At 43.7% G+C, this 288,358-nt stretch overlaps 9 protein-coding genes, 1 non-coding gene and 1 pseudogene across 22 annotated transcripts in view; 2 read left to right on the forward strand and 9 right to left on the reverse strand.

Annotated features, from left to right (window-relative positions):
* Nucleotides 1–58,502: 58,502 nt before the first annotated feature.
* Nucleotides 58,503–107,419, reverse strand: LOC139561857 (protein Dok-7-like). Of its 4 annotated transcripts, none has more exons than XM_071379180.1 (13): nucleotides 107,096–107,419; nucleotides 106,954–106,999; nucleotides 104,189–104,419; nucleotides 102,200–102,400; nucleotides 94,863–94,982; nucleotides 90,878–90,982; nucleotides 89,694–90,523; nucleotides 86,756–86,804; nucleotides 85,821–86,477; nucleotides 84,819–84,901; nucleotides 83,883–83,952; nucleotides 62,210–62,386; nucleotides 58,503–60,228 (listed from the first exon to the last, which is right to left on the reverse strand). In XM_071379180.1, the coding sequence occupies exons 1-13, from the start codon at nucleotides 107,147–107,149 to the stop codon at nucleotides 60,092–60,094; spliced, it is 2,760 nt and encodes a 919-aa protein (XP_071235281.1). In that variant the 5' UTR covers nucleotides 107,150–107,419; the 3' UTR covers nucleotides 58,503–60,091. The 4 variants fall into 4 exon arrangements, with proteins under 4 accessions (XP_071235281.1, XP_071235280.1, XP_071235284.1 ...); XM_071379179.1 differs by having other exon boundaries at nucleotides 84,804–84,901; XM_071379183.1 differs by lacking the exon at nucleotides 85,821–86,477.
* Nucleotides 107,420–107,534: 115 nt separating this feature from the next.
* LOC139561858 (hepatocyte growth factor activator-like) lies at nucleotides 107,535–123,610 on the reverse strand. 4 transcript variants are annotated; one of them, XM_071379184.1, is made up of 13 exons: nucleotides 123,145–123,566; nucleotides 122,928–122,991; nucleotides 122,151–122,244; nucleotides 118,589–118,662; nucleotides 117,129–117,272; nucleotides 116,669–116,800; nucleotides 115,745–115,855; nucleotides 115,323–115,454; nucleotides 112,204–112,489; nucleotides 109,846–109,985; nucleotides 109,102–109,242; nucleotides 108,654–108,796; nucleotides 107,535–107,828 (listed from the first exon to the last, which is right to left on the reverse strand). In XM_071379184.1, the coding sequence occupies exons 1-13, from the start codon at nucleotides 123,196–123,198 to the stop codon at nucleotides 107,655–107,657; spliced, it is 1,689 nt and encodes a 562-aa protein (XP_071235285.1). In that variant the 5' UTR covers nucleotides 123,199–123,566; the 3' UTR covers nucleotides 107,535–107,654. The 4 variants fall into 4 exon arrangements, with proteins under 4 accessions (XP_071235285.1, XP_071235286.1, XP_071235287.1 ...); XM_071379185.1 differs by having other exon boundaries at nucleotides 123,411–123,563; XM_071379186.1 differs by lacking the exon at nucleotides 115,323–115,454 and having other exon boundaries at nucleotides 123,145–123,610.
* Nucleotides 123,611–126,926: 3,316 nt separating this feature from the next.
* Nucleotides 126,927–192,819, reverse strand: LOC139561855 (regulator of G-protein signaling 12-like). Of its 3 annotated transcripts, none has more exons than XM_071379178.1 (18): nucleotides 192,749–192,819; nucleotides 189,176–191,152; nucleotides 186,777–186,893; nucleotides 154,431–154,452; nucleotides 151,137–151,309; nucleotides 150,636–150,728; nucleotides 150,269–150,412; nucleotides 149,560–149,733; nucleotides 149,038–149,191; nucleotides 148,457–148,554; nucleotides 147,851–148,051; nucleotides 145,953–146,026; nucleotides 145,624–145,750; nucleotides 142,935–143,034; nucleotides 142,420–142,490; nucleotides 141,793–141,889; nucleotides 140,481–141,068; nucleotides 126,927–128,012 (listed from the first exon to the last, which is right to left on the reverse strand). In XM_071379178.1, exons 2-18 carry the CDS (start codon nucleotides 191,057–191,059, stop codon nucleotides 127,687–127,689), a joined length of 4,443 nt encoding a protein of 1,480 aa, XP_071235279.1. In that variant the 5' UTR covers nucleotides 191,060–191,152; nucleotides 192,749–192,819; the 3' UTR covers nucleotides 126,927–127,686. The 3 variants fall into 3 exon arrangements, with proteins under 3 accessions (XP_071235279.1, XP_071235278.1, XP_071235277.1); XM_071379177.1 differs by having other exon boundaries at nucleotides 192,744–192,818; XM_071379176.1 differs by lacking the exon at nucleotides 192,749–192,819 and adding an exon at nucleotides 191,806–191,984.
* Nucleotides 192,820–195,497: 2,678 nt separating this feature from the next.
* Nucleotides 195,498–199,793, reverse strand: LOC139561309 (myb/SANT-like DNA-binding domain-containing protein 1). The gene is made up of 3 exons (XM_071378319.1): nucleotides 199,500–199,793; nucleotides 198,933–199,220; nucleotides 195,498–195,798 (listed from the first exon to the last, which is right to left on the reverse strand). The coding sequence occupies exons 1-3, from the start codon at nucleotides 199,751–199,753 to the stop codon at nucleotides 195,498–195,500; spliced, it is 843 nt and encodes a 280-aa protein (XP_071234420.1). The 5' UTR covers nucleotides 199,754–199,793.
* Nucleotides 199,794–206,680: 6,887 nt separating this feature from the next.
* On the reverse strand, nucleotides 206,681–222,230 carry LOC139561182 (E3 ubiquitin-protein ligase DTX4-like). 3 transcript variants are annotated; one of them, XM_071378124.1, is made up of 9 exons: nucleotides 221,560–222,230; nucleotides 221,068–221,193; nucleotides 220,676–220,890; nucleotides 216,639–217,749; nucleotides 208,392–208,453; nucleotides 207,900–208,061; nucleotides 207,415–207,797; nucleotides 207,190–207,279; nucleotides 206,681–207,073 (listed from the first exon to the last, which is right to left on the reverse strand). In XM_071378124.1, the coding sequence occupies exons 3-9, from the start codon at nucleotides 220,881–220,883 to the stop codon at nucleotides 206,843–206,845; spliced, it is 2,247 nt and encodes a 748-aa protein (XP_071234225.1). In that variant the 5' UTR covers nucleotides 220,884–220,890; nucleotides 221,068–221,193; nucleotides 221,560–222,230; the 3' UTR covers nucleotides 206,681–206,842. The 3 variants fall into 3 exon arrangements, with proteins under 3 accessions (XP_071234225.1, XP_071234223.1, XP_071234226.1); XM_071378122.1 differs by lacking the exon at nucleotides 221,068–221,193 and having other exon boundaries at nucleotides 221,560–222,229; XM_071378125.1 differs by lacking the exon at nucleotides 221,068–221,193 and having other exon boundaries at nucleotides 216,639–217,710; nucleotides 221,560–222,228.
* Nucleotides 222,201–222,272, reverse strand: trnaa-cgc (transfer RNA alanine (anticodon CGC)). Its single transcript has one exon. It is a non-coding gene; the product is annotated as a tRNA-Ala (tRNA).
* Nucleotides 222,273–222,424: 152 nt separating this feature from the next.
* Nucleotides 222,425–226,614, reverse strand: LOC139561010 (high mobility group nucleosome-binding domain-containing protein 5-like). 2 transcript variants are annotated; one of them, XM_071377808.1, is made up of 4 exons: nucleotides 226,412–226,519; nucleotides 225,817–225,857; nucleotides 224,079–224,214; nucleotides 222,425–223,709 (listed from the first exon to the last, which is right to left on the reverse strand). In XM_071377808.1, the coding sequence occupies exon 4, from the start codon at nucleotides 223,705–223,707 to the stop codon at nucleotides 223,057–223,059; it is 651 nt and encodes a 216-aa protein (XP_071233909.1). In that variant the 5' UTR covers nucleotides 223,708–223,709; nucleotides 224,079–224,214; nucleotides 225,817–225,857; nucleotides 226,412–226,519; the 3' UTR covers nucleotides 222,425–223,056. The 2 variants fall into 2 exon arrangements, with proteins under 2 accessions (XP_071233909.1, XP_071233908.1); XM_071377807.1 differs by lacking the exon at nucleotides 225,817–225,857 and having other exon boundaries at nucleotides 226,412–226,614.
* Nucleotides 226,615–228,197: 1,583 nt separating this feature from the next.
* LOC139561011 (coronin-1B-like) lies at nucleotides 228,198–242,139 on the reverse strand. 2 transcript variants are annotated; one of them, XM_071377811.1, is made up of 11 exons: nucleotides 241,954–242,139; nucleotides 240,333–240,535; nucleotides 238,504–238,626; nucleotides 237,546–237,675; nucleotides 236,310–236,491; nucleotides 234,304–234,423; nucleotides 233,952–234,056; nucleotides 233,689–233,834; nucleotides 233,375–233,432; nucleotides 232,832–233,158; nucleotides 228,198–230,605 (listed from the first exon to the last, which is right to left on the reverse strand). In XM_071377811.1, exons 2-11 carry the CDS (start codon nucleotides 240,531–240,533, stop codon nucleotides 230,483–230,485), a joined length of 1,515 nt encoding a protein of 504 aa, XP_071233912.1. In that variant the 5' UTR covers nucleotides 240,534–240,535; nucleotides 241,954–242,139; the 3' UTR covers nucleotides 228,198–230,482. The 2 variants fall into 2 exon arrangements, with proteins under 2 accessions (XP_071233912.1, XP_071233911.1); XM_071377810.1 differs by having other exon boundaries at nucleotides 241,694–242,138.
* A 16,725-nt stretch (nucleotides 242,140–258,864) lies between these two features.
* LOC139561015 (uncharacterized) lies at nucleotides 258,865–265,080 on the forward strand. The gene is made up of 5 exons (XM_071377815.1): nucleotides 258,865–259,236; nucleotides 259,674–259,725; nucleotides 259,860–260,394; nucleotides 264,417–264,553; nucleotides 264,709–265,080. The coding sequence occupies exons 2-5, from the start codon at nucleotides 259,711–259,713 to the stop codon at nucleotides 264,814–264,816; spliced, it is 795 nt and encodes a 264-aa protein (XP_071233916.1). The 5' UTR covers nucleotides 258,865–259,236; nucleotides 259,674–259,710; the 3' UTR covers nucleotides 264,817–265,080.
* A 14,390-nt stretch (nucleotides 265,081–279,470) lies between these two features.
* On the forward strand, nucleotides 279,471–285,330 carry LOC139561012 (la-related protein 7-like; annotated as a pseudogene).
* A 217-nt stretch (nucleotides 285,331–285,547) lies between these two features.
* LOC139561013 (stabilizer of axonemal microtubules 2-like) overlaps nucleotides 285,548–288,358 on the reverse strand; it is a 5,571-nt gene continuing 2,760 nt past the window's right edge. Inside the window, exon 4 of the mRNA XM_071377812.1 lies at nucleotides 285,548–286,738. Coding sequence (XP_071233913.1) covers nucleotides 285,699–286,738 — 1,040 coding nt within the window. The 3' untranslated portion in view covers nucleotides 285,548–285,698. The remainder of the gene's footprint in view (nucleotides 286,739–288,358) is intronic.

A 288,358-nucleotide genomic window follows, 5' to 3' on the forward strand; every position in this document is an offset into this window, starting at 1 on the left:
TTAACATTTGTTTGGTTAAAATCTCCTTTGACAATAAAGACTGCTTCTGGGTGAGAGGATTCTTGTTGGCTAATGATCTTGTACAGTTCGCTGAGTGCCGCTGTGGAGTTGGCTTGTGGCGGTATTTGTACACAGAGGTCATAACAACAGATGCGAATTACCTCGGCAGATAGTGGGGTCTGCATTTTAGCATACACCTCCCCCTACTCTGCGGTTTGATCCATACGGAAGATGGAGAAACCGTCTGGTTGAAAAGCTGAGGTTGTTGTATTGTTCGTCAGCCATGTTTCTGTGAAGACAAAAACACAGCATTCCCTGATGTCCCTCTGCGATTGAAGCCTTGCTCTGAGTTCGTCAATTTTATTATCCAGTGATTGGCCATTAGCCATCAGAATACTAGCAAGAGGAGGCCGTGGTGCCTGTCCTTTCAGCCTAGCTTGGTGTCCTCCTTTCAGTCCGCCGGTCAACAGCAACAGGTAACAGCAAATGACTGAATATATTCCAGATCTGGGAAGTTTATAGCTTCGGATCTAATGTCCAGAAGTGTTTGTCGGTCATAGGAAATTGTTACATGAATATTCTGAGCAAACAAAGTAATAATTATAAAAATTGCCATACAATCGACCAGGAACCAGCAAGACGAGCACCCTACCCAGCACCGCCATCTTACTTTTTACCATAGCCTATAAGTAAGAGGAGGAAAGAACATTTCCATAAATCATAAGGGGAAGTGTATAGAGTCTCCACATAATGACATTGTGGCTTTCCCCATGCCTCCAGAACAGAAGCAAATGTAGATACAATAGACTATATGCCATTATCAGTTCAGTTGGCTGAACGCAACCCAGATATTTCATACATCAGAACGTCTTTCCCCTCCATCTGCACAAATTATGCGTGTTGCGCCCCATCAATATGAAACAAGGAATCATGGTGCGCTCTCAACTATATCTCCATCGGGAGAAGTCAGTATTTTAATCACTTCGGCAAGCGAGAGCTGCCTGTGAGTGCTGTGTGTGTGCCAGCAAGTCAGCCTGGCTAAAACAAACGTGCTCCTATCACCCCTCCTGAAAGCCAGCAGCCTTTCTTCTCAAATGTAGTTCCCCCCCCGACAATATCTCCCATAGATAGTAATAAAACACTTGGAAAGTGAAAGTTAATAGATCTTCGAGTCGGGTTGCCTGGCGCCTGCATTAGTAATGTCGCTCCTTTGTCGGCAGCAGACTTGAGCTAAATTAGAGTTTGATTGCTATGGCGTCATTGACAAATTACAAGTGAATTTGGGGTTTTGAAGGGTCCTTTAATTGGCTCCGAGCGGGAAAATAAATTAATGATTGAGGACAGCGACTTCTGCCATGAATCACATTTATTGGTGATCATATCAACAAGCATTAGAGGCTAAGACATGAATGTGTCACATTTTGGCCAGTAGAGTCAAGGATGTCTATACTTTTTAACTAGTGGTGGGAAAAACAACTGTAGGTGACTAAGGCTTCTGTGAAGCAGCATCATACAGTATACCCTGTGAGGGCCTATCTGTCTTCAAATACAGGATAACACAATACCTAATCTCTCGTGGACAGACTACGTTAACAAAAAATGGTATCGTAGATCTGTCATGATACAACGGGATGTGTGAGATAACGAGCAGCATTAGTTTCGGTGCTTGGGTTTTTCGTCAATGGTTATTAGGACAAATATCATACACCACTTACATTAAAGGACTGCCTTTGTGAAGGTACCTTTTAACCCGCAAGCAATTCAAAAGAGATTTACCCCTGGAAGAAACTGTTACTCTCAACTGTTCTGTCATAAATGTGAATCAATTAAACTTCATCTCCCCTCCAAGGTAAATGTATCTAGTCTCATAATTACCAGACTGATGACTGCTGCGCTATCATGTGATTCTGTGGTAGCGAACCATTCATGTCAGCTTGCTAGATCAGGTGGCTTGCGAGGCTAGCATTTATCTTTATTTCAGTTTATTCCCTTTCAGAGCGTCCCTAGCTATTGCACAGATGGGAAACGTGGACAAATTGGAATAAACAGGAATTTGACCAACATCGTTGTTGGCTAAATTACCGTAACCGCAACCTCATTCACAAAAAAAGTCATATGACAGTTTGACATAAGGATGTGAAAGAAGAGCTCCAAATTAATTGCTTCTCTCAAGCTCCAAATTAATTGTAATTTCTTGTGACTGTGCCAATACTTCTCCATGGCAACCGGTTCAAGCAGGCTTCAAGGACGGTGCACGAAACTTCAAAAGATACTCATAACATGAAAGAGACTACAACAATGACAATTGGCTTATTTCATTGCCAAGTAATTTCATACAGCATATTCTAAGAAATCTATTGTAGTCTCTCTACTCTCCACAATGATTATCTATCATCTTTTGCAAATCATATCTTTGTTGTAGCAGCTATCTCGCAAATGATTAATGATTTAGTTTAGTTGGTTGATAGTCAAGCTCAGTCATATTCAATTCAACTCAAGATGTAGCCTTAAAAGGTAAAGGAATTTCTCTATCTGCAAAAACTCAAAGGCCATGAATTTCAAGTTCACATGGCCTTTATGAAGTAGGTTAGGATCCAAGCCTTTTCTGGGTCAGTCCTCAGGACACAATTCTTAATTGAAAGAGACAGGGGAACAGGGACTAGGCACGGAGCACATGAGAGGGTAGAGTACCTAATCTCGTTCAGCCATCAGAACTAGCCTATATGCCAAACCCCCAAGGCCAGGCTAAGCACAGGAATTAAAGGGATAGTTTGTGATTTTGGAAGTGAAGCCCTTTATCTACTTCCCCAGAGTCAGATGAACTCATGGATAACATTTTTATGACTCTGCGTGCTGTTTGAAAGAAGCTGCTCACTGCGAAACTACCTCTAACTTCCTTCACACTGGACTCTGGGGAAGTAGATAATGGGCTTCATTGCCAAAATCCCGAACTATCCCTTTAAGAGAGTTGACTCTGGAAAATGTCTGCTAACATTTTGGTCTCCCGTTTGAGGTTGATTCCTAGTTAAAAGATCCCCAAGTAGAAGTAGGTTACCTTTCCACCATAGCCTACAGAGCAGCATGTCAAAGTCATGATGGTAAATGATAATGGATGCTGTGAGACCCTATGGAATCTCACAACCTGGGGTATGTTCAATGAGCTGAAACATTAGTTTTGAACATTCTACACAATGCATTTATATCTAAATGTTCTGTCATTGACGGCCTACCAAAAGGCAAAAGGCCTCCTGCGGGGGCTTTTATATATATATTTATAATATATATAATATATATTTATAATATATATATAAATAAATATAGGACAAAACATACATCACGACGAGAGGCAACACAGCATTACATAAAGAGAGACCTAAGACAACAACATAGCAAGGCAGCAACACATGACAACAACATGGTAGCAACACAACACTGTGTTGGTAGCAGCACAAAACATGGTACACACATTATTGGGCACTAAAAACAGCACAAAGGGCAAGAAGGTAGAGACAACAATACATCATGCAAAGCAGCCACAACTGTCAGTAAGAGTGTCCATGATTGAGTCTTTGAATGAAGAGATGGAGATAAAACTGTCCAGTTTGAGTGTTTGTTGCAGCTCGTTCCAGTCGCTAGCTGCAGCGAACTGAAAAGAGGAGCGACCCAGGGATGTGTGTGCTTTGGGGACCTTTAACAGAATATGACTGGCAGAACGGGTGTTGTATGTGGAGGATGAGGGCTGCAGTAGATATCTCAGATAGGGGAGTGAGGCCTAAGAGGGTTTTCTAAATAAGCATCAACCAGAAGGTCTTGCGACGGGTATACAGATATGACCAGTTTACAGAGGAGTATAGAGTGCAGTGATGTGTCCTATGAGGACCATTGGTGGCAAATCTGATGGCCGAATGGTAAAGCACATCCAGCCGCTCGAGAGCACCCTTACCTGTCGATCTATAAATTATGTCTCCGTGATCTAGCATGGGTAGGATGGTCATCTGAATCAGGGTTAGTTTGGCAGCTGGGGTGAAAGAGGAGCGATTACGATAGAGGAAACCAAGTCTAGATTTAACTTTAGCCTGCAGCTTTGATATGTGCTGAGATAATGACAGTGTACCCCCTAGCCATACTCCCAGGTAGTTGTATGAGGTGACTACCTCAAGCTCTAAACCCTCAGAGGTAGTAATAACACCTGTCGGGAGAGGGGCATTCTTCTTACCAAACAACATGACCTTTGTTTTGGAGGTGTTCAGAACAAGGTTAAGGGTAGAGAAAGCTTGTTGGACACTAAGAAAGCTTTGTTGTAGAGCATTTAACACAAAATCCAGGGAGGGGCCAGCTAAGTATAAGACTGTATCATCTGCATATAAATGGATGAGAGAGCTTCCTACTGCCTGAGCTATGTTGTTGATGTAAATTGAGAAGAGCGTGGCGCCTAGGATTGAGCCTTGTGGTTCTCCCTTGGTGACAGGCAGTGGCTGAGACAGCAGATTTTCTGACTTTATACACTGCACTCTGAGAGAGGTAGTTAGCAAACCAGGCCAAAGACCCCTCAGACACCAATACTCCTTAGCCGGTCCACAAGAATGGAATGGTCTACCGTATCAAAAACTTTGGCCAAGTCAAGAGAAATAGCAGCACAACATTGCTTAGAACCAAGGGCAATGGTGACATCATTGAGGACATTTAAGGTTGCAGTGACACATCCATAACCTGAGCAGAAACCATATTGCATACCAGAGAGAATACTATAGACATCAAGAAAGCCAGTCAATTGATTATTGACACGTTTTTCCAACACTTTTGATAAACAGGGCAAAAAAAGGGGTTGTATACAGAAGATAGCCCTAAGACATGAAGTTCAGTCAATCCGGAACATTTCAAGAACTATAGCAATGTGGAAATGTCAATGTAAGGGAACTCCCCCCTCAATTGTACAAAATAACATGGCAACTTATTGGCAGAGAGCGGACCATACACACGATGGAATTGTGTGGGATTTCACATTGCATCCGGCGGTGTTTCATCCAAAGTTGATGGCAAATGCCATATTGTAAATGAGCTGTGTAACACCCCAAAAATCCTATAGTGGGCGAGTGAGTTCCATCTTAATTTTTCATAGGCTTACTGTAACGCAAGTCAAGACCCAAGAGTCAAATTTTGAAATTTTGAAAGTTTTGGCAAAAACTTATCACCCCCTTAAAAAAGTGCTTTCTGGACCGTTTTTCGAAATTCTTTCGATTTTTATGTCAATTACACGTGTAAGAACTGTATGAAAATACTTTTGTCAAATTTTATTAACATAATTTTTTTGACATTTTTATTTGGACTTAAGGAATATGTTTTGTGCATTTGGAATGTGATTTCATAGGAAGTCAAAAGTCAAAAGTTAAAAGTCAAAAATGTTAAAAATGTGGAAAAAACATATATTCCATTTAAAAAAGTGCTTTCTGGACCGTTTTTTTGAAATTCTTTCGATTTTTACGTCAATTACACATGTATAAGAACTGTATGAAAATACTTTAGTCACATTTTACTATTATCATTTTTTATAAATGTTTACTTGTACTTATCACCCCCCAAACCTCCATAAATCACTCAGGCCAGCACCCATTGATTTGGGGCCGTAGTATAGTGCTCCCATGGACGTCTGGATGACACCTAAAAGCATTTAAAACCGTTTTGAAAAATGACATGAATTTTTTTTTTTTTTTACTTTTTTGGAAAACCTCCATAAATCACTCAGGCCAACACCCATTGATTTTTGTCCGTAGAATAGTGCTCCTAGAGCGTGTATGGAAGTCTGGATGCCCCCTAACAGCAATTTCAACCGTCTTGAAACAGGGCACCTGGTAACCTAAAAAAAATACCAGGTGCACGAAAAGTTTGGACTTAGAATATTTTTCGAGTTTTTTGGAAAAACTCCATAAATCACTCAGGCCATTGACTCGAGAATAAAAAACATAAAATATTTTTCAGAAAAAAAAACAGAATATTTTCTGACTTTTTTGGAAAACCTCCATAAATCCCTCAGGCCAACACCCATTGATTTTTGTCCGTAGAATAGTGCTCCCAGAGCGGGTATGGAAGTCGGGATGCCCCCTAACAGCAATTTCAACCGTCTTGAAACAGGGCATCTGGTAACCTAAAAAAAATACCAGGTGCACGAAAAGTTTGGACTTGTGTGTGTGTGTGAGAGCTTTTCTTTGACATCTGTTTAGAGAAATGACTGATTTACAGTTCATGAAGGTTGCCTAATCACACACTTAAAGTTTTGGAAAGATCTGACTTTTTTAACCCTTCGAAACAGCACCTATGACCCCATTTTAAGGCACTTCCGGTTGTCACAGGAAGCTATAAGTAAAGAGATATCCTGATCGGGGTATGCTCTTAGAGAATCCTGAGTTTTAAGTCTATACGTTAAGAACTGACTGATTTACACAGGGTTGCATGCACTATATATCACAAACTGCTGGTTGGGTATGGCAAAACACTTTTAGGGTGATTTAACCACTTCCGGTTGCTCCAGGAAGCTTAGAATCAACACAGGTAGACCTCATAGTGGCTTGATGGATTGTTATCAAAGACAGGTTCATAAGACATTCATAACCCACATAGGGTTTATTTAAAGAATGCACGTTAAATTTGCAATATGATTCAACACATCATATTGCAAAAGTAACACACACTGTTACGTTTGCAATATGATTCAACACATCATATTGCAAAAGTAACACACACTGTTACGTTTGCAATATGATGTGTTGAATCATATTGCAAACATAACACACACTGTTACTTTTGCAATATGATGTGTTGAATCATATTGCAAATTTAACGTGCATTCTTTAAATACTTTAAATACTTTAGAAATACAAAATCGAACAGGCTTGTTGGGGTCTGTCTCTATGGGCCGAGCCGGTTTCAATGCACCTAGTCTTGAGACTCTGGGACTTTTCTAAAGGTCGTCCGTTTCGTTGAGGTCAAAATGAATTGAAAACATGGCAAATACACAAGGCTTTTTATCGATCCGAGAACCTTCTAGAGCCGCATAATTCACCGTGCACAATCGACCTGAGGTCTAGAACAGGTTTGTACATTTTCAGAACTCTAGGTCTGACGGTTCTTTAAAAGTTGGAACAAAAGTAACTACCACAGGCACTGTCTGCCTCTTAGCCCCTCAGTGTGTCCCTCCATCATTTCTGTTTGGGTGTGTAAATTTTTCTTTGAAATCTGATGGGACTAATGACTGATTTACAGTTCAGGAATGTTGCCTAATCACAAATATGAAGTTTTGGAAAGATTTAACTTTTTTAACCCTTCAAAACAGCTCTTTTGACACCAATTATGGCACTTCCGGTTTGCACAGGAAGCTGAACGTTAACACATATCCTCATTGGAGTAGGCTTTTACAGAATCCTGAGTTTTAAGTCTATACGTTAAGAACTCAGTGATTTACATAGGGCTGAATGCACTATTTCTCTCAAACTGCAGGTTGGGTATTGCAAACACTTTTAGGGTGATTTTAACCACTTCCGGTTGTTCCAGGAAGCTTAGAATCGACACAGGTAGACCTTATGATGGCCTGATGGACTGACATCAAAGACAGGTTCCTAAGACCTTCATAACCCACATAGGCTTCAGGTTGAATTTGGAGGTGCAGTCAATGTATTCCTATGGAGAGAGATGTCAATGTAAACTGTGAGATGTAAAAACCTGTTTTCACTGTTAAGGGTTAATGCCACAAGGTCAAGGTTAGGCTTGCACAGATCGGGAGGACCTTAAGAACATTCCTGAGGTGAAATTGTGTTTCTAACCTTAACGGTTTTCTCTCTGTCTCCCAAAAGCAAATAAAATTGACATTGAGGTCAAAAGGTCATTTTGCTCTGTCTTCTTGTTACTGTCGCTGTGGCCAGACCGAGTGAGCTACGGTCAAGCGGGGCATCTCGTTGAACTCGGCATGGCCTAGAGATAATGGTCATGCCATTGTCGGCTTTGTGTGGCTTTAAGCACCGTAATTTTTCACTCCATCCCTGCTGTGTGTGTGTGTGAGAGCTTTTCTTTGACATCTGTTTAGAGAAATGACTGATTTACAGTTCATGAAGGTTGTCTAATCACACACTTAAAGTTTTGGAAAGATCTGACTTTTTTAACCCTTCAAAACAGCACCCATGACACCATTTTAAGGCACTTCCGGTTGGCACAGGAAGCTATAGGTAAACACATATCTTGATTGGGGTATGCTGTTACAGAATCCTGAATTTTAAGTCTATACGTTAAGAATTGACTGATCTACATAGGGTTGAATGCAGTGATTTTCAAAATTGCAAGTCATGTATATCAGGACAACTTTTAGGGTGATTTTAATCACTTCCGGTTGGTCCAGGTAGCTTAAAATCAACACAGGTAGACCTCATAGTGGCTTGATGGATTGTTATCAAAGACAGGTTCATAAGACCTTCATAACCCACATAGGCTTCAGGTTGAATTTAGAGGAGCAGTCAATGTATTCCTATGGGGCGAAATGTCATTGTAAACTGTTTGATCTAAACACCTTCTTTTAACTGTTAAGGGTTAATGCCACATGGTCAATGTTAGGCTTGCACAGATCGGGAGGACCTTAAGAACATTCCTGAGGTTAAATTGTGCTTCTAACCTTAACGGTTCTCTCGCTGTCTCCCAAAAGCAAATAAAATTGACATTGAGGTCAAAGGGTCATTTGGGACCATCTTCTTGTAACGGTCGCTGCGCTCAGACCGAGCGAGCTACGGTCAAGCGGGGAATCTCGTTGAACTCGGCACGGCCTGGAGACTATGGTGAGGTCATTTTAGTGGTGATTTCAGAATGCTATTTTGGTGCATTCATGGAAGGCGCTGTGAACTTTGGGCCTGCTCTGAAATATTTGACAGTTGGCTTCTAAAGGAGTTGGAAAAAGTGAGTTTGGAGTCAGATGGTATCAGTTTGGTGTCTGAAAAGATGTAATTGACTGATGGACACTTGCTAGTTGACTTTTGTTGACACTTGCTAGTTGACTTGCTAGCTGACTTTTGTCCATTTGCAATATGTTTCAACGGGGAGGTACCATGAGGAAAAAGCGACATGATAAAATTTCACGAAACGAGCGATGGAGAGGAACCACTATCACTGCCCGGCCATCCTGAGGTCATCAGGACGTTGACTTTTGTATTTCTAAAGTATTTAAAGAATGCACGTTACATTTGCAATATGATTCAACATCACATCATATTGCAAATATAACGGGCATTTGCAATATGATGTGATGTTGAATCATATTGCAAATCTAACGGGCATTCTTTAAATACTTTAGAAATGCAAAAGTCAACGGTCTGATGACCTCAGGATGGCCAGGCAGTGATAGTGGTTCCTCTCCATTGCTCGTTTCGTGAAATTTCATCGTGTCGCTTTTTCCTCATGGTACCTCCCCGTTGAAACATATTGCAAATGTACAAAAGTCAACGAGCAAGTCAGTGTCCATCAGTCAAATAGATATTTCCAGACACCAAACTGATACCATCTGACTCCAAACTCACTTTTTCCAACTCCTTTAGATGCCAACTATAACATATTTCAGAGCAGGCCCAAAATTCACAGCGCCTTCTATTTAAACCATAATAAAACAAATAATACGTAGTTATGTTCTAGCTGCGGGTCCAGTGCTCACATTATGTTTAGCCCTATGTGAGGCGACCTCGAATCCCAAGTTTCGGCTCGATAGGTCATTCGGTGCCCGAGCAAAACCCTAATTGGTGCTGAAATTCCACTTTTTTCATTGCCTTGCTACGGGGTCCTTGAATGAGCAATCAAACAGGCTTGTTGGGGTCTGTCTCTATGGGCCGAGCCGGTTTCAATGCACCCAGTCTTGAGACTCTGGGACGTTTCTAAATGTCGTCCGTTTCGTTGAGGTCAAAATGAATTGAAAACATGGCAAATACACAAGGCTTTTTATCGACCCGAGAACCTTCTAGAGCCGCATAATTCACTGTGCACAATCGACGTGAGGTCTAGAACAGGTTTGTAAATTTTCAGAACTCTAGGTCTGACGGTTCTTTAAAAGTTGGAACAAAAGTAACTACTACAGGCACTGTCTGCCTCTTAGCCCCTCAGTGTGTCCCTCCATCATTTCTGTGTCGGTGTGTTTTTTTTGGGGGGGAAATCTGATGGGATGAAGGACTGATTTACAGTTCATGAGGGTTGTCTATTCACATATATTAAGTTTTGGAAATATTTGACATTTTTAACCCTTCGAAACAGCCCATTAGACACCAGTTATGGCACTTCCGGTTGTCACAGGAAGCTATAAATAAACACATATCATCACTGGAGTAGGCTGTTACAGAATCCTGAGTTTTAAGTCTGTATGTTAAAAATTGACGGATTTACATAGGGCTGAATGCACTATTTCTCTCAAACTGCAGGTTGGCTATGGCAAACACTTTTAGGGTGATTTAACCACTTCCGGTTGCTCCAGGAAGCTTAGAATCGACACAGGTAGACCTCATGGTGGCCTGATGGACTGACATCAAAGACAGGTTCATAAGACATTCATAACCCACATAGGCTTCAGGTTGAATTTAGAGGCGCAGTCAATGTATTCCAATGGGGAGACATGTCATTGTAAATTGTTTGATGTAAACACCAGCTTTTAACTGTTAAGGGTTAATGCCACAAGGTCAAGGTTAGGCTTGCACAGATCGGGAGGACCTTAAGAACATTCCTGAGGTGAAATTGTGCTTCTAACGTTAACGGTTCTCTCTCTGTCACCCAAAAGCAAATAAAATTGACATTGAGGTCAAAAGGTCATTTGTGTCCGTCTTCTTGTAACGGTCGCTGCGCTCAGACCGAACGAGCTACGGTCAAGCGGGGCATCTCGTTGAACTCGGCACGGCCTGGAGATAATAACAATACCGTTGCAGGCTTTGTGTGTCTTTAAGCACCGTACTTTTTCACTCCATCCCTGCTGTGTGTGTGTTTGAGAGCTTTTCTTTGACATCTTTTGGGACAAATGACTGTTTTACACTTCATGAGGGTTGTCTAATCACATATATGAAGTTTTGAAAAGTTCTGACCTTTTAACCCTTCAATACTGCATCTATGACACCATCTTAAGGCACTTCCGGTTGTCACAGGAAGCTATAAATAAACACATATCTTGAATGGAGTATGCTGTTACAGAATCCTGAATTTTAAGTCTGTATGTTAAAAATTGACTGATCTACACAGGTTTGAATGCAGTGATTTTCACAATTGCAGGCTATGTAAATCAAAACACTTTTAGGGTGAATTTAATCACTTCCGGTTGCTCCAGGAAGCTTAGAATCGACACAGGTAGACCTCATGGTGGCCTGATGGACTGACATCAAAGACAGGTTCATAAGACATTCATAACCCACATAGGCTTCAGGTTGAATTTAGAGGCGCAGTCAATGTATTCCAATGGGGAGACATGTCATTGTAAAGTGTTTGATGTAAACACCTTCTTTTAACTGTTAAGGGTTAATGCCACAAGGTCAAGGTTAGGCTTGCACAGATCGGGAGGACCTAAAGAACATTCCTGAGGTCAAATTGTGCTTCTAACCTTAACGGTTCTCTCTCTGTCTCCCAAAAGCAAATAAAATTGACATTGAGGTCAAAGGGTCATTTTGCTCTGTCTTCTTGTCACTGTCGCTGCGCTCAGACCGAGCGAGCTACGGTCAAGCGGGGCATCTCGTTGAACTCGGCACGGCCTGGAGATAATAATCATGCCATTGCAGGCTTTGTGTGTCTTTAAGCACCGTACTTTTTCACTCCATCCTTCCTTTTTGCGTGTGTGTGTTTGTGTGAGAGAGCTTTTCTTTGACATCTGTTGGGAAAAATGACTGATTACAGTTCATGAGGGTTGTCTAATCACACAAGTGAAGTTTTGAAAAGATCTGACCTTTATTACCCTTCAAACCTGACCCTATGCACCAGTTTAAGGTACTTCCAGTTGACATAGGAAGTTGAACGTGAACACATACCCTCCTTGGGGTAGGCTCTTATATTATATTGAGCTTTAAGTCTTTATGTTAAGAACTGACTTATTAAGAGGGTTAAATGAGTGTGTGTTACTTCATAAAATCACATAAAATCACAGAATTCTCGCAGAGCTTCGAGACCCACTTTAAAAATGTTCGTGTGAACAAACTGCAACTGGATCTGTGATTTTTTTGAGAAAAAAAAATCCTCTTCGTGAACATCACCAAATGGACAATGTACTATTTCTCTTAAATTACGATAGATAAACGGCAGTTGTTTTTTTTCCTGACACCGTATGCTTATGTACTTTGACGTGAAGCGGTCAAATTGCACCCTACTTTTCGTTTTTGACCTTTGATCCCAGCAAAATGGCCATAACTCAAAAAGCGCCGAAGCCTCGACGCCATCTTGTTCGGGGCCAACTTCCCTTTACTCCAAACCTACGCTCGCCGAGTTTCGTCTTCGAAATATTTTCCGTTTAGGAGAAAAGGCCGCGCTCGTTTGCCCCGTGTTCGTGCGCCTGCAATATGATTTATTTTCCGCCTTGTGGGAATTTTCGAGAATGCGGAGTCCAAGTCAAAAAAAAAATATTTTTATAAAACGGCGACCGAACGTCCGAAACGATTTCTGAGATGACTTCCCGAAAGAGCTCCCCCCCGCCCTCGGCCCGACGCGATTTTCCGAGACGACGTCGGACGTCTAGTAAGGGACCGTACATTTCCAATGGGAGAATCTTCACCGATCATACGGCTCCCGTACCAGATGTCCCTTAAGGTATGAAAATACTCACAAGAAGTCGACAGAATTTTTAAATTCTGAATTACAGTGAAAACTCCAAAATTAGACCAGCCGTAGACAGAGCTGTAGCTACATATGAGGACAACTAAGGTCCGGACCTCTGTAAAAAAATAAATAATAATAATCCTAATAATAAATATAAACACTACCGGTCAAAAGTTTTAGAACACCTACTAATGCAAGGGTTTTTCTTTATTTTTTACTATTTTCAACATTGTAGAATAGTAGTGAAGACATCAAAACTTTGAAATAACACATATGGAATCATGTACTAACCAAAAAAGTGTAGTAACCAAAAAGGGGGTGTATACAGAAGATAGCCCTAAGACATGAAGTTCAGTCAATCCGGAATATTTCAAGAACTTTAAAAGTTTCTTCAAGTGCAGTCACAAAAACCATCAAGCGCTATGATGAAACTGGCACTCATGAGGACCGCCACAGGAAAGGAAGACCCAGAGTTACATCTGCTGCAGAGGATAAATTCATTAGAGTTACTAGCCTCAGAAATGGCAGCCCAAATAAATGCTTCACAGGGTTCAAGTAACAGACACATCTCAAAATCAACTGTTCAGAGGAGACTGCGTGAATCAGGCCTTCGTGGTCGAAAGGATCGGATTGGTGACCACAGGGCAACAGGTTTGAATCCTAATGCGCTCTACTCGCTCCTGTGAGTAATGACACAACATCACCTGAATCCCTTCAGTAAATGATTTAAAAGGACTGTTGAATAAAGACATCTCAAATCTGTGAGGAAATCTTTAAAATAATTGCCACCTGAAAGCTATGCCTCAGTCTCTATATCCCTTTTCAAAAGCACTTGCTAAATTCAAATCAACCTTTTCTGCCTGCAACTGTTATTGAATTTTTTTGAGAATAGTTTGTTATGCATTTGATCTTATTTTCAGTGCTACCTAAGTCAGGTGGAGTGCTCCTGGGTAGCTTGGATGTTAAATTGTATTGGAAAAGAGGAAAGTTCAATAAAGAAAAAGTCAGGAGGAAAATCATTCACTATCACGCTTCATCAAACCCAAGCTCAAGAGTAAAACATGAGAGTTGTAAGCAATCTATCTTATGACGCAGGAAATGTAACGGGTCACTTAGTTAAGAAGTGGAACATAAAATACATTAATTCAAACCGGAATAATTCATGTTGGTGCTGAGGTGTGGTAAGATGAAGAGGGTGCTATAGGTCATAGGAGTCACCAGCCTCGACTGACCTAGCCTGGCACCAGACCCAGAACTTCTCTGACGTCCATGCCAACCCACTGGCGTACCACCTCACTGATACTTGCAAATGCTGCTGCTATAGCAATGTGGAAATGTCAATGAAAATACTCACAAGAAGTCAACAGAATGTTGAAAATCTGAATTACAGTGAAAACTCGAAAATTAGACCAGCCGTAGACAGAGCTGTAGCTACATGTGAGAACAACTAAAGACAACTGAAGACAATAACGAGGACAGGTGAAACAGGTGAAGGGTGAAACAGGTGAAACAGATCAGGGTGTGACAGTAACCCGAATGATAAGGGTAGCAATTTCACAATGTAAAGTGATTTTTCCTCCCCAAGATAAAGTTTCTTTCCAACTTTGTAACCTCAAATCAAAGTTTATTTGTCACATGCACCAAAAACAACAGGTGTACAGTGAAATGCTTACTTACAGGATCTAACCTACAGTGCAAAAAAGGTATTAGGTGAACAATAGGTAAGTAAAGAAATAAAAACAACAGTAAAAAGACAGTGAAAAATAACAGTAGTGAGGCTATATACAGTAGCGAGGCTATAACAGTAGTGAGGCTACATACAGGCACCGGTTAGTCGGGCTGATTGAGGTAGTATGTACATGTAGATATGGTTGAAGTGACTATGCATATGTGATGAACAGAGAGTAGCAGTAGCGTAAAAGAGGGGTTGGCGGGTGGTGGGTGGCGGGACACAATGCAGATAGCCCGGTTAGCCAATGTGCGGGGGCACTTGTTGGTCGGGCCAATTGAGGTAGTATGTACATGAATGTATAGTGAAAGTGACTATGCATATATGATAAACAGAGAGTAGCAGCAGCGTGAAAGAGGGGTTGGGGGGTGGGCACACAATGCAAGTAGTCCAAGTAGCCATTTGATTACCTGTTCAGGAGTCTTATGGCTTGGGGGTAAAAACTGTTGAGAAGCTTTGTTTTCCTAGACTTGGCACTCTGGTATGGCTTTCCATGTGGTACCAGAAAGAACAGTCTGTGGCTGGGCTGGGGTCTTTGACAATTTTTAGGGCCTTCCTCTGACACCGCCTGGTGTAGAGGTCCTGGATGGCAGGCAGCTTAGCCCCAGTGATGTACTGGGCCATACACACTACCCTCTGTAGTGCCTTGCGGTCGGAGGCCGAGCAATTGCCGTACCAGGCAGTGATGCAACCAGTCAGGATGCTCTCGATGTTGCAGCTGTAGAACCTTTTGAGGATCTGAGGACCCATGCCAAATCTTTTTAGATTCCTGAGGGGGAATAGGCTTTGTCGTGCCCTCTTCACGACTGTCTTGGTGTGTTTGGACCATTCTAGTTTGTTGTTGATGTGAACACCAAGGAACTTGAAGCTCTCAACCTGCTCCACTACAGCCCTGTCGATAAGAATGGGGACGTGCTCTGTCCTCCTTTTCCTGTAGTCCACAATCCTCTCCTTAGTCTTGGTTACGTTGAGGGATAGGTTGTTATTCTGGCACCACCCGGCCAGGTCTCTGACCTCCTCCCTATAGGCTGTCTCATCATTGTCGGTGATCAGGCCTACTACTGTTGTGTCGTCTGCAAACTTAATGATGGTGTTGGAGTCGTGCCTGGCCATGCAGTCGTGAGTGAACAGGGAGTACAGGAGCGGACTGAGCACGCACCCCTGGGGGGCTCCAGTGTTGAGGATCAGCGTGGCAGATGTGTTGCTACCTACCCTCATCACCTGGGCGCGGCCCGTCAGGAATTCCAGGATCCAGTTGCAGAGGGAGGTGTTTAGTCCCAGGATCCTTAGCTTGGTGATGAGCTTTGAGGGTACTATGGTGTTGAACGCTGAGCTATAGTCAATGAATAGCATTTTCACATAGGTGTTCCTTTTGTCCAGGTGGGAAAGGGCAGTGTGGAGTGCAATAGAGATTGCATCATCTGTGGATCTGTTTGGGCGGTATGCAAATTGGAGTGGGACTAGGGTTTCTGGGATAATGGTGTTGATGTGAGCCATTACCAGCCTTTCAAAGCACTTCATGGCTACGGATGTGAGTGCTACGGGTCTGTAGTCATTTAGGCAGATTACCTTCAATTTCTTGGGCACAGGGACTATGGTGGTCTGCTTGAAACATGTTGGTATTACAGACTCAATCAGGGACATGTGGAAAACACGTCCTGGTAACACGTCCTGGTAATCCGTCTGGCCCCGCAGCCTTGTGAATGTTGACCTGTTTAAAGATCTTACTCACGTCGGCTACGGAGAGTGTGATCACACAATCGTCTGGAACAGTTGATGCTCTCATGCATGCCTCAGTGTTGCTTGCCTCGAAGCGAGCATAGAAGTGATTTAACGCATCTGGTAGGCTTGTGTCACTGGGCAGCTCATGGCTGTGCTTCCCTTTGTAGTCTGTAATAGTTTGCAAGCCCTGCCACATAAGATGAGCGTCGGAGCCGGTGTAGTACGATTCAATCTTAGCCCTGTATTGACGCTTTGCCTGTTTGATGGTTCGTCGCAGAGCATAGCAGGATTTCTTATAAGCTTCCGGGTTAAAGTCCCGCTCCTTGAAAGCGTCAGCTCTACCCTTTAGCTCAGTGCGGATGTTGCCTATAATCCATGGCTTCTGGTTGGGGTATGTACGTACAGTCACTGTGGGGACGACGTACTCGATGCACTTATGGATAAAGCCAGTGACTGATGTGGTGTACTCCTCAATGCCATCGGGAGAATCCTGGAACATGTTCCAGTCTGTGATAGCAAAACAGTCCTCTAGTTTAGCATTTGCTTCATCTGACCACTTTTTTATAGACCGAGTCACTGGTACTTCCAGCTTAAATATTTGCTTGTAAGCAGGAATCAGGAATATAGAGTTGTGGTCGGATTTACCAAATGGAGGGCGAGGGAGAGATTTGTACACGTCTCTGTGTGTGTGAGTACAGGTGATCTAGAATTTTTCTCTCTCTGGTTGCACATTTAACATGTCGATAGAAATTTGGTAAAACTGATTTAAGTTTCCCTGCATTAAAGTCTCCGGCCACTAGGAGCACCGCCTCTGGGTGAGTGGTTTCCTGTTTGCTTATTTCCTTATACAGCTGACTGAGTGCGGTCTTAGTGCCAGCATCTGTCTGTGGTGGTAAATAAAGAGCCCCGAAAGTATAGATGACAACTCTCTAGGCAAGTAGTGTGGCCTGCAATTTATCACAATATACTCTACTTCAGGCGAGCAAAATCTAGAGACTTCCTTAGATTTTGTGCACCAGCTGTTGTTTACAAATATGCACCAACCCCCCCCCCCCCCCCCCCCCATTCCGCTAGCTGAATATCCATGTCGTCATTCAGTTTTTGATGTCCCGTTGGTAGGATATTCGTGATCGTACCTCGTCTAATTTATTGTCCAATGATTGCATGTTGGCGAGTAATATTGACGGTAACGGCAGCTTTCCCACTTGCCCTCTGCGGATCCTCACGAGGCATCCCACTCTGTGTCCTCTGTACCTGCGTCCCTTCCTCTTGCAAATAACGCCTTGTCGGGTGTTCAGAGAATGTCCTGTGCGTCCTGCTTGTTGAAGAAAAATCTTTGTCTAATCCGAGTTGAGTGATCGCTGTCCTGATATCCAGAAGCTATTTTTTTGCCGTAAGATACGGTTGCAGAAACATTATGTACAAAATAAGTTACAAATAACGCGAGAAAAAACACATAATAGCACAATTGGTTGGGCGCGTGTAAAACTGCTGCCATTTCTTCCGGTGCCATTTTCACTCGGGCTCTCTTTTTGGAGCACTTTCCAAGAGAAATTTTGACTTGGCAGACACATTTAACCTCCCTGTGCAGGGCTTCAGTCACTCTCCGTTAGCAAAATAAGTTATGTTGAAACACTATAGCTAAGTTTGAGGATGGTTGAAATAAAGAACACTCAAACTTGACAAGTCAGCACCGCTTTGGGGAACCCGCAACCAGCTACAATGTCCCCTGTCTGATCCTACTGATAAGTTGTACTCAAACAGTCACTCCAAGTCCCAGAAAATCGAAGTTCTGAAGATTTTAAACTGGACAAATGACAAGTGTAATGCAGCTTCTTGTATTAGCCTGGCCACCTCTAAATCTGTAAGTCCTCAGACATTTGAAAATATATACTTGCTTTTCCCCCTAATGGTTCCCAAAACACAGCCTGTAAACTTTTCACCTCAGAGTTCATCCTGGCTACAAAGTCCTTAGTTAGGGAATAACACAGCCTACCTTCAAAAGTCAAGCTGTGCCCATAGATACAATTCTACCATGCTTTCTGGTCTACTCCATGCAAAAATCACATTGAGTGTTTCCTCTTTTATTATTGAGAAAAAATTTGGGAAGATTAAATACTCACACAAAGACTTAAACTCTGAGAATCGTAATCCCTTCCCACAGAAAACAAATCCCAACTGGGGAATTTAACCCATCTGTAACAGCTAAGAGACCACACAATAAGACCACGTTGTTAAAATGAAGTGCTTTGTAACACCAAAACTAGTGTCAACTGAGCTGTCACTAATGCGAAAGAGACAACCTTACATTTACTCGAGTATTGAAACACATCATCCTGAGATGTTTTGAAACATTACATGCTAGGTTGTAACACCATTTAATCACGTGTTGAGCAGTACCTTGCCAGGGACTGGGAGCACTACCCGAAAAGGTTGTAAATAGCAGTTTGGTGTTTCGAGTTCTGTTTAGTGCATAATAAGATAATATTGTATATATAGTGTATGTGGACACCCCTTCAAATTAGTGGATTCGGCAATTTCAGCCACACCCATTGCTGACAGGTGTATAAAATCGAGCACACAGTCATGCAATCTCCATAGACAAACATTGGAAGTAGAGTGGCCTTACTGAAGAGCTCAGTTTCACTGTGGCACTGCCATAGGATGCCACCTTTCCAACAAGTCAGTTCATCAAATTTCTGCACTGCTAGAGCTGCCCCGGTCAACTGTAAGTGCTGTTATTGTGAAGTGGAAACTTCGAGGAGCAACAACGGCTCAGCCGTGAAATGGTAGGCCACACAAGCACACAGAACGGTACCGCCATGTGCTGAAGCACGTAGCATGTAAAAATTGTCTGTCCTCGGTTGCAATACTCACTACCTGCAACACTCCCTACTGAGTTCCAAACTGCCTCTGGAAGCAACGTCAGCACAAGAAATGTTCGTCAGGAGCGTAATGAAATTAATTTCCATGTCTGAGCAGCCGCACACAAGCCTAAGATCACCATGTGCAATGCCAAGCGTCTACTGGAGTTGTGTAAAGCTCGCCGTCATTGGAAATGCATTCTCTGGAGTGATGAATTAAGCTTCACCATCTGGCAGTCCGACGGACAAATCTTGTTTTGGCAGATGCCAGGAGAACACTACCTGCCCAAATACATAGTGCCCACTGTAAAGTTTGGTGGAGGAGGAATAATGGTCTGGGGCTGTTTTTCATGGACCGGGCTAGGCCCCTTAGTTCAAGTGGAGGAAAATCTTAACGCTACAGCATGCAATTACATTCTAGACGATTCTGTGCTTCCAGCTTTGTGGCAACAGTTTGGGGAAGGTCCTTTCCTGTTTCAGCATGGCAATGCCCCTGTGCACAAAGCGAGGTCCATACAGAAATGGTTTGTCAAGATCAGTGTGGAAGAACTTGACTGGCCTGCAGAGCCCTGACCTCAACACCATCGCACACCTTTGTGATGAATTGGAACGCCAACTGCGAGCCAGGCCTAATCGCTCAACATCAGTGCCCGGCGTCACTAATGTTCTTGTGACTGAATGGAAGCAAGTCTTATTTTTCTTTAGTTATTTTTCTTAAAACTGCATTGTTGATCAATTTTAGGGCTAGGCGTCCCGCTAGCGGGTCAACTTCAGGTGAAACTGGAGGGCGCGCAATTCAAATAATCATAAAAATGATGGATATTATACATTTAGGTACATATAAGTGTCTTATTTCAGCTGAAAACTTAAATTCTTGTTAATCTAACTGCACTGTCCGATTTACAGTAGCTATTACAGCGAAAACATGCCATGCGATTGTTTGAGGACGGCACCCCACATCAAAATATTTTTCCACCGGCACGGGTTTCATAAATTCATAAATAGCGATGAAATATTCACTTACTTTTTGAAAATCTTCCTCTGATTTGTCATCCAAAAGGTCCCAGCTATAAGATGTAGTGTCGTTTTTTTAGATAAAATCCTTCTTTATATCCCAAAAAGTCTGTTTAGTTGGCGCCATCGATTTGAGTAATCCACTCGTTCAACATGCAGAGAAAGAAATCCGAAAATCTACCCCTAAACTTTCTTTCAACAAGTCAAAATATGTTTCTATTTACTCCTCAGATACCCTCAAATTTAATCAAACTATAATATTTCTTACGGAAAAAAGTATGATCAATAGCAAACCAATTTTAGCAGGTGCGTCCTGTCTTCATGGCGATGGGGAAACACAAATTTCCAAGACTGTGTCCCTGTACTAAAACTGATATATTATAGTATATTATAGTATATATATTATAGTATATTAAAGTATATATATTATATTCTCCTACATTATTTAAACATTTCTACAATCTTCAACGTGTTTTCTTTCCAATGGTACCAAGTATATGCACATCCTGGCTTCCTGGCCAGAGCAACAGGCAGTTTACTTTGGGCACGTCATTCAGGCAGAAATTTAGAAAATAGGGGCCTAGCCCTAAAAAGTTAAGGGCTTGGAAGAAAGCATTTCACTGTAAGGTCTACACCTGTTGTTTTCGGCGCATGTGACAAATAACATTTGATTTAATTTGATTTGAAGTCCGCTCAGCAATGTTTCAGCATCTAGTGGAAAGCCTTCCCAGAAGAGTGGAGGCTTTTATAGCAGCAAAGGGGAGAACCAATTCCATTTTAATGCCTATGATTTTGGAATGAGATGTTCAACAACCACATACTATTGGTCATGAAGTGTCGCTTTCCCTTATGTTGTAATTTCCTCTCTTTAAAGCTTCTAAACAGTGTTTCAAATTCTGTCAAGTGCAGAAGAAGTTCACTTCTTATAGAGTATTTTAATGTTTAACATTGATTTATGTATCTGATCATTTGCCAGTTTAATCCATTTTGGCAGGCATTGTTGAGCACAGTGCTCAATCCACCAGCAGTAACTAGAGGTTTTACAGAAAGCATTGCAGGGGTTTTACAGCAAGCATTGCAGGATATTGGACTTGCCACTATCATTAGAAGTTGAAATGTGGGAATAGGTCATCTCATCATCGAACGTAATTTTCTGATATGTGTTCCTCATGATCCATTACACCTGATGGCAAGCTGATTAATTCTAATATAGGAAAGTATACTTTTCTTTTTTCATACAACATTGTGTAAAATAATAAAATAAAAAAATATATATATTACCCACAACCCTCAATTAACGAGCACAAACCGGTTCAAGTGCAAGGAGATTTAAACCTTTTAATGAGTTAAATCACTACATTTTCTCTATCTTTGGTTATCCTCATAAAAGATACTTACATTTTGACCAACATATTAAGTTGGATTATTGAAACGACTTGCATTCATTTTTAGTATACACTGAGTATATAAAACATGACAGACTGACCAGGTGAATCCTGGTGAAAGCTACAGTATGATCCCATCAGACCTCAGGATAAGACCCAGATACAGACAGTTCGAAGTAACAAACGTTTATTACAAAAACAGGGGGCAGGCAAACGACAGGTCAAGGGCAGGCAGAGGTCAATAATCCAGAGCAGAGTCCGAAAGGTACAGGATGGCAGGCAGGCTCAAGGGCAGGCAGAGGTCAGTAATCCAGGGCAGTGTCACAAGGTACAGAAAAGAATCAGGAGACACAAAGTACAGAATGGAAACAGGAGACAGGGCTGTGAGACATGGGTTTAATCCTAGACACATGAAAAGTGTGATGTATACAGAGGGTACGGGGCAACAGAAGACGAAGGGAAAGTTTGCGGGTCTCTACCCGGAGGGGCAAATCCAGAGTCCACAACCATACCCTCTGCCCAAGACAATAGCGGGCAGCCGAGCTCTCTTACAGGTACACCGACAGCGGCAGACGAACATCTGAGCAGAGGGTATGTTGACCTCTTCCTCTTGCCCCGGGAAGAGCGGGGGCTGACAACCCACTGAGCACTCGAAGACGCAATCGTTAGGCAAGGGTAATTTCAGTGTAGGAAAGGAAGAAACAGCGTCTGTGCCACCAGTAAGTACAGATAGTAACGTTAGTATAAATCCCCCCGCACAGTCCCCGCAGCCGGACAACTTTCTCATGGCTTCTGGAGGGAAATGCTGTTGGAATGCTCAACCGGTGTCGCTCATTCAGCCGACAGAAACTTTCAACCGGTTCTCCCCATTATGTAGCGAGTCGGAGTCTGAGTCTGAGTTTTCTCTTGTCTCTACTCCTCCCGTTACGGGGTCTGAGACGCCGAAGGCTCCCACCATTAGCTCTGACAAATTGAAAACCCTAGTCATTGGCGACTCCATTACCCGCAGTATTAGACTTAAAGCGAATCACCCAGCGATCATACACTGTTTACCAGGGGGCAGGGCTACCGACGTTAAGGCTAATCTAAAGATGGTGCTGGCTAAAGCTAAATCTGGCGAGTGTAGAGAGTATAGAGATATTGTTATCCACGTCGGCACCAACGATGTTAGGATGAAACAGTCAGAGGTCACCAAGTGCAACATAGCTTCAGCGTGTAAATCAGCTAGAAAGATGTGTCGGCATCGAGTAATTGTCTCTGGCCCCCTCCCAGTTAGGGGGAGTGACGAGCTCTACAGCAGAGTCTCAGCACTCAATCGCTGGTTGAAAACTGTTTTCTGCCCCTCCCAAAAGATAGAATTTGTAGATAATTGGCCCTCTTTCTGGGACTCACCCACAAACAGGACCAAGCCTGACCTGCTGAGGAGTGACGGACTCCATCCTAGCTGGAGGGGTGCTCTCATCTTATCTACCAACATAGATAGGGCTCTAACTCCTCTAGCCCCACAATGAAATAGGGTGCAGGCCAGGCAGCAGGCTGTTAGCCAACCTGCCAGCTTAGTGGAGTCTGCCAATAGCACAGTCAGTGTAGTCAGCTCAGCCATACCCATTGAGACTGTGTCTGTGCCTCGACCTAGGTTGGGCAAAACTAAACATGGCGGTGTTCGCCTTAGCAATCTTATTAGGATAAAGACCTCCTCCATTCCTGCCATTATTGAAAGAGATCGTGATACCTCACATCTCAAAATAGGGTTACTTAATGTTAGATCCCTCACTTCAAAGGCAGTCATAGTCAATGAACTAATCACTGATCATAATCTTGATGTGATTGGCCTGACTGAAACATGGCTTAAGCCTGATGAATTTACTGTGTTAAATGAGGCCTCACCTCCTGGTTACACTAGTGACCATATCCCCCGTGCATCCCGCAAAGGCGGAGGTGTTGCTAACATTTACGATAGCAAATTTCAATTTACAAAAAAAAAAATGGCGTTTTCGTCTTTTGAGCTTCTAGTCATGAAATCTATGCAGCCTACTCAATCACTTTTTATAGCTACTGTTTACAGGCCTCCTGGGCCATATACAGCGTTCCTCTCTGAGTTTCCTGAATTCCTATCAGACCTTGTAGTCATAGCAGATCATATTCTAATTTTTGGTGATTTTAATATTCACATGGAGAAGTCCACAGACCCACTCCAAAAGTCTTTCGGAGCCATCATCGACTCAGTGGGTTTTGTCCAACATGTCTCTGGACCTACTCACTGCCACAGTCATACTCTGGACCTAGTTTTGTCCCATGGAATAAATGTTGTAGATCTTAATGTTTTTCCACATAATCCTGGACTATCGGACCACCATTTTATTACGTTTGCAATCGCAACAAATAATCTGCTCAGACCCCAACCAAGGAGCATCAAAAGTCGTGCTATAAATTCTCAGACAACACAAAAATTCCTTGATGCCCTTCCAGACTCCTTCTGCCTACCCAAGGACATCAGAGGACAAAAATCCGTTAACCACCTAACTGAGGAACTCAATTTAACCTTGCGCAATACCCTAGATGCAGTTGCACCCCTAAAAACGAAAAACATTTGTCATAAGAAACTAGCTCCCTGGTATACAGAAAATACCCGAGTTTTGAAGCAAGCTTCCAGGAAATTGGAACGGAAATGGCGCCACACCAAACTGGAAGTCTTCCGACTAGCTTGGAAAGACAGTACCGTGCAGTACCGAAGAGCCCTCACTGCTGCTCGATCATCCTACTTTTCCAACTTAATCGAGGAAAATAAGAACAATCCAAAATTTATTTTTGATACTGTTGCGAAACTAACTAAAAAGCAGCATTCCCCAAGAGAGGATGGCTTTCACTTCAGCAGTAATAAATTCATGAACTTCTTTGAGGAAAAGATCATGACCATTAGAAAGCAAATTACGGACTCCTCTTTGAATCTGCGTATTCCTCCAGGGCTTAGCTGTCCTGGATCCGCACAGCTCTGCGAGGGCCTGGGATCGGGAGAGACACTTAAGTGTTTTAGTACTATATCTCTTGACACAATGATGAAAATAATCATGGCCTCTAAACCTTCAAGCTGCATACTGGATCCTATTCCTACTAAACTGCTGAAGGAGCTGCTTCCTGTGCTTGGCCCTCCTATGTTGAACATAATAAACAGCTCTCTATCCACCGGATGTGTACCAGACTCACTAAAAGTGGCAGTGATAAAGCCTCTCTTGAAAAAGCCAAACCTTGACCCGGAAAATATAAAAAACTATCGGCCTATATCGAATCTTCCATTCCTCTCAAAAATTTTAGAAAAAGCTGTTGCGCAGCAACTCACTGCCTTTCTGAAGACAAACAATGTATACGAAATGCTTCAGTCTGGTTTTAGACCCCATCATAGCACTGAGACTGCACTTGTGAAGGTGGTAAATGACCTTTTAATGGCGTCAGACCGAGGCTCTGCATCTGTCCTCGTGCTACTAGACCTTAGTGCTGCCTTTGACACCATCGATCACCATATTCTTTTGGAGAGACTGGAAACCCAAATTGGTCTACACGGACAAGTTCTGGCCTGGTTTAGATCTTACCTGTCGGAAAGATATCAGTTTGTCTCTGTGAATGGTCTGTCCTCTGACAAATCAACTGTACATTTCGGTGTTCCTCAAGGTTCCGTTTTAGGACCACTATTGTTTTCACTATATATTTTACCTCTTGGGGATGTTATTCGAAAACATAATGTTAACTTTCACTGCTATGCGGATGACACACAGCTGTACATTTCAATGAAACATGGTGAAGCCCCAAAATTGCCCTCGCTAGAAGCCTGTGTTTCAGACATAAGGAAGTGGATGGCTGACAACTTTCTACTTTTAAACTCGGACAAAACAGAGATGCTTGTTCTAGGTCCCAAGAAACAAAGAGATCTTCTGTTGAATCTGACAATTCATCTTGATGGTTGTAAAGTCGTCTCAAATAAAACTGTGAAGGACCTCGGCGTTACTCTTGACCCTGATCTCTCTTTTGACGAACACATCAAGACTGTTTCAAGGACAGCTTTTTTCCATCTACGTAACATTGCAAAAATCAGAAATTTTCTGTCCAAAAATGATGCAGAAAAATTAATCCATGCATTTGTTACTTCTAGGTTAGACTACTGCAATGCTCTACTTTCCGGCTACCCGGATAAAGCACTAAATAAACTTCAGTTAGTGCTAAATACGGCTGCTAGAATCCTGACTAGAACCAAGAAATTTGATCACATTACTCCAGTGCTAGCTTCCCTACACTGGCTTCCTGTTAAGGCAAGGGCTGATTTCAAGGTTTTACTGTTAACCTATAAAGCGTTACATGGGCTTGCTCCTACCTATCTTTCCGAGTTGGTCCTGCCGTACATACCAATACGTACGCTACGGTCACAAGACGCAGGCCTCCTAATTGTCCCTAGAATTTCTAAGCAAACAGCGGGAGGCAGGGCTTTCTCCTATAGATCTCCATTTTTATGGAACAGTCTGCCTACCCATGTGAGAGACGGAGACTCGGTCTCAACCTTTAAGTCTTTACTGAAGACTTATCTCTTCAGTAGGTCATATGGTTGAGTGTAGTCTGGCCCAGGAGTGTGAAGGTGAACGGAAAGGCTCTGGAGCAACGAACCGCCCTTGCTGTCTCTGCCAGGCCGGTTCCCCTCTCTCCACTGGGATTCTCTGCCTCTAACCCTGTTACAGGGGCTGAGTCACTGGCTTGCTGGTGCTCTTTCATGCCGTCCCTAGGAGGGGTGCGTCACTTGAGTGGGTTGAGTTACTGACGTGATCTTCCTGTCTGGGTTGGCGCCCCCCCTTGGTTTGTGCTGTGGTGGAGACCTTTGTGGGTTATACTCGGCCTTGTCTCCGGATTGTAATGTTGGTGGTTGAGGATTTCCCTCTAGTGGTGCGGGGGCTGTGCTTTGGCAAAGTGGGTGGGGTTATATCCTTCCTGTTTGGCCCTGTCCGGGGGTTTCTTCGGATGGGGCCACAGTGTCTCCTGACCGCTCCTGTCTCAGCCTCCAGTATTTATGCTGCAGTAGTTTATGTGTCGGGGGGCTAGGGTCAGTTGGTTACCTGGAGTACTTCTCCTGTCTTATCCAGTGTCCTGTGTGAATTTAAGTATGCTCTCTCTAATTCTTTCGTTCTCTCTTTCTCTCTGAGAACCTGAGCCCTAGGACCATATGTCAGGACTACCGGGCATGATGACACCTTGCTGTCCCCAGTCCGCCTGGCCTTGCTGCTATTCCAGTTTCAACTGTTCTGCCTGCGGTTACGGAACCCCTACCTGTCCCAGACCTGCTGTTTTCAACTCTTAATGATCGGCTATGAAAAGCCAACTGAGATTTATTCCTGATTATTATTTGACCATGCTTGTCATTTATGAACATTTTGAAAATCTTGGCGCTCTCTAATTTTCTCCTTCTCTCTTTCTTTCTCTCGGAGGACCTGAGCCCTAGGACCATACGTCGGGACTACCGGCCGTGGTGACTCCTTGCTGTCCCCAGTCCGCCTGGCCTTGCTGCTATTCCAGTTTCAACTGTTCTGCCTGCGGTTATGGAACCCCTACCTGTCCCAGACCTGCTGTTTTCAACTCTTAATGATCGGCTATGAAAAGCCAACTGAGATTTATTCCTGATTATTATTTGACCATGCTTGTCATTTATGAACATTTTGAAAATCTTGGCTCTCTCTAATTTTCTCCTTCTCTCTTTCTTTCTCTCGGAGGACCTGGGCCCTAGGACCATGCGTCGGGACTGCCGCCCGTGGTGACTCCTTGCTGTCCCCAGTCCGCCTGGCCTTGCTGCTATTCCAGTTTCAGCTGTTCTGCCTGCGGTTATGGAACCGCCACCTGTCCCAGACCTGTTGTTTTTCAACTCTTGATGATCGGCTATGAAAAGCCAACTGAAAATTATTCATGATTATTATTTGACCATGCTTGTCACTTATGAACATTTTTGAACATCTTGGCATAGTTCCGTTATAATCTCCACCCGGCACAGCCAGAAGAGGACTGGCCACCCCTCATAGCCTGGTTCCTCTCTAGGTTTCTTCCTAGGTTTTGGCCTTTCTAGGGAGTTTTTCCTAGCCACCGTGCTTCTACACCTGCATTACTAGCTGTTTGGGGTTTTAGGCTGGGTGTCTGTACAGCACTTCGAGATATTAGCTGATGTACGAAGGGCTATATAAAATAAAATTGAATTGAATTGAATTGAGAGCCCAGTGGCCGAACAGGGAAGAGGATTTCGTGCGTATTCTACCCACACGAGTTGCTGGCTCCAAGTGGTGGGGTTGGCCGAGACGAGGCACCGAAGAGTCGTCTCCAGGTCCTGATTAGCATGCTCCGACTGACCATTGGACTGGGGATGAAACCCGGAGGACAGGCTGGCCGACAACCCAATGAGTCTGCAGAACGCCTTCCAGAACCGGGATAAGAACTGAGGATCACAGTCGGAAACCATGTTCACCGGAAGTCCATGGATCCGGAAGACCTGCTGCACCATGAGCTGGGCCATCTCCTTGGCAGAAGGTAGCTTGGGAGGGGGATGGAATTGGGCGGCTTTGGAAAACCTGTCCACCACCGTGAGGATAGGGGTGCTGCCATGAGACTGAGGGAGACCAGTGACGAAGTCCATGGATATATGTGACCAGGGACGGTGAGAGACAGGAAGAGGTTGAAGGAGGCCACCAGGAGCTTGCCGAGGAGTCTTGTTCTGAACACAGGCGGTGCCGGAACCAAAAGCGTTGTCGCACAAAGGCCAGGGTCCGACGGGAGCCAGGCTAACCTGGAGGAATGAGCCCATTCTAAGACCGGGGAGCGGGCAGCATCTGGGACAAACATCTGTTAAGCCAGCCCCCCCCCCCATGGGAACGCTGCGCTTCACGGACATGGTTCTCAATTGCCCAGACGAAGGTAGCCGCCAGGCATGAGTAAGGAAGAATGGTGTCGGGGTCCGAGAGTGTAGAAGCGGGGCAATAGCGGCGTGAAAGTGTGTCCGGCTTAACAGAGATGGTGAAGTTGAACCGGGTGAACAACAGGGCCCATCGAGCTTGCCTGGAGTTGAGACTCTTGGCGGTGCAGAGATATTCCAGGTTCTTGTGATCCGTCCACACTATGGAAATAATGGAAGTTCCACCCCCTCTAACCAGTGTCTCCGCTCATCCAAGGACATATTCACCTCGAGTAGTTCTCGGTTCCCCACATCATAATACCTCTCCGTGGCGTTAAGGCGATGGGAGAAGAAGGCGCAGGGATGCAGCTTAAGGTCCAGGGCAGAACACTGGGACAGGACGGCCCCCACTCCGACACCTGAAGAATCTACCTCCACCACAAACTGACAAGATGGTGCTTACGGTCCAGGAACGTCCGGTCGGCAGCTGGGGACCATGTGAACAGGACCTTGGGAGAGGTGAGAGCTGACAGGGGGGAAGCCAGGGTGCTGTAACTCCGGATAAAACGGCGATAGAAATTGGCAAATCCTAAGAAACGTTGCAGCTGCACTCTGGACATGGGTTGGGCCCAATCCTCCACCGCTCTTACCTTCACCAGATCCATCTACACATTCCCAGCAGCGATGATGTATCCAAGGAAGGAGATGGTGGAGCGATGGAACTCGCATTTTTCGGCTTTGACAAAAGTGTTCTTGAGCCATGCGGGAAAAGATGAAGATGTTGTTGAGGTAGACGAACATGAACCGGTTCAACATATCCTGGAGAATGTCATTAACCAGAGCCTGAAACACAGCAGGAGCATTGGTCAAACCGAATAGCATCACCAGGTATTCATAGTGTCGCTAACAGTGTTGAAGGCTGTCTTCCATTCGTCACCTTCCCGTATCCGTACCAGGTGGTAGGCGTTCCGCAGGTCTAACTTAGAGAAGATAGTGGCCCCTGGAGCTTCTCGAAAGCCGAGGCGATGAGTGATAGCGGGTAGCGGTTCTTAACCGTGATGTCATTGAGGCCCCGGTAGTCGATGCACGGGCGCAGGCGGGGGAGGCAGAAGGACGGATACCCCCTGCAGCCAGGGAGTCCTCAATGTACATCTCCATAGCCTTGGTCTCTGGACCCGACAGTGAATACAACCGACCCCGGGATGGTGTAGTGCCCGAGAGAAGGTCGATCCCACAGTCATAGGGTTGATGTGGAGGAAGCGAAGTGGCCCGGGCCTTGCTGAAAACCTCCCAGAGATCCTGGTACTCCACAGGAACGGCGGAGAAGTCCGAGGCTTCTTCCAATCCCACATGAAAACGTCCCGCGGCACGCTGCACCGACTTCAGGCAATGGGCGTGGCAGAATGGGCTTCAGCCCACGATAGTACCAGCAGTCCAGTTGATAGGGGGATTGTGGCTCTGGAGACAAGAAACCCCAATTCCACAGGAACCTGAGAAGACTTGATCAGCATAAACTGTATAGACTCACTGTAGGTTCCGGACACACGCAGGTGGATAGAGTAGTATTGTGGGTGAACCTGCTTATAGAGCGCCCATCCAGTGCTCTAACCTCCAGGTGGCTGGAGAGGAGCTGAGTGGGGATGCCCTGCTCAGACACCAGGGTGGCATACATGAAACTATCGTCGGCCCCAGAGTCAATGAGAACCCAAAGGGAAGGACGAGGGCTGCAGCTCGAAGATGAGGGAACACTGGGAGAGAAACGCCCGACAGGTTCCTGACCCTCCAGCAAAGCGTTCCGGAGGAGGTAAGCAGGGTTCTCAGTAAGCCGGGGTGGCCTGGAGAGACGCACTGCTGACAGCGGTGTTACTGGGGGGCTGGAAGGCTATTGTCGTGGCCGGCTGCCTCACAGATAATCTGTGGAATTGCTCCAGCCATGTGTTCAAGGCGCAGTCATGGCGTTCTGCCAAGGTCCGAAATCGGTCCAGAAGACCTCAAAGACCTAATGGTGGCTCCGTGGGAGGAGATGGCATTGCGGAGCTGGTCTGAGTCTGCTGGGTCAGTCATGGCCAGTTCATACTATCAGACCTTAGGATAAGACCCAGATACAGACAGTTCGAAGTAACAAAAGTGTATTACAAAAACAGGGGTCAGGCAAACAACAGGTCAAGGGCAGGCAGAGGTCAGTAATCCAGAGCAGTGTCTGAAAGGTACAGAACGGCTCAGGGTCTGGGCAGGCAGAATGGTCAGAATCGGGAAAACAGGAACTAGAGCGAAAACAGGAGTACGGGAAAAATGCTGGTAGGCTTGACGAGACAAGACGAACTGGCAACAGATAAACAGAGAACACAGCTATAAATACACAGGGGATAATGGGGGAAATGGGCGACACCTGGAGGGGGATGGAGACAAGCACAAAGACAGGTGAAACAGATCAGGGTGTGGCAGATGCCTTATTGATGACACTTGTTAACAGGTTAAAGAAGGATTTTTACGCATTGAGACAACTGAGACATAGATTGTTTATGTGTGCCATTCAGAGGGTGAATGGGCAAGACTAAATATTTAAGTGCCTTTCAACAGGGTATGGTAGTAGGTACCAGGCGTACCAGTTTGTGTCAAGAACTACAACGCTGCTGGGTTTTTCACACTCAACAATTTCCTGTGTGTATCAACAATTGTCCACCACCCAAAGGACATCCTGTCAACTTGACACAACTGTGGGAAGCATTGGAGTCAACATGGGCCAGCATCCCTGTGGACTGCTTTAGACACCTTGTAGAGTTCACGCCCCAATGATTTGAGGCTGTTATGAGTGCAACTCCATATTAAGAAGGTGTTCCTAATGTTTGGTATACTCAGTGTATGTTGGTTGTTGTTGTTGTTTGTCAATTTCAATTCACCCCAGAATATATTTTGCTGTGTGGTTGAGTGTGTAATGTTCCAATGAAATTTCAATTAAATGTACCATATTCCTGCCCCAAAAGTCAAGGGTTTAAATCCTGCTGTGTCTCCTCCTGCTTCTAATCTGTCTAAACAAGCATTTCAAAATTGATGGTGGAATTCCACAAAAATATTCTTCATAGACCCTTATCATCAGTCAATATTTAGGCTATAGCCAATTTGCATTTCATAACCATTTGATTGTATGAGAGACACAGTTTTTGGGGGTTTTAATGCTGCCATTTACATGCACTGAAACCCCCTCTTAAAAACACCAATATTCAGATTGAAACGGCGCCGGAGAAGATGGCTGACATTTTACGTGCTCCTAACCGATTGTGTTTTTATGTTTGTTTTTTTGCGTTGTTTGTAACTTATTTTTTACTTATTTTGTATACAATGTTGCTGCTACCGTGTCTTGGGACCGAAAATAACGTCTGGACATCAGAACAGCGATTACTGACCATGAACTGGCAGAAGCTTTCTTTTCCTTTAACGAGTCTGACAAGCCCGACGTGAACGACTTACTGCTTTCCCGGGAACAGGCCCAAATCCCCGTCATCTGCGTGAAGAGGCAAAGCAGAAAAAGAGGACGGAGGTCGGGCTGCCTTCTGAGAATTCGTAGGCGATTGAATAAACCCACCCCCTGCCTCCAGCTCTTTTAGCTAACATGCAATCATTGGAAAATAAAATTGACGATATACGAGGAAGATTAAACTACCAATGAGACAATAAAAACTGTAATATCTGACATTATCAACATACAGCTGGCTGGTTATATGCTGTGTCGGCAGGATAGAACAGCGGCATCTGGTAAGACAAGGGGGGGGCGGTCTATACATATATGTAAACAACAGCAGGGTGCACGACATATAAGGAAGTCTCAAGGTTTTGCTTGCCTGAGGTAGAGTATCTCATGATAAGCTGTAGACCACACCATCTACCTAGAGAGTTTTAATCTGTATTTTTCATAGCTGTCTATTTACCACCACAGACCGATGCTGGCACTAAGACCGCACTCAATGAGCTTTATTCTGACATAAGCAAACAGGAAAACGCTCATCCAGAAGCAGCACTCCTAGTGGCCGGGGACTTTAACGCAGGGAAACTTAAATCTGTTTTACCAAATTTCTATCAGCATGTTAAATGTGCAACCAGAGGGTAAAAAAACTCTAGACCACCTTTACTCCACACACAGAGACACGTACAAAGCTCTCCCTCGCCCTTCATTTGGCAAATCTGACCATAATTCTATCCTCCTGATTCCTGCTTACAAGTGAAAATTTAAGCTGGAAGCACCAGTGACTCGATCAATAAAAAAGTAGTCAGATGAAGCAGATGCTAAAATACAGGACTGGTTTGCTAGCCCAGACTAGAATATGTTCCGGCATTCTTCTTATGGCATTGAGGAGTAAACCACATCAGTCATTGGCTTCATCAATAAGTGCATCGATGACGTCGTCCCCACAGTGACCGTACATACATACCCCAACTAGAAGCCATGGATTACAGACAACATCTGCACTGAGCTAAAGACTAGAGCTGCCGCTTTCAAGGAGCGGGACTCTAACCCGGAAGCTTATAAGAAAACCCGCTATGCCCTCCGACAAACCATCAAACAGGCAAAGTGTCAATACAGGACTAAGATCGAATCGTACAACATCGGCTCCGACGCTCGTCGGATGTGGCAGGGCTTGCAAACCATTACAGACTACAAAGGGATGCACAGCCGAGAGCTGCCCAGTGACACGAGCCTACAAGACAAGCCATACTACTTCTATGCTCGCTTCAAGGCAAATAACACTGAAACATGCATGCACCAGCTGTTCTGGACGACTGTGTGATCACACTCTCCGCAGCCGATGTGAGTAAGATCTTTAAACAGGTCAACATTCACAAGGCCGCAGGGCCAGATGGATTACCAGGACATGTACTGCAAGCATGCGCTGACAAACTGGCAAGTGTCTTCACTGACATTTTCAACTCTCCCTGTCCGAGTCTGTAATACCAACATGTTTTACGCAGACCACCATAGTCGCTGTGCCCAAGAACAGTAAGGTAACCTGCCTAAATGACTACTGACCCGTAGCACTCACATCTGTAGCCATGAAATGCTTTGAAAGGCTGATCATGGCTCACATCAACATCCCAGAAACCCTAGACCCACTCCAATTTGCATACCGAACAATGACGACGATGATGCAATCTCTATTGCACTCCACACTGCCTTTTCCCACATGGACAAAAGGAACACCTATGTGAGAATGCTATTCATTGACTACAGCTCAGCGTTCAACACCATAGTGCCCTCAAAGCTCATCAATAAGCTAAGGACCCTGGAACTAAGCACCTCACTCTACAACCGGATCCTAGACTTCCTGACAGGCCGACCCAGGTGGTGAGGGTAGGTAACAACACATCCGCCACGCTGATCCTCAACACGGAGGCCCCTCAGGGGTGTGTGCTCAGTCCCCTCCTGTACTCCCTGTTCACTCATGACTGCACGGCCAGACACAACTCCAACACCATCATTAAATTTGCTGTTGACACAACAGTGGTAGGCCTGATCACCGACAACGATGAGACAGCCTATAGGGAGGAGGTCAGAGACCTGACCTTGTGGTGCAAGGACAACAACCTCTCCCTCAACGTGATCAAGACAAAGGAGATGATTGGGGACTACAGGAAAAGGAGGACCGAGCACGCCCCCCATTCTCATCGACGGGGCTGTAGTGGAGCAGGTTGAGAGCTTCAAGTTCCTTGGTGTCCACATCACCAACAAACTAACAAGGTCCAAGCACACCAAGGCAGTCGTGAAGAGGGCACAACAAAACCTATTCCCCCTCAGGAGACTGAAAAGATTTGGCATGGGTCCACAGATCCTCAAAAGGTTTTACAGCTGCACCATTGAGAGCATCCTGACTGGTTGCATCACTGCCTGGTATGGCAACTGCTCGGCCTCCGACCGCAAGGCATTACAGAGGGTAGTGTGTACGGCCCAGTACATCACTCGGGCCAAGCTTCCTGCCATCCAGGACCTCTATACCAGGCAGTGTCAGAGGAAGGCCCTAAAAATTGTCAAAGACTCCAGTCAACCTAGTCATAGACTATTCTCTCTGCTACCGCACGGCAAGTGGTACCGGAGCGTCAAGTCTAGGTCCAAGAGGCTTCTAAACAGCTTCTACCCCCAAGCCATAAGACTCCTGAACATCTAATCAAATGGCTACCCAGACTATTTGCATTGCCCTCCCCCCCTTTTACGCCGCTGCTACTCTCTGTTATTATCTATGCTTAGTCACTTTAATAACTCTACCTACATGTACATATTACCTCAATTACCTTGACTAACCGGTGACCCCGCACATTGACTCTGAACCGGTACCCCCTGTATATAGTCTCGCTATTGTTATTTTACTGCTGCTCTTTAACTACTTGTTACTTTTATTTCTTATTCTTATTAATATTTTTTCAACTGCATTGTTGGTTAGGGGCTTGTAAGTAAGCATTTCACTGTAAGGTCGACAGCTGTTGTATTCGGCACATGTGACTAATAAAATGTGATTTGATTTGAAATCAAATCACCTTGTAGACGCCCCGACGAATTGAGGCTGTTATATGAGCAACTCCATATTAAGAAGGTTTTTCTAATGTTTGATATACTCAATGTATGTTGGTTGTTATTATTGTTTATTGTCAATTTCAATTCACCGCAGATTTTTTTTTTGCTGTGTGGTTGACTGTGTAATGGTCCAATGAAGAACCACTTTGGATGTTTCAGAGTAATTCCATTCGGTTTTGAAACACTTTATGTGTATCATAACGCTTACATTGGGTTTACATTCAAACACCATCCAAATATCAGGCTAGGTGCATTACTTTCCATGGTTTTAATACACAAGGATGGTGTTTTGAGTCTTTCTATTTTTACAGTGCATGTAATCTTATTCAATTCCAAAGTATGCTGCCCACTTCTCTTAACATCCATGACCCTCTCCTCCAATTGGCAGTTATTGCAGTGTAACATGTCCACGCATCTCTCAGCTCTGGATCTACCACGCATTTGTCTCCCTGCCGCTACGTGAATACTAATTTAGACCAAGTAGCCGTCTGCTGCTTACTTGGGCATCAGTCCTCTCCAAGCATAACATAATCTCCCCGGGGCAAAGTGCAAAACATGTATCTTTTCATGTCTTCTCTCTATTCCTTTGCTTTTTGTTATTGCCTGCCATTTCTGTGATCTCCTATCTTGTGTTTAGGAGTTGTTGTTATGCAAGCCCAGAGCAGTGGATTGGGGAAGCGGAGGCACCTGACCACTGTCGCTGTTACCTCCTGGGAAGATCGTTGAGGGATAGCTGGGGTCAGAGGGAGGTCATGGGTCATTCCCACACATGGCAGGCCCATCTGTGACCATATCCCAGACTGCACTTCAAAGACCGTGTGGTTGTTACCTTGAACAAGGGGCTTCACGGTCATTACTTACTTTCATGGTTGTTACTAGGCTACCTGGCCATGCTGGAGAAAAGCACAAATGAGAGGTAAATACCTTAGCCAAACCTTAACCCTATGTAAAGCACATACAGTAGAGCTCATTTACTTGCTCAGCGGACCGCAGTTCTGATGTCCATTCCACTGTAGCATGGCTGGGGATTCATTACATGGCTATTGGATAGTACAGGACTTATTCCTAAAAAATCCAGTGGTATTGGAAACTGACCTTCTGTGTCGGCCATTTTATTCAGCAGAAAATAATTACATGCCAAAAGACAATATGCTTTGTGTTACAGTGGATTCTAGAGTGGCCTAACTACAGTTTCTAAAAATGCTTCATACTCTTTGTATGGGTACCGGGTTTCACCTATGAACTGAGCTATGTGGGCTCATCTGAAATGGATCTGTGGTCAACTTCGGATCAAAACTAGTTCGCTGTTCTTAGAAGATATAACTTTTACATTATAAATAGTCAATTTTAATACAAAGGAAACCTTATTCAAATCTCTTCTTAAATACATTAAAGGCCACAGTTAAGATGAATGACACTGTAAAACCTGTTTGCCACTAAGTGAGTCAAATCTAAGCATCTTAGAATTGCACAGTGCTGTTCAGATTAGTTAAGGATGTTACATAAAGCATATTTTCGTAGTCGGCATATTTGTTCAAACAAAAGCAGTGAGGAGAAAGCTATTTGTTCAAACAAAAGCAATGAGAAAGTCAGCTCCATTGTGAACAGGATGGAGTGATTACATTGCAAATTTGTATTCTTTATGCACTGGGCTTTGAAGTAAAATATTTTAGTTGTCAATATAGAAATGAAAGGGGGGAGTTTTGGGGGGCAAATTGGCAACTCTCTCAGTGTGTGTCATAGACTGTGACAGAAAGCTGGAGTCAGTGAAAAAGGAGTGAGGAGAAAGCTAAGATGATAGAGAGCGAACAATGGCGAAGATCAGTCTGAATTGAAACATTGCAAATAATAGCTTCAAATTAAGAGTCATTTAGAAACAGGAGTTTGAGATACAATGCATATTCTGAGAAATGGTTATATTGTGCAGTTATTTAGCATAACTAATAGCGCAATAACTGATTATTAGCAGCAATTTGTGCAGTTAGAAGGCCTAATATTTATGTGATGGCATGGTCTTTACATTTTCCCTATAAGTTAATTGAGAATCATTAGAAGACAGGTACTGCTATTAGTTTTCCTAAAGGTCGGGACGCATTTCATATCGGAATGGTCAGTCCGGTTTTACACTGAACAAAAATCTAAACGCAACATGTAAAGTGTTGGTCTCATGTTTCATGAGCTGAAATAAAAGATCCCAGAAATGTTCCGTACACACAAAAAAGCTTATTTTTCTAAAATGTTGTGCCCAAATTTGTTTACATCCCTGTTAGTGATCATTTCTCATTTGCCAAGTAAATCCATAACACCTGACAGGTGTGGCATATCAAGAAGCTGATTCAACATGATCTTTACACAGGTGCACCTTGTGCTGGTGACAATAAAAGGCCACTCTAAAATGTGCAGTTTTGTCACAAAACACAGATGTCTCCACCAGAGCTGTTGCCAGATAATTGAATGTTCATTTTTCTTACATAAGTTGCCTCCAATGTCCTTTTAGAGAATTTGGCAGAACGTCCAACCGGCCTCACAACCGTAAATCAAGTGTATGGCGTTGTGTGGGCGAGCGGTTTGCTGATATCAACGTTGTGAACAAAGTGCTCCATGGTGACAGTGACCTGCATACTCACCAGACATGTCACCCATTGAGCATGTTTGGGATGCTCTGGATCGACGTGTACGACAGTGTGTTCAAGTTCCCGCCATTATACAGCAACTTTGCACAGCCATTGAAAGGGAGTGGGACAACATTCCACAGACCACAATCAACAGCCTGATCAACTCTATGTGAAGGAGATGTGTCGCGCTGCATGAGGCAAATGGTGGTCACAGCAGATACTGACTGGTTTTCATATCTGTATTCCCAGTCATGTGAAATCCATAGTTTAGGTCCTAATGAACGTATTTCAATTGACTGATTTCCTTATGTGAACTGTAACTCTGAAAAATCATTTAAATTGTTGCCTGTAGCGTTTATATTTTTGTTCAGTATAGTTGCAGCCACTAGACTTGATCCATCACCAGAATTCCGCTTTCTCAGAGCTTAACAGTTTGTACTACTACAGCTATAACAGTGTCAACATCGACATCTACTGTACAGCATGTCACCCCCCCCCCCCTCCTCACCTCCTTTGTTACTTGTGTGCATGGATGCATGTTCCATCCATTATTTTACCTTGACGTAGAAATTGGACAAACAGCACAAGGCTAGAAACATGCATCACAACAAGATTCAGTGCACACACAAGAGAAAAACACAGAGATAAGGAGTCATATCTGTCACATCTGTTCTTCCCCCGCCCGCCTCACACACAGACTGGTATTATGTGATCCAACCTTTGTCACGGTTTATTGTTTGCCAGTTTTCAAGTAAGTGACATGTAGAATTGGGTGTGCTGTTTGAGCATTGAATGTCTCGCAGCGGCATTTTGTAATTATTCATTGTTTGCCCGTCTTCATGTATGTGTGACATTTACCACAATTAAAAACACAATTAAAAGTATTTTTTTATTAAAACAATTAAAGGTTATTGTTTACATTTCAAAAGTTGTATATTTAGCCTATTGTTGAAGCATGAAACATCACATAGGGACATTCAGAACAAGACATACTTTTAGCAAGCTATTATATGCTCAGCAGGAACGATTTCATGGAAGTGACATTCGTGTTTTTGTTCTCCAGATGAGATTTGTTTTTCATTATTTAATCAATTCCAGAAGTTTCCCAGCGGCTTTCTGTTTGATGTTTTCTGTCATTGTGAGGTGTTTTGATTAACCCCTTAGGGCAGGGGTAGGCAACTAGATTCAGCCGCGGGCCAGTTTTTGTCGGAGCGCGTGGTCGGTGGCCGGAACATAATTATAATAATTTGTACACTGCAAATTGACCACAACTAAGGCCCAAAAATTATTTTACAAAATTGATTTTGAAATTACAATAATTTCAAACCTTGATTACATTGAGATCATATTCGTGGGAATACTACAGATTTCCTTTTGCTGAATTCCTGGTGATTTTACAGTGTTTTTTTGACCAGAAACGAAAATGTTATATAACCTCTTCACACACAATGAGGCAGAGGAGAGAGAATCTTTGCTGTTTGACAAGTTTGAGATGAGTGCTAAGGTGAATTGTCCCAGAGGACAGGGCACTTGAGAAAACTGAAATTAATTTGAAGGATGTTATGAAACACTGTTTCTACAGAGGCAGGATTAGCTGCTTTAGTATGCATTGTTAACATGACATTTAATCAGTGGTGTAAAGTACTTAAGAAAAAATACTTTAAAGTACTTCTTAAGTCGTTTTTTTGGGGGTATCTGTACTTTACTATTTATATTTTTGACTACTTTTACTTTACTACATTCCTAAAGAAAATAATGTACTTTTTACTCCATACATTTTCCCTGACACCCAAAAGTAGTCCTGGTGTTCCCTAATGCCTCTGATCTGGTGGACTCATTCAACATAAATGCTTTGTTTGTAAATTATGTCTGTGTTGGAGAGTGCCCCTGGCTATCCATACATTTTTTAAAAACAAGAAAATTGTGCCATCTGGTTTTCTTTATAAGGATTTTTTAACTATTTATACTTTTGATACTTAAGTATATTTTAACAATTACATTTACTTTTGATACGTAAGTATATTTAAAACCAAATACTTTGACTTTTACTCAAATAGTATTTTACTGGGTGTCACGTCCTGACCATAGAAAACCTGTATTTTCTATGGTAGAGTAGGTCAGGGTGTGACTAGGGGTTTTAGTCTAGTTTATTATTTCTATGTGGGGTTCTAGGTTTAATTTTCTATGTTGGGGTTTGTGTATGATTCCCAATTAGAGGCAGCTGGTAATCATTGTTGGCTGCAAACTTTCTACTTTTAAACTCGGACAAAACAGAGATGCTTGTTCTAGGTCCCAAGAAACAAAGAGATCTTCTGTTAAATCTGACAATTAATCTTGATGGTTGTAAAGTCGTCTCAAATAAAACTGTGAAGGACCTCGGCGTTACTCTTGACCCTGATCTCTCTTTTGACGAACATATCAAGACTGTTTCAAGGACAGCTTTTTTCCATCTACGTAACATTGCAAAAATCAGAAATTTTCTGTCCAAAAATGATGCAGAAAAATTAATCCATGCATTTGTTACTTCTAGGTTAGACTACTGCAATGCTCTACTTTCCGGCTACCCTGTCACGCCCTGGCCTTAGTATTCTTTGTTTTCTTAATTATTTTAGTTAGGTCAGGGTGTGACATGGGGAATGTATGTGTTTTTTGTAGTGTCTAGGGTGGTTGTAAGGTTTAGGGGGTTTATTAGAGTAGTTGGGTTTATGTTTAGTATAGTAGTCTAGCTGTGTCTATGGTTGAGTGTAGGTATCTAGGAAAGTCTATGGTTGCCTGAATTGGGTCTCAATTAGAGACAGCTGGTTATTGTTGTCTCTGATTGGGAGCCATATTTAAGGCAACCATAGGCTTTAGCTGTTTGTGGGGAATTGTCTATGTTGAACGTAAGTAGTTTGTGTGTGCACTTGCGTTTGTAGCTTCACGGTCGTTTGTTGTTTTTGTATAGTTTGTATAAGTGTTTCGTTTCATGTTCATCTTCGTCGTTATAATAAAAGAAGATGGCTTATTTTCCACATGCTGCGTTTTGGTCCGTCTCTCCTCCACACGATCCTGACAGAATTCCCCACCAACATGGGACCAAGCAGCGTAAATCAAGGCAGAGTGGCTGGAAGCCCGAGAGGCTACCCCAAAAATGTATTGGGGGAGGGCACACGGGGAGTGTGGCTGGGTCAAGTGGGAGAATTGAGCCAGTTCCCCGTGCTTACCATCAGGAGCAGTTGGCTAAACGAAGGTATGAGTCGGAGAATGTGGAGGAGTTATTGGACAGATTGGAGGAAAGTGAAAGGATGGGAGATTATGAGACATTTGAGGAGTTGTTGGTGTTATTGGAGGAGAGCGAAGAGAGAGAGATGTTGTTATGGGGGAGCATACAACCAGGTAAGGTTGGGAAGCCTCCTGTGCGTCTCCTGAGCCCTGTACGCACTGTTCCTTCTTCCCGCACTCTTCCTGAGGTGCGTGCCCTCAGCCTGGTACCACCAGTACCGGTACCACGCACCAGGCCTATAGTGCGCCTCGAGAGTCCAGTGTGCCCTGTTCCTCCTCCACGTACTAGCCCTATGGTGCATGTCTCCAGTCCGGTACCACGCACCAAGCTTCCTGTGTGTCTCCAGAGTCCTGTGCGTCCTGTTACTGCTCCTCGCACTAGCCCTGTGGTGTGTGTTCCCAGCCCAGTACCACCAGTGCTGACACCACGCACCAGGCTTCCAGTGCGTCTCCAGAGCCCTGTTCCTCCTCCACGCACTCTCCCTGTGGTGCGTGTCTCCAGCCCAGTGCCTCCAGTCCCGGCACCACGCACCAAGTCTCCTGTGCGTCTCCAGAGCCCTGTACGCACTGATCCTTCTCCCCGCACTCGTCCTGAGGTGCGTGCCCTCAGCCCGGTACCACCAGTTCCGGTACCACGCACCAGTCCTACAGTGCGCTTTGAGAACTCAGTGTGTCCTGTTCCCGCTCCCCGCACTAGCCTTGAGGTGCGTGTCTCCAGTCCGGTACCACCAGTTCCGGTACCACGCACCAAGCCTCATGTGCGTCTCCAGAGCCCTGTACGCACTGTTCCTTCTCCCCGTACTCGCCCTGTTGTGCGTGTCCTCAGCCCGGTACCACCAGTGCCGGTACCACACATCAGGCCTATAGTACGCCTTGAGAGTCCAGTGTGCCCTGTTGTTGTTCCCCGCACTAGCCTGAAGGTGCGTGTCCTTAGCCCGGTACCTCCAGTTCCGGCACCACGCACCAGGCCTACAGTGCGTCTCAGCCGGTCAGAGTCTGCCGTCTGCCAAGCGGCGCCTGAACTGCCCGTCTGCCAAGCAGCGCCTGAACTGCCCGTCTGCCAAGCGGCGCCTGAACTGCCCGTCTGTATTGAGCCTGCAAAGCCGCCCGTCTGCCATGAGCCTAGAGAGCCGTCCGCCAGACAGGAGCCGCTAGAGCCTTCCGCCAGACCGGATCAGCCAGAGCCTTCCGCCAGACCGGATCAGCCAGAGCCTTCCGCCAGACCGGATCAGCCAGAGCCTTCCGCCAGACCGGATCAGCCAGAGCCTTCCGCCAGACCGGATCAGCCAGAGCCTTCCGCCAGACCGGATCAGCCAGAGCCTTCCGCCAGACCGGATCGGCCAGAGCCTTCCGCCAGACCGGACCGGCCAGAGCCATCCGTCTCCCCAGCGCCATCTGAGCCATCCGTCTCTCCAGCGCCATCTGAGCCATCCGTCTCCCCAGCGCCATCTGAGCCATCCGTCTCCCCAGCGCCATCTGAGCCATCCGTCTCCCCAGCGCCATCTGAGCCATCCGTCTCCCCAGCGCCATCTGAGCCATCCGTCTCCCCAGCGCCATCTGAGCCATCCGTCTCCCCAGCGCCATCTGAGCCATCCGTCTCCCCAGCGCCGTCTGAGCCATCCGTCTCCCCAGCGCCGTCTGAGCCATCCGTCTCCCCAGCGCCGTCTGAGCCATCCGTCTCCCCAGCGCCGTCTGAGCCATCCGTCTCCCCAGCGCCGTCTGAGCCATCCGTCTGCCCAGTGCCGTCTGAGCCATCCGTCTGTCCCGAGCCATTAGAGCCGCCCGTCTGTCCCGAGCCGTCAGAGCCGATAGTCAGTCAGGAGCCGCTAGAGCCATTCGTCAGACAGGATCTGCCAGAGCCGCCAACCAGACAGGATCTGCCAGAGCCACCAACCAGACAGGATCTGCCAGAGCCGCCAACCAGACAGGATCTGCCAGAGCCGCCAACCAGACGGGATCTGCCAGAGCCGCCAACCAGACGGGATCTGCCAGAGCCGCCAACCAGACGGGATCTGCCAGAGCCGCCAACCAGACAGGATCTGCCAGAACCGCCAGCCAGCCATGAGCGTCCTTGCCGTCAGCCAGCCATGAGCGTCCAGAGCCGTCAGCCAGCCATGAGCGTCCAGAGCCGTCAGCCAGCCATGAGCGTCCAGAGCCGTCAGCCAGCCATGAGCGTCCAGAGCCGTCAGCCAGCCATGAGCGTCCAGAGCCGTCAGCCAGCCATGAGCGTCCAGAGCCGTCAGCCAGCCATGAGCGTCCAGAGCCGTCAGCCAGCCATGAGCGTCCAGAGCCGTCAGCCAGCCATGAGCCGTCCAGCCAGGATCCGCCAGAGCCGTCCAGCCAGGATCCGCCATTCAGTCCGGAGCTGCCGTACCTCAGTCCGGAGCTGCCCCTTATCCTGGGGCTGCCCCTTATCCTGGTGCTGCCCCTTATCCTGGTGCTGCCCCTTAGTCCGGTGCTGCCCTTCAGTCCGGAGCTGCCGTACCTCAGTCCGGAGCTGCCCCTTATCCTGGGGCTGCCCCTTATCCTGGTGCTGCCCCTTATCCTGGTACTTATCCTGGTGCTGTCCCTTATCCTGGTGCTGCCCCTTAGTCCGGTACTGCCCCTTAGTCCGGTACTGCCCCTTAGTCCGGTACTGCCCCTTAGTCCGGTGCTGCCCCTTAGTCCGGTGCTGCCCCTTAGTCCGGTGCTGCCCCTTATTCCAGTGTGGTTAAGAAAGCGGGTAGTGACTATGGTGGGGTGAGACCACGACCAGTGCCGGAGCCGCCGCCGTGGACGGACGCCCACCCAGACCCTCCCCTAGACTATGTGCTGGTGCGCCCGGAGTTCGCACCTTAAGGGGGGGGGTTATGTCACGCCCTGGCCTTAGTATTCTTTGTTTTCTTAATTATTTTAGTTAGGTCAGGGTGTGACATGGGGAATGTATGTGTTTTTTGTAGTGTCTAGGGTGGTTGTAAGGTTTAGGGGGGTTATTAGAGTAGTTGGGTTTATGTTTAGTATAGTAGTCTAGCTGTGTCTATGGTTGAGTGTAGGTATCTAGGAAAGTCTATGGTTGCCTGAATTGGGTCTCAATTAGAGACAGCTGGTTATTGTTGTCTCTGATTGGGAGCCATATTTAAGGCAACCATAGGCTTTAGCTGTTTGTGGGGAATTGTCTATGTTGAACGTAAGTAGTTTGTGTGTGCACTTGCGTTTGTAGCTTCACGGTCGTTTGTTGTTTTTGTATAGTTTGTATAAGTGTTTCGTTTCATGTTCATCTTCGTCGTTATAATAAAAGAAGATGGCTTATTTTCCACATGCTGCGTTTTGGTCCGTCTCTCCTCCACACGATCGTGACATACCCGGATAAAGCACTAAATAAACTTCAGTTAGTGCTAAATACGGCTGCTAGAATCCTGACTAGAACCAAGAAATTTGATCATATTACTCCAGTGCTAGCTTCCCTACACTGGCTTCCTGTTAAGGCAAGGGCTGATTTCAAGGTTTTACTGTTAACCTATAAAGCGTTACATGGGCTTGCTCCTACCTATCTTTCCGAGTTGGTCCTGCCGTACATACCTATACGTACGCTACGGTCACAAGACGCAGGCCTCCTAATTGTCCCTAGAATTTCTAAGCAAACAGCGGGAGGCAGGGCTTTCTCCTATAGATCTCCATTTTTATGGAACGGTCTGCCTACCCATGTGAGAGACGCAGACTCGGTCTCAACCTTTAAGTCTTTACTGAAGAGTTATCTCTTCAGTAGGTCATATGATTGAGTGTAGTCTGGCCCAGGAGTGTGAAGGTGAACGGAAAGGCTCTGGAGCAACGAACCGCCCTTGCTGTCTCTGCCTGGCCGGTTCCCCTCTCTCCACTGGGATTCTCTGCCTCTAACCCTATTACAGGGGCTGAGTCACTGGCATACTGGTGCTCTTTCATGCCGTCCCTGGGAGGGGTGCATCACTTGAGTGGGTTGAGTTACTGACGTGATCTTCCTGTCTGGGTTGGCGCCCCCCTTGGTTTGTGCTGTGGTGGAGATCTTTGTGGGCTATACTCGGCCTTGTCTCAGGATTGTAAGTTGGTGGTTGAAGATATCCCTCTAGTGGTGTGGGGGCTGTGCTTTGGCAAAGTGGGTGGGGTTATATCCTTCCTGTTTGGCCCTGTCCGGGGGTTTCTTCTGATGGGGCCACAGTGTCTCCTGACCCCTCCTGTCTCAGCCTCCAGTATTTATGCTACAGTAGTTTATGTGTCGGGGGGATAGGGTCAGTTGGTTATACCTGGAGTACTTCTCCTATCTTATCCAGTGTCCTGTGTGAATTTAAGTATGCTCTCTCTAATTCTCTCGTTCTCTCTTTCTTTCTCTCTCTCGGAGAACCTGAGCCCTAGGACCATACGTCACGGCAAACCGGGCATGATGACTCCTTGCTGTCCCCAGTCCGCCTGGCCTTGCTGCTATTCCAGTTTCAGCTGTTCTGCCTGCGGTTATGGAACCCCTACCTGTCCCAGACCTGCTGTTTTCAACTCTTAATGATCGGCTATGAAAAGCCAACTGATATTTATTCCTGATTATTATTTGACCATGCTTGTCATTTATGAACATTTTGAAAATCTTGGCTCTCTCTAATTCTCTCCTTCTCTCTTTCTTTCTCTCTCTCGGAGGACCTGAGCCCTAGGACCATACGTCACGGCAAACCGGGCATGATGACTCCTTGCTGTCCCCAGTCCGCCTGGCCTTGCTGCTATTCCAGTTTCAGCTGTTCTGCCTGCGGTTATGGAACCCATACCTGTCCCAGAACTGCTGTTTTCAACTCTTAATGATCGGCTATGAAAAGCCAACTGATATTTATTCCTGATTATTATTTGACCATGCTTGTCATTTATGAACATTTTGAAAATCTTGGCTCTCTCTAATTCTCTCTTTCTTTCTCTCTCTCGGAGGACCTGAGCCCTAGGACCATACGTCAGGACTACCGGGCATGATGACTCCTTGCTGTCCCCAGTCCACCTGGCCTTGCTGCTATTCCAGTTTCAACTGTTCTGCCTGCGGTTATGGAACCGCCACCTGTCCCAGACCTGCTATTTTCAACTCTTAATGATCGGCTATGAAAAACCAACTGAAAATTATTCATGATTATTATTTGACCATGCTTGTCACTTATGAATATTTTGAACATCTTGGCATAGTTCTGTTATAATCTCCACCCGGCACAGCCAGAAGAGGACTGGCCACCCCTCATAGCCTGGTTCCTCTCTAGGTTTCTTCCTAGGTTTTGGCCTTTCTAGGGAGTTTTTCCTAGCCACCGTGCTTCTACACCTGCATTGCTTGCTGTTTGAGGTTTTAGGCTGGGTTTCTGTACAGCACTTCGAGATATTAGCTGATGTACGAAGGGCTATATAAAATAAACTTGATTTGATTTGATTGTCTCTAATTGGGGGATCATACTTAAGTTGCATTTTTCCACCTGTGGGTTATGGGTTATTGTTTATGTTTAGTTGCCTGTTCGCACTGCATTGTCCTCACGGTTCGTTTATTCTTTATTTTGTATTTGCTTAAGTTTCATGTTCATTAAAATATGTGGAACTCCGAAGTATGCTGCGCCTTGGTCCGACCATCATTATTACGAACAACGTGACTTTCACTTTAGTCATTTTCTAGTGAAGTATCTTTACTTTTACTCAAGTATGACATTTGGGTACTTTTTCCACCACTGCATTTAATGTTATTCTAAACTATAAATAGTTAAGTTTCGAAGTACTTTACAGGTCAGAAATTGAGACACACTCAGATACAAGCAATCTCACTGTGTATTTTGAACATGATATAGGGGGGAGTGGGGTAAGTTGAGCGCCCCTTGTTTGAAGGAAACCATACACAAAATGTATAATTTTACCAAATATTTAGGAAGAGGTTTCATGATCAAGGAAGAAGCCCCATGGAAAAAGTGATAAGCAAGTTAAGTCCACAAAACTGATTTTCACCAAGTCAAATTAATTTATTGTGTTCGACATTTCATGATGCTTGTATCTAAACCAAAATAGATCATTTTAAGATTGTTCTACAGTATACACCAGTTGGGGTCTCTATAAGCTTCGATATGAGGTCCTAAACCTAGCATGAAAGTGCATCCTCGTAGCTGTGAGATAATGTAGTCAAAATGTTTGCCATGGGGTAAATTGAGCCAAGTTGCAAAAATGTAAGTGTTTTCTTCACTGGGATATGAGGTAACAGCAGGGCCTATGTTAAGTGTTTAAAAAAAGTACAAAGTGTTTGCTAGGTGTGTTAAAATATGCTTAAAATGACTAAAATACAACAAAGTGATTGTTTTGAATTGTGTTTGCGAAAGATAGACATGGTTTTAAATAGGTAGTGGTAATATTTTATGTAGACGGCTTAACTTACCCTGTCCCGTGGCTCAATTTACCCCCAACCCGGTGTAAATTGTGCCAAGAAATATACCCCATACCCGGGGTAAATTGTGTTGTTGTTTTGGCTCTGTACCCTATCACTTTGGATTTGAAATGATACAATGACTATGAGGTTAAAGTGCAGACTGTCAAATTTAAGGGTATTTTCATCCATATCGGAAGAAAAGGAAATTACAGCACGTTTTGTACATAGTCTCCCCATTTTAGGAAACCAAAAGTATTGGGACAAATTCACGTCTATGTGTATTTCTAGAAAAGTTTAGTATTTGGTCCCATATATTCCTAGCACGCAATGATTACATCAAGCTTGAGAGTCTACAAACTTGTTGGATGCATTTGCTGTTTGTTTTGGTTCTGTTTCAGATGATTTGGTGCCCAATAGAAATACATGGTAAATCATGTATTGTGTCATTTTGGAGTCACTTTTATTGTAAATAAGAATATGTTTCTAAACACTTCTACATTCATTAGGATGCTACCGTTACTACAGATGGTCCTGAATGAATCGTGATTAATGATGAGTGAGAAAGTTAGACGCACAAATATCATACCCCAAAGACATGCTAATCTCTCACCATTACAGTAACAGGGGAGGTTAGCATTTTTTTGGGGGGGTATGATATTTATGCCTGCCATTTCTCACTCATCATTAATCATGATTCAGTCAGGACTATCCGTAACCACGGTAGCATCAACAAATCAAAGAAATCAGCTGTAAACAAAGTCAAAAATAGGATATACATAGTTGATTATAGCACATTATACTGTATATCATTATTATCAAACCGGCGAATGAGGAACGTTACTTTCTGAAATGATAGAAAGGATATTTAAGAAATGTTTTAACCTCGGATAAACAGCTGTATTAAACTATGCATATCTATTCACACTCCTGTTACCTGACAGTTATTTCAATGTCAAGGCTGGAAGGATACTCATCCTCGTCTGATGTGCAGCGTGGTAAGTGTCCATTTTAATGAAATCCAACTTAACACTGAATGACAAAACAACAAACGAAGACCATGAACGAGACTGAACCAGTTCTGTATGGAAAAGACACAGAAAACAACTACCCACAACCCACAGTGAGAAAAGAGGCTACCTAAGTATGATTCTCAATCAGAGACAACGATCGACAGCTGCCTCTGATTGAGAACCATACCAGGCCAAACACAGAAATACAAAACCTAGACTACAAAACATAGAATGCCCACCCCAACTCACACCCTGACCAAACTAAAATAAAGACATAAAAAAGGAACTAAGGTCAGAACGTGACAAAGGCACATATATTGATTTGTCCAAAGCTGTATTTTTACCCCACCAACAGAAAACTCATACTATACACTAAATTAAACGTTATAGGTTATCTAAAAACTTGCCATTGGCTTGAAATCCAGTTGTTGCTGTTCAATTGTTAAGCGGTAATTAGGTCTTGCTAGAATGCTAGACACATGAGTCATTGCGTTTTTAACTGACTTACAGACAGATTCATTTCACCGGTGCACTGGAATCTCACAGAGCTGAATGTGTTGACTATTACTGCAAGAGCAATGTGAGTGCATTACAGAGTCAAGGTAAGAGTGAAGGTAAGAGTTGTATCTGCCACCACAATGGTATACAATACTTAGTCACTCACAGAACAAGATGACTGTGTTTCAAGATGTCAATGACCTAAGGAGGCCAGGATCTCAAGTCATGGCTTGTACAGAAAGAGGTCTGATACTCATTTTTACTATAGGTTCATGAGATGATATAGAACAGCCCAACCACCTTTGAAACTGCTGTTCACTTATTGGTTTTGTGAAAGTTCCCAGAACATTGGTTAGGTCGCGTCTAATGTTCTCATTACACAGAAACAGTCCAGTGGTGGTGACGATTATAGAATGTTTGTATAAAACATTTGCCTGATGTTGCAAGAATTTTTTATTTTTTATTTTACCGTTATTTTACCAGGTAAGTTGACTGAGAACACGTTCTCATTTGCAGCAACGACCTGGGGAATAGTTACAGGGGAGAGGAGGGGGATGAATGAGCCAATTGTAAACTGGGGATTATTAGGTGACCGTGATGGTTGAGGGCCAGATTGGGAATTTAGCCAGGACACCGGGGTTAACACCCCTACTCTTACGATAAGTGCCATGGGATCTTTAATGACCTCAGAGAGTCAGGACACCCGTTTAACGTCCCATCCGAAAGACGGCACCCTACACAGAGCAGTGTCCCCAATCACTGCCCTGGGGCATTGGGATCTTTGTTTAGACCAGAGGAAAGAGTGCCTCCTACTGGCCCTCCAACACCACTTCCAGCAGCACCTGGTCTCCCATCCAGGGACTGACCAGGACCAACCCTGCTTAGCTTCAGAAGCAAGCCAGCAGTGGTATGCAGGGTGGTATGCTGCTGGCGAACATTTCATAGAATGTTCCTAGAACACATTTAATCTGTTCTTTAATGGTTCCCAGAATGTTTTATTAGGTTGTGGGAACAGTCTGGTAAAAACAATGTGGAGACATCACAAAAGATATGTTCCCAAAACACAAAAACTGTCCAATTGTGTGGATGATTCTACAATGTTTCTATTAGGGTGCAAAAAAACATTATTTAGATGTTGCAAGAATGTTGACAGAACAACCTTTCTGAGTTCTTTAAAGGATCCTAGAAAATGTAATTAGGTTGTTGGAGCAGTGTGGGTACATTACAAGAGATAGGTTCCCAAAACATAAAATATGCTCAGTTGTGATGACATTCATACAATGTTTAAGTTAGGTTGCACAAGACATTCCGTTAATGTTGTAAGAATTAAATTGTCCGTTTTTATTACCTCAACCTAATAGAGCGCGATGAGCAAAGTAAAGCCCCTCCCCCTGACCAAACCCTCCCTTCACCTAAACAACGCTGGGCCAATTGTGCGCCGCCCTATGGGACTCCCGATCACAGCCGGTTGTGATACAGCCCTTGATCAAACCCGGGTCTGTAGTGACACCTGTAGACCACTGCGCCACTCAGGAGGCCCCTTGTTGTGAATATTGGATTTGTACAGTAGATAACTAATGTGGTCAATCATAAATCTAACTTCCTGCAGAAGGACAATTTGTCCAAGCCATGACACATTTGACATTTTAGCAGAAGCTCTTATCCTGAGCGACTTACAGTAGTGAGTGCATACATTTTCATACTATTTCATACTGATCCCCTGTGGGAATCAAACCCACAACCCTGGTGTTGCAAGCACCATGCTCTACCAACTGAGCCACACCAACTTAGCCACATTGGACATGACATCACAATATACCATTCATCAGACCATCGTATAACCGAGATCAATTGAAATCAATAAAAAAAATGATGTAAAGAAATACTTAAAAAACAAAATCTCATCAAGGATAAGCGCTGGGCTGCATAATCAACACAGTGACGTCATTGATAAGTGGATTGTTTTTGTGATTATACTGCCTTTAGTTTTGAGGACAGGGAGGATGCTCTGCAGGCACTCCAAGGTGCTTGCGCACGACAGTCAAAGCTCAATGTATGAGCTGCGGATTATGATGCGGCTTTAAGTGTTAGTCATCACATCCGCTGGGTGGCCAGAAGTAACCTTGTCGAGTTCTGATGACAGCACCTCTGACGCTTACCATTGCATCCTAATTAGACTACACGTAGCACACTGTACTGCAAAAAGTTTGTGAGGAGTTGCAAAGACAAAGGTGGTTAACTGATAATGTTGTTCTGAGCCTACCTTGAGCCATGGGTACCTCCCGAATATTCAATTTCACCCTAGTTAGTCTACATGACTCATAGCACAATATACTACGGCGAGTTACAAAGACAAAGGTCATTAACTTATAATGTTGTTCTGTACCTTGAGCCTTGTTTGTGCCTCTGGAATCTTCCATGAAGACATCACAGAGCCAGTCTTGTGTCCCCCACTGGCAGTCATTCTGTCAAGGAAGGGCCTAACCCAGACAATAAACAGCATTGAGAGTACCCATTCACATTATTTTTTTTTTTCTTATTTGAAGTTTATTAATTCCAGATTTATTTCAGGAACATCACTTCTACAACAAAGGCATTCTCATCAAGGTGTGTCAATCAATTTGAAACAGTGTAACATCAGTGTAACATGAGAGAGAGAGAGATGAGAGCATCAGATAGTGGAGCAGCAATAACAACAACAAAAAGAAAGAAAGAGAGTATTATACATTAAAAACAACGAGATTAGGACATCTCTCCTCCACAATGCCTTGTGGGTACTGCCTGTAAGAGCTACTTTCTGTGGGACATTAGGGGCTGTAATCGAGTTGCGTTCAACGAGGCCAATGACCAGGGCCCAATGACCAGGACGGAAAGGTCAGTGGCCAAGGTTTATTGGGTTGCCAGGCGTTTGGAAATGTTACCCAGCCCTCCAGGCCTTGACCATTCACAACAGATCACGTCCGACAGCTAAACTGATAAGCTGCTATTTGTGGAGGCATAGCATTTACTTAGAATCGATGCAGGTTGAAGGCTGGAGCGCCAATGTGCGTCAAAGACCATTTTAAAACACTTGGAGACCATTTCCGAACACTTATGAGGACGAGCATGACACCTATGAGTTGACATGCTTGGCATGATTGCCATAATAGTCGTGACGCTTACTCACAGAGATGCTTTAGTGGAGGGGGTACATATGAGGTCTTTACCATTCTTACATAAGCATAATATGACAGTCAACATTAGTACTACATGTCATTTGAATTGACACGTGGATTATTTTACTTTCACATTGCGTGCAACACACTACAACACAAGGCATTCAAATGTCAAACGGATGTCTCAAGTGTGTCATGCTTCTGTTTTCCGGTGCTCAACTGAAAGCCTTTTTAAGTGTGACTCCTTCCTTTCTGCCGTATACACCTAGCTGCATGAATGACTCAAGAGCAAAAAATGATTAATGTAGATCGAAAAACAACGTCGGGAAAAAAGGCGATTAAGTAAATCGACCAACAGTGCGAAAATGATGTTGATCAATAAAGTCAATGGCTAAAATACTTCAGTGGCTAATGTATTGTATCTATTATATCACTCAATATATACTTTTGTAAAGTTGACCCGCACAGTGCCTTCCGGGGGGCCTTTGCCTTTGAAAGGGTTTGTTGGGGAAACTGATGGAGACAGGATGGGGGAAGAGGGGGCCTATCACCTGGTTCTAATCATAGAGCTGGTTGCTATGCATTTACACCTCCAGGGGGGTTTCTTTCCATCTGCCCTTCACTCCTCTAGTTAGCCAGCCCTCTTTTCTCTCTCCTGCACGTAATTAAAAAATAAAAACAACAGATAAGGGTGAGATATTGGTGACCTTTTGGATGGAAAAAGTAACAAAAAGGGATGGAGAAAAAAAGGAGAAAAGGGGAGGGGAAGAAGTGAGAAAGGTCATTGTGTGGTCATGTTGACATGAGAGAACTGACATGGTGTTATGCTGACTCATTCCCAACCATGTCACTATATACTCTGGAAATCTAATATCATCATATTCTCAATGTTATTAACTAAAGCTTATTAAACCATGCCCAGGCTCGGCTATTCCTGTGTTGTCCGCTCTCTGTGTTTGATGATAAGGTGGGAATAAGGCTCAGTCTCCCTCTGTTGTTGAATTTTTTTTATTGAATTTGGTGGTTTATTCGTTATAAGTTGTTTGAAAAACCAGGAATGTAGACTGCTATAAAGCTGAGTAAGTATTTTCCAGCAGAATTGCGCCTGAATAATTGAGAAGTGTGCAGTTATTTGAATTTGTTTTTGGCGAGACGTAAGACTGACAAATCAAACATCAGGTCTCATTTTCAGGTCTACATAACTAATTCAACAGTTGTAATTTTCTCCAAAGCTAAAAGCTAGAGGGTTTCCGAGACAAAAAACTCACTGAACTCGTTAAATGCTCTCTCTCATAGGTCAGCTACATCATTGCTTTCATAGACACTTCACATTGTAGTAGGAATCCTGCTTGGTGAGAGGAGGCTTGAACCAAAGATTATGGATATACTGACAAGATACTGTACATGTCTTTCCACCCTAACAATGGGAGTTGTTGTCCACAAAGCGGCACGGCAGGCTGTCTAGCTCCCGCCTATCCTGTCTTTGGATTGGTGGATACATCTCATTATTGTAATCCTTTTTTTACATTTCGACGAGGGTTGTTGACGTCAACCGCATGCATTCAAGGGAGAGAGATGCTATTTTACTAGCCTCATGCCATGAATAGCCATCTCAAGACAACGCCAATATAAAGTCTACTTATAGCAGTACACTCGTAACAACTTAAGCATTCCCAAAACTACTATTTGATCAAATAAACCTCACGTAGCAAATAAGCCATTAATTTTTTTGTTGACCAACTTCTACACTCTCATTGACCTCCATACAAAAGCTTCTTGCTTGGTGGGCGAAACAACAACAAAAAACGCCACCTGCCAGAGGGAGATTTTCCCCAGTTGGGCCTCTCTTCGTCTCTGCTTGAACATACAGTATTATGCATGCCAATCAAAAGAGGCAGGAACATCACTTCAAACACACTTGAATGACAGAAAGATTTCACTACACTTGATTGGTCTTACCGTGGACAGACAGAGCAGTCGGTTGGCATGGCATCCTGAGGAAACCTCAGACCCATCTCCCTCTGGCTCGGAGCCTCGGATGAGGAGAACTCAACCTTTCCCATTTCAACAACAATCAATCAAAGTGTTAGTCAAAGTTGAAATGAAACTTCAATACATTGAATGATGTGGTTGGCGGGTTGACTGTAGGTTAGACTATATGTGTATTATTTCACGTCCGGGAACACTTTTTACTTGGCCAAGATCCCAAGCTTGTGGGTATCTAGGTCTGTCTGCCTGTCCATGGGTTACCATGGTGACCTGGTTTGCCTAAAGCCCACCAAGCCAGTGTTTACAGTAAAACCAGGCTACACAATCCTAGAAATCAACAGAGACCACGGAGTTACTTGTGGGATTTACAAACAGCAGAAACAGTGCGAGAGCAAGCAGCAGTTTTGATAAAAGCTTACCAGCTGCCGTGTTGGGAGACTAAAGTGTTGTTAATTACAGATCTGCTGTAGCTGGGTGATTTGGGGATGAGGCTCAGCTGTGTGGCTTTGGACAACGTTTCCCTTGTCTGTGGTGCTGATTTGGGCCAAGTCATATTGGCTTTGTGGTTTTCTGCCTATGTAGCCGATTGATAATGTTTTTATGAATAATTCACATCATGTTTGAGTAAAACATGTAAGCATGCTGTCTATATAGACCCAGAGGTATTGAAAAGAATACGCTGCGCCTGTGTCAAGTGAAGTTTATTTGTCATATGCACAGGATACACATGGTACACAATACAATGAAACGCTTACTTGCAGGTTTACTCTCGACAATGCTGCATAGTAAGAATTTAAAAAAAGGAATAATGAAATAGATTTAGCTCAATGGAATAGAAATAGAGTACATTTTGCAGAAATATAAATACAGGTAGGCATTTAAACAATTTAAAGGGGGCAAACATTTACAGTAGGATATTTACACGTGCCAGGAAGGGGGAAATGAGAGCTAATTATTGAATGTGCAATAATAGTATGTAATAGCTGGAGTCGTGGATATGTACTGTGAAAGTATGTGTGTGTATATGTGTTTACTTTGTACGTACTGTATGTGTGCTAATCGGTGGTTGGTCCCGATTCAGGTGTTCAGCAGTCAGATGGCTTGAGGGTAAGAACTGTCTCTGAGCCTGGAGGTCCGGATCTCGATGCTCCGATACCGTCTGCCCGACGATAAAGGAGTGAACAGTCAGTCCGTGGCTGGGGTGTGTGTGCGTCCTTGATGATGTTGCAGACCTTCCTGAGGAACCGCTTGGAGTAAATGTCCTGTATGGGTGGGAGCTGGGCCCCAGTGATAGACTGGGCTATCTTCAGCACCCGTTGAAGGGCCTTGAGGTCAGGAGCGGAGCAGTTTCCGCAACAGGCCGTGATGCAGCCTGTCAGGACGCTATCAATTGTGCAGTGGTAGAAGTTGCAGATTGTTCGGGGGATATGCAGAATTTCTTCAGCGGTGGTCTTCTACCTGTGGTAGAAGAGGCGCTGTTAAGCCTTTTTGACTAAAGTTGTCGTGTTGTGGGTCCATGTCAAGTTCTCTGTGATGTGGATGCCGATTAACTTGAAGCGCTCTCTCCACTGTGGTCCCACTGACAGGTCTCTGACCTCCTCCCTGTAGGCCATCTCATCGCTGTTGGTGATCAGGCCTACAACCTCGGTGTCATCAGCAAACTTGATAATGGAGTTGGTGTCGTGTTTCGCCACGCAGTCGTGGGTGAACAAGTAGAGCAGTGGGCTCTACAGTATTCTCACAGATGTTCTTCTTGTCCAAGTGTGATGGAGCTGTGTGGATTGAGATGGAAATGGCATCTTGAGTGGATCTGTTGGATGGGTAAGCAAATTGGAGTGGGTCCCAGCCTAGTATCAGCCTAAAAACTTCCTGTGATGATTTTGCAAAAAGATAGATATGCATCATGCATTCAATGGGAAAAGATGAGTGTCACAGTAGTTGATGCTTAGGTCAATACATTGCATTCAATGGGAAAAGGTAGGCGTCACAGTAGGGTCATTGCATTGCATTCAATAGGAAAAGATGAGCGTCACAGTAGTTGGCTCTTAGATCAATACATTTCCTTCGATAGGAAGAAAATGTGCGTCACGGTGGTTGATGTTTAGGTCAATAGATTGTATTCAATGCAATTAAAGCTGGTGATAAAGCTGCAATGGGCAAATTGGTGAGACACACAGACAGACAGACAGACAGACACACACACACAGACAGACAGGCAGACATACATATACACTCACAGACAGACAGGGTTACGTTGGTCACATTATTTTACATTGACTTGATACTGTCTGTGTCTGTCTGTCTGGCTGTGAGTGTACATGTCTGTCTGTCTGTCTGTCTGTCTGTCTGTCTGTCTGTCTGTCTGTCTGTCTGTCTGTCTGTCTTTGAATGTCTGTCTGTCTTTGAGTGTTCATGTCTGTCTTTGAATGTCTGTCTGTCTTTGAGTGTTTATGTCTGTCTGTCTGTCTGTCTGTCTGTCTGTCTGTCTGTCTGTCTGTCTGTCTGTCTGTGAGTGTTCATGTCTTGTCTGTCTTTGAATGTCTGTCTGTCTTTGAGTGTTTATGTCTGTCTGTCTTATGGGTGTATATGTCTGTCTGCCTGAGTCGCTAAACAATATCCCTATTGCAGCTTTATCACCAACTTTTTTAAATTGAATGCAATGTCTTGACCTCAGCATCAACCACTGTGACACTCATATTTTCCTATTGAATGTAATGTATTGACCTAAGCTTCAACTGCTGTGACGCTCATGTTTTTCCATTGAATGCAATGTAATGACATAAGCGTCATATATCATGAGACTTATCTTTTTGAAAAAACGTCACAGGATCACGTTTTTCTATGATATCATGTTGCAGCCCAGCTCCAGTGTGTCTGGCATGCTGGTCTTGATGTAGTAGTAATAATAATGATGTGGGCCATGACCAGCCTCTCGAAGCACCATTATGACAAGGGTTAGTGCAATGGGGCGATAGTCAGTTAGGCATTTTTAAGGCATTTCTCTAAAGCATCGATTTTGTTTGAGAATGGAAGCCAGAAGCTACTCTACTTGGAACATTAAAACATGCATTACATGAAGGCCTGAATGACTAGAATTCAAGATGTGTTCGCAGGTCTAATCACATATCAAGGAAGTGTTTGGTCAAATTATTAGCACACATTTCAGTTTCATGCAGTAAAAATATCAGTTTGCAATCCTCGAAGTGGATGTGATGTTCAAATGCACACGAACACTCGCTACTCTTACGAGAAATACGTTTTATAGCCTAGTAATGTTTCCTTTGTTTATAATTTGCGCGTCTCGGGGCTCCATGTCTGTCTGTATCTGCTTTTAGATACAAATGTCAAATATATGTTAACAATCCTTCCTCGAAAGGGCCATTCTATGGATTAAATGTGGGAAAAAATCATTATCTTTTTTTGGCCTGGTTTGAAGCGGAATCACCCCATTGGGATAAAGCTGTCTGTTTATCAGAAGTGCTGTGCTTCACTTCTGTTCTAGCTCAGGTATACAGTATGAGCTGGAGGAACAACATGAAAAAAAGAGTACAGTTTACTATAGAATACTACAGTACTTACTATAGAATTCTGTAGGAAACTCGACTATACTGTAGAATGCTATACAACACACTGTAGTATCCTTCTAACATGTGTGGTACTACAGTATTATCGGCAAAGAAACATTGTAGTGAATACTACAGTAATGTCTGCAAAAACACTACAGTCTGCAAAAACACTATACTTTTTTAACTATAGTAAATACTACAGTATTTAATTTGTAAATGTCCTGCCCATTCCCCTCCCCCATATCCCAATTTGTGCCACCCATAAGTGAGAAACCTGAACTCTGTTCAGACCCCAGTCCTACCTACCTACCAGTTATGGAAAATGTACTCTTTTAGTATTTATCCAGTAGGTTTTCTCAAGGAGAACACTTCAACTTCAATGTCAAAGATAATAAAACAAAACCACTATAGTAAACACGACAGTAAATTCTATAGTATACTACAATCTGCAAAAACTCTACATTAATTACTAAAGTATATATAGTACTATTTTCTGTTACACTATAGTTAACTGTAAATACTACAGTATAGTACAGTAAATACTACAGCATGCTGACTTAAGTCCACAAAAACAGTACAGTGAATACTACAGTGAAGTCTGCAAAAACACTACAGTGAATACTATAGTATTTATGCCATAGTATACTATAATATTTTTTAATGTGGGGTGGCCTGGTATACCCCAACCTGCTATAGTTGTTTTGGCAGAGTAGGCCTGATTTTGAGGTTTTTATTTAATTCAAACCAGTGTTTTGACAGTATTTGCGAATCTGCCTATTTTGTAAATATTTTTTGTAGTCCGATGTAAATATCCATTGGATTGCTTACACTTTTGCACTGAATTCTGTTGCCTCCTGTTACTTACTGCCCTTAAGGCAGCTCCAACATCCGGTCCCTATGATAAACAGGACTAGACTCTTTTACTCCAACCAAAACAAACAACCATTTGGTTGTAAAGGTTGTTTTAAGTGCAGTGTAACCATTGGCTTTATGTTCAATGAGCCACATGAGGATAAAAATAGTCCAATCAGTGAACCAGTACATAAAGAAATGAACTCACACGTCAAAGCAATGGTTGTTATTTGTTATAAATAAAATATTCAAATAAAAGGCTTTTGAAAAAATACAGACATCGTATGTAAAACTCTTAACATTGATCTGTACATACACATTATCTTCAAATATATAATGTATGGCAGTCCAAGACATCTAGAACAGAAACAGGGAAATGTATTTACAGATACTGGAGAAATTTATATTGGTTTTAATACAAATATATTTCTCTCTAGACAAGGTTACATTTGCGTATATGAAAAAGTGATATATGTACTAATATAATGAGAACTGCATTAACATCACAAATAAAATAATGACTGTCTAAAGTATCAGCAAAACAAACGCATACGTTCAACACACAGTAGGGAATACAGACAAGAAGAAATTTCTATTCCAATAAGGTTCCATTTACATAGGAACTCCTGTCTTAAATTATATAGCTATTAAATTTTTATTTTTTTAAGATATACGTTTGCATAATGGGGGGCCACAGGCGCTTCTGACAAACATTTCCGGGATATTGTTTTTCATTTTTCCTTTCTGCGAAGCTGAAAAAAATCCAATGAATTATTTATAGGGTGTATGTTGCTGAAGCTCTGTCTGTCTGTCCCTCAGCGAAGCCACGTGAACCGTGAAGTTGAAAAACAAATGAAGAGCGCCCAGAAACGAACGCTACGGATGTGGTCAACAACGGGCAATTAGGCACACTCAAGCCAACCAAAGTTCATTTAGCCAACGCGGAACAATTACAAGCCTGGGCTGAGTAACCACAACCCGATAATGAGGGCTTAATCACATTGGTCTCATTGGTATACAAACACCGCCGGAACGTCTATGCCCACTTTGTCGTATTAGCTTCATAAAGTTCTTAAAAAGTTTGTTGAACGTCGCTGTAGCTTCGACATTCTGAATGAGTAAGACTGCATGTACTGTACAGGATAAATATAGACTGATTATCCATTATCTATCTGGCCCTGTGCTAAACGAGCCTCTTTCAAAAGGCCTCAGTCAAGGCTTTCATACAACTAAACACTATAGAATTAGTATAACGATAATCAGAGAGGAGTTATGGAGGGTGATGCTTTTTTCAACTCCCTCCTCATCTCCCCCAAACTAGATTCTAACCGTATTGTATTAGATTAGGGGTGGCACAGGCGAGGCTGTGAAAAACCCACTGCTCCTCCGGGGGTTTGAGCCTGGGTAATGACTCAGTTCCAAGACTGGCACTTTCAGCCCCCCACTCCTCCCAAGTCTGCCCAGGGCTGTGACAGTGACAGTGATGCCTTCTAATGAGATGTCTGGTTCCACAAGGGATTGAAATGTCCCCTTACATCCCTTAAATCCATGCAGCAGCTTTTGTCTTTTTAATTACAGTTTGTTTTCATGTTGCTTTCGTGATTGCAGAATGACAGTACTGTCCGAAGACGTCAACAATTGATGTTAGAGAAATCAAATGTGGCAGATCTCTGAAGAGTTTGACATCATGGCAGCTGGAGGTGCCCCAGGAAATCCAAGTTTCTGGTGAATTCCAGAGATTTATACAACAGTCTGGTCTGGGCCAGAGGCCCTGTGTAGGTCAAGATTGGAGGTGTAATGTCACTGTGGTACTCCCCTCCTCCTCTGCTCCAGGGTGTGAAGACCCTCCTCTCGCCCCAGGGCATGCTGGGTACCCGTTTTGTGGGCGGCATCCGTAGCAGTGATGTCAATCTGGGCATATTTAGTGGAACTTTTCCCTGTAGAGAGAAAAAACAAGCAGTCTATGAGATGAGTAATAATGAGTATTGTTGACCCTCCTTTCAGGGTGTCATGCATAAAAATAAAATAAACATGGTAGAGAGGTTTATTCAAAAACACAGTGACCACACTTATGTACGATTATCATTCAAATCAGAGAGAACAGCAATATCTCCCTGTCCGTGAACTACAGAGGAAGCATTAACAACCATTGCTTCAGTTATACGTTCTCCAGGCAGTTTCATGAAGTGGAAAAATGAACAAACACACACACAACACAGTCTGGGAAGATGACCCCATTAGAGCAAGTGAATTCATCGCGGTATTCTGAACGCCCTACGACCTTCCGTCTCGGCTATGCTGGCACACTCCTCCAAGTGACAGAAACCGTCAAGATGACATTGGAAATTAACCTTTCTCGCATCGAGCAAGAGCGTCCCTCATATTCCCGGAGAGTAACGACGTTATTAGACCGTGCTATCGCATCCCCGCACCTGATGACAGCAGCTTGAGTGTCGCTCGGCAAGACGGGGAGCAATCAACGTGATCGTTGAAGGGTTATTTTCTTATCTCTGACTAAGCGGGAATCGAATTGAGAAGTATAATTTACTATGAGTCTCTTGAGTCTGATTTGAATCGATACGCTAGTGGTCGCAAGCTACCCTGTCGCTCTTCCCCCTTCTGTCCCTCTTTGCCATTCTAGTGTGAGCAAAAAAACAAGAAATCTGAAAGGCCCAGTGCAGTCAAAAACGGGATTTTCCTGTGATTTATATACATTTCCACACTATGAAGTTAGAATAATACTGTGAAATTGTGAAAATTATGATAATGCACTTTTAGTGTAAGAGCTGTTTGAAAAGAAATGTCAGCCTGTTTTGGTGGGGATGGAGTTTTAGCCTGCCTGCTGACATCTCGGACAGTAAATTAGTTAAAGGCCCAATGCAGCCATTTTTATATCAATATCAAATAATTTCTGGGTACAAGCATGAATTTGACTTGGACTCTGTGGGAGTGGTTTGAGTGGGGACCCACTGGACAAAAACTGGTTGAATCAAACTTTCCACGTTCTACATTTTTTAATTCAATGCGATGACAACGTGGAAAACTAATTGGATTTTTAAAAAGTCATCAACGTATGGGAATTTCGCTTTTTTTCACAAAACTTTCAACTAAATCCAATGACATGGTGAATTTTTTTGCTGATTTCATGTTGAATTCACGTTAGTTGACAACAACCAAACATAAATCAAAACCAGATGTTGAACTGACGCCAAGTGGGAGGGGAAATCTGAAAACTAGAGGTTATTGGCAGAGAGGTTTGGAACTCTCTTTCTTATTGGTCTATTAACCAATGTACTGCATGGTGTCACCATGGAAAGCCAAAACTCCCACCCATGCAAACCTGCTGGTTAGATGTTCTGTGTCGATTGTATTTTCAACCAGCAACTATCAGGAAATAACACTGATCAAATTCACACTTTTACAGTGTTAGTTTCATCAGCTGTTGTACAATATTAGATAAAACACAGGAACAGCTGAATTGTTGACTGCACTGGGCCGTTAATTGACCAATAAGAAAGAGTTCCAAATCTTTCTGCAATCTCTCTGCAAATAACGCTCTTTGCTAAGAAGCAATTTTTGTTTATTTTTTACCATTCACAGTAAGGTACCTATAAATTGATATTGAGATTAAAAAGAATGGCTGCATTGGACCTTAAAATAAAAATGGTCACATTTGAGTATGTGGGGCCCTTACTCTGCTCACACAAGAAATATAATGTTTGCCACTTTATATTTTCTTTGACTACATCACTTTTGAATATAGTGTACCTGCATGTACACTATTGCACTTCAAGAGGCACATCATGTCGATTGGCTATAGAAAAATTTGTAGCAAGATCAAAGACATTGGAACCACAGAAGAGCAAACCACCAGTTACCTACAAAAGACTGGTTGTTATTGAGAAAATGGGCCCTTACTCTGTCCTGGGAGGTGTTGGCCAGTCCCCCTGACCCCAGTTTGCTCCTGATGCTCCAGCTCCATGTAGTTCAGCTGTTTCTTGGACGTGGGGCTGATGGGAATATTGACGTAGGTCACTCCATCACCGCGGGGTCTTTCTGGAGCCGCCATTTCTGGCGGGAACACAAACATGGCCCCTGCCAATGAAGAAATACCAGGATGTTATTCAACCACAAATCTGTCTGGGTGGCCTAATGAGGCCGATTTATCAGCAGGCACAGGTGATGCTAGCCCAATAATGGACTAAAGGAGCCTCACGTTACTCCTTATGGTCCAAGGACCTTACATGTTCTGTTAAGAGGAGAATTGGCTCTGGTAGGCAAAACAGCCAAATAATTCATCTTAACGTGAATCGATTCTCAATTGCAGTATAGTTCTAGAAACATATCACATCAAAATAACTTCACAAATGCAAAATATATACGGTTTTAACACAGTTGCAGCCGACAACATGTTTGTCCGTCTTCCGTTTACACACAGGTGTTCGGAGACACAGACAGCTAATTAGCACAGGTAAGCCTATGTCTTCCATCTGTTTGATAGGACCTACAAGCATGTATTAGCAAATGTGTGCAACTGAACATACTATACATAGTACTACACAGTACTAGAGTCATAGTTTATTGATGAACAGTTGAAATGCTGTGAAAAATGTTTATACAACCAATAGCTGTCTATTATATTCATTTGTCAGGAAAGTCTTTTCTGCCAAACACACAAATGAGAGAAATACAGAGTCAATATGTTCAATCAACACGTTTTGAACCAGCTCTCAGATGTGCATAGTGATAAGAGGAGGTCTCCAAAGTGCTTTGCCTGTCATAAAGCTGAAAGCCATTCAGGGTAAAGAGGACTACATTGCTGGGTTGCTGAGTGCCATTGACCTCAATGTCTTATTCATACAATGGTATAGACCACGGCTAAAATATGTGCATTTCAGAGAAGTGGCTTTTTATCAGCTACAGTAGGTGTCAACACTTTTCCTTTTAATCCCCCCAAAAATGTCCTAGTCCTTGCCGATGACAAGCATACCCATAACATGATGCAGCCACCACCATGTTGAAAATATTAAGAGTGGTACTCAGCGATGTGTTGTGTTGGATTTTCTCCAAAGATAACGCTTTGTATTCAGGACAAAAAGTGTATTTCTTTGCCACATTTTTGCAGTTTTACTTTAGTGCCTTGTTGCAAACAGGATGGATGTTTTGGAATATTTGTATTATGTACAGAATTCTTTTTTTTCACTATGTCATTTAGGTTAGTATTGTGAAGCAACTACAATGTTGTTGATCCATCCTTAGTTTTCTTATATCACAACCATTAAACTCTACGTGTTTTGAAATCCCTGAGCAGTTTCCTTCCTCTCCGGCAACTGAATTAGGAAGGACGCCTGTATCTTGTAGTGACTGGGTGTATTGATACACCATCCGAAGTGTAATTAATAAATTCACCATGCTCAAAGGGATATTCAGCACCTGCTTTTTTTTATTTAAAAAAATTACACATCTACCAATCGGTGCCCTTCTTTGCGAGACATTGAAAACCCTCCCTGGTCTTTGTGGTAGAATCTCTGCTTGAAATTCAACACTCAACAAATTGAGGGAACTTACAGATAATTGTATGTGTGGGGTACAGAGATGGGATAGTCGTTCAGAAATCATGTTAACCACTATTATTGAATACGGAATGAGTCCATGCAACTTAATATGCGATTTGTTAAGCACATTTTCATTCCTGACCTTATTTAGTAATTTAGAAAGAATCTACAAACAAAATTCCACTTTAACATTATGGAGTATTGTGTATAGGTCTGGGACACAAGGCTAAATGTAATACATTATACATTCAGGTTGTAACACAACAAAATGTGGGAAAAGTAAAGGGGTGTGAATACTTTCTGAAGGCACTGTAAATCATTACTGTTAACGTGACTACATCTGCTATTCTAGCCTACTTATCTACTACCACCAATGGCAAGATGCAAAACACTGGAAGCAGCTCTTCTTTAGTAAACATGGTTAAATCCACACATCAAAATCATCTTTCTAGGTCAGTGTATCTAGCTACTCTCTAAAGCCAGGGGCCATTTTATGAAAGAACAAACACTGCATTAAAGGCCCTTTATATATAAAACAACAGTTATGTTGTGCGTCTGACTGTGAAAACAGTGGGATATCAAAACAGATATATCTCTACACAGACAGCTCTAAACAGATCATGGGAGGATTGACATCACTTTCTCCTGCAGTAAAGTTAGCTAGCTTCCTTCGGGATCTAAAAGCACCAAATACAAATGTTTCACAGATACAACTAGGATAAAACCTTTTATTCAGACATTTGAAACAACACAAATAAATAATCATAACATTTAAAACTATATAAATAAATACAAAAATAAGACTCATAAATATCAAAAAGAAGTAACAAAGACAAATAGAAACAAATTGTAGTATATAAATAAAAAAGATAATCAAATTATTACACTATTACCCTATTGCTAACAAAAAACACACAAATAAAACTAAATTGCAGAAATCCTATATCACACAAATACACAACTATAATAACGCACTTATAAAGAAGAGAACCTGATTATTACACTATTGCACTTCAAACAAGAAACACACAAACTAAATTGCACAACTGCCATCTGGCAAGTCAGGCAAGTTCTTCAATTCCTGTGCCAGCTCTCTGCCATCCAAGTCTGAGTGTTCTTTATAGTGCAGTGTCATACTAAGGGCCTCACATTGTTCTGTCAGCTCCTCATTGGAGAGACTTTGGAAGGTTGACAGCACTCCAAACTTCCCTCCCACATTTTCCAAGGTGGCAGGTTGAGGTTGCAGCATCAACCACACATTTGAAAAATGTCACCCCCAGATTCTTCAGGGCATCACTCAAAGGCTCATCAAATGATTCGTATGAAAAGTGCCTCTTTGTGGACCTCAGACTTTTTTGTTGTAGAACGGCCTCTACATTCATTCCCTCGCAAATATCCTTGGCTGAAGTTTGTGCAGCCATAAAGCCTGATGCCCTGTAGTTGCTGAGACTTCGCTCTGTCTTTCTGAGACTGACTGCAACATCCACATGCATACTGGGAGACTGCATCAGCTTGCTCACATGTTGGATCTGGCTTAAGATGTCATACCACACCACTGTACAGATGCTGAAGTGGTATGATCCCACCTCCTCTGACAAGGACTGGGCCTCAATCTTTATCACAGGTTCTTTGGTTTGATCCCTCACCTCAATCAAGTGCCTCTCTCACCGTTGCTGCCGGATACCGCAGTGGCTCGACACTCTTAACTTTACTCTCCCACCTTGTCTCAGTCCACATCTTCAAAGTGATGTCCACATGTTTTTTCAGGATGGCCCATCGCTGTGTGGAGGCTGAGAACAAGGTGTCTGTTTGTGTAAGATGCCAAAGTAACCTGTGGCATCGACAGAACTTTTAGCAGCATCAGCCACAACCAGGTTCAGTGTGAGCCCCACATGGCACAAATAGAGCTCTTGGATTCATTTCCAGGAGTCTGGCTTGGACACCTTTGTTTTTGCCTCTCATGTTGGCCCCATTATCATAAGACTGTCCTCTGCAGTCCTCAAAAGTAATTTTTAGCTCCTCTAATGTTTTGAGAATCAGAGATACCAAATGTTGGCCCTTGGACTCCTCTGCCTCCAAAACTCCCATAAAATGTTCCTTTATGTGGGGCTCCTCCTTCAGTGACACAATTCTAATCACAACTGACAACTGTTCAGTGTGGCCGACATCTGAGGTGCAATCTAGAATGATAGAGAAGAATTTTGCCAGCTTGATGTCACTCACCATTATTGAAATGACCTTGCTGCTCAACAAATCAATGAGTTCATTCTGTATTTGGTGGCCAAGGTAGCTGGTGGTGTGACTTGAAGTCCCTTTTTGGACACAGTTAAGGTGCTCTTTCATGACTGGATCAAATTGTGCCATCAGTTCAACCTCTTTGAGGATATTTCCATTTGATGGAGAGTACAGTGTTTCTGTGTGTCCCCTTAGTGCCAGATGTCTAATTGCCAGAGACTGCACAATAGCAGTCAGACGTGTCAACACCTCTCTCTCCATCTTATCCTCTCAGCCTACATAAGTGCCATCTTGTGCTTATCAATTGTTTCCCCTTTTTTGATCCTTATTGCCAGTTCTTTCCATGTTTTCATGCAGTTTTGGTGTTCTGGACTGCTGCCGTGTGAAGTCAGCAAAGAACTTGCATGTTTCCAGTCTGTCAGTCCTGAGTTTGCTAAATACATTTTCTTCCCAGAAAAGAGTTTGCAGCAGAAGCAGAAGAGGCTGTTGTTTCTTTCAGAATACACCAACCAACTTCTAGGGATTTTTTCACGACTCACCAAGGTCTTCCTGAAATACTGGTGGTGGCAACTTCTTCTATCACTCTCATTCCTTGGGAAAACAAAGTTAGGTGGTACCTCACTTGGTCCTCTGCAAACTAGCTGTGTCCGAATTCTGTCTGTGAGAACTGAAGGCCAGTCAGTGGTTCATCCTCAGCAGCAGGGTTTGGTGGGGATGCTGCTACAGGCATTTCTAATGGACATCACATGGGCATTAGTTTACACACGTTATTCACAGCATTTATAGTGGTGGAACATCCCACATACATACCCAGTAATTATAAAATCATCATTGTTACCTACAAAATGGAAACTTAAAACTTTGCAAAAGGGACATTATTGATTTTGTTTATGTTATGCAGGTATGCACACATAAACACATGTGCGTGTACCCACACACACACCTCAAGAATCAGGCTGGGGAGAAGTGGAAGCAAATGGGTCTTCATCCTCATCCTCAGTCTCAGACAACATTTCTGAAGAGGCCTGTGTGGCTGAGGAGGTGGATGGCTCCTCATCCTGGCCAGTGCCAGAGGGTTCTCCAAAATATTTCAGAAGTGCCCCTGAATTTGCATTGAAATATAGTATATGAGTCTGACACCCTAAATACATTTGTAGCACAATTAAATATACATGTCATTATGCACAATTGATCAAACTTTCAGAATAGGAACCAAATGAACCATACAACCTCCTTGGCTAATTCTTGGCATAAGACACCCCAAAAGACTCAATATATCACCAAAGATACAAAATATCAGCATAATATAGACATATTTGAAGTTAGCCTACAGCATTGGAAATTCCCCTGACTGAGCTCAGGACCTAGTCAATACAATCACAGAAAACCTTTATGATGTCACCTCAATGAAAGTTACCTAAATCAATAATGTGCTAGTTAGGTTGTAATCGTTTTTCTGCAGGCTACACACATTATCATGATGAAACTGTGTGAAATTATATCCAATGTTAATAAGTAAGCTAGTTGGACAGAAAACATCATATTGTCGCCCTATGTGTAATAGCAATGCAAGCAACATAGCAACATAGACTAACAAACATGCATAATATTATACTCATAAAGAGATGACATAGCTGCAAACCTTTATCTTTTGCACGTTTCTCCTCTTCTTCTTTCCTCTTTTTCCTAAACTGGGCACCTGATGGCTTAGACCTGTTCTTATCCATTTGTGTTGATTTGGCACTCGAGCATCAATACATTACCCATCCCCAAACACTATCAACCAAGAGTCAAGACTAAACCAATTCACCTTGGTGGTGTGCAGACTGGTTTTATATTATTCTTAATGATTTCGCACAAACCAGAAAAAAATGCAACAATATGTCTGTGAAACTATATGTTCACAGTATTATGAATTAATTGTTGTTTATTTGGTAGCATTTCGTAGTGTGGCTGATTTTACTAATTGCATTAGTACTGTACAAAGTTAGAGGTGTGCTATTTGATAGATTCCCCCGCTCCCCCTACCTCGGGCTTCCAGTGGGGAGACCTGAGGTCAGCCTACCCCCGCCCCCTCCCCATCTCGTACTTCTGAGTGGGAGACCTTCCCAGGCAGTAGCCTGCCTAACTCACAAACTAGAATCAGAGCGCCCACTCCGACAAGGTTAATTGACCCACAGTTCCACACGGTGACATGATATTATTGACGTGACGTGCAAATGAGCGATAGAAAACCGATCGCGCAAATGTCACCATTCTGAATTTATTTGTGCGGGCGCCCCGTGCCGCCCTGGGCTGCTGCACATGTCGCCTATATCTAAATCCGCCACTGCCTACAGTGTTTGACACAAGCCTCTGTTTCGTTCAGCTTCTCTCAAGACAGTCAAACTACAGTATTCCTCATGCCATCCAGGATTTGGCCGATTTTTTAAATATATATTTGCGGGCAAAAATGCTTGATTTTGCTGCGGCAATTCTGACATTTTGCATGGCAATATGCAATGATTTTTATCCAATTTGTCACGAAAATGCGTTTGTTGACGTGTGGCTTGCTTGATTTTACCATTATGAGGTAAATGTGCAGCGATTGGTTGAAATTGCGAGCCATCTTCTTGTTCTGCGGTGATGGGTCATTTCTATGCAAAAATATTGCAATGATTTGACTGTTTTATGCGGGAAATAGTGGGGAGATTGGTCAGATTTGCAAGCCCTCACATACTATACGGGGAATTTACGATTTTGCTAAACAATTTGCGCGGACGTACTGTCATGCATACTAATAAGGTAAATACAATTCTGTTAGAGTACTAGTGTCCTATGCAGAGGCTGTACCTGTACATCAAGCTGCCTCACGCTACAGAAACAGGAAATAGGCTCCTGCCCTGTGGGCTATTCTGGCTCGGACAAAGCTACTTCTACAGTGATTCCTTTCCTTCATTCCATTTAAATCCTTCAAAATGGCGACATGGACCCCCTAATCAGCTGCGCACCAACAGTTACAGGGCAATATTTCTCCACAGTCATTGCGAAGCCATTAGAGACTGCCAGAGTCTCTGCGGGTCTGTCCTTTGGCATCATCTGTGAGGTCTGATGCCTAATTGATCACATTAACCGGCCCTCACATTCACAACAGGCCATAATGGCTGCCCATTACAACAGTGGGCATGCCCACAGCTTAGTGCAGGGGCCCTTTAGACAGCGTTCACACAGAGTTAGCCCAGCATGGGGGAGGCCATTTTGGCAGATGGCTCTTTGTGAAGCAGCACCGCTCTGTGGATTCTCTTTGAAAGTGGATGTCACAGAGGTAACCCCTGGCTAAGATTAGCGTCAGGAGCTCAGCACAGTCGACTGCTCCAGCTTTTAGAACAAAGTGCCAATGGTCAGTGCTGATGCAGTAAGCAGGGGCTCTGTGCTTCTATGCTAGTTTTTTGTTTGGGGACACTGGCAGTGAGGATTTGTTTTATTGAGCCCATGTGAAAGATTATGTTGTCACAGACGTTCTGTGAATTTTGAGAAGAACGGTTGTTTTTAATAAGGAGCTAAAGGTGGCCAGTTTTGAGAAGCTCAAGGAATTATGCAGCACAGGTTGTTGGGCATAAAAATGTACAGTCGCTAGACAGCTAATGCTTTTGTAAGGTTAACAACACTGTCCCCAGTGCTCATGACCAAAGACCTGTCCTAAAGAGTGTTCTGAGTTCTAGAGGGAGTTCTTGCACTAATGAATAATGTTATGGCTTCAACAGGAGGAGGGTGGGAAGGTGACATGGGAACTAAAGCCAGGTGCGGCAGGCAAATGAGCGGTGGAGTGAGTGATGGATGTGGTGCCAATGTGAGACAGCGGTAAGGATAGTTCTAGAACAGGTGTGTAAAGGACTAAGGGGACGTATCAGGAAGGGCCCTGTGCTCCCCTGTGTACGCATGTGTGTGTGTTCTTCTCACAGCTGCAGCACAAGAATGTGTGTTCATTATGCAACATGAGTTACTGAGTTACATAAATACAAAGCCAGAGTGAACCTCTCAGCAATTTTCAAAGGCACAGGTGAGGTGAGCCACTCAGACATGGAAGCAGACAGAGGCCTGAGAAGTGTACAGTGTGTTAACAAAACAAGTTCTGACTCACTGTACTGTACAATACTTCAATGCATAAAGCTAGCCCGACACAGGCACTACTGTGCATTCACCTACTATTGTCCATTCTGTAATGCGATTTACAGATGTTAGGTAAGGCACTCAGATAGAGGAAACGTGCTCCTTTCTTACGCATGCCTTTCCTTCTCAGCGTAGTTCTCTTGCGTGCACTGAATACATTTAATTCAACCGCTGAAAACCCTCCCACTTGCTGGCCAACAGAGTTTTCATTCAATGGGGTTTCTGTACATTTTCTAAAGCCATCCCTTCAAATTTGGTGTACCTTTTCATTCAAATTTTATTTGAATTGTCTCTACAGACTAATGCACAAAATATATTGGTGAATAAAAAAAGAGTGGTTTGATTCATCCTGAAAGTTGTCAAATGTAATTGTTCAATCGATGAAATATTGGAAGGTGAGAAAAGTGTACAATAGGGGCTGAACAGTAGTGCTATAAACCTACCCTAATTATCCTTACTAATCATGGAACTGTGATGACAACAGTCCAGTCGTCGTGAACCATGCGCCAGGCTCCAGGTTTAAATGGCTACATATGGTCTGCGTTACATATTGATTCAAATTGGCCTAAATGATTTGCCAAATTGTAATACGTTAGCCTAATATCATCCACTATTGCTAGCGATCCTCAGGAACAACCACACGAACATGACAGGGGAAAGAAAGGTAAACTAATTATGTAATGCAATGATGCAAAATGTATGGAAAGTAACACTAAAGTGACAGATATAAATGTATGTGGGTGTATAACTAACATTGGCTACTGATAGTGGCTAATTTAACACAAAACACATTTTGTAAAAAAAGACAGTGAAAAGTCAGGGCCTATAATTAAAACATTCTAGAAATCATAAATCAACTCGGTAGGTTTGGCGCTCTACTGTCATTTGAGCATGGCTACAGAAGCCTATTACTTGGTTCTCCAAATGTCATTCTTGAAAGTTATAAGGTCAGCATTTCATAAACTACACTGTGGAAAAGGTGATACTATCACAGATTACCAAGGGAAACCCAGCTGCGAGCTGTCCAGTGACGCGAGCCTACCAGGCAAGCTAAAGAGAGTTTCAAGTTCCTTGGTGTCCACATCACTAAGGAACTATCATGGTCCAAACACACCAAGACAGTTGTGAAACGGGCACAACACCTTTTCCCCCTCAGGAGACTGAAAAGATTTGGCATGGGTCCCCAGATCCTCAAAATGTTCTACAGCTGCACCATCAAGAACATCCTGACTGGTTGCATCACCGCCTGGTGTAGCAACTGCTCGGCATCTGATCGTAAGGCTCTACAGAGGGTAGTGTGTACGGCCCAGTATATCACTGGGGCCAAGCTTCCTGACATCCAGGTCCAATAAATGGTCAAAGACTCCAGTCACCCGAGTCATAGACTATTCTCTCTGCTACCGCACGACAACCGGTACCGGAGCGCCAAGTCTAGGACCAAAAGGCTCCTTAACAGCTTCTACCCCCAAGCCATAAGACTGCAATTAATCAAATGGCCAACCAGACTATTTACATTGACACCCCCTCTTTGTTTTTACACTGCTGCTATTCTCTGTTTATTATCTATACATTGTCACTTTACAAATTACCTCGACTAACCTGTAACGCCGCACATTGACTCGGTACCGGTAACCCCTGTATATAGCCTCGTTATTGTTATGTAATTTTCTTGTGTTACTTTTTGATTTGATTTTATGATTTAAATTTAGTTAATTTAGTAAATAATAGCTATTTTCTTGAACTGCATTGTTGGTTAAGGGCTTGTAAGTAAGCCTTTCACAGTAAGGTCTACACTATTTGTATTCGGCACATGTGATAAATAACATTTAATTTGATTTGAAAAGATTCAGCATGGGCCAGATGATCCTCAGAAAGTTCTACAGCTGCACCATTGAGAGCTTCTAGACTGTGTCGTGTCTTTGGCATCATTAAACTGAAGACTTATTTTTATAAAAAATTCTCTGTAATTATTATTAGGTGATTAAACTAACTTAATCATGTAACTGTAATTAACTAGGAAGTCATGGCACCAAGGAAAATATTCAGATTACAAAGTTATAATTTTCCTAAAATAACTTTCAGATATTTTAAAATCTGATCAATTTGTCTTCCAATTAATGAATTATTCTTTACCTCACGTTAGTCTCATTCCAAACGTTGTAAATTGTTGGTTATCTCCACGAACCCAGTCTTCACTATGAGTCATCCATACATCAATTGTCTTAAATAATTTATTTACTAACTAAATAATCACAGAAATGCACACAAACAAACAGTAGATAGTTACAAGGAAATGATAGTGGAGTTTCCCTAGTGGGATAAACCGGTATCGTGGCTTGGTTGACAAAAAGGAAAGTGGGGGTCGACGGAGATAAAAGAAACTACAAAGTGATAATTATAACAATTGAAATGCTAATCCTTTGCACATGAACGCTCACTCATTCGGGAATAATTGCAATCAATATATATACAGTGGGGAGAACAAGTATTTGATACACTGCCGATTTTGCAGGTTTTCCTACTTACAAAGCATGTAGAGGTCTGTCATTTTTATCATAGGTACACTTCAACTATGAGAGACGGAATCTAAAACAAAAATCCAGAAAATCACATTGTATGATTTTTAAATAATTAATTTGCATTTTATTGCATGACATAAGTATTTGATCACCTACCAACCAGTAAGAATTCCGGCTCTCACAGACCTGTTAGTTTTTCTTTAAGAAGCCCTCCTGTTCTCCACTCATTACCTGTATTAACTGCACCTGTTTGAACTCGTTACCTGTATAAAAGACACCTGTCCACACACTCAATCAAACAGATTCCAACCTCTCCACAATGGCCAAGACCAGAGAGCTGTGTAAGGACATCAGGGATAAAATTGTAGACCTGCACAAGGCTGGGATGGGCTACAGGACAATAGGCAAGCAGCTTGGTGAGAAGGAAACAACTGTTGGCGCAATTATTAGAAAATGGAAGAAGTTCAAGATGACGGTCAATCACCCTCGGTCTGGGGCTCCATGCAAGATTTCACCTCGTGGGGCATCAATGATCATGAGGAAGGTGAGGGATCAGCCCAGAACTACACGGCAGGACCTGGTCAATGACCTGAAGAGAGCTGGGACCACAGTCTCAAAGAAAACCATTAGTAACACACTACGCCGTCATGGATTAAAATCCTGCAGCGCACGCAAGGTCCCCCTGCTTAAGCCAGTGCATGTCCAGGCCCGTCTGAAGTTTGCCAATGACCATCTGGATGATCCAGAGGAGGAATGGGAGAAGGTCATGTGGTCTGATGAGACAAAAATAGAGCTTTTTGGTCTAACTCCACTCGCCGTGTTTGGAGGAAGAAGAAGTATGAGTACAACCCCAAGAACACCATCCCAACCGTGAAGCATGGAGGTGGAAACATCATTCTTTGGGGATGCTTTTCTGCAATGGGGACAGGACGACTGCACCGTATTGAGGGGAGGATGGATGGGGCCATGTATCGCGAGATCTTGGCCAACAACCTCCTTCCCTCAGTAAGAGCATTGAAGATGGGTCGTGGCTGGGTCTTCCAGCATGACAACGACACGAAGCACACAGCCATGGCAACTAAGGAGTGGCTCCGTAAGAAGCATCTCAAGGTCCTGGAGTGGCCTAGCCAGTCTCCAGACCTGAACCCAATAGAAAATCTTTGGAGGGAGCTGAAAGTCCGTATTGCCCAGCGACAGCCCCGAAACCTGAAGGATCTGGAGAAGATCTGTAGGGAGGAGTGGGCCAAAATCCCTGCTGCAGTGTGTGCAAACCTAGTCAAGAACTACAGGAAACGTATGATCTCTGTAATTGCAAACAAAGGTTTCTGTACCAAATATTAAGTTCTGCTTTTCTGATGTATCAAATACTTATGTCATGCAATAAAATGCAAATTAATTACTTAAAAATCATACAATGTGATTTTCTGGATTTTTGTTTTAGATTCCGTCTCTCATAGTTGAAGTGTACCTATGATAAAAATTACAGACCTCTACATGCTTTGTAAGTAGGAAAACCTGCAAAATCGGCAGTGTATCAAATACTTGTTCTCCCCACTGTATATATTTCAGTGTGTCGCCGTGATCTCTGTTGGAAAGTTTGTTTCTGTTGGAGAGTTTGTCCAACCTCTCTCTCTCTGCCGTGGTTAGAATGGATAGTTCAGTTTCGCCGGTTGTCAGTCTTCGAGTTCAATGATAACAAATTCCTAGCTGCAGACTAGTAATTAGTGTCAAAGAATTGTTCTTATTCTGTCGGTTAGATAGTCTCAGAGTTTCACCACGTGGTATGGTTAAGAATTCAGCAATGGGCTCAAACCTTAGCCCTCTCGTAATTGAGAGATGCATGGTCTGAAGATAAATTCCCAAGGTGGGGTTTATATTCGGAAGAGCAGAAAGGGGCGGTCCCATGACTCCAGATCAATGTCTGCGCTCATGGGGCGGGCCCATGACTTAGTTAAACTCCAAAGGGAATTGGAGTTTCCATTAAACAGTCTAAAATCACATTACATAATTTCACAAATAGTTTCATCTTTACTCATTCATCCCATACAACAATTAGATGCAAGCCCCACAACAGAGACTCTTGTATAAACAGGGTTATGGTAATGTGGCTGTATTGTCTCTCATGAGTTTCACAAAATTGTACCAAACGGACCAGTTCGTAGCTGGCTGCTTCACCGACCTTTTATACATTCTCCAGAACATGAATATTGTTCAGTTCTCAAGTTCTGTGAGGTGGAAGAAATTCCTTTGTTCTCTCTATGAAAATTCACTCTCTCTCTATACTGTCTGGCCATGAGGAAGAATCTCCTCCAGGAATTTATGACCTGCCTAACAGCAGCCTGGGTGTAGGAGAGAGAGAGGGGGGGGGGGGGGGGGTGCAGAGAGAGGGGGATGGTGCTCGCTGTACCCAAAGAGGGCAACGTCATGACAACTGGCTGCATCACCGCTTGGTATGGCAACTGCTTGGCATCCGAACGCAAGGCGCTACGGAGATTAGTGCGTACGGCCCAGTAGATAACTGGGGCCCGAGCTCGCTCCCTGCCATCCAGGACCTCTATACCAGGCGGTGTCAGAGGAACGTGGCCGAGTGAAGAGGTTTAGTGGTGGGGGTGCTGAGAAAATGTTTGTCGACTCCAGCCACCCAAGTCATACTGTTCTCTCTGCTACTGCACGGCAAGCGGTACCGATGCACCAATTCTGGATCCAATAGGACCCTGAAGTGTATAAAATGTGTGGAATTCTGAGGGAATTAAGTCAGAATACAGCGTAGACACAACTCCACCACATCTCCACCCCAAACAAATAATAGGTGAATAGCATGCTATTCTCATGCTTAGGTGTTCTATACAAGTTGTGTACACCTCTTCAAATGAAGTTTTACCTGTCAGGCACCAGAGTCCATTAGCTTGGCTCAATTTCACAGAGCACTCCAGGTGTCGCAGACCTGTCTGTACCTCGTCACCGCTTCTGAGACTTCACCATTGCCCTCTCTGACCCCTGCATCTGGTTTCTGTATAAATCCACCTGGGTGCTGTCTGTCTGCCATTCCACACGGTCATGCACACAGAGTAACAGGTGATGGAGGGGATATGTTGATTCAAGATAGATGACTCATCAAAATGATCCACTTTAATGGAGCGAGAGCACAGGAAGTTGTGCCAGAAAGGGCAAGGTGAAATTCAGCTGAGACAGACAACTGAGAACTGTCATGGTCTAGGCAATTTAAGGGCACTCTTTGAAGATGTTTTGATTGACTCAGTATTCAGACAAAACAAAGACCACAAATAACTGTAACATCAATGACAGACTGGATTATTTTGCTCTCTCCATGCTCATTTCCGTCTACGGTGAGACAGAACACTGGAATAGAGGGCTGCATTCGGTCAGGCGGACAATTTGAGATGAAAAATTGATTTGTTTCATAGGTTATTTGGAAACAGACATCTTTCTGCTTTCTATGAGTTAGCCTAGACCTACTGATTGTATTGACAGCACCTCTGACGCATTATTCACACCCTCTCAGCAATCCCTGCTTCAAGTTCAGTAGCCTCTCTTCTACTAGTTGGGTGTGCAAGATCAAGTGTGGTCTCAACAGAGGTGGCACCACAGGTTCAAAAGTGGTGTGTCAAAATGTATTTTATTTTCTGGGGCCTGGAGTTTTTCCAGATCTCATGACCTGGTCAGGCAAAACAGGTCCCAAATGGGTCCTATTTGTAGGCTATGACATGGTCCAACATTAAAGGGATACTTTGGGATATTGGCAATAAGACCATTTATCTACCCTTTATCTACTTCTCTGTGTGCAGTATGAAGTTAAGAAGTAGTTTTGCGAGCCAATGCTAACTAGCGTTAGCACAATTACTGGGAGTCTATTGTATCTGCTAGCCATTGGTCAAACATTTACTGGCCCGAACAGAATTTCTACTGTCCCGGACATGGTGTAGTTTTTAAACGCATTGGGTTCATTGCAGAGCCTATAGCTTGGCATGCTTCCTCTCTATATTCATCAGTTAACAGGCTATATTTGGTAATTATGATATGTATTAAACATCAGTTTAATATAATTTAGCAATGTAAGTCATTACTCTATTCTTTAGAATTACATTTTTGTACATATTTCTTTCTAAAAATGAATATCTCAAAATAAGACTCTCCCCCTTAATTAAAAACAATTGCGTTCCAAAATACAGTAGATATCGACCTGGCTACAGTAGGCTAGCCAAGACAAATGCTAACGTGTATTTTTGTAGCTTTCTTTTTGCGGACTATCAACAGTAGCCAGCATATTAATAGTATGTTCACTATTGAAGCTTAACTTTTGAAAAATCACTTTCCCTAAAATAAATAAGCTCAGCGAGTAGGTTGATGGGCGCTTCTTTTAGCTCAGGACAACTCGCGTGTGCTGTGTCAACGTAGCTATCAATTTCTGTACTGCTCGAGTGCTTGAGAAGAGGTGACTCGCCGGAGCATAGTGGTGCTTGACTGAACGGCCAATCATATTGCTCAAATACGAATAGGATTTTTTTCGGCGTGTGGTCTTCAATGGTTTTCAATGGTAGACTGTGACAGAGTAGGTGAATGTTGAACTGGAATGCAAAACTGTACTGAGAAATTACTGGCCCGGTTGGTGCTGCTGCTTTGAAAGGGGTGTGGCGGTGCCAAGCAAGATTGAAATGCACAGAGGAAAATCCTGTCTCGACACACATTTTCCAGCGGCTCTGGGTCTCAATGAAATAGAGTAGGTCTAGGCTGCCAATTCAATCGGTGGAGAATCACGTGGCATTTGGGCTTTCCAAAGAAATTATCTTAAATATGATTAGGCTATTGTTTACCACAGTGTCTGTAAATAAATATTGGTAATGGAAAGAAGTGGAGGGCGCTTAACCAAGGTGAATTGAGCTGCAATCAAAAATGTTATTATCATTGAAAAGGAAAAGGCGTAACGCACGCATAACATAGCCCTTTCCTGTTCAATAAATATTGACAACCTATTTATTCGTCTCTGCTTGCAAATCGTCCGCTAAAAAGATGGGCTACATCCTATATGCAATACCTAGGTCAAGAGAAAGTGCAAGTGTTTGCTCTCATCATTCTTGCTACATCAAGTTCAGTAGCTTACCTCTCCTCTCCTAGTTGGGCATGCGTGTGGGGGGGTGCTACGCTAACATGGAATTGTTTTAAGATGGTCATACAATGTATTATTTACAATGGATCAATTTGATTTGGAATTGTAGGACCCCTTCAGGTTTCTTATATATATATATATATAACCTACCCTGTGCTTTGACCTCTTTCTCCCCTCTCTCTCCAGATGAAATCTCGCGTCTTGTGACGGCCGGCCGCCCAACAACCTGCCCGCTTGACCCTATCCCCTCCTCTCTTCTCCAGACCATTTCCGGAGACCTTCTCCCTTACCTCACCTCGCTCATCAACTCATCCTTGACCGCTGGCTACGTCCCTTCCGTCTTCAAGAGAGCGAGAGTTGCACCCCTTCTGAAAAAACCTACACTTGATCCCTCCGATGTCAACAACTACAGACCAGTATCCCTTCTTTCTTTTCTCTCCAAAACTCTTGAACGTGCCGTCCTTGGCCAGCTCTCCTGCTATCTCTCTCAGAATGACCTTCTTGATCCAAATCAGTCAGGTTTCAAGACTAGTCATTCAACTGAGACTGCTCTTCTCTGTGTCACGGAGGCGCTCCGCACTGCTAAAGCTAACTCTCTCTCCTCTGCTCTCATCCTTCTAGACCTATCGGCTGCCTTTGATACTGTGAACCATCAGATCCTCCTCTCCACCCTCTCCGAGCTGGGCATCTCCGGCGCGGCCCACGCTTGGATTGCGTCCTACCTGACAGGTCGCTCCTACCAGGTGGCGTGGCGAGAATCTGTCTCCGCACCACGTGCTCTCACCACTGGTGTCCCCCAGGGCTCTGTTCTAGGCCCTCTCCTATTCTCGCTATACACCAAGTCACTTGGCTCTGTCATATCCTCACATGGTCTCTCCTATCATTGCTATGCAGACGACACACAATTAATCTTCTCTTTTCCCCCCTCTGATAACCAGGTGGTGAATCGCATCTCTGCATGTCTGGCAGACATATCAGTGTGGATGACGGATCACCACCTCAAGCTGAACCTCGGCAAGACGGAGCTGCTCTTCCTCCCGGGGAAGGACTGCCCGTTCCATGATCTCGCCATCACGGTTGACAACTCCATTGTGTCCTCCTCCCAGAGTGCTAAGAACCTTGGCGTGATCCTGGACAACACCCTGTCGTTCTCAACTAACATCAAGGCGGTGACCCGTTCCTGTAGGTTCATGCTCTACAACATTCGCAGAGTACGACCCTGCCTCACGCAGGAAGCGGCGCAGGTCCTAATCCAGGCACTTGTCATCTCCCGTCTGGATTACTGCAACTCGCTGTTGGCTGGGCTCCCTGCCTGTGCCATTAAACCCCTACAACTCATCCAGAACGCCGCAGCCCGTCTGGTGTTCAACTTTCCCAAGTTCTCTCACGTCACCCCGCTCCTCCGCTCTCTCCACTGGCTTCCAGTTGAAGCTCGCATCCGCTACAAGACCATGGTGCTTGCCTACGGAGCTGTGAGGGGAACGGCACCTCCGTACCTTCAGGCTCTGATCAGGCCCTACACCCAAACAAGGGCACTGCGTTCATCCACCTCTGGCCTGCTCGCCTCCCTACCTCTGAGGAAGTACAGTTCCCGCTCAGCCCAGTCAAAACTGTTCGCTGCTCTGGCACCCCAATGGTGGAACAAACTCCCTCACGACGCCAGGTCAGCGGAGTCAATCACCACCTTCCGGAGACACCTGAAACCCCACCTCTTTAAGGAATACCTAGGATAGGATAAAGTAATCCTTCTAACCCCCCCCCCTTAAAAGAGTTAGATGCACTATTGTAAAGTGGTTGTTCCACTGGATATCATAAGGTGAATGCACCAATTTGTAAGTCGCTCTGGATAAGAGCGTCTGCTAAATGACTTAATGTAATGTAATGTATATATATATATATTTAATTTGGCCTTCACTACTATAGCCCATAGAAACGCATTGAATAACACATTCATAATGGCAAAAAAAAGATCATAAATCATATGGAATAAGGTTTTCAAGTGTCTGTCCTATATTTAGGAGATGTAAGAAAGCTCTGGAAATATTTTTTGTCTTTTGAACACATAAGCTGTGTTTGAATACTCATAAGAATCGCACTAACCATACTATTTGTGACGTAAATTGAGTATGTACAGTCGTGGCAAAAACATTTGAGAATGACACAAATATTTATTTCCACAAAGTTTGCTGCTTCAGTGTTTTTAGATATTTTTGTCAGATGTTACTATGGAATACTGAAGTATAATTACAAGCATTTCATAAGTGTCAAATTACATGAAGTTGATGCAAAGAGTCAATATTTGCAGGGTTGACCCTTCTTTTACAAGACCTCTGCAATCCGCCCTGGCATGCTGTGAATTAACTTCTGGGCCACATCCTGACTGATGGTAGCCCATTCTTGCATAATCAATTTGTCAGAATTTGTGGGGTTTTGTTTGTCCACCTGCCTCTTGAGGATTGACTACAAGTTCTCAATGGGATTAAGGTCTGTGGAGTTTCCTCGCCATGGACCCAAAATATCGATGTTTTGTTCCCCGAGCCACTTAGTTATGACTTTTGCCTTATGGCAAGGTGCTCCATCATGCTGGAAAAGGCATTGTTCGTCACCAAACTATTCCTGGATGGTTGGGAGAAGTTGCTCTCGGAGGATGTGTTGGTACCATTCTTTATTCATGGCTGTGTTCTTAGGCAAAATTGTGAGTGAGCCCACTCCCTTGGCTGAGAAGCAACCCCACACATGAATGGTCTCAGGATGCTTTACTGTTGGCATGACACAGGACTGATGGTAGCGCTCACCTTGTCTTCTCCGGACAAGCTTTTTTCCGGATGCCCCAAACAATCGGAAAGGGGATTCATCAGAGAAAATGACTTTACCCCAGTCCTCAGCAGTCCAATCCCTGTACCTTTTTGCAGAATATCAGTCTGTCCCTGATGTTTTTCCTGGAGAGAAGTGGCTTCTTTGCTGCCCTTCTTGACACCAGGCCATCCTCCAAAAGTGTTCGCCTCACTGTGCGTGCAGATGCACTCACACCTGCCTGCTGCCATTCCTGAGCAAGCTCTGTACTAGTGGTGCCCCGATCCCGCAGCTGAATCAACTTTAGGAGATGGTCCTGGCGCTTGCTGGACTTTCTTGGGCGCCTTGAAGCCTTCTTCACAACAATTGAACCGCTCTCCTTGAAGTTCTTGATGATCCGATAAATGGTTGATTTAGGTGCAATCTTACTGGCAGCAATATCCTTGCCTGTGAAGACCTTTTTGTGCAAAGCAATGATAACGGCACGTGTTTCCTTGCAGGTAACCATGTTTGACAGAGGAAGAACAATGATTCCAAGCACCACCCTCATTTTGAAGCTTCCAGTCTGTTATTCGAACTCAATCAGCATGACCGAGTGATCTCCAGCCTTGTCCTCGTCAACGCTCACACCTGTGTTAACGAGAGAATCACTGACATGATGTCAGCTTGTCCTTTAGTGGCAGGGCTGAAATGCAGTGAAAATGTTTTTGGGGGATTCAGTTCATTTGCATGGCAAAGAGGGACTTTACAATTAATTGCAATTCATCTGATCACTCTTCATAACATTGTGGAGTATATGCAAATTGTCGTCATACAAACTGAGGCAGCAGACTTTGTGAAAATTAATATTTGTGTCATTCTCAAAACTTTTGGCCACAACTGTAGTATGATAATTGGTCATAGTATGGATATAGTTAGTATGCCAAAAGTTCCCGGATGTCGTACTAAATACGCCAAAATATGAAGTATAGAAGCAGTTGTCACAACCGTCGTATGAATAATTGGACCAAGGCGCAGCGTGAGTAGAGTTCCACATTTTAATGATAGTGAGACTTCCAAAACAACAAAGATATAACGATCGTGAAATATGTAGCGCACATAGGCACTCATACAACACAATATCCCCCAAAGCAGGTGGGAAAAAGGACACACTAAGTATGATCCCCAATTAGAAGTAACGATTATCAGCTGCCTTCAATTGGGAACCATACACACACACCAACATAGAAATATAATACCTAGAAACCCCCCTAGTCACGCCCTGACCTATTACACCATAGAGAACCCCGAGGGCTCTCTATGGTCAGGGCGTGACAGCAGTAGACACTATTTCCGTGCTTTTAGGGCCCATAATGCAGTTCTTCTGAATATGGCCGTGGCTTCACAACGTTTTCAGATTTGAAGAAAGTGGCGGAAAATATGCAGACAAAGTCCGACGAGACCGGATGCAAATGTTAAGAAAATGTTGAGGAAAGTAATAAAGCAATGATTTTTCAAATAAGTTACGTTGCACGTTATGTTGGCTGACAATTTGTTAGCTGTGCTATCCTTATGAACCGTATAGCATTACAGCAGTATGTACCTGTATGTTAGCTAGTTACCTAACGTTAGTTGGCTACTAATACATCGAATTTGCCAGGCAGTATATTAACTATAATCTAACTAACTATCCAACATTTATTGACTTGAGTATTCATGTCGTTCTTAGCCAAGTGGTATAGTCGTTGTGCGTTCTCAATGGACATTGTTAATTATGTCTAGTTACTCCGATTTCAGAGCACTCACCTCTTAGTGTGCCAGAGTGCAGAATAACTGATGAATTTATGAACGCTCAACACCGTTTGAATATATGGCCGGTGTCAGTAAACGTTGGCAAAAAAAGCGTAATTAAATTGTTGCCAGCAGCACAGTTACAGTCACCAACGCTCTGGATAACATGAAGACAGCCTAACCAGCTCTGCTAGGGCAAGTAAAATGGTCAGAGTGAGGTGTTTTCTCATTTGTGTCTGGAAATAGCTAGCAAACTAGATAACGTTAGCCAGTTAGCTTGGGTGCTTGACTGCCATTGTGAGGTCAGAACGCACGGATCAACCCTACTCTTCTGCCAGAGCGTCCAGTGACGCGCTCTGAAAGCTAAACACTCTGAATTTACGAATGGACAATCTAACAATGCTCTGGATTTAGGAACGCCCAGAGTGCACTCTGACACTTCAAATTGAATTCAAGAACACACCAGAAATAGTAAAATGTCTAGCTAGTAATTTGTTATGCTAACAAGCTAGCAAGAGGTTGCATAGCAACAGCATCAACTTCCGGTAGACAGGCGAAGTGCTAGTACACTCAACTGAAAGGATACCGTTCGGAGAACATCATCGTGTTCGTGAGAGTCTCCCCATAGTGAAGTCATATTAGTTTGTAGCTCAAACGTTTCAGATCCTACAGACAGAAGTTGGCTCATCAGCGTTACCGACCCCAGATGAGTCCTGTGACACTTGTGGGGGTCATAGAGCAGCAAAGCGGAGAACGCCATCATGTTCGTCTCCCCTTTCCATAGAGACTAGGCCAAACCGTTTGGACGCTACAGACGTTATCTTGAGGAGACCGGTCTGACAGCTGTAGCTCGGCCACCTCCCACCGCAGATGCGGAAGGACATAGGCAGATGCGGTGGATTGAGACGCAGCCCAATGCAAAAAAACTGATATCTCTATCTTAAACTGACAGATTTTGATGGGGAATATTTTATTATGTTACTTAGATTGACAGGTGCACACGGGTGCGTCAATAGACTCTTAAATTAAATAGAGTAGGCACTGGACAGGTATCTTTCCAAGGAAATGTACTTCCTAAATATGATTAGGCTACAGTTTACTACATTGCCTGGAAATAAATATTGATCACCCATATTTGTCTCCGTCTGAATATCGCCCCGCTACAAAAAAGGATATATGTAAAAAGTAGCTCAAGAGAAAGTGTCGGCTCTCTCTCCAACTCAGCTCTCTTCAAACTACGTCTAGCATATTGGCTGATATAGCCCAGTAATACAGATAGCCTAATATAATGGGCAACGTGAGAATCGCTGGTAATTTAACCTATTGCTTAGGATATTTTTGCGGAGTGGGCAGGTCCAGTATAAAAACCTGCGAGAGAGGACAGGAGTGGGATGAAGAAATCAGTCCAGCACAGTCCTCTACACTGGAACATAAAATGCACTCACCTTCAGTCTCATGAATGAACCGTTGTTGTCCACAACTGCCCATCAGCTCGTACTTGCTTTTCTCTTCTGGCTGAAAGACACAGTACACAGTAAATAAGATGCTGATTTCTAAGTGGTAGCTTAGGCTACATCAAACTAAGGTCAAGCCTGAGGCTGGAATTAATTACAAAGATTTCAGTCCAAGTTGAGTAAATCAAAATTAAACCGCAGACAAATGCTAATCTCTATTTATCAGTTCACTGGGGGCACTCGAGTTAGATTTAGACTTGACTCATTTGAGTGTACTGAAACCTCACAGTCTACTTAAATTGAAAAAAGCATGTAGCCTGAAGCATCTCTTGTTCTTATTGAAGCTTATTCATGCCTTTCCAACTGAGTCAAGTGTTCCAGTGGTTTTGCTAGTCTCTGGTGTGAAAACATGGTGGAAAGGGGCAGCCTCATTGCTCTCTGTCTGACTGAAAAGTGGGATGTGACTGAGGTAACACTCTCACACAATGTGTTCTGTCTGTTCTGCCCTACAGTACCACAACACTATGTTACACTGACTTCAACAGTCCTCACAACTTACTTACTCACTTACTTAAGAGCATTATAGCATTATAGTCTGAGCATTGCTGACATTAAATTAACATTATTGACATTTGCCAATGTTTGTTCCACTCATGTTAAATGCCAGTCTCACAAGGAAATGGCATATACTAAATGTATGGGACAATTATAAAAGCAGTATAGACAGCCCTGTCATATCTTGCGTGTAGCTGTTATAAAGGACTTCCATACTGCAGTGTACACCCTCTAAAGTATTCCTCTTTCTTTCATAGACATTGGCCTCGCAGGTATTTAATTATACGTTTGGACCATAGCAAGAAAACAATTGAAACAAGTGAGTGTGATGATCTTAAGAGGATTGAGTAATCCCACTTCCTGATGCTCCACCTCTGAACTCTTCTCCAACGCCCGGCTCTCCATGATCTCATACTCGACTTTGTGCCTCTCCTCCTTACTCTTCTGCTTCTTGTCTGGTGGAAAGAGGAAAATAAAGTGCGATTGAGATGTGCAACAATACAACGGACTGCTATTACACTGCAGTAAAGCCTGTGAGGATAAGATCCCTATATCATGTTCTCCTTTTCGTCTACTACATGCTGTGAACTAATGCAGTCGAAGTGGCGTCTCTCGGTCCCCAAACACACATAACCTGTTTGATCCAAGGATGGGAAACGACTTGGAAGACAATTGCAAGGGACAGATTAATCATCGTCGTACAAGACCGCAACATGTCAGAGGACAGGATATAGCATTACATTGTTGACGTTGTCTAGAGCTCCCTAGTGTGGTTGGGATAAGTGCTGTATTACTCATGGGGATGGCTTTGTTACGAGCACAGCAGCCAACACAGTGGCCCTGATGTCATTTCCAGTACAAATGGAAACATCCACAAAACCACATAGTCTAAATAACTGTCAGAGCGATGCTATACAATCTGGGGTCATGCTGGACAAATATGACAATTGTCATTTCAGTTTGTAATTTTCTTGTGTACCGTCACAGTCATGTAAAATGCCATTGTATCTAGTCACATTTTGTTTCATACTGCAGCAGCTGGTTGAGCTTCTCTGCATCTATCCCAACCTTCAAAGCAGCTCAATCACAAAATGAATACAGCATGAAGAGAACATAGAGGCATCACCAGCTTGCAGAGGGAGGAGAAATAGTCCCCCCCAAAAATACAGAGGAAACGAAGAAGAAAGGATATTTTTTAAATTAAAGTCAAAGAAAAGAACAGGGAGGAAAACATTAAAGAAACAGTTTGAGGGGCGCGGATGAGAAGGAAGGAAGGAGGGAGGAAGCCAGGAAAGAGGCTGACTTCGTTTGTTAGCATGAAGTTCATTCCATGAAGAGAGAAGAAGAATAAATCAGAAGTTGGCGTTCTCTTACCTTCAACCGATACTGAATGATCTTTCACCTCCACACATGGAAGGTCTCCATCTTGGAGTGTAGGGCCCAGCAGTTGCACTTCAATAGGCTGCTCTTCGTTAGATGTCTTTTCACAGTCCACACTGTTCTTCAAGGACTCAGAGGGTAGTGGCTGTCCAAAACATACACCACTGTGGTGCATTTGACCAACCTGAAGGACAAAGCTGTTCCGGGGAAATGCTGGTGTCCCCCAAGGAGGCGGATGGCATTCCTCCCCTTTCTTGCACTTGAAGCAGTTTTCGTAAATGATAGTCCCCTTGTCCCCTGGTCTTGCTGAGTTCAGATCACAGTTGATAACAGGTTGTTGGGATCTAAGCTCACGTCCCAAAGCAGAAGCCATTGACTCATAAAGATTCAGTTCGTTTGTCTTTGTACCTGGCTCTCCGGATGTGCCGCCGTAGCCTAATAGGTCTGCTAAGAGGTCAGCTAATTTCCCCTTGCCTTTCTTCTGTAGAGGTGCTGATCCCTCATTCCTCATCTTTAGCTTCTCAGAGCTGTGATTGGTCACTGAGGCAGGTGAGGACGTGGTCTCTGTAGTTTTCCTCAGTGCGTCAACCTTGATATATTCTGAGGAGCTGCTGTTGGGTCTGCACGGGCACTTATCAATACTTTCACCTGCTGGATTTTCAAAATGGGAGGTTCTGAGGCAAATGCCAATCCTCAGTCCATAGGTTATGTCCTTGGAGCTTAACGCATCTCCTTTCTAGTTATACAGGTTAGGAAATCTGCACATCGGTTTAATAATTCATCGGATTCATTCCTAAGAACAAACTACTTGTCTAAACACGCTGCAAAGTAAACACAGGTCTGAAAAATCTATTCATGCTTGGACAGGGATATTGAAGGGAAATCATGGCATCGGGTGCGCACACACACACCTAGTGCAGCTGACTTACCTGGTACGGCTGGCATTGCTGAGCCCCCAGTGTAGGAGACTGGAGTCCCCTGTGAGAAGATGAGGAAAGAGAACATCTTCAATAACTAGATGAAACAGTGTCAGCAGGTACAGTTCCTTTCACAATATTTTTGTGCCAGAGTCTTTCAATGAATACTGCTAGGGCATTGTCTATTGGTAAAAACATGAGAGCTGCTATGGCTTGTTCACATAGAGTTACATTGAGTTATTGGAACCCTTGGGCCCTTAAGGGTCTTTGTTTTCCTAGCTGATAACTGAGGTTGAGAATTACAACTGTGTTGATAGATGTCCACCCACACAATGCTTTATTCCATAGGACTGGTGCTAGGCAACTAACAGAGGAATTGTGGCACTGTAAGGCTGGAGCTTTACATCACCCTCGGGAAATATCTTTCAAAGAGACTGAAGGCTAGACTTAAGACAAGTCAGAGGAAACAACAGAAATGTTATTTTTGTTTTCTACAAAGATCATCAGAAATTAACCTTGATAAATGTCTCTCCAACCAATTTTGGATGATTAATATCTAAATGCACCACCAGCAGATGGGGCTCTAGGTTTAAACGATCAATAGAAAGTCACTCATATACGGGGTAGTAAAAAACATAAACATCAATTGAAGTTGTTTCATCAGAGAGTAAAACAGACCCGCTTTGACCAAAGAAAAGCACTTTGTTCTATGTTTGAAATTCTGATGGTCTGACATTTTATTCATTGATTTGGATGTCTTTTTAATATAATCAAAAGCAATGCTTAATAAAAGAGGTATATTTTGGATGACAAAAAAAGGATCAATGACTATAATCAGTTATTTTATTCCACAGAGAATTTTTTATGAATAAATTGGGATCTAATCACATGTCATACTCTGTACGAATATGTCCTCTTTCAAAGTATATGAGTATGAGGCTTTACGTTGTAAATCACTTGTAAACGAGATTCATCTTCAAAGATCAAACGAAAGGGCTATCCTTTTTTGTTTCCATAACAAGCAAAGACAGTGGAAGAAAAAGTTTGTAACGAGAAGAAGTTAAAATCAATTTCTTGCACTTGGATGACCTCAAAGAGAGAGAAGAGTATCCGTTTGAAAAGCCCAAGTCAACCCAGACTGATAGAACAATCCCAAAATGGAGGCCCAATTAGAAGAGCAATAACTATGGTGACACAGAGGCTCTTATGAAGACACTTCTTACAGAGATGGGAGTGTTTGAGAGACTATAAGAACAACATCTACGCACAGACCATTTTGAGTGAAAGGACAGCTAGAACCTCAAATGGCTAGTAGAGTGCACACCTTGCCAGACAGACAGGCAGCAAGAATGTTAATGTTCCAACACCAATTGCTGTGAGATTTCTCAGTAAAGGCCATATTGACAGCTATAGCCGGCAACAGGTGATACCAAGATGACTAAGCCTTACTCGCAGTCATACAAGCTGTTATAAAGACTTGTTATACAAGAGGAGCAGAGCTGCAGAAAGCACTGAGTTGGAGTTGGACGGACATGCTACAGTATATGAGAGTGGGAGGGAGCTATGTTTTTTAATGCAAAAATTCAGATACAAACCAAAATGGAAGCAATTGCCATACATTTTTCTGTCAAAGACTGCTTTGTTTGTGAATCTGAATAATGAAGTCTAATCGAAAGCTGCTGACAGTATTTTTGTACTTTGGTAGTTGGTACTCATGAGACAAACAAAGCAATACTGAAGAAATGTAACACTTTGGCCCAAACTGTATCAATTTGATGATGATAAAAGTGAGATGAACCAGTGGAATACAGTCAATTGGATGAAAATAAACAAAGGGTACACTTTTCAACCATAGATTAATAAAAGTAACCAGGGCAGCATCTCAATTGGATTTCCTTAATTCATCGTGTCTACTCTCCTCGCCTCCTTCGCAAAACGCATTGGAGGAGAGGATCAAAAGTTCCTCCACTCCAATAAGTTTTGAGAAGAAAGTCAGGAGAGAGGACACACAACCAAGCTAGCACATTTGGTTCCTTGGAAGTTGTGGGAACGTACATTTTTGGTTTCTCGTTGGTTCTGGGAACTAAGCTGTACGATTTCTGACCAGTAAAACGGAAAGTTATTTTATTGTTCTGAGAACGGAAGTGAAAATGTCGCCTTTTCTGGGACCGTTAATTTTGTGGTTGCAGGGAGATTCTGAGAATGTTTTACTATGATTCCCTGAAAGTTTTCCTGAGAGGTTTTATTAACGTTCTGGGAATATAAATTATAAGTTATTTGAATGTAATTAAATAACGTTATGAGAAAAAAATGTTAATAAGACTGCTAGCTTAACTGTTTTGAACTGCAAGCACAGAACATATGGAAATAAATGTGTTTATTCATTCAAACACATTTATTTTTATTGTGGTATGGGGGTCAGTGAGACTCTAACCTATGATCTTCTGTTCTCTATCTATGGCATTAATCCACTGCCCCACCAGGATGGAGCTAGCATGCCATGGTTATTACTCATACAAAGCTGTTCATTTTAGTCTATTCAAACTGACCACATTTCAAAGAAAACAAGCACTCATTAAGATCAGGTGTGGCCAATTAGTGGGTGCAGTCAACACAGCTGAACACACTTAACAAGACAGAGGATAGAGAGAGTTTTGTTGACGCTGAGAACGGAATGTATATGTTTTTATAATAATAATCATTTTTTGAATGTTACAAATGTTCTATTGGAAAGTTTTCTTAATGTTCTGAGAACATTACTTTAAATAGAACCATGAGGAAACCTGAAGACATCATTATGCTAAAGTACTGTACATTTGTGGGAAGTTTGTATGCAAAATAACAATAGGACAACCAACCTCTCACCAAGCTCTAAGAAACATGGTTCTCAGAATGTTATGTGCTAGCTTGGAAGGAATTAAGGAAATACAATAACCCCAGCTGTCTGTACCTTGAATCCTCCACAGGTGGCGCAGATGATTAGGAGGGTTTTGGAGGCAGTGGCTTGGGAACTGCTGCATATCTGATAGGAGTCTGGGTGTTGACTGTCACTAGAGGGCGCCACCCTGCTCTTACTCTCCTCTGAGTGGCCCTGTAAGAGATCAGCCGTCGAGCGCCTGGCAACAGTGTCCGAGCGATCCCCGAGAGGACCCTCTTTTTCCCTCTGTACTGACTTACATGATGGGGGTGATTGGGGTGAACTACCCGCATGGTCCTTAGATGTTGTGGAGGTCTGGTGCACCCTGGCCCCTCCTGTTCCCCCCTGCAGTAGATTCCGGGGGGTGTCATAGAGGTATCTCAGTGACGTGGGTACCTGGTACTCCTTTCCTGGGGCTGGGGGGCAGGTACAGGGGGCCAGGTCTAGGTGAGTGGGCAGGCTGAGCAGGGAGCCAAAGTCATCTCCCCCAGAACCAATGTCCAGGCTACCTGCATAGGAGGAGAAACTCCCAGAGTAGGAGGAGTGGCTTCCTGTGGCGATGCCGCTGTCGGATGAGCTCTGTCGACCAATCTCCTGCAGCTGCCGGGACCGAGGGGGCTTGGCTACTGCATGAGCTCCACACACCTGGATGACGGACAGTTTATCCTCGGCCTGTAAGGCCACCTTGGGCCCAGAATGGCCAATGATGGTGTCTGTGGGGGCGGAGCTTGTTGTGACGGGCTCAGTCCAAATGGCCAGCCGGCTGCCGATGCTGGAGTCTGATTGGCTGGTGTCGGAGGTGTCAGAGGAGCCTGATATGCTGCGGTCGTCTCCCGCCACAGACAGACCATACGTGGAGGAGGCTTCCAAAACCACATAAGAAAACAAATGATTTATTCTATATAAACAAAACTATTACTTATACACCTTATCTACACAAGCACATCAATAAAGCATAACATGAGATTATCCAAAATAGGTCTCCTCACTTGTCTAACTGGTAGTCACAGTCATAATACTCACAATACTTCACTCATAAACTATATTGTAGTATTATGTTCATTAGCCCATTGTTAATACAATCCCCCAAAAAAGGGTGCATGTCAGCAGTCAAGTTTTCAAGATAGAGCACTTTCAGTACAGCGCAATGACTGTGATGATTTTGCTTGAAGTACAGGCTCATTCTAATGGTTGGAATAGACTGAAAGGTAATGCACCTGTGCTGCTCTGGTGAGACAGCATGCTAAGGCGTTTCTCCAGCTCCTGGGCCTCATGGTTTACCCTCTCCTCAGAGTAGGCCTGGTTGGCGGCAGCGTTGGGGTCTGTCGGCGTGAAACACAACAGTATACATTTTACTTTACCTTTAGTTTACTAGCAGTCAACAGTCAACAACAATACATAGTATCAATAGCACACCATAGCAATGATATAGTAATTCCAATAAACAATATTCTACTGCTCTTTGGTCATTTACTACAGTATCCTAAAAGAATATATCCGTTTAGACAGGCCCCTGTGAGACAATTCAATGGAAAGGACAAAATTCTGTTTATGTCTGTTGATTAATAGTTGTAAATCTCGGTAGGAGGCCTACTGATAATAGTATACATCATTATCTGTGAGGAGAGGTTAACCTTGGGTGCCTTTCTGATGTCACAGTGACATGGGATCAATAGAGTGACGCAGTGTTTCGTATTGAGGCTCCCTCTGCGGGGTCATTATTAACTGGATGCATCCGGTTTTCAGGGGAAATGGAAAGAGAGCCTGTGACGTGACTTCCGCTTTTGGACGTTAACAAGGCAACACTCCGTCTTAACTCCTCCTCCACATTTACTGGATTGGTTCAACAGTGCAGAAGAGAACATCCCCTGACAGGACTAGAAAGAAAGAAGCGCTGCTCGGGCGTTTGTTTTATGCCTGCTGCATTAGGTGCATGAGGTGACACTGGGACAGATGTGAACATAAATCACCAGTGTGCCAATGAATCCTTGAGGGGCCGCTGTGATTAGGGTGATTACATGTCCCGGAATGTGCGGTAGAGTCCCGCATTTTAGCACTTCGTCCCGTGTCCCACAACCAAACAATCATGTACCGCATTTTATCATAAAAGTTCTAACACCATTACATTTTTTTTGTATTTGTTCCATATTTCAGTCAGGCATTCTAACATGTCTCTTTTGTAACAGAGAGGAAGAGGCAAAGCGAGAGGTTTCACTACCCAAAATCTGTCCAAAATAAGCACAATTTATTTTATTTTTAATTTATCCGTTATTTTACCAGGTAAATTGACTGAGAACACGTTCTCATTTGCAGCAACGACCTGGGGAATAGTTACAGGGGAGAGGAGGGGGATGAATGAGCCAATTGTAAACTGGGGATTATTAGGTGACTGTGATGGTTGAGGGCCAGATTGGGAATTTAGCCAGGACACCGGGGTTAACACCCCTACTCTTATGATAAGGGGATCTTTAATGACCTCAGAGAGTCAGGACACCCGTTTAACGTCCCATCCGAAAGACAGCACCCTACACAGAGCAGTGTCCCCAATCACTGCCCTGGGGCATTGGGATCTTTGTTTAGAGTGCCTCCTACTGGCCCTCCAACACCACTTCCAGCAGCATCTGGTCTCCCATCCAGGGACTGACCAGGACCAACCCTGCTTAGCTTCAGAAGCAAGCCAGCAGTGGTATGCAGGGTGGTATGCTGCTGGCAACAATGTGTTTCTATGGGCTTATTTTGGACCTAAGTTTTTCACCTGCCTTCCAGCCTTTGGGACAACTCCCATTGTTGGGGCAGAGACATGAGCATCTCGTCATTATATACAGATCTCCATTTGCAGTCAAGTTGCACTTTTGACAAGATATATATCATAAGGATGTGGTACCGGAGATGTTAAACACTTCTCCAATCGTTGTTGAGATCTGATATTCTGCGCAGCATAAGGTGAGACGTAGGCCAATGTCATCGTCAACCAATCACATTTATCAAGTCCTTTCGGTCGAGAGGACAGTTAAAACAGCATGCTTCTGAGGAAGAGCTACAAAAGTAAGTAAACAGCCGTATTAGACTGAAAATATATACAAGGTGATTAAACTGAAAACATGTAAGGTGATTTTTTTCAAAGTTGAGGTTCTCCGTGCTCATTAGTTGCTCAATTAACATATTTGCTGCTACTTCACTCAATCCAGTTTTCAAAGTCTCCCTTCCTAACTGTTTTAAATTCACTGAGACTGACCAGAAATGTTTCCTTGGCCAAGAATTCCCAGATATTACTTCAATTAGCTTGTTTGGACTTTTTGTGTGTGTGTGTTTGGGGGGGGGGGGGGGGGGACTGCCGAATAAACATGTATTCATATCCAGCAAAAATATCCCTTCGTCCCAGTTTATACACAATTTACATTTTCTCTAGCACACATCTAATAGGGCAGGCAGTATCAGTAGACGCAAGTACAGGGTCCTGTTCAGTAGGAAGAAAACGGACCTTAAACGAAGTCAAACCGAAAGGTAATACCTGAACGTATCCAATAAGAATACAGATTTTTGTGTTCCTATGCAAAACCTTTTGCTACGGTGTGCCCTACTGAACATGACCCAGTACTGAGTGCTATCGGGCAATCGTTATCGTTGTGCTGTCACGACGCCCTCTATCTGTGAGGGTGATAACGCCAGGCCTTTAGCGAGGTAATAGAGAACAGGGTTCACACAGGGGTACACCTTGCTGTTTGTGCAACACTACATGTGTTTATTAATAGCACTGCTTGCCACGTGGCCCCTGTGGTACGCGTAATGGAGATGGTGTGGCTACGGATCATTAGCGCCGCGCCGAGGATCTAATGTAAGTTACCTTAGTCCCAACCCAAGGTCAGCTGTTATTGCTAAGTTACATTGATTTCCTGGTCAACCAATATTTTGTCAAGGGTAATTTCCAAGGGTCATTGTCATTTTGATTGTGCAAGTAGAGTGCAAAATGACATACAAATGGCACAAGACTACCTTGAGAATTTCAAATGGATTGCCATTTATGTGATACCGGCATATCTATCAGTTACCGAAAGGACTGCAATCAACTAGATGTAACAGCTGACATCTGCTTCAGCTTCTTGTCAACAACCCTGTTCCCTTTGCATGAGAAGGGACAGTGGTGTTTACAGGAGAGTAGGGATATTAGAAACAGAGAGAGAAAGAGAAATTGGGGGGGGCAAAGCAAGGGGAAAATGTGAAAGAGACAAAGAGAGAGAGAGAGGCACAGAGTGAGTGCTTTTGGTGGTGGGGTTGGGTGGGGGGGGGGTGCAGTGACACACAGGAATCCTGGGGATGAGGTTACACACATGCCCAGAGTGATTAGAAGGGTTTGGTGCGCTCTGCTTGTGTGAACTGTGACTTTGACCTCCCGCTCTCCCTCTGACATCGTCCCCTGCTATTTATTCTACTACAGACTACAATAATAGGAGATGAGCTCAATGCCTGATTGGGCGAGAGGATGTGTGAAACCAGGAACACCCAGTGTGACAAGCCACAGCTGCAGCGCCCACTCTAACCCCTACTGTACCTCTCTCACGATGCGACAGACTATACAGAGGTGACTGGATTGAATTTGCTGCTATAATTACAGTTAGTACAGTGGTTATCATATTACATATGTATAATGTGGCCCCGTTGTATACGCTGCTTGCGGTACAGTTAGTCCAGTGGATATCAGATTATATTCACTAATATTATAGTCTGTACCCAGCTACTCCAATGATGTATATAACAGCTGTCAGTCATAATGCTGTTGGATCAAAGTACATTGGATGGAATCCATGGGACTCAGAGTAACAACCTCTGGAAGTGGCTGCATTCCAGAAAGTACATGGTGGGCCACTATTATAGTGAGGATAAATCCCACACAAAGTATCTCTTGAAGAACACTTGTTTTAATTAAGACTGCAAATGTTCGATTTAAGTGTTTGCCAAGTCAGAAGGCGAAAGGGCAATGGATAATATACCTCTACATAACTTAGAATGACCACATTAAGGCTACATTTCATCCATATTCTCCATTTAAATTGCCCAGAAATTTGATAAAAAATACTCCTAACTCCCATATGTCCTGTACTATAAATTCACCACCCTGGTCTGTATGTACTTGTTTGGGCAAGCCGTATAGCTAGCCGTGACAACTTTCATACCTACGAAGCAGTAAACACCTTTGGTACTGACCAGGCAGGATTGGCCTCAGTCCAAAAGGGCCTCTGGTGGGGGAGATGCCCCTGACGATGCAGTCGAACAGAAAGCTGATCTGCTCTCCCTCCATGGACGATAGGAAGAAGACGCCAGCCCCTGTAGGAAACACACATAGTCCGCCGGCTTAATGTCACATTTCACTCTTTAGACAGAATGTTTTACCACACCCCTCTGGGTCAATTATAACTGGATGGAAGTAGTGTACAGAGATACATCTTTGTACTGGCCAGTTGGCACACAAGCACACTAATAGCTAGCACCCACTCATTTTGTTTGCAGACTGAATGGACATCACCATGGATTGTCATCCGTCTGGTAATTGAGATCCATTTCAACTTAGCCAGATACTGAAATAAGAGCAGCATTGAACTTCTTTAGATATAAAAAAAAATGCTGAGGTTAAATTATGTTAACCCACTACATTCCAGAATACAGATGTATGATCTTAATTTGAGCCAGTTTGCTACAGCAGGAAAATATTCATGCAACAATTTCAAAGATTTTACTGAGTTACAGTTCATATAGGGAAATCAGTCAATTTAAATAAATTCATTAGGCCCTAATCTATGGATTTCACATGACTGGGAATACAGATAAGCATCTGTTGGTCACAGATACTTTAAAAAACAAGGTAAGGCCGGTGATCAGAAAACCAGTCAGTATCTGGTGAAACCACCATTTGCCTCATGCAGCGCGACACATCTCTTTCGCATAGAGTTGATCAGGCTGTTGATTGAGGCCTGTGGAATGTTGTCACACTACTCTTCAAAGGCTATGCGAAGTTGCTGGATTTTGGCAGGAACTGGAACATGCTGTCGTCATCGTCGATCCAGAGCATCCCAAACATGCTCAATGGGTGGCATGTCTGGTAAGTATGCAGGCCATGGAAGAACATTTTCAGCTTCCAGGAATTGTGTACAGAGCCTTGCGACATGGGGCTGTACGTTATCATGCTGAAATATGAGGTCATGGCGCTGGATGAATGGCAAGACAATGGACTTCAGGATCTCGTCACGGTATCTCTATGCATTCAAATTGCCATCGCTTAAATTAAATAGTGTTAGCTGTCCGTAGCTTATGCCTGCCCATACCATAACCCCACCACCACCATGGGGCACTCTGTTCAGAACGTTGACATCAGCAAACGGCTCGGCCACACAACACCATAGACGTGGTTTGTGGTTGGGAGGCCGGTTGGACGTACTGCCAAATTCTCTAAAACAATGTTGGAGGCGACTTATGGTAGATAAATGAACATTCAATTATCTGCCAACAGCTCTGGTGGACATTCCTGCAGTCATTATGCTAATTGCACTCCCTCAAAACTTGTGACATCTGTGGCATTGTGTCACGTCTACTCCCGCTTCCCCCCTCTGGCGCTCGACGTCAACGGTCTACTAACCACCGGTCCTGCCAACCCATCATTTTGCACACCTGGCAACCATCATTACGCACACCTGCGCCTCATCATTAGGCACACCTGCGCCTCATCACTTCCCGGATTACTCCCCCTTTATCTAGCACTCCGTTATTATCCCCCATCAGGCAGTATTGTTTCTGTGTTCATGTTCAGACACTCCTCTAGTTCGTGTATTCACTTTGTTTGTTCGTATTAAACTCACCGACTGCACCTGCTTCCTGACTCCCTGCGTCTTTAAAACTGCACATTTTAGAGTAGCCTTTTATTGTACCCGGCACAAGGTACACTTGTGTAATGACCATGCTGTTTAATCAGCTTCTTGATATGGTTTACCTGTCAGGTGGATGGATTATCTTGGCAAAGGAGAAATGCTCACTAACAGGGATTTTGTCCACAAAATTTGAGAGAAATAAGCTTTTTGTGTGAATGGAATATTTCTGGGATCTTTTATTTCAGGTCATGAAACATGGAACCAACCCTTTACATGTTGTGTTTATATTTTTGTTCAGTGTAGTATGTGGATTATAATTAATAGCCATTTTTTGTAGGTCTTGATATATTTTTAGTTAGGGCAAATCAAGTCTTTAGAAGCCTTTTCAAACCTTAAATACATTACAAATGTGCATTTCCTGCTGTGATCAAATTCAGACCCTACATCTGCATGCTAAATAACCTAGGCTAAATAGAGCCTCACCGGAGCTGGTATACAGCTCCGGTCACTCAAAATGTAAAATTCAAAGTGTAAAGGTGGTAAAGGGTACAAGGGTGTGAGGGTTAATGGGTCAGGAACTCTCGTGCCCTCTTGCCATTCCCAAGCCCAAGACACACCAGGGGGTGTCACCAAGGGGGTCTTTCTGTCACCTGGTCGTGAGACCACCCACCACAGAGCTACCCCCTGTCGCATGTTTTAGATGCCACCGACCCTAAGAAGGGGTCAGAGGTTAGCAGCTAAAACCACTCAGATGTTTACACTGAGGGGGACTCAAGACATATGTTACAACTAGTGGCGGTCGGTGCCGTTTAAGATGAGGGAGGATGATAATGTTTTTAATGAGCATCGCCTTATTTCTATTACAGCATATTGGATGACTGTCAGTCATATTCCATTCACCCAGCTCAATGTAACAATGATAGGCTTAGGCTACTACATGATACTCAAATTGTTCCTATACCCATCATGAAGTTGCTACAACCTATCCTATGAATTAAAGTTTACAACATACTGTAGGTGCACAGATCGAGAGAATTTTGAAGGTGACAGACACTTACACATTCAATACTGCCTTGCACAATCTTGCCTGCATTTAGGTGATCTAGGGTGTAATCAGTCCAGCAGTTGCAAACGAGAGTTTCTATTGAACAACTTCAGTTATGTTTATCTCCGTTTTGTTCCGTTTGATTACGTTTAAGAAATGTTTTTCAAAAGAATCGGAGGAATTAATACGTCCCTGATCACACACAAACACATTTCACTTTCATAGCAGCCAGCCAGATCGTTGTATAATTCCTTCTTGCATCTACGCCACAGTGTATAAAGGATTTTGGAGACAGGCGCAGGAATACACAATAGGAGTTTTTCATACACCCATAACAAACACATATACAAAACACTGGGCTGTACCCAAACAAAAGAGCAAGGGTAAACCTCGTTGAACGCCACGGGACGATACCCGTAATACACAATATATATACATAGCACGCAGCATAACAGCTGCACCAACACATAGGTACTCACACCACCGACGGACATGGGAACAATAACCGACAAAGACAGAGGGAACAGAGGGAACATATATAACATACTAATCAGGGGAAATGGGAACCAGGTGTGTATAAACAGACAAGACAGTCCGGGGTTGATGATAAATCCCGTTCAGTGAAGCCTAGAAAGCCGGTGACGTAGACCTCCGGAACTGGTGAACAGAATGAGCATCAGTACCGGGGGGGGATACGTGACACAGGAGGCTGGTGAGGGGAAGACGCTTCATAATAATGTCTGGAATGTCTGGAATGGAATTGCATCAAACACCTAGAAACAATGTGTTTGATTTATTTCATAACATTCCCGCTGATAACGCTCCAGCCATTACTACGAGCCCGTCCTACCCAATTAAGGTGCCACCAACCTCCTGTGATCTACACGCTCTCCTCCTCACACCTTTTCCATTTGCTTGTGGACACACAGCTTAGATAGTTGTCACCATATTAGCTAACGTCAAGTCAATAACATAGCTACTATAACTAACGGCTTAGTAAATCCTCTACAATCATGCAGTACAGTGTACAGTTAGCAAGCAGTTTAGCAGTTACACCGGCGAGCCCCGGTGTCAATAAATTAATAAAGCCAAAAGCTTACCTTGACTTGGAAGAGTTCTAGAGTTGGATAGCCGTAGTCAGCTAGGTAACATAGCATCCCTCTCTGTTTGAGCAGGGTGTTTGAGTAAGCTCAACTAGCTAGCTGGAAGGGGGTGGGAGCCTCCTAGGTTTTGTATTGAAGTCAATGTACCCAGAAGACGATGGAAACTAGCTGTCCTCCGGCTAAACCACAGGGCTACCCTACAGAGTGCTGTTGAGCCTACTGTAGACCTCCATTGAAAACAGTGTGTTATAATCAATTATTTGGTGACGTGAATATATTTAGTATAGTTTTATCTAAAAAGGATAACTTTTTGAATGTTTCACTATTTAAATGTTTATGAAATTCACTGAGGAGGATGGTCCTCCCTTTCCTCCAATGAAGAGCCTCCACTGGTTACAACATCTCCTGTCTGCAGTAATCTGTTGTCGTCTATCATCCGGTTCTGAATAAAACGGCCAATTCAAAAGGCTAGTTAATAATCTCACTTGAGTATCATTTACAGTATGAATGGGTTCAACAGATGCAATGTCTACTACCGCATCGATTTATTTCCGTACTTGAGTGAAAAGTCATATGTCATTGAGTGGTGCGTTGAATGAATGAGTGGTGCTTTGAGGACAACTCAAGGCTCCGGCTACAACAACAACAAACAACAGGTGAGATTACTAACTTCCTTTAATAATGACATCATGAAAAGGTTTCAAGAAAGCTAAGCACACATCACACCATCCCCACCCCCATCCTAACGTAATGGACCTCTCTACTTCTACCTAATAAAGTCAGAACCATAGGACCAAACCAGGGCGCCGCCATTCGCTGCGGGGACAGGATTTTAGACAGGCGTGTAAATAAGTTCTGCAGTGAAGGAATTGTCCGTAGAGCTCCGAGACAGGATTGTGTCGAGGCACAGATCTGGGAAAGGGTACCAAAAAATGTCTGCAGCATTGAAGGTCCCCAAGAACACAGTGGTCTCCATCATACTTAAATGGAAGAAGTTTGGAACCACCAAGACTCTTCCTAGAGCTGGCCGCCCGGCCAAACTGAGAAATCGGAAGAGAAGGGCCTTGGTCAGGGAGGTGACCAAGAAACCGTTGGTCACTCTGACAGAGCTCCAGAGTTCCTCTGTGGAGATGGGAGAACCTTCCAGAAGGACAACCATCTCTGCAGCACTCTACCAATCAGGCCTTCATGGTAGAGAGGCCAGACGGAAGCAAATCCTCAGTAAAAGGCACATGACAGCCCGCTTGGAGTTTGCCAAAAGGCACCTAAAAGACTCTCAGACCATGAGAAACATGATTCTTTGGCCTAAATACCAAGCGTCACGTCTGGAGGAAACCTGATACCATCCCTACGGTGAAGCATGGTAGTGGCAGCATCATGCTGTGGGGATGTTATTCAGCGACAGAAACTGGGAGACTAGTCAGGATCGAGGGAAAGATGAACGGAGCAAAGTACAGAGAGATCCTTGATGAAAACCTGCTCCAGAGTGTTCAAGACCTCAGACTGGGGTGAAGGTTCACCTTCCAACAGGACAACGACCCTAAGCACACAGCTAGGTCAACGCAGGACTGGCTTCGGGACAAGTCTCTGAATGTCCTTGAGTGGCCCAGCCAGAGCCCAGACTTGAACCTGATCAAACATCTCTGGAGAGACCTGAAAATAGCTGTGCAGCGACGCTCCCCATCCAACCTGACAGAGCTTGAGAGGATCTAAAGAGAAGAATGGGAGAAACTCCCCAAATACAGGTGTGCCAAGCTTGTAGCATCATACCCAAGGAGACTCGAGGCTGTAATCGCTGCCAAAGGTGCTTCAACAAAGTACTGAGTGAAGGGTCTGAATAATTATGTAAATGTCATATTTCCGGGGGGGGGGGTTTTGCAAAAATTTCTAAAAACCTGGTGTTGCTTTTTCATTATGGAGTATTGCGTGTAGATAGATGAGGGTAAAAAACAATTTGATCTATTTTAGAATAACGCTGTAATGTAACAAAATGTGGAAAAAGTGAAAGGGTCTGAATACTTTCTGAATGCACTGTAGATCCCATGTACACACAAACACACACACATTTTTCCCCTCTCTAAAAAAGGGATGTGCTTTCCTTTTTTTACGACGCATGGATTGGAAAACTCTCCCCGATGTGACCTTCACGATATTAAGTTGTGCCTCTAGTGGAAGACTGAATGGAGCTAAATAAATCACGCTTCACATACTGGAGTCTCGTGTTTCCAGTGGATCGTGTGTATTAATATTGATGTCTTCAGCTATGTGGCGTACTTTGCGTGCCTGTCTGTGTCCACTCCAGGTGTTGACACGCGTCCATTCCCCCTCTAACGGTTTTGTGTTTATTCCAGGAAGTAAACTGCAAAATACCATACCGCAAATCACATAAACATGTTTCAGATATGGAAGTGAACTTAATGCGCTCTCTGATTTCTCAAGTATGACTTCTCATTGACTTTTTATATTTAAAGATTAAGTCTTGCTGGACCAAGGCTAACTGAGATTGGATTTCTATTCAAAGCCTGCAAGCTTTGTGAAACAAAATCGCCCACGACACCAAGTCCTTTATGTCATGTTGTTACCAAAGCAGATGCAATACACAATACTTCATATACACAAAGATACATTTGTATGTTTCTGTCTCGCCAAACACCATTGAGCACATTTAATGTGAGTTGGCCCCAAGGAGAGCTACACTGGAGTCTGAACAATGAAGAAGCACCCAGCAACTCTGTTCATCCCTCTAGTCACGAGTCGTAGTTCCGACACTAATGTTCCCTGTCTGAATGATGCCAGCTGGCACGCTGTTCCAACAGGGTAAAGGAATCTAAGAGTAAAAACCCATGGAAGTGTAATGATTTAAATCCTCCGAAATGCCAAACGTGTCTTTCATGCTCTCAATGAAAAAGTCCCAAAGAGGAGATCAATCATAGACACATGTCAGTTAGACCATCTTGTGGTGTGATACAACAGGCTAAAAGAACAAGTCAATATACTCTGCATGTGAATGAGGTGTGAAACGAGGCAAACGTGTAGTTTGAATGAACTTCTGTAACTGTCCACTTTCCTGTCATTAAATCCCCTCATCATCTTAGATCAATAATATCAAGCCTTTTGTCCTTTCAAAGTACCCAAAGGTCATCGGAAATAATAACAGTATAACCTACATAAAATGCCAGAGTGCCATTTGACTCCATCAACGTTTTACTGTGTGGGATCATTCTCTCTTGTCACATACTGTTATGTACTGTATTGGATTAGTAGTCTTATGACTCGCTCAAGCAGATACATCCTCTTTACTACTTCCATGGTACTTAATCAGATCACATAGACATAGATGTTTGTGTCAGTTCTTAGAAAACAGTCCAAGTCTAAACTTATTGGGTTTAGGTTCAAAGGATCCACATGTTGAAGCCAAATGTCAAACTGGAAAGCACCAATGACGATGCCATTCTTCTTTGTCGTGAGACAACAGAACAGCACAATGGTTAATAGACCATTGCGCAACAATAACAGCAACATCAGTCAACTCACAGTAGCCGCAGCGCGTTCCCCCCTCAAAGACGAAGCCATTTGGTACAGGCCCATATCTGCGTAGGTCCGGGAGGTTCCACTGGCCGATGATAACAGGGGGGATGTCCCTGGCCAGAACCAGTAGGTTGTTACACAAGTGAAGGATCGCAGGCCCACTCTCCAACTTGGTGCCTGGTAAGATGCCAACGCTAAACCTGTGGACTGGACAGAGAAGAAGAGAAGTTGAAAACCACTTAAACAAAAGACAATAAAAACAAATGAGGTCATTGACTTTATAAAAACGTATCCCATTATAGACTATGCCTCCCTCGGCATTAATGGTAGGCAATAACTATAAAGGGATAGAGAAAACTATTTAATTCCAAACATTATTGCTCCAGTATGGCTTTGATTTAATTGCACAATAAAAAGAAGGGGAAACAGTTGAGCGCATTGAGAGTGAGATCAGTAGGCTGAATTAAGAACAGAGTTGAGCTCAGATCCGAAGCCCAAATGTAATCAATCAGAGCCTGTCACTAACAACAATGTAATAGACTCAATATTTTCGTTAATGAGCAACATAAGAGGAAAGACAGGCCCGGCCAGGGAAGGAACATGTGTTGTGTGTCTGTTTATCTATCTGTTTTAAGTGGTGTGTGTGTGTGTGTGTGTGTGTGTGTGTGTGTGTGTGTGTGTGTGTGTGTGTGTGTGTGTGTGTGTGTGTGTGTGTGTGTGTGTGTGTGTGTGCGCGTGTGTGTGAATTGTAAGTGTTTGCGAAACAGTGCTTGAGTATGTGTACAGGTTGCAGATCCTTGATGCTAAGCAGCAACTATATTAAAACACATGACTGATACCAGTGAGTCAACTCTGTTAGGTGAGAGATTGATGGCTTCGGTGATGAAAAAATGTCGGCCAGTCCCGTCACATCAACGCTCAGTTTGAGAGAGATTCATGGGGTGATACAACTCACAACAAAAGCGCTGGCACACAGCAGACCTCAGCCACGGGCTGGCAGGTGACATTTCTACGTGCCTGGCCACACTTCAGACCAGAGCACGGCAATCAGTACACACGCACACACAGTGGAACACACACACAGTGGAGTGGAACAGACACACATTGGCATACACATTGTACACACACACACATACACAAATTGGCATAAACTTTGGACACACAGACACACACAGCACAGGGCAGCCTGACCATTCCAATTATACCCCACACAATAGATGAATTACCTCTGTGAGTGATTTGTGACCTCTTTTACACTCATTTGTTCCACAACACAAATCAGTTGGACTCTGTGGAGTAATTGAGATTCCTACAAAATCTGAATTGCATTAATAAACATTTAAAACAACATCAGAACATCGAAAAGTCGAAGCAGATGTAAACTAATAGGTATTTCCAGGTGCTGACAGGGATATCATCAGATACAACCCGTTATAACCTTTGTTTCCATACTAAATCAGTTATGAAACTGACATCTAAAACACCTCACTATAACATTATTTGGTTTGATGCCCATGTGACATGAATCCATATTACACAACACATGGGTCACCCAGAAGAGCATGTAATTGGAGAACACTGTCAACAACGACCTACGCATCAGACTAGCTGTTGCCTATGCTGTAGCAGATACCGATGTGCCAGGTCAAGTTATACCAAGCTGATTTGACGCAACGCCTCACAGTGTAATACATATTATCTACTACCTACCTGGTGGCATAACACTTTCTTAGCCCCAGGCTTTGTTTTGGCCCCATGTTGATTCAACCACAGAAACACAAAAGTCTAAGACTTTGGGCCAAAACCTTTTGGAAGTTAAAACTTCAAAGTGGAAAAGACCTATGGTTTTGCACACCTATTAATTTATGCTTAGGTTGTAAAAAATACAAATAAAAAAAGAAGACAAATCTAGTACAAAAACAAAACCCCAAATGAATTAACGCTCCCAAAAGGGATGTTTGGTTGTAAACAACTTCAGAAAAGAGAGTATCCCACCTTCACCAAGACTGTAGCGGATGCGGATATCCCAGGCCAGCAGAGCCTCCTTGCCGTCGAAGCCCAGCACAGCAACCTGGCTCAGGCAGAGGATAGCCAGTGTGTAGTTTACCCCCTCATAGGAGAGACCTGTCTCCAGTCCACAGATATCCTCCAAGGTGATGCTGCCCTTCTCCCGGTGGCCCTGGGCTTTATCCGACTTGTCTTTGTAGACGAGAAGTACCAAACAGTCTACGAAAATGGGGAGAGAAAAGAGAACATAACAAAAACCTTACATTTGACAAAATACTGATGGTCTATAACATACAGGTTCAGTTTTCTGGACACAGACTAAAACTTAAAAGCATGTTCAAAGGAAACCTCCAATGAAAGTGCTTTTTAGTCCAGGACTAGTCTTAATCTGTGTCCAGGAACCTAGCTCACAGTCTAAAAGCAGTCCTAGTTGTTGGTGAATGTTGAGGCTAGGTATGACAGGAGCTTAAATACAACCAGAAAAGTACGTTATACATTGAGTTACCATAGTACTGAGAAACATTCCAGGGAATAGGGTGAAGTGAGAATCAATTTGAGCTTTTAAAAAACAGGTACTCCTTGAACAGTTAGGCAAAAAAGTTAAACTGTGTATTGTATTGTATCGTATCATATCGTCCTGTACTGTATTGTATTGTACTGTACTAAATTGAAGTGTAGTGTACTGTACTGACTGTTCGGATGTGAGAGGATGAGATGGGAAGGAAAAGAGAGAGTAAAGTAACATTAGAAAATGTCAGTTCTTATACTCGACTTCAGTGGATCCCTGCTGTCTAGGGAAGAAATACGGCTGAAATAAATTGTCCATATTGTCAAGCCTGCAACTAAAAGATCAAAAGGACTTCACTATAATATCCTGAAATGCTACACTCAACACAATAACTCAATAAGCAACTTTTGCACTTTCAGCCAGCCTGTTGACAGCACCTGGCTCCTGTAAGACATGGCTAAATCCCATAATAGTCCTATGCCATTTAAAACATGCTGATTGTTCTCTAGTCCAGTCTCATCCTCACTCAAGGTGATAAAACGATAACAGACCTACTGTAAGTACCAGTACCCCTTGACACGACATGAAAGTCAGAGGGTAGCCTACAGATATCTTGAGTGCTTGGCATTTACTGTGGCTGTACAGGCACGGTGAAGATAGACAGTAGTCGGTGACAAAGGCCTCCTCGCACCTCTCTTCGGCACTTTCGAAGTACAATCACAGTGTCAACTGACAAAACAAGACCTTTTATTATCTGTCACACACACACTGATGCCAAGCACACACACACACACACACACACACACACACACACACACACACACACACACACACACACACACACACACACACACACACACACACACACACACACACACACACACACACACACACAGCTCACGCATGACTGTGGACAGCTGAGATAACAGGGACTTCAAAGGGACGAGGAATGGTTGCATCCAACCTCGGCCTAGTCCATTAAACACCTAGGGACGGGCAGAGCCCAGATAGGCAAAGAGAAGGAGGCTATAGTGTAACACAATATGGCTGCTCCATCTATTTCCACTGCGGTTGCATAATCAAAGTGTGGAAGAGCATGAAAGCCCATGTCTTTGTGAGTTACCCCACTTAAAAGCATGAAATGTCAGTCAATGGTGCAAAACAGTTGGCTCCCGCTGCCCTGCAAGTCTTCAATGCATGCAAATTATTTCCACTTGAGAATAGTAGGCTATTCATACGGTATCCCACAATCATAATAACATGCACTGAAGAAAAGTCAACACTTCACCAGAGTGCAAAGAGGAGGAAGGGAAGCGCTACTAAGGTACACTATAGTATATTTTGGTAGATAGAAGGTGCTCTTTGGTAAAAGGTGTAAATTGGTCATCAAAAAGAAAGGAGGACCAAGGCACTCTTCATATAATTAATTAAAATGCCTTTATTAGTATGGCATATTCAATAGAAACAAAGTTGTTTAAAAACCGACGCGTTTCGGCTGCATGGCCTTCGTCAGGGAGTACTTCACCAGAGTGCATTTACTATTATATCTGAACATATAATACATAAACACAATAATTATAACATAGTAAGGGTAATCACTTCCAATCAGAAGACTATAGTTTAAATTCTTTATAACTACAGACATTTTACATTTAACTATTGGCCTACATGTTCTACATTGTATTTACAGCTTAATTGACTGATATTCATGGTTATAAACCAGTTATAACCTGAAGAAGGCACAGTGATCCCGAAACGTTGGCATTTTAACCAATAAATTACTTGGAGTTTATACATATGGAGTGTGCGACTCTGTTTTTATACGCCAGTTATAAACACACGCAGCAAAAGCCTATTTAAATGTAGCCTAGTAGCCTAGCAGAACACATTCACTTTAAATACAGGGCCACCGGGATAGCCAAAGATCTGAATGAGCAACCTGAAATTCGAACCTATCATCAGCACAGTGGCCTATGCATGAGAAAATATTTCATTCCATGGCATGCAGTAATGCAACTTCGTTTCCAGTTTCTTTTCATTTGGGATGTTTAGTAAATGACAAACATAAATGATTTATCAATTTACTAGGGTAATAATAGACCACAGCAGTAAACTTCCGAATGAAATGGTTTTAAATTACCACATACATTTAACAAAGACAAACATTGTAAAGCTGTGCGGTCTTATTCCAACAACGTGTATGGTATTACGCGCTTTGAAATGTTGAACAGAATGAGCGACGTACCTGCTACAGGCGATGGCTTGCGAAGTACGACCCACCTAGTCTTCCACTGAGAGAAAAGGGTACAAAATAGACGCTAGCGTTAAAATGCCGAATAACTTTGAAGCACATGCAAATTCAATTAATTATTTCGTTTTGTAAACACCTTTTTTCCATCTCTGAATTTGACATATCCTTCCACGACAACCGAATCCGTCATCTTCAGTCATGGTTCCAAACAGCTGCAGTGTCGCTGTCCCGTGCCCGAATGAGGGGTCACTTTCAAAATAGCTTTAGACTACTGGTGAGGGGCACACACTCGTTTCGTGCACCCCCCTCTGTTACCAACACACAGAACCGCACACACCCAATTCAGAAATTTTCCTGGATATTTTTCAGCAGGTGATTTTTCAAGAGGTGATATTTAATCGACATATAAGTATAATAAAACCTGCTTGCAATTGACGCTAAGATTAATTCCAATTAATAAAATATTAAATTGTTATCATCTGGGGGTGGTTCACTAAGACAGAAATAATGTACAGTTACAGGGAACCCTTCATCAAATTACGATTTTTCAAGACAGGTGGACATACACGTTTAACAACATTTAAAATGTTTATTCAGTCACAAAATAATATTTATTTCACAGTTGTGTAAATATCACTATTCTTCCACAGTATGTACACATAGTACATATAAAAAATACCAGCTGTAATGTCCATTTATTTAGACTTGGGCTTGCGCTTGATAATTGTGTTGATCCAGTTCACGTAGTTAACGACTTTGGTGTAGACGCCAGGCTTCCCAGTCTTTCCACAGCCATCGCCCCAGCTGATAACTCCATACAGGAAGCTGACATCATCCTTCACACAAGCCAGGGGGCCTCCTGAGTCACCCTGGGGGAACACACATACGCAGAGCGGCACACATGCAGACACACACACACATACACGCACGCACACACACAAACAACAAACAATGAGTCATCCCCTTGAAACTTTATATTACACACACCAATATAAACCAATTCCATTCCTACCTAAATGCAATATTTGTCATTACAACACATAAACAAGGTGGGAAGTTAACCATAACTTTACATTAAAGAGAAAGCAACTGAAGGCCATGCAATTCTTACAGCAGCCTCCATATGCATGTTCTGTGAACCAAAAGCGCAACTAGCATTTTGGGGACCGTAAGCTAGATTTGGTTGGGGCCCCCCCACCCCCACCTTGAGGGCAAAACATTTTAGTGGCCCCCATTTTGGCGGCGGAGAGAACAATTTCAGCATTAAAGTTAATGTCCTGCAATTCTACAAAATGTTTCCATAGAGCATAGGGGAAAATGCTATTGTTCGGGGGTCCTATGAGCAGCACGTTGTCTGCGTATAGGCATGTTCTGCGTATGTTCTGTAAACTTTGCCCAGTGGTTCCTCCATATTATACAGTATTTTTTATTTTTTTATTTTATTTAACTAGGCAAGTCAGTTAAGAACAAATTCTTATTTACAATGACGGACTACCCCGGCCAAACCCGGGACGACGCTGGGCCAATTGTGCGCAGCCCTATGGAACTCCCAATCACGGCCGGATGTGATTCAGCAAGTATCACACAATACACATCATTATCACATGGCTGGCTGTACCATCTACAAGAAAACATTATCTATATCATTCTATTTCAATTTGGGTCCAGAGAGCCCTAGATCTATGCACTATTACCTGGCAGGCATCCGCACATCGGTTGGTCCCGGCACAGACCATGTTGGAGGTCACATGGTTGCCGTAGACTTCAGGCAGGATACACCTCTCAAACGGGACGATCCTCACCCCGGCCTCCTGCAGGTTGGTGTATTTATTTGCCTCTTTGGAAAAATAAGACAAACAAATCAGTAATGAAAGGGATAGAGTCATATACTATAAGCATTTGGTCATATGGAAACAGTGTCATCCATGAGACATTCATGTAAAGACATGAATAGGAAGGACGGGCCTATATGGGAGCGCACATGATTGGATATGATGCATATACGCCTATTTGAGATGTTACAGTGTAGTTTTGAAGGTGATATGAAAACATTCAAAACCATAATGACATATCTGACCACTACACTAGAGTGAAAGACACACAATGAAGCAGAAGCAATGAAGTTTTTGACACAACACTTACTCTCATGCATGTGGCCCCAGCCAGTAATCTGACAGCAGTATTGGTCCGGGAAGGTCATGTCTTTATTGGGCAGGCAGATTGGCCGTATAAACTGGGTCTTTTTTACACAGCGGCCATCTTGTTTTTTCAGTTTCACAAGAACTGTTGGAATAGAAACATTCTCATCATAACACAGGAAAATGTGACAAAGAGTCAATAGCAGGTGTTATTTACTGAACCTGTATTTAACCTTTAAGTAGGTAAATTGAGAACCGCTGTAAATTTCCAATGATTATGCCCTTGATCGGTTGAAACATCCAAATAAGTTACAGCACGCTGTATGATGTACTGTCATCGTTATTCAAATGTTGAATCATGAAATCACAGAACGATTGCTGCACTATTGAATAATGTCTGTTTTGCTTTCAGAAAAGAGAAGAAAAAGAGAGAAGTGTAAGTCCCCTCGGGAATGGATGCAGATGCCCGGAGACTGTCACACTCAAATGTGTGTGTGTTCACATTGGAGCCAGCTGTTCCAAGATGCACAGCTGTGAGTGCAGACAGAGTGTGTGCTGCAGACAGGCAGACTGGCATGTGTGAGTGTTTTTGTTAGTCTGTGTGTGGGCGAGTGTGGTAGTTTTAGGATGACGTGTGTGAGTCAGTGGACGAGCGTGTGCTATAATGTCAACTTTGTGTGAGTGTTTGAGTGTGTGTGTTTGCTAATAGTCAGTGTGAGTGAATAGGAACGTGAAATAGTATATTTACCAATGTCATGGAGAGTTGGATTGAAAACAGAGAAACGCTCTGGAAAGATGTACTTCTCCACTCCAAAGGTTTTGGTGTCAGGAGTCGTAACGTTGAACTTATGCTGACCCAGAATCACACGAATCTTTGACACAAGGGGACTGAGGACAGACACATCATTCTCTGTCATTAGTAGCAAATTGTACGATAATTATGTCACATGAATTAAACTGAATGCAATGACACTTATTTTGTATGATATTAATACCCCGGGGCTTTATGTTTCAAGTATCTCAGAGTAAGAGTACTGATCTAGGGCCAGGTTCCCCCCCCCCATCCATGTCATTTCTGTCATTGTAATCTAAAAGGTGAAACTGATCCTAAGTACTCCTACAGAGATGCTTGATACATACAGTGCCTGAACTGAAAATGTTCAAACCTAAAGACCCGAGACCATAGTAACCACGAAAACCCTCCCCCATTGGCCTACAAATGGCATTTGAAAACCAAATGTTTTTAAGCTTTTCCTCAAACTGAATATTTGCGTCTAAATATAGTGTGTTCATAAAATGGGAAATGTTGAGTGTAAATCATCTCTGTACTGACCACTAGTGTCTGTGATGTGCTGATGCCTAAATGTGAGGTTAAAGGTTGCATGTGAAAATAAGCACACAAAATACCCTATTCTCCACTGCCTTACGTACCTGTGCAACACGCTAACTCCTAAGATATTAATCATTCTTTATTTAACAAGGCCTATATGTGGGGCCTCCTGAATGACGCAGCGGATGGCTCTCGACCTTCGCCTCTCCCGACTCGGTACGGGAGACGCGAAGTTGCAGCGATGGGACAAGACTGTAACTGCCAATTCGAAATCACGAAAAAGGTGTAAAAAGTACCCCAAAAATAATAAACCATTTAAAATATAAGGCCTATATATGTGCATGGTCCCTCGAGGAACGTAGGACTAACTCATAGTTCCATACCACACAAACAGGTGACAAAATAATAAACGCAAATGCCAATGTAGTGTCCAACTGTCTACTCTATATGCTCTATTTCTACAGTCAAATAGGCTCAATGTTGCATAACACAAACAGGTGAAAAAAATTATGAACACAAATGCTTCAAAGAGTGCTGTACAGGTGTAGGATATTCATTTGAGTCAGTATGTGAATTATTATGTGGATTACAGTTAATGGACATTTTTGTAGGGATTGATACACTACATGAGCAAAAGTATGTGGACACCTGCTCATTCCAAGATCATGGGCATTAATATGGAGTTTGTCCCCCAGTTGCTGCTAAAACAGCCTCCACTCTTCTGGGAAGGCTTTCCACTAGTCGTTGGAACATTGCTGTGGGGACTTCCATTTAGTCACAATAGCATTAGTGAGGTCTGGCACTGTTGTTGAGTAACTAGGCATGGCTCGCAGTCTGCGTTCCAATTCATCCCAAAGGTGATCGATGGGGCTGAGATCAAGGCTCTGTGCAGGCCAGTCAAGTTCTTCCACACCGATCTCAAAAAAACATTTCTGTATGGATCTCGCTTTGTGCACAGGGGCATTGTCATGCTGAAACAGGAAAGGGCCTTCCCCAAACTGTATCCACAAAGTTGAAGTCATAGAATTGTATAGAATGTAATTGTATGCTGTAGTGTTAAAATTTCCCTTCACTGGAACTAAGGGGCCCGAACCATGAAAAACATCCCCAAACTATTATTCCTCCTCCGCCAAACTTTACAGTTGGCACTATGCTTTTGAGCAGGTAGCGTTCTCCTGTTATTTGCCAAACCCAGATTCATCCGTCGGACTGCCAGATGGTGAAGCGTGATTCATCATTCCAGAGAATGCGTTTCCACTGCTCCAGAGTCTAATGGCGGCAAGCTTTACACCACTCCAGCCGACGCTTGGCATTGCGCATTGGTGATCTTAAGCTTGTGTGAGGCTTCCAGAGGCAATTTGGAACTCGGTAGTGTTGCAGCTCTAACAGGGCAGAAATTTGACAAACTGACCTGTTGGAAAGGTGGCATCCTATGACGACGCCACGTTGAAAGTCCCAGAGCTCTTCAGAAAGTCCATTCTACTGCCGATGTTTGTCTATGGAGATTGCATGGCTGTCTGCTCAATTTTATACACCTGTCAGCAACGGGTGTGGCGGAAATAGCAGAATAGACTCATTTGAAGGGGTGTCCACATACTATTGTATATATAGTGCACATTTTTCGTAAGTGGAAATTACAAACTTCAGAAGCCTTTTCAAACCTCAAATAAACTATAAGTTTTAAATGACCTGCATTGCAGAAAAGTTATCCTGCAACAGAGTGATAAAATTAAGATCCTACATCTGTAGTGTCTATATGCTGTATTTCTACGGTACCTGCGGAAGAAGCAGTGGGCAGCAGAGACCACCCAGCAGGACGAGACCAGGGTACCCGCACAGAAGATATCATCTCCTATGTAGAGGGCTGCCATCCAGGGATGGGTACCGGGCAGGGCAGAGTTGCCACCCAGGATACGACCCCTGGCCACCGATATCTTCTTATTGTTCCTCTTTCCGCACACAGGCTTCTTGTCTGGCTTGGTGTGGTTGGTTTGGTTGGTGTCAGGAAGGACATTAGGTGGCGGTGGCAGCTGTGCCAATGGTACCACTCTCCGCAAAGAAGCTGTGTAAATGAACATGGAAGCAGTTTACAAGTGCTAATCTAATCAGTTCAAATCAGGTCACGTTTACTGAAGAGCATTGACTTCATTGTCAACATGTGATAGGGTAATACTAGTCATAAACTGGTACTCCTAAACTACTACTGCTGGTAGTCTTCTACTACTACTAGTGCTACTACTACTACTACTACTACTACTACTACTAGTGCTACTACTACTACTACTACTACTACTACTAGTGCTACTACTGCTACTACTACTGCTACTACTACTACTACTAGTGCTACTACTGCTACTACTACTACTGCTACTACTACTACTACTACTACTACTACTACTACTACTACTACTGCTACTACTACTGCTACTACTACTACTACTGCTAATACTACTACTACTACTAGTAGTGCTACTACTGCTACTACTACTACTACTTACTACTAGGCTTACTACTACTACCTACCAGCATGCTCCCACAATTGGAGTAACTGGGCTAAACCCAGTTAATTGCTACATCCAAGGCTGCTAAGTATGCCTCTTCTTATAATTTTGGACTTTACCAATGGCTAATTTTCCCCTGAAAAGACAATCAACAAATAGAGCTGTTTTATTGAAAGTACTAAAAATAATCCCAATAACGCATTGTCAGAAGTTCCGAATTGCATACAATTTGCCACCCAACAATTAACATTAACAGAAGTGGTGAAATAGCGGTTGGCCAAAGAATGTGCTTTCTGTGCATACTCATGGCATCATGACATTGATGTAACAGAGCCAAGTTGTCCCAGTCACTACAGAAGCATTTGGCAACACTTGACATGTTGATTCTGAGTGACTCATACTTCCTCTCATCTAACCTATTCTCTTCAAACAGTAGGCTACATGTGTCAAGATACTATTCTGACTTTCTATTGAAACAGTACCTATGTAAAGTTAACATTCTCTTCTGGCACAGGAAAGGTAAGTGCAGTACAATTCCAAGAAGCTTATTTTTAATCACTAACGCAGACATTTTTAATTAAGTTTGCAAAGTGCTTTGAATGTTACGGAGGTGTAGTGTCATGGGGTTGTCATAGTTCTGTGAAAGCGGAGAAAAACATTTTTAGAGGGAATATAAAGAGAGAGGATGTTCTATTCCACTTAAATGAGAAGCAGCTGCTGGTGGGATTCAAAATGCTGTCAAACTCTTCACAGCTCATAATAATACAGTAAAGGTTTTAAGAGAGAAGAAATTGAAGACTGCCAAATGCATATTTCACCGTTGATTTAAGACAAAGCCCCTCACGGATCAGAGAGACTCGCCGACCTCTATAATTTGAAGCAGGTTCATTGGAGACATTTAACTCAACACAATTTTTTTTAAAGTAAGCTTTATCCACAAAGGTATAATCAATCAATCCTTTAAATGAAGTCCTATAACAAGGTTATTCATTGTGATATGACAAGACCAGAGTTCTTTTTTCAAGATTTGGACACGCGGCTCACACCTGAAAATATTTGATAAAGTGGCTTGCGGCTGTTTTCACGCTGGGAAGAACTAAGCCTCCAGTGTAGCAACTAAAAAACCCGCTGCTTTTGCGATGCCCCATTATAGCACTTACAGGGCCGTAGCTACATATGAGGACAGGTTCCTTTTTCAAGGAACTCATTCGGGGTCTCAATTTACTGTTGAGAATTAGAACAGTAGAATAAAAAAAGGTGCAATTTCGAAACTCGATTGTGCATCAGCAGTTTTCCTCTTGTTATGTCCCTCACTGACAGTCACTCATTTAGCCTATGTCAGTAAAACATTTTTAGATTGGTAAATTAGTCCAGCCAGCTATCTAAACTTGTAGTAATCATGGCCGAATTACCGACCGAACACGCGTGCCCATGCCCAGGGGCCCTGACCTCCAGGGGGCCTGCATTGATTTTGTTAGTCACTCTCCTTCAAATATCAAAATGTGTAGAATTGCAGAAATGTTGCTATAACATTGCAATAAAAAAAAGTTCTGTAAAGCAAACTTAGTTGTTAAACCTTTGCTAATAACTTTTTTTTTCTGCTAACAGATCCATCTGTATCTATTCAATTATCATTTTTAATCTCAGTGCTGAGTTAATGTGAGTTCATGTGTAGCGGCTAACTGTATAGCTAATAGGCTATGTGTTTGTAGATCGACTGAGATTAATGAAGCTACAGCATCCAATGTGATAATGGCTGGGGTCATTTCTTTTGTTTTTGCTGTTGTCCAAATAACATGGACGTCACTTTAACCCTTCACCCTGGCTACACCCCTGAGCTCTTATGCTACTCACATAAACTTATGACACATGGCGGAATGTCATAGTTCTCCCAGGAGATGACTCCATCACTGAGAGTGTAGCACCACAGCATCTTGTCCCTATCTGGGTTTCTGGACACAGTGGACATGTTACACTGCTGTTATGACACTTAACAGTATCCTGGCCTGGACTCCCAAACAGCAAGCAGAAGCACAGTGCCAAGAAAAAAATTCCCAAGAAAGAAGAAACCTCAAGAGGAATCAGAGTCAGAGGGGAGGCCCATCCTTTTCTGTCTGTACCGGGTAGAATGACCATATCAGCATCAAGGCCAGACAGACAGGGGAAAGTGAATGACCATATCACCAAGGCCAGACAAAGGGGAAGGTGAATGACCATATTACCATCAAGGTCAGACAGACTGAGGGAGGTGGATGATAGTGGTGAGATAGTGCTGGCATGACAGGCATGAAGCATAGACTTCAGCTTCTGTTTTGGGTTGCCAGATTGGTTGTCAATAAAGATGTAGAAAGAAAGAAAGAAAGAAAGAAAGACAACCTAATGCTGGACACACACCTGCAGTAGGAGGTTTTCCCCAAGCCCCTGAGGGGGGCGCTCTCCACGGCAGAAAGCGGGCACCAGAGACGGTGGTGCCCACCACGCCACAGTAGTCTGTGCCCTTGTTGTCATAGCACTCCACCTCCGGAGCTGAACAACAAGAGGTGTGGGGGATGAGACAGTATACCATGTATATCACAGTTTCCTGTGTTTAAGTGTTATGAGAGTGTGTGCGTGTCTATCTGTTTACCTTATTTATATTGGACTATCTAAATGTTTGTAGTCACAGAGCAGAATAAACATCATAAAATGTCTTCTCTATCCCAGTGTATGACCTCTGGCTAAGACCAGTAATGCTAAACTAAAGCTATGCTAAGCTAGGCTAACCTAGCAATGTAAATCGAACAGTGACTGTGTTAGCATGTAGCGGTTGGACTCACCAATGCTACAGTAGGGTCCACTGTAGCCAGGCCTGCAGGCACACACCTCCTCCCTGGTGGCTGTGATGAGTCGGCACGTACCATCGTTCTCACAGGGGTTCTCACTGCAGACTGAGGACAGTTACACACTTCATCAGGTATAATACATTATGACAAACCACAGCACTGGGATCAGTTTCAACCACCCTTATCCTGCCTCCCGCCACTGCATGATAAACACAGGAGCTGGTCTTGCATCAGCGCTTTAAGCGTGTTAACTTTGATCAAAACACACATGAAGCATTAGACTACCTACGTTCGAGCACTTATGGTTCAGGGTTATAAAAGTAGAATGGGAGAAATGCATTCACAAACACAGACACCGGTGTACAGTAGTTGTCTGATTTGACATGTTGTTCTTGGAGTGGCCATGTGGGGGCAGTATGAGTGGGAATAGCCTACATAACAGGCTGGGAAGGTGGGGTGCAGGAAATGGTAGTGCTAAATGAAATTCGTTTGCAGAACCTTATAAAAATCCTAATACCATGACAAAACAAAACAGGTTTGGTCCAAGTGGCTCTCCAAAGCACCTTTATCTTTTGGCTGAGAGGTTTCTCTCACGCGTTCTGAGGGGCCTCCAACCATTAAGACATTGAGAATACAGTGAGATGCCTGGCAACACAGCCGAGGCCAGAGATCTGATCATCCAAAAGGTGTGGGAGATTGAGGAATGTCGGGACGGGAAGATTTTCAACTGGAGAAGCCCTCATACTCCAAAGGTTTTAGGGGGCCCTCAACTCAGGGGCCCATTCAGGGACCCATTTCCAAGCCAAGAGACAGCACCTCATCAACTCTAAGGTTCCACTCTCATTTTCAACAACAACAAAAAAGCATAGAGTGGCTGAAGCTAAAGTAACAAAGGATCTGAGTAAGAATGTCTTTTACCAGTATAGCGGACTCTCTCACAGGAGATCTCCCCGTCCACACATGTGCACCGTTCCACGTTACGAAGGTAGATCCTTCCCCATGATTTTCCAATGTCGTAATATCTCAGGTGTATGGTTTCATAGCACTTCCCTGACAAAGGGGAGAATAGAGAGATCAAAGGTAGTTGGGTGAAACGTAAGACGAGGAGGTAGTGAACAGGTCAATGAGGAGTTAGGGGGGCATGTTTTGTGGTAAGTGTTTGGCATTGTGAAGAGCAAGATAAGGGTTAATGCACTAAAGGTACTTCTCAAAAGGGAAGACAGTTTCTCTACCACCCCCACACTTTGTCATAGCGCAATGAGAAATAAAACCCCATTGACAATTGACTCTAACCTAAAATGTATAATTGGTTTAGTTTAATTGAAACTGCTTTGAAACACAAGTCCATATAGAAAGTATGATACTGAAAGTTACTCACTCTGATCACAGTGCCTCCCAGTGAAGCTCTCTGGACAGGAGCACTCGAAGGAGCGTCTGCGGGGTACCAGAGTGCAGATGCCGCCATTTTGACATGGATTCACCTGACAAGGGTCTGTGAATCTGCGTGATGAGTGGACGAACACTAAAACACAACAACTGAGAACATTAGTGAAAACATTAGAAAGAAACAGCATGCTACCTCAGTAACATAAGAATAAAGTATTTACCAACTTTGGTGTGTTTAATTTGAACACTGTTTGAAAAGTAGAAGTAGTAGATGAATGCAATGGAGCAAAATGAGGAAACCATGTTTCCATCTGCAGTTTTTATGCCAGTAAAGTCAAATCGTATTTATTTTAAATGTCGGTGTCAATTTATAAATGGCAACAGATAATTTGTTCGTTCGACATGGTGGGATCTTTTTGTGTCTGTAAAATTAATTATGCGGGAAATGGCGGTGCAAATGCCTTTACGCGCAAATATTGATATAATAACCATCATATCAAAGTAAATTTGGAGTCACGCGATGATATGGTGTGTGGTCCTTCCATTTTGACTGTGGAAACCATGCAGTTTATTAAACTACAGTTGAAATAAATGATGATGAACTTCACAGGGTGGTGAAAGTGCACAGTGATGAGTATTTATTTTGTATAATGTTTTTATATATTGAATATTAAAACATACAATCTACTTGCGGTGAAGCTGCTCAACATCTACACCACATTCAGTAATCTAAGCGGCCCACCGCAGCAACCAAGGTCAACACCCTTCTCAATCACACGTCAACAGATCTCCCACAAGGTCAAAAAGCGGGGACTCGAACCAGCGACCTATTATCCACCGGCCCTAGCTCCCAACCGCCAGGCCACCAGCCCTTTAAAATTCCCCCCACAGTTCCCCGAGAGCCTTCCCTCAACCATCCGTGGGGTCATATTCTGATGACATGATGATCGATTCTTGACTGCTGTTTTGACAAATAAAAAATATTCTTATCAATAATAATCTCATCATGTAGACTAGACCGTATCTGTGAGCTGTTGGCTAGAGCGCAGGTGTCAAAACCAGAGTAGACACATTTGCTATTTAACTATCGGTAGAGATGAAAATGCGATGGAAACACATTGAACTTTATATTTTTATTCGGTATATGAAAACTTAAGTGAAAAAGTACATTTTGTGTGCACTACGTCCTCCCTCACTGATTTTTATCCACAACAAGTCCGTTTGGTGTAAACAAACCACTGGTGGGAACACGGATTCTAGAATATTATACATGGAAATCTGTCGACAATTGGATGGAAACCTGGCTAGTGATTAAAAAATATTATGTTCATGCATGCCACTACTGCAAAAAGCAGGAAATGTATCTTGAAGATCGTATAAATACACAGAGACAACATAGACTTTGTAGACCATGAAGTCTTGTCCACAGATTCCACAAGAATGACCTCTCACCAATGGGCTGAGTGTTCCCAGGTGCACAGTGTCCCCAGAGAAAGTCCCGATCGAAGTTGTGCGTCAGAGAACACCTATGATGCGGAAATAAAAACATTCCTGTAGCGCACATGCAACAGTTTCAACCTGGCCATTGAGATCAAGGAGTCAGAAAGCAAATCAACAGCACATTGAACACGATCAGTCACCTGACTAAGAACCATAAGGACATTCCTCAGAAACCTGCATATCTCCAGGAAGTACAAGAAGTGGGTTTGAAACTGACACCATATTTATTAGCTGTCTTTCATAATAGTTGAGGAGCACTGCACTTTAATCCTTTCGGGACCAAAGCTATATTACCAAAATGGGTTAGAAGTTTTATTGATTCCCCCACCCATCAATCCACACCCGCTAACTGCAGTAACTACACCCAACACAACAAACCAAAAGACTTAGGTTTCAAAATCCCTTGAGAAACTAATGGAGAAACATTGAGATGAAAGTGACTCTCAAGCTGGGATCCCAGTGGCTGAGTTCATAAGCGAACACACACACACACATACACAAATACATACACACACCTACACAACCACGCATACATACACACACACACCCTCACACACCCTCGAAAACCCTCAATGTAAGATGAGCCAGCACTGGGCACTTGTTGTTACTTGAGGACTGAGTGGGAGAGGGCAAGATTCATGTTGAATTACATCCTAGTTGTTCATACTTGCAGACGCTCACCAGCCCTGTCATAGCCTGAGTGGATTTACTCTGCGGCTGCAGCCACACAGATGACTTTATCATAGCACTCCCTGTCCAACAGCTCTGTGGTTATGAGACACAGATCTGTGGTTATGAGACACAGCTCTGTGGTTATGAGACACAGATCTGTGGTTATGAGACACAGTTGTTTTCACAAAAGAAGAGTTTAATCAAAACAAGAAGGCAGTGAGGCATCTTGCTGTGTCACAATTTGTGAAAAGTAAATAGTTAGTTCTGAGACATGAGACAGTCATTACTATAAACCATTAACTCAATTCTAGGTTATAAAACCTGTGCAACCGTGTCATAAATGTGTTATAACATGACATTAGCATTTATGACAGTTTTTGGCAAATAAATTAGCAGTGCTGACTAGCGTTGGCATATGAAGCCATTTAGGATAGCCCAGTTAGGTCGTGGAAGTATGCATACAGTCACCTCATTACTTTTTAGGGCAATTCCACATGGATTAACGAGGACTATAATTAAGTTTAAGTCTTTATATTTACTGTAGTAATTAAGGTTCTTGAGACAGTCACAGTGCAAATGCATGTCTCAATGAATGTCTGTTAGTGGTTAGAATGTCTGTCAGTGGTTACGTTTTCAAATCATGTTGTATTCGTCACATGCTTCGTAAACAACAGGTGTGGACTAACAGTGAAATGCTTACTTATGGGCCCTTCCCAACAATGAAGAGAGAAAAAACATAGAGAAATAATATAAAAGTAATAACACGTAATAATAAAAATTATAATAGATACACATTGAGAAACGATAACTTGGCTATATACAAGGGTCACCAGTACTGAGTCGATGTGCGGCGGTACGAGGTAATTGAGATAGATATGTACATCTAACTAGGAATGAAATGACTAGGCAACAGGATAGATAATAAACAGTAACAGCCACGTATGTGATGAGTCAAAGAAGTTAGTGCAAAAAGGGTCAATGCAGATTGTCCGGGTAGCTATTTGGTTAACTATTTAACTAACTATATAGCAGTCTTATGACTTGGAGGTAGAAGCTGTTCAGGGTCCTGTTGGTTCCAGACTTGGTGCATAGGTATCGTTTGCAGTGCGGTAGCAGAGAGAACAGTCTACGACTTGGGTGGCTGGAGTCTTTGACCATTTTTAGGGCCTTCCTCTGAAACCGCCTGGTACAGAGGTCCTGGATGGCAGGGAGCTCGGCCCCAGTGATATACTGGGCCGTACGCACTACCCGCTGTAGCGCCTTGCGGGTCGGATGCCATACCAAGCGGTGATGCAGCTAGTCAAGATGCTCTCAATGGTGCAGCTGTAGAACCTTTTGAGGATCTGCGGGCACATGGCAAATCTTTTCAGCCTCCTGAGGGGGAAGAGGCGTTGTCGTGGTCTCTTCGTGAATGTGCTGGTGTGTTTAGACCATGACAGATGCTTAGTGATGTGGACACGGCATGGCTTTCACATGGCTCTCGTGTGCGTGTGTGCGTGGGTGTCTCACCTCACCAATCTATGACTGGGAAACCCCTTTGTGTGTACAAGAGTGAGGTACACTACATGACCAAAACTATGTGGACACCTGCTCATCGAACATCTCATTCTAAAATCATGGGCATTAATATGGAGTTGGTCCCCCCTTCGCTGCTATAATAGCATCCACTCTTTTGGGAAGACGTTGGAACATTGCTGTGGGGACTTCCATTCAGCCACAAACGCATTAGTGATGTCGGGCACTGATGTTGGGCGATTAGGCCTGGCTCGCAGTTTGCGTTCCAATTCATCCCAAAGGTGTTTGATGGGGTTGAGGTCAGGACTCTGTGCAGGCCAGTCAAGTTCTTCTACACCAATCTCGACATAACTTTTCTGTATGGAACTTGCTTTGTGCACAGCGGCATTGTCATGCTGAGACAGGAAAGGGCCTTCCCCAAACTGTTCCCACAAAGTTGGAAGCACAGAATCGTCTAGAATGTTTTTGTATGCTGTAGCATTAACATTTCCCTTCACTGAAACTAAGCGTCCCCAAACCATCAAAAACAGCCCCAGACCATTATTTCTCCTCCACCAAACTTTACAGTTGGCACTATACATTCGGCAAGTAGCGTTCTCCTGGCATCTGCCAAACCCAGATTCGACCGTTGGACTTCCAGATGGTGAAGCGTGATTCATCACTCCAGAGAATGCGTTTCCACTGCTCCAGAGTCCAATGGCGGCAAGCTTTACACTACTTGGCATTGCGCATGGTGATATTAGGCTTGTGTGCAGCTGCTAGGCCATTGAAACCCATTTCATGACGCTCCCGACGAACAGTTCTTGAGCTGAAGTTGCTTCCAGAGGCAGTTTGGAACTCCGTAGTGAGTGTTGCAACCAAGGACAGATGATTTTTCAGCATTCGGTGGTCCCATTCTGTGAGCTTGTGTGGCCTACCGTTGTTGCTCCTATACGTTTTCACTTCACAATAACAGCCTTTACAATTGACCGGGGCAGGTCTAGCAGGGCAGAAATTTGACGAACTGACTTGTTGCAAAGGTGGCATCCTATGACGATGCCACGTTGAAAGTCACTGAGCTCTTCAGTAAGGCCATTCTACTGCCAATGTTTGTCTATGGAGATTGCATGGCGGTGTGCTCAATTTTATACACCTGAAATAGCCAAAATCCACACATTTGAAGGGGTGTCCACATACTTTTGTATATATAGTGTATCTCTTTGAGTAATGGAAATGTGTGGCAATGTTATGCTGAATGTGCGTGTGGTTGAAGTGGTTGTTTGTGTCTCTAAAACATTGGATACTAGAGTGACCAAGAGACACTTGAAATGGATGACACTGGACTCACCAAGAGCTGGAGAAGCTGATGGTGATACAGTGGTGGTGAATGCTTCCTCCATGAAGGAATGGGAATTTACATTCTTTCCCATCTACTGTAAGGACTGGATCCACAGAAACGGGAGTAGATACATACGGTTATCAGTGAACATATTGTGAACATATTGTATTTTACACATATTCTAGTCATAAATTCCTTATTCTCCGCAAGAAAATTTAAAAAATCTGTATTTCATTAAGTTTATTGCACAAGATCAGTTCAACATCAATATTGAAAGTAAAAACAATACCAACCCTAAAACACTTTGCCGCAGAATAGAGGCCACTTTGAATATGCTATGAGAAAGCAGGTGTTCTCCCATGGCTTGGGATCACAGCATATGATAGACAATTAATCTTTTGAGTTTGACAGCGGCTCCTGCCAGGACCCAATCAAGTTATATTACTAGGGAAGCCCAGTAGAAGGGATGCATAGATGTCAGCACTATATCATTCCCCTAGACAGCCTAATCGTTGTTCTGTTATGAAAAGAGATTGTGTACCCTTGCCAACACAAGATGAATAATTCTGGATTCCAACTCCATCGATTAAAGAGGTCATTATCATTGAGTTCTTGACTGGTAAATTGTTTGATGGGCTGTATTGTACAGTTGTGTAATCCTATTATACAAACAACATATTTCAACATTTTATAAACAACATTGAAACAGGATAGTGACGACTACGCACAAAACTGTAATCAATTAAACAGGTAATGTATGTTGTTAATGTTAATAGTAATGATTACCTTTATGACTATCTCTGTTCACATTTCTTGCACTAAACGTTTCATATCTTGGGAGTACCATTCGCTGGAACCAAAGTGAAAACAATATTTTAAGTAATGCACGGTTAGTTTACTTCTTTGGCAAATGATGCACGCCAAAATATGCCTATCCAAACAAACCGTTCACTTGTTGCGCTCTAGAAGAACTGCTTGAATTGTAAGAAATAGCTCCACTTACCGTCCGTGCACTGAGGACATACGGTAGGAAAAGTAACACAAAGTACAGCATCATAATATTTTGGGTTATGTAGTCTCTGTTATCGTGCGCAAAATTATTTGAAGTTAATATCTTGAATCAGGTCCGTCAGATAAATGTCACGTTTTATCTGTCAATTCGAGAGAACTCAGCCTGCTTTTGGTCATGGAGAACGTGGGATATGCTGCAAGAGCGAGCCTGTTCCCTGCAAACCCTATTGAGTAAATGAAATGCGTCATTAGACCTACTTTTTGATTATGGTCATCACTCCACGCAAAACATCGAATTGCAACTAATTTCCCTTACGAGACGCCCACGATTAAACATGCAAGATCTTGAAAGTGCTGATCTTTGATGTAATGGAAAGTAACTTTTTGGAGGAGGTGGCGGGTGATGGTTTCGGATCCCTCCTCTCATAGCTTGGTAACCATACGGAAACATTCCAAGTGCTGCGTGCTGTGGCAAGAACACAACCTGTCCCATAACCAAGCCTCTAATTTTCAAAGATTGCAGTAATTGAAATGCCTGCTGGTAAACTACACTCGGAGATATATTATTCTTACTGACAAGACACGACTTCCTGACAAGACATTGTGAATATCATATAGACCAATGATAATGGCTTGACAGGTCTATGTTTGGAGCTGGTTGGGTGTCAAGGATTTGCATTCTTACAAATCATTTTTATTTCAAGCGAAATTAATCATTAAAGGGGCCATCTTGGATTGGTACATCCATTTTTGGACGTTTAAATTAATGATATATAGCCACTGGTTCTTGAAGAACATAACTTATAAATGCCTCATGAGCTTTCCACTGGGCAGACACTGGTTCAATCAAGCTGTTTCCAATTCCAATTCCAATGGAATTACGATGAACCAACATGGAATAGACGTCAAATTGACGTCTGTGCCCAGTGGGTTAGTTCCACTGTCATACCCCCATCAGTTGCGGTTGTTTAAATACCAGCTTGACCCTTTAATAAAATCCTTCAACGAGACTAACAACAGAGGCTTCCATTCTGGCATTATAAAGGTGGGAATGTTTATTGAGTGGAATTTGACCAACCAAACATCAAGCCAGACCATAATAGATCAAATGTACAGACATGAAGAGGCATCATATTTTGTTCACCATGAAACAGTGTACACTGAGTGTGCAAAACATTAAGAACACCTGCAGTTCTTGACACAAACCGGTGAACCTGGCACCTACTACCATACCCTGTTCAAAGGCACTTAAATATTTTGTCTTACCCATCCACCCTCTGAATGGTACACATACACAATCCATGTCTCAATTGTCTCAAGGCATAAAAATCATTCTTTAACCTGCATCATCCCCTTCATCTACACTGATTGAAATGTATTGAACAAGTGACATCAACAAGGGATCATAGCTTTCACCTGGATTCATCTGGTCAGTCTATGTCATGGAAAGAGCAGGTGTTCATAATGTTTTTTACACTCAGTGTGTGACCAGAATAATACAGTAACATGCACTAGAATTGCAAGGAGTTTCTCATGTTCCTACAATGTGTGAATCCTATAATCTACCTGAAAGAGGCGTAATTCTATAGCCCCTGCTTTACAGTACCTACATTATCAGCATCCATCTAAAACAAGGTATCCCTTAATACATTTCCAAACAATAATTTATTACCAAATTGTTCATTAATCTTAACTGGCAATTGTTTTCCTTTTCATCACTTCTTGAAAATGTATACCCGCTAAACAGTACGGCATAGTCAGTAATTGTCACGTTCCTGACCTGTTTTCCTTTGTTTTGTATTTATTTTAGTTGGTCAGGGCGTGAGTTGGGTGGGTTGTCTATGGTTGATTTTCTATGTTGGGATTTTGTGTTCGGCCTGGTATGATTCTCAATCAGAGACAGCTGTCAATCGTTGTCCCTGATTGAGAATCATACTTAGGCAGCCTGGGTTTCACTTGTATTTTGTGGGTGTTTGTTCCTGTGGAGGTTTTTGTTGCCACACAGGACGGTTTCGGTTTTGTCACGTTGGTTGTTTTTGTATTTTGAAGTGTTTTGTTGATTTTCATTAAAAGAATGAACACTAACCACTCTGCGTTTTGGTCCACACCTTCTGTCAGCGAGGACAGCCGTAACAGAAACACCCACCACAAACGGACCAAGCGGAGTGGAGAAGGGCAGCGACAGCAGCAGAGACAGACAGAGGAATGGACATGGGAAGACGTCTTGAACGGCAAGGGTTGCTACACATGGGAGGAGATCCTGGCTGGAAAGGATCGCCTCCCATGGGAACAGCTGGAGGCAGCGAGGAGAGCAGAGGCAACCGGAGAGAGGAACCGGAGGTATGAGGGTACGCGGCTAGCTCGGAAGCCCGAGAGGCTCACCCAAAAATGTCTTGGGGGGGGAGCAAAAGGGGAGTGTGGCGAAGCCGGGTTGGATACCTGAGCCAACTCCCCGGGCTTACCGTGGAGTGAGAGGGCGTCGTACTGGTCAGACACCGTGTTATGCGGTGGAGCGCACGGTGTCCCCAGTACGCGTGCTTAGCCCAGTGCGGGCTATTCCACCTTGCCGCACTGGTAGGGCTAGGTTGGGCATCGAGCCGGGTGCCATGAAGCCGGCCCAACATATCTGGCCTCCAGTACGTCTCCTCGGGCCGGCGTACATGGCACCAGCCTTACAGGTGGTGTCCCCGGTTCGCCTGCATAGCCCAGTGCGGGCTATTCCACCTCGCCGCACTGGCAGGGCTACGGGGACCATTCAACCTGGTAAGGTTGGGGAGGCTCGGTGCTCAAGAGCGCGTGTCCTCCTTCACGGTCCGGTATATCCGGCGCCACCTTCCCACCCCAGCCCAGTACCATCAGTGCCGACACCACGCACCAGGCTTCCAGTGCGTTTCCAGAGCCCTGTTCCTCCTCCACGCACTCTCCCTGTGGTACGTGTCTCCAGCCCAGTGCCTCCAGTTCCGGCACCACGCACCAGGCCTACTGTGCGCCTCAGCAGGTCAGAGTCGGCCGTCTGCCCAACGCCGCCTGCACTGCTTGCCTGCTCAGCGCTGCCTGAACTGTCTGCCTGCCCAGCGTGGTCTGAACTGTCTGCCTGCCCAGCGCTGCCCATCTGTCCCGAGCCGTCAGAGCTGCCCGTCTGTCCTGAGCTGCCCGTCTGTCCTGAGCTGCCCGTCTGTCCCGAGCCTTCAGAGCCGTCCAGCCAGGACCAGCCAGAGCCGTCCAGCCAGGACCAGCCAGAGCCGTCCAGCCAGGACCAGCCAGAGCCGTCCAGCCAGGACCAGCCAGAGCCGTCCAGCCAGGACCAGCCAGAGCCGTCCAGCCAGGACCAGCCAGAGCCGTCCAGCCAGGACCAGCCAGAGCCGTCCAGCCAGGACCAGCCAGAGCCGTCCAGCCAGGACCAGCCAGGATCAGCCAGAGCCGTCCAGCCAGGACCAGCCAGGATCAGCCAGAGCCTTCCGCCAGCCAGGATCAGCCAGAGCCTTCCGCCAGCCAGGATCAGCCAGAGCCTTCCGCCAGCCAGGATCAGCCAGAGCCTTCCGCCAGCCAGGATCAGCCAGAGCCTTCCGCCAGCCAGGATCAGCCAGAGCCTTCCGCCAGCCAGGATCCGCCAGAGCCTTCCGCCAGCCAGGATCCGCCAGAGCCAGCCAGCCAGGATCCGCCCCTCAGTCCGGTGCCGCCCCTCAGTCCGGTGCCGCCCCTCAGTCCGGTGCCGCCCCTCAGTCCGGTGCCGCCCCTCAGTCCGGTGCCGCCCCTCAGTCCGGTGCCGTCCGGTGCTACCCCTCAGTCCGTTACTGCCCTTTGGAATAGTGGGATTGACATGGAGGGTGGATATTGGGAGGAGGCCACGGAAGCGGGGGTTGACTATGGTGGGGTGGGGACCACGACCAGCGCCAGAGCTGCCACCGTGGACAGACGCCCACCCAGACCCTCCCCTAGACTTTGTGCTGGTGCGCCCGGAGTTCGCACCTTAAGGGGGGGGTTCTGTCACGTTCCTGACCTGTTTTCCTTTGTTTTGTATTTATTTTAGTTGGTCAGGGCGTGAGTTGGGTGGGTTGTCTATGGTTGATTTTCTATGTTGGGATTTTGTGTTCGGCCTGGTATGATTCTCAATCAGAGACAGCTGTCAATCGTTGTCCCTGATTGAGAATCATACTTAGGCAGCCTGGGTTTCACTTGTGTTTTGTGGGTGTTTGTTCCTGTGGATGTTTTTGTTGCCACACAGGACGGTTTCGGTTTTGTCACGTTGGTTGTTTTTGTATTTTGAAGTGTTTTGTTGATTTTCATTAAAAGAATGAACACTAACCACTCTGCGTTTTGGTCCACACCTTCTGTCAGCGAGGACAGCCGTAACAGAAATGATCAATAATACAATATCTATGACCATACAATTATTATACATATACATCAGTTCTGGCATGAAAAATTACAGTTTTTTACAGTAAAAGTCCCTTGTTCATCAAGTAAGTTCCTGTTTGAACAGACCGTGAATCAAGCTTGGAAAGTGCTGGTGAGGGTTGGTCAGCCTCAGAGCTCACACAATGGTGGCCTTGTATATGTCAGTCTTGGAGTCTTTGTTCCCTTCTGATTGATCGTGGGTGTTGAGGGGCACCTGGGAGGTCTTCATTCGACTCTGGCACTGCCGGAGCTCAGCCGCGTACCCTTGGAAACTGACGCTGAGCTCCGAGTCCTCTCCGTGGGTGATGGTGACCTCCCTCACCTTCTCCTCCTCCTCCTCTTCCTCCAGGCACACTCCCTCCACGTCCATCACCTCCTGCAGCGCTGGCTGAGAGCGGAGTGCTCCAAGACACGGCGACCTCTTGTGGGAGCGGTCAAGAGCACATGCTCTTTGTCTTCTCTCTGGGAAGAGGGGAGTGATGGGAGAATCAGACAAGTTTTAACCACAGTGGTCAAACAAATCAAAAGCCCAGCTACAGTGTATGGAGGAGAGTTACCAATCTACCATAGCCTTGAGGCCTCAAACACAGCATGCATTGGTTAACATGTCAATGATTTACTGATGGGTTACTACAAAACACATGTTATGACTTGTCTACCACCTCCTGGAAATGTACAAAGCATTCCAGACGATTTTATCATCTGTGTTATAATCAGTCTAAAGCAGTGACATAGGCCAGTGAAGGCCACCAGTTCTTTGCGTCTTGACCTACGCACATTTTTGGTGGTAGAGGACAAAAACAGTGGACAGGGGAGGGGTAGGGGAAGGGTTAAGAAACCCTCTGGAATAGCTTTTTCCATCTCCATTATGATAGAGCTCTGACCCTTGAAATGCAGTACGTCCATTGAACTGATCTCAGAGCAGTGACCTGTGGGTGACAAAGCATCAGGCTCAGAGTATTTGGCTTGATGGCTTCTGGCCGAGGATCAGTTCAGAACATTGTGCCCTATGAGCTAACAAAATGAAACCATCTCAAACATCAAAAGCTCTATGCATGCCATTCAGCTTGTCCACTTGGCTTCAAAAGAACAAACTGAAACAGTTTAACTGATTGGTTATTCATTAGATCAACTGTGTACTGTACTGTACTACTGTCTACACCAGGGCTCTCCAACCCTGTTCCTGAAGAGCTACCGTCCTGTAGGTTTTCGCTCCAACCCTAATCTAGCGCACCTGATTCTAATAATTAGCTGGTTGATAAACTGAAACAGTTCAGTTAAAACTGAGGTTGGAGGGAAAACCTACAGGAGGGTAGCTCTCCAGGAACATTGTTGGAGAGACCTGGTCTACACTCTTAGAAAAATCTAGAACCTAAAGTGGTTCTTTGGCTGTCCCCATAGGAGAACCCTTTGAAGAACCCTTTTGGTCCCAGGTAAAACCCTTTGGAGGTCCATGTAGAACCCTTTCCACAGAGGGTTCTACATGGAACCAAAAGAGTTCTACATGGAACCAAAAAGGGTTTTACATGGAACCAAAAAACGGTTCTCCTATGGGGACAGCCGAAGAACCCTTTAGGAACCCTTTTTTCTAAGAGTGTAGACTTGTTGATATCAACAAAACGTGGTGCTTGCCCACATACTGAGCCATGTTGCATTGATATGATGATACACTATTAAACAGGATTACATAATACAGAACTTTCTCAAAGGTGCATTTCTGGATCCAGATTGAAGTCTGTAGTCACAATGGAGCTGGATCACTATGACTGTTTCACATTTCTGTGCAGTTTTTAGCTGTATTCTTATCTTGACAAGTGTTTGACAAAAGTGAATATCGCAATGGAGAAAGAATATCTGACCTGAAGCCGGTGTACATAATGAGACGTCACATGATTAGAGGAAAGGGTTGGAGAGTGCGTTGACTCATACAGTTCCTCCGCGACACGTCTCTATTATATTGAGGATGCGTGAGGCGAGAGAGGCCAAAGCTAACCCTGAGTGGTAATTCTCCTCGTCAATCCTGCACTCAGTGACCCCCAGCTTTTCAACAGAAGTATCTAAGTGATTCATACACAGCACTCCAACACACACACCTTCTGACCTCCTACGTCTCTGATTCATCAGTCAAAGCAGTGTTATAAACACAGCCTCCACAGCATTCCCTTGTCACAGCTGAACACACAAACAGAACCTCTTTGCCAAGGGTAAGCCTACTTAACAAGTTGATGTGCTCAATATTTTCTCATGAAGCAACAGTAACGATTTACTCTGACTACATATCCATAACGCATTTACTACACATCTATAAGCATTTCATGAACATGTTATAACAGGTCCAAACAGCATTACTAAAGGTTCATAAAAAATATCCTTACCATATCTATAGCGCATTCATGTCATGCTATGCAGAGCTCATAATTAGGTATCTTAATAGATACATCGTTACAATGACAGAGTAGGAGTGTCATCATTATGGCTGTTATCTAAAATGTGCTTATGCCATATCAGGGTTAGTGAATATTCCAAAAGGCCATGCTGATATGAAGGCTGTACTTGAGATTTTGTGTGACTGACCTACACACAATACCCCATAACGTCAAAGTGGAATTATGTTTTTAGACATTTTTACAAATTAATAAAAATTTTAAAGCTGAAATGTCTTCAGTCAATAAGTATTGAACCCCTTTGTTATGGCAAGCCTAAATAAGTTCAGGAGTAACAATTTGCTTAATAACAAGTCACATAAGTTGCATCGACGCACTCTGTGTGCAATAATAGTGTTTAACATGATTTTTGAATGACTACCTAATCTCTGTAACCCACACATTCAGATAATTCTAAGGTCGCTCAGTTGAGCAGTGAATTTCAAACACAGATTCAACCATAACGATCAAGGAGGTTTTCCAATGCCTCACAAAGAAGGGCACCTATTGGTAGATGGCTATAAATAAAAAAGCAGACATTTAATATCCCTTTTGAGCATTGTGAATTCATGAATTACACTTTGGATGGTGTATCAATACACCCAGTCACTACAAAGATACAGGCGTCCTTCTTACTCAGTTGCCAGAGAGGAAGGAAAGCGCTCAGGGATTTCACCATGAAGCTAATAGTGACTTTTAAACAGTTACAGAGTTTAATGGCTGTGATAGAAAACTGAGGATGGATCAACAGCATTGCAGTTACTCCACAATACTAACCTAATTGACAGAGTGAAAAAAAGGAAGCCTGTACAGAATACAAATATTCCAAAAGATGCATCCTGTTTGCAATAAGGCACTAAAGTAAAACTGCAAAAAAATACAAAGCACAAAGCAATATAACACATCACAGAGTACCACTCTTCATAATTTCAAGCATGGTAGTGGCTGCATCATGTTATGGGTATGCTTGTCATTTTTTAGGATAAAAATAAACAGAATAGAGCTAAGCAGAGGCAAAATCCTAGAGAAAAACCTGGTTCAGTCTGCTTTCCAACACTGGGAGACAAATTCACCTTTCAGCACAAGGCCAAATATACACTGGAGTTGCTAAGCAAGACGACATAGCCCGGATAATACCTGCCAGTCTGCACAGCGCGATATCAGCCCTGAGCATATCTGACTGCTTTTTTCACTACATCACCGGATTCCTGCCGCAAGCTCCGGACCATTACACCGGATCATCGTGCTAGCTAGCCGCTACCGAGTGGCTATTGTGGCTAACGCCCTTGTCCAGAAGCAAGCACCAGTTAGCGTCGAGCTAGCCTCGAGCTAGGCCCATCTCCCGGCTAGAAAACGAAGTACACCAACTACAATACCTCTCTTGCCAATTGGCCTGGACCCTTTATCGACACTGAGCCCCGCCGATCCATCACGACTGGTCTGCTGGTCTGCTGACTTAATTCGGCCGATGTGCTCTCAACCGGCCTCTGCATCGTGGATGTCGGTGAAGATCCATCTGCTCTCCCCGGCCCGCTAGCTTTTCTGAACGCCGTGTCTCCCGCTCGCCTATCATAGTAACGACTACCGAACGGCTCCCCATCTATTGCTGCTCATTGAACCCTATGATCACACGGTTACACAGCTGATGCCTGCTGGACTGTTCATTAACACTGTACTTCATTTTGTTTCTTGCGGCCCTAGCCTCGAACTCAGGCCCTGTGTTCTGACCCTCTCTGCCCATTCGTCGCCATTTACCCGTTGTTGTTGTCTTAGCTGTTTACCCGTTGTTGTCTTACCCGTTGTTGTCTTAGCTCTCCCAATCAACACCTGTGATGGCTTTAATGCCTCTCTCTAATGTCAATATGCCTTGTATACTGTTGTTTAGGGTAGCTCTCATTGTTTTATTTTACTGCGGAGCCCCCAGTCCCGCTCAACATGCCTCAGATAGCTCCTTTGTCCCACCCCCCACACATGCAGAGACCGCACCTAGCTTAACTGGCGCCTCCAGAGATGCAGCCTCTCTCATCGTCACTCAATGCCAGGTTTACCTCCACTGAATCTGCTCCTTTTATTCTCTGTTCCCAACGCACTAGATGACCAGTTCTTATAGCCTTTAGCCGTACCCTCGTCCTACTCCTCCTCTGTTCCTCTGGTGATGTAGAGGTTAACCCAGGCCCTGTGTGTCCCCAGGCGCTCTCATTTGTTGACTTGACTGTAACTGTAAAAGCCTTGGGTTCATGCATGTTAACATTAGAAGCCTCCTCTCTAAGTTTGCTTTATTCACTGCTTTAGCACACTCCGCAAACCTTGATGTTCTAGCCGTGTCTGAATCCTGGCTTAGGAAGGCCACCAAAAATTCTGAAATTTCCATCCCCAATTACACATTTTTTCATCAAGATAAAACTGCTAAAGGGGGCGGAGTTTCAATCTACTGTAGAGATAGCCTGCAGAGTTCTGTCATACTATCCAGGTCTATGCCCAAACAGTTCGAGCTTCTACTTTTAAAAATCCATCTCTCCAGAAATAAGTCCCTCACTGTTGCCGCTTGTTATAGACCCCCCTCAGCTCTCAGCTGTGCCCTGGACACCATATGTGAATTGATTGCCCCCCATCTATCGTCAGAGTTTGTACTGTTAGGTGACCTAAACTGGGATATGCTTAACACCCCGGCCGTCCTACAATCAATCTCACACAAATTATCAAGGAACCTACCAGGTACAACCCCAAATCTGTAAACATGGGCACCGTCATAGATATCATCCTGACCAACTTGTCCTCTAAATACACTTCTGCTGTTTTCAACCAGGATCTCAGCAATCACTGCCTCATTGCCTGCATCTGTTATGGGTCCGCGGTCAAACGACCACCCCTCATCACTGTCAAACGCTCCATAAAACACTTCTGCGAGCAGGCCTTTCTAATCGACCTGGCCAGGGTATCCTGGAAGGATATTGACCTCATCCCGTCAGTAGAGGATGCCTGGTTGTTCTTTAAAAGTGCTTTCCTCACCGTCTTAAATAAGCATGCCCCTTTCAAAAAATGTTTACCTAAGAACAGATATAGCCCTTGGTTCACTCCAGACTTGACTGCCCTTGACCAGCACAAAAACATCCTATGGCATACTGCACTAGCATCGAATAGTCCCCGCGATATGCAACTTTTCAGGGAAGTCAGGAACCAATATACACAGTCAGTTAGGAAAGCAAAGGCTAGCTTTTTCAAACAGAAAGTTGCATCCTGCAGCACTAATTCCAAAAAGTTTTGGGACACTGTAAAGTCCATGGAGAATAAGATCACCTCCTCCCAGCTGCCCACTGCACTGAGGCTAGGAAACACTGTCACCAACGATAATCGAGAATTTCAATAAGCATTTCTCTACGGCTGGCCATGCTTTCCACTTGGCTACCCCAACCACGGCCAACAGCTCTGCACCCCCGCAGCAACTGGCCCAAGCCCCCCCTGCTTCTCCTTCACCCAAATCCAGACAGCTGATGTTCTGAAAGAGCTGCAAAATCTGATCCCTACAAATCAGCTGGGCTAGACAATCTGGACCTTCTCTTCCTATAATTATCTGCTGCCATTGTTGCAACCCCTATTACTAGTCTGTTCAACCTCTCTTTCGTATCGTCTGAGATTCCTAAAGATTGGAAAGCAGCTGCAGTCATCCCCCTCTTCAAAGGGGGAGACACTCTAGACCCAAACTGTTACAGACCTATATCCATTCTGCCCTGCCTTTCTAAAGTCTTCGAAAGCCAAGTGAACAAACTGATCACCGACCATTTTGAATCACACCGTACCTTCTCCGCTATGCAATCCGGTTTCCGAGCTGGTCACGGGTGCACCTCAGCCACGCTCAAGGTATCATAACCGCCATCGATAAAAGACAGTACTCTGCAGCCATCTTCATCGACCTGGCCAAGGCTTTCGACTCTGTCAATCACAGTATTCTTATCGGCAGACTCAACAGCCTTGGTTTCTCTAATGACTGCCTCGCCTGGTTCACCATCTACTTCTCAGATACAGTTCAGTGTGTCGAATCGGAGGGCCTGTTGTCCGGACCTCTGGCAGTCTCTATGGGGGTGACACAGGGTTCAATTCTCGGGACGACTCTTTTCTCTGTATATATCAATGATGTCGCTCTTGCTGCGGGTGATTCCCTGATCCACCTCTACGCAGACGACACCATTCTGTATACATCTGGCCCTTCGTTGGACACTGTGTTAACTAACCTCCAAACGAGCTTGAATGCCATACAACACTCCTTCCGTGGCCTCCAACTGCTCTTAAATGCAAGTAAAACTAAATGCATGCTCTTCAACCGATCGCTGCCCGCACCCGCCCGTCCGTCCAGTATCACTACTCTGGACGGTTCTGACTTAGAATATGTGGACAACTACAAATACCTAGGTGTCTAGCTAGACTGTAAACTCTCCTTCCAGACTCATATTAAACATCTCCAATCCAAAATTAAATCTAGAATTGGCTTCTTATTTCACAACAAAGCCTCCTTCACTCATGCTGCCAAACATACACTCGTAAAACTGACTATCCTACTGATCCTTGACTTCGGCGATTTATTCGGTCATTTACAAAATAGCCTCCAACACTCTACTCAGCAAATTGGATGCAGTCTATCATAGTGCCATTAGTTTTGTCACCAAAGGCCCATATACTACCCACCACTGCGACCTGTATGCTCTCGTTGGCTGGTCCTTGCTACATATTCGTCGCCAAACCCACTGGCTCCAGGTCATCTATAAGTCTTTGCTAGGTAAAGCTCCGCCTTATCTCAGTTCACTGGTCACCATAGCAACACCCACCCGTAGCACATGCTCCAGCAGGTATATTTCACTGGTCATCTCCAAAGCCAACACCTACTTTGGCCGCCTTTCATTCCAGTTCTCTGCTGCCAATGACTGGAACGAATTGCAAAAATCACTGAAGTTGGAGACTTATATCTCCCTCACAAACTTCATCAGCTGTCAGAGCAGCTTACCGATTGCTGCAGCTGTACACAGCCCATCTGTAAATAGCCCATTTAACCAACTACCTACCTCATCCCCATATTTGTTTTTGTTTTTCTGCTCTTTTGCACACCAATATTTCTACTTGCACATCCTCATCTGCACATCTATCACTCCAGTGCTAATTGCTAAATTGTAATTACTTCACCACTATGGCCTATTTATTGCCTTACATCCTTACTTCATTTGCACACACTGTATACAGATTTTTCGATTGTGTTATTGAGTGTACTTTTGTTTATCCCATGTGTAACTCTGTGTTGTTGTTTTTGTCGCACTGCTTGGCCAGGTCGCAGTTGTAAATGAGAACTTGTTCTCAACTGGCCTATCTGGTTAAATAAAGGTGAAATACATATTTATTTATTTTTATCCAGCCCAGGTGCAATTTAGCAGTGTATGTGCAAAGTGTTAGACTGATCCAAGGAACCATTGTATTTATGTTCAAAGTGTTGCCTCAAGACTTCCCAAATGTGCCTAATTTGTTTATTAATAACTTTTCATATTCAAAACTGTGCACTCTCCTCAAACAATAGCATGTTATTAGTTCAGTGTAATAGCTACTGTATACTGGACAGTGCAGTTAGATTAACAAGAATCTAAGCTTTCTGCTAATATCAGATATGTCTATGTCCTGGGAAATTTTCTTGTTACTTACAACCTCTTGCTAATCGCATTAGCCTACATTAGCTCAACCGACCCGCAGTGGACCCACCAATCCTGACGAAGTTAACAGAATAATGTGCAAATATCATACAATCAAATCAAATTGTATTTGTCACATGTGCCGAATACAACAGGTCTAGCTAGACCTTACAGTAAAATGCTTACTTACAAGCCCTAACCAACAATGCATTTAAAAAAAATTACGAATAAGAAATAAAAGTAACAAATAATTAAAGAGAAGCAGTAAAATAACAATAGCGAGGCTATATACAGGGAGGACCGGTACAGAGTCAATGTGTGGGGGCACCGGTTAGTCGAGGTAATTGAGGTAATATGTACATGTAGGTAGACTATGCATTGATAATAACAGGAGTAGCAGGAGTGTAAAAGTGGGGGGCAATCCAAATAGTCTGAGTAGTATTTGATTAGATGTTCAGTAGTCTTATGGCTTAGGGGAAGAAGCTGTTTAGAAGCCTCTTGGACCTAGACTATTTTGTATAGATTGTTGACAAAAAAATTACAATTTAATGCATTTTAATCCCGCTTTGTAACACAACAAAGAGTGGAAAAAGTCAAGTGGTGTGAATACATTCCTAAAATACGATTGAAGTGGTCTGGAATAAACATTCTCTCATTACAGTAGGCCTATTTGAGTTGAGAGGTATAATTTCTGTCTTGGCACTGTTCGTAACATGAGCCTGTTCTGGCTGGCTGTCGGGTTCTTGTCCGTCAATGGGCCATGGCACCAGACTCGCCTAGACAGACCATTTCTGCCCAGGGCCATTTTGGAACAGAACCAGCTGCACAGCTCACTAAGGCAAGCTGAGATCAGCCACAAGGCCCCCTGGTTTCCACCAGATGGATGATAAGACTGATTCAGGGTCAGCTGTAGCCAGCTTTCAGGTGTGTCATTCAGACAGATGGAGAAGACAGTGAGATATAACGTGAGGCTAAAGGATCATTGAGCCACTAGGTCCCTCAGGCAAGAATTCTGAATCAGTGTAAGCTAATTGTGTTAATTTTCTGGGTATTACATTTTCATTTTGTTGTTAAAAAGCAGCTGCATTGGGGTGAATACTAAGCCTAACCTTGTGCCTAAGTGGTCGATTGCATTTTAAAGTATAAAAGCTTTTCTAAATTCCAGATATGGGCAAAGATAAATCAGTCCCATTTCTGCAAAAACTTGTGTGAGAGGCCAATGACATCACAAAACCTAATACTATACACCTGCACTTGATATGATAAATACAGTGAAAACAGGATATCCCAAACATGGGTAACGAGAAATGGGAGGAAGTCTAATTTTATGTATTTATGTATTGGTTCTTTGCTATGACTAGAAAGTGGAACAGGTTTGGGCTAATCCTCAAATGCCCTAGTATGGCAGATGACGTTGACGCAATGCATGGTAGTGGAACAACAGTTTAACTATATACTGTCGCCCCCTGGTGGACTAAAGCATTAATTAGAAAGCAATTAGCAATACATGATTATCTGACCAGGAGCACAACCATCATTTGATTTTACACGGAAAGCAAAAACAATCATTAAAATAGATAACAGCTGATATCTTTTAGATATTAAAATGGTAAATTAATCTCAACACATCACACTCATAAGGGCATATTGGTTGTTATTTCACATCAGGTGGAGTGACCCTAGCAGACCAGTGTTTTGTTTTCAACATGAGTTTACATTAACGTTGTAGTCAGGGATTGAATTGGGATATCCTATAGGAGCTGACCCCAGAACCACTAAGTCTGAGTGCAAGTCTGTTGATGCCATCATGCCAAATCCCTGTCACACTCATTGTCATGCATACATGTTAGGCTTGACTGACAGCAATGGAGTAGGCAAGAGCACAAACAGATCTGGGACCAGGCTAAGAATCACTAGCTTTTTCATCCTTAACTAAATTAGTTCATTAACCACTAACTCAAAGTGGAGGTGAACTCCGTTCCACTCCTCTAAGTAAACCCCAGGGAACATAGACCCTATGCTGCTGTGTCAGTTTGTCCTCTTTAAGGGTTAAAGGTTTTTAATTACACGACCATGATAACGTGACAGAAAAATGTTTCCTTTCAGATGTAGAGAGAGAGAGAGAGAGAGAGAGAGAGAGAGAGAGAGAGAGAGAGAGAGAGAGAGAGAGAGAGAGAGAGAGAGAAATAGTTTCTCTCTGCAGCAAAACAGTCAACTCATGCAAGTTGGACACGTTACCATGGTTTCCAAGGTGGAAGAGACAGGCTGATGCGCTTAGCAACCAGAACAGAAGAGCAGAGAGAAACTCACTGCAAGGCTTATGCTAACCTCTAATATCGACTTGTGTACACATATCACAGTACATATATCTATTGACAGAGCTATTGAGAAAAAGCCAGGGCTAGACATGTTGTGTCCACCTGAGTGATGGCCTCTGTATACTTTGAAGTAATCCTTCCTCGGAGCTGCAGGACTGGGTTCAAATAGAATTTGTTTTCTTTCAAATACATTCAGCGAGTGATTGAGCCTGCCAGGAGTGCTAGATGGACAAGGTTTGCACTTTATTCCATTGGTTCCATTGCGCCAGACAAGCTCAATCAAGCGCAAGTATTTTAAACAAAACAAATGCTGTTGGAGACAGTACTTAAAATAGTCCATGTAAAAAGAAAAAATGAATTCTAGCCATCTCTTAATTTCTTTTTTAACTGTACAGATCTTCAAACAGCACAGTTGGATAAGGCTTCCTTTTAAGTTGGGACATCAAAGTGTGTTGTTATTACTCTAATATGGCTTTTGAACACAGGTGAGACAAGACTGCAGTGAAATGACACAGCTAAACTGGTTGTCTTGTGACAACAATAAATAACTGTGGCGGATAATGTTGGTGATTATGATGGATGCCCTGCCCACCACAATCAACTGTTCATTCTGTTTTGACAGACTTACCCACCCCAATAGAGATAGTGAATGATATACAGTTGACTCCAGATAAATGCAACAGCTTGGGACTGTTGTGGTAGATGTAATTTAATTGGAAATTGTAAAACTGCACTTATCGGGAGTTAGTTGACTGCATTCACAAACTTATCAGGCTCACCGTGACTATCAATCTGACTTACTACGTAGTGGAGAACTAGAAACTGACCAGTTGGTAAGGGTGTATGGACAATGAAATCAGGACTGATACAGCTCTTCACTGCTCATAGAGAAAGCATTATGCATTAGCTGAGGTACATTAGTGAAAGCAATAAAAAGTCCAGTGTTGCAAAATTCCAGTAACTTTCCCAAAATTCTCAGGTTTTCCAGAAATCCTGGTTGGAAGATTCCTGGAATCAGGAAGGAAGAAGCCGGAAAGCTGGGAGTCTTACAACTGGAAAACCTAGGAATTATGGGAAAGTTACAGACATTTTGCAATCCCTTAGAAAGACAGACTAAAACAAGAAAGACAAAACAGGCAGAATTACACACAAACGCCACCGAATGACCTCTCACTACAGACACAACAATCAGAACTACACACAAACAAGTCAGAATTACTCTGACACAGATGCCACAAGCTTCCCAGAAGGGCATAGACAAAGCAGCTACCATGCAAGCACAGGTCAGGGAGACAAACTAAATGACATAGATGTATGTAGTGTTAGGGGAAGTTGGGGAAGAAGAGGCATGGAGTGGCAACTGAATTTGAGATCACAAACGTGTAAAAAGACAGATGATGTGATTCCAGGTTTAACATTTATTAGATCTAATCAAGCACAGATACAGAATGAATTGTCATGATCATCTACAACAGGCATCTACAGAGAGAGAGGATAATTCCAGACAGTGTGACACGCAATTCAACAACGATACCGTTCATTTCAAAAGGACCTCTATCATTACTGTTTTTTTCATCAAGGACTCTATAATTATCAACATATTGTGAAGAAACTGGTTCAGTTTTCCTTTTATGTATTACCAGAAAAAAATCTGAGCAAAATTGTTGAATTGCATTGCATTAGAGGATGGGATGGAAGTAAATACAGCTTTTCGATTAAAAAAGTACAGGCAGGTTGAACAATCATGATCATCTTTATAAAAAATAGAAAATAAAAAATCATAACGCTTTGGTTACGTTTTATCTTGTCTGTAACTATGTTTTGGGTTTAGGACCTTACTCCAATTATACATTCATAATGCCAGCATTGAGCATTTTATTAACATGAAAGGCTGTGACTCATTGAAATCTATTCCAGGTTCTCTATTTGAATCAATCAAACAATTCACACTTGCATGGTAATTGTAGCTCACTACAATTGGTTGCTGTCAAATTATAGTATGTCTATTTTTCATGTATTGTAATGACAACTGTCATGTTGAGTATTACAGCATTACAGTAAGTAGGCATTATGAAACAAGTTTTTATTCACCTGCATCCTCATATAACCTCTGTGGTACAACAATATGAACCTTTCTAAGGTTTACTATCACCTCAAGTCTCAGTTAAGTTGTAAAACCCATCAGTTCAGTGGTGTGTGAATATAAATGTCATTCATTTCAAATATATACATCACTATTTACAATTGAGCTGAACTTACTATTGAAAGTGACCACATAAACAATGCTATCTATGTTCATTAGAAAATATTCAAAGGAGTAAAAATGACTGGGGTACTACTGAGAGAGAATACATTTTCAGTTGTAAATAAAGTGCATTGAAGTCAGTATAAAAGGAGTTGTCGTTGGTCAGGTCACCCTCAGACACACACACAATCACACACTCTCTGTCTCTCACACACACACAAACACATACACGCACACACACACCAACACACTTATGCATAGTCACACTGTGGAAATACCTGAGCTTGACTGGCCATTCCCACCACCATCATGGAAGGAGTGGGCGCAGGGTGAAGGAGGGATGAAGTTTCCCTCGGGCAGGCTGCCCTCGTGGGACAGCAGCGCAGGGGCCAACAAGGTGCTATTGGGGCTGGTGATGTCTCCCTCGCCCACCAGGGTCAGGTCAGCGTGGGTGTCTTCCTCCAGCGTCCTGAGGGCCGGGCCTCTAGACTCCGAGGGGCGGGGGATGGGTGAGAGGGCGGCGCTGAAGGGGGGGACGGGGCGGCGGGGTGGGGGCAGTAGTGCCCGGCGCCCCGCAGCAGAATGGGAATGTCCGTTGCTGCTGAGGGAGGAGTCCAGGCTCTCAGAGCGCAGGCTGGCGTTGAGGGGGCCGCGGGCGGGGGCACCGCCAACCCCGTTCTCCCTACCAGGCCCCTGGCCCTGTTTGACGGAGGTGGGGGTGGAGCAGGCCATGTCTAGGGAGGCAGTGGAGGGGGAGCCGGAGGTTAACCGCAAGAAGTCAGGTAACTCCAGGTCCTCTTTGTTCAGGAGGCCTCTCTGGTCATTTCTCCGGTTGCTCTGCGCCCGGCTCAGGAGCTCAAAGAATTCTAAAGAGAGAGAAAGCAGTAGAGTTACTTCATAATCATAAAACTAGGGTTGTAGGCCGTGACGGGGAGAACCATGGGGCGGAGCACAATTGACCCAGTGTCGCCCGGGTTAGGGGAGGGTTTGGCCGGCAGGGATGTCCTTGTCCCATCGCACACTAGCGACTCCTGTGGCGGGCCGGGCGCAGTGCACACTGACACGGTAGCCAGGTGTACGTGTTTCCTCCGACACATTGGTGCGGCTGGCTTCCGGGTTAAGTGTGCATTGTGTCAAGAAGCAGTGCGGCTTGGTTGGGTTGTGTTTCGGAGGACGCACGGCTCTCGACCTTCGCCTCTCCCAAGTCCGTAAGGGAGTTGCAGCGATGAGACAAGACTGTAACTACCAATTGGATACCACGAAATTGGGGAGAAAAAAGGGGTATAAAAAAAAGGGAAGAAATAAATATATAATAATACGGTTGCAAAATTCCGGTAACTTTCCCAAAAAATGTTTTCCAGAAAGGAAAGTTACCATCATTTTGCAACCCTATCTAAAACCCTCCCAAAAAACGAGAAAAGATGTCAAATAAAAAGGGAATTAGATAATTTAACATGCACAGTACACAGTCCCAAGCTGCACTGACAGATAACCATGAAGGTTGAAGGCTTCTTTCACAGCTGGTGTTAGTGACGCGGCGAAGCAAAGCTCAGAGAAGCAACAGAACGTTAGAAAGAGAGGGGGATTTACCTTCAGCTTCATCTATATTAATCTTTTTCGGCTTTCTCTTTTCCGCAGGGAGCGACGGATCTGGTCCGCTTGCCTTTCCTGACGACCTGTCATCTCCCTGCAGACGCAACAATAACAACGCACTCCATTAAGGGGGTGAGGGAGGAGGTTGTGCATGCCCTGTACTAACACCACTACAACACATCCTGGGCAGATTGACTTAAGTGTTCGCACCTGTGCCCCTGTTATTAACTATAGGAAACACAAAAAACAACCATAAAACACGAGCGTGTGGTTTCTTTGATGCTTGTTGTTTCTTTTTACGCTTCTTTTGTGCTTAGTAAATCAGATGAATGTAATATCCCTAGGAGACAAGGTCGGATCGCAACTACAAAGGTGACCTGGAGGCTGAACTATAAAGTGGGAGGTCAGCCAGTGTTCAAGTCAGCTACAGCCAGCATTTAAGGAAGAAACAACATGACAAAGAGCCAGGAACAAAGTAGAGTAGAGCACTTGAGCAATTATTATGTGACATTAAATTGTTAAGAAGCAGCATAGCAGGGGAGTTACAGCACACGTAGAAATTCAAGGATACTTGAGAAAGTGAAAACGGGGATAAAAGGAGGAGGATGATGGTGGTCTCCTTACTGTTGCAGAAAGACTCTTGGTGGTCAATGATGGCAGATGTGCTTTCAAGGAGCCTGACTTGGACTTAGAGTCTATAGAGAGAAAAAAAACAACAGTGAGGTAAATAGGAGCCAATGAACCATCCCACATGTCCTCCATCACTCTGATATCTTTGTTTATCACTGGAAGTCAGTGGGGACAAAACAGGACATTGATTACAAGAGCTGTTTGAATTCCTGGAAACAGACAGGCTGAAGTGCCAGTCCAACATTGGAGGAATTGGATTGGATTTCTCAAGCCACTATCTTGGTGGCTGTTTGGGGGGTTTGAGTGTCAGTGCTGTATAGCCAACTAATGTTTGTTCGTTTGTCATGCCAAATCAATGACCATAGGACTTGGCAAGACAAACAGATCTGGGATCAGGCTAGGTTACTGTAGGCGTTATCTCTGAGATGGAATGTTGGCTTACTTCATTATCTGTCTCTCATCTGCGTTTTAGTGCATGTTTTGGTGTTCGGTGTGATGGGCTGTCTTACCTTTCCCTGAGGCAACAGGGTCTGCTCTCTCCAATACCACACGCAGGCCGTCCAGACTGGATATGGGCGCCCCCAGGTCTAGGGGCTCCGTTTCTCCACTCTGTCAAAACACAACACAAAGTTTTAGCAGTCGTCATGCTCATAGGGGGCACATGGCACGTCAGATTTGTCCTGTTTATATACACTATATATACAAAAGTATGTGGACACCCGTTCAAATTAGACTCTGGAGCAGTGGAAACGCGTTCTCTGAAGTGATGAATCACGCTTCACCGTCGGGCAGTCCAACGGACTAATCTGGGTTTGGCGGATGCCAGGAGAATGCTACTTGCCCCAATGCATAGTGCCAACTTTAAAGTTGGAATAATGGTATGGGGCTGTTTTTCATGGTTTGGGCTAGGCCCCTTAGTTCCAGTGAAGGGAAATCTTAAAGCTACAGCATACAATGACATTCTAGACGATTCTATGCTTTCAACTTTGCGGCAAAAGTTTGTGGAAGGCCCTTTCCTGTTTCAGCATGACAATGCCCCCATAACACAAAGTGAGGTCCATACAGAAATGGTTTGTCAAAATTGATGTGGAAGAACTTGACTGGCCTGCACAGAGCCCTGACCTCAACCCCACCGGACACCTTTGGGATAAATTGGAACGGCCACTGCGAGCCAGGCCTAATCCCCCAGCATCAGTGCCCAACCTCACTAATGCTCTTGTGGCTAAATAGAAGCAAGTCCCGGCAGCAATGTTCCAACATCTAGTGGAAAGTCTTCTCGGTAGAGTGGAGGCTGTTATAACAGCAAAAGGGGGACCAACTCCATATTAATGCCAATGAAATGAAATGTCTACATACATTTAGTCATGTAGTGTATATATTATTTTTTTTTTTTCTCTGTAATACTACTAGCCACAGCAAATTTATGGTGTTGACTTTAGCTAGCCCAAATAGGTTCACAATCTCCCAACCTCATAACTAGCTACCAAGAAGCCATTTCAGGCTATCAATCAAGTTCGAGTATCTAGCATGTCTATCTTAGCTGGCATACCTGCTGGCAAGGTTGGTAGACTTTAGAAAAGCAAGCAATATCTAAATGTACTCACATTCCTTTCTATCTTTTACCCAGATTTGAGCAGAGAAGCATATTTAGTTCCTTTAAAAAAAATTACCAGCAGTCAGGATGATAGAGACAGCTGAAGAGGTATGCTTAGCTATGCAGAAAAATATACATATTTTTTACATAGAATTAAGCATAATGATTATGGCTCTAGATTGCAGGAAAAAGCTGCCCGCATTCGGACTACCCCCCAGCTATCCTCACATACTAGGTGCATGACGTTCCTGTGTTTTAGCATGTTAGTTTGAATGCATTTTAGCCTATTGGCATGTTTCCATCGATTTCGTCACATGACCATGATGACATACTGACATGTCAGACAGACAAGTTGCTACTTTAGCGTATCGTCACAACTTCTGTGTACTTTCATTAACTATGTAAGATATGGACGCCTTCGCTCCATTTAGAATGTGGCTTTCAGCTTACTGTGTAATCAGTAGCAAATTTAGGTATAGGCGACACGGGCAGCCGCTAGGGGCGGCACGGGACGCCCACACTATTTTTGGGGGAATGGTGACATTTGCGCAATCGGTTTTCTATCGCTCATTTGCACGTCACGTCAATGATATCATGTCACCGTGTGGGACTGTGGGTCAATTAACCTTGACCCAAGTCAAGGCGCCCTGATGGCGCCCTGATTCTAGTTTGTGAGCTAGGCAGGCTACTGCCTGGGAAGATCTCCCTTCAGAAGTACGAGATGGGGAGGGGGCGGGGGTAGGCTGACCTCAGGTCTCCCCACTGGAGCCCGAGGTAGGGGGAGCGGGGGAATCTATCAAATAGCACACCTCTAACTTTGAACAGTACTAATGCAATTAGTAAAATCAGTCACACTACGAAATGCTACCAAATGAACCACAATTCATTCATAATACTGTGAACATATAGTTTCACAGACGTATTATTGCATTTTTTCTGGTTTGTGCGAAATCATTAAGAATAATATAAAACCAGTCTGCACACCACCAAGGTGAATTGGTTTAGTCTTGACTCTTAGTTGACAGTGTTGAGGGATGGGTAATGTATTGATGCTCGAGTGCCAAATCAACACAAATTTGTTTCTATGTGTCTTTGTTACTTCTTTTTGATATTTATGAGTCTTATTTTTGTATATATTTATATAGTTTTAAATGTTATGATTGAAAAATTACAGTCAGTGCAGAATGTTTATTTTTTATTTTTGGGCGGGGGGAGTTCGACCAGGGAGCCATACAAGCTAGAACCGCCATTGTGTGTAATAGTAGGGTAATGCTTGGAAAACCACCACAGGACCAAAATAAACCAACTAACTGGCAAGGATTTGGACGAGAAGGGAGTCTCTCTACTCCCCTTCGCCCTGCATGTTTTAGGAGTGTCGTCATTCATAATTATAGCCCTCTCTCTTTGTATCTTCAGAGGCCAGTTGAGTCAGAATGAGTCAACTACCCAGCAACATTTGAAGAGGATGCGGTTCCTTCCCTCTTCCAAGCCAATGAGACTCCACCCAGTGACATTGTCATCTTTTACATGCTCTACAGAAGATTGGTTGGACACACAGCTGCAAACAGAAAATATTGAGGCGACCCAGCCAGTCACCGACATACTATTTTGGCCACCAGATCCTTGAGGTGGAGGCCGTATTTCGCCACGACGGGACGCAGGACTTCGGTGACAGGTTTGGTGGGTTTGGCCTTCAATCCCACGGAGCGATTAATGGGTACCAGGTCCAACCTAAAAATAGAGGGAAAATAAATATGCAGATACTTTCTGAAACACGATCATATGATTTTCTTCAGATTCTACTGGGAGGAATGCAGGTGCAAAGAGTTATTTTAAAGTTCACATTGTTGAATAAAAAGGGGGGAATGCGAGAGAGAAATAGAGAGAGATATGGAGACATAAAGGTATAGGGAGGTAGAGATGCATATTTTACCTGAAGAGGGTGCGCTTTTCCATTCTGAGGTCCCGTGCGCTGAGGGTCATGCAGTCTTGGTCCAGCACCAAAGGCTAAAAAGAATAAAAACAACATGAAAACCTACTTACAAAGCCATGAAGCGATGCCTTACTAAAACAATAATGTATGCCATTAAGCAGACGCTTTTATCCAAAGTACATGATGTATTAAGTGGAACTAACCACTTAATACATCCATGAATCTGTCACGTTCCTGACCTGTTTTCTGTTAGTTTTTGTATGTGTTAGTTGGTCAGGACGTGAGTGTGGGTGGGCAGTCTATGTTTTCTGTTTCTATGTTGGTTTATGGGTACCTAATATGGTTCTCAATTAGAGGCAGGTGGTTTTCATCTCCTCTGATTGAGAATCATATTAAGGTAGGTGTTTTCACATGGTTTGTTGTGGGTGGTTGTCTCCTGTGTCTGTGTCTATGTTGCACCATACGGGACTGTTTTCGGTTTGTTTGTTCGTTTCGTTTTATGTAGTCATTTTTCCTGTTCGTGCGTTCTTCGTGTTACATGTAAGTTCTTACGTTCAGGTCTGTCTACATTCGTTTTGTTGCGTTGTATTTAGACATAATGAATTTATTTAAGTGTAGACGAAAAACACGAACTTCACTTGTCTACTCCGTTTTGTTGTTTTGTAAGTATTCAAGTGAAGTTCGTGTTTTAAAGCAAATACAACGAGTGCTGACATGCAACTACACATAGGCAACTACCCACACAGACAGGTGGGAAAAGGCAACCTAAGTATGGTTCTCAATCAGAGACAACGATAGACAGCTGCCTCTGATTGAGAACCACACCCGGCCAAACACACAGAAATACAAATCATAGAAAAAAGAACATAGAATGCCCACCCAAATCACACCCTGACCAAACCAAAATTGAGACATAAAAAGCTCTCCACGGGCAGGGCGTGACCACTGTAGAAATGATTGTTGAAAACTAGTCTAGGCTGGAACTGTTGCTGTTAAAATACAATAATATTTTGTATTCTTAACTGGAATAAACTGATTGAAGCAAGATGCCTTTTTTAGGCAAACACTCACACATTTCTGGGTTGTTCATCTACAGCAGGAAGCGATCAACTGCCTGACTGAGAAAGCAGTAGATGTTCTGTTCCAGTTTGGCACCACATACCTATGCGAGTCAGGTTTCTCAACGCTGACATACTTAAAAAACAAGTACAGAAACAGTTTCAAGGCTGAGCATGACCTCAGTGTTGTACTGTCAAAAAGAATAGACATGCTTGTTGAGAACTTCAACCAGCCACACACCTCTCATTAGGACTGTTTGTGTGTGTTTTATGGTCTACATCTGTGTGATGTGATCAGTTTATTCCAGTTCAGAATAAAAAATATGTATTGTATTTTAACAGCAACAGTTCCAACATAGACTTTCTATCAACAATCATTTCTACAGTAATAGGCCTGATCATTTTTCATCTGTACTGTTACTTAGGGTTGCACTATCAAAAAGTCTGTGTGTGTGTGTTCTGTTATTCATCTGTGTGATGTGATTAATCAGTTTATTCCAGTTCAGAATGAGAATTCCAATTCAGTCAATTCCAATTCAGAATGAAAATTATTTATTGTATTTTAACAGCAACAGTTCCAACCTAGACAGATATGTAAGAGTGTTTTAATGGGGGAAAATAAACATGAATATATATTTAGATGGATATTTCATTTCATTGTTATTTGTTTTTGTCTATATTGCATTTGTTTTAGGCATAAGGGCAATGAAATGTACCGATATTTATGTATAGTTGCATATTTTCCTAAGCTTGGGTCCAAGGAAAAACACTACATCCACATTGAGATGCACAGTAAGGGAAACAGTAACTGTGCTGGTAACCATGGTGAGTTTGACTCACCTTCTCTCCTCCCACCAGGAAGAGGTCTACGGCAGCCATGTTGATGCGGAGGCTCTGACAGAGGTCCCGGAGAACCTCCCTGATGGTGGCCCCCGGCCGCAGGGTCACAGAGGAACACGAGCCGTCCGGCAGGGTCATGCTGCAGATCTTGGAGCACTCCCTTACCCTCTCCCACACCGGCACCGAGTGACGATTGTCCCCCTGCACGGGAATACCATGACAAACCATAGTCGGAGATGGTGGAACTCAACGGAAGCAAGAGAGAATACCAAGAGACAAAACTACAACCACAACGGTGTCTCTATGTTTTGTATGTAGTGTTTGATGTTCGCCCTGCCTGCAAACCAAATTTCCCTGTGGGATAATAAAAACAAAATTGAACGTCTGAACCTTGAAATTAATCCCCTTCAACTCATGTAGCATACAGTATAACACCTGTAACCATCCAGACAACGGTATACCCAAATCCCTTGACAAGCAGAATTTCTGCAAACATGCCACAAAACTAACAGTGTCGGGATCTGTTTAACAGATGCTTCTACTACAGAACTATCTTAGTTCCATGTTGCCATGGTGACTTGGCCTGGCCTTGCAGCAGGATCTTACCTCGGTCTTGCTCGTTGAACAGGAAGTGGCCAGCTCCAGACTAGCACCCGAGGACAAGGAACCCTGTGATTCCCTCCGACCGTTGCTGCCCCAGGAATCTACCCAACAGAGGAAGGACAGGGAGGCCACAGTTAGGATACAACTCATTCCACAATTATTATCCATGCATCATCACACACACATAAAACTCACTGACTTGTAAACTTGAAATATTGTTAATCGTCAGGTATCCTATGGAAAGGCCACAGGTGGAATGTATATGTTTGCGGTCACTGACAAGGGTGGAGAGCTGTAGATTAGTGAGGAATGGTGGCTGAGGTCAGGTCAGGTCACATCAAGGGAGAAGGAACAGTTTATTACCAACATCACTGAACTTCCTGCCTATCAATAACAAATGTAAAGCACACAATGCAGTGCTATGTATTGCCCGACTAAAGAACTACCACCATAATGCATGACAGAAAGCTTTATGTCAATATTGAAATCCTACACAAGAAGTTCCCTCACGGGAGAAAAGGTATTTGAATTGAATACATAGGATTAACTCCTTGTGACTTATTCTATGACTGAGAGTTGCTCACCAATGTTGATTTCTCCAATGTCCTTTTTCTTGGGTCCCTTCCCGAAGCTCCGGTTCCGGGACCAAGAGAAGAAGATGCCCCGTTTCTTATGCTCATCGTGCTCGTCTCCGGGGTCCTCGTTCAGTGACCTCCCTGACTTCTGATTCCTGGCCTCCTATTGTACAACAAAACAACCAGTTCAAACAACCTGTGTAACACCTGGGTCGATACATTAGTGCATACAGTAGAAAACCGTTTGCCATGGAAAACATCTAGCAGCGGAAAATATTTTCCAATGGAAAAATAGTTTCTTATTGGACAAGTTCAGGTAGTACCTCCCTGTTTTGGTCCGTTTTCTTCCGTTTGGTACCTTGTGAATACGACCCTGATGTTTTGAAGACTAACAAACCAACAAACACCTATACTGGCTACAACACAAAATGTGCATCTCACAGGCGAGTTACACAATCACCTAAGGTGGTTACTAAGACAATAGCAGATACCCTTTTGGCTGTTATGGTTACTATGGTACAAGGTGGGTACCTTATTCGGTGTGGAGTGGCCGGAGCTGGCACTGTGCTTGGAGGGAGCGGGGCTACAGGGGATCTGGTAAGGGTCGGGTAATGGTCGTCCCTCCACCTCGGCCAGCATACACTCCTGGTACAGGCCAGACTTGAGGAACCTGGAGTAGCTGTCAAACTTCATCAGGTTGAAGATCTACAGAAAAAATAGGGAGAGAAAATGATCTTGTCTTGTGAAGGGTCACAAATGGTTATGACAGGTGTTATGACAGGTGTTATGACATATGTCATAACAGCTATGATTCGGTCACGTTTGTAACATTGTACAGACCTAAAACAACATTGTAAAGGATTGAGAGTGTGTGTGTATGCTAGTTTGTGTTTGGCCCTGAAGCACAATAGCCCTTTTGGAAACAGGCAGATGGTTGAAAAAAACGACACTGAGCATAAAACATTTTGTACTGGAGTAAAACAGTAAAAGAACATTCACACATAGCACTGAATCATAACAATGTTCCAGCAGCACAGCCCTGCAGTTGTCACTGTGCTGCTCCTAGCTATGTGTGTGTGTTTTTGGTTTTACTATCTTTGTGGGGACTGTAAAACAAGGAAAATTCAGACAAGTGGGAACATTTTGCTGGTCCACTCAAGGAAAATAGTTATTTTAGGCTTGGGTTAGGGGTTAAGGTTAGGGTATAACATAACATATAGTAGGCAGTTGGTCCTCTCACCTGTAACTGCTGAGCCTTGAACATGTTTGGACATGGGGAGGTGAGGACATCATCGGCCAGTTGGGCCTGACTGTCGATGTTGACCGGCGTGGTGGCCTTACTGGACAGGAAGCTGTTGTAGATCTCCCCCGCCCTCTGGGATAACTGGGGAGGAGAGGAAGAGGTTTTATAAACACACACAACCATGACATAACCCAATGATATAAAGGGGAATGGTTTTTAACTTTAAGCCATGATCAACCCTCACAATGGAGGGCTTTTTCTATCCAGTCCACGACATCTAAAACCTATATGGACTTCTGTCTGAACTGGACTATATAGGAAAGTATAGTTTGGTCTTGGTGTTGAGTAAGGGGAATAAGCTTACCTGCTTTTTGTCTGTTGCAGGTACCTGACTGAAGTATTCACAGGCCTGCCAGAACAAGATATTCTCCTCACTGAATTCCTTTTTGAGGAATTCCTGCAGAGACACACGCCACAGCTTTAGCACACTTGCAATAAGCCTGGTAAATGTTCTGGTCGTGTTGATTGGCTATAACTATTGCTTCTATTCCACAGAAGATAATGTTTTCATGTCTAATAAGCTTCCTATTGATTTAATCCAACAGAATGGAGAATGAGAGAGTTAACCGTAACATTTCATAACTTGCTAACTAAAACTCAATTTCCCAGTTGTTGATTAGCTGTAAAGCGTACTGCTAATTCTATCCCACAGAACACGGTTGGACGTCTGAGGTAGACGAGTATTGATTTCATCTAACAAATTGAGAATGAGAGAGATAATTAACTGTTCATTTCGTTGAATTTCAGATCACATAACTAAACTAAAAGTCCCAGTGAACTAAAATGTGTTCTTTACTGTACGTACTGAGAAGTAGCAGACGCCAATGGGGTCCTGGAGCAGGCGCTCGAAGCAGGCAGCCCAGCTGGCCACCCGGCGCTCTGACAGCCTCTTGTGGCTGCCGGCGCCGGGCAGACTGCTGTTGCTGTTCAGACTGCTCTGGCTGCAGCAGCCCTGGAGCTGCACACCACCACCATAGTCTGGAGAGAGAGGAAAGGGGTAGAAAAAGTGGTTAGGATGTGTACCAAACTCACTAAAAGAGGCAATAATAAATCCTCTCCTGAAAAAGACAAACCATGACCCGGAACATTTAAAAAACTAAATCGGCCTATATCAAATTTCCCATTCCTCTCATTTAAAACAAAAAAGCTGTTGCTCTGCAACTCACTGCCTTCCTGAAGACGAATAATGTATACAAAAAACCCTAGTCTGGTTTTAGAGCCCATCATAGTACTGAGAACGCACTCGTTAAGGTGGTAAATGTAAGTTTCGGTATTCCTCAAGGTTCTGTTTTAGGACCACTATTGTTTTCATTATATACGCTACCTCTTGGTCATCCGGAAACACAATGTCAACTTCTATGCAGATGGCACACAGCTAGCTGTACATTTTAATAAAACACGGTGAAGCCCCGAAATTGCCTATCCTGGAAGCCTGTTTCAGACATAAGGAAGTGGACAGCGGCAAATGTTTTGCTTTTAAACACGGACAAAACAGAGATGCTAGTTCTAGGTACCAAGAAACAAAGAGATCTGCTGCTTTTGTCACTTCAAGATTAGACTACTGCAATGCTCTACTCTCCGGCTATCCGGATATAGCACTAAATAAACTTCAGCTAGTGCTAAATACGGCTGCTAGAATCTTGTCTAGAAGCAGAAAATTCAATCATATTACTACAGTGCTAGCCTCTGGCTTCCTGATTTCAAGGTTTTACTGCTAACCTACAAAGCATTACATGGACTTGCTACTGCCTATGTCTCTGATTTGGTCCTGCCGTACATACTTACACGTACGCTACGGTCACAAGAAGTAGGCCTCCTTATTGTTCCTAGAATATCTAAGCAAACAGCTGGAGGAAGGGCCTTCTCCTATAGAGCTCCATTTTTATGGAATGGTCTGTCAATCCATTTGAGTGATGCAATCTTTAGGTCTTTACTGCTAAGGTGAACGGCAAGGCACTGGAGTGACGAAACACCCTTGCTGTCTCTGCCTGGCCGGCTCCTCTCTCTCTCTCCACTGGGATTCTCTGCCTCTGATTCTATTACAGGGGCTGAGTCATTGGCTTGCTAGTGCTCTCCCATGCCGTCCCAATAATCTGGACTTAATTGCTATGAACTCTTATAATCTCCACTGGGCACAGCCAGAAGAGGACTGGCCACCCCTCTCTGAACCTGGTTCCTCTCTAGGTTTCTTCCTAGGATCCTGCCTTTCTATGGAGTTATTCCCAGCCACCACGCTTCTACATCTGCATTGCTTGCTGTTTGGGGCTTTAGGCTGGGTTTCTGTATAAGCACTTTGTGACATCTGCTGATGTAAAAGAGCTTCATAAATACATTTCATTGATTGATTGGTTAGGGGAAAAGGGGTTAGTGACAGTGACTGCTCTGACAACAACAGCCCTTATAGTGCTGCAACCCACCACCATTATATTGCACCCTGCCACCATCGTCTACAGCAGAGAGAGGTAATTCAGGGACACACACGGGGGGGACATGATCACTATACTCTAAAAGACGGTGGACGAGGCTATTACTCTAGATCTTTACAAACACCCAAAAGAAGGGAATAGCTTCGGAGCTGTGGAATCTAGACAACTAGGCCGATTTAAACAAGTACCTCTAAGGACTCACAGTTAGTACTTGCTATCATGGCACCAGATGGCAATTTCATGGCTGTAAGTCCCACCAATCAGAGAAAGCACAATAGCAAAAACACAAAAGGAAGACATGTTACCAAAATTGAGGAATTTGAAAAGCCTCTGTTGGGAGTTTCCTGAAAACACTACACTGAGAATGATCTAAGATTAATCCAAAGCCTCCAGCACCAAGGTATCTAATCACTGATAAGCATGCAGAAGCACAGGAGGAATTACAAATAGATGTAGTTTCAATTGAGGTTTATCAAGCAAAGTTTCTTCATGCTATTGCAAATATTACATGACACCGTGGACACCAAATCATGACTGTTCGTGACTGACTACTTTACAATGCTGTGAGTAATGTCAAGGCATGCAGTCTAACTATAGCATCTCATGCCTTTGTTAGCCAATTCACCCAGCTGAATCAGTACATGTGCCAACAGAGGCATAAAACAAGCTGATTTTACAGACCATTACATCTCCCATTCAAAGACGCAAGAGTCGTATTCCATTTTCTATCGCGGCAATCAATTTGTCCCAGACATTTGTTTATATTTTTATTTCAACTCTGCCAATTGACCTCGGTGACATTATATTTGGTTTGGAGTTGACAAGATATTTGGTTTGGAGTTAGCTGTATTAGATTCGGGTGTTGGGAATATTGTGTTTGCCAGCAGAGAGAAAATATGGGGCCTGTGTTACTTTGTTAATGAGTAACACAGGGTAAATAGCATAGGGTGTCTGAACCAAAACCTCAGAAAATGCGGTAAGCAGCGGCAACGCCGAAGCTCCATTGACCGTGGCGTTCAGCAAACATTATTAAACGTCTGTGAAATGGGGAACAGACAGCAAACACCAAAGGCCAAACCCTAAAACCCCTGCACAAGCGCCTCTTGTTAAAGTCGTAAATAAATAGGTTGACATCATATTCTGTGTGCCTGTTCTATTCAATAACTTCCGAATTGCGTGTGGTGGAAAGTGTAATAAAAAAGAAACTGGAAACATAGAAAGTCACATTCTAAACAAATGCACACAAAAGTGACCATTATTGTTCTACAAAAGGGTCTACACTCTTAGAAAAAAGGTGCTATCTAGAACCAAAATCGGTTCTTTGGCTGTCCCCATAGGATAACCACTCTTAGTTCCAGGTAGAACCCTTTTGGGTTCCATGTAGAACCCTTTCCACATGGAACCCAAAAGAGTTCTACCTGGAACTAAGAGCCGCAGAACCCTTCTTGGAACCCTTTTTTGTACGTGTGTATGGCGGGACAAAATGCCCTAATTGGTCCGGGGCTTGTTTAGGAACTCTTAGTTGAACTGAACTTAAAACTAATTTTGTCAGTTAGTTACAGCTAGTACATACAGCTGCATGCAACAAATCTCTTTGCTGTGTTTTGATATCCCGGATAAAGTAGCTAAATGTCAGAATGGGTGTAATGAAAAGAAAAGATAAACGTACTCACCAGCATCTGAGGAAGCAGTCGACTGAAAGAGAACAAAGAGAGACATGAGTGAGAAGCTGCCCTCATGTCCTCCTCCTGCTCTGAGGCAATTAACAACTGGAGCCTGAGAAACAGTGTCTCTCCAGACATCCCACCAGTGTGAGTGTGTGTGTTACTGCAAGGGGAGGGCCCCTGTTCTCTAATCAGGGGCCATTAATGTAGGGATGTGGGTGGACCAAGGGCCTCTGCACACACAGCTGGTCACACCTCAAGATCATGGCCCTCCCCTCACCACACACATTCACCATCTACGACTCACACGTCTTGAACACACAAGAACATACTCAGACAAATAACGAGAAACACACACAGACAAACACACACACTCTCTTTCACACACACAGACACAAAGACTAAGAAGTAGCACAATCCCTCTCGCTGGTGTCGTGGTCAGATCAGAAGTCATTATGAGGAGCCACTTAAGAGGCTGTTGCTTGCAGTAATGGGCCACTTTTCTCATGCTAATTCAGGGGCTGGGTGGGCTATAAAAGTCTATACAAGGCTATAGGTCACAGAGTGAAGAGTCATTCCAACAAGCTTCTTTGGAAAGACTCAACAATTGCATTTCACCAAAGTGTTGGTATTTCACTGGCATATTTATTAGCGTGATGCTCTCACACAACCAATCCCTGACTTGCTTTTATATATTCACATGGCAAACAGAATTAGAAGACATTGCCGGAAGAAGAATGTCAGAAAGCCAGACATACCTGTTAACATCAGTTTAGATAGAAAATAAAGATTTAGAGCCAAAAAAATTACAATATTTTCACATGCCGCAAAGGAAATGAATGGAGCATCATTCTTTCCAAGAGCACTCTTTAAATCAGTATGTTGGAGGATTCATTAAGAAAGAGAGTCTGATGCCCGACGAGCATTCGAGAAGCCACTTCAAATTGCGAATGTGCTGGGATATATGTCTAGACAGAGCACTTCCAGCAAGGCTGGAGATAATTCAAGCCCTGATTTTGGATTTCAATGGATTTCAACAATATTGTGGAATATAAATCAGATCTAGAGACTTGAAAGTTGAAATTGAAGAGATTTGAAAGTCGTCATCAACATAACATAAGCATTTCGATAAACTCACAATAACATCTGCAAACCATGTGTATGTGACACATTTTATTTTATTATTTTACTAGGCAAGTCAGTTAAGAACAAATTCTTATTTTCAATGACTGCCTAGTGGGTTAACTGCCTGTTCAGAACAACAGATTTGTACCTTGTCAGCTAGGGGATTTGAACTTGCAACCTTCTGGTTACTAGTCCAACACTCTAACCACTAGGCTACCCTGCCAGCCCAATGATATTTGATTTGAAATTACTTAAAAATATTTCTATGCATAGGCCTAATTAGCAATGTTTTAAGTTAAAGGAGTGCATAATAAGATATCCTTTCCTTGTGGATCTACTATTGGTCACAGCTGGGAGAAGTCATTTATGCATCTAAAATAACATTGATCAATGACTTGAGGAATATGACCAGACATATTTTGTACCTGCCCATTACCAGTCAGTCAGTTGCTGGCTAATGTTGTTTGACCATGTTAGGGTAAGGATCACGGTCATGTGCACCCATTGTGGTCCATTCCATTATGGGAGTGATGGTGACCACATGTAAATGTCGCATCAGCATTTTCCCCCTCTCACAGAGGTGAAGAGAGTGTAGTCCCAAGAACCACAACATCTAGTCTTCACTCAACAAACACAAGGCTGCTGAACCAAACCCATACTGTCCCATACTGTCACATGGAATGACACTGGAGAGACGAAGCAGGTACGGGGAGTCAAACATTTAATATAGAACGGACATGGAAGGAGACAGGAACAGCGTCAGCAAACGAGTAATACAGACAAAGAACAATCAGGGAACAGAGCAAGGGAACTGACAAATATAGGGGAGGAAATAAACAGGTGATGAATGAGTCCAGGTGAGTCCAATATCGCTGATGCGCGTGATGAGGGAAGGCAGGTGTGTGTAATAGATGGCAGGAGTGCGTGATGCAGGGCAGCTTGGCGCCCTCAAGCGCCAGGGGGGGGGAGAGCGGGGGTAGACGTGACACATACAGCCTGGGCCTCTACTGCGGTGGCTAGGCCACATATAGTCAGGAGTCAAAGAGAGAGAAGATGAAGAGGTCAATAGAAAATAGAGGAAGAAAATGTAGAGAGCACCCGCTCAAAACGACTGTTGCTTCAGTAGTAGCAGCAGCTCTAGCACCTAAACCACCATCCTAAATACACAGTAGTCTCCAGAAACCATGTTTCATTCTAAACTAGACCGCCATCATCTATGACATACGTCTTGGCATGTTTGAGCTCGTAAAAAGTCCCTACTGAAACCATGAAATTATACAGGGGAGTCACTAGAGTCGTAGCCTGTACAGACCTAGTAGTAGTTTGAGATTGGTGTTCAAAGAGTTGAGATGTCAACTCATGAACTCCCTTCCCAACCAATCTTTCATTCATGGCGACTCATAGGAGAGCATGTCACAGTAAATCGCATCATGACACACTGCGGATGTTAGCCAACCTAATACCTGCCCTTCTAAATTACTATGCGTCATATGAGAAGTATTTCTGATGAATGAAAACATCAGGTCACGTCACAAGTCATGTCAGGTTGCCTTTAACATCATGAAGGCTAAAGTTGTCGCCACACCTATTAAAGTTGTTACAGCTCTGTTGATTAATGAAACGGAGTGTGTGTGAGTGTGTAGCAGCCTACAGGGGTTAATGAGACCACACATACACCTCGGTGTGTTTTCCAGCTCGTTATTGCTTCCACAGCAATACAGCCCTGTGAAGAGATCAAGTGATGGCTGGCCACTTCTGTTGTCTCAACTGCTCTGCTCTCTTCCTCTGTTCACACCTCCAGTGACACCCCGCAGACAAGCTCTATCCATGGGTGGCACTAGGCAGGACAGGCCTTGAGCAGAATATCATTAGTAGCCAACAAAGGTCTTACAAAATAGACAAAGCTATGTTTCTAGCTACAATCCAGGTTTTAGTGATCCATCGCCAGCGGGTCCTAATCCACTATTTGGAAAAGACACTGCTAAAGTGTAATTTACTGAAGTTATGAGGTTTTCATATAGCCTAGGTGCTGGTAGAGAGCTCCAGGGGGCACAGATTATACAGGGATTTCTCAAAAGTAATGTAGGCAATATCGGATAGTGCAATTCAATGAAGCATGACAAAGACAATGGGGGATGTAAAGAACATATCAGGTGCGACAACGTACAAGCCCAATCAGGTTAAGAGAGAGAGAAAAAAATTTCCAATGTAAGTATTAACATACAGTATGGTGGGCACAAGCTATGCATACATTTCCAACACTGATGACGCTTTGTCCTAAACACCACACATTCAAATCACATCACACTTCTTGACTTGTTTAGGCATGCTCGTGTCCCTAGAACCGTGTTAAGAGAGATGAACTCTGTCGATCACACCAGTAGAGCCAGAGAGAGAAATGCCTTCACAACCTTCACAGTTCCTCTCTCTCAAATCATAACTGTGGAAAGTAATGACTAAAGCAGCTGAGTCCTTCACCACCACCAGACAAAAGAGTGAAACTGTCCTATAAAGTTGTCAGAAGTTTACTTACAGTGTTGAAATACCAGGTTTTCTTGAAGGAGAGTCTCTTTTTGAGACTCATTATTCTCAGAGTCTGGTGTATGCTAACAGGCAGACAGATGTGTGTCTGAGCGCATACCTGAACACTCCCCACCCAAACGCTGCCACCATGTCTGTACAAGTCAGAGCGAGCCGGGGAAATTTGACGAGGTATCAGACAGGGGAAGCTCTGTTCCCCTATACTCCTGTGCTTTTTGTTACCGTGGCAATCCACACGAGCAATACAGTACAGCCGCTGCCACCATAGGGCGTTAGACTTTCAGATGAAATAACCCCCCCCCCCCCCCCCCTTGTTTCCAGACACAGTATTCTATATTCATTGCTTCGAGAAGGCTGGAGTCACTGCTAAATTGAAACCAGATTAATGTTCAATCAGATTTAGTATTTATTAACATCCTTACATTTCTGCTCCAGTTTTTTTATCCTCATCAGGTTGCACCAGTCAGCTATAATTTGTTCCACCATAACTATCAACTACAAAATCAATGGACAATTGCTATAACCAAGAAAACAACGTATGATTTCATGAAAAGAATCATGTCAACTATTTGACTGGTTCTACTAGCACAAAAGAGAAGGAAAATACGTTTCCAAACCTTTGGCATTGGAGTCGGACTGAGTCGCATTTCTGCTGCTTTTTGGCAATCTCTGGGATCTGCCTGCAGATTGCTTTGGACCCACTCTATTTTCCTTAACATGGGTGGCCCATTCTGAGGTTTTCCCATAGCTAATGGACAAGCCTGATTGCATTTAATTCCTCTCTAAACACTCGTTGCCTCATGACCTGAAAGTGCAGTGTAATCGTGCTTTCACATGCAGTACGTCTTAACATGCAAGATTTTAGGGTGGATTTTTTTCCTGTCCTAGTGCATTCAAACATGATCTATTATGGTCTACGCATTTTATGATTATATTAGGATCCCCCTTAGCTGCTTCTGATGCAGCAGCTACTCTTCCTGCGAGTCTATTCATGTTTATCAGTCAGGGACTGTTTCAAAAGAGTGAGAGCGAGAGAAGGGGGAAGAGAGAGAGGGTGTGTATAATAATAAATAACATCTGACAAGCTGTAATTAGAATCTGGTGAAAATAGACCAAATTAGTCAGACCCTAATGAATAATCAGAATAAAAACAGCCCTCCTGACCTCTTGACTCTTTCACATCTTGGGGTGGACAGTTCAGGGTTGGTGAGTTCATCTCAATTTAGCTCTGAGAATGTGTACAACTTCACACAACACAAACAAGCAGTAACCAATCAATATGTTTTGGTTTCACTTAAAGCATCTCTTTAGATCTGCTCCTCATCCAACTGTCATGCTTACCATTCTACCTTGCTGAATTACCTGGCTGTAAGAAGAAAGCCTTGCAGAAAATTGGCACAATTGATTACTGACATTTCCCAAAATGCCTTAGTCTGTCCCAACCATTGTCTTTTGGGTCCCAGGGCTTCTAATCATCAAACTGAAGGCATTTTATGATGAGACTCCAAAAGTGTACTTAATGACACTGAGCCAACATTCCCCACAACCAGAGCCAAATCAATTACTCAAATATTTCCTTTCCTCCCTATATCCTCCCTGTATTCCTATGCAAAAAACGAACACTCCGATGTCAACGAGACCCAGGCAGCACTGGTCGAGTTCTAAACAAATCAATTTCAAATTGAAGAAGACAACTAATCTCTGCCTGCTATCTTATGGCAGACAACAAACTATGCCTCCGAAAATAATTACAAGAGAAAGCCTTGGAAGCCACTTCCTTTTGAGGGAGGGAGGGCAAGGACGCAGCGACTGATAAGATGGAAGAGACATTTCCTCCACAACCGAGTGAGGAGAAGAGAGAGAAGAGAGACTCCTCTGGCGATATGCGACCAACTGAAGAAACCCCCAGACAGAGAGACAGCCTTGTGTTGTGTTCTTTAGAGATTATGACTTGTGTCCAAAAATGTTATTGGCGCGACAAAGCCACTGTAGGTCTGATACACACTGTGTATCATCAGCTCAGATGTGATGATGAGCTCATGAACGATGGTTAGATGACTGGCACCACAATGGTGGAACCAGCTTTCCCGATGCTAGGACAGCAGAGTCCCTGCCCATCTTCTGAAAAATTTCTAAAACAACACCTCTTCAAAGAGTATCGTCTTTTAAAAGAAATACACTGCTCAAAAAAATAAAGGGAACACTTAAACAACACAAAGGTAGCGGTCCTGCTGCTGGGTTGTTGCCCTCCTACGGCCTCCTCCGCGTCCCCTGATGTACTGGCCTGTCTCCTGGTAGCGCCTCCATGCTCTGGACACTACGCTGACAGACACAGCAAACCTTCTTGCCACAGCTCGCATTGATGTGCCATCCTGGATGAGCTGCACTACCTGAGCCACTTGTGTGGGGTGTAGACTCCGTCTCATGCTACCACTAGAGTGAAAGCACCGCCAGCATTCAAAAGTGACCAAAACATCAGCCAGGAAGCATAGGAACTGAGAAGTGGTCTGTGGTCACCACCTGCAGAACCACTCCTTTATTGGGGGTGTCTTGCTAATTGCCTATAATTTCCACCTTTTGTCTATTCCATTTGCACAACAGCATGTGAAATTTATTGTCAATCAGTGTTGCTTCCTAAGTGGACAGTTTGATTTCACAGAAGTGTGATTGACTTGGAGTTACATTGTGTTGTTTAAGTGTTGCCTTTATTTCTTTGAGCAGTGCACATAAAGAAAAATTGCAATTGTCTTTTCCTACTAGCACCGACTTTTTACAATTGTGATACGTGGTTGTCTCACCTAGCTATCTTAAGATGAATGCATGAAGGGCCTTTTACTGTCATTTAAGATCTTTCTAAATTTGCATGTAAACGGCAGCCATTGTCCCCCTGAGCTGATGTGTGTGGATGACGTGTATGTGTGTATGTATATATACAGTGCCTTTGGAAAGTATTCAGATCCCTTGACTTTTTTCATATTTTGTTACGGTACAGCCATATTCTAAAATTGATTCGATAATTTTTTCCCTCATCAATCTACAAGTTTTTGCTTAGTCACAATGACTAAGCAAAAACTGAAATATCACATTTATATTTATTATCATACAGCCTTGAGTCTTCTTGTGTATGAGGCTACAAGCTTGGTACACCTGTATTTTGAGAGTTTCTCCCATCCTTCTCTGCAGATCATCTCAAGCTCTGTCAGGTTGGATGGGGAGCGTTGCTGTACAACTATTTTTAGGTCTCTCCAAAGATGTTCGATCGGGTTCAAGTCCGGGCTCTGGAGCTGGTTTCAATCAAGGATCTCTTTGTACTTTTCTCCGTTCATCTTTCCCTCGATCCTGACAAGTCTCTCAGTCCCTGCCGCTAAAAAACATCCTCACAGCATGGATCTGCCACCACCATACTTCACCATAGGGATGGTGCCAGGTTTCTTCCAGGCATGACGCTTGGTATTCTGGCCAAAGAGCTCAATCTTGGTTTCATCAGCCAGAGAATAATGTTTCTCATGGTCAGAGAGTCCTTTACATGCCTTTTGGCAAACTCCAAGCACACTGTCACCTTCCTTTTATTGAGGAGTGGCGTCCGTCTGGCCACTCTACCATAGAGGCCTGATTGGTGGAGTGCTGCTGAGGTGGTTGTCCTTCTGGAGGATTCTCTCATCTCCACAGAGGAACTCTGGAGCGCCGTCTGAGTGACCATCCGGTTCTTGGTCACCTCCCTGACCAAGGCACTTCTCCCCCGATTGCTCAGTTTGGCCAGTCGGCCAGCTCTAGGAAGAGTCTTGGTGGTTCCATTTAAGAATGCCACTGTGTTCTTGGGGACCTTCAATGCTGCAGAATTGTTTTGGTATTTTGGTACCCTTCCCCAGATCTGTGCCTCGACACAATCAGGAGCTCTACGGACAATTCCTTCGAACTCATGGCTTGGTCTTTTCTTTGACATGTGTAACCGATGTGAAATGGCTAGCTAGTTAGCGGTGGTGCGCGCTAATAGCGTTTCAATCGGTGACGTCACTCGCTCTGAGACCTGAAGTAGTTGTTCCCCTTGCTCTGCAAGGGCTGCGGCATTTGTGGCGCAATGGGTAACGATGCTTCGTGGGTGACTGTTGTCGGTGTGTGCAGAGGGTCCCTGGTTCGAGCCCGGCGGGGGGACGGATTAAACTGTTACATTGATGCTGTTGACCCGGATCACTGGTTGCTGCGGAAAAGGAGTAGGTCAAAAGGTAGGTGAATGTAACCGATGTGAAATGGCTGGCTAGTTAGCGGTGGTGCGCGCTAATAGCATTTCAATCGGTGACGTCACTCGCTCTGAGACCTGAAATAGTTGTTCCCTTTGCTCTGCTTTTTATTTTGAATAAATTTGCAAACATTTCTAAAAACGTATTTTCGCTTTGTCATAATGGGGTATTGTGTGAAGATTGATGAGGAAAACTATATAAGGCTGTAACGTAACAAAATGTGGAAAAAGTCAAGGGGTATGAATACTTTCCGTATGCGCTGAAAAACTCCAAGCCCACAAATCACAAGGCTCGCTACAACAAAACCACCCAAATAAGATGACCCCAGATTTTCAAAACACTGCATGCAACCCTTCAGGATTTCTCTCTCTGTAGTGGGACTATTTTGGTGGAGACTAAGGGGGAGGAATCTGGGATAATTACAAGTTTCAGTTTGGGAAACCCATTCATTTTGTAATTGTGTGGGAGTGAAAGGGGGGAGAAAGCAGGACGAGGGTGTGGTAGCATCTTATGTGGCTAACTCTAACTCTGCACGCCCTCGAGGCTCATGGGAGGGGAGCGTCTCCTTCATCATAGTCAACTAGGATGTGAGGTAACCTGTGTCCTGTGTCTGAATATGTGTCTTGCATGGACCAGTTCAGTCTTCCTCAATGTTCCTCAACTGATTTACCCCAAAGATTATGTTTGCAGCTTAACGTTGAACACCACACACTGTACAGTAGGCCTGTTATGAAAGTCTGAGATTCCAGCTATGTTATCCAATCTATTCTAAATTAAGTTACCCATTTTTGATGGTTCCACCACACTGACATATCTGCATTCAGAGTGACACTAGTAATTACTTAATGGCGCGAATGTCATGCCTCAGAAGAAAATAAGGTGACTGTATATTTACGAAGGGTCAGGCGGGGTTAAATTGATATGGTCTCTAGAACAAGGAGGAAACACTCAGTTCTGACTGTTATGTAGCCTGGGCTTGGTGTGTCTGACCCTGAGAGAAGTGGGGCATCAGGAATGAGTAAGGTAAACATCTCCAGCGAGAGGAATGCGAACACAGTAACTCCTTGCTAACATGGCATCACCATCACTGCTGCCCTAGTATGGCCTGGCTAACACTGATTATATATATATATTTCACACAGTACCAGTCAAAAGTTTGGACACACCTACTCATTCCAGGGTTTTTCTTAATTTGTACTAATTTCTACAATTTAGAATAATAATGAAGACATCAAAACTATGAAATAACACAAATGGAATCATATAGTAACCACAAAAGTGATAAACATTTTTTATATTTGAGATTCTTCAAAGTAGCCACCCTTTGCCTTGATGACAGCTTTGCACACTCTTGGCATTCTCTCAACCAGCTTCACCTGGAATGCTTTTCCAACAATCTTGAAGGAGTTCCCACATATGCTGAGAACTTGTTGGCTGCATTTCCTTCACTCTGCGGTCCAACTCATCCCAAACCATCTCAATTGGGTTGAGGTCGGGTGATTGTGGAGGCCAGGTCATCTGCTGCAGCACTATATCACTCTTCTTCTTGGTCAAATAGCCCTTACACAGCCTGGAGGTGTGTCGGGTCATTGTCCTGTTGAAAAACAAATGATAGTCCCACTAAGCGCAAACCAGATGGGATGGCGTATTGATGCAGAATGCTGTGGTAGCCATGCTGCTTAAGTGTGCCTTGAATTATAAATAAATCACTGACAGTTTCACCAGCAAAGCACCCCCACACCATCACACCTCCTCCTCAATGCTCCACGGTGGGAACTACACATGCAGAGATCATCCGTTCACCTACTCTGCATCTCTCAAAGGCACAGCGGTTGAAACCAAAAACCTCATATTTGGATTCATCAGATCAAACAACAGATTTCCACCGGTCTAATATCCATTGTTTCTTAGCCCAAGCAATTCTCTTCTCCTTATTGGTGTCCTTTAGTAGTGGTTTCTTTGCAGCAATTCGACCATGAAGATCTGATTTATGCAGTCTCCTCTGAAGACCTGATGTTGAGATGTGTCTGTTACTTAAACTCTGTGAAGCATTTATTTGGGCTGCAATTTCTGAGGCTGGTAACTCATTTTTTATATTACAATTATTACATTTTTTTACCCATTTTTCTATTTCGTGGTATCCTATGGGTAGTTACAGTCCTGTCCTATCGCTGCAACTCCTGTACGGACTCGGGAGAGGCGAAGGTCGAGAGCCATGTGTCCTCAGAAACACAACCAGGTCAAGCCGCACTGCTTCTTGACACAACGCCTGCTTAACCCGGAAGCCAGCCGCACCAATGTGTCAGAGGAGGCACCATACACCTGGCGACCGTGTCAGCGTGCATTGCACCCGGCCCAACACAGGAGTTCCTGTCTCTGCGCGATGGGACAGGAACAACCCTCCCCTAACCCGGACGACGCTGGGCCAATTGTACGCCGCCCCATGGGTCTACCGATCATGGGCAGCTGCGACAGAGCCTGGACTCGAACCAGGATTTCTAGTGGCACAGAGCCACTGCGCAACTTGCGAGGCCTTGAGGCTGGTAACTCTAATGAATTTATCCTCTGCAGCAGAGGTAACTCTGGGTCTTCCTTTCCTGTGGCGGTCCTCATGAGAGCCAGTTTCATCATTGCGCTTGATGTTTTTTGCGACTGCACTTGAAGAAACTTTCAACAAGGCACACCTGTTAATTTAAATGCTTTCCAGGTGACTACCTCCTGAAGCTGGTTGAGAGAATGCCAAGTGTGCAAAGCTGTCATCAAGGCAAAGGGTGACTACTTTGAAGAATCTCAAATATAAAATACATTTTGATTTGTTTAGCACTTTTTTGGTTACTGCATGATTCCATATGTATTATTTCATAGTTTTGATGTCTTCACTATTATTCTACAATATAGAACATGGTTAAAAAAATGTAAAAAACCCTGGAATGAGTAGGTGAGTCCAAACTTTTGACTGGTACTGTATCCTTCGGAAAGTATTCAGTTCCACATGTTGTTACGTTACAGCCTTAATCTAAAATTGATTTAAAAAAAATAATACTCAGCAATCTACACACAATACACCATAATGACAAAGCGAAAACAGTTTTGTTAATTTATTAAAAATTAAAAACAGAAATATCTTATTTACATAAGTATTCATAACCTTTGCTATGAGACTCAAAGTTGAGCTCATGTGCATCCTGTTTCCATTGATCATCCCTGAGATGTTTCTACAACTTGATTGCAGTCGACCTGTGGTAAATTCAATTGATTGGGCATGATTTGGAAAGGCACACACCTGTCTATATAAGGTCCCACAGTTGACAGCGCATGTCAGAGCAAAAACCAAACCATGAGGTCGAAGGAATTGTCTGTAGAGTTCCGAGACAATTTTGTGTCGAGGCACAGATCTGGGGAAGGGTACCAAAAATGTCTGCAGCATTGAAGGTCCCCAAGAACAAAGTGGCCTCCATCATTCTTAAATGGAAGAAGTTTGGAACTACCAAGACTCTTCATAGAGCTGGCCGCCCGGCCAAACTGAGCAATCGAGGGAGTAGGGCCTTGGTCAGGGAGGTGACCAAGAACCTCATGGTCACTGACAGAGCTCCTCTGTGGAGATGGGAGAACCTTCCAGAAGTACAACCATCTCTGCAGCACTCCACCAATCAGGCCTTTATGGTAGACTGGCCAGATGAAAGCCACTCCTCAGTAAAAGGCACATAACAGTGCACTTGGAGTTTGCCAAAAGGCACCTAAACACTCACAGACCATAAGAAACAAGGTTCTCTGGTGTGATGAAACCAAGATTGAACTCTTTGGCATGAATGCCAAGCGTCACGTCTGGAGGAAACCTGGCACCATCCCTATGGTCAAGCATGGTATTGGCAGCATCATGCTGTGGGGATAGTTTTCAGAGGAACGGACTGAGAGACTAGTCAGGATCGAGGCAAAGAAGAACGGATTAAAGTACAGAGAGATCCTTGATGAAAACCTGCTCCAGAGCTCTCAGGACCTCATACTGGGGCAAAGGTTCACCTTCCAACAAGACAACGACCCTAGGCACACAGCCAAGATGTGGAGCAGCTTGTGGAGGAAATGCAGCTTCAGGACAAGTCTCTGAATGTCCTTGAGTGGCCCAGACAGAGCCCAGACTAGATCAATATCGAACATCTCTGGAGAGACCTGAAAATAGCTGTGCAGCGACGCTCCCCATCTATACTGACAGAGCTTGAGAGGATCTGCAGAGAAGAATGGGAGAAACTCACAAAATACAGGTGTGCCAAGCTTGTAGCGTCATACCCAAGAAGACTATATTTAATCAATTTTAGAATGAGGCTGTAATGTAACAAAATGTGGAAAATGCACTGTAACAGGAATGCACTGTAACAGGAATGGAGAAGGACTGGGCCTTGACATTGAGATAGTCCCATTCCCTGACTTCCTGAGTGTAATATTCAATTCTCAATTCTGTGATCTTGTGATCTAGTGCACGGTTGGTTCTACTGGTCAGAAGACAAGGGGGGACCGGAGTTTCGGTTAAGTCGGTCCCCTCAGGGGAAAGGCGAAGGGATGCAGTCATCTAGTTTATCCTCATCGGTATTTGGCATGGGGACAAGTTCGGGGCAGCTCTCAGAGAGGCAAAAATAGACGTTTCTGAAGGGAAACGGAGACTGAGTGGATTAGAGAGAGTTATGTGGATTGCTGTATAAAAATACACGGAAATATTACAATAAACTGGTCCCATCTAATCTAAATTAGATTTAGTAGTGTAAAGTACTACTTAAGTATTTTTTGTGGATATCTGTACTTCACTATTTATTTTTGACAACTTTTACTTTTACTGTCACATGTGCTCATTCTCCAGCCTCTAGGTCACCAGGCTGCTCGTTATGGCGCACACCTGTCACCATCGTTACGCGCACATGCGCGTCGTCAGACTCACCTGGACTCCATAATTTCCTTGATTACCTGCCCTATACATGTCACCCCCTTTGGTTCCTTCCCCAGATGTCATTGTTTCATGTATGCATGTATGCATGTATGTATGTTCAAGGTTCTTGTTTTGTATTATGGTCTGTTTATTTTATTAAAACACTCACTCCCTGAACTTGCTTCCCGACTCTCAGCGCATATCGTTACATTTACTTCACTACATTCCTAAAGAAAATAATGTACTTTTTACTGCATACATTTTCCCTGACACCCAAATGTACTTGTTATGTTTTGAATTAGCGGGACTGGAAAAAGGTCCAATTTACACACGTATCAAGAGAACATCCATGGTCATCCTACTGCCTCTGATCTGGCAGACTCACTAAACACAAAAACTTTGTTAATTATGGCTGAGTGTTGGAGTGTTCCCCTGGCTATCCATATTTTTTTTAAACATGAAAATTGTGCTGTCTGGTTTGCTTAATATGAACAATTTGAAATTATTTATACTTTTACTTCGATACTTAAGTACATTTTTGCAATAACATTTACTTGTGATACTTAAGTATATTTAAAACCAAATACTTTTAGACTATTACTCAAGTAGTATTTTACTGGTTGACTCACTTTTACTTGAGTAATTTTCTACTAAGGTATCTTTACTTTTACTCGTATGAACATTGGGTACTTTTTCCACCACTGCTTTTTCCATCCACATGCAGATCTATCCATCCTTTGAACCACCCACCCATCTTCCTTCTAGAGAGTTTGGCCCGCTGTAAAAAAAAAATGCTAAGAAAGAAATCGAACATACTGGTGCTAAGTAATCCAAGCATTCATATTTATATGCATCCTTTATCCACCCACCTATCCTTGCAATGTGTTCTGCCTTTTCGCTTAACCTCCTATGGGGAATGGGGAGAGTAAGCTGATCCCATTTTAGGGGCAACATCCACCTCTAGAAACACCATGACCACATTCCATGTGCTGCACGTTACAGCACAAACCACAGGTGTTGCTGCTTTCATCAACAGCAAGCGTGTAGCATGTTAAATTCACCTTTCCTCGGTTGCAACACTCACTACCGAGTTCCAAACTGCCTCTGGAAGCAACGTCAGCACAATAACTGTTTGTCAGGAGCTTCATGAAATGGGTTTCCATGGCTGAGCAGCCGTACACAAGCCTAAGATCACCAAGTGCAATGCCAAGCGTTGGCTGCAGTGGTGTAAAGCTCGTCGCCATTGGACGCTAGAGCAGTGGAAATGTGTTCTCTGGAGTGAAGAATCCCACTTCACCTTCTGGCAGCCCGACTGAAGAATCTGGTTTTGGCGGATGCCAGGAGAACGCTACCTGTCCGAATGCATAGTGCCAACTGTAAAGTTTGGTGGAGGAGGAATAATAGTGTGGGTCTGTTTTTCATGGTTCGGGCTGGCCCCTTAGTTCCAGTGAAGGGAAATCTTAACATTACAGCATACAATTACATTCCATACAATACTATGACTTCAACTTTGTGGATACAGATTGGGGAAGGCCCTTTCCTGTTTTAGCATGACAATGCCCCTGTGCACAAAGCGAGGTCCATACAGAAATAGTTTGTCGAGATCGGTGTGGAAGAACTTGACTGGCCTGCACAGAGCCCTGACCTCAACCACATCGAACACCTTTGGGATGAATTTGAACACAAAATTGAATTTGAACACTGCGAGTCAGGCTTAATCGCCCAACATCAGTGCCCGACCTCACTAATGCTCTTGTGGCTGAATGGAAACAAGTCTCCGCAGCAATGTTCCAACATCTAGTGGAAAGCTTTCCTAGAAGAGTGGGCTGTGGGGGGACAAACTCCATTTTAATGCCCATGGTTTTGTGGCACAGTTGATAGAGCACGGTGCTTGTAACAACAGGATCGTCGGTTTGAAAAAGTATGTATACAGTACTGTAAGTCGCTTCAGATAAAAGCATCTGCTAAAAGGCAAACATTATATACCCTACATACTATATTTCAGTCCATTGATATGGGTTGACAGGTTTTTGAAATATCTCCTGAGAAGGAATGTTAGTGCAGGGCTCTCACAATAGCATCGGAGAGAAACTGGTCTAACAACAATCTATGTTAATTACATCCATGGTGTTAAGGAGACAGAACCTTGGCACCGTTTCTCGACGTTCTCTGCCAACACAAGGCCAAAGATACCAACAAACGCAGTAATTCCCTGCATCGTTGAACAACCACATTCTCTTTTCCCACACTACTTCAAACATGACACCCCCTCTTACCCAATGTCAGGGTTGTGCGGGAACATGCCCATGCAATACAGTCACAGGTGTGAGGTAAATTTTGTATTTTATAAGAATAAAAGTGTACCAGTTTCTCTCTCGGACATGTCTAAACTGTTTCCTTTGATGATAAACAGAGTTCTAGTTCCACGGTTTTCCTTCATTAAGTAACTTCCACACGCTTGGCAAGGGATGTACTGCAAACAAATCAGTATGAAGGAAAGTGTTAATAGTAAAAGGAAGCAAGGAAGGTAAAAATAGCGTAGATGGCCTTAGAGCTGGATCACACTGCTTCATTCCCAGAGCCTTCCTGAATCCCTGATAGGAGGTTGTCCAACACAGACAGATAGATGGAACAACAGCGCGCTGACTGTTGCAAAGTAATTCAATAAATCTCGACAACAAACCTTGGTACTTGACAGCTAAGGGATTCATCCCCTCTTCTATCACTCTTCTCGGTTTCCGGGTGAGGTTTTGGGTTGGGCAACAAGGGACAAGGGTGGGGGGCATTGTAGTTCACAGAAATAAAGATATATAGGATAGGATACGAACCCAATTTAGAGGAAAGGTTTAGGGGAAGGGTTGGGGATGAGGACGGGATACAGACCCGGTTTAGGGGAAGGCTTTTGGGTTGGGGAGGGGATAAACAACTTTATTAAAATAGAAAGAAAAGGTATGGACAACTCTACTCTTCTAGATGCCGAGGGAGGGATTGCTTCAATACATACTGAGACCCTAGACACTGGGCCTGATTGGACAGCTCAGAGCATCTGCTCTTTTTTGTCCATATAAACACATGGATGGGTGGGAGAAGCAAGGCAGACCAGGAGCAAGGAAGGAGGGTGTGGTCAAAGCAAGGCATCCACCCAGCCTAAATGGATTTAAAGGTGCTGTTGAGAAAACTATTGACTATATGTTCAACTATTGTTCTTTCCCAACATGATTTTATTTAAAACAAACTATATTAGGATAAAAGATAAAAGCACGTAACTATGAGAGGGGGTAGGATATGAACCCTTGTTAGGGTAAGGGATGGGGTTTGGGTGGGGGGTGATAGAGGATATGAACCCGGATAAGGGTAAGGGATGGGGTTTGGGTGGGGGGTGGTAGAGGATATGAACCCGGATAAGGGTAAGGGATGGGGTTTGGGTGGGGGGTGGTAGAGGATATGAACCCGGATAAGGGTAAGGGATGGGGTTTGGGTGGGGGGTGGTAGAGGATATGAACCCGGATAAGGGTAAGGGTAGATGGTAGGGGAAAGGGTTAGATCAATAAATTATTCATATTGTTTTTATGTTTTTATAAAATAAAATATGGCAATGTATGATTGGAGTCAGTTGTGCATGGCTATGTCAGAGATAGAGGGATATGTTGGGTCAGTTTTCAGCCTAGTAGCATGTTGGACATGGGTGTGTCTGTGGTCCATTCGGCCTCTTCCACAGCTTCCTTCAATGATGGGTTATTGACGGCTTTGTTAATTAACTTCTGACCAATGACCGAATGTCTGTCTTTGATTGTGTGTCCAGATATGCAGTGGGTGAAATTATTACCGGTTGGTAGTCTGCAGGCCATATTTATAGCTATTTTTTGGGTTGTCTGTAGCCAATTCATCTGCTGTGGTGAGGCTATTATCCAGGCTGGTAGGGCATATTCAAAGAGAGATCATATATAGCTGATATAAACTTTCAACATTGTCTGCGGTGGGGCTCCATATTTTCTTCCGCACAGGGTTTTTAAGTGGTGAGTCTTTTTCATCCCTCTCTCTCTATGTTCGCTATATGTGTTGTCCAGTGCATGTTCTTCTGAAAAGTGATGCCATGGAATTTAGACTCTTTTTCAACTTGTATTACTTCGCCATAGAGCTTGAGGTCTAAGAGGACACATTGGGTCTTAGTGGGTTCAACTTTACGCGTCACATGTTAAACCATGTCTCTATCTCTTGAATAGACTGCTGGAGCTGGACCAGTAGCAGAGGTCGTCAGCAAACTGTGAGACTTGACCTATGGTGGGTGGGGGGTTAATAGATGTCTGACATGTATAACAGAAAGAGTAGTGGACTTAAGACTGCCCCCTGTGGGACAATTGCTTCATGGGTAAATGGTGGGGATATTGCTGTGGAGACCTTTAATTGTGTGGTTGTGGAGGAAGCTGGTGATGATGTTTCTGATGGAGGGTCATAGTTTAAGACTGGAGTCTGCAAGTTGAAATCACAGTCCATTATTCCACATAATGTCTTCTGAAAGTCTTAGAATGTTATCTGTGGTTGATCTTGTTTTTCTGAAGCCAGCCTGATGGACTCCATGAAGGCCCATTTCCTCAGTGTGGCTGCTCAGTCTTTGGGTGAGTAATCTCTCAAACAGCTATCCAACACTGCTGCGGAGGCTGATTTGTCTGTAGCTTGTGACGTTGTATGGGTCTTTACCAGGTTTGTGAATCATTATAACAACTGCAGATTTCCGAGGAAGGGGGAAGTGGCCGTGGGTGAGACATGAGGGAAAGAGGTTGGAAAGGAGGTGCAGGTATTCATCGGGTGCTTGTTTGATGAGTGTGCTGTCAACATTGTCTTCCCCAGATGCTTTGTTTTTCTTTTTTTTCAGATGGATTTTAGTTTCTTCAATAGTGAGGGATCGGGTGAGAGGATGGTCTACTGGTGTCGGGAGAGAGGTTTGTTTTTCCATTCTTGGTCAAAGAGAGGGTCATTGGGGTAAGAGTGGACATTTTGTAGGTGGTTTCTGAATAGTATTGCTTTGTTAACTTCTATGAGTTGGTCTTGGGACTTCAACACAGGAATGATATTGTTGGTTTTGTTTCCGTTAATGCCTTAGATTTTTTACCAGAAGGTCACGGGGTTGGTGTCCCGATCTAGCTGGTGGTAAAAGGCAGTCCACTGTTTCTGTTTATGAAGGGTGAGTTGATGTACATTATGATTCTGTAGCCAGTTAACTTCTGTTTTCAAGTTTGGTGCTCTTGTTCTGATTAAATCACTCCAGACCTTTCTCTTCTGCTTGATAAGGCTGAGGATGTGTGGTGGGAGTTGTTGACTTGGTGGTAAGAGAAATAGTCTCTATCGGGCCTGAATGAGGACACTCCCGAGCCTCTCAGGCAGCTGGTCCAGCTCCTTGGTGTTCTGTGTTGCTGCTGCAATGTTTGTTATGCATTTTCTCTATTTTTCCCAGTTTGCTTTCTTGTAGTTGTATCTTTGCTTTGCAGGTGCTTGTTGAAGTTGGAGGGAAAAGGAGGCAAGGACAGAAAGGGGGTCACTTCCCACGTCATGACTGACGGAGAAGGTGAGGAGTTTAGCAACCAGGTCCGGGGAGCAGAGGACAAGGTCAAGGATGTCTGCAGTGGAGGTGGAGGAGGAGTGGATGTGTGCGGGCTCATCAATGTTGAGCATGCTCAGGTTTGTGTTGTTGAGGATGTCCCTTAGTACTCTTCCCGAGTGGTTTGTTGTGTTACAGTTATATTTGGTATGGCAGTTGTTGGCTGTGAGAGCAGTGAACCGTTTTTGAGAGGGTGTTCTTGAGGTTGGACAGTATATATTGGCTATCAGGGGAGCTGTGTGTGCATTTAAAACTACTTTTGCTGCAGTTTACACATTTTGGTTAATTTCTTCTTTTGTGAGATTAAAAACAGCTTCAGAGTACTCAATGGCTTCCTTTAAGAGTCATGGAGAGCATAAAAATACACAGCGACAGTCTTAACTCTTAACTTTTAAACACCTTTTATAGCCTAACTGCATTTCAAATCAGATGGCTACTCCAACAAATGTTTTACATGTTAACATCAGAAGCATAAGGAGAAACAAACAGGAGCCGATACAACTTCTTTCAGAGAAGCAAACCAGCATCGCCTCATCAACAAAACGTTTTGAAGTACTAATACAAGATTACTCATTCTTGGCTTTAACATTTTAAGAAAGGATCAACCAGAGGGATGCAGAGTGGGTGTGGCACTGCTCATAAGAATTACCTCCTTTTTTCAATTTTCGCCTAAAATGACATACCCAAATCTAACTGCATGTAGCTCAGGCCCTGAAGCAAGGATATGCATATTCTTGGTACCATTTGAAAGGAAACACTTTGAAGTTTATGGAAATGTGAAAGGAATGTAGTAGAATATAACACAATAGATCTGGTAAAAGATAATACAAGGAAAAAAACAACCGTTCTTTTGTATTTTTTTTGTACCATCATCTTTGAAATGCAAGAGAAAGGCCATAATGTATTATTCCAGCCCAGGTGCAATTTAGATATTTGCCACTAGATGGCATAAGTGTATGTGCAAAGTTTTAGACTGATCCAATGAACCATTGTACTTCTGTTCAAAATGTTGTATCAAGACTGCCCAAATGTGCCTAATTTGTTTATTAATAACTTTTCATGTTCAAAATGTTGTACTCTCCTCAAACAATAGCATGGTATTCTTTCACTGTAATAGCTACTGTAAATTGGACAGTGCAGTTAGATTAACAAGAATTTAAGCTTTCTGCCAATATCAGATATGTCTATGTCCCGGGAAATGTTCTTGTTATTTACATCCTCATGCTAATCACATTAGCCTATGTTAGCTCAACCGTCCCATGGAAGGGACACCGACCCCGAAGAAGTTTTAAGCATTTCTTCGTCTCCGAATGTTTTTTTCAGGTCCTCATGCAGGCGAGTGGTGTTTTTAAGAAGCTGTGAGCCAGAGAGGCTTGGTGTCGTGGGATGGCTGGTAGTGGCGGTGCTGGTGGGGTTGATGGTGTTAGCAGTAGCAGTAGTGGGCTTGGTCGTGGTGAGGGCTAGATAGGTATACATCTTTCCCACTAGGCAGTTAGCTAGATGTTGTTGACAAATTATATCATGGTTTTGGTATGACGGTGATGACATCATTAAGCTGTGAGCTGCATGTATAATAACAACCCAAACACTTGGTAAGTGTGGGAGTACACAGTACTGTATTTCTGCCCTCGGTTGGTCAGATGTTACTTTCCTTCTATGGTCACGAGGCGGTCGAACAGCGAAGTCAGCAACCACTTTCACATCTGGTTGTTTGGTCACTGAGTTTCCATCTTCTGAGTTCTGCAGCTATATTAAATCAGGACTTGTTGGCCATGTTAACGTAACAGTCCAAGGCAGCTAGCCATTTTTCGGGTCCGTGGGCAGAGAGGCGGCATATTTAATGCAATGCAACCTCTGCAGGAGGAGAAAAAAGTACACCACTGTCGAGAGATTTAGAAAATGTCCGCTTTACATCCCATAATACTGTGCCTGAGGACACATTTCGTTCCACCCACACTCCGACGCTGGTGCCCTGTGATGTCAGCGAGATAAAAGCGTGTCGAGCTCTTCCTTCAACTGCTAATCCCCCCAAGAACACACTATTTCTGCACCGCATTTCAAGTCACAACATCAGCATCATACACTGAAGAAAAATGGAACATGTAACAATTTCAAAGATTTTACTGAGCTACAATTCATATAGGAAAATCTGTCAATTGAAAAAAACATTTTTAGACCATAATCTATGGATTTCACATGACTGGGATTACAGAATACAGTATCTCTGTGCAATCAAATTTCCATGGATAAAATGCAATGGTGTTCATTGTCCATAGCTTATGCCTGCCCCTACCATAACCGTACCACCACCATGGGGCACTCTGTTCACATCAGAAAACCGCTTGCCCACACAACGCCATCTGCCCGGTACAGGTGAAATAGGGATTAATCCGTGAAGATGAATCAGCGTGCCAGCGGCCATCGAAGGTGAGTATTTGCCCACTGAAAAAGTTGGTTACAACGCCAAACTGCAGTCAGGCCAAGACCCTGGTGAGGACGACGAGCACGCAGATGTTTTTGACAGTTGGTGTAGAAATTATTGGGTTGTGCAAACCGTTTCATCAGCTGTCCATGTGGCTGGTCTCCGACTATCCCGCAGATGAAGAAGTCGGATGTGGAGGTCCTGGGCTGGCGTGGTTACACATGGTCTCCGGTTGTGAGGCCGGTTGGACGTACTGCCAAATTTTCTAAAATGACGTTGAAGGCGGTTTATGGTAGAGAAATTAACATTAAATTCTCTGGCAACAGCTCTGGTGGACATTCCTACAATCAGCATACGAGTTGCACTCTCCCTCAAAACTTGAGACATCTGTGGCATTGTGTTGTGTGACAAAACTACACATTTTATTGTCCTTTTATTGTCCCCCGCACAAGATGCACCTGTGTAATGATCATGCTGTTTAATCAGCTTCTTGATATGTCACACCTGTCAGGTGGATGGATTATCTTGGCAAAGGAGAAATACTCACAAACAGGGATGTAAACACATTTGTACAAGCAAATTTAGAGAAATCCGCTTTTTGTGCGTATGGAACATTTCTGGGATCTTTTATTTCAGCTCATGAAACATGGGACCAACACTTTAAATGTTGTGTTTATATTTTTGTTCAGTATGCCAAACCCAATCCAGTTGTATACTATACATACAAGGCATTTTCTATATATGGCTCGTATCCAATACATTTAGATTCGAATAGAACATCTAGCCCAACAACATAGCCTTCATATTCATAAAGGTTGCTATAAGACAAAAATAGATCGAAGAGAACATATATACGAAAAACACTTGTGCCACCACTGCCAGTAGTAACGTTAACAAAGGTTCCTTTAAGACAAAACGGACAGACTGTCTAAGAGCAGGGGGTGAATCACAGTAAAGTGTTATAGGAAACTGAGAGGGGCAGGGCAAAACCACATACAGCCACATCAAGTTCAAACTCAACTCAAGTGGCTATAGGCAACCCTAAAAATTGTAATGTTCTCCACGTAGGTTGGGTCTGATTTCGGGTTGACAACGTCTCCAACTCTAATTCCTCCACACCAAAACTCTGCTTCACTCCTCCAAACGACACTAATTCATTTGAAATGGGTCACTAGCCAAGGGACCCCAAACACAGCGCCGCTCAGTCAACAGTTCATAATGAACGCTTCATGAGAATCAACGACGAGAAAAATCGCTCATCACTTCACAAACCCCTTTTAGTATGATGCCTGATTTAAATTCAGTTTGTGTCCCCGGTCCCAGGATTCAGGAAGCGGGACAGTATCTCTGTATACAACGACACAGTGTGTCACATAGCCACACATGCGAGATCCGTTGGAGGCTGGAGCTGATCAAAACATTCCTCTGAAGGAGCACACAAGCTAACCACTGTGAGCCACTTAAACACTCAAATATGAGAGAAAGAGCCCAAAGAAGGCATGAAAGCTGTCAGGGAGACACTGGAAGACACCACAGCACAGCACAGGCAGCATTCCTGTTCAATAAGCATGAGCTGCTGTATGAAAGCAAAAGGATGATAGAGGGATAGATAGAGAAGAGAGAGCGAACAAGATATACACATGCTCAATGAGGTAGAAGACTTACAGAGTTGAGAGTTAAAGTTTTCTCCATGTATGGAGCTGTGTGCAGCGTGTGTTTGGCTTGTCTTCAGCGCTGCTGCAGCTCCACACGCCCGGTGTGTGTAAACAAGTCCATCCGCAGGCGCGCTCTGCGGTGTGTGTGTGTTTGCAGCCAGGGAGAGCTCAACTCAGGGACAGTGCAGGAACGCCCAAGATCCTGACAGCTACTGAGAGTTCAAACGATCTCTCTCTCTGCTGCTGCTGTGGCTTGCTTCCTCTTTCCCTCTTTCCCTCTCTCTACCCTCCCTCCCTTTACCTCTCTATTTCTCTGTGACTCCCTCTCCCTCCTCTGTCTTCATTCCTCCTCACCGTTCCTGCTACGCCCACAAAGTAGATGTCAGAACTACGCTATCCAGCCTATGATATGAGGGGGAAACACAAAACCTTAGACTAACAGATATGGGAGCACCTTCAACTCTTTGCACACACATGTCATAGGTACACAAAATAGCATATACTCACAAGCATTCCTTCACACCATTTGCAATGCATTCGTACACAGACCACAGAAACGCACAGACACTACAAACAGAAACGCTCCATGTTATCTCAGAAGTTTGTGAACTGTGTTGTGCTTGCTTGATTTGAGTCAGAAATTAAAGCCTGAGATGAGGAAGGAACCGGCTCGGGTGCAAGGGGGGGGGGGGGGGGGGCGGCAGGTCTTTGACAAGTGTGCGGAAAAACAAATAGAAGAGATACAAAGCGCCACATTCTTTAACATGCCCAAACAAAAAGGGGGTTTGGCAAAGCTCCAGTGTGCAGCGAGCCGCTCCTATCGCTCTAACCCCACACACACAAAATACAGTGCCTTCAGAAAGTATTCACGCCCCAAGACTTTTTCCACATTATGTTGTGTTACAGCCTTAATTTAAAATGGATTAAATGTTGATGTTTGTGTCACTGGCCTACACACAATACACCCCATAATGTCAAAGTGGAATTATGTTTATAGACATTTTTACAAATTAATTTAAAATGAAAAGCTGAAATGTCTTGAGTCAATAAGTATTCAACTCGTTTGTTGTGGCAAGTGTAAATACATTTAGGAGTAATTTGATTAACAAGTAACATAATAAGTTGCATGGACTCACTGTGCAATAATGGTGTTTAACATGATTTTTGAATGACTACCTCATCTCTGTACCCCATACATACAATTATGTGTAAGGTCCCTCAGTCATGAATTTCAAACACAGATTCAACCACAAAGACCAGAGGTTTTCCAATGCCTCACAAAGAAGAGCACCTACTGGTAGATGGGTAAAAATAAAATAAAAAGCAGACATTGAATATCCCTTTGAGCATGGTGAAGTTATTAATTACACTTTGGATAGTGTATCAATACACCCAGTCACTACAAAGATACAGGTGTCCTTCTTACTCAGTTGCCAGAGAGGAAGGAAACTGCTCAGGGTATCACCTTGAGACCAATGGTGACTTTAAAACAGTAACAGAGTTTTTTTTAACTGAGGTTGGATCAACAACATTGTAGGTACTCCAAGATACTAACCTAAATGACACAGTGAAAAGAAGGAAGCCTGTACAGAATTTTAAAAAAAATCCAAAACATGCATCCTGTTTGCAATAAGTCACTCAAGTAAAACTGCAAAGAATGTGGGAAAGAAATTAACTTTATGTCCTGAATATGTTTGGGGCAAACCCAACACAACTCTTCATATTTTCAAGCATGGTGGTGGCTGCATCATGTCATGGGTATGCTTGTCATCGGCAAAGGACTAGGGAGCTAAGCACAGGAAAAATCCTAGAGGAAGACCTGGTTCAGTCTGCTTTCCAACAGACACTGGAAGACAAATTCACCTTTCAGCAGGACAATAACCTAAAACACAAGCCCAAACATACACTGGAGTTGCTTACCAAGACAACATTGAATGTTACTGAGTGGTATAGTTACAGTTTTGACTTAAATTGGCTTAAAAGAGCCTCCCGAGTGATGCAGCGGTCTAATGCACTGCATCGCAGTGCTTAAGGCGTCACTAGAGACCCGGGTTCGATCCCTGGCTGCATAACAACCGGCCGTGACCGGAAGTGCCATAGGGCGGCGCACAATTGGTCGTCCAGGTTAGGGGAGGGTTTGGCGGGGGGGGCTTTACTTGGCTCATCGCTTTCTAGCAACCCCTTGTGGCGGGCCAGCTGCCTGCAGATTGACTTCGGTCGTCAGTTGAACGGTGTTTCCTCCGACGCATTTGTGCGGCTCGCTTCTCGGGTAAGCAGGCGGGTGTTAAGAAGCGCGGTTTGGTGGGTCATTTTCGGAGGACGCATGACACGACCTTCGCTTCTCCCGAGCCCGTTGGGGAGTTGCAGCGATGAGACAAGATCGTAATTGGATATCACAAAATTGGGGAGAAAAAGGTGGTAAAAAAAAGAAGAAAGAAAACATTAATATTAAAATAAATAAACATTTTAAATTAAATTAAATAAATCGTCTTGAAAATCATTGTACCATCTAAACCGCTGTGAAATATATTTTCCACAACCAAAAGTTTAGCTGTTTCTGCTGGTTTACAAAACCGAAAGTAAACTTCTTAGTTTCTTAGACTTGCTTTCAAGTAGAATGATAGATCTATAACTCACATTTCTATGTGATTTTGGTCGGGTCGCCCAAAAAGTTCCATATTGCCACTAAGAGAGCTTGAAGAATATTGTACAATTTAGGTGTGCAAAGCTCTTAAACCATGTTCACATTGGCAGTTTGAAGTGACTCAAATCTTATTTATTTGCATATCCGATTGAAAAATCTGTTATTTTTCCTGCAGTCTGAACAGCCAAAAAGCACATGGAATCGGATATTTCAAGCCACATTTCAAACCACTGTTGTAGGTTGTTTGAAGTCAGATACAAATCTGATTCCTGTGTCTGAACGGTCAAATCTAATTTATTTGCCCTCAAGTGGTTTTTAGACCGTTATTCGGCATATCTTGTTCTTGCTAGCTACTCTGTTGACAGTTTGACAAGAGCATGTGGTAGCTAACTAGCTTGTTACTGTTTACAAACAAATTTGTGAATTTGCTAGAAAGCTAAACAGCGACCTAGCTAGCTAGTTGACTGCTGTGGCTAGCCAAAAAGGACTCGTTTTGAAAGTTGGATCCTCTTATCCTTTGAGGCTTTAAAATGGGTTCTTACCCTATGATTTTGAACATTCAAAACAACTGGGAAATGTCCATGGCCGGCATTGTTGTCACCTTAGCTTGCTACATAACTAATACCTTAGCTCGCTACATTTGCACAAGCATCACCACCAACCTTTGCTAGGTATTGCTCCGCCTTATCTCAGCTCACTGGTCACCATAGCAATACCCACCCGTAGCACGCGCTCCAGCAGGTATATTGCACTGGTCATCCCCAAAGCCAACACTTCCTTTGGCCACCTTTCCTTCCAGTTCTCTGCTGCCAATGACTGGAACGAATTGCAAAAATCACTGATGTTGGAGACTTATATCTCCCTCACTAACTTTAAGCGTCATCTGTCAGAGCAGCTCACCGATCGCTGCAGCTGTACACAGCCCATCTGTAAATAGCCCATCCAACCAACTACCTACCTCATCCCCATATTTGTTTTTGTTTTTCTGCTCTTTTGCACACCAGTATTTCTACTTGCACATCCTCATCTGCACATATATCACTCCAGTGTAAATTGCTAAATTGTAATGACTTCGCCACTATGGCCTATTTATTGCCTTACCCCCTTACTTCATTTGCACACACTGTATACAGATTTTTCTATTGTGTTATTGACTGTACTTTTGTTTATCCCATGTGTAACTCTGTGTCGTTGTTTTTGTCGCACTGCTTTGCTTTATCTTGGCCAAGTCGCAGTTGTAAATGAGAACTTGTTCTCAACTGGCCTACCTGGTGAAATAAAGGTGAAATAAAATAATAAATCAGCCTACACCACTGCACACACACCCGTCGTTACTATGACAACTAGTGTAGCCATGTCAGCAAATGACTGCTGTCTGAACACGCACAAATCCGATTTGGTCACTTGTAACTTGCTGTTTGGACAGTCAGTAGTCCAAAATGTATTTAAAAAACTAACCTGAATTGAGCATTAAGGCTTGCAGCGTGAACAAGGCTTTAGAGACTTACCCAGAAAGACTCACAGCTGTTATCACTGCCTAAGGTGATTCTAACATGTATTGACTCAGGGGTATGAATACCTATGTAAATGAGATATTTCTGGATTTCTGTCATTTTGAATTCAGGCAGTAAAACAACAAAATATGGAATACATCAAGGGTTATGAATACTTCTGAAGGCTCTGTACATCAACCACTGATCATCACAGTCCTCTGCTGAGACCAAACAGCAACCAGGAAAATCACCAGATTAGGCTAGCCGACAGGACAATCTGGGGTAGCTACGTGTCAGAGGCTCTGTGATGTGCGGAAAATATAACAGCGTTTACCGATTCCTGACTCCTATTGCCACTGCTCTGACGCACACTACTGACCACGGAAAAAGAAACAGGGCCCCGGCTTCCTGAGCATCAAACGGCGAGAGGTTATCCACAGGCAGGGGTCTCGCCACAACGCTGCTGGAAGGGTCTACCAGGGTCCCACGGTGTCCGCTCATGTCCAGATGTGTGCAGTGACCAATGGCGGCTTATCACATTTTGGATTCGCACAGCGTGAGAAAAGGGCTCAACAACATCCTAAGGAGCCGAGGAAGGAACTTTAGGAGTCAGGAGGGTAGTCGTAGGAAAAGCTCCCCTCAAAAAACACCTTCCAATCCCTGTGTAATGGGATATTCCAATATGATGCAAACTACTTAATAAACATGTGTGTTCACCTTTGCTTCTGGAGAGGCTGAGATACAATGACACTTGCTATTTATATGGAGAGGAACAACTAACAACATAGGAAATCTTACAGTTTGAGTGTAAAACTCCTTTGATGTAGCTTGTACTTCATGCCCCAGTTTGTCATTCCATATTTTTTCTTTACGGAATGCCTGCCAAAGGGAGGCTCTCACTTTCCTTATCATAAAAGAGCAGATTACTTATCTATTGCTGTCATTTTTCATCTTCTCTGGCATTGAATACAGTAGCTGATCATGTTACCAGGCAGGATAATAGACATGGAGGTTCCATTACAGGGTGTGGTATTAGGGGGTTTATGACACTGAATAAATGGTTCACGGAATCCAACACAGTGTAAATACAGAGAAAAATAACTGCCTAACCTCTGCAAATAGATGACCTATTATCTCAGCATAGTTTATAATCATATTCCTTATGGTTGAGATCTGCTAGCGCAGAGCCTTTAGGAGTGACTCATTGATCTTTGACTGATAATCCTGTGAAGCCTCTATAGGCTGGTTAAACCAGACTGAATGAAACAATGGTGTCTGCAGCATTCAGTCTGGTTTAGCCAGGCTGGTGACATAAAAATATCTCCACTTCCTCAGAGTTCCTCCGTCTGGTGTTCAACTTTCCCAAGTTCTCTCACGTCACCCCGCTCCTCCGCTCTCTCCACTGGCTTCCAGTTGAAGCTCGCATCCGCTACAAGACCATGGTGCTTGCCTACGGAGCTGTGAGGGGAACGGCACCTCCGTACCTTCAGGCTCTGATCAGGCCCTACACCCAAACAAGGGCACTGCGTTCATCCACCTCTGGCCTGCTCGCCTCCCTACCTCTGAGGAAGTACAGTTCCCGCTCAGCCCAGTCAAAACTGTTCGCTGCTCTGGCACCCCAATGGTGGAACAAACTCCCTCACGACGCCAGGTCAGCGGAGTCAATCACCACCTTCCGGAGACACCTGAAACCCCACCTCTTTAAGGAATACCTAGGATAGGATAAAGTAATCCTTCTAACCCCCCCCCCCTTAAAAGAGTTAGATGCACTATTGTAAAGTGGTTGTTCCACTGGATATCATAAGGTGAATGCACCAATTTGTAAGTCGCTCTGGATAAGAGCGTCTGCTAAATGACTTAAATGTAAATGTAAATGCTGAGCCCTCGGGGTAATGAGCTCTTGACGTGGAAACCAGGGGTGGGTGATAGCCATAGATGAGGATCTAATCGCCTTTGGCCGCCATTAGAACAAAACCTCAAAGTCATTACCTGAAACTGACTTGCCTAGTAAAATAAAGGTTAAATAAAATAGATATATTTTTAAATGTATACAATCAGCATGGGTCAATTTCACTCATTGCATTCATTTCGTCATGGTTACAGGGTGGCTGAAATAGTGACTACACAAGAAAAATACCAGAGGACCAGCAACTCCTAAGAAACCCTTAAGTTTGAACTCCACAGTTTCATAACATGGAAATGTACATCTTGAGGAAAACGCTATATTGTAAAGGCGAGGCACCATTGGCCAAACTGTGTTCAAATTCACTTAGCCCCACTTAGGTGGCCGCTGACCAAAATGATATTTTGCTCATTGAATACACACACGTCTTAGTGTTCCAGGAAACACTTTAGGGAATCGTACTACTCTTACTTACTGTTCCCCATTTGAACTGGGGATTCCCATTCAGCCTGTGGCCACCCAAATAGAGCCTTTTTTGCTTCACAAGTAGCTAGGCCAAAACTATTTCTGAAAATAAAATTACAGTTTGCGTCATATAGAGGATCAAATAGCAGGATTAGCTACTACCCTGAAAGCCCAATTAAAAAAGGGACGTCAAAATGAGCCAGGCCTAGTTATTATTTAATTCAATACATGCTTACGTTAGAAAATCCAGTCCTATATGTCAAATGAAATGCTCATGACAAAGTATTCCTAGTATTGCAATATTTTATTTATATCTATAAATGTCCTATTTATATCTATAAAAGCCCAAGGCAAATGTCCTCGTCGTGCAGACAATACCATGTTGTATCCATTTTATTCTATTGTATTAGAGCTATAAGTATTAGAGCTATATGCCTCCAACTGCTCTTAAATACAAGTAAAACTAAATGCATGCTCTTCAACCGATCGCTGCCTGCACCTGCCCGCCCGTCCAGCATCACTACTCTGGATGGTTCTGACTTAGAATATGTGGACAACTACAAATACCTAGGTGTCTGGTTAGACTGTAAACTCTCCTTCCAAACTCACATCAAACATCTCCAATCCAAAGTTAAATCTAGAATTGGCTTCCTATTTCGCAAACAAAGCATCCTTCACTCATGCTGCCAAACATACCCTCGTAAAACTGACCATCCTACTGATCCTCGACTTCGGCGATGTCATTTACAAAATAGCCTCTAATACCCTACTCAATAAATTGGATGCAGTCTATCACAGTGCCATCCGTTTTGTCTCCAAAGCCCCATATACTACCCACCACTGCGACCTGTACGCTCTCGTTGGCTGGCCCTCGTTTCATACTCGTCGCCAAACCCACTGGCTCCAGGTCATCTACAAGAACCTGCTAGGTAAAGTCCCCCCTTATCTCAGCTCGCTTGTCACCATAGCAGCACCCACCTGTAGCACGTGCTCCAGCAGGTATATCTCTCTGGTCACCCCCAAAACCAATTCCTACTTTGGCCGCCTCTCCTTCCAGTTCTCTGCTGACAATGACTGGAACAAACTACAAAAATCTCTGAAACTGGAAACACTTATCTCCCTCACTAGCTTTAAGCACCAGCTGTCAGAGCAGCTCACAGATTACTGCACCTGTACATAGCCCATCTATAATTTAGCCCAAACAACTACCTCTTCCCCTACTGTATTTATTTATTTATTTTGCTCCTTTGCACCCCATTATTTCTATTTCTACTTTGCACATTCTTCCACTGCAAATCTACCATTCCAGTGTTTTACTTGCTATGTTGTATTTACTTCGCCACCATGGCCCTTTTTTGTCTTTACCTCCCTTATCTCACCTCATTTGCTCACATTGTATATAGACTTATTTTTCTACTGTATTATTGACTGTATGTTTGTTTTACTCCATGTGTAACTCTGTGTTGTTGTATGTGTCGAACTGCTTTGCTTTATCTTGGCCAGGTCGCAATTGTAAATGAGAACTTGTTCTCAACTTGCCTACCTGGTTAAATAAAGGTTAAATATTTATTTATTTATTTTAAATAAGTGATTCATCTGTAGGTAGCAGACTTTTAATGTAGGCCTATAACGGACCCTTTTCTATAGGTTCCTATTATAGGTGTATAATTAAGCAATAAGGCACGAGGGGGTGTGGTATACTGCCAATATACCACGGCCAAGTACTGTCCGTACGCACGACGCAATGCGGAGTGCCTGGATACAGCCCTTAGCCGTGGTACATTGGCCATATACCACAAATCCCAGAAGTGCCTTATTGCTATTATGAACGTTTTACCAATGTCATTAGTGCAGTAAAAATAAATATTTTGTCATACCCGTGGTATACGGTCTGATATACCACGGCTGTCAATCAATTAGCATTTAGGGATCGAATCACCCAGTTTAGAATTATGTGTATCATATAGTTGCTTACATGCCAGCATGTACAGTTAGCATGTGAGGGTGGGCTCTGTAGACAGAGATCATTGCTAATGCTAACATATGAAAGCCTGTGTGTTCTCTTTATTGATGTCACGGACAGTTTCAACACTTAAAACACCCTGTCTTTCTCCCTAGCCGTCACAGTAGCTGTTGACCCTGAAGAGGCTGCAAGGCCAGAGTGTACTTGGCTCCTCGCAACAGGAAGAATTCCAGATGGCCTACACCAATGACATCATCGCTGTAACATAAGCAAATGGTGAACTGGAGCAAATCTTTATATAGTTCCCAGTTCAGGGTTCACACACTGACTGACAATACCATTATCTTCTCTTCACTCCTCTGCAGGGCCAGTGACTCAGAAATCCCTCAGACAGAATGAGCAGAAACCGTTAGTCATGACATCTTAATGCTGTGTAGTAAAAAATGTGCAGCCGCGTTGAGATAAGAAAGCGAATCATGCGTTGTGCTGACAGACGGCTTCGAAGTTGAGTCGTTCGACGACAAACGCAAAAGTGAGCAAAACTAAATGTCAAAACATATTAGGTTAGACATAAGAAATGTGCTTTACATTGTGTGAGGCTGTTCGGTACAGGTTTATCTTCCAGAGAGGCTTGTTGATAACCCTATGGAACTTAAACAGAGAACAAGAGGCCGCAAGTTTCTGACACTACTGTTTAGTGTGGGGGTGAGTTACAGGGTGTGTGTTTATGCAGTGTGTGTGTATGCAGTGTGTGTGTATGTATGCAGTGTGTGTGTATGTATGCAGTGTGTGTGCGTGTGTATGCAGTAGGGTATGTGTGAAAGCAGGAGCCAGTAAAATCCCAAAGCAGCGCTAATAGGGGAGAAATGTGGGCATGTCGTTCAGTCATTCAGCAGCGCTGCTCATTAGCAAGGCCAAACCAACAGGGCCCATGTCTCGGTCTCCACACAAAGGCCACTTTGTGAGCCACCCTCGCCACAAGTGTGGCACCAAACACGAGAAGGAAACAGAAATGAAAGGTTAAGAAAGAGCTGAAACTGGAGCAGAACGGAAGGGGGAGGGACGTTTGGCTGAATGTCCAAATTAGACCATCTCCTCTGCATAGAGGTGAACGGCATGATGGAAAAATACCGTTCCCATAAAAGATGGGTACACAGTGTAACAGGGACATTGTTCAATGCTGTAATATAAAGGCATTGGTACGATAAGCCGGAACAGAGTTGTATTGAATTAAGTCGATTGAATTGCAACAGATATTTTACTCTCATTCAAATAATTATAATTCCAAAAACTCCAATGGGTTAATACCAGGCAACCCCCTGAGTAGGATGGAGCTAGGTTTAAATGTATATGACTGCAGTTATAAATACTGTACTGGAACTGTATTGGGTCTACCTCCAGGTCATCCAGTGATCGTGCCAGGCTGAGCTTCTTGGGGTGTCCAAATGAGCGACGGCCCGAGAAGCGACGGCTAGAGGAGCGTCTCGCACCGATGCCCCAGAACTTGGAGCCCTGTCAAGGGGAGAAGAGAAATCATAAGAATGAATGACTGTCTGCCAAAACATCACACTATTACATGGACACAATTGATCTTATCGTGGTTTTTGTCATACTTAGTTATGGGTTATGAGCCTACATAACACCATCATAAACATGACAAAAACATGACATAACACCTTATTGGGTAAGCATTAGGGATTAGTAAATGTATCAATGATCAGTTTAACATGATCATTCTTCTGTCTGGAATACACTTCCGTACAAAATAGACAAGGCTTAAACAAGCTTGCAGTGTTGGGGGAAACTTGGAGGGTGATAAGGAACTATCTCACTGGGCAATTTAACCGAGATGATGTAAACCAACCAAGATGACAAATGTTCTTCCTGCCTTGACCTTAAGGCCATATGCTGTGTCCTTATCTAACATGGGTCATGGCACACAACTTTAGGGGCGGCAGGTAGCCTAGTGGTTAGAGTGTTGGGCCAGTAACCGAAAGGTTGCTAGATTGAATCCCCGAGCTGACAAGGTAAAAATCTGTTGTTTTGCCCCTGAACAAGGCAGTTAATCCACTGTTCCTAGGCCGTCATTGTAAATAAGAATTTGTTTTAACTGACTTGCCTGGTTAAATAACATTTAAAAAACTCCCTTCTGCCAGACAACATAACTCATCATGGCAAATGTGACTGGCTCACAGATTGTATAAAAATAACAGACTGGCCACCCAAGACTTACAGTGAGCCCCATGTGAAACATGGTCAAGCCCATTAGTCTCAGTTTGGCACAATGCTGACGATTTCACAGACACCAGTTGGGCTGTGGAAGTGAAGAAATTGATTTTCAATTTATCTCAAAAGCCTCCATCAAACTCAACTCCTCCCCTATTCATCTGCACCTTAATCTCACAGTTTAACTGCTATATGCTAAACGAGCATGAGAAACGCATTTCGCCAGCAGCCCTGCTATTATAATGATGATGGGTGAAAGCCCAGCCTGTTTGAGCTGGAATAAAGAACTGCCGGTAATTACCATGGTATCACATGGGCTCTACCCTGTAATTTTCTTTCGCTTCCTGTGCAAAATTGTCTTCTTTTTCAGAACAGAGACAGACATGCGATTCATCCCGGAGTATGCACACAGGACAATAACTTTCACTTGGATAAACAGCGAGAGACAAACACAATGATAAACAGCGCACATATTTTCCACTATCATCAGACTCTGGGAATCTGCTCTCTGCACTGGAAAGAAGAAGAGCAGAAACAAAAACACATTAGATGGTGGAGGAGGATTCTCTCCATTTCTTACCAGATTCTGCTTAAATATGCCACTCTGTCAAAACAAAGTTTCTGTTTTGTCAAAACAAAGTTTCTGTTTTGACAAATGCCTGCATTTCCATGGAACACATCCATCATTATCTACACTCATACCCTCCAATACTGCAGCCACAGGAGAACCATATTATAAAAGGTCAACTTTCTGTATTGGCTATTACAGTTTTTTTTGGGGGGGGGGGGGGGTCCACAATATCACAAGTTTGGAATGCACATTTCCTTGTGTCAACAAAAAACATATATAAGTAGCAAAGTACTTCTTCCATGGGGAAAATCACTCCCATCCCAGCTAGATAGTGAAACAGGGACATCTTGTGGATAATGAGGAAAACAACAAAAAAAGCCTGTTGGATTTATGACAACGACATCATTGTGGTATAAGTCAACAGGTGGCATTTTTTTCTCAATTCCCAGCCAAATGAGCGGTGAAATGGTGTATTATATTAGGTGTGAGAGTAAATGGACTGTCCACCCTATCAGTGCCTGGCAACTCGACTCCTGCAAACCATTTATTACTTCCTGTGGAATAAAGTTGAACAAAAAGCTAATAGAAACACATTATACTTACACTAAAATGTTTATTCTACTGAACCATTTACTTTATGTTCATATTCTTATCTACTGTTGTTGCATTGTCGAGAAGGAACCTGCAAGAAAGAATTTTGCTGGACGGTGTATACCATGCGTATCCCGTACATACAACTAATAAAACTTGAAACTTCCTGTAGAATAAAGTTGAACATAAAGCAAAAAGAAACACAAAACTGGATGTTAAACAGAAGGGACATGCAAAGGTATTTTTGTTCAGACTTTGCACAATCTCCTTTATTAACTTTGGGTTAGGGAAAACACAAACTCTGGCCTATATATTAAGTAAACACACACACATAGACACACCACAGAATCATCAACACAACAACAAATCTCTATCAACACAACAACATTCTCTCTTCTAATCTCACCTTGGTGTTAGCATCTCTCCTGGGCTTTCCATTTAGCAGCTCTCCAGATTCTGCTCTCCAGAGTCGTTTGGCCCACTCCTCCCTTTGGGGCAGAAGCATCATGGCCTCTGCTGCCTGGTACCTCTCTGGTGGGATCTGGCTCATGGGGGGTGGCAGGGTGTTGGTGCAACCCACCGTGGCTGGTCCTGACCAGCTGTTAGTGGCCGGTGTTGCCTGGGGCTCAGGCTCTCCACTGTGGCCTCTAGGCCACCTCTGCTTGACGCTCATAGAGAACCAGCGTTGACTGCTTCTGAAGGGGCCTCCTCCTTCTGTTAGGTTCTGGATCTTACCCACAGGGTAAGGCGGTGGCGGGGGCTTGAACTGAAACTCCAACTTGGGAGGAGGGCCTCCGGATGGGCCGGTTAACGACGCTGGGCCCGGTAGAGATTCGGAAAGGGAATGTGTGCTTCCCGGATTAGGATGACCATTTAAGTTTAGGCGGCCATTTTGGTGAGCTACTATTTGGGTGAGGTTTGCTTCGGCCTGGGGGTAATCCTCCCATGGACAGCTGGGGAGGTTGCCCCCGGGGTTGGTTCCGTGGGCAACTGGGAAATCCCTGTCCGGTCTCTCCTCAGGGGGGGAAGCGTTTCCGATCCCGCTGTCTCTGTTGCTGCTGGCACTGCCGTTCTTGCAGGCTCTGCTGCTGTTCTGTTGAGTGTGGAGGTGGTGGGCCGACTCTCTGTCCAACCTGGTTCTAAGCCTCTCCACCGCCTCCCCCATGTCACAGTATAAGACAGACACAAACTGGAGAACGGAGGGGGGGGTGAGGGGGAACTCCTGGCAGCCCTGGGTGTCTGGGGTGCAGTCAAAGCCGAAGCGCCCGGCAATGCCCAGGTGGTCACTGTGGTGGCACAGCTCGGGGTCGATGAAAAAGACATGGCAGGAGGACCTCAGGGGACCGTTCTTCCCCACATGGCCACCAGAGACGTGTGCAGTGGTGACCAGGCAAAAGAAGCGCCTGTCCTCGGAACACACAACTCCTACGACAAGGTTCTCAGAAGGGAAGGCTGCCAGGACGGCTCCAGCGTCGTCACAGAGGCGGACGCAGTCGAACATGATCTTTATCATCACCAGCGTGTGGGTCTTCTGCTCAATGCCCATACGTCTAATACACCTGCGGATCACCTGTAGGCAGTCATCCTCTGAGCTGGGGCTGGACAAGGCCAAGATCAGTTCAGTAGAGCCCAGGTAGCCCACCACCATGGCTGTGTTCAGCATTCTCCAGTCTGGATTCACATCGTTCTCCTGGTCATTGAAAACAGAGTCGACGTCTGCCACTTTGGCGGTTTCTTCCTCAGACAGGAAGCCAGGTTGGAATTTGGAGTTCCACGGTTGGGTCCAGTGGGACATGTCCGGTTCTGACAAAGGCCTTGGCTTAAATGGAGTGGCGTTTACTGAGTTACATGACGAGTTGCCAGAGTGGTCCAAAACTGCTCGAAAAACTCCCCCTTTTTGAAAAAGCCCCTTTCCCTCTGTTCTAGAAAGCCCTAACTCCTCTTTGCTGGAGGAAGGGTCCACCGTGGGTCCGGTCCCGACAAGCACCACCAACCGCAAAGGTCCTTTACAGGTGCCAATCAACTGCACCACAGCCTCGTGGGAAGCCTTTGCCACATCGATTCCGTTTACACTCACTATACAATCCCCCTGCTTTAGTCCCAGCAGGTCTGCAGGGCTCCCCTCCAATATACCACTCAAGAGGCACGGGCCTTGTCCTGATAAGGTGAACCCGTATCCTACACGTCCTCGAACAACCTCGACCCCTCTGACTTCCTGAGGGGCGGTCAAATTCAGACGCCTTCGTGCCCTGTCGTTCTGTCCCGGCATCCTCATCCTGAATGTGGCCATTTTTCAAATGGAGAGCGTGGCAACTTAATGTCACACTGGAATGTTATCTGTTTAGTGCCAACACTGAAGTCTTTTAGTCATCCTGCATAAAAACTAAAAGTAGACAAGAGAGAGACAGAGAGAGAGAGACAGCGAGAGGGCAAAGATAAGTTAGATACAGTGTATCAAATATTGATTAAGCATAGGCCTCCAGAATCAATATTGTTAACAAACAGCAACTGTAACACTTATCCTGTGATCCTATTGTTACAACGTATTTGTTACACAATGTTACAAAAGAATAATGATTTCATCAAATGCTTTCCCCCTTCAATTAAAAAATATGTTATTCCACTTCGATAGGCTAATGCTGCACACAATAACAATCTCCATATTTTGGGACAAAAATATATTGAGTTATTATAGTTTAACCAGACAAGTGTGGGCTGTGAGCGTGAAAATAAACCGTCTACTAGAGCAAACAGCGCCAGCTGGCCCCCTTCTCAAGAACAGTTCAATCAAAGCAAGAGCTTTCAAACCAGACAAACCTGTTCGAGCGCCTTGAATTGGTTTCGTTGAACATCACATCCTTTTTTTATTTTACTTCCCTTGGTTATTACATTTTTGCCTTGTCTGTCAAAATACAGCAAAACCCTAAATATTTTCTAAAACATTTGCTAGAGTTTTAAATTTAAAGTTGCCCGGCCTATCCCGATTAAGTTTAGGCGCAGATACAATGTTGACAGTACCACTGAAATTCACGTTACCGTTTCAAAACTTTATGAAGTCAGTTCAAATATTGCATAATCCCAAACGTCCAAAAAGTGTTAGAAATCTTCACGTGCGTAGTTTCCGACACGTAATAATTTATGTTTTCAAAAATTCCCTCGTATTCCGTATTCCATATGGCGGTGACAAACATTCATGTTGGGGACAAAGCGTCTTTCATAGTAACCATGACACCCTAACGTTTTCAGAGCACGTGATTTATTTCATTCGCCAATGAGGGGATTCGATTAATCTCGCCGTGTAGGCGTGTTTTGCATCGGCTGAAAGTTGATTGCATCGATTTGGAACCAGGCTGCCTCCCGGGCTCGAGCCAGGTGCCCTGTTCAAAGCCCACTGCGAAGTCGGCTCCAAACAAAAGTGACGTAAGTAAGCACTTGCATAAGGATTCTGTGTTATCCCATGTAAAAGTGATTGCTTTTGATAAAAACGCTTTATCTGCCTTACCAATGATTTGTTTTTGAAAATTAAAATACTTATTTTATGTAAAGGAGATTTCTGGACGATGCACCATGCTGCTTGTCAAAATGACCGAGCGGCACATATTACTGTTCGATATGAGAATGACGCTCCTCCCTCCCCGTTTTTGCCCGCTGACGTGACGGGGCTTTGCCCGGTAGCCTTTGTCGGTGGCCCAACATAATCGAATCCGCCCAATAGCTCGTGTTGAATATTCAAATATTTGCGGTATGATCCTATTGTTTCTGATCATCAAAATTGATAGGCTAAATATAAACATTGTCACCGATTTTTAAGCTACAATTCACACATATCATTACCAAAATGCACTTTTAAGCATTTCACATAGGCTAACTATGCACGTTTAAATCAAAGCTATAAGATGATAATGTAATGCAACATCCACTGCACAATTAATAATGGATTTATTACAAGATAATTAACATAACATCGTAATTACCTTACATTAAATCTTAACTGGATGTATTAACCACACAGCTCGAGAAGTGATACTTTGTTGCATCCTGCCACTCGCTACTTGTAAACAAACTGCATTGTGGTCAAAGTTCTGCAACGGTCGCAAGGGCGAGTCACGTGGTCCTATTACACATGTACTGTACACACAACAGTCTCTAGACAAATATACACTCAGCAGTGAGTCAATCAATGTAAACATATTACAAGCCCAAAAGTAGATGTTTACCAATGTTTAGGCCTACTAAAACCCTGGATAAAAAAACTTAGGCCTAGTAGGCTAGTGAAGTGAAAGACAGTCATTTAATGAGAATAAGCAGACTAGTATTATCTTTTTGCAGTAGGACCCACTTTCAGTATATTGATTAATTAAATTTAAAAAAGTGCATTTAAAATGCTAAACCTATACGTGGCAAAGCTACATTCAACTCCCTTCTATTTAATCCCATGGTTTCCCCTAATCCTCTCAGACAACAGTTAATTATTCAAGACAATGCTGTTTAAAGTGAGTTAATGTAACTGTCCTCTCACATTACCCACAACACTGAGGGTAAGCCCCTTCCTGGATTTGCCTGTCTAGCACTTTCAATCGTTTAATGTGGTGATATCCTTTCTCTCTAAACCAGTCCAGCCACTACCATGCAAGAGCAGCAGATACTGTGTTATTGTTACACATTATATCATTGCTATCATATAATATTATGTGTTTTATTGTATAAAGATCCTATTACATTACATACACACTAAGTGTGAATGCTAACATTATGTATGCGTTTACACAGGCATCCCAATTCTGATATTTTTTCCACCTTTTCACATCAGATCTTTTTCAGAGCTATTCTGATTTGTCAAAAAATCTAATTAGTTAAAAAAAGATCAGAATTGTGCTATCTGTGTAAACACAGCATATGTAGGCTACATTATAGCAATATCTAGAATGAAAGGGAGACGTGATGGTACCAGGAATAGTTGAAAGACAAAACAAAAATGATAACAGAACATATGTTTTTATTTCAGTCATACATTTCAAACAAGTAGGCTATGCTAGTCGAGATATGCATATACCATAGCAGGACAGACATTAAAACATCATTGATACAACATCAAATGCCCATGCCTTTTGTCATCAAGATATAGAATTTGTGGACATACATTGTCTTTTGTCGATGTGAATACGTATTTTCCTAGCTTGTAGATATCTTTCAAATCTGAATGGTGGAACATGTCTAAGAACTAGCCTCAGCCGTACACCCCCCGGAATCCTCATCCCTGACCTCTCACTCTCTCACAGAAACTACAAGATGTATTTTTAAGTATTTGACCCCCTCTCAATCAGAAAGATTTCTGGCTCCCAGGTGTCTTTCATACAGGTAACGAGCTGAGATTAGGAGCACACTCTTAAAGGGAGTGCTCCTAATCTCAGTGTCTTACCTGTATAAAAGACACCTGTCCACAGAAGCAATCAATCAATCAGATTCCAAACTCTCCACCATGGCCAAGACCAAAGAGCTCTCCAAGGATGTCAGGGACAAGATTGTAGATCTACACAAGGCTGGAATGGGCTACAAGACCATTGCCAAGCAGCTTGGTGAGAAGGTGACAACAGTTGGTGCGATTATTCGCAAATGGAAGAAACACAAAAGAACTGTCAAACTCCCTTGGCCTAGGGCTCCATGCAAGATCTCACCTCGTGGAGTTGCAATGATCATGAGAATGGTGAGGAATCAGCCCAGAACTACACAGGAGGATCTTGTCAATGATCTCAAGGCAGCTGGGACCATAGTCACCAAGAAAACAATTGGTAACACACTACGCCGTGAAGGACTGAAATCCTGCAGCGCCCGCAAGGTCCCCCTGCTCAAGAAAGCACATATACATGCCCGTCTGAAGTTTGCCAATGAACATCTGAATGATTCAGAGGACAACTGGGTGAACGTGTTGTGGTCAGATGAGACCAAAATGGAGTTCTTTGGCATCAACTCAACTTGCCGTGTTTGGAGGAGGAGGAATGCTGCCTATGACCCCAAGAAACCATTCCCACCGTCAAACATGGTGGTGGAAACATTATGCTTTGGGGGTGTTTGGGGACGATGGACGGGGCCATGTACCGTCAAATCTTGGGTGAAAACCTCCTTCCCTCAGCCAGGGTATTGAAAATGGGTCGTGGATGGGTATTCCAGCATGACAATGACCCAAAACACACGGCCAAGGCAACAAAGGAGTGGCTCAAGAAAAAGCACATTAAGGTCCTGGAGTGGCCTAGCCAGTCTCCAGACCTTAATCCCATAGAAAATCTGTGGAGGGAGCTGAAGGTTCGAGTTGCCAAACGTCAGTCTCGAAACCTTAATGACTTGAAGAAGATCTGCAAAGAAGAGTGGGACAAAATCTCTCCTGAGATGTGTGCAAACCTGGTGGCCAACTACAAGAAACATCTGACCTCTGTGATTGCCAACAAGGGTTTTGCCACCAAGTACTAAGTCATGTTTTGCAGAGGGGTCAAATACTGATTTCCCTCATTAAAATGCAAATCAATTTATAAAATTTTTGACATGCGTTTTTCTGGATTTTTTTGTTGATATTCTGTCTCTCACTGTTCAAATAAACCTACCATTAAAATTACAGACTGATAATTTCTTTGTCAGTGGGCAAACGTACAAAATCAGCAGGGGATCAAATACTTTTTTCCCTCACTGTATATATTGATCACCCCCACCCCCCTTGACCCCTCACCCTTGACCCTTCACCCCTGCCCTGGCTCTTTGACCCCTGGCTGGGCAGCAGCACCCCAGGCGGGTGTCGGGGCAGCGGGTGGCTGAATCATCTTCTCCAGCAGGTTCATCATGCGCTCCTGGAGCTGTAGGCTCTGCACCTGGAGGAAGTTTTGCTGGTGCATGACGCGGCTTACCTCGCGGCACGTCTCCTCCACCGCCCGGCTCACCTTCCGCTGCTCCTGTAGCATTGCCTCCATCACCTTCAGCTTCCACCGCTTCAGGGAGAGGTGCTGGTGTACTTTTTTCCTCTTGGCCGGTGCCGGGTGGGAACTGAACAGAAAGTGGTTTTGTTAGTCAAAGTAATGGTAATGACACAATTTATAGAGAGTTTATGCAAGTACTCAAGAGATTTCATGGATATGTTTTTCTCTCCATATGTAGGAACCTTTTTCAATTAAACGGTTTCTGGGATAAGCCAGGAACTAAAGAAGAGGTTGAAATTAAAGTAAACTCACTGTATGCTAAGTACTTTCATGCTAACTAACTATCATCACAATTCATTGTTCATCTTTATCACTTAGAGAACCTTGTGGAGACTCTTTATCACACCCTACCAATGACAATGGAGGACCCCTCTTGGCAAGGGTGGGCAGTTTAGCTCAATACCTCAGCTTGATACCTCTCTCTCTCTCTCTCTCTCTCTCTCTCTCTCTCTCTCTCTCTCTCTCTCTCGCTCTCTCTCTCTCTCTCTCTCTCTCTCTCTCTCTCTCTCTCTCTCTCTCTCTCTCTCTCTCTCTCTCTCTCTCCTCTCGCTCTCTCTCTCTCTCTCTCTCTCTCTCTCTCTCTCTCTCTCTCTCTCTCTCTCTCTCTCTCTCTCTCTCTCTCTCCTCTCTCTCTCTCTCTCTCTCTCTCTCTCTCTCTCTCTCTCTCTCTCTCTCTCTCTCTCTCTCTCTCTCTCTCTCTCTCTCTCTCTCTCTCTCTCTCTCTCTCTCTCTCTCTCTCTCTCTCTCTCTCTCTCTCTCTCTCTCTCTCTCTCAATTCAATTCAAGGGGCTTTATTGGCATGGGAAACATGTGTTAACATTGCCAAAGCAAGTGAGGTAGGTAATATACAAAAGTCAAATAAACAATAAAAATGAACAGTAAACATTACACATACAGAAGTTTCAAAACAATAAAGACATTACAAATGTCATATTATATATATGCAGTGTTGTAACAATGTACAAATGGTTAAAGCACACAAGTTAAAATAAATAAACATAAATATGGGTTGTATTTACAGTGGTGTTTGTTCTTCACTGGTTGCCCTTTTCTTGTGGCAACAGGTCACAAATCTTGCTGCTGTGATGGCACACTGTGGAATTTCACCCAGTAGATATGGGAGTTTATCAAAATTGGATTTGTTTTCGAATTCTTTGTGGATCTGTGTAATCTGAGGGAAATATGTCTCTCTAATATGGTCATACATTGGGCAGGAGGTTAGGAAGTGCAGCTCAGTTTCCACCTCATTTTGTGGGCAGTGTGCACATAGCCTGTCTTCTCTTGAGAGCCATGTCTGCCTACGGCGGCCTTTCTCAATAGCAAGGCTATGCTCACTGAGTCTGTACATAGTCAAAGCTTTCCTTAAGTTTGGGTCAGTCACAGTGGTCAGGTATTCTGCCACTGTGTACTCTCTGTTTAGGGCCAAATAGCATTCTAGTTTGCTCTGTTTTTTTGTTAATTCTTTCCAATGTGTCAAGTAATTATCTTTTTGTTTTCTCATGATTTGGTTGGGTCTAATTGTGCTGTTGTCCTGGGGCTCTGTGGGGTGTGTTTGTGTTTGTGAACAGAGCCCTAGGACCAGCTTGCTTAGGGGACTCTTCTCCAGGTTCATCTCTCTGTAGGTGATGGCTTTGTTATGGAAGGTTTGGGAATCGCTTCCTTTTAGGTGGTTGTAGAATTTAACGGCTCTTTTCTGGATTTTGATAATTAGTGGGTATCGGCCTAATTCTGCTCTGCATGCATTATTTGGTGTTCTACGTTGTACACGGAGGATATTTTTGCAGAATTCTGCATGCAGAGTCTCAATTTGGTGTTTGTCCCATTTTGTGAAATCTTGGTTGGTGAGCGGACCCCAGACCTCACAACCATAAAGGGCAATGGGCTCTATGACTGATTCAAGTATTTTTAGCCAGATCCTAATTGGTATGTTGAAATTTATGTTCCTTTTGATGGCATAGAAGGCCCTTCTTGCCTTGTCTCTCAGATCGTTCACAGCTTTGTGGAAGTTACCTGTGGTGCTGATGTTTAGGCCGAGGTATGTATAGTTTTTTGTGTGCTCTAGGGCAACGGTGTCTAGATGGAATTTGTGGTCCTGGTGACTGGACCTTTTTTGGAACACCATTATTTTGGTCTTACTGAGATTTACTGTCAGGGCCCAGGTCTGACAGAATCTGTGCAGAAGATCTAGGTGCTGCTGTAGGCCCTCCTTGGTTGGTGACAGAAGCACCAGATCATCAGCAAACAGTAGACATTTGACTTCGGATTCTAGTAGGGTGAGACCGGGTGCTGCAGACTGTTCTAGTGCCCGCGCCAATTCGTTGATATATATGTTGAAGAGGGTGGGGCTTAAGCTGCATCCCTGTCTCACCCCACGACCCTGTGTGAAGAAATGTGTGTGTTTTTTGCCAATTTTAACCGCACACTTGTTGTTTGTGTACATGGATTTTATAATGTCGTATGTTTTACCCCCAACACCACTTTCCATCAATTTGTATAGCAGACCCTCATGCCAAATTGAGTCGAAGGCTTTTTTGAAATCAACAAAGCATGAGAAGACTTTGCCTTTGTTTTGGTTTGTTTGGTTGTCAATTAGGGTGTGTAGGGTGAATACATGGTCTGTTGTACGGTAATTTGGTAAAAAGCCAATTTGACATTTGCTCAGTACATTGTTTTCATTGAGGAAATGTACGAGTCTGCTGTTAATGATAATGCAGAGTATTTTCCCAAGGTTACTGTTGACGCATATTCCACGGTAGTTATTGGGGTCAAATTTGTCTCCACTTTTGTGGATTGGGGTGATCAGTCCTTGGTTCCAAATATTGGGGAAGATGCCAGAGCTAAGGACGATGTTAAAGAGTTTTAGTATAGCCAATTGGAATTTGTTGTCTGTATATTTGATCATTTCATTAAGGATACCATCAACACCACAGGCCTTTCTTTTCTTTTCTCTCTCTCTCTCTCTCTCTCTCTCTCTCTCTCTCTCTCTCTCTCTCTCTCTCTCTCTCTCACCTTTTTGACCGAGCACTTCAGCTTTTATATTATTTTAATGCTTTCTCATGTAGTTTTGTATTTTCAAGCAAAAATCTTACTGTATTTGAATGTCTTTATATATTATGTTAATTATTTTCTCTCTCTCTCTCTCTCTCTCTCTCTCTCTCTCTGTTCCCTCATTTGAAGACCAATATGTAAACATGGCCTTACTCAGGACAGGGAAGCCCGGAATGCAGACTGCCAGAGCTCTCCGATCCACCCAGGTCCTCCCTCATTTCCATCTCATCAGAGGAGCCTGTGTACTCCGGAAGGACGCCCATGGGGAGGCCCTCCGCATGGGACATCGAGGCCTCCGTGGAGGTGGAGGGGCCCGAAGACTGGAGCTCAAATGGGTTCATAGTCCCATTATCGGCAGTCTTGGTGAGGATCTTCTCTATGGCTTTGTAGTACGGCCAGTCCGGGGTACCTCCACTCCCATTGGTCGTGCACTTCATTTTCCTGTCAAAGAAGGACAGAAGTTAAGGATGGTATATATTGGTTTGGGTCCAGTAGTGGGCATCAGACATCTGGGTTTATAGGTATCATAGCTGCCTGTATTGAGTTCTAGGTATGCAGGCTGCTCTGACACCCGTGGGGTTAAATTCTCAAGAAATAGCCCACGTTTGTCTACTCTCTCTGTGGATATTTAAGTAAGTTCATACAATATAATATTTTTATGGATTTATGTTGCCACCTCTTTCCATCCAAACAAATACATTGTGTATTTCTTACACTTGCCTGTACTGGAAAGACATGTTGGTGATTTTCATCTTGATCTCCTCCCGGTGGCGCTGTTCTCCCGTGAGCTCGAAGAACCTCTGGGCCATTTTCTCATAGATCTTGGCATTCCTCTTGCATTTCTTCAGCTCAGCGACGTTCTGTTCCCAGACGTACAGGAGCCCCTTCATCTCTGCATCGGTCCAGTTTCGGGCCCTTCTGTGTTTCTCGCTGTGGCCCATGAAGAGGTAATTGAAACTGTCCTCGGTGGCCATTTTGAAAGCCCACTCGAAAGTACTCTATTCCTGGTTTGGTTTGAAAGCCCTTTTCTGCTCTAAGGTGTTTCTAGCAGTCGTCAGTGGAATGTGGTTGCAAACAGCCACTCACCGCTCTGCTTTGCCTGTGCTTTTCCCCCGAGTTTAGCTGAAAGAGGACTCAAAATGGGGCCTAGGGCAGGAGAGGGATCCGGTTAAAAGCTTTTAAATGGAGGAAATCGTCACTGTGATGTCAAGTTGCCCTGGCAACTAGGAGGACCCTCTTTTTTCCTCCCCCAGCTCTCTTAACCATTCCCTGTCTCTCATGTCCTCTCTGGCTCTCTGGCTCCAATGCCACAACAAAAAGCTTTTAGCTGAAACGCAACGAGTTAGGCCAGAGATTACAGGGAAAACAGATTTGAAATGTGAGCCTCGAGGGAGGGAGTAGAATGAGAGAGCGGGTTTAATTTGTTTCCTTGGCAACAAGGCTGCCAAGAGTTGCTGCATTTAAAAGCTTTTAATAACATACAGTTGGGAGTGCAGGGACTGTGTGGATACTATTCTCAATGCAAGATGAAATTATATGGAAATTGTATGAAAGTGCAGGGGAACGACGTTTGAGGGGGGTGGGAGTGTCAGTGTATATTAAACCAAGACAATGGGAGTCCTGTCAGTAGGTCAGCTTACGTGTGGACACTTGAACCCCTCCCCCACTCCTTACCACGATATGGCCCTTGGCGTGCAAGGGTGGACTCAGCATGTTATCTCTCTCTCTCTTGCTCTCGACTAGCAACAGGTACAGGTTCACACAAGACAGAGTGCAATGATGGATACGAGCCATTATAGTCAATGTTAGATTTCAATACTAAGGACATAAAGCACTCTGGAGACAACGTGAACATAATACTGTCTGTGTAAACTCCCCCAGCCAATCCCCAGATTTCCAAGAAGGGGCCACGTTGAAGTCGGAAGAAATTATAATGCCAGTGCCACTAATAGCCGGACCCATCTGTGATTTACCATCACTTTGTCTTTATTAGTGACCCTTTGCTGTCACTGTCTTAACACAGTTTTGTCCTTATTAAATCTCGAGGTCCATCTGCTCCATAGAAACTGACAGACGTTCCACCATGCCATAACATTGGCTTTTTCTTTGCAACTCTGCCTAGAAGGCCAGCATCCCGGAGTCGCCTCTTCACTGCTGACGTTAAGACTGGTGTTTTGCGGGTACTATTTAATGAAGCTGCCAGTTGAGGACTTGTGAGGCATCTGTTTCGCAAACTAGACATTAATGTACTTGTCCTCTTGCTCAGTTGTGCACCGGGGCCTCCCACTCTTTCTATTCTGGTTAGAGCCAGTTTGCTCTGTTCTGTGAAGGGAGTAGTACACAGCGATGTGGCCACTGGAACATGAAGAGACAGTCAAATTGATTAATGCATCCGTTTGGGCATCTCAACAGCTGTAGAGATGGAGAAGGGAGGAAAGGGGAGGATAGAGTATAAGATCTGATTTGCATCCCTTTGTATTGCATGTTGCACGGATACAATAATCGCTTGTGTCATCATGTGACAACGGGGACATGAATGTAATATTTTTTTGCAAGTAAAGTTTGCGGAGAATATGTATGAATGCTGTATGAGAATGCACACACGTATGTACAGGCACACAAGCAACGCACACAGGCATGCGCACACACAAACACACTCACACACAACCAATACATGATTCCCCAACAGAAATATGTATTTCTTAGTCTTCTTTCCTCCCCAGGTGGAGGGATAACACAGCCTGATAATAACAATTATTCTGAGAATCTAACAGCATTGAGTGTCTGTAGTAAATATCACCATTAGAGTTGTCTCAGGGCCTGAGCCAAATGCTCAGTCTTATTGATGCCTCTGCACCTACACAATCACACACAGTATTGTCTGTATTGCACAGAATAACTCTTTCTCCATTGATTTCTACTTTTCATGCGGTAGTGTACCAGACCTGGACTATTTGACAATACACTCTTTATGGCATTGGGTTCCTTTATCAAGTGGGAATGGCAACAGGAGGAATAAAAACACAGCCATCCACTTTCAGATACTGCTAAGTACAGCGATACGATCACAACAAGAGCCTGTCTGGCTTCGAGGGTCATCCAGACACTTTTCTGTCTCTTCTATTGATTTCAGTTGATTCACCTGTTCGAAGTTTACTTTGCTTATTTGGTTTAGATAAATGTCCAACAATTCAGATATTTCTGTTAAGGAATAATACTTTGTTATAGAAAACTAATCTATACATTATCTGCTTGGTCAGACCATGGGAATGCATGGATGCCCTTATTTACCTTTCTTCTAGCCCTTCGCTGTAAAAATATATTCCCACCTGGATCAGATGGTAGCATTATTAAAAATGAATTCATGGGAATTGAGTAGTGGTATGTATGAAGGGAAGGTGTGCTACTTTTCACTTTTCAGTGTGAGTGTAGGTGTGCAACTGACATGTGGCTCTGTCTCTGTCTCTCTCTGTCTCTCTCTCTCTCTCTCTCTCTTTCTCTCTCTCTCTCTCCTCTTCTCTCTTCCTGTATCTGTCTCTCCATCTCTCTCTTCCTGTATCTCTCTTTCTCTCTTCTCTCTTCCTGTATCTGTCTCTCCATCTCTCTTCCTGTGTCTCTCTCTTCCTAGATCTCTCTCTCTCCATCTATCTCTTCCTGTATCTCTCTCTCTCGCTCTCTACCTCTCCCTGTATCGCTCTTTCTCTCCTCTTCCTGTATCTCTCTCCATCTCTCTCTTCCTGTATCTCTCTGTCTCTCTCTCTGTCTATGTCTCTCTCTGTCTCTCTCTGTCTCTCTCTCTGTATCTCTCTCTTCCTAGATCTCTCTCTCTCTCTCCATCTATCTCTTCCTGTATCTCTCTCTCTCCCTCTCTCTCTCTCGCTCTCTACCTCTCCCTGTATCGCTCTTTCTCTCCTCTTCCTGTATCTCTCTCCATCTCTCTCTTCCTGTATCTCTCTCTCCCTATCGCTCTCTCTCCTCTTCCTGTATCTCTCTCTCCATTTCTCTCTTCCTGTATCTCTCTCTCTATTTCTCTCTTCCTGTAACTCTCTCTCAATTTCTACTTCCTGTCTCTCTCTCTCTCTCTCTCTCACTCTCACTCTTTCTATTCTGGTTAGAGCCAGTTTGCTCTGTTCTGTGAAGGGAGTAGTACACAGCGTTGTATGAGATCTTCAGTTTCTTGGCAATTTCTCGCATGGAATAGCCTTCATTGATGAGTTTCAGAAGAAAGTTGTTTCTGGCCATTTTGAGTCTGTAATCGAACCCACAAATGCTGATGCTCCAGATACTCAACTAGTCTAAAGGCCAGTTTTATTGCTTCTTTAATCAGAACAACAGTTTTCAGCTGTGCTAACATACTTCCAAAAGGGTTTTCTAATGATAAATTAGCCTTTTACAATGATAAACATGGATTAGCAAACACAACGTGCCATTGGAACACAGGAGTGAGTGTTGCTGATAATGGGCATCTATACGCCTATGTAGATATTCCATTAAAAAATCGTCCGTTTCCAGCTACAATAGTCATTTACAACATTAACAATGTGTACACTGTATTTCTGATCAATTTGATATTATTTGAATGGACAAAAAAATTAAGGACATTTTTAAGTGACCCCAAACTTTTGAATGTTAGTGTACCTCCTCCATTGAAGTGGACAGAGATCTAGAGGTTTATGTTAAGCCACTTACTGTAAATTGTTTTGGTTAAAGTTTCTAGTAAGTTGAGTGCATCTATTTTTGGTATGTGATCCCTGCAGGAATTGAACCCATGACCACAAAACACCACATATTGTTTTAAATATCTGTCCTGAGGTGGCAGAAGATAGTAAAAGAGCAAACCTTGCAGTTCTATATAATTACATAAAATACATGACACATATGTTAATCAATTTATACCTCTTGACCGTCTGCAACTGTATTCAAGCAGCTCGAGCCTGTCAAATAGATGAAAACCTATTGAGAAATTGGACTTAATTGGCCAGAACTGGCACTTTGAGGCACAAAAGCCCTCTCATAACCACACACAGTGATATAGAAACTGGCTGGTAGTCTAGAGACTGCCCGATGCCAGTTAGTGTGTTGGCTACTGTGCAACACATTAGCCTAGTAACTGAAAGAGCAGACATTAAAGTCATTGTTAAATCTTATAGGCTATTCTTAAATAGTTATCTTACTACCTTTTCTCATTTGTTAAAGTGGACATAATCCAGACTACTAATCCAGAGCTCAGACTAATCTAGAGATAAACTGTCCCTCGTAGTTTCGCATGGTTAGACTGACCCTGTCATGTCAATAGAGTGAATGATCTGGGGACAAACCTTAGAATTACTGTATTTCCGAAAGGCACTTGCCAGTCGGGCAAATCAGGAGTACATTTATGGTCACTTGCCCATATACATTTACATGCAGAAATTCCATAAATTGTCCGTATTTCACTTAAACGATGGGGAGGAACCAGAAAGTTTAGGGTTAGGCTACTGGAATTCTTGCAGTTTGGTTGTTTGAGTAAGGAAAACTGCCCACCTTGCTCAACTGTTCAATTTACTTGCCCCGGCCAATAGGGAAACCCTTAATGTCAATCCCTGCATAATAGGTATATACATACATACACCCACACGAAAAGACACCAACATCGTAATCATAATACTGTTATTTTAATTGTCCCACTGTTACTTTAAATGCAAGTCTTTTGTAGTTTTATACGTTACTACTTTCTCTGCCATCATAGTTCTCAACGTCATTCATTCTCTCCATTACAACTTTTACAAAGGTTTTATTAACAGTTTTTTTTACAAAGTGGTCATGAGCCTTCAACCGTTGTTTTATTCCCATTGACGGACATGTAGTCAAACTGTGCCTGGGAAAGAAAATGACATGTGCCAAACTGAGCAGTGCAAGAAGTGAATAGACATAAAACATGACTACATAAAGTCCTGCATAAGACATCCAAACCAGTTGCTGGTATTTTGGGGAGGGGGGGGATACAGGGTCACATAACATGTGGCAAATGCAGTACCCTTTCCCAGAAAGTACAATACAGCAGTCATGTGATGGATATGTAGACTTCATGTAGTCACACAGCTGTAAAATGTGGCTAAACAATACAAAGTTTAAAAAAAAATGTGGTTTTGATATGCAACTTACAAAAAAAACAATTAGATAAAAAGTATAAAAAATAGAGCACAATAAATCAAATTAATTAAGTATAGAGTTACGTTATAACCGTACCTTTACAAAATGTTTAATGTAAAGTTGTATACATAAACACACACATACATACAGAAAAAACAGAAACTATAAATGTTGGCCTAACATTTGCATGTTAACACATACTCAAACATATTGTCAATAGTACCGCTTTATAAGCAGGTCTGTCATGGACCTAACACAAACCGACTGGACCGTTTGACCACAGGTTAGATCGACGACAGAGCAAATCTTTCTACCTCCTTACAGCAAAAACAACAGATGGTTCGCTTTTCTCGGAGACGAATGAAGCTGGTGTCTAAAAGAAAGAAAATTAAACCCTAAGTAGTTTTAACTGTTAGATATAACTTCATAAGGTCATGCCTAACTTTCCATGTTTCCTTTTGACTAAAGGAATAAGGAAAGATGATGCTCTGTGCAGTGCAAATCTGACCTCTGGTGGCAGATCCAATCATAGCTTTATATCTGATTTAATTCCTTCTTCTCAAAAGTCTGGGGTGCATCTCAAAAGTCTAGTGCCCTTCCCACCCCCCATCTCTGTTCATTCATCTGCATTGGCGTGAAAGATTTGGAGAGGAAGCTATGTAAGACTATTGAGATGTACACATGGTTTGAAAAGGACTCTCATTTTGTGCTTTTAGGCTCACCCACCCCATCGAGAGGGTTCCCAAATCATTAATACTGAAAGTGCCTGGCAACGGATGAGTCTTAAATCATCCGAGGTAAAAACTCAGATATTAACACACACCCACAGAGGCTTGTAATATTTAGGAGCCCTCTCGAGGAAGACTCAAGCTTGACTCATTTCCTTACAATGTCACATATAGAAAATAATGCTATAGCAATCAAACAGACAACATACAACGTTAACCAGGTAAAAACAAAATGGAATGTAAAAATGATATAAACTCAACCGAGCCAATATATAACAACTATTTAAAATGTACAACAATGCATTTTCAAAATGATACAGCAATTCATAAAATACAGAAGAAACCCTATAGAGGCAAAGGGAATGTATTTTTCGATAAGTACCACTAGAGGGCATTTCACATTCATGCTCACACATCCAGTCATAAACATGAAATATTTTTGAACGTTCTCGTTAACGTTTTCTGTAATGAGAGATTTGTTACTCTGCTGCCAGTGGTCTAATACTTTTTTGCCCTCTACCATTCGTTAGCCTATCTATCATAACCCCACTAATACCCATTTTTAGTGCTCATTCTACCACTTACAGCAGCTCTGGTAACTTGGTTCACCATTGAATTCAATTGGACCAATACAGATTCCGTACATTCTTGTCAAACTCTCACAGTGTAAACAACAGCTTCTGTCCAACACTGAATTGTACGCGCACTGTTGCCTCAAACGTCTCACTGAATGACATTTTGTGACGCCACCATTAGTGTAGCAGAAATAAACTAAAACATTCCATCATACACCCGACCCATGCAGCCGAGCCACAGCCCACCTGTTCAGAGGGTGTATGATGTTGTACCTCAGTCAGTGTCGCTAGAAACTACAGTCAGACAGTCGATTTGTCTGTTTCTCTATTTGTTTAATGTGCCGTTGGTTCTTTTTCTTGGCTCATCTTTTCACCCGTTCAGTCATTTCTTCTCGTATGCAGTCTTTCAGGCATTCGGTTTCTGTTGCTGTCACAGTTGCGCTGTGTGTTCATTTCTGTATTTCTCTTCTTTTTTTTTTTTTTTTACATATTCATTTGTCTATTTCTTCTCATCTCTGTTCCATTGTGTCTCACTGAGTCTGTATGTTCATTGTTTAAGCTCGGTCTCAAGTCTCCAGAGTCAGAACAAGTCTCTGTGTTGCTGTTTCCCCATTGACCCGTCTTTAGCTCAGTCTCTGGGTAGGCACTCCTCCTCTGTGATCCCCTGGGCCTTAAGCTCCTCCAGAACGTTGTCCAGGTGGCCTGGGTCGGGGTAGCCATGGCCTGTTAGGTTGGAGCCAAACTCAGTCTTGTGGTGCACTTCGTTCCAGATGACCGTGTCCGACTCGCCCGTGGTGCTGGACGTGCCCACCGAGAAGATGAGCCGGCGGTCCCACGCCACCAGCAGCAGCTTCAGTACCTAGGAAAAAAAGAGTGAAAGAAAGGGATGGAAAGAAAAGTTAGCTACACAACCCAGTCATTTCATCTACAGCAAACCAGTACAAACTAGTAAACAGGAAGTCAGCTGGTGTTTACCTTGCGTCCCTTCTCGCTATCAGGGAGGTAGCAGTGTCGGGGGAATCCCCGGGCGGTGAATGGCTTGCCCGGGTTCGGGTGCTCAGGCCCCTGGGAAAAGGTGAAAGGGATTAGAATATGAATAATCATGCACAGTCAATGGGTGAATTCACGAGAACGCCCATCATCTTGTATTTACAGTACATCAGATGCGTGTAGTATGTGGATGGGCAGTAAGGTTGTTACCTGGATGCCGGGGGGGATGTTGTAGATGATGCGGATGGTCTTGCAGTCAGGGTGGCCGGGCAGCGAGTGGGGGATGACGTGGTACTCCATCTTGCCGGGTGGCTGGTTCCCAGTCTTCACGCCGTAGATGGTCTTGCAGGTAGGGCACTGTAGGCTGCCGTCCTTGTTGCCGTTGTTGTACATGGCCACCAAGCACTGCAGGTGGTACTGGTGCCCACACTGAGCCAGGCGACCAACCGACTCTGCCCGCTGGATTCCCCCAACTCCGGGGCCCTTGTATCCCGAGGGCCCAGCCAGGGCCTCCATGCAGATAGTGCAGTCCTCCTCTGGGGGGTTGCGGACCTTCTGAAGGTACCTCTTCACTACTTCCTCAGGGGTCTTGCCTGAGAGAAAGGGATGAAAGAGACATTGTTAGTGAATTAATCACTGTGACCCACATTTCCTATGTTGGGGTGTGTGTGTGTGTATGCGGGCGCTACACCCACCTTTGCGAGCCTGCTTCTTGGTGGTCTTGCGGCAGCAGTGGCCGAGGCCGGGGACGGGCTTTATGTCACTCTTGCTAACGGGCGGGGGGTGGAGCACCAGCTTGGGAGGGCGGGTCAGACAGACAGGAAGTCCTGCGGCGCTCATCAGGATCCCTGTAATACCTAGAGACAACCAGCAGTGGGAGCAATGAGACTCCACCATCACTGTCTATTGAGCTTAAGCCAGGTAGACACTGGTCCATCATAAGCTACACTCATTCTCTATTTATGGGTCACATTAACAAATTAAGCCTGATTCTCTGTAACACTGTCTATCATTATTAGATAAAGTGACGTTGAGCGCTAAATGACCAAAATAGGCCTAGTAAATGAAGACTGAAAATGGCTGGAGACACTGGTACAAAGTTCCCTAATAGCTCGACTAGGAAACATAGCTTCCCAGGCAGCTTCAAGCTTCTTGTTTTGATATTAAGACTTAATGGTTGTTCTTACCTGCCAACGCAGGGTGGACAGGGCTAGATCCATTGAGGTTCTTCACAGGAACCGTTGGGACACTGAAACATAAAACACACTTCAGAACACACACACACCTAGCAAACACAAAGCATTTCCCCGTAAGGTCTACCTACACCTGTTGTATTCGGCGCATGTGACAAATACAATTTGATTTGATTTTGAAACAATCACATCAGAGGTGTGTCGTCGGTAAACTTCAGGTGACCAATGACCACAGTGTCTGGTGTTTTCTGTGTCAAGGGTCATACCATGTTAGCAGGTCAAAGAGCTTTTGCTGAGCCACGTTGTTGACACGTCGCTACGCCATCCAGGACTCCCCTAGTTGTCTGCGCCATGACTGAAAACAACAACCCTCACCTGAGCCAACACTGCTTTGAGAAAACCATGAGTGCATAGATTGTTACACTTCAGAATGTTTGTTGGCCAGTCGATCAATTTCATCTTAATTCCGATCACCTCAGGAATGGAATACCACTCCTATAGAAAAATTCCATGCCCAATATAACTGACAGGAATTGAAACAGAATTCAACAGCCAGGATTGAAATAACCCATCATTCCCTACAGCCTTCTCAATACTACAGTTATTCACATCCAACATAGTCCCACTGTCAGACAACTGAAAGAAAGACGGCTGTATCATTGTAAGCATTTGTCATGAGCCTCCACACATTCTCCACAATATGATCCAAACAGAAACCGTACTGACTAGGTGTTCAATTTGATTATTGTCATCTTGACTTTGATTGTGGGGTTTATTTCCCAGCGGAAATCTGCAAACCCCTCAGGAACCAATTAAAATCGTATCCCAAAGAAGATTTTCACTATCGCTTCCCCAAACTTGAATCTTTCTCAATCCTCTTCAGTCTCCTTTCCAAATCTCAATAATAAATCTTCGTCGAGTATGTATATCCTCAGATACGCTGCATCTCCCTGCTCCAGTCTCCCTCTCCTCTCTCAGTCAGTAGGTGTATGAATGTCTCATATTCCTCTGGCTTTTACGGTATAGGGATTTTCCATCTGTTGACGTCACCACACTGAGATTACCTGCCAATTAGCAAGTCACAGTGCACGGCTGCCAAACGGCAGACAGACAGACACCAGCGCATACTGGAGTAACGGCATTAGCTGAGGTCACCCCCTCTAGCCTTACACGCTGTGAGGGAATGCTGTGCGTTTTCACTGAGGGATTGTCCTTGACATAAAAGCAGAGGCGTGGATTGGTATTGGGTGATTAACTGAAAGTACTTTAGGTAGAGAATATTACTTGTGACGTTTACCCCCCCCCGCACACATAAAACCTAAACGTGGGAAAGTTATAAAGGCTACATTTAGTCCAATGATTCAGCTACATTGTTTCAAATAGGTACTGAAAAATACTGTTCGCCCATCACCAACTTATGATATTTCTATTGTTGAAGAAAACACAACACGGAACAACTGTGGCTCATTTGTTGTGTATAGTATGATCTCCAAGGTCTATTCCCCAACAGAGGTATTCCTCATCTGCATATTTCAAATCAGTTACACCCTCACCAGTCCCTCTTTGAACATTTTGGTAATACTTTATTCGGAAAGCCCCTTACCCCGACAGATGATCTAGCGTAGATGTTCAGCAAGCACAATTGGTTTCATTTATCGAGTGTGTCAGCTGCAACATATTACAACAGATTTGAAAGCCTGAGTGGCTGAGGATAGTAAACCAACGATTACATGTCAACAGTAGTAGTTCAATTCGAATTCATCCAATGACAATAGTTGTTTTATCATCTGAGCATCTGTCTGACGACTATCCAAATAAAGCGGGACCAACATGGTCTTTCAACGTACACTTTCCAGACCCTCAGTTCAACTGTAGGCCATATCCCAAGTAACCAATCAAGGCTAAACCCCAAAATGAACCCTGTTCCGCCGTACGACGTGGCTGGTGGCATCCCCAACTTGGCTTACAGTTCGAGAAACACAGCGCAGTTCATTGGGTCACCGGCCTTGTGTGTGGTAAACAAGTGACTGTCTGGGTGCTCTTGCCCAGTGTTCTCTCACAGATACGAAGATGTGGACGAATGAAAAGCACCTTGTGAACTGGAGCAGACGGCATAAACACATTGGAGAACACGCTCGTGCCAGGGAGCGGACGTGCAAGGTGTGAGATACGGAAGGAGGGAGGGTGGAGGAGAGGGGAAAAGAGGGAAGGAGGGAGGAAAATAGTGAAGGAGAGAGGGAGAGCGAAAAAGTGGGGAGGACTTGGGACTTGACTTATGGATGAGGGGCAGTATTGAGTAGCTTGGATGAATAAGGTGCCCAAAGTAAACTGCCTGCTACTCAGGCCCAGAAGCTAAGATATGCATATTATTAGTAGATTTGGATAGAAAACACTCTGAAGTTTCTAAAACTGTTTGAATGAGGTCTGTGAGTATAACAGAACTCATGTGGCAGGCAAAAACCTGAGAAAAAATCCAACCAGGAAGTGGGAAATCTGAGGTTTGTAGGTTTTCAAGTCTTTGCCTATCCAAGATAGTGTAAATTTGGTCCGATTGCACTTCATATGGCTTCCACTAGATGTCAACAGTCTTTAGAACCTTGTTTCAGGCCTCTACTGTGAAGTGGGAGCGAATAAGCTGTTTGAGTCAGGGGTCTGGCAGAATGCCATGAGCTAAATCATGCATGCGGCCGTGAGAGCTAACTGCGTTCCTTTTCATTTCTAAAGACAAAGGAATTGTCCGGTTGAAACATTATTGAAGATTTATGATAAAAACATCCTAAAGATTGATTCTATACTTCGTTTGACATGTTTCTACGAACTGTAATAACTTTTTTGACTTTTCGTCTAAGTGTGCCTGCGCCTCATGAATTTGGATTTGTGAACTAAACGCGCAAACAAAAAGGAGGTATTTGATCATAAATGATGGACTTTATCGAACAAAACGAACATTTATTGTGGAACTGGGATTCCTGGGAGTGCATTCCGATGAAGAACATCAAAGGTAAGTGAATATTTATAATGCTATTTCTGACTTCTGTTGACTCCACAACATGGCGGGTATCTGTATGGCTTGTTTTGGTGCCTGAGCGCTGTACTCAGATTATTGCATGGTGTGCTTTTTCCGTAAAGCTTTTTTGAAATCTGACACAGCGGTTGCATTAAGGAAAAGTATATATTTAATTCCATGTATAGCACTTGTATTTTCATCAACATTTATGATGAGTATTTCTGTAAATTGATGTGGCTCTCTGCAAAATCACCAGATGTTTTGGAAGCAAAACATTACTGAACATAACGTGCCAATGTAAACTGAGATTTTTGGATATAAATATGAACTTTATCGAACAAAACATACATGTATTGTGTAACATGAAGTCCTATGAGTGTCATCTGATGAAGATCATCAAAGGTTAGTGATTCATTTTATCTCCATTTCTGCTTTTTGTGACTCCTCTCTTTGGCTGGAAAAATGGCTGTTTCTGTGTCTAGGTGCTGACCTAACATAATCGCATGGTATGCTTTCGTCGTAAAGCCTTTTTGAAATCGGACACGATGGTGGGATTAACAACAAGTTTATCTTTAAAATGGTGTATAATACTTGTATGTTTGAGGAATTATAATTATGAGATTTCTGTTGTTTGAATTTGGCGCCCTGCACTTTCACTGGCTGTTGTCAAATCGATCCCGTTAACGGGATTTCAGCCCGTCTCATCCCTATGAAGTTAACTATGTGGTTCAGTTTGATCCCTGTCTAATCTAAAACTTTAGTGCACTTTCTGGCTGATCCATTCAAGAGGCTGCTATGGTGTATAGGACACGAATAGTCACACACAGCCATAGGAAACATACAAAACCTACAAGCTCCAAAATCACACGTTGTGGGTCAGATCCTAAAACAACTGTCTGGTTCACAGATACCTGGCAATACATAGGTACCAGGACCACTGTGCCTGGACCACTGACGAGCACGTGACAGGGGAGAAGGGGGTTGACCCTGTAACGTCATCGGTTAATCTCTTGACGTGGTTGACCATGCCCAGGAAAATAAAATGAACTTGTTAACCATCGGTCATTGTCCCACCTACTCACTTCAGGTCTTCCAAGAACAACTTTCCAAACAAACACGAACAGAGTTTACAACTATGTTATGATGTGCTGAGTGAGGCTGACATAATGAATAAATTCAACGTATTGGGCCGGTTGTCCTGGACAGAGATTAAATGGTGGCGCTGAGGTTTCTTAACTCAATTTTTGAGGAAAGCGACAGCTGGTTTACAAGTGAATCTTTTGGTCCATGGGGTGTTCAACGTCAGAGATTTTTTTAAATGACGTTACACAGGTGTTTGTTTTTTCCCCTTCACATGCCTGTTCTACCTCCCTTTTATCCCCCTCTGTGTGTCAGTGAACCTGGCATGGTAACTGTTACAGTGTGTGTGGGTCTGTGTACCAGTCTAAAGTTGTTTGTCTGCTATGCATTACTAGAAATGATTGGGTTTTGTTACTCTGGGTACATTCGTCTGCAAAATAATTTATAATATGAATAAATAAAATAAAATGTGTATAAAAGAAGTTTAAACAATAACATGAATACTCAAATAATGTGGAAGAGAATGTCCCCATGTTTTGAGGAGTATACACTGGCAAAATACTAATTTGTATGCAACTGATGAGGCTTTTAGTTCTCCTCTGGGAAGCTAATACTAGGCAACTAAATACCAAATATGCACTTTAAAATTATCTTGTTCGGTTAACAACGGTTTAGGTAAGTGCAATATTTAATAAATTCAGATTTTTGGTGAACCATCCCTTTATCTCCCAACAGTGGAGGTATAGTGTTTCACATTGACCTCTTATTCAACTGACAGGGTAGTTGATTCAATTTTCCTCCTCACCAAAAGTTCTGGCACTGGGAGTACATCTACAAAGTGTCTACCTACCTAGGAAGTTTTCCTTTCCACCGTCACCCCGGCTTGTAATTTTACGGGTTAAGACGTTTTTGTCGAGCATTTTTGCCCAAATCCTAATGTAAGATCCCATGAAGTCTAGTTTTCATGTAAATCTTCCATTGAGGTTTCATGTATATCTTCTATTGACATCAATGCATGACTGGGTTAGAGCTTAGCACATGCAACTCAAGTTAGGATTCGGCCCTAAGTAATGAATGCGGGCTACTAGAAAAAAAAGCATCTCAGCCTCCCGAGTGGTGCAGTGGTCTAAGGCACTGCATCGCAGTGCTAGCTGTGCCACTAGAGATTCTGGGTTCGAGTCCAGGCTCTGTCGCAGCCGGACGCGACCGGGAGACCCATGGAGCGGTGCACAATTGGCCCAGCGTCGTCCGGGTTAGGGGAGGGTTTGGCCCGGCAGGGATGTCCTTGTCCCATCGACCACTAGCGACTTCTGTGGCGGGCCGGGAAGAGTGGTGGACACGGTCGCCCGGTGTACGGTGTTGTTTCCTCTGACACATTGGTGCGACTGGCTTCCGGGTTAAGTGGGTATTGTGTCAAGAAGCAGTGCGGCTTGGTTGGGTTGTGTTTCGGAGGTCGCATGGCTCTCGACCTTCGCCTCTCCCGAGTCCGTACGGGAGTTGCAGCGATGAGACAAAACTGTAACTGCCAATTGGATACCACAAAATTGGGGAGAAAAGGGGTACTTTAAAAATATATATATAATAATAAAAAAAACAATTAAACATCTTACTAAAACTTGATTTAACTTCTGAGACAAACGACACCGAGAAACAATTGAAGATAATTTCGTCAAGTGAATTCTTCTGGAAGCCACAAGAAATACCTAAAAGCTGCCCTCTCATAAAACTGTATCACTTGACAAAAATGATAATTGAAAAGTAATTCATAATTAATAAGCAAGTTATCAACAATTCCTGGCCCCAAACAAGCTAGTTGTCCACAAATAGCTGACCCTCCACAAGCTGGCCTCCCACGAATACATCTCTCAGCCTCTGACACCAGACTTCAATAAGCTGTCTGTCTGGTATAGCTCTGACGACTCAAACTGAATTCTTCCTCTGCTCTATGTTCGCTACATACTTCAGTCAGACTGCCATCACTGAAGTCGTTTGTGGTGACGTCAAAATGAGGGGTACAAAGCAAAGTCATCAACAATTGGATCATCTCTAACCAATATATATCAAAGCCAATGACGAACTTTCAAAACGCTGCTTTACCCACGTGTGTCCTGACTCTGGCCCAACCCATCGGTTTCTGGGACCAATCAGACGGTCTAGAATGTATTTCCATTCTAGAAATCACCGGGGAGGTACTCTGATCCGGATTCAATGCGGAGAGGAAACTAACGTCCGTGGGCGTGGCTCTTGGCCGGAGCAAGGCGTTTGGGTAGCCAGGCAACAAGTCCTCAGCTCTTCACAGTGAGTTGGTCACGCGGCGAACAATGCCCTCTAGTGTTAAGAGGAGATCATTGCTAGACTCCCTCACTACTCTCACAATAACACATTATTCACACAGAGCCAGTAACTGTGTCAATATTGATACTCACTCTGCGAGCATATGCTCAGGTGGCAACTCATCTATATGCATGTGTGGATTACCGAAGTAACTGCTACCTCGCTTTAAAAAAAAAACTCTATCTACCTCTGTTGTCCTTTACCAGGACCCCATTCCACACAGTCTTTTGCACCAAATCCCTCTATGCACAGATTTGAAAACCTTAGACAGGAGATATGGCGCTATTATCACATTGTTTAAACCTCTCCTATCCTTTCCGATCTACACAAGTGCTCGCTTGGGTAGTGGCTCAGTATGGCATCACCCCAAGACCTTAACCCTAGACCCTTTTCATTGGTCCCTCTGAAAGGATAGGGTTGGTGAAAGCAATATGGTAGTTGTCGAAACCGAGTCCCCCAGGCACTGGGCACACAAACTGAGACGCTGCCTTGTGTCTACAAGACTGGAGCCGTCTGCCTCCAACAACCCCCCCCCCCCTTCCCAATCCCTCCTCAACCAAACTTCCCCTGTCAACAGGTCTCATGTCTCCAAATCACCCCCACTCCCACCCCTATATATCAATGTCACATTCATTCTCGGGGCCAACTCCCCAACAAATAGTCCCATAGGACATAGTGAAGCAGCTTTGCCTTCTCAGGGTAACAATTGGGACAGCAGTCACTACAACTTTGAGTTCCCCTCGTACCCCCAGCCTCTGTCCGTGTCGCAGCATTGTTTTGGAAATGGGAACCAGGCCTCGGGCTGTGCCCACAATGGTTGCCACGAAGACCGCACACATACACACCAGCGGGGGCAGAGGGGCCTCTAAGAATGAGAATAGGCCTGGGAACTGGGTGTGTAGGGAGGATGTCAGTATTACAACAGTAGCACTAAGCATGTCATGAGAGTACTGGGGAGGTTGTGTGTGGGTGTGCGTATGGGGGGGGGTCAATCTATGCATGTTATGAGAAGACTATGCTTACCCCAACCCCCCCTCCCTCCTGACTCTCAAATTCTAACTGGGTGAATCAAATCTGAGTGACACAGCGTGGCGTATTTGATATGAATGCGTTATGGAATTTCACATAGAAATGAACCAGCTAACAGAATGTGTCATAGGGATTAAAGGTTTATTAATGCTAATGGGGTGTTAATGTCAGATATGGGCAGTGATTATGGAGGCATGTCTACGCCAGTGGAAACGCCTTGGATCAAAATGTTTAAATTCCTCGTCTATCCTTGTTTTTCATCCCTTGTGTTGTGTTTTTCTGCGAGAGACAAGTCTATGTCGGGCGTAGTCCATCGTGTTTTCGGATTGGGATTAACCATTGTATAGGCTACATAACATCACTAAGTCTCTTTCTCAACACTGAAATTCCCTTGTCTTCAGAAAGAAAACTTTCTTTAAGCACTGTTTGGCACGATATCCAGTACACAGATTGAGCCCAGTTCTGATATCGGTTCAAATGGAGACATAACTATGTATTAACAACATGTTCTTGTCCATCTTGCAGGTTGTGTAGATCAATGTTTGGGTCACAACTGACTTGTTTCGGGTTATGGCAAGAGACTGGACTGTCAAAGTAGACAGACAATTCTAGTCACTCGCAGCACAAAAACGTTTCAAAACCACTAGACGTGCGTGATATTGAGTGTGCTTGCTTGTGGCATTAGATATCATATCAGATAGACATGTGTAGAGATATTCGTCATAAAGGAGGTACACAGGAGGACAATTTTTGTGAACTGTAGTGACATAACAGCTGGAGCAGTGACTCACCCGGAGGCGATGAGGGCTCTGGACTGGGCCATGGCGATGCGCTGCAGGGCGGGTCGGCTGAGCCCAGCAAGGCTGGCACGAGGTGGCAGGGGGGCTGCACAGGCTGCCGCTGCTGAAGACACGGGCCCCAGGACACGGGCGGAGGGTGAGGGGGTGCAGGAGGAGGCTGCCGTGGAGATGAGAAGAGGGGCCGGCGCGGGCATCGACGGTGGGCCGGAGGACGCCATGGAGAAGGAAGAGGAGGGAGGAAGAATGACACCGGACGCGATGGAGGAGGGCGGAGGCGGTGGAGGAGGCGGAAGGGGGGGTAGAGGCGGGGGAGGGGGCCGGGTAGAGGTGAGGGAGAGTGCGGCGGTGGCCGAACCCAGGAGGGAGAGCGAGTGGGCGAAGCCGCCGCCGACCCCTACGCCACCGCTAGCCCCGCCCGCGGACGTCCTGTGGGGGGACAAGGACCTGGCCATGGAGGAGGGGGGACGGGGGAGAGTCAGCGAGTAAGACCCCCCCATGGCCGAGTAACCACCACCTAGTTTGGGGCTGGGTGGCTTGTTCTGAGGCGGCCTCCTGCCCAGGGTGTGAGCTGTCGCCATGGCGCCTGCCTTGACGCTCAGGACCAGCATGCATTGCTGACAGGCGCAGGGCTGGCCCAGCGATGTGATGGCAGAGGCCGGCAGGGCGCCGCTGGGGTAGGCGCTACCGTTCCCGTTCCCCATGCCCACTCCGGAAACCCCCACCCCCGGCAGTCCTCCAGGGCTGGGTCCCCAGGCGTGGTGTGTCTTGGGAAGGGGCCCCGACACCAGAGGGTAAGCCAGGTCGGAGCGGCGCTGTATGCGGCGGCAGCGCTGCGTCTGCCCGTTGATCTGGGTCATGCTCTGAAAGTCGATGAGGTAGCAGAAGCCCAGTGGCGCCAGGTCCAGCCAGGGCTGCTGACGGTCGCGTGCTGCCTGGATGGCGATGCCCACCTCTGTGTCGTAGGCTGTCCACGAGCCTGTGTCGTTCTCCCACTCCCACAGCCAGCCCTGGCCCGGCGCCGACGTGTGGTCGTAGAAGCTGCGACGCACCGGTCGGAGGGTACCTGGGGTAACGGTAGAGAGACGAGGGTCACGCCACAGAACTACAGAGAGGGGAACACAAGAAGGACCTGTTCCAGAAGACCTTTCAACTAACCACATTCAGTCATAACACAACACCGATGACATTTGTAGCACAGTGCAGTAATAGACATACATTGACACAAATGACTATTGATATGACCTGTTCAAGTGAAAGAAAAGCATGAATAAAAAGTTATGTTTTTTAAAATTAGGCTTGGTTGACAGCACCTTTTTTGTTGGTCTATCTAGAACCAAAAAGGGTTCTCTTATGGAGCCAGCCGCAGAACCCTTTTGGAACCCTTTTTTCTAAGAGTGCAGATGAGCTAAATGTTCTGTAGGCCCTGCTGTAATAATTGTTGTAGACAAGCAAATTACACCACCACCAAATTTGATCAATCGGTGTGTGCTCGCTAAGAATTTGGGCAAACAGGCTAACAGGTTGCCCATGGTAACAGCACACCATGTTCTGGATTGTGATTGGTTGCTGGCCTTGGTTGGGCTCAGAGCTGCTCAGAGCTGGTCATGTTTGCTTTCCTAGTCCAGAGACTTAACTCCAAGAATGTTCAAAAAACATTCAGTCCATATCAACTGTCGTCCTATTACCTGGGATTCAAAGAATTTCTAATCCTGGGTTTAACTCATTTATACTCCCAAAAAGTCTTATTAAAGTGAGCATGACTGGTAGACAATGAAGGACGGTTGCTTTTTTTAACGAACAACACGTTTTGAGAGAATAAATCAGGAGTGCTTGAGATGCCAAGCTGCAATAGAAAACGACATCTTTAAATAAGAAGACATAAACCAATATAAATGTATCTATAAACACAGTTTTCTGTTCAAAACAATAGGGTTTGAATGTAAAGTATACATGAACATACTTATTGAATTATGTAATAGACATATAACAATGCCTGGAATGCAACAGAGTCATTTTTTCATCGTATCTGAACTCAACCAAACTACCCCCTTTTCTCTCAATGACCTCAGACTTCTGCAATACATCTCACCTCCCTCTGGTTTTGGGACTGGGGCACCCTACCCCCTCTCTCCCCACAGCTATCCCCGTCTGGGAAGCAGGCAAACCGCACAAAAGTGTTTGTCAGCCAAAGTTTTGAAAAGGGCGCCAGAGTCAAAGTTAGACGTCTGACAATTCTTCCCTTTGTATTGTCGCCCACTTTCCTCATTTCATTGTGTGAAGACGTCTCTCTGTCTGGAGGGCTGGATACAATCAGCCATAGCATTAACAGCCTTATTATGAGGCACATAAGGGAGAGTTTTGGTGTGAAGTTCAGATAGCCAGTCATAGGTGAGAGTAAATACAGTAGTTTTACTTTGGATATTTGCTGCTCACGAGAAAGCATGTGAGATTTGCAGTTGCACTGTGAATGTGAACCCAATCCGGGATTGGAGGCATTTGTACACATGGTTTGGGTATGTGTCATGAAAGAGTGTGAGAAAGTAGTGTGTAGGATACACACTTTTGATTTCAAGAACAATGTTCTTGAGATCAAAAGGGGAACAAGCTAAAAAATCGATGCCGATTTTCCCTCAACATTCATCTTTATTCATGATCATGTTTTGCATAATAACTCATAATGAGAACAGCTCATCCATAACTGTGCCCTACATATACTGTAGATGTCCACTCACACACAACAACCACCCAGCTAGCACATTTGGTTCCTTGGAAGTTGGGAGCACATATATTTTTGATTTCACATTGGTTGTGGGAACAAAGCCATACGTTTCCTGACCGGAAAATGTAGAACCCTCTGTGGAAAGGGCTTCACATGGAACCAAAAAGGGTTCAACCTGGAACCAAAAAAGGTTATCCTATGGGGACAGCCGACGAACTCTTTTGGAACCCTTTTTTCTAAGAGTGTGCCATGACATCATGCTGGCATGCTGGAATCTAAAAAGAAATATATGGAAATATGTGTAAAGCAACTAAATTGGGCCTGGAAAACTGCACTTAAGTGTGCTCAAACAGTTGTCACTTATCAGGGGCCATATGTATCAAGCGTCTCAGAGTATGAGTGCTGATCTAGGATCAGGTCCCCTCTGTCCATGCAATCTTTTTTTTTATTGTGATCTAAAAGAACTGATCCTAAATCAGCACTCTTATACTGATACACTTGATACATACTGCCTGTGTAGTCTACGGTAGATACAGTAAGACTGGAAGGTGGTTCGTCTTCTGCGCTCACTACCTCAAGGGCTGTGAGCATACAGTGTGTCACTGCCCAGCTAGCACGTAACGTTCTGAGAACCATATGTTTCTTAGTGTTTGGTGAGAGCGTGGTTGTCCTATGGTTATTTTGCTTACAACTTTACCGGAATGGTGCAGGATAGTTGCTTGGCTTTGGAACATTCTACGCTCATTTAAGGAACTTGACAACAACAAAAAAATCTTGGTACTTTTAGGTTCTAGATAGACAGACTCTGGGGGGAAAAAGGTGCCATCTATCTATCTATCTATCTATCTAGGCTACTCTTCTGCCCCTACCCATGCTATGCAGATCCAAAATCGAAAAATGATAACAATGATAATGCTGAAAGACTCTTATGAAAGAATGTTTCGTGAAATGCAAAACACATGATCATGAGAAAAACATAAAATAAGCTCTGTGTTTGGGATAATGGAGGCAGTTAACAAACAAGGCCTTGAAAAATATATGTGAACTATACACACAACTATACATGCACACATAGGCTAGTCTGCATAAGATGCGGTAGCCTATCAAACAAGAACATAAAGGCTGTTATTAAACCATATTATTTTGGTTCTACGGAGTAACTGGATAGTGCAGGCTATTGTACTGATATGTTGTAGGCCTATGCTACATTATCAGTTTCACTGCGGTAATAACACTGTAATAGCATAGCGCCTATATTCACATTCCCTCAATACACATTTGTCATGGTCGTCAGTCACATGAGTCTTACCTGTATCTTGTCGGAACTGGTGCATGGAATGCAAGTCGATGATGTAGGGCGAGAGGCGAGAGTCCACCTGGCCTAAGACAACACTACCACCCCGTGGGTCGTTGCGGATGACTGCCTCGATGTGGTGAGAGACGGCCGGGCTGTAAGGCCGCCAGCGCCCGTGCTCGTTCAGCCATTCCCATACCACCACGGCCGACGCTAGTAACATCCTACGCCTGCAAAATAGAATAGCACAAATGCATTTTTAGGTGGTTTTGAATATGTCCCATTTTACGTACATATCCATGCGCAGCTGCATCCATCTTGAGCCATTTGCAAGCTAGGATAGGCTATTGAGATATATTTAGCCTATAATAACAGCGTAGCTCTGTCAACCTGTAAGTGGCGCCTACCTTCCATGTTGATATTCTGTACAGGTGCAACAATAATTCGTTTCTTTGTTCAAGCGAATCAATACATCATTCAAATCGTTGTTCTTAGGCAGGGGGGGGAAACAAACAGGTTCCTTGCATTTTAGCCTGTATTCAGAAAAATGGCGTGTAAATCATTTCTATGGCACAATCAGTTTTGGTGTGTGAAGATGCTGTGGTGGTGTGCTGAAATGATGGGATGGATAGGCTACATCATACATCGACAAAGTGATTTACTGTAACAAGTGGTTTCATTTTGCGACAATGTAGCCTATATGAATTTCTCATGGTATTATTTTAATACAATGTAACAGATACGCAGTGAGTTTCCACTTGTCACTGTAAAGACCAAAAATCCATGAACTGTCGAGAGTTCCACGGCTTTATTCCACTGTATATCCTTCACATTTTAGGAATATTGGTTTATTTGTAGGTAGGATACAGCCTAAAGTAAATCAATATAGACATATTTACCAATGCCGGATACTTTTAGTTCGCCTTCCGTAGGCTAACGTTACCTCCAATCAAAGCCAATCCAGTGTAGGCTAGGGTTTTCTTGGTTTAGCTACTATCCATCTCGTTATGTTAGAAAGTATTGCCTATAGTAGTGCAAATCCAAGGCTGTTGTTGCGAGACAATGTGTTTAGGCTATTTGTTTGAATCTCCGCGAAAGCCTGCATAGCCATGTCGTGCAATTGGTCCATGATGTGTCTTGGTTTTATGAGTGGGTTGCATTTAAACGCGAGGAACAACTAGAAATAATTCCGTGGGCCATCCCCGGTCAAAAATATTTTTTTTACAAAATGTTGCCATGAGTGCGTTGACAAGCATTTCACCCAGTAATTTCAACCAGCCCTATCTATCAGCAAGAGGTAATGTAGCCAATCAAATTCCAGAAACAAGGCCCAATACTCCGCCCATGACTGAGCGGACAAGGAGGCACATTTTGCAAGCAGCACTAGATCTAATTAAAACGTCATAAATAAATTACATTATTAAATGTTTTTATGTGGTAGAATGACTTTAGCTCCGAATTATCACTTGGTGTTGTAATCAATAATTAATTGTGTAGACAATAGACGTAAGGTTACATTTTCAGTTTTAAAAAAAAACTGTGGAGATGCCGGGGATTGAACCCGGGGCCTCATACATGCGAAGCATGCGCTCTACCACTGAGCTACATCCCCATTTCCTGTAAAAGCGATATTCAAAATGGAATATAACAATTGCAACAGGTAAAGATTAGGTGGATTAGGTTGTTTGAAATTATATTTATGATATTAAAATGTGAAAGTATTATACACGAATTATTCTATGTGATTAAAAAAAACTCAAGTAATAATTCGAATTAGGCCCTTTATTTCAATACAAACAAATATTCCTAAAATATACAAAACACACATTTTTTTATTTTTTTATTTAACCTTTAACCTAGGCAAATCAGTTAAGAACAAAATTCTTATTTACAATGACGGCCTACACCGGATGACGTTAGGCCAATTGTGCGCCACCATATGGGACTTCCAATCACAGCTGGTTGTGTTACAGCCTAGAATCGAACCAGGGTATCTGTATTGAGGCCTCTAGCGCAGATATGCAGTGCTTTAGACCACTGCGCCACAAATAATCCAATAGTAATAAAACTAATGCAGAAAACAGTGCCACCCAAAACCTGAGCTTCATCATATGAAACCTATACAAAAGCTTTTTAATATCTCAAAAACATTCATATTGTTTAATGTATTCATTCTGCAATTGTTGCTCTTGTCAATCCCTTTATTCACTCTAATTTATTCTTTCACACTTTTGTCTCTGTTGCTCTTTGCTCTGATTGTTGTAATCTGGTTGTAACACTGGTTTGTAAGGTTTACAATTTACAATTATGATGATAATGACGACAAAACCTACTGTCAAGCGCTATTGCTGTACAAAGATGAAATATGGAACTATTTTCCCTCGCTGATCCTTCCCTCACAATGCAGTCACATCATCCTTGTCTCTGCCTCCCTCACTCCTATCTTCAGACCAGATGGCACTACCAGAGAACTGATGCAGGTCTATCAGCAAACCTCCTCCTCCACTTTTTTCTCCTCCCACTGCTCCCTCATCACTCTCTCCATCCTCTTTGCTTTCCCCCTTTTCCTCCATATTCTCCTCTCTCTTCTCCTCACACTCTCTTATCTCTTCCTTCTCGCCTGTGAGCTTTGCTCTCTCCCTCAGGTCACAGCCCTCCATGCTGGAGTAGTCGTCCGACGAGTCATCCCCTCCGTCTTCCCTCTCATCGCCCTCCTCCTCCTCCTCCCCCTCACTTTCCCTTCCCTCGCTCCCTCTCTCCACATCCCTCTCTTCATTTTTGTGTTCCTCCTCTCTTATGGCCTCCTCATCCGCGCCGAGAGGCCACAGCCGGCGCCCAAGCCGCACTTCCAGGACTCTGACCCCACCCATGATCCGGTCCCTGGCCCCATCCTGCCCATAGACCAGTTGGCGGACTGTGTACTGGCCATTAGTCTTGCGGTTCAGCCACATGTACAGGGAGATCAGGAGGCAAACAAGGAAGACCAGGATGAAGAAGGCGATCAATACTTTTCTGGTGGATGTGGTTTTGTCATATACGTTGTTCATGCCTAGAAGTGAAGAGTAAAATTGGAATGACTGTTTAGACTGACATTTGAAAGGGACATTTGGTTGGGATCTGAACGCCAAATTAATCTGGATCTAAAGGGTTTTACACTGTCTGTATGATTCGGATCCTGAAGTGTTTGTTTGGCCTGATCTGCACTGTAACAATTATATTTCAATTGTCAAACCGAATTTAAATGGAATTGACCCCACCTTGACAGTCACAAAATACAAGTCTCTTAATCTAAAGCTGTTCAAGTCCAGTCATGCTTGGCCTTTTATTCGAACAAAATAAATCCTCTCAGAATTTCAAAACCATAAATCCACCCTTATTGGGGTGAACGGGTTCAGATAGATTTGATTTCGCAACGTACCTCTTCAAATAGTTATCCGAAAAGTTGAAGGAATCCAAGGCCAAACTCTGCCGTGAAGGAGATCTAGTTTACTGGAAATTGAGGGTGTTCTTTTCTTTCAACTGCAGCTGATCCATACATAGATGTATTACTGGATCTGTAAATAAAGTATATGGATCATTAGTTACCTACTGCCCAAAACATGTCAATATCCATGCAGCAAAATCTTTAAAACAGATAATTACACCTTAAAGAAATATATGTGGCAGAAACGTAGATTTTCCCACACTTTTTTTAAAGGATAAAGTGAGGCCTGTTTTGAATGCAGCCTGAAACCTGCCTATGAATAATAATACAATAAATGTGTCATTACACCACAGAGGTGTTTGGTCAGGTGTCACGGTGACTGATTATAAATGGTTCTGACAGGTGTCATTTCATGGTAGTTGACGTGTCATGTCATTGTTGTATTGTTCTGTACAGTGTACTGTCACTATATATGCAGCATCCCACACATTCAGACACAGGAAGTGTCTGTGAAGCCATGATTCTGCCTGAGTGACTCACTAACAGGAAGCCAGCGTACTCTCTCTCTCTCTCTCTCTCTCTCTCTCTCTCTCTCTCTCTCTCTCTCTCTCTCTCTCTCTCTCTCTCTCTCTCTCTCTCTCTCTCTCTCTCTCTCTCTCTCTCTCTCTCTCTCTCTCTCTCTCTCGATCTCTCTCTCTCTCTCTGTCTTGCTCACTTTTTTACAGAAAATCTACATTTCCGCCCCACATATTTCCATCTACCATAGCATCCTTCGCTTTATTACAGGTGACAGTTTTAATATGCATCACTGTATCCTGTATAAAAAGGTTGGCTGGTCCTCATTAAAGTCCCGTAGATCATTTAATTACTCCCTTATAATTTACAAAGCTCTACTACCCAAGCTTCTAACATACCTCACTTCACTGTTAAAATGTAAAAATATGAGACACCAAACCCGTTCACAGGGATGGTTACCTCTCGAGGTTCCACTAGTACATACCGATCTAGGTAAATCCGCCTTCAGTTTTAATGCCCCCCATTTTTGGAATAGCCTGCAAAACTCCCAACATCTAGACTCTGGTGCCTCTATGGCAGTTTAGGACTTTAAAGTTGAATGAATTTAATGTGAATTGCAACTGTTTGGATTCAATCTAAATAATTGTATTTGTGATGTTTGAAGTTGTAGTGTTGATTCTGTAATTTGTAGTTTATTTTATTTTTATTGATCATTTTGAATTTGTTGTATTGTAAATGAGACCCTGGTCTCAATAAATAAAAGTTTCATTTTTTGTTGTTGTTTCAACTATTATATACATAGATATGGATGTCAACAAGTTATTTAAAAACATACGTTTTGCAATAAGTGTACCTGTTCTCCCTCCCTGGCCTGTGTGGATAGCTGACACATTGAACACTAATTGAATATAATAAAGAAGACTAACAAATATTTCTAGTTCATACATGAATGCAATTGGATTCATGTATGTGGACGTGTTGTTTCATATGATGTACAAATGTGACATTCTGCTCATCAGATGAAAGTTATTAACAAAGCACAGCTAATCTCAACTAGATTACCAATTAGACTATGCAATATATATATATATATATTTTATTGAACCTTAATTCAACTGGGCAAGTCAGTTAAGAACAAATTCTTATTTATAATGACGGCCTACCGGGGAACAGTGGATTAACTGCCTTGTTCAGGGGCAGAACGACAGATTATTACCTTGTCAGCTCGGGGATTCGATCCACCAACCTTTTGGCTACCTGCCGCCACAAAATATGATAGTCAATCTTTTCTCTCTCTTTCTACATTCTACAATGCCTTTACATTTCTGCATATGACCTTACATGTTTTCACATGTAATAGGCAGTCATGGTACAGTATTGGCGCGGTGCATAGATGAATAAAGATCGCACTGTGCAATGTGCTGTTAGCATACTCCATCTGTTTATATGTCTATTACCTATGCACCATAAATTAATACAGATAATGTAAATGTTTAAATTAAAAGCCCACTTGATATGGAAGTATTAACTACACTCTTTAGACCCGAATACAGATTCTTACTACATTTCTGAAAGTAAATAAAACATAGGCACAGACAAAGAGTTGATGTGACAGAGAAAATAAAGACAGCGTGGAAGGAGAGAAACAGTGGTGGTAGGGAAGTGAGGAGGAGATGTGGAAAGAGATTGGGAGGAGATTGTGAAGCTGAGGATGGACATGGAGAGAGTGGAAAGATGATACAATAAATGTCAGATAGAAAACGGAAAATTTGAATTATGGTCAGTAGATTAAAAAAATCTATAAAACTCACCAATGTCTTGCTTTAAATGAACATGCTTTAGGAGTTTTGAAAAAACAGACACCCAGAGAGGAAGCAAGAACTCACAGGCGTGTCAGTGGTGGAACTTTTTTTTTTAAAGAAGGGCATGTAAGAAATAGAGCAGGAGGGGGATATAATGTGGGTGGAGAGAGAGACAGAGAGAGAGAGACAGAGAGAGAGAGAGAGTAAAGCGCAGAGATTAGCAAATGTGCACCCAAATATAGAAAGAGGAAGGTGTAGTGTGCTTTCATGTATGACAGAAGGTGTGACAGTTGGTGTAGGTAAGGTTGTGGTTTGGTTACTTTTCAAGTAAACCTTATCTAATATGTCTCCAATATGCTATGGAATTTATTTGTACAGCCATAGGAAGTTAACAGCTGCAAAGGAACCCACCTACAGTATGAACATACTGTACCTGCAAAGTTCAAAGATGCATAAAGTGGATTAACATAACTGGACCTACTGATTCTGCTAATAAACACCAACTCTCATCAATGCAGCCTAAGCAAGTGAGATGTGAGATGTATTTGAGTTGCACCAGGTCCCATTTTGTTCTATCCAGACTTATACAAATAATATTTCTACATCTTTTTTTATTTGTTTTAAACAGTCAATGCATGGTTAGAGTTGAGTTTGTCCGCTGAAGTGCAGAACCACTCAGCTGACACTGCAGAGCCCAGAAGCAGGAAGTGAATGATGGAACACGGGCAGGTTCAAAAGAAATGCACAGAGCTGATGTGCGTTCAGCCTTGAACCACATCCTGTTATGTGCTCCACTGGCTAGTACAAACACAACACCAGACACTACTGGGTACCCATACAGATTCTGTATGTTTAAAACCTACTAACAAATGCACTGTGTGATCTCTTAATTGAGTTTGATTAAATTTCAGCAATAACGTTGTGGGAGGACTACACTTGATGGTCCATTTGTAATGCAGAATTTCATTGAGTTCTTTCCACTGACTCTAATTTTCTTCTTTCCAAAGAAACCCCCTTCTCTGAGGAATCAATCTGAACAGCCTTAGTAACATGCTTGCTTTACCCTGTATGATAACACAAGATAACCACTGTGTTACACAGTGTATCATAAACATTCATGTACTGTGTTTAATATGAAACTAAATAATTGTACTACTGGTTGTAAACACTGTGTACAAAACATTAGGGACACCTTCCTAATATTGAGTTGCACCCTTTTTGCCCTCAGAACAGCCTCAATTCGTCAGGGCATGGACTCTACAAGGTGTCGAAAGCATTCCACAGGGATGCTGGCTCATGTTGACTCCAATGCATCCTGCAGTTGTGTTAAGTTGGCTGGATGTCCTTTGGGTGATGGACCATTCTTGATACACGGCAAACTGTTGAGAGTGAAAAACCCAGCAGCGTTGCAGTTCTTGACACGGTCAAACCGGTGAGCCTGGCACTTACTACCATACCCCATTCAAAGAGACTTCAATATTTTGTCTTGTCCATTCACCCTCTGAATTGCACACATTCACAATCCATGTCTCAAGTCTTAAAAATCATTTTTTAATCAGTCTTCTCCCCTTCATCTAAACTGATTGACATGACATCAATAAGGGATCATAGTGTTCACCTGAATTCACCTAATCAGACTATGTAACGGAAAGAGCAGGTGTTCCTAATGTTTTGTGTACTCACTTTTCTATTTTTGGTGCGTCAATACACTGCCTTATGAAGTAATTTCAATGAGAGCTAAGACTTCCTGTCATGTGACCTGAGAGGGTTAATAAGTGGCCATTCTACAACCGCAAAAGAGGAAAGACTGTTTATTGGAAGAGTCGCACAGTGGAGTGTCATTTTCATCCCCTATTGGTTCACAACCACACAAAACATGATGTGTAGTATGACAGTGCATAAATAAATATGAATCTAGTAAATAAATTAATCGTGATGAGCTTGATGTGAACTAGCCTGGTCCCAGACCCATTTGTGCCGTCTCGCCATCTCTTGTGGTCGTTGTCGACTATACAGCCAAAAGAGGATCTGGGATAAGGCTAGATATGAACTGTACCCGAGGGCTGCAAAACGGTGAAGTATAAACTGCTTACAACTGCAAAACATCTAAATGTAACACAGTGAACTATTATTTTTCAGTTCTGTCTAACAGTTGAGCATTGTATGCCCTTTCTTTCCTATCTTCAAATACAAACCACAGCTGCTGCTATATTAGTCTAAGACAGTGGTATTCAAAATCGTTGTCAAATCGGTGTTCATTATTTGCCACATTTTTGGGGGTAAGATTATAGAATGGAACAATATACAAACTTTTTTGAGAAAGATCATTTGAAAAATACAATTTTATTGGGTAAATGTATTGTGGATGGTTGTGCACGTAAAAATCATAATGTACAGATTTTAAGGTTGTTATTAGTTTTCGGGGTAGGGTCGAGCGATATACTTGCGGAAAAAATAGGGTCCCAGCTAAAAAAGTTTGGAATACCACTGTTCTAAAACGATTATATTTAGTTCTACTGACTTGGAATACATCATTCACACAGTTTTAAAAAACTCCTCAAATTTCATTGCAACTTTCTTTAGTTCTGTGCCTCATGACACTCATAGAACTGCTATGATTTAAATGGTATGATATTAAGTTTGTTCTACTGAGAACACATTTTCTGAGGTAACACTTTACTTGAGCTCTCTGTTATAAACTGTCATTGTAGTTTACAACACCTTGTGACAAATTATACTGCATGTTGCTAGTCAGTCTGCTTTTGGCTTCACCAAAGGGGGATCATTCACCTAAGACAACTTAAGTTGGAGAGCACAAATTTAGTGTTACCTTCTCTTCGAAGGCAAAAAATGTAAATACAAATCACACAAGAGATTAACAACATACATGATAGCAATCATTTAAGGTACCTCCAACTCAAGTCCTTCACATCATTTGTAAGAAAAAGCCCCATATCAAAATCAACATTATTTGGAAATTGACCAATGTTTTTTCTTTATATGTCGATATAGGCGCCATACAGCACAGTTTAATACAACTTACCCAATCGCAATTAACCAGTGCAGTTTTGTAAACAGTATATATCCATTTTAGCTTATATTGATAATACCAATGGTCTGACTTCATCTCTTCAGCTAATCTAGGGTAAGAGATTCCTATGATGGAATGGAAAAATAATGTATAGATGCATACATGTACAAATGTATAAGTACGAATAATAAACTGGAGTATGACGTTTGATATGCATCACGGTTAGCAGCTCTAACTGCCCGATTAAACAATCCCTAACGGATTCACAATGTGAGCGCTTCAATGAGAGCAGCAACAGGAAATGATCTGCCTATCTACTTGACAACACTTGTTGAGGGTGCATTCATATTATACAAAATAATATAGACAGATGTGCCATTTTGTAAATGTGCCAAATTAACATAGACCTTCGTGCCAGTTGTCATACAGTATGGCATAAGGATTCGTGAGTAGGCTACAATTGAATCCTCATGTCTTAAGTTTTGTAGTGATACACAATATTGGATACTTAAATGTATACACCTTCAAATAGTGTCACCATTAACGCTCCTTAATAAAAACCGGTAACATATCTTACTGCAGTATGGAAGTCCTATGCAGATTATCCCCCTTCATCCTATATCACCCACTATCCAACTGAATCAGCATCTAAAGAGTTGTATCTCAATGGTGTTTCCTTATTTTTTCGTGTCCTCCTCTCTACTCACCTCCTTCTCAAAATGCATTGGAGAAGGTCCGAGGGTAGGAACCTCTGACCTATACCTCCAACGCGTTTTGAGGAGGCGAGGAGAGAGGAGGACACGAGGAAATACAATTGCGATTCACCCGCAGAATCCAGTTGGTCTCTGTACACCTTCACTATAATAGTTCACCTTATTCTCGACCCCTCTGTGATTCCCACAGTTTAGTAACTCAGCTACACTTCACTACATCCTCCCACTCCCACACGCACACAGCTTAAGGTACGGTTGTTGATTCTAGTAAGGCTATGGTCTATGGAGTTTTAGTAAGAACGCCCTTCGGGTGTAGTGGTGACGCCCCTCGGCCAATCAGACGTCCCCGTCCTCGATGTGGGCCAGCTGCCTCTCCAGCAGCTCGATCCTTTGGCCCTGGGCCAAGACCACCGAACGTAGGGCCTTCACCTCCGCTAGCACCTCGCTCAGCACTTCCTCCTGGAGTGGGGAAGAGGGATGGATGGATAGGGCGAGATGGAGGTTAAGGAGAATGTAGTCACAGTAGCAGTCAAAAGTTTGGACAGACCTACTCATTCAAGGGTTTTTCATTATTTGTACTATTTTCTACATTGTAAAATAATAGTAAAGACATCAAAACTATGAACCTCTGGCCTGCTCGCCTCCCCACCTCTGGCCTGCTCGCCTCCCTACCTCTGAGGAAGTACAGTTCCCGCTCAGCCCAGTCAAAACTGTTCGCTGCTCTGGCACCCCAATGGTGGAACAAACTCCCTCACGACGCCAGGTCAGCGGAGTCAATCACCACCTTCCGGAGACACCTGAAACCCCACCTCTTTAAGGAATACCTAGGATAAAGTAATCCTCCTAACCCCACCCCTCCCCCTTAAAAGAGTTAGATGCACTATTGTAAAGTGGTTGTTCCACTGGATTTCATAAGGTGAATGCACCAATTTGTAAGTCGCTCTGGATAAGAGCGTCTGCTAAATGACTTAAATGTAAATGTAAATGTAATGAAATCATGTAGTAATCAAAAAAGTGTTAAACAAATCAAAATATATTTTATATTCATCAAAGTAGCCACCGTTTGCACACTCTTGGCATTCTCTCAACCAGCTTCATGAGGTAGTCACCTGGAATGCATTTCAATTAACACGTGTGCCTTGTTAAAAGTTCATTTGTGGAATTTCTTTCCTCCCTAATGCGTTTGAGACAATCAGTTGTGTTGTGACCAGGTAGGTGTGGTATACAGAAGATAGCCCTATTTGGTAAAAGTCCATATTATGGCAAGAACAGCTCAAATAAGAACAGAGAAACAACAGTCCATCATTACTTTAAGACATTAAGGTCAGTCAATCTGGAAAATTTCAAGAACTTTTAAAGTTTCTTCAAGTGCAGTCGCAAAAACCATGAAACGCTATGATGAAACTGGCTCTCATGAGGACCACCACAGGAAAGTAAGACCCAGAGTTACCTCTACTGCAGAGGATAAATTCATTTGAGTTAACTGCACCTCGATTGCAGCCCAAATAAATGCTTCACAGAGTTCAAGTAACACACATCTCAACATCAACTGTTCAGAGGAGACTGTGTGAATCAGGCCTTCATGGACAAATTTCTGCAAAGAAACCACTACTAAAGGACACCAATAAGAAGAGAAGACTTGCTTGGGCCAAGAAACATGAGCAATGGACATTAGACCGGTGGAAATCTGTCCTTTGGTCTGATGAGTCCAAATTTGAGATTTTTGGTTCCAACCGCCGTGTCTTTGTGAGATGCAGAGTAGGTGAACGGATGATCTCCGCATGTGTGGTTCCCACCGTGAAGCATGGAGGTGTGATGGTGCTTTGCTGGTGACACTGTCAGTGATTTAAAGCACACTTAAGCAGCATGGCTACCACAGCATTCTGCAGCGATATGCCATCCCATCTGGTTTGCGCTTAGTGGGACTATCATTTGTTTTTCAACAGGACAATGACCCAACACACCTCCAGGCTGTGTAAGGGCTATTTGACCAAGAAGGAGAGTGATGGAGTGCTGCATCAGATGACCTGGCATCCACAATCACCTGACCTCAATCCAACTGAGATGGTTTGGGATGAGTTGGACTGCAGAGTGAAGGAAAAGCAGCCAACAAGTGCTAAGCATCTGTGGGAACTCCTTTAAAACTGTTGGAAAAGCATTCCTCATAAAGCTGGTTGAGAGAATGCCAAGAGTGCGCAAAGCTGTCATCAACGCAAAGGGTGGCTACTTTGAAGAATATAAAATATATTTTGATTTGTTTAACACTTTTTTGGTTACTAGGTGATTCCATATGTGTTATTTCATAGTGTTGATGTCTTCACTATTATTCTACAATGTAGAAAATAGTAATAATAAAGAAAAACCCTTGAATGAGTAGGTGTGTCCAAACTTTGATTGGTATTGTACATGATAACATCCTAAATCCACAAGGCACTACACAAGTCTACTCAACATTTCTCTGGCACTTCTATGTCGTACTCATACCTACATCTCTAACCTCTTATTCATACCAAAACAGAAGAAAACAGACCAAAACAGGGAGGGACTACCTGAACTTGACCAAGAAACTCTCGCTCTTGTTGCAAAACGTTGTCGGTTACAAAAGTTTTGCTACGGTTTGCACTAGTGAATACACCCCTGCTATGCCTACTGCTATACCCACCTACACCCAAACTCCATTCTCACCTCTCTTTTCACCCTATCGGATGCTCCTTCTCCTTGAATGACCCTTTGCTGCACCACCCCCACCCCCTCGCTCTCCGGCTCCCTGGTTGTTGCGGTGGGCATGGCGGCCTGCTGGGGGACTGGGGGAGAGTCTGTCCCGGAGCCCTGTGACGACAGCTTGGGCTTGTTGCGGAGGGTGTCCCTGTTCTTGGAGGGGGCGCCCACGTAGCCACCGCTCAGAGAGACCAGCAGGGGCGGCGCATCCTGCCCGGCAATCCAGTCCTCGGCCAGAAGGGAGGGCTCCACGCTGGCCGTGTCCGGGTATAGGTCCCCCTGGAACAGGTCTGACTGGGGGGCAAGAGAGGGAGGGGGTCACAGGGAGAGCGTTTTAAGTCAAATTCAGTCAAGCTTGACTGGTTCCAATATCCACATTAGCATGCCACTTAGTGTAAAGCAATGTTTTGGGCATGCTAGTAATTGGGGTTCTAGTATGGCTATTTGAACATAGTTCTAGTCATAAATAAGGAAGACCTTTTGTTTCAAATTGTGTGCATGGCAGCTTACCTTCCGTGGTACCGTCATAGAAATGGGCTCTACTTTCCTTTCGTGCAGTTTGTAGAACCTGCAATGAGAGACAGAGACAGAGAGAGACAGAGACAAAGACAGAGCAAGAGCGAAAAAGAGAAAGAAATAGTGAATGAAAGAAAGAATGAAAGAGTGAATGAATGAATTAAATAAATGATTTACAGTGGGAGGGCATGAAAGAGGGAACGTATGAGGTGGAAATGAGTGGTGAAAAAGAGAGCGAAATACACTGTAAATACACTGAGAAACAATTCAAGTAATAACCATAAAGACATGCTGAAAAACCTGTTCACCTGGCAATCTCACACTTGTTGACATCCACGCCCCTCTTGCTGAGAAAGCCTGCTCCTCGCTGGGGCTCTTTACTGCTGTACAGGCTGAGGAAGTGGACATAGGGCGATTCGTCCGTCACCTCAAAGTACCGGATGGTGCAGTCCCCCTGAGAGTGATCAACAGATAAACCGAGCTAAACCAAACATACGGTGGGGAGAATTGATCATTTGACACCAGCTGAATTTGTTATTGAAAATGTTGGTCGGAAACAGGTGTACTGTACCTTTCCACACAGGTAGACCATGTTGGTGTCAGGGTCATAGTAGGGGAGGAGAACGCCATTACTGGTGTCCATCTCCTGCACTGCCATTGGCTCAGACATATCCCTCTGCAACACACAGATACAATCATTAGAAGATCTGGTCAGTGTGTGTAGCGAACCCCTCAATGCTGTGTGAGTTGAGTCAACTGAAAATAAACAGGGTTGACCTGACCTGTACTGTCATGATACCTTAGGTCACCACTCTCCTCTACCATACAGTCAGAGCATTGTTTCTGAGGCGTCAATGTCTCATACACTCCCATAGGACTTTGCAAAGTCCTGTTTATGACATGTATCCATCTAGCCGCCGTACCGTATCCCACAAGGCTAGCTGCCTCTCGCTCATGCGGCTGAATCCGGTGGTCAGGATCTTCCCGTCGGAGAGGAACACGGCCCTCATGGGCCTGGTGCCGTCATGGACCTTCTCTTTCACCTGAGACACACACAACAACATCACAGGTGTTATAAGGGAAGGTAGAGTCAATGTCAATAAGTCATTCTATGTACAGCCTGTAGTTAATGTAGACATACAGTGCCTTCGGAAAGTATTCAGACCTCTTGACTTTTTCCACATTGCTACGTTACAGCCTTATTCTAAAATGGATTTTTTAAATGTTATTAAATCCTCAGCAATCTAAACACAATACCCAATAATGACAAAACAAAAACATGTTTTTATTTTTTTTAAATGCTAATTGATAAAAAACTAAAAACAAATACCTTATTTACATAAGTATTCAGACCCTTTGTTATGAGACTCCAAGTTGAGCTCAGGTGCATCCTGTTTTCATTGATAATCCTTGAGGTGTTTCTACAACTTGATTGGAGTCCACCTGTGGTAAAATCTATTGATTGGACATGATTTGGAAAGGCACACCTGTCTATATAAAGGTCCCACAGTTGACAGTGCATGTCAGAGCAAAAACCAAGCCATGAGGTCGAAGGAAATGTCCGTAGAGCTCTGAGACAAGGCACAGATCTAGGGAAGGGTACCAAAAAATTCCTGCAGCATTGAAGGTCCCCAAGAACACAGTGGCCTCCATCATTCTTAAATGGAAGAAGTTTGAAACTACCAAGACTCTTCCTAGAGCTGGCCGCCAGGACAAACTGAGCAATCGAGGGAGAAGGTCCTTGGTCAGGGAGGTGACCAAGAACCCCATGGTCAGTCTGACCGAGCTCAAGAGTTCCTCTGTGGAGATGGGAGAACCTTCCAGAAGGACAACCATCTCTGCAACACTCCACCAATCAGGCCTTTATGGTAGAGTGGCCAGCCGGATGCCACTCCTCAGTAAAAGGCACATGACAGCCCACTTGGAGTTTCCCAAAAGGCACCTAAAGACTCTCAGACCATGAGAAACAAGATTCTCTGGTCTGATGAAACCAAGATTTAGTTCTTTGGCCTGAATGCCAAGCGTCATGTCTGGAAGAAACCTGGCACCATCCTTACGGTGAAGCATGGTGGTGGCAGCATCATGCTGTGGGGGTGTTTTTCAGCGGCAGGGACTGGGAGACTAGTCAGGATCGAGGGAAAGATGAACGGAGCAAAGTACAGAGAGATCCTTGATGAAAAGCGCTCTGGAGCAGGTTAGGACCTCAGACTGGGGCAAAGGTTCACCTTCCAACAGGACAACAACCATAAGCTTTGGGCCAAGTCTCTGAATGTCCTTGAGTGGCCCAGCCAGAGCCAGAGCCAGAGCCCGAACCTAATATAATATCTCTGGAGAGCCTTGGAAATATCTGTGCAGCAACATTCTCCATCCAACCTGACAGAGATTGAGAGGATCTGCAGAGAAGAATGGGAGAAACTCCCCAAATATAGGTGTGCCAAGCTTGAAGCATCACACCCAAGAAGACTCAAGCCTGTAATTGCTGCCAAAGGTGCTTCAACAAAGTACTGAGTAACGGTTCTGAATACCTATGTAAATGTGATATTTCTGTTTTTGCTTTGTCAATATGGGGTATTTATTGTGTGTAGATTGATGAGGGGGAAAAAAACATTTTAATCCATTTTAGAATAAAGCTGTAACCTAACAAAATGTGGGAAAAGTCAAGGGGTCTGAATACTTTCTGAAGGCACTGTATCAAATATGCTGTATTTACAAGTGCTGATTAGCTGCAGCCAATTTAGCATGGCAAAGGTCACTTTCTTTCAAAAAATGACATTATGTGAACAAGGTGGTGCTTATTTGCTTTGGTCTCCTGTGTGTTGTTGAATTTCTCCTTGAAGGATAAGGGAAGTCTTATGGTATTTGGTACTATTAATTTGACTTATTTCAATTCAGTTGCATGCGTGTCATTCATGGGCTAGACATGAAGCACCTTGAGGACGGTCCCCCGTCGCGGGTCGATGACACGCAGCGCCTTGTCCTTGCACACGGTGCAGATGGCACTGCCCTCCCGGTTCCAGCTCACACTGTAGATCAGGTCTGGGTGGGCATCGGCTATCTGGTACACCAGCTCCCCCGTGCCCACGTCCCACACGCACACCAGGTTGTCACAGCCTGAGAGCGAGAATGAGAGAGAGTTGCATCAGTCAAAAACAGTCGTGAACACAGAATCTGGGAGAGCACAGACAAAACTAAGTTCACAGAAGAGGGTTAAAACGCACGCTACCAAGCTTATTTTACCGAAACGTCGATCTCAATAAAAGTTGTAAAATCATGTTTTTTTTAAAGAGTTCCCACAATAAATATGGATATGCAAAACATTCAAATAATCAAAAGGATACAGAGACGTAGCATGTAAAAATACAGACAAACATACAATTACTGGCACATACTAAACGTATAGACATACCATTCTAAGTAACACAGACACATACATAGACAAATCAATTGCTTTTGACTTTTGAAACCTTCCGATGTCCTCTTGAAGGATACTCAGTTTCCCATTAACCTTAACTACATTCTCCTTTAAAACGTGCAACACATGCTGTTAATTGCAAGGCAGGGATACTCAATTCCTGGCTTGCATAATGCATTGGGAATTGAACGGTCTGTCATGGAACACCTCTCCAGTACGTTTAAAGCTGTCCTTCAACTCTCACTGTTTACCCTGACTGACTACCACATATTCCCTTTCTCTGGAGGTCCAATGTTTAACACATGGGTGACTAGTACTACATGCTACCATGACTCGTGGCCAAGCTATGTCCCAACACTATCAGCATGTCTATTTGCAGTTGTGACTACATTCAACACTTCCCCCTAAAAAAACAAACACATTTCCTCTTTCTCAGACCACGGACCTATTATCCATAAAAATCAAAGTCCTAGCATAAGCGGTCTCACATTATCATGACTGGTGGTGACCAACGTGTGTCATAATACTATCAATATGTCTAGTCAACCTTTCCTTGCAGCTTAAAGCACACACATTCACTGACATAGGAGGCATTGCTTGTGAATAGTGACCTGGATAGTCCAAACTTGCAGACAGACATACACTGTTCGAGGTGAAGACATTGTCCTCTGCCATGTGTTGCCACGAACCATCAGTGCAGACGATGTCGCTCTATCTGACGTACGACAATGAGGTGCAGATAGATTAAGTTACCTGCAGTTAGGAGGATATTGAAAGCTGTCGGGTGCCAGGCTAGGATTCCCACTCGTTTACTGTGGCCCTCCAGTGTCACCACGGGCTCTGTCATTGGTCCAGTCAGCCCTCCTTCAGGGATTTGCCACACCTTTAATAGACAGCACAACCAATAACAACGCTTTGTTACAGGGGTAGAGCATACAGATGACCCTCCCTCCCATCGGCATACATCTGCTGATCTGCAGCATTTTCAACACAGATATGCACTCTTGATAGTAGTCATAAGGCCATCTTAGAGCAGCGCATCTGTTATTTACTCCTTTTAAACACTTATGACTATTCATCCAGCTTTATGCCATCTTACAGCCCGTCTCAATCAATGCAAAGGTCTGGACAAATGGTTGAACCTTTTCTCATAAACAATAGTGAGCTGCTACGGGTTGCAAAGCTACCGGTAATTTAACAAAGTTACCAGAATCTTCAGTAAATTTGGTAATTAACCGATAATCTACGGTAACTTTAGTAATTTATGTCCATGGGTTTCTAGTGGATAGACCAAATGTTTCAAGAGAAAATAGCCTAATTAATGAAAAAAGTACCTAATCAACAACGGCATTTTTTTCAATGAACTCTGCAACTCTTCCAACTAATAATTATTATTTTTTAAATTACAACACCCACCAGTTTGGCGCCAAAACATTTACAACAAAGACATAGTCAAATAAATAAAAGTATGTAAAATAATACATATATAATCATATTTTACCTGATAATTAAAGACACCTGAGAATCTGAAGTATCCAAAAATGACACTATATTTCACCTGATACAATTCCCCAAAACTATTTAAAGTTAACAAAAATTCAGGTAGTTTACTAGTAAACTTCGAAAGTTTCCAGTAATATACCCTCCCTTTGCAACCCTATAACTGTTTGTTTTCTTTTTAGAGGGCAGCTACCTTCACATCACCACCTACCTTTACAGTGCAGTCCTCCGAGGCACTGGCGATGACGTTGTCATCATGGGGACACCACTGGACATCCAGCACTGGAGCTGCGTGTCCACACACTGTGTGTGGGGCCTGGTCAATTCTGCCACTCTGTAGAAAAGAAGCAGGTGGGCATGGTCATCATCATCTGGTTAGCACAAAACTCCAGGTCAGTGGTTTTCAACTGGTGGTCTGTTATTTGAAAAAAATATTGTTTGGGAGTATCAATGGCGTTATAAACTATTTTTAAGTTACTTTTCACAATGCAAATTGTTTATTATAATAATAGGCCTTTAATCTGTTACATTTGTCATAAAATTACGGGAATACGATATCAAGATAGGTGGGCACTTTTAGGGTATTGATCCTTATCTTCCATCTGAGAGGTTCGATGCCATGGTGTAGTGGATGGTATCTGCAGGTATATGCCATTTTCTTTTATTTAACTAGGCAAGTCAGTTAAGAACAAATTCTTATTTACAATGACGGCCTACCCCGGCCAAACCCGGACGACGCTGGGCCAATTGTGCACCGCCCTATGGGACTCCCAATCACGGCCAGATGTGATTCAGCCTGGATTCGAACCAGGGTCTGTAGTGTCGCCTCTTGCCCTGTCATGCAGTGCCTTAGACCGCTGCGTCACTCGGGAGCGCATATACCCACTTATTTTTTAGTGGGCATTGCATATACTCACTTCTTAATCCCCACCGTGCGTATCAAAGTAGTGTAGTAGAGGTATATGCTGCATCAATTAATAAGGCTGATGGAACAAATCAGAATGTTTTGCTTAATTTTTTCACATTTTAGGAGCAGCAATGTGCACAGGGCTATAGGCCTACACGCGAATGTTCCATAATGTAATGTGCGGGAAAACACAGTATATGTTTCGCACATGCGAGCGATTTTATGGACAGAGATGGAAACATCCGTTAGAAATTAAAGCGGGGAGATCTAAAGATGCAACAACTATCATGGGTTGCTAATATGACCAGGGTTGCTAATATGACCAGGATGCCGCCTTTGGCTGCTACACAATGAAAGAAAACCAACAGAACGCATATGAGGAAGTGCCTCCATGTTTCTATAATGGGATTTTGGCTATAGGGTCCTTTGAAGCAAAGTAATACATGGCTCATAACATGAAGTAAAACGTCCAGGTTTCAAACAATTAAGGAACAGGAAAAATATAATGATGCTAATGATGGGCCTAACAGTCTTCTTAATTAAATGTTAACTAGCTACAAAGTAGCCTATGCCTACCTGGCAGAATGATATGATTATTTGCATCAATCAAGTGGCCATTTGTTTTGCAAACTCAATCTCATGTGCTACAGAAATACTGCAAAACAAGCAACAGTGCTAGGTGCCTGTGCACTTGAATTAAAGGGTAACTACAATCAAAAATCAAAAAATGTTAGATTTTTCCCAGACATCGAAAGTGGTCTCCTGATGTGGTTTATTTTTATGGACTTAGGACTGTTTTTCTGTTTTTCTTACAAAAGCGTGACTTTGAGAGAAAAAAAATCAAATCTGAAACCTAACTTAGTTGATTAATCTAAACATAATTTATCGGTTTCAATAGTAGGCCTACTATTAGCCTACTCGCACAGTACAGCTTATGTTGGCCTGACTGAAAGACCAACATGGGATGTATCATTTTAGGTCATTCAGAGTACATGCGACTGTTTCTCAAATAATTTCTCATGCATGGCACCTTTCCTTTGGCCGGGCGGGCTGATTGGAAAATTTGGGGCAAAATGAGTGTACCAACTTCTCCAGGAACTCCTGGGTGGATGCTTAAGTGGGCTAGCACAAACCTTGTTGAGTGGCAGAACTAGGAAGGCCCCTCCACCTGATTCGATGACGACTGCGGTGAATTTGGGGTTCACAGCGCAGAGGGGCCCGTCCCATGTGACACGGGACACTCGGACGTCATCGATGCAGTGCTCTGCCTTCCAAGCCTGGGCGAAGACGTGTCTGAATTTGCTCTGTCTGACCACACCTCTTCGGAACGACATGACTGTGAAGAGAGATATTGGGAGCGTTCGAGCGGATCACTTTTGTCAATTCGGTGACCAAGTAGTAGGTGTCAAGAACTGCAACACTGCCTGGTTTTTCCCGCTCAACAGTTTCCTGTGTGTATCAGGAATGGTCCACCACCCAAAGGACATCCAGCCAACTTGATAAATGTGGGAAGCATTGGAGTCAACATGGGCTAGGATCCCTGTGGAATGCTTGACACCATGTAGAGTCCATGTTCCGACAAATTCAGTGGGATGCAACTCAATATTTGGAAGATGTTATTAATGTTTGGTATACTCCTTGTATATTGAAATAGTCACATGCAAGTGGTAGTTAAAAAGTATTTGAATTCTGGTGGGGCTAGTTTTGCAAGTCAGTACTAAGCCAATGAGTTCCTAAAGTGAGCCATGTTCTTTTAAGAACAACCTCAAGCAGGCTACAATGTCAAGAGTCAAGCTTAACTTTTTTTTTTTTTAAGCCTATCAGATCAAAGTACAGGATATGGCACTGACCAACACAAACTTGTTTATTCAGTTAATCAGTAACATTTAATGAATGTTAATACTGGGGAGAAGGAAGCAAGTAAACATCAGCCAAATTCCCCCATACTGTGAGTCAGTCAGTTCTAAAAAGAACAGTCAAGGCTGACTGGACAAGAGGGCATGATCCGCCTGCAGTCAAAACACAAGGGGGGGGACGGGGTAATTCTATAGGCCTATGCAGGGTGATACCCAATTCTTTACAGTTGACGCTACAGTATAATCTAATCTAACATGTTAATGTTAACATGTTACATTCCAAAGTAACAAATTGTTTGTAAATTATAACAACATGACGAAACGTTGGCTTGCATCCAAATCATTTGAATGTAGGAATGCCTGTGGGAGTGGCAGGTGTAGTTTCCAAATAGATTATCTGCACAAGGCACATTATTATCAGCATCAACAAGAATTTAATAGATGGGTCGGAAAATATCCATATAAGGACACAAAATACAACTAAGGGAATGAATGTCACAGACGACAAATAACCTAACGTTAAGTAGCCTACATGATCGAGAAGAGGGTCGACAATGTGTGGTTCTAAGAGATTAGGCAAGGTAAATACAATAGCAAGGTGTTTTACAAAGAGAAGGACATTTTTTCAATTACTATACCTCGATTTCAGACAACCTCTTAATTGGAAAAGATAAAAAGGCTGAAGCTAAACCGTGACAAGAGGAAGCCAATAAAATAATCCGCCACCAGCAGTAACTTAATCCTTTGCTATGTTGGAGAGGAGGCTACACAGCCGATTTACTGCGATGGCAGGAAATAATTGTTGTAGATGATTAAACACAGCCAGGTGATTGATGATTAGAGCTCAAGAAAAATAAATACGCGCAGCGCACAATCCCGATGCAAAATTATTACCCACCCAGTTGGTTAAAAATTGCGTATCTGTGATGCAATATTTAACCTGAGCAAGCATGTCAAAATTTTCGTAAATGTAGACGAAGACAAGGGAATGGTAACGGCGAATGATGGGCGTGCGACCGAAAAGATGCTGACACTACGCACTCCGTTTTGGAATGATTACTGTTTGGAACAGAAATCCAGACTTCCGCCCCTGGCAGGATATAGTGGAGGTAGCCAGAGAGGAAGAGGCGAAGCGAGAGGGTTTGCTCCGCTCAAAATCTGTTCACGAAAATAATACCACGTAGAGAGATTTTTTTTGAATGGAGGTCAATGAGAGAATGTCGAATTTGGTCAACAAAATCATGTATTGCTAATTTCCTACGTGAGGCTTATTTAATGGAATACAAGTTTCGTAATGTTCAGGTTGTTACGAAAGCACTGATAGAATTGGACGCACGTGACATTTCAAAAAATACAATAAAATAAACTGTAAATCAGCGGTTTCAGCGTATCTGCCCTCTCATTGGCTAGAAGGTTCCCACCTGATCCCGTCTCCTCCCGCATGCGTTCCATCTTTGAGGATATGCATTTCCATTGTTAGAGCGGTCACTCGAGTATCTTGTCAATATAATAGAAACTCTTTGATATAGCGTTGTATCCAACGCATTACCCAACGATTGGGCTGCTGCACTTACACAAAGCCCTACTGTACTAACTCAAATGCATATCAAATGGTGGACATAGCGGGTGTGTAAGTTACGTATTCTGTCAACATTTGCATGGCATTACATTATGTCAGCAAAAAAAAGCTGTTAAACCATATGAAGCATACCAGGCCATATATGCACTTGTCCCTTGTTTGTCCCTTGTTTTTCAGGTACGACCCACCCACCACCAGAAGGTGTCTAAAATGCATGACAAGTGAAATGATTATGGATGTGTGACACATTCTGTCTATATTTGCACATATATGACAACAGCAAAAAAGCTGTGTAATTGACCACGTCAAAGCTGGACATATATGGGTATACATGCAGGGTTGGGTAGGTTACTTTCTAAATGTAATCCGTTACAGTTACTAGTTACCTGTCCACAATTGTAATCAGTAACTTAACTTTTGGATTTCCCAAACTCAGTAACGTAATCTGATTACATTGAGTTACTTTTAGATTACTTTCCCCTTAAGAGGCATTAGAAGAAGACAAAAATGTACGTTACCAATTGAACAACATCTATTGTAGGATAAATCAATGTTAAAGTTTACATAGCTGGTCATATATGGATGTTAAATGTTACTTTATGGGTTGGTTATGTAGGCTTCTTCTAACCCATCACTTTCTACTACATATAATAATAATATTAAATTATATCTTTACATCAAAAAACTAAATCTATCAGAATTCCAGTCATTACAATAAATGTTATACCCCTTGATTTTGAAGAATAGGACTTGGAAATATGGAAGTATATATTAGCCAAATTGTTTTACCTGAGCATGACCCCAGCCCTACTCAGTTTTTTTATGATTTTGTTGATATAAAAATTATAAAAAGTATTATTTTAAACATGTTCTGAGGCTATACATTGTTTGTTTACATTTACAATGTTTACAAACATTGGAGTAAAACAGGCTTATATTTTGGGTTCTCATGGAATCTCTTCAAGAATCAATGGTTATATATAATTTATAAATCCAAAAATGGATGTAGCAACTACCGATTGCCCCTTTAAATCTATCAAAAGGGTGTAAGTTTGAGCATGTGTCCATTAGGTCTATGGATTTTTTTATCAGCATGAATTAGAATGAGCAATGAAAGCTCCACTTTTATTCCACAGGCTTGGATCCGCTGTTGCAAGAGCGCATTTTTCACTGTCTGTCCACTGGTTTCAAAAACAATGATTGATAGGCAGACTAAACTTCTGGAATTCAACCATTATTGGGTTCAAATACACATTTAGATTTGTGAACAGACATCAACAACAACCACAATCCGTAAGGCGCAAATGGCTAAATGAGAGAGCAGCAGTGTGATTCACATCAATGCGCTATGTAGATATCAATAATAAGTGATATCCGTATCGCCGTAGACTACACCACTGCTGTCATCCATAGCGTTTATTCAAATTGGATAATCTTTGGATGCCGACAACAGTCGCACCATTGGAAGACATAGCTTGGACTGTAGCCTACAAAAGCATATTCCTGCTCCTTTCCCGCGATCCATCAAACACATTTGGTGTGTCATCATAGTGGTCTCTGACTTGTGGTCAGACTCGCTCAGGTGGAAGAAACGTAAACTTTTTTATCTTGTGATGAGTAGACATTTAATTCAATTATTTGTTACACTTGAGATTGAGAAATACAATTTTCACATTTTAATATCGCTAAATTATTATGGATTTATTTGTGTGAATATTTGGGTCAAGAAATTATCTTATCCCTTCCAATATCATATCATATGATCATCTTTATGTATTTTTCACCCCTAGAAATATGATTATAATTCCATGCTCATACTAACCACAAGATGGCGATCATGTCCCACAAAGAGAAATGCGCTACTTAAAATAACTTTGGGGAAAATGGAGTGAGTGGGACAATAGCACAGCTAAAACGATGAGACAGATATTTCACCGGATGTATAAATGTGAAGCATCCGTTTGGCTTTTCCACTCACTACAAACTCTGGAATATAGAAGCCCAGTGGCCGGCAGTAGGAGAAGATGGAACGAGATGGATTTTGGCAGACATTCTGCACATTTTTTTTATCAATTAAATAATTAATCTCTATACAGTTTTCGGTTCCCAAAACTAAAATGTGTTATCAAAAGAGTGGACAAAGTTTTTTAGACTTTACCCTTTGCCAACGTTTTAAAAATCGCGTTGTTTAGGAGTGCCAACAAGAATTTAGTTATTGCATATGCGCACTTCACATAGTAGGCGTTCCCTAACGGAAATGTGCAAATATTTTCTAGAACGCGCCAATAGGATCTCTCTAGTTTGTGCTTGATTCTTCCCATCCCCTGCTTGTTCTGCCCGCTATGACTAATTTGTTCCCGTTGGAATCGGCAGGCTGTGGTCTATCTTGGGTTAGTTATAAAAAATATTTGATGCTAGTAGTAATTGTATCGCGTAAATGAAGAGGCTTGATGTAATCTCCCGTGAAGCTCAATTGGTAGAGCATGGTGCTTGCAGTGGCAGGGTTCTATTCCCACGGGGGACCCATACGAAAAAAGTATTATAAATCTATACACTCACTACTGTACATCGTTCTAGATAAGAGAGTCTGCTGAATGACAAAAATGTAAGATAGAGGGACTTGTGTGGAGTAGAATACGGTTTATGCAAAGTTTTGATCGTCACATTTTGCATGATAGGGAAACTGGCTGTGTTTTTAGTGGAGGAAATGGTGGAGCATGTATGGATATTTGGGAACCGTATGACATAGAGAGGGAGATATTGTGTGAAATGGTTAGAAAGCCTGGACGGGATTGGGGTTTGGTTGGTGTAGTGGGGAGAGGGAAGTGGTGTCAAGGCTCTATTTCACTTTCTTAGAGGAACAGAAGATAATTGAATGTAGGTAGGCCGTGGCTGACTTCACACTCCAATACAATAGGTGGCGGTGTATGCTACTTTAAAGTTGGATGCGATCCGCCAACCCAATCTCAAAGAAGAATAACAACTTTGGTCAAAATGTTTGTTGCAGTCCGCCGTAGATCATCTGAACACGCTTGCTACTAAGGAAGGAAGGAAGGAACAAACAAATGTTTTTTGAAAAGTCTTCGCGTGAGAAGTAGTTGCTTCTGGTTATAATAGCCTAACGATATCCAGTACATAACTTAAGTTCACAAGTCACAAAAACAAGAAAAGTAATAGTAAGACTAAACAACCGTAGAATTTCGTTTGTCACTTGAGCTTGCTAGCTAAGTTGCTAACCGGTTGTGACGTGTCGGTAGTTAGTACGTTTGACATGCTATACTGAAACATAGAGCATCTCTGAAAGCCTAAAGCAGACAAAATAAGTGAGAGGAAGTACATGACAACAGAAAGTCCGTTTTAGTACTTTTCCAACAGCAAAGTGTGTTTGAGCAGGTCTAAAACAAGCCTGGACACCCAGTAACTGTCCATGAGGATTTGTTAAGGCTACTGTTGCATTTAAAACATGAGACCATTGCAATGTAGACAAATTACTTAATCCATAAAACTACAGATATTTTATAGAAAATGTATCTCGCTCACATTTCACCCCTGTGTGGTGTTTGGGACTGTGGGGCCCATTTTCAATATTTACTAAAATAAAAATGATACAATTGGTTTTTTTTCCAACCTGAGACTCATTGGCCTTGGCTCATTTTCTGTGAAGAACTTGCAAAATAACACATTTTCATTGAGTGCACACTGCAACCCCCCCCCCCCGACACATTTTTATATTACATATGTGGTGTTTGGGTCCACTGTGTTCCTTCAGTCTGTCTTCCTCCTCCCTGGGCCTGCTGGTTCATCAGCACCAATAACCTATCTTTCTTCCTCCCTGGGCCTGCTGGTTCAACAGCACCAATAACCTATCTTTCTTCCTTCTCCCTGGACCTGCTGGTTCAACAGCACCAATAACCTATCTTTCTTCCTCCCTGGGCTTGCTGGTTCAACAGCACCAATAACCTATATTTCTTCCTTCTCCCTGGGCCTACTGGTTCAACAGCGCCAATAACCTATCTTTATTCCTTCTCCCTGGGCATGCTGGTTCAACAGCACCAATAACCTATCTTTCTTCCTCCTCCCTGGGCCTGCTGGTTCAACAGCACCTATAACCTATCTTTCTTCCTATTCCCTGGGCCTGCTGGTTCAACAGCACCAATAACCTATCTTTCTTCCTCTTCACTGGGCCTGCTGGTTCAACAGCACCAATAACCTATCTTCCTCCTCCCTGGGCCTGCTGGTTCAACAGCACCAATAACCTATCTTTCTTCCTCTTCCCTGGGCCTGCTGGTTCAACAGCACCAATAACCTATCTTTCTTCTTATTCCCTGGGCCTGCTGGTTCAACAGCACCAATAACCTATCTTTCTTCCTCTTCCCTGGGCCTGCTGGTTCAACAGCACCAATAACCTATCTTTCTTCCTCCTCCCTGGGCCTGCTGGTTCAACAGCACCAATAACCTATCTTTCTTCCTTCTCCCTGGGCCTGCTGGTTCAACAGCACCAATAACCTATCTTTCTTCCTTCTCCCTGGGCCTGCTGGTTCAACAGCACCAATAACCTATCTTTCTTCCTCCTCCCTGGGCCTGCTGGTTCAACAGCACCAATAACCTATCTTTCTTCCTTCTCCCTGGGCCTGCTGGTTCAACAGCACCAATAACCTATCTTTCTTCCTTCTCCCTGGGCCTGCTGGTTCAACAGCACCAATAACCTATCTTTCTTCCTCTTCCCTGGGCCTGCTGGTTCAACAGCACCAATAACCTATCTTTCTTCCTATTCCCTGGGCCTGCTGGTTCAACAGCACCAATAACCTATCTTTCTTCCTCTTCCCTGGGCCTGCTGGTTCAACAGCACCAATAACCTATCTTTCTTCCTCCTCCCTGGGCCTGCTGGTTCAACAGCACCAATAACCTATCTTTCTTCCTCTTCCCTGGGCCTGCTGGTTCAACAGCACCAATAACCTATCTTTCTTCTTATTCCCTGGGCCTGCTGGTTCAACAGCACCAATAACCTATCTTTCTTCCTCTTCCCTGGGCCTGCTGGTTCAACAGCACCAATAACCTATCTTTCTTCCTCCTCCCTGGGCCTGCTGGTTCAACAGCACCAATAACCTATCTTTCTTCCTTCTCCCTGGGCCTGCTGGTTCAACAGCACCAATAACCTATCTTTCTTCCTTCTCCCTGGGCCTGCTGGTTCAACAGCACCAATAACCTATCTTTCTTCCTTCTCCCTGGGCCTGCTGGTTCAACAGCACCAATAACCTATCTTTCTTCCTTCTCCCTGGGCATGCTGGTTCAACAGCACCAATAACCTATCTTTCTTCCTCCTCCCTGGGCCTGCTGGTTCAACAGCACCTATAACCTATATTTCTTCCTCTTCCCTGGGCCTGCTGGTTCAACAGCACCAATAACCTATCTTTCTTCCTATTCCCTGGGCCTGCTGGTTCAACAGCACAAATAACCTATCTTTCTTCCTCTTCCCTGGGCCTGCTGGTTCAACAGCACCAATAACCTATCTTTCTTCCTCCTCCCTGGGCCTGCTGGTTCAACAGCACCAATAACCTATCTTTCTTCCTCCTCCCTGGGCCTGCTGGTTCAACAGCACCAATAACCTATATTTCTTCCTCCTCCCTGGGCCTGCTGGTTCAACAGCACCAATAACCTATCTTTCTTCCTTCTCCCTGGGCCTGCTGGTTCAACAGCACCAATAACCTATCTTTCTTCCCTGGGCCTGTTGGTTCAACAGCACCAATAACCTATCTTTCTTCCTATTCCCTGGGCCTGCTGGTTCAACAGCACCAATAACCTATCTTTCTTCCTCTTCCCTGGGCCTGCTGGTTCAACAGCACCAATAACCTATCTTTCTTCCTCCTCCCTGGGCCTGCTGGTTCAACAGCACCAATAACCTATCTTTCTTCCTTCTCCCTGGGCCTGCTGGTTCAACAGCACCAATAACCTATCTTTCTTCCCTGGGCCTGTTGGTTCAACAGCACCAATAACCTATCTTTCTTCCTATTCCCTGGGCCTGCTGGTTCAACAGCACCAATAACCTATCTTTCTTCCCTGGGCCTGCTGGTTCAACAGCACCAATAACCTATCTTTCTTCCTCCTCCCTGGGCCTGCTGGTTCAACAGCACCAATAACCTATCTTTCTTCCTTCTCCCTGGGCCTGCTGGTTCAACAGCACCAATAACCTATCTTTCTTCCTTCTCCCTGGGCCTGCTGGTTCAACAGCACCAATAACCTATCTTTCTTCCTCCCTGCCTGTCCTTTTTTTTCTTGCACTCTTTACCCTTTGTAGTGTGTGTGTGTGAAACAACGTCTTGCTGGAATACATTATTTTGAACTATCACAATGGAGTCGCACACTCCATTTAAACTCCCAGTCATTTATTGGGTATTTACCAACGTTTCGGCAAAACGTTGTTGGTAAATACCCAATAAATTACTGGGAGTTTATATATGGAGTGTGCAACTCTCTTTATTAGCCCTTAGTCAGCACCTACACACAAACTAATTTTTCTGGATGTGCGCCAGCTCATGTTTTCTTATGATATACATTGTAAAAAATTCAGTGTATTCCCACATTCTACCCCAGCCAGGTGAAAATTGGGGGAGGGACACAACAAATAAATATCTTTGCATGTGTGGCTCCTTAGCACAATCTGTCAGTATGGCAAAAATTATCTCTGCTCAGAGGGCCTTAGAAATAATTTTTGCACAGAGAGAAGCTAGTGTGGAAGGAGCGTCTTCCACTTTGGAAGATTAACAATTTTCCAAATATGAGGATCATGTCTCTGTCAATGCGGAGTCTGACAGTCAGTTGGAAGAAGATGAGATTAACCCTCAGCCAGGCCACAGGACCAGCCTGTCAGGAACCAGCTCATCAGCCTGCAGAAGGAGAAATATGGATGTAAAAAAAAATTGTGAAATTGAATGGTCTTCTTGCCCAAGGAATAAGCCTTGGTAAGGCGGTTGCCAATGTGATAAGGATGCAACCAGGGCTGACGCGGATGGCGGTTACTCATGTGCAGGACATAGTCTTCTTTTGAACTGTTCATCCCTGACAGCATCCAGAAAATCATTCTGAACTAATGGACTGCACTAATTTGGAGGGAAGGTGTGTTTTTGGAGAGAGATGGGAGATGGACCAAACTCATTTACATGCATACTTTGGGGTTCTTATCCTTGCTGGTGCTTTCAGATCCAGTGGAGAATCCACAGAATCCCTGTGGGATGCAGAACTTTTCTGTGCAACAATGTCTCTGGAAAACTTCCACATTGTTTCCAGGATTATCCGCTTCTATAACCGAGACACCAGACCAGCTCGGCGGCAGAGAGACAAGCTAGCTGTGATCAGGTCAGAGTGGGACAAGTGGGTGAACCGCCTTACCGTTTTACAACCCTGAGCCCAACGTTACTGTTGATGAGCAGCTTATGTCATTTAGGGGCCACTGCCCCTTCAGGCAGTACATACTGTCTAAACACGCAAAATATGGAATCAAGATCTGGGCTGCCTGTGATGCTGCTTCATCACATGTCACTAGTGTCCTATGTGCCAAAGAAAGGCAAAAATGTGTTACTCATGAGTATGCTGCATAGGAATGGGAGAATCTGTGGTTAGGAACATCAAAAACCAGAAATCATAATTGATTACAATGCCACAAGAAGGGGTGGACAATTTAGACAAGCTGGTGACTGGCTACAGCTGCAAAAGAAGAACCCTACATTGGCCACTTGTGATATTCTTCACCATCTTGGACATCTCAGCGTACAACGCGTTTGTCATCTGGATAGCGTTGAACCCAGATTTGAACAGAGGGAAGCTCCAGAGGAGACGGCTCTTTCTCAAGGAGCTGGGCAAGGCATTGGTAAGACCTCAAATCCATAGGAGGCAACATATGCCATGGACCCCAGCTTCTGCAGACATCGTGAGGAGGATGCTGGTTCCCCATCCGCCCGACCCACAGAACCAACAACTCCAATACCGGAAGTGTGAGTGATGATGTGTGTCTGACTCTCCTACCTTGGCCTACTGTGTGTGGTGAGTGAGATGTTAGTAACATTCCTGAACTATGTATTTTCATCATTCTAGATTGCAGCCGGTAGCAACAAGAAGAAGCGCTGCGATGTGTGTGGACCCAAGAAGGACAGGAAGACACAGTACACATGCGTCAAGTGCAAGAAATACATTTGCAACACACACACAGTAAAACTCTGTCCCTCATTGGCCTTAATTTGTGTTCAATGGGGCTCATTTATCATTTCCATAAAATACTGTATGTAAATTGTCCTTCCAATTTGTTCAGTTCAAAGCAATAAACATAAATAGTGATGTTTCATTTATATTTGTTCAAGATAAACATGATTTATTCACCCATGTTGATTTTTAATAGCGCTTTTATTGATAAATGTGATCTAGCAGAGGTAAATGGCAAATATTAACCATGTATGCTATATTGCTTGTAATTGATATAGGTCAAGATCTAACTATTTTTACATAAAATATTATGGCTGTATTGTTTTAAAACCCCAATAATGTTGTGGGTCCATCAGACCTGCAGACATTTGGTGAATAACAAAAACATGAACACCACACAAGGGTTAAAGGGCTTTATTGGCATGGGAAACATATGTTTACATTGCCAAAGCAAGTGAAATAGATAATAAACAAATGTGAAATAAAGAAATGTACACTAAACATTACACTCACAAGTTCCAAAAGAATAACATTTCAAATGTCATTGTCTCTATACAGTGTTGTACTAATGTGCAAATAGTTCAAGTACAAAAGGGGAAATAAATAAATATAGGTTGTGTAACGGCTGTCGCTCTCCTCATCCTCGGATGAGGTGAGGAGAGAAGGATCTTCAGACCAAAATGCGGTTTGCGGGAAATAAGCCATCTTTTTATTTATAAACGAAAACTGATGAAGAATGGCAATACGAAAAACAAACACTTTAACAAACTTACAAAAAAACAAAACGACGTAGAACGAAACCTGAACATAAACTCACATCACTAAATGTTAACTCACGGACAGGAACGTTACATCAAAACACACGAACAGCCAAACAGCCCCGTAAGTGAATAACATCGACAACGACGAAGGACATCACAGGAGACAATCACCCACAAACAAACAGTGAGAACGCCCTACCTAAATATGACTCTTAATTAGAGGAAAATGCAAACCACCTGCCTCTAATCAAGAGCCATACCAGGTAACCCAAAACCAACATAGAAACAGATAACATAGACTGCCCACCCAAAACACATGCCCTGACCATAAACACATAAAAAACAACATAAAACAGGTCAGGACTGTTACAGTACCCCCCCCTCAAGATGCGCACGCCGGGCGCACAAGCACAAAGTCCAGGGGAGGGTCCGGGTGGGCAGTTGACCACGGTGGTGGTTCCGGCTCAGGACGCTGTCCCCATACCACCATAGTCACTCCCCTCTTCTGTCTACCCCTTCTACTGACCACCCTAACACTACCATCCCCTAAATAAACAGCTAGCACCGGGACAAGGGGCAGCACCGGGACAAGGGGTAGCACCGGGACAAGGGGTAGCACCGGAATAAGGGGCAGCACCAGAACAAGGGGCAGCACCGGGATAAGGACCAGCACCGGAATAAGGGGCAGCACCGGGACAAGGGGCAGCACCGGGACAAGGGGCAGCACCGGGACAAGGGGCAGCACCGGGACAAGGGGCAGCACCGGGACAAGGGGCAGCACCGGGACAAGGGGCAGCACCGGGACAAGGGGCAACACCGGGACAAGGGGCAGATCCCGGCTGAAGGACTCTGGCAGGTCCTGTTTGGACGGCTCTGGCAGGTCCATGCAGGCTGACGGCTCTCGACGCTCATGGCAGACTGACGGCTCTCTACGCTCATGGCAGGCTGACGGCTCTCGACGCTCATGGCAGGCTGACGGCTCTCGACGCTCATGGCAGGCTGACGGCTCTCGACGCTCATGGCAGGCTGACGGCTCTGGCTGCTCATGGCTCTCTAACGGCTCTGGCTGCTCATGGCTCACTGACGGCTCTGGCTGCTCATGGCTCACTGACGGCTCTGGCTGCTCATGGCTCACTGACGGCTCTGGCTGCTCATGGCTCGCTGACGGCTCTGGCTGCTCATGGCTCGCTGGCGGCTCTGGCAGATCCTGTCTGGTTGGCGGCTCTGGCAGATCCTGTCTGGTTGGCGGCTCTGGCAGATCCTGGCTGGTTGGCGGCTCTGGCAGATCCTGTCTGGTTGGCGGCTCTGGCAGATCCTGTCTGGCGGGCGGCTCTAGCGGCTCCTGTCTGGCTGACGGCTCTAGCGGCTCCTGTCTGGCGGATGGCTCTGTAGGCTCATGGCAGACGGGCGGCTTTGCAGGCTCATGGCAGACGGGCGGCTTTGCAGGCTCCTGGCAGACGGATGGCTCAGATGGCGCTGGGGAGACGGATGGCTCAGATGGCGCTGGGGAGACGGATGGCTCAGATGGCGCTGGGGAGACGGATGGCTCAGATGGCGCTGGGGAGACGGATGGCTCTGGCCGGATACGGCGCACTGTAGACCTGGTGCGTGGTGCCGGAACTGGAGGCACCGGGCTAATGATAAGCACCTTCCTACTAGTGCGTGGAGCAGGGACAGGGCACACTGAACTCTCAAAGCGTACTCTATACCTGGTGCGTGGTACCGGCACTGGTGGCACCTGGCTGAGGGCACGCACCTCAGGACTAGTACGGGGAGAAGTGACAGTGTGTACAGGACTTAGGAGACGCACAGGTGGCTTAGTGCGTGGGGCCGGAACTGGAGGCACTGAACTGGATACACGCACTATAGGGAGAGTGCGTGGAGGAGGAACAGGGCTCTGGAAATGCACTGGTAGCCTAGTGCGTAATGTAGGCACTGTAGGTACTAGGCTGGGGCGGGGAGGTGGCGCCGGAAATACCGGACCGTGCAGGCGTACTGGCTCTCTTGAGCATTGAGCCTGCCCAACCTTACCTGGTTGAATGCTCCCGGTCGCCCGCCCAGTACGAGGAGGTGGAATAACCCGCACCGGGCTGTGTAGGCGAACCGGGGAAACCATGCGTAAGGCAGGTGCCATGTATGCCGGCCCGAGGAGACGCACTGGAGACCAGACGCGTTGAGCCGGCCTCATGACACCTGGCTCAATGCCCAATCTAGCCCTACCAGTGCGGGGAGGTGGAATAACCCGCACTGGGCTATGCACACGTACAGGAGACACCGTGCGCTCTACTGCGTAACACGGTGTCTGCCCGTACTCCCGCTCTCCACGGTTAGCCTGGGAAGTGGGCGCAGGTCTCCTACCTGCCCTTGGCCCACTACCCTTTAGCCCCCCCCCAAGAAATTTTTGGGAGTTACTCACGGGCTTTTCGGGCTTCCGTGCAAGACGTGTCCCCTCATAATTCCGGTTTCGAGCTTGAATCTCCGGCTTCCATCCACGTCTCCTAGCTGCCTCCTTAAACCACCGCTCCTGGGCTGTGGCTGCCTCACTCTTCTCACGAGAGCAGCGATATTCTCCAGTTTGCGCCCAGGGTCCTCTACCAGACAGGATCTCCTCCCAAGTCCAGAAATCCTTGTTGCTCCGTCGAGCATTCCCATACCGCTTGGTCACATTTTGTTGGTGGGTGATTCTGTAACGGCTGTCGCTCTCCTCATCCTCGGATGAGGTGAGGAGAGAAGGATCTTCAGACCAAAATGCGGTTTGCGGGAAATAAGCCATCTTTTTATTTATAAACGAAAACTGATGAAGAATGGCAATACGAAAAACAAACACTTTAACAAACTTACAAAAAAACAAAACGACGTAGAACGAAACCTGAACATAAACTCACATCACTAAATGTTAACTCACGGACAGGAACGTTACATCAAAACACACGAACAGCCAAACAGCCCCGTAAGTGAATAACATCGACAACGACGAAGGACATCACAGGAGACAATCACCCACAAACAAACAGTGAGAACGCCCTACCTAAATATGACTCTTAATTAGAGGAAAATGCAAACCACCTGCCTCTAATCAAGAGCCATACCAGGTAACCCAAAACCAACATAGAAACAGATAACATAGACTGCCCACCCAAAACACATGCCCTGACCATAAACACATAAAAAACAACATAAAACAGGTCAGGACTGTTACAGGTTGTATTTACAATGGTGTTTTGTTCTTCACTGGTTTCTTGTGGCAACGGGCCACATCTTGCTGATGGCACACTGGTATTTCACCAAATATATATATGTGGAGTTTATCAAAATTTGTTTTCAACATTTTTGTGGGTCTGTGTAATTTGAGGGAAATATATCTCGATGGTCATACATTTGTCAGGAATTAAGTGCACATCCAGTTTCATTCTCATTTTGTGGGAAGTGTGCACATAGCCTGTCTTCTCTTGAACCAGGTCTTCCTTCGGGCGGCCTTTCTCAATAGCAAGGCAATGCTCACTGAGTCTGTACATAATCAAAGATTTCCTTAATTTTGGGTCAGTCACAGTGGTCAGGTACTCTGTCACTGCGTGCTCTCTGTTTAGGGCCAAATAGTGTTTGCTCAGTTTTTTTTGTAAATACTTTCCAATGTGTCAAGTAATTATCTTTTTGTTTTCTCATGATTTGGTTGGGTCTAATTGTGTTGCTGTCCTGGGGCTTTCTGGGGTCTGTTTGTGTTTGTGAACAGAGGCCCAGGACCAGCTTGCTTAGGGGACTTTTCTCCACGTTCATTTCTCTGTAGGGGATGGCTTTGTTAAGGAAGGTTTGGGAATCGCTTCCTTTTTAGGTGGTTGTAGAATTTAATGGCTCTTTTCTGGATTTTGATAATTAGCGAGTATCGGCCTAATTCTGCTCTGCATGCATTATTTGTTGTTGTACACTGAGAATATTTTTTTGCGGAGTCTCAATTTGGTGTTTGTCCCATTTTGTGAATTCTTGGTTGTTGACCGGACCCCAGACCTCACAACCATGAAGGGCAATGGGTTCTACAACTGATTCAAGTATTTTTTTTGTTGCCAGATCCTAATTTGCATGTTGAATTTTGTTCCTTTTGCCTTGCCTTGTCTCTCAGATTGTTCACAGCTTTATGGAAGTTACCTCTGGCTCTGATGTGTAGACCAAGGTATGTATAGTTTATTTGTGTGCTCTAGGGCAATGGTGTCTAGATGGAATTTGTATTCATGGTCCAAGCAACTGGACCTTTTTTGGAACACCATTATTTTTGTCTTACTGAGATTCTAGTAGGGTGAGACCTGGGTGCTGCAGACTGTTCTAGTGCCCTCACCAATTTGTTGATTATATGTTGAAGAGGGTGGGGCTTAAGCTGCATCCCTGTCTCACCCCCTGGCCCTGTGGAAATAAATGTTTTTTGCCAATTTTAACTGCACACTTGTTTGGGGACATGAATTTTATAATGTTGTATGTTTTTCCCCAAACATCACTTTCCATCAATTTGTATAGCAGACCCTCATGCCAAATGGAGTCAAGCTTTTTTGAAATAAACAAAGCATGAGAAGACTTTGCCTTTGTTTTGGTTTGTTTGTCAATTAGGGTGTGCAGCGTGAATATGTGGTCTGTCGTACGGTAATTTGGTAAAAAGCCTATTTGACATTTTCTCAGTACATTGTTTTTGCTGAGGAAATGTACGAGTCTGCTGTTAATGATAATGCAGAGGATTTCCCCAAGGTTGCTGTTGATGCATATCCCCCAGTAGTTATTGGGGTCAAATTTGTCTCCACTTTTTTGGATTGGGGTGATCAGTCATTGGTTCCAAATATTGGGGAAGATGCCAGAGCTGAGGATGTTAAAGATTGTAAGTATAGCTAATTGCAATTTGTGGTCTGTAGATTTTATCATTTAATTTAGGATACCATAAAGGATGGTATTTAGGATACCGTTTTGTCCTGTAGTTCATTCAATGTAATTGGATAATCCAGAGGGTTCTGGTAGTCTTTAATAGTTGGTTCTAAGATTTGTATTTGATCATGTATATTTTCTTGTTTTTGTTCTTTGTTATAGAGCCAAAAAGATTGGAGAAGTGGTTTATCCATACATCTCTGTTTTGCGTAGATAACTCTTCGTGTTAAGAGTTTTCCAATTTTCCCAGGAGTGGTTCAATTCTATGAATTCTTCAATTACATTGAGCTGATTTCTGACGTGCTGTTCATTTTTCTGTAGTGTATTTCTGTATTGTTTTAGTGATTCACCACAGTGAAGGCGGCGTAGGCTCAGGTTTTCTGGGTTTTTGGTTGGATAGGTTTCTCAATTTCTTATATATTTTTTTGCATTCTTCATCAAACCATTTCTCATTGTTGTTAATTTTCTTAGGTTGTCTGCTTGAAATGTTTCAATTTGAGGGAAGCTGAGAGGTCAAATATACTGTTTAGGTTTTCTACTGCCAAGTTTACACCTTCATTATTACAGTGAAACCTTTTTGTCCAGGAAATTGTCTAGAAGGGATTTAATTTGTTGCTGCCTGATTGTTTTTTGGTAGATTTCCACACTATTTTCCTTTCATCTATAGCATTTCTTAATATTATTCTGTTCCTTTGGCTTTGATGCCTCATGATTGATTATAGCTCTGTTCAAGAAGTGTGATTTTGCTGTGATCTGATAGGGGTGTCAGTGGACTGACTGAACGCTCTAAGAGTCTCTGGGTTGAGGTCAGTGATAAAGTAGTCTACAGGACTACTGCCAAGAGATGAGCTATAGCTGTACCTACCGTAGGAGTCCCCTCGAAGCCTCTCTCTCCCCAGCCCGTGTAGCGGAGGCAGGACAGAGGCGTGTGTTAGACGATGCAACACGCCAGCGGAGGTTAAATCTGCAGCTGGATGCTTTAGAGAAGGACAACTTCCAGGATGACCCTCTCTCCTCCCTGCCTCCCACCGCCCGCCTACCTGACGAACCTGGTGTGTGTTTGTGTGTGAGGAACACCTTTTAGACCTGCCCAGGGCTACTGTGAGGAGTTGTTTGGTGGAGAGCTTTACATACACTCCCCCCCACTTCTCTCCTTTTTTTAAATTTCTCTCTCTTGCTCCATTTTCTCCTGCCTCTCTCTTCCTCCTCCTTCCCTCTTTCTTCCTGTCTCTAGGTAAGAAGAAGAGGAAAACTAGAGGCGATCACTTCAAACAGAGATAACGCAAAAACTTCCAGACTCTACTAGAAGAGGAGGTAGATAATAGAACTAGGACACCTCAAAGTATCCTTGCGGTGGCAAGCGCATTTTCATCCACGTTCCCTCTCCTCGACGCATCTCCTCGGTTACCTTGGACCTTTTTCAAAAGGAGGAGAGACGACGCAGGAGTTGTGCAAAACCAAATTAGATTCTCCCCGTCTTTGCTGAGTCTAACCCTATAACCTGTCCTTGCTGTGTTGTGATTGGCAGAACGTGTCTGAAAGTGAGGAGCCTAACTACCTGTCTGCCACGGTAACCTGTCTGCAGCTGCTAATCTGACCATATCTGGTCATGCTCACAGAATTTTGATGGTAAACACCTCCACCTGTAGATATATAGAATGTTACAACAATACAGGATCGGCACTACGGAGAACTGCTAGTGTACCCGAACGTTGCTACAATGTCTCCTCAAAGATGCTATGGATAGAAGGCTACCAGAGAACGATAGGGAACGCTACTAGAACGTTACAGCATGCACACAGTGGCACAGCACTCTGCAGTGTGATGTTAGTGTTGTGGAGTAGGATCTGAAGGGGGGGCAGGAAGGAGAGGGGTGGGTTTGTGTCATATGGGGAGTAGTAAGGAGGGCACTTGGTCCCATGCATATGTCTATCTTTGTCTGTCTGTCCTGCTGTGAAGATTAATTAAACATGTTTTGATATGACTCTGTGTCTGCTGTCCTTTATGTTTTAGCTTAGTCTCCTGTATTTTGTCGTTTGTGTCTGAGCGGCTGTGTGTCTTCACTGAGCCTGTGCGTGTGACTGGTGGGTGTACCCTGGTCCAGGTTTGTATACAGATGTTTGTTTATGAACTCTGACCTGATAGAAGGAATGTTCCTAGAGGGAACAAAAGGTTGTACGCTTATTAACTTCCAGGGGTATGAATAAAAAACTTTATTTTCTGAAAACATTGCGCACACACAACGGACTAAAGTCTAGCAGTGGTTGAGTATATGAATATATGTTAATGTATTGCATGTACTGAATAGGTTATATAACTTATATGGTGAAGGGGGGGGGGGGGGGCAAGTGGTAACCAAGGGCAACAACCCCTGAACCTCGAGCTGAAAAGGACGTAAATTATTAATGTGCGGGATGGAGGTGAGCATGAAGTGTAGCCCTGAATTTGGCACAGACCGGACTTCGGAGTGCCAGAGTGTGTGTGTTTAGTGCTTTGGTGTGTTTGTATTCTATTGACAGCACTTGGGAGTGTCAACGAGTGAAAGCTGCGCGGGCATCGTGTGTTGTGTGAATGGCGGATGACTAGGCTAGGCTCGGTACAAAAATCGGTCACCGGTTCGCACGGCAGACTTTACCCAGTGAGGGAGTGTGTACGGAAATTCAGTAACAGGCAGCTGGCAAGCGAATCTAACAGCGGAACGGGGGCGCCTCGAGCTGTCAAGCGCGAGCCGATCGCTGAAGCGCGCCAGGTGAGTAGGATGTAATGAATGGATGTAGCCTATTGGTCGTCCTTTTAACACACAACTAGGATCCGATTACTATACCCAAACCACTATGGGGGGATGGCAGAGACCGCGGGCAGATTCATCATTCTGATCCTAGGATCAATGGCTCGTTGATCAATACGCACAATAAAACTATAGGCTACCGCAGGCTTTCATTTCAGCCAGGTATACCCACATAACGCATTTTTCACCGAGCTCAGAGATAAGAAGCATGATTTGCTTGTTCTTTCGATTTTTGTGTATTTATTTGACGCTGAAAATCCCCTTCAACGGTGGCAATAGACAATGCTGTGATTGGCCAAGCTCTGTGTTCTCTGAGGAGCACAAGGCTCCTATTGGGTAAGAGGTGTGTGCACACTGCACATATTGTGTGAATATGTTTTGTGTGTTTCTCTGTGTAGGGTTATAGGCTAGATTCCCACTGATACTGCTGCTGCCATGGAGAGGAGGGAGGTAAGACATCGGAATATTTGATTGTGATGTACAATGAAACAGCATCCATTGCAGAACATTTGCTCTTACCCCAACCTGCTTCTCTCTCCTTCTCATCTATCTATCCCTCTCTCTCTCTCTTTCTTGTTCTTCAGTATCCAGTCGGCGAGGTCCTCATCATTCCAATGACGTCGACTTCACCTTCACCCCAGGACTCAGCTCGACCCCAAGCCCTTCCCCTCCAGCCCTCTTCCCCTCCTGTCTCCTCCCCTCCACCCCCCCGTTCTCTGTCTAATCCCCAGCTCCAGGCTGAGTTTCTGAGGAGAGCTCCCAGAGCTGCCTCCCCTGACAACGACTCGGCTAGATCCCAAATCCTTCCCCTCCAGCCCTCTCCCCCCACCTCTGTGGCCCCCCGCTCCTCCCTTCCTCTCCCTCTTTCCTCCCCTCCTCCACCCCTCTGTCTGTCCAGTCCCCAGCTCCAGGCGGAGTTTCTGAGGAGAGCTAGCCGTGGTCTCAGAACTGTCTCCTGCGACACCGACGATGTCCTCACCTCCCCCAGCTCCCCCCTGGTTTCACCCTTTACCTCCACCACCACCTCCCCCCTTACCTCCCCACCTCAGCCTCTCTCCCCCACCTCCCCCTTTAGCTCTCCACCACAGCCCCTCTCCCCCTCCACGCCCACTACAGAGGGTGAGTGTATGGTGTAATACTGATAGTATAATCTGAGTAATGTGTTGCTAGTCTGTCTCAGCAGCGGCGTTGTTGTTACAGTAGTAGTAGTAGTAGCAGCGGCGTTGTAGTAGTAGTAGTAGTAGTAGCAGCGGCGTTGTAGTAGTAGTAGTAGTAGTAGTAGTAGTAGTAGTAGCAGCGGCGTTGTTGTAGCAGCAGCAGCAGCGGCGTTGTTGTTGTAGTAGTAGTAGCAGCAGCAGCGGCGTTGTTGTTGTAATAGCAGCAGCAGCGGCGTTGTTGTTGTAGTAGTAGTAGTAGCAACAGCGGCATTGTTGTAGTAGTAGTAGTAGCAGCAGCAGCAGCAGCGTTGTAGTAGTAGTAATAGCAGCAGCGGCGTTGTAGTAGTAGTAATAGCAGCAGCAGCGGCGTTGTTGTTGTAGTAGTAGCAGCAGCGGCGTTGTAGTAGTAGTAGTAGCAGCAGCGGCGTTGTAGTAGTAGTAGTAGTAGCTGCAGCGGCGTTGTTGTTTTAGTAGTAGTAGCAGCAGTAGCATTGTTGTAGTAGCAGCAGCATTGTTGTTGTAGTAGTAGTAGTAGTAGCAGCAGTGTAATAGTAGTAGTAGCAGCAGCATAGCAGTAGTAGTAGTAGTAGTAGCAGCAGCGTAGTAGTAGTTGCAGCAGCATAGCAGTAGTAGTTGCAGCAGCATAGCAGTAGTAGTAGCAGCAGCGTAGCAGCATAGCAGTAGTTGTAGCAGCGGCATTGTAGCAGTAGTTGTAGCAGCGGCATTGTAGCAGTAGTTGTAGCAGCGGCATTGTAGCAGTAGTTGTAGCAGCAGCAGCGGCATTGTAGCAGTAGTTGTAGCAGCAGCTGAATTGTTGTAGTAGCAGCAGCGGCATTGTAGCAGTAGTTGTAGCAGCAGCAGCGGCATTGTAGCAGTAGTTGTAGCAGCAGCTGAATTGTTGTAGTAGCAGCAGCAGCGGCATTGTAGCAGTAGTTGTAGCAGTGTAGCAGTAGTAGTAGCAGCAACATTGTAGCAGTAGTTGTAGCAGCAGCAGCGGCATTGTAGCAGTAGTTGTTGTAGCAGCAGCAGCGGCATTGTAGCAGTAGTTGTAGCAGCGGCATTGTAGCAGTAGTTGTAGCAGCGGCATTGTAGCAGTAGTTGTAGCTGCAGCGCAATTGTTGTAGTAGCAGCAGCGTATTAGTAGTAGCAGCAGCAGCGGCATTGTTGCAGCAGCGGCAGCGTTGTTGTAGTAGCAGCAGCGGTGTTGTTGTAGTAGCAGCAGCGTAGTAGTAGTAGCAGCAGCAGCGGCATTGTTGCAGCAGCGGCGGCGTTGTTGTAGTAGCAGCAGCGGTGTTGTTGTAGTAGCAGCAGCGTAGTAGTAGTAGCAGCAGCAGCGGCATTGTTGTAGTAGCAGCAGCAGTGGCGGCGTTGTTGTAGTAGCAGCAGCGGTGTTGTTGTAGTAGCAGCATTGTAGTAGTAGAATAATTGTTGTAGTAGTAGCAGCATTGTTGTATTAGCAGCATTGTTGTAGTAGTAGTAGTTAGTGATGTACCGATGACATTTTTGGCCGATACCAATAACCAATATTTAAAATTTTAGCGGCCTTTTAAGCATTCTAGTACAGTTAACTATTTAACACGCACACATGGACACAGCGGTCTAAGGCACTGCATCTCAGTGCAAGAGGTGTCACTACAGTTCCTGGTTCGAATCCAGGCTTACTCACATCCGGCCGTGATTGAGAGTCCCACAGTGCGGCGCACAATTGGCCCAGCGTCGTCCGGGGCGTCATTGTAAATAAGAATTTGTTCTTAACTGGCTTGCCTAGTTAAATAAAGGTTACACACACACACACACACCACACTGACCATAAAGTTATTGTCCCCATTACCAGTAAAACATAATCAAAACCTATTTCTTTCACTTACTTGCTGTACTGTTTCATTCTCAACCAGGATTTCTATGGAACGCCATTTGGGTCTCTGCGTGTCAAAAAAGATACACGTCAAATAGCACATTTTGACCAATCAGGACCTGAATATGACGGCATGTCACATAATAATTGAATGCATTCATACATTTTTTACGTAATTATTACACATTGATTACACTATCACTCGTATTTCATGTCACAACGATTCATCGATACGTATGGTATGATGCTGGTAAAGCTGTCTCACGCACCTGCAGTGCTGTTTCAGTAGCTAGGTGTCATCATCTAAAATAACCCTAATTTAAAAGACAGTTCTTATTTGATTAATGGTGGTTGGACCCATCTATGTGAAGCTAGCCACAATAAGGATTAGCCACAGCAGTGGACTTTGCGGTTGGCCTTCAAAATCAAAGTATAGCATAATTCTACTATTTGCATGCATTTGCATCTCTGTCAATGACATACTTTTATTTTGAAGGCAAACCGCAAAATCCCCTTCTGTGGCTAGCTACACAACACATAACGCAGTCCGTTCGAGCACCACTAGCCAGATGAAGCTAGCTGGCTGCTTATAATGTTAGCTTTTGGAAACAGGGTTAAGTAGCTGGCTAGCTATTTATTTTCATGAACTGAAGTTCAATTTCAATAGGCGAACAACAAGTGGCAACCTAGCTAATACTTACTCACAAGGATTCCTAAATCATTGATAAGAATAATGAAAATGACTGCAGTTTCTACTGGTCATTGTTTTCAGGCTGGTTGTATTGGTGCTAGCTAGGTACCAAGCTAAAGCTAGCTACCCCAGATGTTTCGGTCGAACAAATCATGCTGTATTACCAACGCGGTGTTGTAAACACATCGTTCGTGGCCGGTGTTTGCAAACTTTTTTGTACAGTGCTACTGTATCTTTTTTGACACGCAAAGACCCAAACGGCGTAATGTGAGAGATTTGCGTCAATTCAAATCTGGTATCAGGACAAAATGTGATTCAGAGTCACCGAATATACTTTAAGTATTTTAATTAAACTCCGGCGATAAATGTTAAATGCAATTTTCGTATATACGGGTTCTCTGTATCACCGCGCAGGGTAGAACAGGGAACTGGCAGGAAGTAAGTAAACAGCTGTTCTTATACCGTGACAGACGTATTTCCAACCCGTCTGTTGGCCTATCACAGTAGAGGCTGAGCGTGGTTTAAACTTTGCTCAGCCTATCGCCGGCACTCAGACTGGTACCAGTCTCTTGGTGCTCTCAGCTGTCCGCATCTGGTTGTTGGGTAGATTAGAGCCGTCTTGTGTCTCACCCCAGATTCTACACGCAAACAGTTCCTTATATGGTATTGTCCAGTGTCCTACCCTCCCTGGTTGGCCTGGAGATATGCACCCCTCCCCTCTCCAGATTGACCACAGCTTTTGCATCAAGGCACTCTATGTTGCTCAATCTTTACACACATACACACACACACAAACAATGCAGATGTAACAAAACAATATTAATCTTCAAACAATATGATAGCGGGTCATAATGCATAAACATAAATCCTAACAGTAACATAGTATTTATGTGTGAAGCTAATAGCAGTGACACTATTATTGTGTAACTCCAGGCTTGACCAGTCGGCGAAAGCCAACATCACCCCCGACAGAGAACGGTTGATTGTCAAGGGCAATGAATTCCATTATCTTGGCTTTAATGGATTTCGCCTTTGAGTTGTCTTGCTAAAATGTTCTTACTCTTTCAAATAACTGCTCAACTTGTTGACTGCTCGATCCACACAGCAGACATTGTGGGCTAGGTTAGGAATGCTGTGTTACACTTGTAGTGCAAAATTTTACGTGCCGTCTTTACGTCATGTACCTACATTATATAGGTATGCACGGTAGCTTTGACATCGGTTTTTAACATTGTTGTTAAACTAGACATCGGGCTGATAGATACCGATGTTGGCATTTTTAGCTTATATCATCCGATTCCGATATGTTCACCGATATATCGTGCATCCCTAGTAGTAGTAGTATAATAATACAGTAGTAATGTGTGTGTCTCTCTCCAGTCAAGAGCTGCTGTGTGTAGTGGTGTACAATAATATTTGTGTGTGTGTGTGTGTGCAGGTCGCGCTACTCGCCTGTCTCTTTCCAGTCCTGAGCTGCTGACAGAGCTGCGTCGGTCTCAGTCCCGTCCTATGAAGCACGTCTCCATCTCTAAAGGACTCACCACTGTCTTCTGTGGACGGGGCAGGGGCGTAACGGTAAGGTGTGTGTGTGTCTCACCACTGTCTTCTCTGGCAGGGGTGAGGACAGAAATTACTGGGGGATGATGTGAGAACTTATCTACTGTGGTAAATATAAACTCCTCCTGACCCCCCCCCCCCCCTCTCGTTCTCTCTCCCTCTCTGTGCACCAGACTCCTAGCTCTGGCCCTGCCTCAGGAGCAACCAACCAGACACTCCGCTCAGACTCCACGGCCAATGAAAGAAGACAGGCGGGTCCCAGGCTGTCCAATGGGACATAGCGTTAGACTAAGTTAAAGTGCCTCTGAGGAAACCAGCTGCTGTATAGTGTCAATGTTATTGATATTAATGAAAATCAGTAGTACTGTGGCCTGAATATGATACATGATCAAACACTATCTATACTGCCATGTGCCAACAATAAACACAATGCAAACTAACCGACAGACGAACACACTGTAGCTCTTCATGTAAGACATGGAGAGCAATGTGTTGAGCTGAGGCATGCCTCTCTCTTGAAAAATAAATTATAAAATGTATCATAACACACTTGTTTGTCTCAGTATTGTGGGTGTGTGTGGGTGTCACATCCCTGATAAGATCCAACCCATAGCCAGAGTCCAGAGACATCATGAGATACGGGGACATCATAACTTACCTGCTCGTGTGTGTTAGCTGACAGGGGTGATATAACAGTGGTTGAGATAAAAGCCAAAGGTTAGAGGTCAAGTACAGAATGTTCCAGGGGGTGTGGCTTAAATAGGAAGTGTATGTTTACTGTGTTACATTTAGAAAGGGAGGGAAAGGAAAACAGTACTAAGAAAGAGTGTAAGAGGCAGAGAGAGTACAGGAAGAATGAGAAATTACAGAGACAGCAGAGGGAGAAAGAGAGGGGGAGATATGAGCTATAGGTAGAAAAATAGAGTAGGAGATAGCCGTTTACTACCGGTTAGATTTGCTCACCAGCCGGATCTGTCCTGGTAGCAATTAACCTGGGGGCAAGGTTAACTACCGGTAGGTTATGTGAAGGGGGGTCTACTGACATAGCATGTGTGTGTAGACAAGATGGGACTCTATGGGCAACTGCAATGCTACCTGCTGCTGGCCTCCATGGCTCTGCTGCTCTTCCTCAGCTCCTTCTGGCTCCCTAAGTTTCCACTTTAATAATAGTGTATAACTGAAACTGTTCTCCCTGTGGCTCTGTTTGTATAATGTGAGATACACGTGTCCCTCTCACTGCTCAGGTTTGAATGTGTGATTCCCGAGACCTTCTGGCACCCCTGTCTAAGTTTCCATTTTTATCATCCAAAGGTGAGTAACACACACACGTGATTTAGTCTGTAGGAAAATGTAGTTATATTTGAAAAGTATTAGTGCAATTGATATTCTAGTGTAAAATAAAGTGAAAGATTTGAATATACAACTGTGAAGATATCTAGGAAAATGATGTGACTCTTCTCTTTTTTTTGTGCATTCCTCTTCTCCGCCTCTGCCTCTCTCCTCTTCTAGCTGGAGACCCCTGTTATTCCAGATGCAGGAGAAGTGCAGAGTGGGGGACAGCAGGGTGACAAGGGTGTAATGTTGCATTCCGTGCCCCCTTTCCAGGTGTGTCCAGGTCAACAGTTCCAGGTGTGGCGTCTCATGCCCCACCTGACCTCTTCCATGGCTGCACACACTGACGACGTTCTGCTGGAGCACTACCTCTACAGCTGGGACGAGCTCATCAAGTGCGACTAGTGTGTGTGTTTGTGTGTGTGTGTGAGAGAGAGAAAGAAAGAAAGTGTTTAAAAGGGGAACATCTTTTAAACTTGCCATGAATGATATAGTGAGGAGTTGTTAGGTAAACGCCAGACAGAACGCACACAGATACACACGTGGGCACACACACACACTCTAAAGGTCGGTTCACAATCTCACTGAATTATCCCACACTACCCATACACCGGTGGCCATGCCAGCTTCCCAGCAGCATGGGCACTGATGCCTGCTCTCTCACTCATAGGCACGCTCGCTCGCACACACACACCCACTAACCCTAACCTTGCCCCTGTTCCCTAAGGAAGCGTACACTATGGCCCTGGCCCACCGTTGTTCCGCAGGGCGGCTGAGCTGGTGTTTGTAGTGCTGCCAGACAGAAGACTGTTCCTGGACATAGTGTGTGCTCAACATTGTTATAAACGTTATGAGAGAAGTACGCACACACACGCGCACACACACGCACACAGAGCATACTGGAACAACACAACATGATGGAGCTTCCCTCGACAGACATGGACAGACAGAGACACAAGACATAGCCTATACTGAGTCTACAAAACATTAGGAATTAGCTCTTTCCATGACACAGACTGACCAGGTGAATCCAGGTGAAAGCTATGATCCCTTATTGATGTCACTTGTTAAATCAACTTCACTCAGTGTAGATGAAGGGGAGGAGACAGGTTAAAGAAGGATTTTTGTTTGTTTGTTGAGACATGGATTGTGTATGTGTGCCATTCAGAGGGTGAAAGAGCAAGACAAAAGATTTAAGTGCCTTTAAACAGAGTATGGGAGTATGTGCCAGGCGCACCAGTTTGTGTCAAGAACTGCAACGATGCTGGGTTTTTCACACTGAACATTTTCTCGTGTGTATCGAGAATGGTCCACCACCCAAAGGACATCCAGCCAACTTGACACAAATGTGGGAAGCATTGGAGTCAACATGGGCTAGCATCCCTGTGGAATGCTTTTGACACCTTGTTGAGTCTATGCCTCGACGGATTGAGGGCAAAATGGGGTACAACTCAATATTTGGAGAGTGTCCTTAATGTTTGGCATACTCAGTGTATACTGTAGAGACACACACCAATTCCGTTAGTTAAGCCTACCGTATAAGCATGTTTACAACTGTATATGTAGAAAAGCCCTTCTATATTATTCTAACCTTATAACTTCTGCTTTATTTCTGTGGAGTGAAAGGAGTGAATGGACATGTTATTTATTCACAATTATCTGTACAGATGTAGGAGCTTAATTTGAGCCAGTTCTCTACAGCAGGAAACTAATCCTGCAGCAAGAGTAAATGTGAATTATTATGTGGATTATAATTAATGAACATTTTTGTAGGGGTGTCACGACTTCCGCCGAAGTCGGTCCCTTTCCTTGTTCGGGCGGTGTTCGGCGGTCGACATCGCCGACCTTCTAGCCATCACTGATCCATTTTTCATTTTCCATTGGTTTTGTCTTGTCTTCCTTCACACCTGGTTCCAATCCCATCAATTACATGTTGTGTATTTAACACTGTTTCCCCTCATGTCCTTGTCGAGGATTGTTTTATTGTATGTTTGTGCAGTTATGTGTTGGTGCGCGACGGGTTTTGTACCCTCTTATTATTTTGTATATTTTGGTTTTGGAGTTTTGTGAAGCACTTATTAAACAACTCCGTTTATACCAAGTTTGATTCTCCTGCGCCTGACTTCCCTGCCATCAACACGCACCCATTACAAGGGGTTGATACATTTTTCGGCAACTCAAGTCTGCAAATTCAACAACAAAAGTGTGATCAAATTAAGATCTGTATTTTGCTGTAAAAAGTGACTGTTTCCTGTATATATTTTTTTAAATATCCTAGATATCTCAAATGCATGATGTTACAGGTTCCTTGCATGTCCTTATAATTTCAATAGTTTTCCCAATAAACTGCAGTAACAAGTTTTCAGGGCCCCCATTTACAGTGTTCACAGAATATTGATAATGCTGAACAAAATGAAAACTAATTAGAAACAAACAGCTTATTTGTTGAACATCTTATTAGTGAACTATTGTACTTCTTTAAAAGTCTGAGACATTTAATGCTCTGGAGACAATCAGTGGTTGGTGTAATATCCCATCCAGGGTTCCATCTCAAGCAGTATGCATAATATGTTTTCAAAATATATTTACCAAGTGAATTACATTTAATTTTACAGTGACTTTTTGCTAAATAAATTAGACATGAAAAGATGACAATGGAGATTAACTGAATGCAATAAGTCTTTACTTAATTAGGTGTTGTTACTTGTTGTAATGAAGGTTTGAAGGTGTTGCGGAGGCATTTGTTGATGGCCAAGAACATCCTGACAAAGATGAAGGGTTTGTGTTTCTTCTCCTCGGGTTTGGAAGTTGCAGGAAGAATCTTCTCTAGTGGAGCCGTGACAGCCATCGGCACTATGCGGGGTGCTTGAGACAGCAGAGAAAGTTGGCATGAACTTCAGTCTACAAGCATACACATATTTAATGTTTTAAACAAATTTTGTGCTATTCAAAAAAATGCAATGTTGTTAATGTTGTGGGACTGGAAAATACAGTATGTGATGAAATAATGATGTAAGATTTACGTATGCAGTGCTCCTCCTCATGGGGAAACGTAATCTGGTCCTATGCTTCCTCTGAGGGCTGGAGCTTTTTGTTGATCAGTTTGAAGGGCTAATTGTTTCAAAATAAAAATGGTCTTAATGAATATTTCTTAAAACGCCATAATTTAGACAATAGCAATTCACAGGGTTACTAATTGAAAACAAGACAAGTATAAAGTAATACCATTGATAGGTTTTCATATTGTGTAGTAAGATACCCAAAGTAAGTAATAAACACCAAATAATTACAACAATACTCAATGATATCATTTAACTACTACCATCAAGTTCTGTCAATCGAGAAGTAGTGGAACTTGAGCTACGGTGACTAGACGCTCTTGATGGAACATTGTGAGAGGAGGCTTCCTGACCCACCCCCATTATGAAGGAGGGAAGGTCAAATGAAGCAGCAATCACGAATCTTCTCCTTTGAGATAAAAAAAAAGTCCAGCCTTGTTAGAACAGAGTCTGGAGAAGTGACCTGCTGCAGCACTTCAGGATCAAGATTTTCAATGACCCCATTATTTCTTGGGCCAGTCAATGAGGCCTCCGACACAGTATCATTCTTCATTTCAATACATGTGCTTCTAACGATAGGGAACTATTGTCCAGCAACTCAGTTGACATTGGAGTTCCTGGGAGTATTGCCAAATCTCTGAGACCTTGAGACTTTTCCCACAGTAGAAAGAAGATGAAGGCCTTTGAGTCTTTCGCTACGCTCTTTATCCCCCTTACTGCAAACTGTCTCCACACTCTCCAGTATTGTTCCCACCATGTCATGGAGTTGCACCAGCTCCCCTGAGGTCATCAATTCCTCTGAACTGATCAGGTCCCCTTGGATGGCAACCAAGATTTGACTGATGCTTTTCTGTGGTGTTCACATCTGGTTGATGATGCCGAGTGAAAAACTCTCAAATAGTCTGTGCTGTAGTCCACATTTTTTTATTCAGAAATGGCAACACCACTTTGCCAGCTCTTTGTTGAAGTCGCAGAAGAAATTGAGGTACCCTGTAATAGCTTCAGTGACTTCTGACTTCAGCTCAACACTGGATATTTTCTCAATGGTTGACATTACAGGAGAGTCAAGCATTTTGTCTGGAGGTGAAAGTATGAGCATGTTTTGACTCACCAAGCTGCCATAGGATACAGTCTTTTCAGACATTTTTTTTCCTCCACTAGGGAATCTTCCAGGAGACCACCAACACAATCCTTTGAAGCAATTTTTTTAAACTTAATGCTGAATGCTGGAATGCTGAAGCACTCCAGTCAGCGAGGGGGAGGAGCTAGCTTCCCTGGCAGCATTAAGCTATAATATGTGTGCAAGGGCTGGGATGAGGATCTCTACAACTATAGGGAAACCGTTTTCGCTATCTTCCAGCAAGGTGTACTTTGGTCGCCTGTTTCAATACAAAAAGAGCATGAGATGTATTTTTGAGAGGATGTGGTGTCAAGTGCTTAATTAGTCAATATGACAAACTTCAGGTTCAAATTTCTATCATATAATCTATCAAATGTTGACAGATAAACTTACAGGATTTCTCATGTCCTCTTGAATCACTTTCCACTGCCTGATATAGACACAAGTAAACATGTTCAGTTGTTTTGTACTGGTTCAGACAGGTTTGTTGTATACAGAATGTGTACTACTGAAACACTGCATTTGGAAACTATTCAGACCCCTTGACTTTTTCAAAATGTTATGTTACAGCCTTATTCTAAAATATATATTTTTTCTCATCAATCTACACACAATACCCCATAATGACAAAGCAAAAACATTTTTTTTGAAATTTCTGAAAATGTATAAAAAAATAAAACTGAAATATCACATTTACATAAGTATTCAGACCGTTTACTCAGCAGATATGTTTTGATACCCTTCTCCAGATCTGTGCCTCGACACAATCCTGTCTCGGAGCTCTACGGACAACTACTTCGACCTCATGGCTTGGTTTTTGCTCTGACATGTACTGTTACTGGACCTTATATAGACAGGTGTGTGCCTTTCCAAATCATATCCAATCAATTGAATTTACGACAGGTGGACTCCAATCAAGTTGTAGAAACATCTCAAGGATGATCAACGGAAACAGGATGCACCTGAGCTCAATTTAGAGTTTCATAGCAAAGGGCCTGAATACCTATTTAAATAAGGTAGGTGTGTGGGGGTTTTTTTCTCTGTTTTTTTTGGCACACATTTAAAAAGAACTGTTTTCGCTTTGTCATTATGGGCTATTGTGTGTAGATTGAGGGGGGGAAATAATTTCATCCATTTTAGAATAAGGCTGTAACTGAAGAAAATGTGGAATAAGCGAAGGGGTCTGAATACTTTCCGAATGCACTGGACCTATCAGTGAGATTACTCATGAAATTGGTGAGGATAAAGAATCAGACGTCCTCTGCCATTCCTGAGGGGTGAAGTAGACTATTGAGAAGTTCCTCCTGTAAGAGTTGAATTACTGCTGCCCTGTTTTGGTATTTATCCAAAGAGAATGCCACAGAGGGACCTAAAGGACAACAATTATTATGAGTTTTTCCCTTTTTTTTTTATAATGAATCTGCACAACAAAGGGCACACTAACTAAAAAGTACATGTACTGGGAAAAGTAATGTTTTAATATCGAAAAATCTCTAACCTGCTTCAGTGTCACGTTCGGCTGAGGTCTTCTTGGCACTTGATTTCCATTTGACCTTCAAGAAAAATTTCAAATCCCACATTATTATGCTTAATGTGAAACATCAAGTCAAAGCACCCCATTTTATAGCCAATACATAGACAGATAAATAAAAACTAGCAAAGAGCCCAAATGACCAGAGGACCAATCTTACCGTTCTCTCTTCCTTCAGCTGAGCAACGGGCTCTTCTTCTTACCTTCTCCTCCATCCCTTTCTTCTGATGACTACCTTCCAAGTCCTGTTCATCAAAATGAAAGTAATGAGTTTTTTAATCTGTAGAGGTTCTATAAACGTTTTGTTGAAACGACTGTAAGAAAAAGTGGCCAAAATAGACATACCACCTTTTGTCTGACATTGAATCAAGTTTGTACCAGATAGATTAAGCTAAACATATCAAAGAACCCAAATGACCAGAGGACCAATCTTACCTTGCCAGACTTGTCCTTCCACTATTCCTTCAGCTGAGCAACTGGCTCTTCTTCCTTTGCCACCTCCTCCATCCCTTTCTCTTGGTGACTATCTTCCAAGTCCTGTTATATACAAGTGTTGTTAATGTTATTATCATCATAGCCTATAAAGTGTTAATCAAATTAAGCTTGTTAACCTATCTGTAGACATTGTATAAACGGTTTGTTGAAAAGAGTCTAACACAAATCTGCCAAAATAGACCTACTTTCTTGTCGTTTGATATTCAGTCAAATTTGTAAAACAAAAAACAAAAAGTGCAAAAATCTGTCCAAGTTCTATTTTAGGCTGCTTTCTAAACGTGTCTGAACTGTGGACACAGCACAGACGGTCTGTCTGAACTGTCTACAAACCATGATCTTCATGTGCTACTTTGTAGATCTATGTGGTGGATTTGTCACAGCTGTCGGCCAAAAAAACGATTCTGCTAAAGTAGTCCTACCTGAACAACTAGAAAACAGACGCTATTGGCTATTCAACACAATTTTAACAGACAGCGACTGAAGCGGAATCCCGCGATCTGATGTTCAGCACCACCGTGCGGTGGACAGCGGCCGTCTCTTGTGCAACCCCATCTCTCATTATGATGGACGGTGGATAACCAAACTCGTCTTTATCACTGTTTCTCAGTGTATGAGGACCTCACAGTTGGCGAAAACAAAACAAACGCTAGTAGCTCTAGTCTTAAGTCTGAAAGATACGTTAGCTAGCTAAATTATACATTTTTGCCGCAGATAATAAGGTCATGTCTTCTGTTCAATTTGCTACCTGCTTCCTTCTGAAATATAACGTTATTTGAGGTGAGGGGTCCCCCCTATGGCTATCAGTGCCGACTGCCTTTCTAGCTAGCTAACTGTAGTATCCTTAAATGCTTCTTAGAATTACGACTCATGAGACTTACGTACGGTTTAGTATTTAATTGTAACTTAGATTTACATTATCTTATGCACCTGGCTTAAACTACCTGAAGCTTTCTTAATCATAGTTAAATAGGCAGACATAGGAAATAGCTACGGATAGCGGGAAGCAAACCCCCGTCTTGAGTCAATACTGCCATCTATTGGTAAACATAAATATACCAGGTTACTACATTCCCCCCCTTTAAAGCTAATAACCCAATTTAATTCCTTTCTGAGCTATGCTATATTCTTATTTACATTTTTTCTAAAATGATCTCCTTTAGGATCTGAAAAAGTCTGGCGGACGTCTCTCTCTAATAGAGCGTCTCAGAGGTGGTGTAGCTGGTGCCACCAGATCTTCACCCCTTGATGGTGAAACAAAGTCCTTTTGTGGAGACTTCACAGGAGGAGGTCGTCCCGGACTGGTGGTCTCAGGAAGTTGAGCATTGTTGGTCTCAGGTGGTTTGTCCAACTGCAACTCTGGGGAACGTTCCAATGTCCTGTCCTGCTCGTTTAAGAATTGATCCAGATCTCCGGATGGAACTGGAATTCGAGCTCGGATCTGATCCACGTGTCTCCTTAGTCTTTGTCCACTTCCGATGATCACAGTATAAGATACTGGTCCTGAGCAATCCTCAATGGTAGCTGGAATCCATTTAGGACCAAACCCATAGTTTCTTGTATAGACATCTCCAGGTGAGAAACTTCTGAGTTTGGCTCGGGTGTCATGATTACATTTTTGATTCCATTGCTTTTGTTGTATTTTCATTTTCAGGTCTGGTCTGATGAGATCCAAGGTTGACCTTAACCTCCTTGACATCAACATTTCTGCAGGTGACAACCCAGTCGTAGCTTGAGGAGTAATCCTGTAGCTAAACAAGAATCTTGACACCTTTGTTTCAATGCTGGGCCCTTGCATCTTCCTCATCCCCTCCTTCAAGGTCTGAACCGCACGTTCTGCTAATCCGTTTGAAGATGGGTGAAAAGGGGCCGACGTTACATGCTGAATTCCATTTTGTTTCATGAAACTTGTGAATTCAGTGCTTGTAAAACAAGTAGCATTGTCACTAACCAACATTTGAGGCAATCCCATAACACTGAAGCTTTGTCTCAACTTCTCAATCGTAGCGTACGATGTTGACGTGTTCATGGGGTAAACATCCATCCACTTTGAATGAGAATCAATCAGCACAAGGAACATTTTTCCTAGGAAAGGTCCAGCGTAGTCCACATGTAGTCGTGTCCATGGTTTTTCTGGCCATTCCCATGGATGTAATGGTGCGGTGGGTGGTGACTTCCTGTTACTCTGACAATCTTCACACCGGCTAACCTCATTTTCCACATCGTGGTCCATCTTTGGCCACCAGACATATGACCTCGCTAGGCCTTTCATTCTCGACATACCTGGATGCGACTGATGCAACAACTTCAGTAGCAACCCCCGCCCTTGTGGTGGGATAACTACTCTTGAACCCCACAGAACACATCCATCTCGAACACTCAATGCCAAGCGGCCAAGTAAGGCATGATCTGAGGCTCTGTCACTGTAGGCCATCCTTTCAGGATAAATTCATGCACTTGTGATAACGTCACATCCTTTGAAGTCCATTGCCTGATTTGTGCTGTGTTCACTGGTGCATCATCCAACACGTCGATCATCAAAACCTGGTCATTTTCTTCTTCCTGACTGATGATTTCTGGAACAGGCAGCCTACTCAGAGCATCAGCATTCCCATGGTATCTACCTGGTTTGTAAATGATTCTGTACTCGTAGGCCCTGAGCCACACATTCCAACGTTGAACTCTTGGAGAGACCATTTGTGGTACTGGCTTTTGTTCATGGAACAGCGAGATCAGAGGTTTATGATCCGTCACAATAGTGAATGTTCTCCCGTACAAGTACTTGTGGAATCTCTGTATTCCGAATATGACAGCCAGTCCTTCCTTGTCCAGCTGAGAGTACTTTTTCTCCGCTGGCGACAACGTTCTTGACATGAACCCGATAGGTTTCTCGGCACCATTCTCCATCCGGTGGGATAGCACCGCCCCCACACCATACGCTGAGGCATCACACGATAAGATAAGATCTCTGTCTGCTGAGTAGTGCACTAGCACTTCAGCTGATTGCAGTAACACCTTTGACTTTGCAAAAGCTTCTTCCTGTCTTTCTGACCATTTCCAGGCCACATCCTTCCTTAACAGTTGATGTAGAGGAGCTAAGAGGGTAGAGAGGTTCGGGAGGAAGCGATTATAATAATTCAGTAAGCCTAGATAGGCTTTCAGCTCTGTAACGTTTGTCGGAGCTGGAGCTTCCACAACAGCCCTCACTTTAGCTTTGACAGTGTGTAACCCCTTGGCATCCACCTTGTGACCCAGGTACTGCACTTCATCAGCTAACAGTGTACACTTGCTCCTCTTCAGCCGGAGACCGGCATCCTCCATTCTCCTCAAAACTTCACCTAAGTTTCTGAGATGTTCCTCCTTCGTGACTCCCGTGACAAGAATGTCGTCGAGGTAAACCGCTACCTTGGGTATCCCCTGCAGAATTCCCTCCATAGTTCTTTGGAAGATAGCTGGTGCAGAAGACACCCCGAAAGGCAAGCGTTTATAGGTAAACATCCCTCTGTGGGTGTTTATGGTCAGGTACTTCTGTGAAGCTTTATCCATTAGCACTTGCTGATATGCGTGACTCATGTCCAGTTTTGTAAACTGTTGCCCTCCGGTTAACGTTGAAAGCAAATCCTCCACTTTGGGTATTGGGTACTGCTCCAGAGAGGAAACTCTATTTACAGTCAGCTTATAGTCACCGCATAATCTGATTGAACCATCTGGTTTTACATTTACATTTACATTTAAGTCATTTAGCAGACGCTCTTATCCAGAGCGACTTACAAATTGGTGCATTCACCTTATGATATCCAGTGGAACAACCACTTTACAATAGTGCATCTAACTCTTTTAAGGGGGGGGGGCGGTTAGAAGGATTACTTTATCCTATCCTAGGTATTCCTTAAAGAGGTGGGGTTTCAGGTGTCTCCGGAAGGTGGTGATTGACTCCGCTGACCTGGCGTCGTGAGGGAGTTTGTTCCACCATTGGGGTGCCAGAGCAGCGAACAGTTTTGACTGGGCTGAGCGGGAACTGTACTTCCTCAGAGGTAGGGAGGCGAGCAGGCCAGAGGTGGATGAACGCAGTGCCCTTGTTTGGGTGTAGGGCCTGATCAGAGCCTGAAGGTACGGGGGTGCCGTTCCCCTCACAGCTCCGTAGGCAAGCACCATGGTCTTGTAGCGGATGCGAGCTTCAACTGGAAGCCAGTGGAGAGAGCGGAGGAGCGGGGTGACGTGAGAGAACTTGGGAAAGTTGAACACCAGACGGGCTGCGGCGTTCTGGATGAGTTGTAGGGGTTTAATGGCACAGGCAGGGAGCCCAGCCAACAGCGAGTTGCAGTAATCCAGACGGGAGATGACAAGTGCCTGGATTAGGACCTGCGCCGCTTCCTGCGTGAGGCAGGGTCGTACTCTGCGAATGTTGTAGAGCATGAACCTACAGGAACGGGTCACCGCCTTGATGTTAGTTGAGAACGACAGGGTGTTGTCCAGGATCACGCCAAGGTTCTTAGCACTCTGGGAGGAGGACACAATGGAGTTGTCAACCGTGATGGCGAGATCATGGAACGGGCAGTCCTTCCCCGGGAGGAAGAGCAGCTCCGTCTTGCCGAGGTTCAGCTTGAGGTGGTGATCCGTCATCCACACTGATATGTCTGCCAGACATGCAGAGATGCGATTCACCACCTGGTTATCAGAGGGGGGAAAGGAGAAGATTAATTGTGTGTCGTCTGCATAGCAATGATAGGAGAGACCATGTGAGGATATGACAGAGCCAAGTGACTTGGTGTATAGCGAGAATAGGAGAGGGCCTAGAACAGAGCCCTGGGGGACACCAGTGGTGAGAGCACGTGGTGCGGAGACAGATTCTCGCCACGCCACCTGGTAGGAGCGACCTGTCAGGTAGGACGCAATCCAAGCGTGGGCCGCGCCGGAGATGCCCTGCTCGGAGAGGGTGGAGAGGAGGATCTGATGGTTCACAGTATCAAAGGCAGCCGATAGGTCTAGAAGGATGAGAGCAGAGGAGAGAGAGTTAGCTTTAGCAGTGCGGAGCGCCTCCGTGACACAGAGAAGAGCAGTCTCAGTTGAATGACTAGTCTTGAAACCTGACTGATTTGGATCAAGAAGGTCATTCTGAGAGAGATAGCAGGAGAGCTTAGTTTAGCTTAGCTTTAGTATGGGAACAACTGGTGCTGCCCACTCAGAAAACTTGACAGGTACAATTATATCCTCTGCTAAAAGTCTGTCAATTTCCACATCCACTTTAGGCTTCATGGCATATGGAACTGATCTTGGCCTATAGAATCTGGGAGTAGCATCAGCAGCAACATGAATGGTAGCTTGGACCCCTTTTAATGTCCCTAGCTCTTCTTTGAAAACACACTCATACTTTGAAAGCACCTGCTGTAGTGTCAATGTCTCTGTGGTGACATGTTTGATTTCATCCCAGTTCAATTTTATTTCCTCCAACCACCCTCTTCCTAGTAAGCTGGGGCCAGTACCTTCCACTACTAAGAGAGGCAGATTTTTCTTTTGTCCATGATATTCCACTTGAACATCAGCAACTCCAATCACAGTGATCTTCTCCCCTGTGTACGTTTTGAGTTTAATGGGGGTGTCTCTCAGTTTAGGCACTTCAACGGTTTTCCACTTCCTATAGAATTGGGACCTGTTCATCAGAGTGACACTACATCCGGTGTCTAGTTCAAACGGTACCTTCAATCCATTTATTCCCATTTCCACAATGAAAGGCTCCACCTTCTTCATATTCGCCCCCTGTACACTGTACATTGAGAATGCTTGCTCTGCGTCTGCGCACTCACTTTCACTTTCTCTCACTTGATTAAAGCGGTAGCTAGAGCGTCTGGAGGTATTCGGTTTTCTGTCCGTCCTCTTTTCTGCAGCCCGTGGCTTTTTTTTATTGCGGCACGCCCTCGCAATGTGGCCTATTATCCCACAGGCATAACACTTTCCGTGTTTGAATTTACAGTCAAACGCTGCGTGTTTGCCTTTGCAACGATAACAGTCTCTATTGGCTGCTGCACCACGGCTTTCTGTTCTTTGAAATTCTACGCGCTCAGCGTTGCTCTCTTTTACTGTATGGCACGCAGTTGCGCCCCTTGTCTGCAAATCCAGTGCATTTCTATTTGCGGACTCCATGGCCTGGGCCAGTTTGAGTGCATTCTCAAACGTGAGATTAGGCTCTGATAACAATCGTATTTGTATCCTGTCATCATTAATCCCACACACCAGCCGATCGCGTAGCATTTGCGATAATGTATTCCCATAGTTACAGTCCAATGCTAGTTTTCTCAACACAGCCACATATTCCCCCACTGATTCGATAGGTTTTCTCATGCGTGAATCAAACTTGAATCTTTGTACTATCTCACTGGGTTTGGGGTTGAAGTGATTTTTTAATAGTTCGACTAAATCTATGAATGACTTTTCTCCTGGTTTATCTGGGCTCAACAGGTTTCTCATTAAGCTGTACGTCTGTGCACCGACAACGCTTATGAGTATGGATTTCTGTTTAGCGGCATCAGTTATTTCATTAGCAGCAAAGACATGTTCCATTATTTCACAGTACTCCTCCCATTCCTGATTTTTAGGATCAAATGGTGGTAGCGAGCCTATTGTTGCCAAAGCCATCTTTTCCGATTGTTTCTCCCCTCACACAGTCAATAATTTGTCCTACCCGTATCCAGGGAATCAATCCTTCAGAATCTTCCACCGTTCACTTGAGTCTCACCTCCCGCGTCGCACGCCAAACACTCCGTTAACTTCGTGGCAAAAAAAATCCAACGCAGTTCTCCATAGTTATCCTCATCGCCAAATATGTAGTATCCTTAAATGCTTCTTAGAATTACGACTCATGAGACTTACGTACGGTTTAGTATTTAATTGTAACTTTGATTTACATTATCTTATGCACCTGGCTTAAACTACCTGAAGCTTTCTTAATCATAGTTAAATAGGCAGACATAGGAAATAGCTACGGATAGCGGGAAGCAAACCCCCGTCTTGAGTCAATACTGCCATCTATTGGTAAACATAAATATACCAGGTTACTACACTAACTAAATGCACGTTAGCTACATAAAATTAACATTTGACTCCGTGTTCTCAATTAGCAGAATTCAAAACACTAGTTAGCTTATGATGAATTAATGCCAATAGCTACCTTCAGTGTAATTTTACACTTAAAAATATATATATTTAACCTTTATTTAACTAGGCAAGTCAGCTAAGAACAAATTCTTATTTACAATGAAGGCCTAACAAAAGGCCTCCTGCGAGGACGGGGGCTGGGATTAAAAATATTTAAATATAGGACAAAACACACATGACAAGAGAGACCTAAGGTAACAACATAGCAAGGCAGCAACACATGACAACACAACATGGTAGCAGCACAAAACATGGCACAAACATTATTGGGCACTGACAACAGCAAGAAGGTAGAGACAACAATACATCACGCATGACATATGTAGCTATATGATCATGCTTTATGTACCACTCACTCAGGTGTTATCACATCATGGTTGACACCGAGAAAAGAGCAGTGGGATGTGGTGCCACATCCACCATAGACCTCAGTGGAAAGAACAAAGAGAATGAGAAGAAGAAGCGGTCCCGTGTGAAACAAGTGATGGCAGATGTGAAGAAACAGGTGGACGTCTAGTTGGGGGATGTCAACCTTCACAAGGACAGGCTTCTGAGACGACTCATTGAGGAGTCACGAGATGGATGTAAGTCATAGCAATGACCAGCACTGGTGTAGTAGCCGTCTAGTTTACTTTCCCTGTAAGTTCCTTTCATTTGAAGTGAGTTGAGCGGCTACTGTCAACCATCAGTGGTTTTATTTTCTACAGATGTTGACTAATCAGTGTTGACATCCTTCAACCGAATGAAAAATCTGCCAACTGATTGCAAGGGCGCTGAAAAATGTATCTGTTGTTGAGGTAAAGTACTACTGTACATATTCAGTTGTTCAGTTGCAGGCTGGTTGGAGTTTTGTGTTGAATCCATAGACTTACGATGTTCACTGTGATCTGTTTTGGTCTTTTAGGTCAACCTAGAGGGAACTAAAGTGTGACAGCAGCGTCCAATAGGAAAGGTTCCAAAAGATGTAGACAACCGACCAATCTATGTGGTAAATACCAGTTACATTCATGTTTGTCAATTCATGACGTGGTCCTTTGCCTATTATAAAATACAGCTTCCCCCCAGGAACTTCTGCCCAAGAAAGTAACCCACGACTGGCTAGAGCGAGTGTTCACCAAATGTGAAAATGTGGTTTACGTCAGCGTGCCGAGATACAAAACCACGGGCCACTCCAAAGGGTTCGCCTTCGTTGAGTTTGAGACAGAAGAGGAAGCACAGAAAGCCGTAGAGGTGAGATATCATAAAGATTCCTCTGTATTTCATTGATGTGTCCTATGTAGTAACAAACTGGTAGATAACTAACCATTTTCTCCTTGTCCAGATGCTAAACAACCCTCCAGGGGACGCCTCCAGGAAGCTTGGCATCTTTCCCAAGACCAAGAACAGAAAGCCTATCCCTGATCCACCCTCCCTGAACACCACACAAGGTGGGTATTGGGAAGAATGTAGCATTACTGGTTAACTCCAGAGTGACTACACACAATAAGAACAAATGCGTATGTTGGCCACTTTGAATTTTAAGTGCCAACGCTTAAAGTGTCAAGTTAACACCCTTTACCATCTGTTAATCTACTGTGTGTGTGTGTGTGTGTGTGTGTGTGTGTGTGTGTGTGTGTGTCTGTCTTTGCAGACGAGGAAGAGGAGGAGAAGAAATCCAGGGGGAGCGCCAAAGAGGATGCCTCGTCACAGACGGAGACGACAGTGGGCGGGGGAAAACAGGAAATAGAATCTGAGTCTAAACCGTCTGACAGGAAGAGGAAACACACGGCCGAGGTTGCAGAGGGCGTAGCACCTGCGGAGGGCACAGGGTAGCCAACCGTCCAGAAAGCTAGAGAAGAAGAGACAGCGGTCCCAGACGGGGGAGAGCTCAGAGAGTAACGCACAGGGAGACATGCCATCCAAGCTGAGGAAGACGAGTGAGGGGAAGGAGGATGACAAGGTGGAGAGCGATGGGAAAGGTACTTCATTATATTGAACTCGCATCACATTGCTTGTAGGGCTGGGAATTACTAGGGACCTTACGACACGATATCATGATACTTTGGTGCCAATACGATATGTATTGCAATATCGCACAATTCTATATGTATTGCGATTCGATACTGTGATTTATTGCGATGCTCCAAACATATTGCTCACCATATGTCTGCTGCAGAGAGACAAGAGAGCCATGAGAACGAGTTTTGATCAGTCATGGAAATAAAAGTGATAAAAACAAATTGTCTCCTTATTTAAAAAGATGTAGAACCAGCTATGAAGGGAAAATTGAGTTTTGGTGCAACTAGTGCAAAAATAATATTGCAATATTGTCAAAATGATACAATATATCGTCAAATTATTTCCCGATATGTAACTATCGATCCCCACCTCCCCACCATCACTAATTGCTTGTGAAAAACGCCTCTCATTAACAGGTAGATGCTCCTGGTTCAGAATAACTCGTGGGCAGGTTTGACTAAATGTTGTGTTCTTCAGACCTGCAAGTCAAGGGTGAGGAAGAGGAGGAGAAGATGGACAACTCCCTGCTGAAAGCCAAGAGGACAAGGAAGAAGAAGCACACGGAGAGGGTGAAGATCAGGGAAGAGGTTGTGTTACTAAAGGTGTCTGCACATTGCTGTGGTTCAAATTTGGTTGTAATATTTGGACATTCTTTGACCATTTAACTTGCCATTTACAAAAACAAAATGTGTTAGTGGGTAGGTGTGTTGATAAGACCTCTCTTTTTAAATGATATGTAATGGTCAATCAGACCAACAGCATTGATGTAATCTAAATAAATGCCTAAATAACTTAGTATAAAGCATAGCATCTTTATTGAACAATCCAATACCCAAGTGACAAGATATTATTTAAAATCAAGCACTTTATTTTGTTCTCTCTCTCTCTTCTTTATCTATCTCTCCTTCTGGCTCTGGATGGAAGGAAAGACTGGCTGAAGCTGGAGTATATGACCCTGCAGAAGAGGAGCATGGGAGCTCCGAAGACTTGCTTGACCAAGTTCCACCACAAGGGGGCAGGAGGGAAGATGGAGATGGAAACCAGTCTGCAACAGACATGTAAATTCATATACTGAACAAAAATAGAAACGCAACATGTAAAGTGTTGGTCCCAACATACATGACGTTTCATGAGCGGAAATAAAAGATCCCAGAAATGTTCCATACGCACAAAAACCTTATTTCTCTCAAATTGTGCACAAATTGGTCTACAGGGATGTAAACCAATTTGTGCACAATTTTAGAGAAATTCGATTTTAGTGCGTTAGTGAACATTTCTCCCAGACTTTTTCCATGTGCACAAAAAGCTTATTTCTCAAAAATTGTGAACAAATTTGTTGACATCCCTGTTAGTGAGCATTTCTCCTTTGCCAAGGCAGTGTGGGCAAGCGGTTTGCTGACGTCAACGTTGTGAACAGAGTGCCCCATGGTGGCAGTGGGGTTATGGTATTGGCAGGCATAAACTACGGACAATGAACACAATTGCATTTTATCAATGGCAATTTGAATGCACAGAGATACCGTGCCGAGATCCTGAGGCCCGTTGTCGTGCCATTCATCTGCCGCCAACACCTCATGTTTCAGCATGATAATGCACGGCATGTCGCAAGGATCTATACACAATTCCTGGACGCTGAAAATATCCCAGTTCTTCCATGGCCTTTATGCTCACCAGACATGTCACCCATTCAGCATATTTGGGATGCTCTGGATCGACTTGTACGACCGCATGCTCCAGTTCCCGTCAATATCCAGCAACTTCACACATCCATTGAAGAGGAGTGGAACAACATTCCACAGGCCACAGTCAACAGCCTGATCAACTCTATGCGAAGGAGATGGGACGCTGCATGCGAGAAATGGTGGTCACACCAGCTACTGACCGGTTTTCTGATCCACGCCCCTACTTTTTTTGTTTCGGTATCTGTGACCAACAGATGCATATCTGTATTCCCAGTCATGTGAAATCCATAGATTAGGGCCTAATTGACTGATTTCCTCATATGAACTGTAACTCAGTAAAATCTTTGGAATTGTTGCATGTTGCGTTATTGCCTAATATTTACCCACTACTTAGCTATCTGTCAGTAGTACAACTTCTGCATAATTAAACATCTTAGTAGTGTCATATAAACTCCCCAAATATTGAACATATCGAGTCAAATGTTAGTTTGCTGTCCACATATTACATTAGAAAAAATGCTGAAAAACATTTGAAACCGGTCCCCTTACAATTTAGTATTTCCGAAGACAATATTATGTCTTCACCATGTATTTTAGTCTTGTTTCTTTTTTTCCTAACCTGAGGAGAGTAAGGCAGGTGAAAAGGAGACTTCCCTCGGGCCTCAGTTTGAGAGTGGCTGCATCATCAAGATCACACTCACCAAACCCTTCCCTGGCAGAAAAGTCATCAAGGTAGAGATGTGCTTTTAACTCTCTTCTTTTACCATGTAAAAATTATTACAGCCATGTATTCTTCTAACCAAAATGTTGTGTTTGCCCGTGTGTCTAGGATGCTCTCGCAGAGGTTTCCTCCGTGGTATATGTGGACACCATAGAGGGTGACGCTGAGGGTTACGTCCGCTTCAAGAGTCCAGTCGAGGCCAAGGCCATAATTGACGCTCGCACCGGGCTGCAGAACAAACACAGCTGGCAGCTAGAGATCCTCTCTGTTATGCTGACTCTCCCATTACTTCTCTGTAGTTCATCAAGGGCCCTGTTCAAAGGGCCCTTGAGGTCTATTCACATCTTTAATTGCGTCCTCCCTTCCTCCCTATCTTGAGGCAATCACTGAGCTGACATGGCTAGTGACATCAACACAGAGATCAGTGATTTCTTCAAGGGTGGGAGGAAGGAGGGATGTATTTGGGAGAATTCAAACAGGGCCATAAACTATTTACTACATCTGAACAGAAGCAATGGAGATGTAAGATAATGGTCAATTGACAGTTGGGGGTCCTCTGTAGCTCAGTTGGTAGAGTATGGCGCTTGCAACGGCAGGATAATGGGTTCGATTCCAGGGACCACCCACATGACTAAGTCGGTTTGGATAAAAGCTTCCGCTAAACGGCATATAATAATATTATATATTAACAGTTGTTTTCCGATTCCTCTTACAGCGTCATCATTAGAGGATCAAGAAAGCATATTCATGAATGGATGTCTTTTACCGAAAGATGTTTGATTAATTTGGCTTCATTTGCTCATTAGGAGAAAAATGTGGCTGAATTATGTCACATCGAAATGAACAATTGCTCAATTGTTCATACATTTTTACTTTTAGGCGAACATGAACAAAGGTACTGGCAGAAGATCCTGGTGGACCGCCAAGCTAAGCTGAACCGACCCAGAGACAAGAAAAGGGGCTCAGAGAAGGTAAGATTCCCCTCCATTTTAATTTTCTATGGATTATTTACAAGGATCTCTAGCAGCACCCAACCATTTTAATTTGAGGAAAAACATTTTGTTAATGAGCATGTTAACTCATTATTATATGCCTTAAATTGATTTTAACAGAACAATGTCTCTGTTTTATCTCTTTCAGCCCCAGCTCATTTCCAAAGCTGAGAAAATCATCATAGCTGGGGCCAAGGAGGCCACTAAACACATCCGCATCACGGAGGACTGATCAAGACTGTCAAGATCTACTGTGCGTCCTTTCTTTTCTGAATAATTTTCTTCCTTAAGAGTTTGACTGTCGGCCATTTTGTCATTTAGGATGATGTTTTTGTGAAGCTTTTTTTCTTTTCTTCATGAGAATGGTACAAGCCGAGAGAAGCCATGGTTTTAAAGGGGATGTTGTAGTTTTAAAAGGGATACATGATAACCTTCCACTGACTGGAAGGTTATCATGTATGGCGACTGTTTTACAAGCAGAAAGCTGCTATGTTATTTAAATTGGGAATAGGTTCGCTCACTAGTTTTTTGTGTTGCAGTGAGAGGTGCCAACATTTCAGTTATGAAATGTGAATGTGTATATACTGTAAATATGATTTCAAAACGTGCCCAGAAAAGCTTTGTTCAAGAATGTTTTTTCGGTAACATGGCAACGATAACCTTTTCTTTTTGAATACATTTTTCTATTTTCTAAATAATAAATATACATCTTGGTGCATAGTAATGGACTTGTGGCTTTTTTATTCAGCCCATGAACTAAAGCCTCATGGATTATATTGCTCACACGCATTAGGTGCATTACCATGCTAAATGGTGTCTGATCTTCGTGTCCACATTGTTAACATTAAATAGAAAACAGCTTAACAATTACATAATATTCAAAGTAAGAATTGTTATGAATTCTTTGTACATAAAAGAAAAACGCATGCACAATCAGGGTTATGCTTTTTTTTATGTGAGTGACCATACAAAATACCTGAGGTGCTCGTGATGAATTCATCTAAAATGTCAATTAATATATTTGAATAGAAATATAAGAATCCCCTCTAGCTAGCTGTGTGTGAGCAGGTCTGTGATCGGGACTCTATGGCGCCCTCTTGGCTCGGCTGGGGACCCTGCAGCTCTTTCTGCTGTGGGAGTAAGAGGGCTTATCGGACGTTGCAGCGGCCAGCTGACTCAGCCCTGTTTCCTGTACCGAGATGGTTCGGTACAGCCTGTGTCCTCCAGCCCCCATGGAGCTGTACTCAAAGCCAGGAGGACAGCCATCCCGGGCTGGACAAGGAGGGATCTCCTTGGGGGTGTAGGTGGAGCGATAGATGGAGTCTTCATCCATGGTCTGGGGGCTCAATAGCTTCTGGGTGGGTTTAAAGCTGGTGGCGCGCTGGGCCGTCTTGGGCGTGTATGCTGAGCGGAAGGTGGTGGTGTTGGCGAAAGCCCCCTTGGGTTTCTCTAGCTCATCTGCGTAGACCATGGGGGGACGACGGACCACATCCCAGGTCCGGTAGTCCTCCTTCATGGTGGATCTGGTCTGGAGGGGCTGTCTGGCCTCCTTTGTCCAGGCCTCGACAGGGGGACGGGCGGACTGGGGCCGCTGATGGCTCTCGTGGTCGACATAGTCAGCATGAGCTGTGGACAGACCGACCATAGTGCCCTCGGGTGGGCAGTACTCCTCAGCCTGGTGCCGGTGCTTGGGCTGCAGGGGCCAGGCCTTGTACTGGTCGCGGAACTCACTGGTCCCCTGGAATACAGCCGGGCTGCTCTCCCAGGCCACCTTGGCCCTAAAGGGCTTGGCGGGCTCAGCTGGCAGGCCCCGGTAGTCCTGCCTGTGGGTGGAGACCCCATTGAGGGGGGCACTGGTGGGCCTGTAGACAGCCCTCTCTTTGGGCTGCCTGGGCTGGACTGGGTGGGGGACATACTGCGTCTGGTAGTTGGTGGCGCCGTCAAAGGGCAGGGTCTCCCGGGCGTCGGCAGCCGGTTTGAAGCTCTCCCTGGCCTCGGCCGGGCCCTTGTGGCAGTAGTCGTCTTGGAAGGTGGTGGTCACCTCGAACTTGCTGTCGTTCAGCTTCAGGTTGTCACAGGTCCTGTAGGGTTGGACTTTCTGGTTGTGCCATGCTCGGAATTCCCCTGGAAACAATAGAGTGAGAGGACTACATTTTATGTCAATCCATTGTCATCTCTGATCATTAAAAACATTTACAAATTCTACGAGCGACCCAATGTTAACTCATTTACATTTTACATTTAAGTCATTTAGCAGACGCTCTTATCCAGAGCGACTTACAAATTGGTGCATTCACCTTATGATATCCAGTGGAACAACCACTTTACAATAGTGCATCTAACTCTTTTAAGGGGGAGGGGGGGGTTAGGAGGATTACTTTATCCTATCCTAGGTATTCCTTAAAGAGGTGGGGTTTCAGGTGTCTCCGGAAGGTGGTGATTGACTCCGCTGACCTGGCGTCGTGAGGGAGTTTGTTCCACCATTGGGGTGCCAGAGCAGCGAACAGTTTTGACTGGGCTGAGCGGGAACTGTACTTCCTCAGAGGTAGGGAGGCGAGCAGGCCAGAGGTGGATGAACGCAGTGCCCTTGTTTGGGTGTAGGGCCTGATCAGAGCCTGAAGGTACGGAGGTGCCGTTCCCCTCACAGCTCCGTAGGCAAGCACCATGGTCTTGTAGCGGATGCGAGCTTCAACTGGAAGCCAGTGGAGAGAGCGGAGGAGCGGGGTGACGTGAGAGAACTTGGGAAGGTTGAACACCAGACGGGCTGCGGCGTTCTGGATGAGTTGTAGGGGTTTAATGGCACAGGCAGGGAGCCCAGCCAGCAGCGAGTTGCAGTAATCCAGACGGGAGATGACAAGTGCCTGGATTAGGACCTGCGCCGCTTCCTGTGTGAGGCAGGGTCGTACTCTGCGAATGTTGTAGAGCATGAACCTACAGGAACGGGTCACCGCCTTGATGTGAGTTGAGAACGACAGGGTGTTGTCCAGGATCACGCCAAGGTTCTTAGCGCTCTGGGAGGAGGACACAATGGAGTTGTCAACCGTGATGGCGAGATCATGGAACGGGCAGTCCTTCCCCGGGAGGAAGAGCAGCTCCGTCTTGCCGAGGTTCAGCTTGAGGTGGTGATCCGTCATCCACACTGATATGTCTGCCAGACATGCAGAGATGCGATTCGCGACCTGGTTATCAGAGGGGGGAAAGGAGAAGATTAATTGTGTGTCGTCTGCATAGCAATGATAGGAGAGGCCATGTGAGGATATGACAGAGCCAAGTGACTTGGTGTATAGCGAGAATAGGAGAGGGCCTAGAACAGAGCCCTGGGGGACACCAGTGGTGAGAGCACGTGGTGCGGAGACAGATTCTCGCCACGCCACCTGGTAGGAGCGACCTGTCAGGTAGGACGCAATCCAAGCGTGGGCCGCGCCGGAGATGCCCAGCTCGGAGAGGGTGGAGAGGAGGATCTGATGGTTCACAGTATCAAAGGCAGCCGATAGGTCTAGAAGGATGAGAGCAGAGGAGAGAGAGTTAGCTTTAGCAGTGCGGAGCGCCTCCGTGACACAGAGAAGAGCAGTCTCAGTTGAATGACTAGTCTTGAAACCTGACTGATTTGGATCAAGAAGGTCATTCTGAGAGAGATAGCAGGAGAGCTGGCCAAGGACGGCACGTTCAAGAGTTTTGGAGAGAAAAGAAAGAAGGGATACTGGTCTGTAGTTGTTGACATCGGAGGGATCGAGTGTAGGTTTT

The sequence above is a fragment of the Salvelinus alpinus genome, chromosome 31, assembly GCF_045679555.1.
Source record: "Salvelinus alpinus chromosome 31, SLU_Salpinus.1, whole genome shotgun sequence".
Classification (NCBI taxonomy): Eukaryota; Metazoa; Chordata; class Actinopteri; order Salmoniformes; family Salmonidae; genus Salvelinus; species Salvelinus alpinus.

Bases quoted from the DNA above. Each gene is read 5' to 3' on its own strand.
- LOC139561857 (XM_071379179.1), bottom strand. From the start codon at position 107,149: ATGACGGATTCGGTTGTCGTGGAAGGATATGTCAAATTCAGAGATGGA. The intron at 107,000-107,095 runs GTGTTTACAAAA...CTTTTCTCTCAG, and splicing joins AATTCAGAGATGGAAAAAAG to TGGAAGACTAGGTGGGTCGT. The intron at 102,401-104,188 runs GTGGGATACTCT...TTCTCTGTCCAG, and splicing joins CCGCTACAGTCTTGGTGAAG to TCCACAGGTTTAGCGTTGGC.
- LOC139561855 (XM_071379178.1), bottom strand. From the start codon at position 191,059: ATGGCCACATTCAGGATGAGGATGCCGGGACAGAACGACAGGGCACGA. The intron at 142,491-142,934 runs GTAAGACAGCCC...TTCTCTCTATAG, and splicing joins CCCTGTTGCCTCAGGGAAAG to ACTCTAAGTCCAAGTCAGGC. The intron at 141,890-142,419 runs GTAAGGAGACCA...TTGCGTCTGCAG, and splicing joins CCAAGAGTCTTTCTGCAACA to GGAGATGACAGGTCGTCAGG.
- LOC139561309 (XM_071378319.1), bottom strand. From the start codon at position 199,753: ATGGCCACCGAGGACAGTTTCAATTACCTCTTCATGGGCCACAGCGAG. The intron at 199,221-199,499 runs GCAAGTGTAAGA...CTTCTTTGACAG, and splicing joins AACATGTCTTTCCAGTACAG to GAAAATGAAGTGCACGACCA. The intron at 195,799-198,932 runs GTAAGGCCATGT...CTTTCTGTTCAG, and splicing joins TCCGGGCTTCCCTGTCCTGA to TTCCCACCCGGCACCGGCCA.
- LOC139561182 (XM_071378124.1), bottom strand. From the start codon at position 220,883: ATGTTACTAGCGTCGGCCGTGGTGGTATGGGAATGGCTGAACGAGCAC. The intron at 208,454-216,638 runs GTGAGTCACTGC...TTTATGTTTCAG, and splicing joins AGAGCCCTCATCGCCTCCGG to TGTCCCAACGGTTCCTGTGA. The intron at 207,280-207,414 runs GTAACAACCTTA...ACCTTTTCCCAG, and splicing joins ACATCCCCCCCGGCATCCAG to GGGCCTGAGCACCCGAACCC.
- LOC139561011 (XM_071377811.1), bottom strand. From the start codon at position 240,533: ATGTCGTTCCGAAGAGGTGTGGTCAGACAGAGCAAATTCAGACACGTC. The intron at 237,676-238,503 runs GTAGGTGGTGAT...TGTCTATTAAAG, and splicing joins CGGAGGACTGCACTGTAAAG to GTGTGGCAAATCCCTGAAGG. The intron at 236,492-237,545 runs GTAACTTAATCT...TCTCGCTCTCAG, and splicing joins CAATATCCTCCTAACTGCAG to GCTGTGACAACCTGGTGTGC.
- LOC139561858 (XM_071379184.1), bottom strand. From the start codon at position 123,198: ATGATGCTGTACTTTGTGTTACTTTTCCTACCGTATGTCCTCAGTGCA. The intron at 115,455-115,744 runs GTGAGTCCAACC...CTTGTTGTTCAG, and splicing joins TGGACCCTACTGTAGCATTG to CTCCGGAGGTGGAGTGCTAT. The intron at 109,243-109,845 runs GTAAATATACTA...CTATTCCAACAG, and splicing joins TCCAACTCTCCATGACATTG to TTCTTGTGAAACTGAAAAAA.
- LOC139561015 (XM_071377815.1), top strand. The intron at 260,395-264,416 runs GTGAGTGTATGG...GTGTGTGTGCAG, and splicing joins CTCCACGCCCACTACAGAGG to GTCGCGCTACTCGCCTGTCT. The intron at 264,554-264,708 runs GTAAGGTGTGTG...TCTGTGCACCAG, and splicing joins GACGGGGCAGGGGCGTAACG to ACTCCTAGCTCTGGCCCTGC.
- LOC139561010 (XM_071377807.1), bottom strand. From the start codon at position 223,707: ATGAACAACGTATATGACAAAACCACATCCACCAGAAAAGTATTGATC.